The following is a 288,358-nucleotide window of genomic DNA, read 5'->3' as shown; positions in this document are numbered from 1 at the left end:
ATTGGCATCGAATGTGTGAATTTGCAACTTTTTGATTTTTTTACGCCTCATTTACTATGCTGTCGTATTTTGATTATTTTAATTTTTCGATGTCGATGTCATTCGTGTTTTTCAAAGGTAGAATGCGGCCGATTTTGTGTTTTTGCGGCCGTGTTGGGTTTTGTTTAACGAATTCGTCATTTGAATGTTGCGGCAGTGTTTTTCCGTTCCCGGACGCGATTTTTTTCTAACTTTCATTTTTGTCACCCGTCCGTGATTGGTTGGTTTTGTGATGGAGGAGTGTCTGTGCTCATTACTATAAAACCGCCCCAAACCGACCGAACCTCGTGGGTTTAGCTAGTGGAGAGGTGAGAGGAAGTGGTGTTTGGTGTTTGAGAGTTGTTTGGAGTTTTTGGAGGATTTGAGGTGGTTTTTTGCGATAGCTGAGTGCTGTACTGTGTGTGTAAGTAGTCTTGTCATACTTGTTGTGTAGTTATTTAAAAGTTTGTTTTGTTTTTTGTCTTTGTAATTTTATTTTTCAGTCTATTGTCAGTGTGTGTGTGTGTGTGTGTGTGGTGTGTAGTGGTAGTGGAGGAGTGTGTTTTGTGTTTTATTTTTATCAGTGTTATTTGTTGTTTGTCCGGAATATGTCCCAGTCAGAGGTGAGTGAGGTGGCGGAGGTGAGTGAGGTGGAGGAGGTGAGTGAGAGGGAGGAGGTGAGTGAGGTGGAGGAGGTGAGTGAGAGGGAGGAGGTGAGTGAGGTGGAGGAGGTTAGTGAGGGGGAGGAGGAGGGGGAGGTTGGTGCTGCGGCCTCGAGTGAGAGTGACAGTGATGGTGCTGTGGCTCCGCAGCCACGCACCACTACAAAGACGGGGCGCAATGTGAAGTTCAGCTATGCAGAGAATGTTGCATTGGTGCGGGAGCTGATGAGCCATCATCGTCAGCTGTTTGGGCCTGATGCTGCCAAGGTTCCTTCACGCAGGAAGAGTGTTCTGTGGGGGAAGGTAGTAGCGGCAGTTAACAGTGAGGGTGTGGTGAGGAGGACCGAGGACACGTGTCGTAAGCGATTCTACGACATCAAGCGCTGTGTCAAGGCTAAGATGGCCAAGGAGGCAAAGTCAGCCAGACAAACAGGGGGTGGCCATCCCTTCAGAGCGTCGTATCGGGAGTGGGAGGAGCCTGTGCGGTCCCTTATTCCGCCAGAAGTGGTTGGTGCGACTAATGTCCGGGATTCGGATCGTCCAAGGCAGGATGGTGAGTTTCTTGTACAATATTTATATTGTTTTAACATATGTGCTTTGTCCTTAGTTGTCTGAAATGTATTGTAGCCAATTGTGATTGTAAGTTGGTTCATTGTTCGAATGTGTTGGTGATGTAATTTTGTACATAAATAGTTATGTTTTTTCCCTTTGTATTGTGAAGTTATCCTGGCCCTTTTGCTGCATCAATTTATTCTGTTCTGGGGGGGGGGGGGGGGGTTGCCATTTTTGGGGGGGACTTTAAATGAAGTGTGACTCATGTGTTTTCAATATGTTTAGTCCATTTTGTTGAATGTATTTATGGTTATAGTATGTTGTTCTGGGTAGGCCTTTGTGTGCATGATGTGATTATTTTTATTTTTTTTAAATAATATATTTGGTTGTTGTGAGTTATTTTTGTCAGAAATAAAAAAAATTTGTTAGAGACTAATATTCTTGTTGTGTTAAACATCCACGGTTGGTTTTGTAGTTGTATAATATTGTTAATTCTGCACCTTAGGGTATGGATTGGTTGGTGTAATTGGTTCATAATTAAAGTATACACACCCAATGAAGTCAGCCAGAAAAGCATAACCAAAGTTTTGTTTAATTCTCATAATGTTCTTCATATGTCCACATCACAATAAGGTTTTTGATTAAATATCTAATCACAATATAATGATCATAAGGTCAAACTTCATATTTCTACAGTACGAAAGAGAGCCAGCACAGCCAGGACACAAACCACACTGCCAAGAGATGCGGATGCTGGCGATGCAGGTAAGAATTTTGTGTATACACATATTCTGCAAACACATAGAAAGACAGAATTATAATGTTTATTTTATCCCATAGGAACTTCATCATCGCACAACACTCCACTAAGACGACATTCACAGGGGTCTGCCAGTCTCCAGAAGATGGGTAGCAAGAGACGCCGTCTTGAGGCGGTAACTACACCCGCATCCTCACCACCACAACGGCGCATCTCCACTGTGTTGGCTCAGCCACCAGAAGCCATTTTTGCCAGTCCTCAAACCGAGGAACCACAATCCCCTCAGCTGTCTGGTGAGTAAACAAAAAACAAAAAAACAAAATGCATTTTACACAGTGTTTTTGCACACAAAAAAAAACATGACCAAAAGCACACACTCATCCTTGTACTAATCCACACCAGCAAACACATGGGGGTAACGTTACTAAGATGGGAGTTCTATTTAAGATGTGATGTTGCCCATAGCAACCAATCCTATTGTACGTTACATTAATACAGCACCTTCTCGAATATAATCCCTGCAATGTGATTGGTTGCTATGGACAACATCCCATCTTAAATCGAACTTCCATTTTAGTAATTTGACCCCATGGTAAGCATTATATCGTGGTTCACATCTCAACTTAACAATGGCCCTCATTCCGAGTTGTTCGCTTGTTGCCGAGTTTCACTATATTGCGATTAGTCGCTTGCTGCGCATGCGCAAGGTTCGCAGAGCGCATGCGCTTAGTTATTTTACACAAAAGTTAGGTATTTTACTCACGGCATAACAAGGATTTTTCATCGTTCTGGTGATCGGAGTGTGATTGACAGGAAGTGGGTGTTTCTGGGCGGAAACTGGACGTTTTATGGGAGTGTGCGGAAAAACGCTGGCGTTTATGGCAAAAACGCGGGAGTGTCTGAAGAAACGGGGGAGTGTCTGGGCGAACGCTGGGTGTGTTTGTGACGTCAAACCAGGAACGAAACTGACTGAACTGATCGCAATGGCTGAGTAAGTCTGGAGCTACTCAGAAACTGCTAAGAATTTTCTATTCGCAAATCTGCTAATCTTTTGTTCGCAATTCTGCTAAACTAAAATACACTCCCAGAGGACGGCGGCTTAGCGTGTGCAATGCTGCTAAAAGCAGCTAGCGAGCGAACAACTCGGAATGAGGGCCAATATGCGCAACATAGGTGTGCCCACTTCTGCCAACCATATTTTTTAACATATGTTTTTTCACTATAATTGAAAAAGTTTACTGGGCAAGACTGACAGCCTTTAACAATGTATGAGTGTATTGTTGAACACATTTAATGTATTGTGTTTGTTTGGCAAAAGGAAGCTTTAAACATAATATGTCAATGGTGGAATTTTTAATTTTTATAGTTCTACGTGTTCGGCCATTAAGTAAGGCTCATAGTCCAACATTTACCTTAAAAATTGTTGTAATGAGTAGGGTACCTAAGAAGCCACATGTTTATAAAATAATGTACAATAATATTTTAAGTTTAGCCCACATTCTATTTATAATTTACAACATGCATATTAAGAAGTAATGCATGTTGACGTAAAGCTGAAACCAACCAGAAGCCCAACAGTAACTAAATTGTGGCGGTCTTCAACCCCATACAGATCCAGACATCATGCCCCAGGATACCCAGCAGGAAACTGACTTGCAGCAAACGTTCCCACTCCACCTGCAAGCAATTGATAATAACCAGCCAACCACGCCGGCTGACATAACTCCACCACTCCAAACAACCCCCACCCACCAATTGAGCCCAACACCACCCCACCCACAAATGGGACCAGAGTTTTGGTCCAGTTGGGCCACACAACAGGCACAAAACTATGCCTGTCTCAACACACACAGCCAATACCTTGCCAGTCTGCCCCATCATCTACCTAGACTCAGTAGAAACTCAGGCAGACTGATTGTGCAACTTGGCAGAGTGGCCAATACCATGGAGCAGATGAGAGCAGACAACAGACAACTGATAGCAAGTTTTCAGCGCATAATGGACGAACAACACCGCAATCAACAAGCCCTCATTCAAATCATTCAGAACAATCACTTAATCACCGAAAGCCTGTCCAGAATCATCTCCAACAACACAGCCACAACCACACAACTCACAGCAAGCCTCAACAATCTGAGCCAAAACATAAATGTGTTGGCATCCCAGCAACAAGGCTCAAGCTCAGGGACAACCACACCTAGCCAGACCTCAGTTACCTCCCCAGTTAGATCCAGCAGAACACGGCCCAATGTGCCATCACAATCCTCTGCAGCCAGCAAAAAAAAAAAAAAAACTAGGAAATGAGCAAGCCTGCAACAAAATATACAGTATTTTCAAAGATATTTAAAGATTATAGAATTGTGGCCAACCAAATTCAAGTGTTTAAGGTAACAAATTACTCAAACGCTATATGTGTAATGTTTAATTTGTTATTGACTGACAGTGTAAGACGAAAATGTTGTTGACTAACTGTAAACAACATGCCTAATATCAAACAATAATGCATCACAAACAGAATTCATAACTGCATATATTTTAGGATTGGGGTTAGCCAATGTTGATTAAGAAAAATTAAGACTTACCGGTAAAATTATGCAGAATCAGTTCTTGCCTTACCTGCCTCCCTACATCCGTACTCACACTGTCGCCAGATGTTTCTATCTCCTCTACTTGCTGACTGTTTTCTTCATCACCAACATCATACTCCTCCTCCTCAACATGTAGCAGATGTTGACACAAACACGTTATGAAGAAAACAGCAGAACACAATACTAGTCAACTTTGAGGGACTATACAACAAAAGTCCTGCAGACTTATCCAGACACCGAAACCTAGATTTCAGCACACCAAAACATCTTTCTATCACATTCCGCGTGGACTTATGTGCATTATTGTATTTGTGTTCAGCAGGGAAATCAGGTTGGGACAATGGAGTAAGAAGCCAAGATAAGCAGCCATATCCCCCATCACCTGAAAGACAGATATAGCCAACATTAGGACATGTGGTTTAGGTAAATAAATAAAAACATAATGACGATGTTGAGGTTAACACACATACACACAACAAATTTGGAACATACCCAGCAGCCATACATCAGGCATTTGTCCGGCCTCAAATTTCTCAAAGAGGGATGACTGACTGAGGATGAAGGAGTCATGGCAGCCGCCAGGGTAACCCGGAACAACACTCATAATTTTTAGATTTGCAACACAAACCACCTGGACATTAGTGGAGTGGGCCAGATGTCTATTGGTATAAATGTATTGCCTGCCCCTAGGTGGTCTCAGCTCAACGTCTGTGCAATCTATGGCACCCAGCACATTGGGCATGCCAGCAAGCTCATAGAAAGATACCCTGACTGCATGCCACTGCGACTCCTGGGTAGGGAAGCAGATAGAGGCATCTATGTGTGGATACAAAGCATCCAAAACCTGAGTGGACATTACAAAATATAAGGTGAGTGTCATGACCTGTAAAAAATACAATACTGTGTTATATTACATAACAGAAGCATAGAGGAGTATGTATGTGTTAACTCACCTGATTTAAATATTTAGAAAAGGTGGGCTGTGAGATACCAATTACATCGCCAGTCACAGCATGAAAGCTGCCAGTAGCCATAAAGTGCAACACAGGCAGGAGTTTGTCCAGGCCTGAGACAGAGCGAGAGCATGCTGTCTCAGGGTCTAGGTCCAGTTTGACAAGGTCATACAGACGGAAAATTATGTTTGTATTTAGCCGGAACATCTGTATGACCTGGTCATCGGCATATGCATTTAAGTTTAAACGCCCCCTAAAAAAACGAGGCCTGTGCAGCCTCCGCAGAACCTGGACAACCTGCTGACCATGTTCACTTACCTGGCCCTGGTTTATTGTAGTCTGATGGAGCACTCTCAGGTATCCCGCAGCAAACAAGAAATCAGTACTACACACGGCAGCAGCCATTTCAGAGTGAGAGATGTGAAAAATGTGCTTGGGTCCCTTTTAAAGGACCAAAAATGCAGGTGCGATTAATGTAGACTTTGAAACACATGTAAACACACTTCTCAAAAGCAGGTCTATTTTTTTCCTGCCTTTTTTTACGATTCGCTTTTTTCACGGCCGCTAATGCACTTTCACGGTAGAGATTTCAAATACAAATGCATAGTAAATTACCGAGTTGTATACCTAAAGAGCCGCGTTTGACCGACGGTGTATTCATTCGTATTTTTTTTCTGTGACTTCCAAAAAAATATGAATGCCCTCATCACTGCCGAGATTTGAGTTTAGTAAATTCCCGAGCTGACACTTTGAAGAAAAAACACCAAATCGGTCAAAATCGGGAGCTTAGTAAATATACCCCCATGTCTTAGTGTCACAACTGAGGGCCTGAGCTGACGGGAGGCAGCCTCAGTTGTAGGGGCTGAGATGTACCGGAACCTGGGAGGTTGTATCAGACCCCTGGACATGTAAGTAACATGAATAATAACTGCCCGAAGGCGTGACCACGACAACTTGGATAAAAGTCAATGATGTTTATTATGACAACTCCGCAACACAGCAGCAGTAAAAGTCAGCAAAGAATAAATACAGTTCCTGGGTACTACAGGATGGCAGGAGCCACAGGGCACTGGTAGTGTGAGATAGTTCTTATAATCTTCTAGATGGAAAGTCCTTACCAGGCCCGACTGTAGCAATGGAGATAACCCAGGATTGTACCAGCTGGTGTTCCAGGAAAAGCTGGGTTGCTGAAGATAAAACGGCTGCTGTGGATACTGGCTGGAACCAGACTGTTGTTAGCACGGAGTGGATACTGGCTGGAACCAGTTAAATAATAAATGAACTTGGGAGCGATGAAATATGAACTGAAATGTAGAACTTGAGAGCGGAGAAATAATAATACCGGTGGAGAGTGGTAAAGTGTAGAAAGGACACCGGCCCTTTAAGAGAAGCTGTACTCTGCTGGAAGCTGGGCTGGAAGCAGGTAATGTTGTAGCTGGAAACAGATGAATCCACAATGGATTGGAGAGTCAGGCTACACCGCAGGTGGAATGCTGGTGCGGGTCTCTATGGTGGAAGTCTTGAGACAGGAGCTGGAACCTGGAAGACAATCACAGGAGAGAGACAAACAGGAACTAGGTTTGACAACCAAAGCACTGACGCCTTCCTTGCTCAGGCACAGTGTATTTATACCTGCAGCAAGGAAGGGATTGGCTAGGCAATTATGCAGATTAACAATACTGATAACAGATTGGAGGAAATGATCAGCTGACAGAATCCAAGATGGCTGCGCCCATGCAGACACTTGGAGGGAAGTTTGGTTTGTAATCCATGTGGTAATGAAAACAGTAATGGCGGCGCCGGCCACTGGAGACAGCTGACGCCAGGCTGACAAGTGCACATCCAACCACGCGGACACAGCGGAGGCCGCGGCTGACGTAATCGCCACTCTGACACTCTGCATGCAGAAGCTCAGGGACGGCGGCGGAGGCCGCGGGAGACGCCATGCCAGATGTAATAAGGCGTTACTGTGACAGCGTCTCAGAGAGACAGGAGAGGATGCAGGAATGTGAACATTAGGATAACAGATGGGATCCGGTCCTGGAGCGCTGAGCCAGCCTTAGGAGGCATCTGATGGGTAAGAAATGGCGTCCAGATACCCGGATCGTGACAGCACCCCCCCCTTTAGGAGTGGCCCCAGGACACTTCTTTGGCTTTTGAGGAAACTTGGAATGGAATCTCCGGACCAAGGCAGGAGCATGGACATCAGAAGCATTGGTCCATGAACGTTCCTCAGGACCGTAACCCTTCCAGTCAATAAGATACTGTAGTTGACCGTAACGGTGACGTGAGTCCAGGATCTTGGCCACTTCATACTCAACGCCTCGTTGAGTTTGGACTTTCGGAGTTGGAGGAAGTGAGGAATGAAACCGATTCAAGATCAGCGGTTTCAACAGGGAAACATGGAATGTCCTGGGTATTTTTAAGAAGGGAGGCAACTGAAGTCTGTAAGCAACAGGATTGATGACTTGTTCAATCTTGAAAGGACCGATATAGCGAGGTGCAAACTTCATACTGGGAACTCTTAACCTCAAATTCTTCGTGGATAACCATACCCGATCACCCACCTTGAGAGCAGGAACTGCTCGACGCTTCTTATCCGCAAACTTCTTGTACCTGAACGATGCCTTGAGCAGAGCTGATCGTACGCTCTTCCAGATATTGGCAAACTGATGCAAGGTGATATCCACTGCGGGAACAGAAGTTGCTGGAAGCGGTTGGAACTCAGGGACTTTAGGGTGGAATCCAAAGTTAGTGAAGAATGGTGTTGAAGCAGATGAAGAATGATACTGGTTGTTATGACAGAACTCGGCCCAGGGAAGTAATTGAACCCAGTCATCTTGAGAGGAGGACACATAGATGCGGAGGAAGGCCTCCAAGTCCTGATTCACCCTCTCGGTTTGACCATTGGTCTGAGGATGGTAAGCCGTGGAAAACTTTAGCTTGACTTGAAGGACTTGACATAAACTTCGCCAGAATTTGGCTGTGAATTGAACTCCTCGATCTGAGATAATTTCTTCAGGAAGACCGTGGAGTCGGAAGATCTCTTGTATGAATACTTGAGCCAACTTGGAAGCTGACGGAAGACCGGTGAGGGGAATGAAGTGTGCCATCTTGGTGAACCGGTCAACTACCACCCAGATGGTATTGAACTTGTTGCACATGGGTAAATCTGTAATAAAATCCATCGACAAATGGGTCCAAGGTCGACGGGGAACAGATAGTGGAACCAGTTGCCCCGCAGGCGACTGGCGGGATACCTTATGTTGAGCACACTTTGGGCAAGATGCAATAAACTCCAAGACGTCCTTTTTCAGAGTTGGCCACCAATAGGACCTAGAGATAAACTCCAGGGTTTTTTGGATACCTGTATGTCCGGCAAAACGGGAAGCATGGGCCCAATGCATGAGCTTCTTCCTTAGCATCGGTTTCACAAAACTTTTCCCTGATGGGGGCGTAGAGTCCATCCCTACCGTGGAGAATGCCAACGGATTTATAATAGGATGCTTGTCTGAAGACTCTGACTCATTTTCTTGCTCCCATGAGCGGGAAAGGGCATCGGCCTTGCGATTCTGAGAGCCCGGACAGAACTGGAGTTTAAAGTCGAACCTGGAAAAGAAAAGTGCCCATCTGGCCTGACGAGGGTTGAGACATTGTGCGCCTTTCAGATATAAAAGGTTCTTGTGGTCTGTAAGTATGGTGATTGAATGAGAAGCTCCCTCCAACAGATACCTCCACTCTTCTAGAGCGAGCTTGATGGCTAGCAACTCCTGGTCGCCAATGGCATAGTTGCGCTCAGCTGGGGAGAACTTCCGGGAGAAGAAACTGCAAGGGTGTAAATGGCCATCTTTAGCCCTCTGAGATAACACCGCTCCTACTCCAACGGAGGAGGCATCCACCTCTAAGATGAAAGGAGAGTCGATGTCAGGCTGTTTCAGAACAGGCGCAGAGATGAACCTTTGTTTTAAAAGATGAAATGCTTGCATGGCTTCTTCAGACCACTTGGACGGGTTAGCACCCTTCTTAGTGAAAGCAGTAATAGGCGCCACAATGGTGGAAAAGTCTCGTATAAACTTTCGGTAATAGTTGGCGAACCCCAAGAACCTCTGGACCCCTTTGAGGGTTAAGGGTATCGGCCAATTTTGGATTGCTTGTAGTTTCTCAGGATCCATCTCTAGTCCGGAACCGGACACAATGTACCCTAGAAACGGAATGGACTTGACTTCAAAGACGCATTTCTCTAATTTGCAATAGAGATGATTGACACGGAGACGGGACAGAACCTCTTTAACCCAAAAACGATGTTCCTCTAAATCGTTGGCAAAAATGAGGATATCGTCTAGATAGACCACGACATGACGGTATAGAATGTCTCTGAAGATCTCATTGACAAAATGCTGGAAGACAGCTGGAGCATTACTCAATCCGAAGGGCATGACGAGGTACTCATAATGTCCGTCACGGGTGTTAAAGGCGGTCTTCCACTCGTCACCCTCACGGATCCGGATGAGATTGTATGCACCTCTCAAGTCCAGCTTTATAAAGATGGTAGCTCCGCTAACTCTGTCAAAGAGCTCAGTAATCAGGGGTAAAGGATAACGGTTCTTGATGGTAATGTCGTTCAAACCTCTGTAGTCGATGCACGGCCGCAGACCACCATCTTTCTTTTTTACAAAAAAGAAGCCTGCGCCGGCTGGGGAAGAAGAAGGTCGAATGAACCCCTTTGCTAGGTTCTCTTTAATGTATTCCTCCATAGAATGCGTCTCAGGCAGAGACAACGGATAAGTTCGGCCTCGAGGTGGAACCTTCCCTGGAACGAGATCAATCGGGCAGTCCCATTCTCTATGAGGAGGAAGGATATCAGCAGAAGCTTTACTGAACACATCCGTGAAATCTTGATATGGAGGAGGTGGAACATCAGACGACCTGGGGGAGGAAGAACAGACAGGCAATACTTTAAACAAACATGTCTCAGCACAGGAGGAACCCCATGCCAGGATTTGCGTAGTCGTCCAATCAATTGTAGGATTGTGAAGACGGAGCCATGGAAGGCCCAGGACCACAGGATGTGTGGCTCTTGGAATCACTAAAAAAGAAATAAGTTCGGAATGAAGAACTCCCACTCTCAGACGAACTGGTAGAGTCCTTAAAGAAATAACTGCATCAAAAATTTTGCTGCCATCCACGGCAGTTAAAGAAATGGACGAAGGAAGTCTCTCGGTGGGTAGGGACCACCGTTTAACATAGGCTTCGGTAATAAAGTTCCCAGCTGCTCCGGAATCAAGGAGGGCAATGACGTTCCGATAACGTTGAGCAACTTGAAGCGAGACTGGGAGATTACAATCTTGAGGAGATGGAGAGGAGATCATTACTCCTAGCCGGCCCTCTCCTTGGCGAGCTAGGATTTGGAGTTTCCCGGACGTTTGGGACAGGCATTAATGGTGTGAGACGGAGCTGCACAATAGAGACAGAGAGACTCGGAGAGACGTCTTCGGCGCTCAGCAGGAGTTAAACGGGAACGGCCAAGTTGCATGGGCTCATCTTTAGATGGTGACAGTTGACGAGGAGGAGCAGAAGATTTTGGAGCAGATGATCTTCCACGCTCAGTTGCTCTCTCTCTGAAACGTAAATCAACTTTCGTGCAGAGTGAGATTAGCTCATCTAACTTAGAAGGTAAGTCTCTGGTAGCTAACTCATCTTTAATACGCTCAGATAAGCCATGCCAGAATGCAGCATACAGGGCCTCGTCGTTCCATGCCAGTTCGGATGCCAGAATCTGGAACTGTATCAGATATTGTCCTACAGTACGTGACCCCTGGCGTAAACGGAGAATCTCGGATGGAACTGAGGTTACCTGGCCTGGCTCGTCGAAGATGCGCCTGAATGTTGACACGAAGGCAGTGTAGGAAGATAGCAGGATGTCGGACCTCTCCCATAACGGTGATGCCCAATCAAGGGCTGAGCCACTGAGAAGAGAAATAATGTAGGCAATTTTTGTACGGTCACTGGGAAAATTGCCAGGTTGTAGCTCAAACTGAATCTCACACTGGTTGAGAAATCCCCTGCAGAATCTTGGAGATCCGTCAAATTTTGCTGGCGTTGGAAGATGAAGACGTGGAGCAGAAATGGGTAAGGTGGGTGGGGTTATAGCTGGAGTCACTGTGGTTGACGCACCAGACGCGCCTGATCCACGGAGAGTTGTCTGAATCCCATCCAGCCGAGTAGAGAAATCCTGGAGACAGCGGATGATGTGGCCCTGTGCAGCCTCCTGATGTTCTAGTCGGGCTGCCAGTTCTTGCATCGGCCTGGCCGCTTGATCCTGGACTCCGGCTGGATTCATTAGGTCAGTGCTTACTGTCACAACTGAGGGCCTGAGCTGACGGGAGGCAGCCTCAGTTGTAGGGGCTGAGATGTACCGGAACCTGGGAGGTTGTATCAGACCCCTGGACATGTAAGTAACATGAATAATAACTGCCCGAAGGCGTGACCACGACAACTTGGATAAAAGTCAATGATGTTTATTATGACAACTCCGCAACACAGCAGCAGTAAAAGAAAACGTAAAAGTCAGCAAAGAATAAATACAGTTCCTGGGTACTACAGGATGGCAGGAGCCACAGGGCACTGGTAGTGTGAGATAGTTCTTATAATCTTCTAGATGGAAAGTCCTTACCAGGCCCGACTGTAGCAATGGAGATAACCCAGGATTGTACCAGCTGGTGTTCCAGGAAAAGCTGGGTTGCTGAAGATAAAACGGCTGCTGTGGATACTGGCTGGAACCAGACTGTTGTTAGCACGGAGTGGATACTGGCTGGAACCAGTTAAATAATAAATGAACTTGGGAGCGATGAAATATGAACTGAAATGTAGAACTTGAGAGCGGAGAAATAATAATACCGGTGGAGAGTGGTAAAGTGTAGAAAGGACACCGGCCCTTTAAGAGAAGCTGTACTCTGCTGGAAGCTGGGCTGGAAGCAGGTAATGTTGTAGCTGGAAATAGATGAATCCACAATGGATTGGAGAGTCAGGCTACACCACAGGTGGAATGCTGGTGCGGGTCTCTATGGTGGAAGTCTTGAGACAGGAGCTGGAACCTGGAAGACAATCACAGGAGAGAGACAAACAGGAACTAGGTTTGACAACCAAAGCACTGACGCCTTCCTTGCTCAGGCACAGTGTATTTATACCTGCAGCAAGGAAGGGATTGGCTAGGCAATTATGCAGATTAACAATACTGATAACAGATTGGAGGAAATGATCAGCTGACAGAATCCAAGATGGCTGCGCCCATGCAGACACTTGGAGGGAAGTTTGGTTTGTAATCCATGTGGTAATGAAAACAGTAATGGCGGCGCCGGCCACTGGAGACAGGAGACGCCAGGCTGACAAGTGCACATCCAACCACGCGGACACAGCGGAGGCCGCGGCTGACGTAATCGCCACTCTGACACTCTGCATGCAGAAGCTCAGGGACGGCGGCGGAGGCCGCGGGAGACGCCATGCCAGATGTAATAAGGCGTTACTGTGACAGCGTCTCAGAGAGACAGGAGAGGATGCAGGAATGTGAACATTAGGATAACAGATGGGATCCGGTCCTGGAGCGCTGAGCCAACCTTAGGAGGCATCTGATGGGTAAGAAATGGCGTCCAGATACCCGGATCGTGACACTTAGGTGTTAAGTGTGGTAAAGAAGATTTTGTGTTCAAATCTGTTGCATGGAGTGCTAAGTAGCTAATTTTTCAAACAAGTACAAACATCAATTAATATTAAAAAAAAAATCTGTTTCCTTACCAATGTTCAGGACAAACCAATGTTTTCTTGAGCAATTTTAATTACCTACCGGTAAATCCTTTTCTCGTAGTCCGTAGAGCATGCTGGGGTCCACATTAGTACCATGGAGTATAGATGGGTCCACTAGGAGCCATTGGCACTTTAAGAGTTTGATAGTGTGGGCTGGCTCCTCCCTCTATGCCCCTCCTACCAGACTCAGTCTAGAAACTGTGCCCAAGGAGACGGACATCTTCGAGAGAAGGATTACACAGATAGTGGCGAGACTCACACCAGCTCACACACAAGGCAACCCAAGCTAACTAGCTTGAAACATCAGCAACGGCTGAACAGGATTACTTACCAATTAACAAAACAGTACTTACCAAGAACTAAGCAGTACTGAACTAAATAACCACTGCAGGAAAATGAAGCGCTGGGCGAGCGCCCAGCATCCTCTACGGACTACGAGAAAAGGATTTACCGGTAGGTAATTAAAATACTATTTTCTCTTACGTCCTAGAGGTTGCTGGGGTCCACATTAGTACCATGGGGAAGTACCAAAGCTCCCAGAATGGGAGGAGAGCGTGGAGGCTCCTGCAGCACCAATTGACCAAACTTAAGGTCCCCAGAGGCCAAAGTATCGAACTTGTAAAACTTTGCGAACGTGTTCGACCCCGACCAAGTAGTCGCTCGGCAGAGTTGCAAGGCCGAGACACCACGTGCAGCCGCCCAGGAAGAACCCACTTTACGAGTAGAGTGGGCCTTAACAGACGTAGGACACGGCAAGCCCGCCATAGAATACACATGCTGGATAGTGAACCTGATCCAGCGAGAGATCGTCTGCTTAGAAGCAGGACACCCAATTTTCTTGGGATCATACAGGATAAACAGAGAGTCCGATTTTCTGTGACAAGCAGTCCTCCTCACATAGATTCTTAGAGCCCTTACAACATCTAAGGACTTTGATGAAATTGAGAAGTCAGTCGCAACTGGCACCACAATAGGGGGTATATTTACTAAGGTCCCGATTTTGACCGATTTGTTGTTTTTTCGTCAAAGTGTCATCTCGGGAATTTACTAAACTAAAATCTCGGCAGTGATGAGGGCATTCGTATTTTTTTGGAAGTCAAAGAAAAAAAATACGAATGAATACACCATCGGTCAAATACGCCAGTTATTTGATACAACTCGGTAATTTACTAAAAATTCTATTTCACAAACACTGCCGGCAATAGCCAAACACTGCCGTGAAAAAATACAAATCGTAAAAAAAAAGCAGTTTTAAAACAGACCTGCTTTTTTTTACCGTGTTCTGATAGTCATGCACGGATCCATGAGATCCGTGCATGTTTATCAGTGGGAAGGGTTGGGAAAGTGTTTAAAATCAGGAAAAAAAATTGCGTGGGGTCCCCCGTTCTAAGCAAAACCAGCCTCGGGCTCTTTGAGCCGGTCCTGGTTGTAAAAATATGCGGGGAAAATTGACAGGGGTTCCCCTATATTTGAACAACCAGCACCAGGCTCTGCGCCTGGTCCTGGTGCCAAAAATACGGGGGACAAAAAGTGTAGGGGTCCCCCGTATTTTTAACACCAGCACCGGGCTCCACTAGTCAGAGAGATAATGCCACAGTCGGGGGACACTTTTATCTTGGTCCCTGCGGCCCTGGCATTAAATCACTAACTAGTCACCCCTGGCTGGGGTACCCTGGAGGAGTGGGGGCCCCTTAAATCAAGGGGTCCCCCCCTCCAGCCACCCAAGGGCCAGGGGTGAAGCCCGAGGCTGTCCCCCCCATCCAAGGGCGGCGGATGGGGGGCCGATAGCCAAGTGTAAAAGAAAGAATATTGGTTTTTGTAGCAGTACTACAAGTCCCAGCAAGCTGGTACTTGGAGAACCACAAGTACCAGCATGCGGTGGGAAAATGGGCCCACTGGTACCTGTAGTACTACTAAAAAAAAAATACCCAACAAAAAACAGAACACACACACTGTGACAGTACAACTTTATTACATACATGCACACCTACATACACACTGTCACGCTGCCGCCCCGGGCTCCATACTTACCTCTCCGGGCGCGCTGGTCCTCTCTGCGGCCGTCCTCGCTGGCGGCTCCCGTCGCTCGGCCCGACATCTGAGCGGGTGACGTCATCAGGTACTTCCCACCAACCAGCTGGTGATGGGAAGTATAAATTCAGGCATCAGGCGCTGTGTCAGTGCCTGAGTATCATCAGTTCCACAGGAGTGGTGATCGCCAGACTTCCGTGCCTCCAGCACCTCCGTGCCTCCAGCACCTCCGTGCCTCCAAGCACCTCCGTGCCTCCAAGCACCTCCGTGCCTCCAGCACCTCCGTGCCTCCAGCACCTCCGTGCCTCCAAGCACCTCCGTGCCTCCAAGCACCTCCGTGCCTCCAGCACCTCCGTGCCTCCAAGCACCTCCGTGCCTCCAAGCACCTCCGTGCCTCCAAGCACCTCCGTGCCTCCAGCACCTCCGTGCCTCCAAGCACCTCCGTGCCTCCAGCACCTCCGTGCCCCCCAGCACCTCCGTGCCTCCAGCACCTCCGTGCCTCCAAGCGCCTCCGTGCCTCCAAGCGCCTCTGTGCCTCCAAGTGCCTCCGTGCCTCCAAGCACCTCAGTGCCTCCAGGCACCTCAGTGTCTCCACGCGCTTCAGCGCCTCCAAGCACCTCCGTGCCTCCAGATGCCTCCAAGCACCTCAGTGCCTCCAGGCACCTCAGTGTCTCCACGCGCTTCAGCGCCTCCAAGCACCTCAGCGCCTCCAAGCACTTCAGCGCCTACAAACACTTCAGTGTCTCCAAGCCCCAGTGCACGTTAGCGCAGTTGTGCCTCCAGCACCTAGTATTCTTCTCTGATTCACCAGCACCTTTTGAGTTCTGTCTTTCAGGAGACCTTCAGCGTCCACACTGTCTGCCGACTTGATCCTGCATGAGGAAAACTTACATCCGGCCATCTCTGCTGCGGCCCAGTTGCGGTTCCTCTTCCCGGTCACCGGAAGAAACCCCGAGTCCACAACACTCCCAAACCAGGTCAGTGATAGTATACTCGGGCCACATGGACCCGGGGGATCGGAACACGGACTCAAGTGCCATCCAGAACCTGGCTTCCCGAGTACAAAGTCAGGAAGCGGCACAAGGTCAGGTGATGCAGTACCTCCAGGAGTTGTCCGGGCGTCTGGATCAGATTTAGGCGTCTCTAGCCTCGGTAATTCCGGCACCAGTTCCAGTAGCCGCACCAGTTGCCGCTTCCAGCAATGTCCAACCACCGGCCGGTGCCACTCCGCGCCTTCAGCTGCCTACTCCGTCCCGTTACAATGGGAATCCTAAAAATTGTCGTGGTTTCTTAAACCAATGCGAGGTACATTTCGAGCTACTTGCACACAACTTTCCTACAGACCGGTCCAAGGTGGCATATATTATTTCTCTGCTGGAAGGATCTGCCTTGGATTGGGTGTCTCCATTATGGGAACGTTCTGATTCACTGGTTTCCAATTACTCCGAATTCATCACGTCTTTTCGACGAATTTTTGACGAGCCCGGCAGGATGACCTCGGCTTCTTCTGACTTGCTCCGCATCCGTCAAGGCTCCCGATCCGTGGGTCAGTATGTGGTTCATTTCCAAACCATTGCCTCTGAACTTCGCTGGAATAATGAGGCTCTGAGAGCTGCTTTCTGGAACGGTCTTTCTGATCGCCTGAAGGATGAGTTGGTCACTCGAGAGCTTCCGGATTCTTTAGAGGAATTGATCTCTCTCTGTGTCAAGGTAGATCTCCGGATGCAGGAACGTGGAGGTGAACGTAGTCGATCGGATCGTTCTAGGTTCCGGCTTCCCCCTGCAAGGCAAGCGGTGGCCCCAAGTCCGGACGAACCCATGCAGATTAACCGATCCCGATTGTCCCCGGAGGAGCGACAGCGTCGTCATGAGGGTAAGCTCTGTCTGTACTGCGGAGCTGCGGGTCATTTCATCAAGTCCTGCAAGTCCCATCCGGGAAACGGGTAGGCCTAGCTTGTTCCGGAGGAGTCAAGTTGGGGGTTACGACCAAATCTTCTCCGACTTCGGACTGTTTGCTTCCTGTAACGTTAATCACCAAGGCTACTTCCAAGTCTTTTGAAGCACTGTTGGACTCCGGGGCTGCGGGGAATTTTGTTTCTTCCCTCTGTGCCCAAAGCCTGAATTTGGAAGTACGGTCCATCGAACGGCCTATTTCCTTGACCGCTATCAATGGTATTAGGATATCCAAGGGTATCATAACAGAACGCACGGTTCCAGTTAAATTACAGGTCGGGGCTCTACATCAAGAATATTTGGAGTTCCTGGTGATTCCGGAAATGCATCACGATCTGGTTCTCGGAATACCTTGGCTCAAAATTCACAATCCCCATATCGATTGGAAGACCGCACAGATTCGGTCTTGGGGTTCTTTTTGTCACGCTAACTGTCTCACCCCTGTCTGTCCGCTTCGTGTTTCTTCTAAAGCGGAGGAAGAACTTATCCCGGAGGCGTACCAAGAGTTCAGGGATGTGTTCTCGGAACAGGCGGCTGACCAGTTACCACCCCATAGGTCTTGGGACTGCCCCATTGACCTTATTCCAGGGAAAATGCCGCCTCGGGGTCGCATTTATCCTCTGTCCCTTCCAGAGACACAAGCTATGTCAGACTATATCAAGTCCAATCTTCACAAGGGATTCATCCGCCCCTCTATCTCCCCGGCTGGAGCGGGCTTCTTCTTCGTGAAAAAGAAGGACGGAGGCTTAAGACCATGTATCGACTACCGCGGCCTAAATGATATTACCATCAAAAATAAATACCCCTTGCCTCTAATCACAGAGCTATTTGATAGAGTTCGTGGTGCCCACGTTTTTTCCAAGCTCGATTTGAGGGGGGCCTATAACCTTATACGCATCAGAGAGGGAGATGAATGGAAGACCGCCTGCAATACCCGGGATGGGCATTATGAGTATCTGGTGATGCCGTTCGGTCTTAGCAATGCTCCTGCTGTCTTCCAGGGATTCGTCAACGAAATCTTCCGAGACATGTTATACCTAAGTGTCGTGGTGTATTTGGATGACATACTGATTTTTTCAAAGGACCTTGCTGAACACAGGATACAGGTCAAAGAGGTACTCCGCCGTCTACGTGAGAATCATCTCTATGCCAAGATATCCAAGTGTACCTTCGAAGTCACATCAATACCGTTCCTCGGCTATATCATCTCGGGGATAGAGCTTCGCATGGACCCAGAGAAACTCTCCGCCATTCGAGACTGGGCACAGCCACTCTCCTTGAAAGCAATACAAAGATTCCTGGGTTTTGCAAACTATTATAGAAAGTTCATTAGAAGTTTCTCCACCATTGTTGCACCCATTACTGGCTTGACGAGAAAGGGTTCCAACCCGGGTTTGTGGTCTCCCGAAGCCATAGAGGCCTTTTCCCACTTGAAATTGGCTTTTATGTCCGCTCCAGTACTCCAACAACCTAATTTCGAGGAACCTTTCTTCCTAGAAGTCGACGCATCCTCGGTCGGAGTTGGGGCCGTTCTCTCTCAGTACGCCTCAGATAAGAAATTACATCCGTGCGGCTTTCACTCTCGTAAATTCTCTCCGGCTGAACGAAATTACACTATTGGAGACCAGGAACTCTTGGAGATTAAATCTGCCTTGGAAGAGTGGAGATATCTTTTAGAAGGGGCCAAACATGTGATTACCATTTACACTGATCACAAAAATTTGTTGTATATCAAAACCGCACAGTGCTTGAATCCTCGCCAAGCTAGATGGGCACTCTTCTTCACTCGATTTTCTTTTGTTATCAAGTACCGAGCCGGGACTTTCAATACTAAAGCGGATGCACTGTCCCGTTCACAAACTCCCACAGATGAAGAGGATTCTTTTGAACGGAGTTTAATCCTGAATCCAATTTCTGTCTCTGCTGCCTCAACTATTCCAGGTCCTTCCCCTGGAAGAATGTCCGTACCAGCTAAATTCCGGTCGAGGATACTACAGTGGGCTCATATCTCCAAGTTTTCCGGTCATCCCGGCGCCCAGAAGATGTACAAGTTTCTGCAAAGATCTTACTGGTGGGACTCCATGAGGAAGGATGTACAGGATTACGTTAATTCCTGTCCCCAGTGTACACAGCATAAATCTCCCCGCCTTCCTCCTGCTGGGTTTCTTCGTCCTCTGTCCATTCCGATGAAACCCTGGACTCACATTTCCATGGACTTCGTCACAGACTTGCCCTGTTCCAAAGGTTTCAACACTGTCTGGGTGATCGTCGACCGTTTTTCGAAGATGGCGCATTTCGTTCCTTTGACTGGTCTGCCGACAGCTCCTAAGTTAGCTCTAATATTTGTCCGAGAACATTTTCGGTTGCATGGGTTGCCTCAAGAAATAGTCTCTGATCGAGGGGTACAGTTCACCGCAAGGTTTTGGAAAGCTCTCTGCTCGGCCTTACAAATTAAATTTAAGTTTTCATCCGCTTATCACCCCCAAACTAATGGGCAAACGGAACGGGTCAATCAAGACTTGGAGACTTTCCTCCGCCTGTATCTATCCCCTTCACAGGACAACTGGGTAGAGTTATTGCCTTGGGCAGAGTTTGCACATAATCATTCATTTCATTCCTCTACTGGCGAATCTTCGTTCTTCATCAACTATGGTTTCCACCCACAGGTTCCGGAATTACCAATTCTGCCAACAGGGGAGGTTCCAGCTGTGACTTCCACTCTACTACACTTCAGACAAATTTGGAGTAAGGTTCATGCTAGTCTTAAAAAGGTTTCTGTCCGATACAAGTTCTTCGCGGACAAGAAACAGCGAGCCGCTCCTCAATACAAGGTTGGTGACAGGGTATGGCTCTCCACACGTAACCTTCGGCTAAAGGTACCCACCATGAAGTTCGCCCCAAGGTTCATCGGTCCATACCCTGTGCTACAAATCCTGAATCCTGTGGTCTGCAAGTTGGGATTACCTTCCCACCTACGCATACCGAATGCCTTTCATGTTTCTCTCCTTCGTCCTCTCATCCTTAATCGTTTTCATTCTAAGCCCTCAAACCCTACTCCGGTAGAAACTGAAACTGGGACAGACTTCGAGATCAAAACTATTCTGGACTCTCGTTATCTTCATAAGAACCTGCAATATCTGGTAGAATGGAAAGGTTATGGTCCTGAGGAGAGAAGTTGGATAGGAGCTTCTGAGATCTCAGCTCCTCGACTAATCCGGATCTTCCACGCCAAGCACCCTACGAAACCCGGTAAGTTTCCAGGGGACACCCCTAGAGGAGGGGGTACTGTCACGCTGCCGCCCCTGGCTCCATACTTACCTCTCCGGGCGTGCTGGTCCTCTCTGCGGCCGTCCTCGCTGGCGGCTCCCGTCTCCCGTCGCTCGGGCCGACGTCTGAGCGGGTGACGTCATCAGGTACTTCCCACCAACCAGCTGGTGATGGGAAGTATAAATTCAGGCATCAGGCACTGGGTCAGTGCCTGAGTATCATCAGTTCCACAGGAGTGGTGATCGCCAGACTTCCGTGCCTCCAGCACCTCCGTGCCTCCAAGCACCTCCGTGCCTCCAAGCACCTCCGTGCCTCCAAGCACCTCCGTGCCTCCAAGCACCTCCGTGCCTCCAAGCACCTCCGTGCCTCCAAGCGCCTTAGCGCCTCCAAGCACCTCACTCAGTGCCTCCAAGCACCTCAGTGTCTCCATGCGCTTCAGCGCCTCCAAGCACCTCCGTGCCTCCAAGCACCTCCGTGCCTCCAAGCGCCTTAGCGCCTCCAAGCACCTCAGTGCCTCCAGGCACCTCAGTGTCTCCATGCGCTTCAGCGCCTCCAAGCACCTCAGCGCCTACAAACACTTCAGTGTGTCCAAGCCCCAGTGCACGTTAGCGCATTTGTGCCTCCAGCACCTAGTATTCTTCTCTGATTCACCAGCACCTTTCGAGTTCTGTCTTTCAGGAGACCTTCAGCGTCCACACGTATTCCATGTCTGCCGACCTGATCCTGCATGAGGAAAACTTACATCCGGCCATCTCTGCTGCGGCCCAGTTGCGGTTCCTCTTCCCGGTCACCGGAAGAAACCCAGAGTCCACAACACTCCCAAACCAGGTCAGTGATACACACATACTTACCTATGTTCACACGAGGCTCGGTCCACTTCTCCATGTAGAATCCACGGGGTACCTATGAATAAAATTATACTCACACAATCCAGTGTAGCTTCTGTCCTCTTCTACTTGTAATCCACGTACTTGGCAAAAAAAACAAAACCGAAAAACCCGAACCACGCACTGAAAGGGGTCCCATGTTTACACATGGGACCCCTTTCCCCGACTGGCGGGACCCCCCGTGACTCCTGTCAAAGAGGGTCCTTTCAGCCAATCAGGGAGCGCCACGTCGTGGCACTCTCCTGATTGGCTGTACGCTCCTGAGCTGTCAGTCAGGCTGCGCACGGCAGAGATACAATGTAGCGCATAGGCGCTCCATTGTATCCAATGGCGGGAACTTTGCGGTCAGCGGTTGAGGTTACTAACGGTCAACCGCTGACCGCAAAGTTCCCACCATTGGATACAATGGTGCTGGTTGTTTAAATATGGGGGAACCCCTGTCAATTTTCCCCCCATATTTTTTCAACCAGGACCAGCTCAAAGAGCCGAGGCTGATTTTGCTTAGGAGGGGGGACCCCACGCAAATTTTTTTCTTGATTTTTAACACTTTATTTTTTATTTTTTTAAAGGTGCACAATGAAGCCCTGCACGGATCTCACAGATCCGGCCGAGATTCATTGTGTTAATGTCGGCAGTGTTTTACTATTCACTCCCGTAAAACACTGGCCGAAATTACGAATTACATCGACATCGGAATAAACTAAAATGCAGAATACAACAGCATAGTAAATGTGGCGTAAAAAATTCAAAATGTTGCACATTCACACATTCGATGTAATTCGTGTTTGAACTTTAACCTCATTCAGAAAAATACGAATTTTAGTAAATATACCCCTAGGTTTGTTGATATGAAATGCCGACAAAACCTTCGGAAGAAACTGCTGACATGTCCGAAGCTCAGCTCTGTCTTCATGGAAGATCAAGTATGGGCTTTTACATGACAAAGCCCCCAACTCCCACTCACGTCTAACAGAAGCTAAGGCCAACAAAGTGACAGCCTTCCACGTGAGAAACTTGACCTCAACCTCCTGAAGAGGTTCAAACCAGTCCGACTGGAAGAACTGCAACACCACGTTAAGATCCCAAGGCACCGTAGGCGGTACAAAGGGAGGTTGGATGTGCAGAACTCCCTTCAAAGAAGTCTGAACCTCAGGGAGGGCACCCAACTGTTTCTGGAAGAAAATAGATAGGGCCGAAATTTGGACCTTTATGGATCCTAACCTCAGGCCCATATCCACACCTGCTTGCAGGAATAGGAGAAAACGTCCCAGTTAAAACTCCACCGCAGGGAACTACTTGGACTCACACCAAGATACATATTTTTTCCAAATACGATGGTAATGTTTTGACGTTACTCCTTTCGTAGCCTGTATCAGGGTAGGAATAACCTTGTTCAGAATGCCCTTCCGAGTTAGTATCTGGCGTTCGACCTCCATGCCATCAAACGTGGCCGCGGTAAGTCTTGCTAGGTGAATGGCCCCTGCTGCAGCAGGTCCTCCCGAAGAGGCAGAGGCTCTTCTAGCAGTAGATCCAGAAGATCCGCGTACCAAGCCCTTCTTGGCCAGTCCGGAGCGATGAGGATTGCCTGAACTCTTGTTCTCCTTATGAGTTTGAGAACTCTGGGAATGAGTGGGTGCGGAGGAAACACGTACACCGACTGAAAGCGTCCACCCCCACGGCTTGCAGGTCCCTCGACCTGGAACAATACCTCCGAAGCTTCTTGTTGAGATGAGATGCCATCATGTCTATTTGGGGTACACCCCAAAGATCTGTTACCTCCGTGAACACCTCCGGATGGAGACCCCACTCCCCTGGATGGAGATCGTGTTTGCTGAGGAAGTCCGCTTCCCAGTTGTCTACTCCCGGAATGAAGATTGCTGACAGTGCCAACGCGTGTTTTTCTGCCGAGAGGATGATTCTTGTTACCTCTGACATTGCAGCTCTGCTCTTCGTTCTGCCCTGTCGGTTTATGTAAGCCACTGTCGTTACATTGTCCGACTGCACTTGAATGGCCCGATTTCTCAGAAGAGGGGCCGCTTGGAGAAGACCATTGTAGACTGCTCTTAGTTCCAGAATGTTTATTGGCAGGCCGGCTTCCAGACTTGACCACCTTCCTTGGAAGGTATACCCTTGAATGACTGCGCCCCAGCCCAGAGACTTGCTTCCGTGGTTAGACGGATCCAGTATTGAATCTTGAACCTGCGGCCCTCCAGAAGGTGAGGTAATTGCAGCCATCAGAGGAGTGAAATCCTGGCCTTTGGCGATAGTTGTATTCTCTGGTGCATGTGTAGATGGGATCCCGACCACTTGTCCAGGAGATCCAGTTGAAAGGACCGAGCATGAAACCTCCCATACTGTAGAGCCTCGTAAGAGGCCACCGTCTTTCTCAGAAGGCGAATGCACTGATGAACCGACACCAAGGCTGGCCTTAGGACATCTGGGACCATTGTTTGTATCACCAATGCTTTTTCCTCCAGAAGAAACACCCTCTGCACTTCCGTGTCGAGAATCATTCCCAGAAAGGACAACCTCCTGGTTGGCTCCAAATGTGAGGATATTCAGGATACAACCATGTTCCCTGAGAAGCTAGGTCGTGAGAGCTATTGCCCGTAACAGCTTCTCCTTGGACGATGCCTTTATCAGCAGGTCGTCCAGATATGGAATTATGTTGACCCCCTGCCTGTGGAGGAGAACCATAATTTCTGCCATCACCTTGGTGAATTCCCTTGGTGCTGTGGAGAGGCCGAATGGCAGGGCCTGGAACTGAAAATGACAGTCCAACAGTGCGAATCGGAGATAAGCTTGATGCGGCAGCCAAATCGGAATGTGGAGGTACGCATCCTTGATATCTAGGGATACCAGGAATTCCCCCTCTTCCAGACCTGATATCACCGCCCTTAGAGACTCCATTTTGAACTTGAACTCCCTCAGAAAGGGGTTTAGTGATTTTAAGTTCAGAATGGGCCTGACCAAACCATCCGGTTTCGGTACCACGAAAAGGTTTGAATAGTAACCCGTGTTTTGCATTTGAGGAGGGACTGGTACAATGACCTGTGCCTCCACCAACTTCTGGATGGCTCCATGTAGGGTAGCCCTGTCTGCCAGCAAAGCTGGCAAGCCCGATTTGACGAACCGATGAGGAGGGAGATCCGAAAATTCCAGCCGATATCCCTGGGACACAATATCTAGTACCCAGGGATCCAGGCTGGACAACACCCAGATGTGACTCAAATGTCTGAGTTTCGCCCCCACCGGTCCTACCCCAAGCTGCGCTGTCCACCGTCATGCGGAGGATTTTGGCGCACCTGAAGCAGGCTTCTGTTCCTGGGAACCCACCGCAGCAGGTTTCTTGGATTTTGGTCGGCCCCCTCTAAAGAAGGTGTTGGACGGTTTGGCCTTTCTCGGTTTAGTAACCCGAAAGGACTGAGATGCAGATGAAGAAAACGGTTTCTTCGTAGCAGGAGCTGCCGAGGGAAGAAAAGGGGACTTACCCGCTGTAGCCATGGAGATCCACGCATCTAACACTTCCCCAAGGAGAGCCTGACCTGTGTAGGGTAGGGTCTCCACACCTCTCCTGGATTCCGCGTCGGCAGACCACTGGCGCAGCCACAGTCATCGACGAGCTGAGACGGACATGGAAGAAATTCCTGCAGCCATTGAACCCAGGTCTTTCTTGGATTCCACCATAAAACCTGCAGAATCCTGAATGTTACGGAGAAACAATTCAATGTCACTCTTATCTAACGTATCCAAATCCTCAAGTAATGTGCCTGACCACTTTACTATAGCTTTTGAAATCCATGCACAGGCAATAGTGGGACGTAGTATCGCCCCTGAAGCAGTGTATATGGATTTGAGCGTAGTATCAATTTTGCGATCAGCCGGCTCCTTCAAGGCGGCAGATCGTGGGACAGGTAAAACCACCTTTTTCGAGAGTCTGGATACAGACGCGTCCACTATGGGTGGATTTTCCCATTTCTTTCTATCCTCCTCAGGGAAGGGGAAAGCAACCAGAACCTTTCTAGGGATATGGAATTTTTTCTCTGGATTTCCCATGCTTTTTCAAAAATAGCATTTAATTCTTTGAACGCAGGGAAGGTTAGCGAGGCTTTCTTACTGTCAGTGAAGTAAGCCTCCTCAACCTGTTCAGTTGTTGTATCAGTAATATTCAACACATCTCTAATAGCTCTATCATCAGCTGCACCCCTTTTGCAAGAGATGCGGCCCCTCTGAGCACGTCCCGATCACAGTCTGCCGTGCCAGAGTCGGTATCCGTGTCGTCTTGCATGATCTGGGCAAGAGCACGTTTGTGGGAACCCACAGAGGGGGGTCCTGAGGTAACAGAACCAGGCCAAACTGCCATAGAATTCTGTAAAACCTGAGTTGCAGATTAATTCTGAGCAACCCTAGCAAAAATCTGAGAAATCATAGTTTTGATAGAGGATAACCATTCAGGCTCCCTTGCTGGTATCTGCGCTACAACAGTGCAATCCTGATTACATGGAATGAGATCATCCTTAGAGGACATATCCTCAGCTGCATATGACACAGAGTCCCTGGACATAGCTAACTGGAGACCCCAAACAACAATACACACACACACACACACACACACACACACACACACACACACACACACACACACACACAGGGTAGGTTAGACAGAGTTTCCCACCTGAGAATGGCAAGAGAGACACAGAGTTCAGAGCCAACCCACACACAGCGCTGTTATATATAAAGGACACCCCTTATCAGCGCCCACTGTGTACTGTAATAGTTACACAGATCTAATTCACCAGCTCCCCCCCTTCTACAACCCCCTGGTACCGCACAGGATAGCTGGAGTTGCTTGGAGGGACAGCTCTGTCAGCGTCTCTGTACAGGAACTGCAGGCAGAAAAATGGTGCTGAACGCTGCTGGGTCCGCTCTGAGGAGAAGCTCCGCCCCTTGAGGATGGCGTGTCTTCCCGCACAAATTCTTTATACTGGCCTGAGGACTCCGTCGCAAGGCAGGAGATTCCGTCCCCTGTGAGCGTCTGAGTACGGAGGATTCTGACGCAAGCTTTGGGATTCAGGCTCCTACACTGTGACCAGTGTAGGGTATTAAGACGCTGGCTCAGGACGCCCCTCAAAGTGCCAACACTGTGTGCCGCTGAGCCTTCCCGGAGCGCAGCTGCTCAGAGCTGCGTTCCTACCCTTGTGCCGCCATACCTCGCCTCTTCTGATCTTCTGGCTCTGTAAGGGGGTGGCGGCATGCTGCCGGGGTGAGCGATCCCCTGTGGTGGGGAACGTTCGATCCCCTCAGGAGCTCAGTGTCCTAACCTGGCGAGTGCCGCGGCTTATCTGGGATTTTGTTTCACCTGCCTCCGGTTTCACTGAACCTGTGTGTTTTCAGGTGAAAATGCACTTTTTAAATCAAATAGCCTGAATGCAAAACCCGAAGAAACATCAGGGTTTTTTACTCCCGATGTCTCATCGGAGGTAATTGAATATCCCCCCTAGTGTTCACACCACAGCACCAATGTACATGTGTAAAATTCCAGTTTGCCTTGCACGTCCGCACTAGGAAATCACTGACTAAGGGGCTAATTCAGACCTGATCGCTGCTGTGCGTGTTCGCACAGTAGCGATCAGGTCTGAAGTGTGCATGCACCGACGCCGCAGTCCGCAGGTGCATGGCAGACAGGCGACGGCTGTCTTAGCCTTGTGATCGCCTCTGTCTGTTGACAGGCAAAGGCGGTCACTGGGCGGAGGGGGCGGGCCGGCGGCGTTTGGCCGCCGTTTAAGGGGGCATGGTCCGGGCAAAGCAGGCATGTCCGGACCGTTGGGGGGGCAGGCTGCGGTGGCTGCGTGACGTCACACGCAGCCGCTGCGACCCGGGCAGCGACGATTAGCTCCCTGCCAGCACGCAGGAGCTGCGCTGACTGGGAGCTACTCCTACAGTACAAAAGCATCACCGCTGTGCGATGCTTTTGTACTTGTACGAAGGGGTAGAGTCTGACATGCGGGGTGGACTAGCCCTGTGCTGGGCGTCCCCCCGCATGTCAGGGAAGCTGATCGTAGATGTGCTAAATTTAGCACATCTACGATCAGGTCTGAATCACCCCCTAAATGCGATCACAAGGCATGATGCGCATATATTTTCTACATGTTGTTATACAGAAAAAATAGTACATGGAAACATCAGCAATTTAGCAACATCAGCAATAATATCTAACAGTATAATTTTGAACAGAAATCAAGCTTAAAATAAATGGGTCATCCTTCTTATTTTATTTCACAATAGTGAGAGTTCTCCTGTAATACCCCTTTTCCACCGACATGAAAATCCCAGTTTTTTTCACATGAATACGCACCTACCCAAGATTTTTGTCATGGAAACTGCTACAAGTCATAAATCGTGGGTTAAGTGACCTGGGATTTTTACCCTGGACACAAGCAGGGTTTTTAGTGCGTCTTTCCCGGGTGAGCTGCAGTGGAAACAACTCTTAACCAGGAATTTTGACCTGGAAATTTCCAAAAAGCCGCTGATTGGTCCCTCCTGGACCCTGGCAGCTGATGTCATCACCCAGGAACCAGAGGAGACGCTGGGAAAGGCTGTTTTCATCTGGTCACTGTTGGCACACAGGCTACAGATTTGGCACTGGGCACAGGTGATAGGGAACAGAGAACGCACTGGTCACTCAGAGAGAAGGCAGAAGGAGAGTTGCTATGACAACACAGGTTTTATTGTGCTTTCCCGGGTTTTCCCTAATTCAGTGGACACAGTGTCAACCTGGGAAAAACCCGTGAATACAGTGCAGTGGTAACGGAGACACTGGAGAGTGAAGCTGGGAATACACTATACAATTATCTGGTAGATTATCTGCCAGAACTGACTGGTTGGAATGAAAATCTGGTAATGGATGAGAGCAAATGACAATCAACCATTTGCTCACCTACACTTTAAAATGGACAAAACCTGTCGTTCAGACATATTGGTTAAATCTGTGATTTAACCAATTTGTAGGAACAACACTTTTTGTCTGTTTTCCAATGTTTGGGAGCAAACGCTCGATTGTCATTTGCTATTATCCATTACCAGATTTTCATTCCAACCAGTCCGATCTGGCAGATGATCTGCCAGATAATTGTATAGTGTATTCCCAGCTTTAGACCCGGCGAAATGCCAGGTAAAAAGACCCGGCATTTTGGTGGAAAAGCAGTATAACAGATTTCTGAGAAATACTTCATCAATTTCCAAAAATGCAAAAAGTGGCTTGTTCTGTTTTTTCATGTATGGATATTATTATAAACTCAATGGTGACGATTCAGTTAGGAGCTTGGTTGTAAAGCGGTGTTCAATGATAACATTGGCCAGAAACATTGCTTGTTTTTCTCGAACCCCTTAGGTGTGTCCACATCTACTGGGAAAATAGTGATTTTTAGCATAATGTAACAGGCGAGCGGCCGAACATCACGGCACATCACTGCTAATTAATTAACTAAGTCATTTTCAACATTTAAAATTTAGTCCCAGTTCTCTTATAATGCAGTTGGCTTAAATATTACATAACTTCTTTAGGAAATCAAGTCATAGATCTTTAAAGGAGTGCAAATTACATTAACCCTCTTTACATACAAGTCAATCTAGTTGAATTTATAAATGTGGATTCTATTTATACATTTATTATAACACAGTATTTAATTACAGTGCTTTACCACACAGCACAACCAGTTACGACACTCTACAAATTATGCTATTATATCTGGTATTACAGTGTTCTGTCCCTGCATCAGAAACATGGTATCCAGTCACATGGCTGACAGTTACATGTCGACATCAGTGTTGATGTGAAATTGTCTACATGGGTCAATCTGTGGACAGGCACCATGTGGACACCCTCATAATGACAACATATTCACAATGTCAACATCCAAAACGTCAACATCCGGAGGATGCTAAAGGTTTGGGTTAGGCGCCGCACAGAGGGTTAGGCTGTGGGGGGAGATCAAAGTTAGGTACTGTACTAGAGGGAAGGTTCAGGTATGGATTAGGGATAGTGGAAAAATACTTACATAAAACACCCTCAGAGGTCTGACCCGGAAGTGATGTCACATGACCGCTGAGACAGGAAAGCCATTCAGGAGCCACCTGGAGAAGGTAAGAGACTACTAGACCACCATAGAAGGTTTATCAACTGTACATTATATTGATTTATTATCCAGTACATATAATCATACCTCCCAACATGACCCTCTCCAGGAGGGACAGAATGCTCTGCTCCTGGACTTCCCTCATAATATATGCTTGTCATCACCTGTGGTGAAACACCTTTCTTATCCATTAACCCAGGGGTGGCCAGACTTTTGGAGACGGAGATCTACTTTGAAAGCTGAAAAGCTTTTGTGATCTACCTAGGCGGGATAATAGCGCGCGCCAGCGCCAAAAAAAGTGGCGTGAAATAACAAAAAGTGGGCGTGGTATAACAAAAAAAAGGGACGTAGCCTTGCTGCACAGAGTGTAATGACTGTCTCGCACGAAATAACACATTGGCCCCCACAGGTAAAAACCTCAAACACATATGCCCCCACAGTGCCAGATACAGATATGCCCCCACAGTGCCACATATGCCCCCACAGTCCAAATACAGATATGACCCCACAGTGCCATGTGCCCACAGTGCTAGATTTGCCCCCACAGTGCCAGATATGCCCCCACAGTGCCAGATACAGATATGCCCCCACAGTGCCACATATGCCCCCACAGTGCCACATATGCCCCCACAGTGCCACATATGCCCCCACAGTCCAGATACAGATATGACCCCACAGTGCCATGTGCCCAGTGCTAGATTTGCCCCCACAGTGCCAGATATGCCCCCACAGTGCCAGATACAGATATGCCCCCACAGTGCCATGCCCCCACAGTGCCACATATGCCCCCACAGTGCCACATATGCCCCCACAGTGCTGCTCACCCTGTGTAGAGAGCGCAGCGCGTGCTTCTCCTGCCTGCCGCCCTGCCCCTCAGTCTGGTCTCCGGCGGTGACGGCAGCGTGTATATCTCAAATCAGGTGCTGGTCCGCGAGCTCTCATTGGCTAACGAACCGGCGCCTGATTTGAGCTATACACTCCGCCATCACTGCTGGAGATCAGACTGAGGGGCAAGACGGCAGGCAGGAATAGCGCGCGCTGCGCTCTCCTCACCTCGCCTCGGGTGGATGGGCGGCGGATCGCGATCGACTGGTCGCATGTCCGCGATCGACCAGTCGATCGCGATCGACTGTTTGGCCACCCCTGCATTAACCTGTTCAAAACAGGTGCCGGCAATCATTAATTAAGAGGAAAGTCCAGGAGCAGAGCTTTGTGTCCCTCCCAGAGAGGGTCATGTTGGGAGGTATGCATAATGTATGTCGATATGGCCACTGTCAACAAGCTGCATGTCAACAGTTCGACCATGGTGACATTTTAATATCAACCTGATAACTGTTGACATGATACTGTCGACAAACCATACCATATCCAACCCATAACAGAAACAGCTAGGAAGCAAAATGGAAAGAATAAGATTTTACTTACCGGTAAATCTATTTCTCGTAGTCCGTAGTGGATGCTGGGGACTCCGTAAGGACCATGGGGATAGACGGGCTCCGCAGGAGACATGGGCACTTTAAGAAAGAATTTAGGTTCTGGTGTGCACTGGCTCCTCCCTCTATGCCCCTCCTCCAGACCTCAGTTAGAGAAACTGTGCCCAGAAGAGCTGACAGTACAAGGAAAGGATTTTGGTAATCCAGGGCAAGATTCATACCAGCCACACCAATCACACCGTATAACATGTGATAACAACCAGTTAACAGTATGACAAAAAACAGAGCAGCAGGTCCAACCCTGATGCAACCATAACTTAACCCTTATTGAAGCAATAACTATATACAAGTATTGCAGAAGAAGTCCGCACTTGGGACGGGCGCCCAGCATCCACTACGGACTACGAGAAATAGATTTACCGGTAAGTAAAATCTTATTTTCTCTAACGTCCTAGTGGATGCTGGGGACTCCGTAAGGACCATGGGGATTATACCAAAGCTCCCAAACGGGCGGGAGAGTGCGGATGACTCTGCAGCACCGATTGAGCAAACACAAGGTCCTCCTCAGCCAGGGTATCAAACTTGTAGAACTTTGCAAAAGTGTTTGAACCTGACCAAGTAGCCACTCGGCAAAGCTGTAATGCCGAGACCCCTCGGGCAGCCGCCCAAGAAGAGCCCACCTTCCTAGTGGAATGGGCCTTAACTGATTTTGGCTGCGGCAATCCAGCCGCAGAATGAGCCTGCTGAATCGTGTTACAGATCCAGCGAGCAATAGTTTGCTTTGAATCAGGAGCACCAAGCTTGTTGGAAGCATACAGGATAAACAAAGACTCTGTTTTCCTGACCCTAGCCGTTCTGGCTACATAAACCTTCAAAGCCCTGACCACATCAAGTAACTCGGAATCCTCCAAGTCAGTAGTAGCCACAGGCACCACAATAGGTTGGTTTATATGAAAGGATTAAACCACTTTCGGTAGGAATTGTGGACGGGTCCGCAATTCTGCTCTATCCGCATGGAACACCAGATAGGGGCTTTTATGTGACAAAACCACCAACTCTGACACACGCCTAGCCGAAGCCAAGGCTAATAGCATGACCACCTTCCACGTGAGATATTTCAACTCCACCGTTTTGAGTGGTTCAAACCAGTGGGATTTCAGGAACCTCAACACCACGTTAAGATCCCAAGGTGCCACTGGAGGCACAAAAGGGGGCTGAATATGTAGCACTCCCTTTACAAACGTCTGAACTTCAGGCAGAGAAGCCAACTCTTTTTGAAAGAAAATGGATAGGGCCGAAATCTGGACCTTAATGGAACCCAATTTTAGTCCCAAATTCACTCCGGACTGTAGGAAGTGAAGGAAACGGCCCAGCTGGAATTCCTCCATAGGAGCATTCCTGGCCTCACACCAAGCAACATATTTTCGCCATATACGGTGATAATGTTGAGCTGTCACGGCCTTCCTAGCCTTTATCAGCGTAGGAATGACCTCATCCGGAATGCCTTTCTCAGCTAGGATCCGGCGTTCAACCGCCATGCCGTCAAACGCAGCCGCGGTAAGTCTTGGAACAGACAGGGCCCCTGTTGCAACAAGTCCTGTCTTAGAGGAAGAGGCCACAGGTCCTCTGTGAGCATTTCTTGCAGATCTGGATACCAAGTCCTTCGTGGCCAATCTGGAACAATGAGTATTGTTCTCACTCCTCTTTTTCTTATTATCCTCAGCACCTTGGGTATGAGAGGAAGAGGAGGAAATACATAGACCGACTGGAACACCCACGGTGTCACCAGGGCGTCTACAGCTTTCGCCTGAGGGTCTCTTGACCTGGCGCAATACCTCTGTAGCTTTTTGTTGAGGCGGGATGCCATCATGTCCACCTGTGGCAGTTCCCACCGACTTGTAATCTGTGCGAAGACTTCCTGATGAAGTCCCCACTCTCCCGGGTGTAGGTCGTGTCTGCTGAGGAAGTCTGCTTCCCAGTTGTCCACTCCCGGGATGAACACTGCTGACAGTGCGCTTACGTGATTCTCCGCCCAGCGAAGAATCTTGGTGGCTTCCGCCATCGCCACTCTGCTCCTTGTGCCGCCTTGACGGTTTGCATGAGCTACTGCGGTGATGTTGTCTGACTGAATCAGAACCGGTTGGTCGCGAAGCAGGGTCTCCGCTTGACGTAGGGCGTTGTATATGGCCCTTAGTTCCAGAATGTTGATGTGAAGGCAAGTCTCTTGACTTGACCACAGACCTTGGAAATTTCTTCCCTGTGTGACTGCACCCCAACCTTGGAGGCTTGCGTCCGTGGTCACCAGGACCCAGTCCTGAATGCCGAATCTGCAGCCCTTGAGAAGGTGAGCGCTCTGTAGCCACCACAGGAGTGACACCCTGGCCCTGGGGGATAGGGTGATTAACCGATGCATCTGAAGATGTGATCCGGACCACTTGTCCAGTAAGTCCCATTGAAAGGTCGTCGCATGGAACCTGCCGAAGGGAATGGCCTCGTATGATGCCACCATCTTTCCCAGGACCCGAGTGCAGTGATGCACTGACACCTGTTTTGGTTTTAATAGGTTCCTGACCAGTGTCATGAGTTCCTGAGCTTTCTCCATCGGGAGATAAACCCTTTTCTGGTCTGTGTCTAGAATCATGCCCAGGAAAGGCAGATGAGTCGTAGGAACCAACTGCGACTTTGGAATATTTAGAATCCAGCCGTGTTGCCGTAACACTTCCAGAGAAAGTGCTACGCTGATCAGCATCTGCTCTCTTGATCTCGCTTTTATGAGGAGATCGTCCAAGTATGGGATAATTGTGACTCCTTGCTTCCGCAGGAGTACCATCATTTCCGGCCTTACCTTGGTAAATATTCTCGGTGCCGTGGAGAGACCAAATGGCAACGTCTGAAATTGGTAATGACAATCCTGTACCACAAATCTGAGGTAAGCCTGATGAGGTGGATAAATGGGAACATGAAGGTATGCATCCTTTATGTCCAGAGACACCATAAAATCCCCCCCTTCCAGGCTTGCGATGACCGCTCTCAGCGATTCCATCTTGAACTTGAACCTTTTCAGGTATATGTTCAGGGATTTTAAATTCAATATGGGTCTGACCGAACCGTCTGGTTTCGGGACTACAAACATGGTCGAATAATTACCCCTTCCTTGTTGAAGGAGGGGAACCTTGACCACCACCTGTTGAAGATACAATTTGTGAATTGCAGTTAACACTATTTCCCTCTCGTGGGGGGAAGTTGGCAGGGCCGAATTGAGGTATCGGTGAGGTGGCATTTCCTCGAATTCCAGCTTGTATCCCTGAGACACAATCTCTATTGCCCAGGGATCCAACTGGGAGTGAACCCACTTGTGGCTGAAATTTCGAAGACACGTCCCCACCGGGCCTAGCCCCGCTTGTGGAGCCCCAGCGTCATGCGGCGGATTTTGTAGAGGCCGGGGAGGACTTCTGTTCCTGGGAGCTAGCTGCGTTGTGCAGCTTCTTTCCTCTGCCCCTGCCTCTGGCAAGAAAGGACGCACCTCGGACTTTCTTGTTTTTCTGTGATCGAAAGGACTGCATTTGATAATACGGTGCTCTCTTAGGCTGTGAGGAAACATATGGCAAAAAATGTGACTTTCCAGCAGTAGCTGTGGAGACCAGTTCCGAGAGACCCTCCCCAAACAATTCCTCACCCTTATAAGGTAAAACCTCCATATGCCTTTTTGAGTCGGCATCACCTGTCCATTGCCGAGTCCACAGGACCCTTCTGGCAGAAATTGACATAGCATTTATTCTAGAGCCCAGTAGACTAATGTCTCTTTGAGCATCTCTCATATAAAGGACAGCGTCTTTAATATGCCCCAGGGTCAATAAAACAGTATCCCTATCTAGGGTATCCAACTCCTCTGATAAGGTATCAGTCCATGCCGCTACTGCACTACAGACCCAGACGCGATTGCCGGTCTGAGCAAGGTACCTGAATGTGTATAAATGGACTTCAGGGTACCCTCCTGTTTGGATAAGCGTGTTAAAGCTTTGTCCACCCTAGGGGAGGATTCCCATCGTAACCTGTCCGTTGGCGGGAAAGGATACGCCATAAGAATACGTTTGGAAATCTGCAATTTTTTATCTGGAGATTCCCAAGCTTTTTCACATAACTCATTCAGTTCGTGTGAGGGGGGAAAAGTTACCTCAGGTTTCTTTCCCTTATACATATAAAACCTTATGTCAGGGACAGGGGTTTCCTCTGTGATGTGCAAAACATCCTTAATTGCTACAATCATATATCGGAGTGATTTAGCCAACTTTGGCTGTAACTTTGCATCATCGTCATCGACACTGGAGTCAGAATCCATGTCGGTATCTGTGTCAACAATTTGGGATAGTGAGCGCTTCTGAGACCCTGACGGCCTCTGCGACATAGGATCAGGCACGGGTTGGGACCCTGACTGTCCTGAGGCTTCAGCTTTATCTAACCTCTTATGCAAGGAATTAACATTATCATTTAAAACCTTCCACATATCCATCCAATCAGGTGTCGGCGCCGTCGGCGGAGACACCACATTCACTTTCTCCCGCTCTGCTTCCACATAGCCTTCATCATCAGACATGTCGACACAAGCGTACCGACACACCACACACACAGGGAATGCCCTTTTTGAAGACAGTTCCCCCACAAGGCCCTTTGGAGAGACAGAGAGAGAGTATGCCAGCACACACCCCAGCGCTATAACCCAGGAATAACACAGTAACTTAATGTTAACCCAGTAGCTGCTGTTTATAATAAGAATTTACTCACCGGTAATTCTATTTCTCGTAGTCCGTAGTGGATGCTGGGAACTCCGTAAGGACCATGGGGAATAGACGGGCTCCGCAGGAGACTGGGCACTCTAAAGAAAAGATTAGGTACTATCTGGTGTGCACTGGCTCCTCCCTCTATGCCCCTCCTCCAGACCTCAGTTAGGGAAACTGTGCCCGGAAGAGCTGACATTACAAGGAAAGGAAATTTTGAATCCAGGGTAAGACTCATACCAGCCACACCAATCACACTGTACAACTTGTACCCAGTACCTTACCCAGTTAACAGTATGAACAACAACTGAGCCTCACTCAACGGATGGCTCATAACAATAACCCTTAGTTAAGCAATAACTATATACACGTATTGCAGAAAGTCCGCACTTGGGACGGGCGCCCAGCATCCACTACGGACTACGAGAAATAGAATTACCGGTGAGTAAATTCTTATTTTCTCTGACGTCCTAGTGGATGCTGGGAACTCCGTAAGGACCATGGGGATTATACCAAAGCTCCCAAACGGGCGGGAGAGTGCGGATGACTCTGCAGCACCGAATGAGCAAACACAAGGTCCTCCTCAGCCAGGGTATCAAACTTGTAGAACTTTGCAAACGTGTTTGAACCTGACCAAGTAGCCGCTCGGCAAAGCTGTAAAGCCGAGACCCCTCGGGCAGCCGCCCAAGAAGAGCCCACCTTCCTTGTGGAATGGGCTTTTCTGATTTTGGATGCGGCAATCCAGCCGCAGAATGAGCCTGCTGAATCGTGCTACAGATCCAGCGAGCAATAGTTTGCTTTGAAGCAGGAGCACCCAGCTTGTTGGGGGCATGCAAGATAAACAGCGAGTCAGTCTTCCTGACTCCAGCCGTTCTGGAAACATATATTTTCAAAGCCCTGACTACGTCCAGCAACTTGGAGTCCTCCAAGTCCCGAGTAGCCGTCCTCCAAGTCCCGAGTAGCCGCAGGCACCACAATAGGTTGGTTCAAATGAAACGAGGACACCACCTTTGGGAGAAATTGGGGACGAGTCCTCAATTCTGCCCTGTCCATATGGAAGATCAGATATGGGCTTTTACATGACAAAGCCGCCAATTCCGACACACGCCTAGCCGATGCTAAGGCCAACAGCATGACCACTTTCCACGTGAGATACTTCAGTTCCACGGTCTTAAATGGCTCAAACCAGTGCGATTTCAGGAAATCCAACACAACGTTAAGATCCCAGGGTGCCACTGGTGGCACAAAAGGGGGCTGAATATGCAGCACTCCCTTAACAAATGTCTGAACCTCAGGCAGTGAAGCCAGTTCTTTTTGAAAGAAAATGGATAGGGCCGAAATCTGGACCTTTATTGACCCCAATTTTAGGCCCATAGTCACCCCTGACTGTAGGAAGTGCAGGAAACGACCCAGTTGGAATTCCTCTGTAGGGGCCTTCCTGGCCTCACACCAAGCAACATATTTTCGCCATATACGGTGATAATGCTTTGCTGTCACGTCTTTCCTAGCCTTTATCAGCGTAGGAATAACTTCATCCGGAATGCCTTTTTCCGCTAGGATCCGGCGTTCAACCGCCATGCCGTCAAACGCAGCCGCGGTAAGTCTTGGAACAGACAGGGCCCTTGTTGCAGCAGGTCCTGTCTGAGAGGCAGAGGCCATGGGTCCTCTGTGCGCATTTCTTGCAGTTCCGGGTACCAAGTCCTTCTTGGCCAGTCCGGAACAATGAGTATTGTTCTTATTCCTCTCTTTCTTACTATTCTCAGTACTTATGGTATGAGAGGAAGAGGAGGAAACACATATACCGACTGGTACACCCACGGTGTCACTAGGGCGTCCACAGCTATCGCCTGAGGGTCCCTTGACCTGGCGCAATATCTTTTTAGCTTTTTGTTGAGGCGGGACGCCATCATGTCCACCTGTGGCAGTTCCCATCGGTTTGCAATCAGTTGGAAGACTTCTTGATGAAGTCCCCACTCTCCCGGGTGGAGGTCGTGTCTGCTGAGGAAGTCTGCTTCCCAGTTGTCCACTCCCGGAATGAACACTGCTGACAGTGCTTGCACGTGATTCTCCGCCCATCGAAGAATCTTTGTGGCTTCCGCCATTGCCATCCTGCTTCTTGTGCCGCCCTGGCGGTTTACATGGGCGACCGCCGTGATGTTGTCTGACTGAATCAGCACTGGACGGTTTTGAAGCAGGGGCTCTTTCTTCCCTGAGTGACTGCCCCCCATCCTCGGAGGCTTGCATCCGTGGTCACCAGGACCCAGTCCTGTATGCCGAATCTGCGGCCCTCGAGAAGGTGAGCACTCTGCAGCCACCACAGAAGAGATACCCTGGCCCTTGGGGACAGGGTGATCAGCCGATGCATCTGAAGATGCGACCCGGATCACTTGTCCAACAGATCCCACTGAAAGATCCTCGCATGGAACCTGCCGAAGGGAATGGCTTCGTATGAAGCCACCATCTTTCCCAGGACTCGCGTGCAGTGATGCACCGATACCTGTTTTGGTTTCAGGAGGTCCCTGACCAGAGATTCTAATTCCTGGGCCTTCTCCACCGGGAGAAACACCTTCTTCTGTTCTGTGTCCAGAATCATGCCCAGGAAAAGCAGACGCGTCGTAGGAATCAGCTGCGACTTTGGAACATTCAGAATCCAGCCGTGCTGTTGCAACACTTCCTGAGAGAGTGCTACGCTGATCAACAACTGCTCCCTGGACCTCGCCTTTATGAGGAGATCGTCCAAGTACGGAATAATTATAACTCCCTTCTGCCGAAGGAGTATCATCATTTCGGCCATTACCTTGGTAAATATTCTCGGTGCCGTGGACAGGCCAAACGGCAACGTCTGGAACTGGTAATGACAGTCCTGTACCACAAATCTGAGGTACTCCTGGTGAGGTGGATAAATGGGGACATGCAAGTAAGCATCTTTGATGTCCAGCGACACCATAAAATCCCCCTCTTCCAGGCTTGCAATAACCGCTCTGAGCGATTCCATTTTGAACTTGAATTTCTTTATATAAGTGTTCAAGGACTTTAAATTCAGAATGGGTCTCACCGAACCGTCCGGTTTCGGTACCACAAACATTGTGGAATAGTAACCCCTTCCCTGTTGAAGGAGGGGGACCCTGACAATCACTTGCTGGAGGTACAGCTTGTGAATTGCCGCCAGCACTACCTCCCTTTCCATGGGGGAAGCTGGCAAGGCTGATTTGAGGTAACGGCGGGGGGGAGTCGCTTCGAACTCCAGCTTGTATCCCTGAGATACAATTTGTATAGCCCAGAGATCCACCTGTGAGCGAACCCACTGGCTGCTGAAGTTTCGGAGACGCGCCCCCACCGCACCTGGCTCCGCCTGTGGAGCCCCAACGTCATGCGGTGGACTTAGTGGAAGCAGGGGAGGACTTTTGTTCCTGGGAACTGGCTGCATGGTGCAGCTTCTTACCTCTACCCCTGCCTCTGGCAAGAAAGGATGCACCCCTGACCCTCTTGCCTTTTTGGGAACGAAAGGACTGCATTTGATAATACGGTGCTTTCTTAGGCTGTGAGGAAACCTGAGGCAAGAAAGTGGACTTTCCAGCTGTCGCTGTAGACACGAGGTCCGACAGACCGTCCCCAAACAATTCCTCACCCTTATAAGGCAAAACCTCCATGTGTTTTTTAGAATCAGCATCTCCTGTCCATTGCGGAGTCCATAAGACCCTCCTGGCAGAAATGGACATAGCATTAATTCTAGAGCCCAGCAGGCAAATGTCCCTCTGAGCATCTCGCATATATAAGACGACGTCTTTGATATGGCCCAGGGTTAGCAAAACAGTATCTCTGTCGAGGGAATCTATGTCGTCTAACAGAGTATCTGTCCACGCTGCTACAGCACTACACATCCAGGCTGAAGCAATAGCAGGTCTCAGTAGAGTACCAGAGTGTGTATACACTGACTTCAGGATAGCTTCCTGCTTTCTATCCGCAGGCTCCTTTAGGGCGGCCGTATCCTGAGACGGCAGGGCCACCTTTTTAGATAAACGTGTCAGCGCCTTGTCCACCCTAGGGGATGTTTCCCAACGTAACCTGTCCGTTGGCGGGAAAGGGTACGCCATCAGTAACCTCTTAGAAATCACTAATTTCTTATCAGGGGAACTCCACGCTTCTTCACACAATTCATTTAATTCATCAGATGGGGGGGAAAGTCACTGGCTGCTTTTTCTCCCCAAACATATAAACCCTCTTGGTATTAACCGGGTTACTCTCAGAAATGTGTAATACATCTTTCATTGCAATAATCATGTATCGGATGGCCTTGGTCATTTTAGACTGTAAATGTGCCTCATCATCGTCGACACTGGAGTCGGACTCCGTGTCGACATCTGTGTCAACCATCTGAGATAGAGGGCGTTTATGAGCCCCTGACGGTTTCTGAGTCGCCTGGGCAGGCGCGGGCTGAGACCCCGGCTGTCCCAAGGCTGCAGCGTCATCAAACCTTTTATGTAAGGAGTTTACATTGTCAATTAAGACCTTCCACATATCCATCCAATCAGGTGTCGGCCCCGACGGGGGCGATACCAAACTTATCTGCCCTTGCTCCGCCTCCACGTAACCTTCCTCATCAAACATGTCGACACAGCCGTACCGACACACCGCACACACTCAGGGAATGCTCTGACTGAGGACAGGACCCCACAAAGTCCTTTGGGGAGACAGAGAGAGAGTATGCCAGCACACACCACAGCGCCATATAACACAGGGATTTTCACTGCTAATAAGTGATATACCCAATAGCTGCTTTTTTTGTATTCTTTGCGCCTAAATTTATGTGCCCCCCCTCTCTTTTTAACCCGTCTTGTACCTGGATACTGCAGGGGAGAGCCTGGGGAGCTGCTTCCAGCGGAGCTGTTAAGAAAAAATGGCGCTGGTGTGCTGAGGAAGAAGGCCCCGCCCCCTCGGTGGCGGGCTTCTGTCCCGCTTTCAGTGTAAAATAATGGCGGGGGTTTTTACATATATACAGTGCTAGACTGTATATATGTATTTTTATGCCAAAGGTACTTCAATTGCAGCCCAGGGCGCCCCCCCCCCCCCAGCGCCCTGCACCCTACAGTGACCGGAGTGTGTAAGTGTGCTGGGAGCAATGGCGCACAGCTGCGGTGCTGTGCGCTACCTTAATGAAGACAGGAGTCTTCAGCCGCCGATTTCGTCGTCTTCTAGCTTCTGTTCTTCTGGCTCTGCAAGGGGGACGGCGGCGCGGCTCCGGGAACGGACGATCGAGGACAGGTGCCTGTGTTCGAACCCTCTGGAGCTAATGGTGTCTAGCAGTGGCGTAACTAGAAGTTTTTCTCCCCCAAGCCAAAAAATTCTTCGGCGCCCCCCCAATCTCCCATCCCCCATAATTGGCACCATGAAAGGGACAAACATGCGTGCGCGGAAGGCGCGCGCCGCCAAAAAAGGGGTGTGGCTTCGTTGGAGTGGGCGTGGCTTTGCATAAAGGGGCGTGGTATTGCAGGAAAATACTTCCTTATACCCCAGTTTTGCAACCTGCACGCCCAGACGTTAGCCACCACTGGAAAGAAAAATAATCCTGATTCATGCCCCTTACATTATTTGTCATTTTTCCTCCTTATAGTAATGCCCAGTATACATTATGCCACATACTGCAATGGCCCTTAGACATTATTCCACGCACAATAATGCACATGACACAATATGCACACACCATAATGCCCCCGACACATTATGCCACACACCGTAATGCCTGTGACACATTATGCCACACACCGTAATGCCTGTGACACATTATGCCACACACCGTAATGCCTGTGACACATGACGACAGGAATCGCAATGCCCGTTATACATTATGCTACACACTGCAATGCCCCTGATAGATTATAGCACATACAATGCCTGTGACACATTATGACACACACTGCAATGACCCTGAGACATTATACAACATACCACAATGCCCGTGATATAGTATACAACACACAGTAATGCCCGACACATTATGACACATACCGCAATGTCCGTGATACATTATGCCACACACTGCAATGACCCTGAGACATTATACCACATATCACAATGGCCGTGATATAGTATACCATACACCATAATACCTGTGACACATACCGCAATGCCCGTTATACAATATGCCACACTGCAATGCCCCTGAGACATTATACCACATACCACAATGCACGTGATATAGTATGCCACACACCGTAATGCCTGTGACACATTATGACACACACCGCAATGTCCGTGATACATTATGCCACACACCGTAATGCCCATTACACATTAAGTCCTACAGTAAGGCTTCTAATTACTTTTAAATTACCTGCTCGTTGCCAGGGGTTTCATGCTCTTGGTTCCATGCACGGTGCCAGGGGTTTTCATGCTCAGGGTGTCATGCTCGTTGCCAGGTGTTTCATGCACTGGGTGTCATGCTCGTTGCCGGGAGTTTCATGCACTGGGCGTCATGCTCGTTGCTAGGGGGTAGTGCTTGTTGCTAGGGCTGTGCTCCCAGTGCCACATATGTCCCCAGTGCCACATATTCCCCCACGGTGCCAGGTACTCACATGCCCCCAGTGCCAAATATAGCCCCCCCCTCCCCCAGTGCCACATATGCCCCCAGTGCCAGATATTCCCCCACAGTGCCAGGTGCTCACGTGCCCCCAGTGCCAAATATAGCCCCCCCTCCATGTGCCAAGTACACATGCAGTGCCATATATCCCCCTCAGTAGCCCCCCCGTGCCATATATGCCCCCTCAGTGCCATATATGCCGCCACACTTCCCACCCAGTGCCATATATACCCCCTCAGTGCCCCCCCAGTGCCATGTATGCCCCCTCAGTGCCCCCTGTGCCATACATGCCCCCTCAGTGCCATATATGCCCCCTCAGTGCCCCTGTGCCATACATGCCCCCTCAGTGCCATATATGCCCCCTCAGTGCCCCCTGTGCCATACATGCCCCCTCAGTGCCATATATGCCCCCTGTGCCATACATGCCCCCTCAGTGCCATATATGCCCTCAGTGCCATATATGCCCCGTGCCATACATGCCCCCTCAGCGCCATATATGCCCCCTGTGCCATACATGCCCCCTCAGTGCCATATATGCCCTCAGTGCCATACATGCCCCCTGTGCCATACATGCCCCCTCAGTGCCATATATGCCCCCTCAGTGCCATATATGCCCTCAGTGCCATATGCCCCCTGTGCCATACATGCCCCCCCCCCTCGCTGCTGTGAAGGAGGGACAAGGAGGGCACAGCGCGCGCCTCTCTCATGTCCCTCGCATCTCCGTCTCTCTGGTCTAATAAAGGAAGTGCCGGTTCGTGAGCCAATCAGAGCTCACGAACGGCACTTCCATTATTAGACCAGACGGACGGAGACGCAGGATGGACACTGGAGAGGCGCGCGCGGCGCGCTGTGCCCTCCGTGTCCCGTTACAGCAGGGAGGGAGAGGAGACAGCAGATTGACATGCGGACGCTCGTCCGCATGTCAATCTGCTCTAAATCAGTGGCGGCGCCCCCGCAGCCCCTCGCCCCCAAGCCACCGCGAGGGCTGCGGGGGCAGTAGTTACGCCACTGGTGTCTAGTAGCCTAAGAAGCACAAGCTAGCTGCAAGCAGGTAGGTTTGCTTCTCTCCCCTTAGTCCCACGTAGCAGTGAGTCTGTTGCCAGCAGAAGCTCACTGAAAATAAAAAACCTAATAAATACTTTCTTTACTAGTAAGCTCAGGAGAGCCCTCTAGGAGCACCCAGCTCTGGCCGGGCACAGATTCTAACTGAGGTCTGGAGGAGGGGCATAGAGGGAGGAGCCAGTGCACACCAGATAGTACCTAATCTTTTCTTTAGAGTGCCCAGTCTCCTGCGGAGCCCGTCTATTCCCCATGGTCCTTACGGAGTTCCCAGCATCCACTAGGACGTCAGAGAAATTGTGTTTTTGCGCCTAATTTATGTGCCCCCCCCTCTCTTTTTACCCTCTTCTACCGTGAATCTGCAGGGGAGAGCCTGGGGAGCTTCCTCTCAGCGGAGCTGTGGAGAAAAAATGGCGCTGGTGAGTGCTGAGGAAGAAGCCCCACCCCCTCGACGGCGGGCTTCTGTCCCGCTTAAATATGCATTTTCTTGGCGGGGGCTCATACATATATACAGTGCCCAACTGTATATATGTTTACTTTTGCCAAAAAGAGGTTCCAAATGCTGCCCAGGGCGCCCCCCCCCCCCCCCCCCCTGCGCCCTGCACCCTTACAGTGACCGGAGTATGTGAGGTGTGTGGGAGCAATGGCGCACAGCTGCAGTGCTGTGCGTTACCTCAGTGAAGAACGGAGTCTTCTGCCGCCGATTTGAAGTCTTCTTGCTTCTCATACTCACCCGGCTTCTGTCTTCCGGCTCTGAGAGGGGGACGGCGGCGCGGCTCTGGGATCGGACGGCGAGGGTGAGATCCTGCGTATGATCCCTCTGGAGCTAATGGTGTCCAGTAGCCTAAGAAGCAGGACCTAGCTTCAGAGAGTAGGGCTGCTCCTCTCCCCTCTGTCCCACGATGCAGGGAGTCTGTTGCCAGCAGAGCTCCCTGAAAATAAAAAACCTAACAAAATACTTTCTCTCAGCGAACTCAGGAGAGCTCACTGAAAAGCACCCAGCTCGTCTGGGCACAGTATAAAACTGAGGTCTGGAGGAGGGGCATAGAGGGAGGAGCCAGTGCACAACAGAACCTAAATTCTTTCTTACAGTGCCCATGTCTCCTGCGGAGCCCGTCTATCCCCATGGTCCTTATGGAGTCCCCAGCATCCACTAGGACGTTAGAGAAATAAAGATTGTATCCAAAGGAGACTTAGGGGGATATTCAAGTAACCCCGAAGAGACATTTGGTGTAAAAAAACCCTGACGTTTCTTCGGATTTTGCTTTCGGGGCTATTTGATTTAATCGGCCTGTAAAAAGTGCATTTTCACCCCAAAAAACACATGTTCAGTGAAACCTGTGTGTTTACGGGCAAAATAGCCCCGTTTTCGGATGAAAACTGGGCTGTTATCGGGCATTTTGATTCGCCTGCCGGAGGCAGGTGAAACTAAACCCCTGATAAGCGGCGGCAGGCGCTTTATCAGGGGTAATTAGATAGCCCCCCCTTTGATACATTACACCCAACAGCATCTCTAGGTAATTGAATATCCCCCAAAGCAGTTTTAGACCCAAACATAACCCACTACCCTATACTCCACATTTTGTCCTAAACAGTAAACTTGTTGTTACCTTTTATTTTTTAATACCAGTTAATTCACCACAGATTGTTTACCTGTAAATGCAAGTGGGAAGATCAGTTACAATGCATTATATACCAGCTGACATACATAATGATTATGAATATGAAGCTTTAAATACAAGGTTCTAAAGAGTATATTCAACGAGCTTCTTTTTCCTTTAAAAGGGATGTGGGGAACTGTAAGCTCATCTATATATGACGCTATACCACGCAGCCAGCACCCCCCACACTCCACAGTTGTCTCTCAGCAGCTCTTACAATACAGCCTGAGACGGAGCCACTCCCTGTCCACGTGTCTAAAAATATCCTTTGACGTACGTCTCTCAGCTGAGGGAGCTCTTTAATAAAGGAGGTCATATCACGTGACTTACTGTGCCTTCTTATTGGATGAGAGCGTCTCCTTATGGCTGCTAGACCCAGCCTGCATCGATGCTCCCTAGTCCCCCCCAACTATGCAAAGCAAGGAACGTCTCACGTCATTTGTGGCCAATCACTGAACGGCTCGGTGACATAATGTCGAAGGGAACCTTATATAAGTAAGCACGGGCGGCGGCGCCGCTCAATAATTGAGCTTCCAGAGTGTTTTGCTGTTCTCGAGCCCTCGTAGCGCATAAGGAAGTAGCTGCCTCGTTACTGACTGACACAACGTTACAGAGGAACAAAGGCTACAGAGCAGCAGCCGCCACTGTACCTCCCAATGGAATCTGGTGTATGCAGCTGCTGTGCAGTGTGACGGCGCAGCATACACACAGTGAGAAGATCCAGGCGGCAGTGCCAGTCTGCCACTGATAGTCCGAGGAAGACGCAGCGCTAACGGGAAAAAGTTACTTGCTGACCCTGCCACACCAGTGTTACACGTACCGACAGCCCCCGGAGTGTGACTGACCAGCAGCGGGGACGGCAAACAAAGACTGGCTGCCTCTTAAAGGGAACCTGACATGTACAAGAACAAAGGCATCTTCCTCATACAACTTTTATTGTAGACCCGCCTCCTGGCAGCCCGCAACAGATCGCTGCTAGTTGTCTCACTCGGGACACATCGGGACTTGGATCTGTGTTGGGAGATGGGGGTCTAGGCTGTGGATCACCTCCCGCTTTTCCCCACGACTGCCTTAAGGTATAATGGAAATACCTTTCTACCATGATGATGTGTTGAATGTGCCTCAGGCTCCCAGCTTCTATACTTCCACCGTTTGCAACATGATGAAGAAAAACCTTAACCTCAACCTGAATGACCAGGTGGTGGCCAACCTGAAGCCCCTGCGTGACGGGGATGGCATTCTGACCTCTCCCGACCTTGGTTTGCTAAAGCTAGCTTCTCCGGAGCTGGAGAGACTTATCATCCAGTCCAATGGCCTGGTCACCACTACACCTACCACCAGTCAGTTCATTTACCCAAAGGTGGCCAGCGAAGAACAGGAGTTTGCAGAAGGATTTGTGAAAGCACTAGAGGACTTGCACAAGCAGAATCAACTTGGGGTACCTCCCAGTGGTGTGGATTTAAGTTCAGTGCCTGCTGGGGGCAGCCTGCAGGCACCCCCACCATCTGATGTTCCTGTTTATGCCAACCTCAGCAGCTACCCTAGTGGTGCATTGGGCACCACTGTAAACTACAGCACTGATACTGTGCCATACCCACCTCCACCATCCGGCATGTCCCAACAGCCTGCTCCCCCTCCGCCTAGACTTCAGACTCTCAAGGATGAGCCTCAGATAGTGCCAGAGGTGGCAAACTTTGGGGATAGTCCCCCAATGTCCCCAATAAATATGGACACACAAGAAAGAATAAAGGCTGAAAGAAAACGATTGAGAAACAGAATAGCAGCTTCCAAGTGCAGGAAGAGGAAATTGGAAAGAATTTCCAGACTGGAGGAAAAAGTTAAAAGCCTTAAGAATCAAAATACAGAGCTGGCATCTACTGCTAACCTGTTGAGGGAACAGGTGGCCCAGCTCAAGCAGAAGGTCATGAGTCATGTCAACAGTGGCTGCCAACTTCTGCCTCAACAAGTCCAAGCCTACTAAGCTTAGGGTGGGAAAACGTGTATCAGTTATGTCTTTTGTCTTCTTGCACCTACTGAAAAACTTCATTCCAAAATTTAGGATCTCACTTGCCAAAAAGTGGGCCTGGCAAAATGCCAACGTGTAGCAATCCAGATTAAAGACATGACCAAAGACTATGGTGGCCTGTCTTGCTTAGACTAGAGACCAGTCTGCTTCAATCACTACTGTCCATAGACAACAATCTTCCTCACCTGAGATGACCTGTCTAATTTACATTTAAACAGCGAGCAGTGTTAATTATTCTAGTCTTTAGCTATTTTGAAATAGGTTCTTCTCAGACAATGTTTCTTGACAGAAATGTTTCACCATGTATAGTTAAATGACTGTTGCCTTTTGCTGCATATGCTTTTGTTGTCTGATATGTCAAGACAACAAAAATCTGACTCATGGTCCAGAGTGCCTCCAAGGAATACAGGACTTCCTTCTCCCCTTCTTCATCATGTAAAGGTTTACAGTACCCCAGTGATGTGGTGACATGCAAACGGTGTTTATACTTACAATATGTTCCAGACAAACTTGGTTGAATATTAATGCCAAGTGCAATTAGTGCTGATTTACATATATACTGCCTTAAATGTTTACAACATCTCTAGAGCAGGGATCAATTCCCCTGCAGATGTTTAACCTCTTTCACCCTGGAGGTTTTTTGACATTGCAGCTTACTCCTGTACTGGAGTAGTTATGCTAAAGTGTGAGTATGTAATGGTTGCACAAGTTAACTGTAAATTGTAAATTAATGTAATATTTTACTGAACTTGTTTTTTGAAGTGTTCAATTTGCTATATTTATGTTATACTGGGAACAATGTTTTTAAGCTGTTTTTTTACTACACATTCCAGTATATCCAATACTTTTGTGCTTCTGTGTACAATAAAGTATGGTCTTGTTGATCTTGTCTTCGTCCCACAATTGTGTACTGAATAGGCTTTTGACAGTGTTCTTTTTCATGTAGTTCTGCACTAAGGAAGTGCAATTATTAGGAGAGGTGCATTGTAAGAAGGTATTTAGGTGTGTGTGTTTTTTGATTGGCGTGCCTTTGTAATTATTGCTGTTCTACCCATGAGACTTATAATTATGTCTGGGATAAAGAAAAGAATAATAGAAACTGTATTTAGACACGATTATCTTCATCTGCTCTGCCCGAACTAAATATAATTCCTTCAGATCAATCTACAATTAGGTGGATGCCACTTTACGGATACTTATTTTTATAATATGTTATGTAAGCGTAGCATAATTCCATACATTGATATGTCCTTATATATTTAGAATAACTGGAGTATTCATTTATTACCAGTATTTTTTTGTTTGTTTGTGGGAGAAAACCTACGCAAGCACGGGGAGAATATACAAACTCCACACAGTATTAGTGGGCACTGTAACCTTTTCAGTAACTATGCAAGTCTTAAGGGGTCTGTCCTCATTTTATATACTACATCTGGCTTGATGCTGTGCTCATGAAGCCAGCAGAGACCACCACAATCCAGTATCAGTGATTTCTACACAGCCTGTGTGACTACACCATGTCCTTCGTAATGACCATACATAAGGCCTTTATTTTCTGGTTAGAAAGGTTACTTTTAAATAGTTAGGTCCACACTCAGATTGTGACAGAGAACTATAAAAGTAAAGAGTAAAATTGTAAAACAGTTCTCCAAACCAAATGTGTGTAGAACAGTGTGTCTTTTAGATTGGCCAACCACATAAACGCTTCACATTCACATGTGATCCCAGCAAATAAAAAAACACAAGCAAGGAGTGGCAGTAAAGGAGTGCTGATATGGGATAGTATGTAGACTCTTTCATACTTCATGCATTCATTTGTGCGCTCTTGTAGTATTGCTGAATGTTTAAAGGATAGTCAAGTAAATGTGAACATTGTGAACTTTTGAGCCAAATCTAGATTCTTCCGGTCAGCCAGTTAAGCAAGAGGTCGTCTGAAAATATTTATTGTTGTGCCATTAGTTACCATAGTTCTTGACACACACATAGCTACCTGCAATGCTTTCAATTTAACTAGCTGTATTACAGTTGTGAAGAAGAAAACATTTGTGTGACTGCAGTTTCCATTAGGTTATGCTGTTTGTAATGGCTGACTGAGATAAGTGAGTGCAGACATTTTTACAGTGCTGGTTTCTATTTGAAACTGGACTAGAGATAAGAACTCTGATAAGAGAGCGTGCACTAGGGTCATTGATCAGGTTATTTGCATGTCCAACAGTGTAATGTGTGGTGCAAACTACAATGTCTGGGAAAAGCACATACATGCTTTCCAGCTATTTAGTCTGACCCTTCCATTACGCTGCAAATAAACTGTACTGGATATTTTTATCTCGTGCAACTTCAAAATAGATCTCTGTAAATGTTCAGAAAAGCACTTGTCTACATATGCTCTCTGTTATGAGAGGGACAAATATGGAACATATTCTGTCCTGCTAATAATCTTCTTCTGTTTCTTCTTTTTTTATGTGAAATTAAAGTAGTGTTACTGTCTGTTCTGTAGCATACATTAGGGGTAGAGAAAAAGTAACCTTGCTAGTGCTAGCTGCGGTCACTAATCATAAATAATTATGGCTGTAGCCTGACATATATGACAACGGGATGCAGGCGGTTGGAATCCCGGCGGTCAGAATACTGATGCCAGGAACCCAAGCGCCAGAATGGTTGCAGCGCCGCCACAGCTATTCCCACTCCTGGGTGTCCATGACACCCATGGAGTGGGAATAGAACCTGTAGCAAGCCACTGAACCCTCAGCGTGGCAAGCGCAGCGAGCCCAAATGGGGCTTCGTTGCGGTCAAGATCCTGGCGTTGGTATTCTGACCGCCGGGGTCCCGTACCCAATGCAAAGGAAACGTTACGGAAAAAATAGAACTGTGCTGAATCAAGGTGTATCTTGAATACCCTGCAATTATACCATGGCTGGAAGTCTGTATGGCTTCTTAATGTATCTGGACCATCTAGATTACTACTGGTTTCCCAAACTCTGCCACTACAGTCCAGGTTTTAAGGATATCCATGCTTTAGTCCCGATGGTTAAATCAAATTGTCTGAGGTACTAATTAAGTCACCTGTGCTCAAGCATGGATTACCTTAAAACCTGTACTGTAATGGCGTATTTTGGCAAACTCCAGCTTAAGCAATGAGCAAATTTAAGGAGTTGTGTATAAATCCCATATGTGTTCAATTCTCCAGCCTTGGGTACACGACCTATGACATAAGCAAGGTTTGTCTGACATGTGGGCACACCCCAAGTTTTATTTTAATCCAGTTTTGGGCAAGGTGGTCAGGTTGGCGTTAGGAGGCAACAAGTAATTTACAGCACAGGTATAATATATTGTCTATAGAACAAATGTTTGCCTTTGGCAGTGTACATGTATATATTTCATAATACGGGTGTCAGATCATGTATATGGAAACCTAAATCCAAAGAAGTAAAAAAAAAAGAGACAATAAAAAGTTAAACTGCTGCTCAGTGATAGTGACACGTGATCATGTGCTTCATACTGTAATCACTATGGTGAATGCTGCAATACAAGCCATTGAGCAGCGTGAAGCCAAAGGCAGTATGGTGCAAATAGGCCATATGAAAATGTAATGAATTAAGAAAACCTTATCTGTATACCCTAAATACAAATAATAAAAAAGGTACATAGATCCTATTACATTATATATGGAACATTTGGTTGAGTTACCTGTTATTGCTGAGCAGGGAGCATGAGTTTTGCAATACTCTCAAGTTGTATTGTGGTTTTAAACGTATCAGACATTAGTCTGGTAATTTACCTACTGATGTGATTATGTTACCCTATGAAGCACTGGGCCCATGTGTCTGAAAATACCATTAAGTGCAACATGTAATCCTAATTTGCAGTAAGTTTTATGTAGCTCCTGACAAGACTAGCTACCTTTTATATTAAGAAATGATTTACATTTTTCTTGGTTTACATGTGTATAGTACTATTTAAGAGGAGATGTAAGCTTCTGTTGTGTTTGCAAACTTAGCCTTATAGGACCCATCACAGCAGGAACGTCTTTAAAAATGCAGAATCTCGGCCCCTTCCTGATTATTTGCACAACTTGTCCATCAGAAAATTATTATTATTTTTTTTACAGAGCTAGGGGCAGATGTTTGAAGCAGATTGAGTGGAGAAGTGTGCCTTGGCTTTGAAGTAACAATTTATCAAATTAATTCTATAACATTATACATAGCAGCTGATTGGTTTCCATGCCAGACTTCTCCACTCTTATCACTGCATCATACATCTGCCCCCTGGTGTGTACCCCTAGATCATCATTGGGCTTATTCTGCTGCCAGGTACCCAAAGAGATCCAGACTAATGGGCCCTACACACTGGCAGATCCGCCGCCGAGCTGCCCGACGGCGGATATGGCTGACGGGCGACCCGGCGGCGGGGGAGTGATGTTTCTTCACTTCCCCCGGCTCCATAGCAGTGCAGGCAAATATGGACGAGATCGTCCATATTGGCCTGCATGCACAAACGACGGGGCACCAGCGATGAACGAGCATCATTCATTGCTGGTGCCTCCACACTGAAAGATATGAACGGTATCTCGTTCATATCTTTGAGTATTATCGCCCAGTGTGTAGGGCCCATAATTCCTTTCTTATGAACAATGTGATCGCTTTACATTTTTTCTTTACAGATCCATGCAACAGAGTATGTCCAAAGTTTAGACAGACAAAGCACCAGCCTTTGGCACAGCGGTCTCCTCAATTGGGGCACATCACAACATCCAGTTCACACTAACAAGACTGATTCGCACAGCGCCCTTAGTTAACTTGCTTTATGTGATCACTGCTTATGCAGTGTCTTTATGTATCTGTCTTTCATTTTAACATTTTATTTTTATGATTTTCTTTCCATTTTTCTCTCTCTGGGTCTGAATCACAGCTCCTACGTGTTTGTATAAAGTGGCTGTGCAAAAAATTGCTAATGCCACAGAAGGCGTCTTGTGTAAATAGACGCCGGCTGCCGGCCTCTATTATCCGCTGCAGTGTCTGAAGATGCTGCATCGGATCCCTCTGCATGACTTTCTGCCATCTGAGTAACCTTTGGGTTACGCAGGATGGCCTAGTCTCACGCATCTGGCACAAGTGAATCTGCATCCAAAGATGTAGCTGTTCTTGGCATGCCCAGAAAACAGGACAGACACTCCCTGACACTTTTCTGGAACGCTGGCTGTCGCTGCGCCTTCCCCGTCCTCATAGGCCGCAACATGTCAATCATGCTTTGGCTTAAGGGCCCTACACATTGAGCGATCCGCCGCCAAGCTGCCTGACGGCGCATACGGGCGACCCAGTGATGGGGGGAGTGAAGTTTCTTCACTACCACCATCGCCCGGCGCCATAGAAGTGCAGGCAAATATGGACCAGATCGTCCATATTGGCCTGCATGCACAGGCGACGGGGCACCAGTGATAAACGAGCGCGGGGCCGCGCATCGTTCATCGCTGGTGCCTCCACACTCAAAGATATGAACGGTATCTCGTTCATATCTTTGAATATTATTATATTATCGTCGTCACTCACAGATCTGCACATTCGCAGTACAGAATCTGCGCATGTGCAGATCGGAAAGCAGCGAAGATGTATGCAATCCATCAGGTTTACATTTCTGAATTATGCCCTCTAGCTTTTTTTTTTTTTTTTTTTTTTCTCTTTCTGCTTTTTACTTTTTTGTGCGTTTTTGGGTAGGGTCATTTATTTTTTCTTGCTCTTCCCCTTTTAATAATTTTTTTTTTTCAGTTCTCTTCTTTCATTTTAATATTTTTTTTATTCTCTTTTTGAGTTGAGGGAGATTTACTCAACTGTAGTTTGTATGCAGTTTTCAATCTCCCATAAACTGGATGTAGTATCTATAACACTGCACATCGCACAATAGAAAATCCTGTATGTTTGGGATGAAAGTTATCAAAGGATGAATGTTTCTAAGGATGTCGTCTGTGACTTATCCTGGATAATTTTATGAACATTATGCAAAGGACTATGAAGTAACTTCAAAATCTCATTGTTCTCTTACCTATAGGTAATAAACAGTGGAACGACACTTAACAGCAAGCTGTATTGCGTCTGCTGATTATCACAAATGAATACCATGATTGCATAGCTATAGCTAATGAATAGTGGAACTACACTTACCAGCAAGCTGTATTGCATCTGCTGATTATCACAAATGAATACCATGATTGCATAGGTATAGGTAATGAATAGTTGATTTATTGTTATAATCAGATTTAAGCTGTTTTTATTATAAATTATTTGGAGAATCTGTGATGGTCTCATCCCCGCGCACCATTTGTTTGTTTAAATTTTATTGCTTCAAATGGTTGATGGGCTTGGGGTGGGTCTAATCAAAGTGCTTACAAACACATGTTTGTTGGTCTTAATATTAATGTGTAGTCTGGCTGAATAAGCCTTGGCTGAATCAGTCTGGGATAAAAGTTATCAAAGGATGAATGTTTCTAAGTATGTCATCTGTGGCTTAAACTGGACGAAAAATGAAATGAAAAAACAAACAAATGCGGAAATCCTTCAAAGGCCAACAATACTTGGACTGCACCCCAACTACAAATGTATGTTCACTACTAATATTCTCCAATCCTCACTAACTCTGGAAACTATACAATCACTTTCTGCAAAAAAACGGGTGGTCTTCAGTTTGCCAGCTGTCGGGATCCCGGCGCACAGTATACCGGCGCCGGAATCCCGACAGCCGGCATACCGACACTTTTTCTCCCTCTTGGGGTCCACGACCCCCCTGGAGGGAGAATAGATAGCGTAGCGCGCCACCGTGCCCGCAGCATGGCGAGCGCAGAGAGCCCGCAAGGGACTCATTTGTGCTTGCCACACTGTCGGTATGCCGGTGGTCGGAATTCCGGTGCCAGTATGCTGGTCGCCGGGAGCCCGGCCGCCGGCATACCATACTACACCTGCAAAAAACACCTGTAATGCAATTTTTACTCTGACCCTGCAAATACCTGGAAAACAAATTTTGCACTGAGAAGCATAGTTAATGAAGGAGCACCGACTTGCTGTTTGCAAACACTGTGTAATTTACCATTTTACATCAGCAAAACATTTGGCTTACTGTTAACCTGTAGACATTAACCACATTTTAAATACTTGCAAATCGTCTTTATTTTTGATATTCCACTGCTCTCTCATTCAGCCACCACTCCTCCTATTCTCATTTTACTACCACTATGTCACGATCCAGGTAATTCCTTATCAGTATTTACCTTCCAAATGTCTCCTGAGACTGTCCCAGTGTTCCAAGCCTGGATTCCATCTGCACTGTCTGTGTGCAGGACGCTGCATCTCATTGTCTCTAATCTCCTTACTGTGATTCTGGCAGCATCAGGGTTAAGTTTCACATGCAAGTTACAAACAATCTTTCCCTCCAAAAGCTAACATGGGCGCAGCCATGTTTTCCTAATCACGTGATACCTTTCAGCCTATCAGCTGCACTCTGCTCTCAGCCTGATTACCCAGCAGCTGCACTCTGGTCTCTGGTTAATCAGCCAGCCAATCCCTGTTTCCCAGCTGGTATAAATATCTTGTTCCTGGGGTGGAAAGATGTCAGTGCTTCAATTGTCTTCAGTGATTCCAGTGTGCAGTCCTCCCATGGACTTTCTCTGCAGTACAGCCTGACTCTGCAGTGTCTCATCATTGCATCCTGTGACTGGCAGTTACCGACACCAGCTTCCAGCAGTGCTCTGCCCTGCCAGTAACCATCGGTGTTTCACCATCGATCTCCAGTGACCATCGGTGTTCCGCCATCGATCCCAAGTCACCATCGGTGTTCCGCCATCGATCCCAAGTCTCCATCGGTGTTCCGCCATCGATCCCAAGTCTCCATCGGTGTTCCGCCATCGATCCCAAGTCTCCATCGGTGTTCCGCCATCGATCCCAAGTCTCCATCGGTGTTCCGCCATCGATCCCAAGTCTCCATCGGTGTTCCGCCATCGATCCCAAGTCTCCATCGGTGTTCCGCCATCGATCCCAAGTCTCCATCGGTGTTCCGCCATCGATCCCAAGTCTCCATCGGTGTTCCGCCATCGATCCCAAGTCTCCATCGGTGTTCCGCCATCGATCCCAAGTCTCCATCGGTGTTCCGCCATCGATCCCAAGTCTCCATCGGTGTTCCGCCATCGATCCCAAGTCTCCATCGGTGTTCCGCCATCGATCCCAAGTCTCCATCGGTGTTCCGCCATCGATCCCAAGTCTCCATCGGTGTTCCGCCATCGATCCCAAGTCTCCATCGGTGTTCCGCCATCGATCCCAAGTCTCCATCGGTGTTCCGCCATCGATGCCCAGTAACCATCGGTGTCCCGCCATCGATGCCCAGTAACCATCGGTGTTCCGCCATCGATCCCTAGTCACCATCGGTGTCCCGCCATCGATTCCAAGTCACCATCGGTGTTCCGTCATCGATCCCAAGTATTTCTCTGAACTGTGTTTAATAAAACCTTTGAACTTTCCCTTGTTGTCGTGGTCACGCCTTCGGGCATTTGTTCTAAAGGTTCCCTGCATGTCCAAGAACCCTGTACTGCCTCCCAGGTACACATATACCTCAGCCCCTACAACTGAGGCTTCCCCCTGGTCAGCACCAGCCCTCAGTTGTGACACACTATTTACACCATCCACACTATGGCCAGGCTGGCAACATCCCCCATTAATCCTGTCTTCCTAATCCTTTATTCTGTCCTCTGGTACCACCTATATCTTTCTCTCCCAGTCTCCTACATCTTATCCTCTCTCCTCTTCTCTGTCTCCCATCCTCCCCTCTGCCTCCCTTATCCTCCTCTTGTTTCCCCATTGCAATTTACTTCTGCACAGGCTCTCTGCCCCACCACTCAACCCTGCTCTCTCCCTCCTCTGCCTGTCACCTCTCCTCTACCACTATCATACTGCACTCCCTCCGTGCCTCAATCCTGCAGTCTCCTTTCCTAGCTACTCATGACCTTTTCATTTCCAACTCCCTGCATCTCCTGGCCATTACCTGGATGACTTCTTATGGCACCACTTCGCCTGCTGCTCTCTCTGCTGGGGGCCTCACATTCTCACCCCCCCCCTCTGATCCGGGGGACGCCATGGTGGTGGTATTGGGGTCCTTTTACCCTCTAGCTGCACATACCAACTTATACCTCCAAACCATGCCTTACATTCTCTACATTTGAGGTCCATGCCTCTACCAACCTACTAATCTTAGAGCTACTAATCTCTACCAACCTACTAATCTATCCCCTCCCACCTCCTCTGCTACCTCTCTCCTTCTGCCTTTTCCCATCTTGCCCACCTTCTCAGTCTCTCCCTCTCATCAGCCACTGTCCCCTCTGCCTTAAAGCATGCTCTTTCTCCCCTGTTCTTAAAAAACCTACCCTTGATCCAAACACCCTCTCCAACTACCGACCCATCTCTCCTCCCTTTTGCCTCCAAACTCCTTGAGTGTATTGTCTATAACCGCCTCATTGCCTTTCTTTCCTCCCACTTACTGCTTGACCCATTCCAGTCTGGTTTCCGCTCTCTCCACTCCACTGAAACTGTCCTCACAAAACTCTGCAGTGACCTCCATGCAGCCAAATCTAAGGGCCACTACTCTCTGCTTATTCTTCTTGACCTCTCTGCTGCTTTTGACACTGTGGACCACCCTCTCCTTCTGCAAATCCTTCACTCTCTTGGTCTGCGTGATACTGCCCTCTCCTGGCTGTTACCTCTCTGATTGTTCCTACTCTGTCTCCTCTCATGACACTACCTTCCCCCCCACTTCCACTAACTGTTGGTGTCCCCCAAGGTTCTGTTCTTGGTCCTCTCCCTTTTCTCTCTCTATACGTCCTCTTTAGGTGAACTCATTAGTTCTTTTAACTCCAAATATCCCCTCTATGCTGATGACATTTAAATCTACCTTTCCTCCCATGATCTCTCCTCAGTCGTACCTCCAGCTGTCTCTCTGTTATCTCTTCCTGGATGTCCCAGCACTTTCTTAAACTCAACATGTCCAAGACTGAGCTGATCATCTTCCCACCCTCCCGTACTACCTCACCTCGCACAATCTCATTATCCATTGACCATTATCCTCTAACTCCCAAATACGCTGTCTTGGCGTAATCGTTGACTCCTCCCTCTCCTTCAAACCACACATTCAGCACCTCTCACAAACCTGTCATTTTCACCTCAAAAACATTTCCAGGATCAGACCCTTTCTCACCCAGGATGCCACCAAGATCATTATCCACTCACTAATTATTTCCAGACTGGATTACTGTAATGTCCTCCTAACTGGCTTTCCTGACAATTACCTCTCTCCATTCCAATCTTTCCTCAGTGCTGCAGCCCGGCTCATCTTCCTCACCAAACGCACTACACCCACCTTCCCTCTCCTACAAGCCCTTCACTGGCTTCCCTTCCTTTTCACAATCCAATTCAAATTTCTCACACTTACATCTCTGACCTTATCTCCCTTTACTCTCCCATCCGTCCTCTTCGCTCTGCTAATGCACGCTGATTCTCCTGTCTTCTGATTACTTCCACTCCTATCTCCAAGATTTTTCCTGTGCTGCTTTCTTACTCTGGAATTCTCTACCTCTCCCCCTCAGACTCTCCTCATCTCTACAGAACTTCAAATGGGCTCTCAAGACACACTTCTTTACCAAACCCAGTCAAATCTCATCCTAACCCTCTGTCCCACGCTCGGTCTACCCCATCTGTGTCACCCCTGTCTGTCTGCCCTGCCCCTTTAGAATGGAAGCTCTCACGAGTAGGCCCCTCTTCCCTCATGTGCTTATACTTTTCTTACTTTTATAATCCTCAACTGCCCAAATCCTGTGGTTTTCGGCCACCTTGATACTTATCTCAGTGTTGTCTACTGATGTAGTTATGTCTTCAACTGTAAGTCACTGTTTTCCTGTTTTGATTATGTGCATATGTACTCTGTAATTTGGAGCGGCGGAACCCTTGTGGTGCCATATAAATAAAGGATAATAATAATAATAATAATAATGTGGCTGTCTGAATAGAAATGCACTTGGAATTATGTTGGAATATAATACATATTTTGGCTCTGGTTATTGGTTTCTTGCTCATATACCATGCAGCAAGTTCTTTTAAACATAGTTATTTTTAAAATAAAAAAAACATAGGAAAAAGTAGGGCTGTGTGTCTGTCTCCCTCTTCTATATTGTTCTCTTTCACTTCCTGTCTTTCTCTTTCCATTATCTGAGGGACACTTGTTTACCATTTGGTTAGTGAGGATTGAGGAGCTAGCGCTCAGTGAGTTAACTTTTTGGATATATAAGCTCCTCCCCTTACTCAATTAGGGATGATTATCAGTGTTGCCTCCATTGATGGTGACACAAACCATCGGTGGCAGGTAACGTTTCTGTGAATTGCCATTGATGGTTTTGCCATCATTGTTTATGCACATGCGCAACGGCTCTTGCTGATCCTGTGCAAGAGCTGTAAATGACTGCTCAGCCTGTGAAAGAGACGGGGCTCCCCCCTCGCGGTTCTTATGCTAGGTACACACTATACAATTATCTGGCAGATAATCTGCCAGATCTGGCTGGTTGGAATGAAAATCTGATAGTGGATGAGAGCAAATGACAAGCGACCATTTGCTCCCAAACACTGGAAAATGGACAAAACCTGTCATTTATACAAACTGGTTAAACACAATTTCTCTAACGTCCTAGTGGATGCTGGGGACTCCGTCAGGACCATGGGGGATAGCGGGCTCCGCAGGAGACAGGGCACATCTAAAAAAGCTTTTAGGTCACATGGTGCGTACTGGCTCCTCCCCCTATGACCCTCCTCCAAGCCTCAGTTAGGTTTTTGTGCCCGTCCGAGAGGGTGCAATCTAGGTGGCTCTCTTAAAGAGCTGTTTAGAAAAGTTTTTTTTTTTTTTAGGTTTCAATCTCAGTGATTCCTGCTGGCAACAGGATCACTGCATCGAGGGACTTAGGGGAGAGATTTCCAACTCACCTGCGTGCAGGATGGATTGGAGTCTTAGGCTACTGGACACTTAGCTCCAGAGGGAGTCGGAACACAGGTCAGCCTGGGGTTCGTCCCGGAGCCGCGCCGCCGATCCCCCTTACAGACGCTGAAGAGACGGCAGAACGGAGGTCCGGAAAACAGGCGGCAGAAGACTCCACAGTCTTCATGAAGGTAGCGCACAGCACTGCAGCTGTGCGCCATTGTTGTCACACGGCTCACTGACTCAGTCACGGAGGGTGCAGGGCGCTGCTGGGGGCGCCCTGGGCAGCAATATAATTACCTTTAGTGGCAAAAGAAATACATCACATATACCCATTAAGGCTATATGTATGTATTTTGACCCAGGCCAGTTTCTTAAAAACCGGGAGAAAAATCCCGCCGAAAAAGGGGCGGAGCTTATTCTCCTCAGCACTCAGCGCCATTTTCCTGCTCAGCTCCGCTGGTGAGGAAGGCTCCCAGGACTCTCCCCTGCACTGCACTACAGAAACAGGGTAACAAAGAGAAGGGGGGCATAAATTGGCGATATTTATATATTGAGAGCGCATATATAGTAAACAACACCTTCTAGGGTTGTTTATATACATTTATAGCGCTTTTGGTGTGTGCTGGCAAACTCTCCCTCTGTCTCCCCAAAGGGCTAAGGGGTCCTGTCTTCGATTAGAGCATTCCCTGTGTGGCTGCTGTGTGTCGGTACGGGTGTGTCGACATGTATGAGGACGATGTTGGTGTGGAGGCAGAGCAATTGCCGATGATGGTAATGTCACCCCCTAGGGAGTCGACACCGGAATGGATGGCTTTAGTTATGGAATTACGTGATAATGTCAGCACACTACAAAAGTCAGTTGACGAAATGAGACGCCCGGCAAACCAGTTAGTACCGGTTCAGGCGTCTCAGACACCGTCAGGGGCTGTAAAACGTCCTTTACCTCAGTCAGTCGACACGGGTACCGACACAGATGAATCTAGTGTCGACGGTGAAGAAACAAACGTATTTTCCAATAGGGCCACACGTTATATGATCACGGCAATGAAGGAGGTGTTACAGATCTCTGATACTGCTGGTACCTCAAAAAGGGGTATTATGTGGGGGGTGAAAAAACTACCTGTATTTTTCCCAGAATCAGAGGAATTGAATGATGTGTGTGATGAAGCGTGGGTTACCCCCGATAGAAAATTGCTAATTTCAAAGAAGTTGTTGGCATTATACCCTTTCCCACCAGAGGTTAGGGCGCGCTGGGAAACACCCCCTAAGGTGGATAAGGCGCTCACACGTTTATCAAAGCAAGTGGCGTTGCCGTCTCCTGATACGGCCGCCCTCAAGGATCCAGCAGATAGGAGGCTGGAAACTACACTGAAGAGTATATACACACATACTGGTGTTATACTGCGACCGGCAATAGCCTCAGGCCTGGATGTGCAGTGCTGGGGTAGTGTGGTTGGATTCTCTGACTGAAAATATTGAGACCCTGGATAGGGACAGTATTTTATTGACTCTAGAGCAATTAAAGGATGCTTTTCTTTATATGCGAGATGCTCAGAGGGATGTTTGTACTCTAGCATCAAGAGTAAGCGCGATGTCCATATCTGCCAGAAGAAGTTTATGGACGCGACAGTGGTCAGGTGATGCGGATTCCAAGAGGCATATGGAAGTATTGCCATATAAAGGAGAGGAATTGTTTGGGGTCGGTCTTTCGGACCTGGTGACCACGGCAACTGCCGGCAAGTCCACCTTTTTACCTCAGACCCCTTCACAACAGAAAAGGACACCGTCTTTTCAGCCGCAGTCCTTTCGCTCATATAAAAAGCGACCAAAAGGACAGTCTTATCTGCCGAGAGGCAGAGGAAAGGGTAAGAAAGGGCAGCACGCAGCCCCTGCCCAGGAACAGAAGCCCGCCCCGGCTTCTACAAAGCCAGCAGCATGACGCTGGGGCTTTACAAGCGGACCCAGGAACGGTGGGGGGTCGACTCAAGATTTTCAGCAATCAATGGGCTCACTCACAAGTGGACCCGTGGGTCCTGCAGATAATATCTCAGGGTTACATGCTGGAGTTCGAAAGGTTTCCCCCTCGCCGGTTCCTAAAGTCTGCTTTACCAACGTCTCCCTCAGAAAGGACGTCGGTTTTGGAAGCCATTCACAAGCTGTATTCTCAGCAGGTGATAGTCAAGGTACCCCTCCTACAACAGGGAAAGGGGTATTATTCCACACTATTTGTGGTACCGAAGCCGGACGGTTCGGTAAGACCTATTCTAAACCTGAAATCCTTGAACCTGTACATACAGAAATTCAAGTTCAAGATGGAGTCACTCAGAGCAGTGATAGCGAATCTGGAAGAAGGGGACTTCATGGTGTCCCTGGACATAAAAGATGCTTATCTGCATGTCCCAATTTACCCCTCACACCAAGGGTATCTCAGGTTCGTGATACAAGACTGTCATTATCAGTTTCAAACGCTGCCGTTTGGTTTGTCCACGGCCCCTCGGGTCTTTACCAAGGTAATGACCGAAATGATGGTTCTTCTACGAAGAAAAGGCGTATTAATTATCCCTTACTTGGACGATCTCCTGATAAGGGCAAAGTCCAGAGAACAGCTGGAAGTCGGTGTAGCACTAACCCAGGTAGTGCTTCAGCAACACGGGTGGATTCTGAATCTTCCAAAATCTCAATTGTCCCCGACAACTCGTCTGCTGTTCCTAGGAATGATTCTGGACACGGTTCAGAAAAAGGTGTTTCTCCCGGAGGAGAAAGCAAGGGAGTTATCCGAACTTGTCAGGAACCTCCTAAAACCAGGAACTGTGTCAGTACATCAATGCACAAGAGTCCTGGGAAAGATGGTGGCTTCGTACGAAGCGATTCCATTCGGCAGATTCCATGCACGGACATTTCAGTGGGATCTGCTGGACAAATGGTCCGGATCGCATCTGCACATGCATCAGCGGATAACACGGTCACCGAGAACAAGGTTGTCTCTCCTGTGGTGGTTGCAGACTGCCCATCTGTTAGTGGGCCGCAGATTCGGCATACAGGACTGGGTCCTGGTGACTACGGATGCCAGCCTACGAGGTTGGGGAGCAGTCACAAAGGGAAGAAACTTCCAGGGCGTGTGGTCAAACCTGGAGACGTCTCTTCACATAAATATACTGGAGCTAAGAGCGATCTACAATGCTCTAAGTCTGGCAAAACCGCTGCTTCAGGGTCAGCCGGTGTTGATCCAGTCCGACAACATCACGGCAGTAGCCCACGTAAACCGAGAAGGCGGCACGAGAAGCAGGAGTGCAATGGCAGAAGCTGCAAGGATTCTGCGCTGGGCGGAGAATCATGTCATAGCACTGTCAGCAGTGTTCATCCCGGGAGTGGACAACTGGGAAGCAGATTTCCTCAGCAGACACGACCTTCACCCGGGAGAGTGGGGACTTCATCCAGAAGTTTTCCACATGATTGTGAACCGTTGGGAAAAACCAAAGGTGGACATGATGGCGTCTCGCCTCAACAAAAAATTGGACAGGTATTGCGCCAGGTCAAGAGACCCTCAGGCAATAGCTGTGGACGCTCTGGTAACACCGTGGGTGTACCAGTCAGTGTATGTGTTCCCTCCTCTGCCTCTCATACCAAAGGTACTGAGAATTATACGGAAAAGAGGAGTAAGAACGATACTGGTGGCTCCGGACTGGCCAAGAAGAACTTGGTATCCGGAACTTCAAGAGATGCTCACGGAGGATCCGTGGCCTCTACCTCTAAGACGGGATCTGCTTCAGCAGGGACCTTGTATGTTCCAAGACTTACCGCGTCTGCGTTTGACGGCATGGCGGTTGAACGCCGGATTCTAAAAGAAAAGGGCATTCCAGAGGAAGTTATTCCTACCTTGATTAAGGCTAGAAAGGAAGTGACTGTACAACATTATCACCGCATTTGGCGAAAATATGTTGCGTGGTGTGAGGCCAAGAAGGCTCCAACGGAAGAATTTCAATTGGGTCGATTCTTACATTTCCTGCAAGCAGGATTGTCTATGGGCCTAAAATTGGGGTCCATTAAAGTTCAAATTTCGGCCTTATCAATTTTCTTCCAGAAGGAATTGGCGTCAGTGCCTGAAGTACAAACTTTTGTCAAAGGTGTACTACATATACAACCCCCAATAGTGCCTCCAGTGGCACCGTGGGATTTGAACGTGGTTCTAAATTTTCTCAAATCTCATTGGTTTGAGCCGTTAAAATCGGTAGAATTAAAATACCTTACATGGAAGGTAACCATGCTGTTGGCCTGGCTTCTGCCAGGAGAGTTTCAGAGTTGGCAGCTTTGTCATACAAGAGCCCATATCTGATATTCCATTCGGACAGGGCAGAATTGAGGACACGTCCTCAATTTCTCCCTAAGGTGGTTTCGGCATTTCACTTAAACCAGCCTATTGTGGTGCCTGCGGCTACTAGCGACTTGGAGGACTCCAAGTTACTGGACGTTGTCAGAGCATTAAAAATATATATTTCAAGGACAGCTGGAGTCAGAAAAACTGACTCGTTGTTTACATTGTATGCACCCAACAAGATGGGTGCTCCTGCGTCTAAACAGACGATTGCACGTTGGATCTGTAGCACAATCCAACTTGCACATTCTGTGGCAGGCGTGCCACAGCCTAAATCGGTAAAGGCCCACTCCACAAGGAAGGTGGGCTCATCTTGGGCGGCTGCCCGAGGGGTCTCGGCATTACAACTTTGCCGAGCAGCTACGTGGTCAGGGGAGAACACGTTTGTAAAATTTTACAAATTTGATACTCTGGCTACAGAGGACCTGGAGTTTTCTCATTCGGTGCTGCAGAGTCATCCGCACTCTCCCGCCCGTTTGGGAGCTTTGGTATAATCCCCATGGTCCTGACGGAGTCCCCAGCATCCACTAGGACGTTAGAGAAAATAAGAATTTACTTACCGATAATTCTATTTCTCATAGTCCGTAGTGGATGCTGGGCGCCCATCCCAAGTGCGGATTGTCTGCAATGCTTGTACATAGTTATTGTTACAAAATCGGGTTTTTACTGTTGTTGTGAGCCATCTTTTCAGAGGCTACTTCGTTTTGTTATCATACTGTTAACTGGGTTCAGATCACAAGTTGTACGGTGTGATTGGTGTGGCTGGTATGAGTCTTACCCGGGATTCAAGACCCTTCCTTATTGTGTACGCTCGTCCGGGCACAGTACCTAACTGAGGCTTGGAGGAGGGTCATAGGGGGAGGAGCCAGTACGCACCATGTGACCTAAAAGCTTTTTTAGATGTGCCCTGTCTCCTGCGGAGCCCGCTATCCCCCATGGTCCTGACGGAGTCCCCAGCATCCACTACGGACTATGAGAAATAGAATTATCGGTAAGTAAATTCTTATTTTTCCATTGTTTGGTAGCAAATAGTCGATTGTCATTTGCTCTCATCCATTATCAGATTTTCATTCTAACCAGCCAAATCTGGCAGTGTAAGGAGCGGGGGCAGTGCATGCTATTGGCGGACAGCCTAACAGCCTTGTGCAGAAACCACAGCCCTGAAAATGTAAGAGAAACAAAAACATTGGGCACACAGTTACCATCGGTGGTGTATAACCATCCGAACATACACCATCAACGGTAAAAGTATTTGACATCGGCCATAGACCATCAATGATTTTTTAAAACATCGATGACCATCACTACTCAGTTTATATTAAGTGCTGAAAGGAGTAGGTCAGCATTAGTTAGGTTAGTATATTTTTTATTATTTTCTTTTGTGTGTGTGTGTGTGTGTGTGTGTGTGTGTCTATTTTAACCCTGTTTCCTCCTGAAACTGTATAGTGGCCTCAGACCCTTCTGCTATCGCAGACTTTCTCCTTACCTTGGATTCAGAAATGCTGGCTGCAGCAGTGGAGTAACTCCCTGTACATACGGGGTCATTCTGACCCGATCACACGCTGCAGTTTTTCGCTGCGTAGCGATCGCTCAGAACTGTGCATCGTAGCACAGCGGCTACGATCGCCTCTGCCTGACTGACAGGCAGAGGTGGTCGATGGGCGGGAGGGGGCAAAAAGGCGGCGTTGGGCCGCTGTTTCGTGGGCGTGGTCTAGCCAACGCGGGCGTGGCCAGACCGCGCAGGAAGTGGCCCACAGCGGCTGCGTGACGTCACGAGCAATCGGCTGCGGACCGGGGAGCGACGAGTAGCTCCCGGCCATCACGCTAAAGCTGCACTGGCCGGGAGCTACTCTTGAAGTGCAAAGGCATCGCCGCTGTGCGATGCCTTTGCACTTCTGCAGGGGGGGGGGGGGGGGGCGGCACTGACATGCGGGGCGGACTAGTGCTGGGCGTCCCCCCCGCATGTCTGAGTTCATGATCGTAGCTGTGCTAAATTTAGCACAGCTACGATCAACTCGGAATGACCCCCATAGGGCTGAAAGTCCAGTCAGGGAGAGCTTCATGGTGGAGGTAGAGGCAAGGGGTGCAAGGTGAGACGCCGGCGAGGTGGCAGCAGCATGCTGGCTGGTGAGAGCAGCACTGATAATTTGCGCTCTCAGGACAGAGGAGGCCATTGCAGTCACCGAAGTCTATATATGAAGCAGTGGAGAAGTGTGCCAGCAGAGAAGTTGCACGGCAACCAATCGGCATTGAAGTAATTTTTATCCAGTGCATTCTCTAAAATTATATGTAGCAGCTGATAGGTTGCCATGGACAACTTCTTCACTGGCCCACTTTTCCCCTCCTTTCACTGCTTCAGCCGCAGGCCAGGAAGTAGACCCGGACCATTCCACCCTTCCTAGTGAAAGAAGGGGTGGCTGGATCTTTGGCAACAGCCTCTTCTCTAGCCATGCTAAAGGGTACAGAGTTAAACTGGGCATACAGTATACAAGTATCTGGCAAACTACCTGGAATGAAAATCTGGTAATGGATGAGAGCAAATAACAATTGACCATTTGCTCCCAAACACCTGAAAATGGATAAATCCTTTGTTCATACAAATTGGTTAAATCACGGAATTAACCAATTTGTATGAACGACAGGTTTTGGTCTATTTACAGTGTTTGGGAGCAAATGATTGTTTGTCATTTGCCTGGTCCTTCACCAGATTTTCCTTCCATCCAGCTAGATCTAGCAGATGATCTGACAGATAATGTATAGTCACGCAGAGGTTCTCAAACGCAGTTCTCAAGGCACCCCAGTGGTCCAGGTTTTAGGTATGGCCATGGCTCAGCACAGATGGTTAAATCAAATTGACTGAGGTGCTAGTGCTAATTAAGTCATATGTGGCCAAGCATGGATAAACTCAAAACCTCCTAGACCATTGGGGTGCCTTGAGGTCTGTGTTTGAGAACCTCTTAGTATATACCCAGCTTTAGAGTGGATGCTCTCAGTGCCTACCCTTAATCAAAAGTAAAATGCTAAATTACTGAGTGGTGCAGGCTTCTATGCTATTTGCAAGGGCACCTGCAATCCTCTTCTGGTTGCGGAGGGCACGATACCTCTACAAATGAACCAGGTGATGCTCTTCTATAGCTTTTGTTATAGACAAATAGGGATAACTCCTTTAGGCAGAAAAGGATGTTCTCTTTTATAAATTGTGGTCTTTAAGCATTTGACTGATTTTTCCTGAGCTAAGGTTCACAGCATTTTGCGAAAAATGTCTCTTCATTATGATTATTGCCATAATGGTGAGAGGAGTACTTCAAAGGATAAGCCTTGAGGAGATAAATTTAGTTTGCATGATTTGGTCAAGTTGTCAAGCTAAATTACCTGATAGCACATGCTTATTGTAGGGCTGCTTGCGAGGATGACCATAATCCACTTCTGGTTTCAGAGGTCCTTGCCAGTCCTGTGAAACAATTCACTCATATAAATTCAGCTTATGTGTGACTGTCTAAATGTTGGTCCAGTGAAAGTAGTTGAATCTTAGTTGACTAAGATGCACTAGGCTGGGACCTTGGTGTCTTTGGAAGTCTCGTCTTTAAGTTTAGAAAAATACATCTTTCTTTGCTAAAAGAATTGTACTTGCAGCCACACTACACTGGACATGCCAAAGCTCATCTGATCTTGGAAGCGCAGTGTCGGGCCTGGTTAATACTTGTATCGGAGACCACATGGGAATACCAGATGTTTTAGGTATTAGTTTTAGCAGAGGCAGAAGTATAGAGAAAATATCATATAGAGCAATTTTCTGAGAATGATCCAGTATCCTTGATAATAAGTCCAGGCATTCAAAGATAGAGGACCTGGGCAAATTAGTGTATAAGTTCTTGAATCTTAGGGACTTTTTATTAATCATCTTTCACAATGGTCAGAAGGGAAAGCAGTTAAAATACCGCTAATCGCGATCCCGGCAGTCACAATGCTGATGCTGGAATCCTGACTAGCGGTGAAATCCCACCGTAGGAATACCGGCTCCAAAGGCTATTCTACCTCTGTGGGTGTACACAACACTCATAGAGGAAGAATATAACTGGCGAGCGCTGCGAGCCCACAAGGGGCTTTCTTGCGCTCGCCTTTGACTTCACAGCAATACTGGAGTTTCCTAGCCCAGATATTTCTCACATTTACCTGGTTTTTATACATTCATGATTTGCGTTCAGACTGATATGCTATTTTCTTGGACATAAAGTATTGTGTTCAGATAAGGCTGAACACACCCTCCCCTAGGGACAGCTTATGGTAAACAAATGTCCCCAGACGAAGGAAAGAGAAAAAACATTTTTTTTGGTACTTACAGTACCAGTTAAACCTTTTACTCTGAGTTCATCTGGGGACACTTTGGTCCCTCCCTTGTTGCGTGTGCATATGGGAAGGATGCAATCTTGTCCTTAACCTTCCGTGAACCAGGTTGAAAAAATCAACATGTGAACCATGTGGGGTATCTCATCCCTATACTTCACCATAAGAATACTAATTTAGTACAACAGTAATTCCGACGGTTGTAACAACGATCCTGTCCCTTAAGATCTAAAAATAAAACAAAATAAAAAAAGGAAATAAACTCTTTAATCTTTTAAAACAAGAAAGCAAAAATAAAACTATTTTATTCATACAAACGCAATGAGTTAAAATTGCATCCATAATATCATCTGTGAAAAATATCTCAAAACATTTCAAATTACTTTTTTTGTCTCTAGCTTGGCCTTTCACACCCGGCAAATCCGTTATTTTTTTTTTCACTTCTGTTTTCGAACGTTGGTTCTTAGTGATTCCTTATGCCAGTTCGTGTGACCATCTTTACAGTGGCGGAACTACCGCCAGGTCAAGCTGTGCCTTGCACTGGGGCCCGCCACTGTCAAGGGGCCCAAAGCAGCGCGGCATGTTATGAGTCAAACTGACTCATTACATGCTGCTGTGTGCTGCGGGCCACCGCCGCCCGCAGCACACAGCCGTCCATTGAGAAGAGGAGCGCAGCGGCCACGGGGGAAGGAGGAGGAGTGTGGTGGAGGAGGGAGCCGCAGCAGCGTTGTGTAATTGGTGGAGGCGCTGCTGCTGCTGTCCCTCTCCTTCACCACAGGCTGTCCTCCGCCGCTGTGAATGCTGGGAAGCGCATCCTAGCATTCACAGCGGCGGAGGACAGCCTATGGTGAAGGAGAGGGACAGCAGCAGCAACGCCTCCACCAATTACATTGCGCTGCTGCGGCTCCCTCCTCCTCCTTTCTCCTCCTCCTCCTTTCTCCTCCTCCTTCTCCCCTGCCCGGGATCTGTGCCAGAAGAAGCTGCACCGAGGAGCCTGACTGCCAGCGGAGACAGTAAGTATAATCTATTTTCTTTCTTTCTTTCTTTCTTGTCTGTCTTAATGTGTAAAAAGGGGGACGCTGTCTGCCGTAATGTGTAAAAAGGGGACGCTGTCTGCCGTAATGTGTAAAAGGTGGACACTGCCTGCCGTAATGTGTAAAAATGGAAATCTGTCCACCATAAGGTGTAAAAGGGACTCTACCTGGTGTAGTGGTGCTACTGTGTGGCGTAACTTGAATAATGGACACTACTGTGCACCGTTATATGAATTGGTACTATTTTGTGGCCACACCCCGTCCCCCACGAAGCCACGCCCCTATATTTTTTGCACGCGCCTACGGTGCGCACTGCCTCTGTTTTACATAGAGTGGGGGCTCCAATGCCGTTTCTTGCTCACAGCACTAAAATGTCTAGTTATGGCACTGTTGCTAGGTATCCATTTCTCTGGCCCTGAGCAGGTCCCCCTCACCAGATCCTCTCCAGGGGTGAGGGGGTGGACTTGGATGGGATGAGGGGGGGGGGGGGGGGAGGGGGGCAAAGCATTTTGTCGCACCTGGGCCCACCGCTCGCTAGTTCCGCCACTGCATCTTTACAAACATAGTATTGCCGGGATGTAGATGGCTCATTGGTCAAAGTACTGTCCTCAGCATCTTCCTCATTTGGATGATTGGACTGAATACTCAAGTGATCGTATTCCTCATCACTTAAAGGAAGGAAACAGAAATATTTGTCCTCACTTTGCACTTGCAAAAGTGCTGCTTATATGTCTTCATCCCGAAACCGAGAAGACATTTCAAAGTTTATGTGCCTAAAACCAAGCATAAAACAGTAAAAATAACAAAATATGTATAGAAAAAAGTAATAAAATCCCAAATATTGTATATCTCACCTTTTTCACTACATGCCGAACCAGGTGGTGTTTATGCATGTGTACTCGCTGTGCTAGCGCTCGCCACACTAAGTCGCTATCACTATACAAACTGGCAATATCGCAACTCCAGCTACACGAAACAGCAACTTGCGAGCAGTATTTTTATTAACATTATAGGAGTTTAAATCTTGCTGGGGAATGTCACACCCCACCTAGTTCACCGAAGGTTAAGGCTCTTTAAGTTTAAACTGAGTAAGGTTGTTGGAAGGTTAAAGTTAAAAGTTAACTAATTTAGGGGCATATTCATCATCCTTTAACCACTTGCCTGGCATGGGTTTGGGACTCAGGGTCGACAGTGTCTAGGTCGACACACATTAGGTCGACACCTATTGGTCGACATTGACTAGGTCGACACAGGAAAAAGGTCGACATGAGTTTTATTATGTTTTTTTGGTGTCGTTTTCTTCGTAAAGTGACGGGGAAGCCCAATTAGTGCACCGTGTCCCCTCGCTCGCCATGCTTCGGGCAAGGAGCCTCGCTCCGCTACAGCTGCGCTTGGCACAGGTTACCATTCCCAATTGTAGTCCACGTGGATCGTAAAGTATGAAAAAGTTCAAAAAAGGGAAAAAAATTTTTGAAAACTCATGTCGACCTTTTTCCACGTCAACCTAATGGCTGTGTCAACCTATTTCCTGTGTCGACCTACTAAATATAGACCAATAGGTGTCGACCTAATGTGTGTCGACCTAGAGAGTGTCGACCTAGAGTCCGGATACCGCCTGGCATGGTCGTATCAGATGCGACCATGCCTGCAAGTGCTCTATCTGACCTGGTCGCACAGGATGCGACCAGTCAGATAGAGAGTGTTAGCAGCGGCAGGGAAGGGAAACTTACCTCCGCTGCTGCTGTCAGAAGGACCGGAAGGTCCCTCTGCCTTCCAGCCCCCAGTGTTGCCGTGCTGCCGATCATTGCTGATCGGTCAGCACGGCAGGATCGCCCACCCCCAGCGGCTGCAGAGAATAGCAGCCGCTGGTAAGTGTAAATTATCGCCCCCAAACCCCCCCCCCTGTGTACTTGGCAGCTGTCCAGGCTCTAAAAACTAAAGTCGCGATGGTCACAATGTTCCGATGGTCACGATGCTCCCGATCGATGTTCCAAAGTTTGGAAAAAATAATTGTTATTTAAAAACAAAATGAAAAAAAACAACTTTTTTTTTTATAGTTTTTTACTAAAATAATTTTGGATAGGGTTAAATTCATGTTCTTCACCTAATTTACTCATAAAAAAAACCCTGACAATCTCTGAACAGTCTGGGGGGGGAAACATCAGTTAAGTGGTTAAATGTCACAATTTCTACGCTCCCCAGGGAATGTAGAAATTGTGACATTCATCAAACTCCGAAAATGCTTTATTTTCGGAGTTTGAAAGAGAAACTGTTCGCCACCCTGAGATGGCGAACAGCTCCCGAATCTCTGCACAAGCTGTCAGCTTGTGCAGCAGAGAGTAGGGGGGAGAGGAGGGGGCCGCGTCTGCAGAGCACAGCCGGCAGCCCGGGCAATAAAGTCCCGGGGAGCCGCGGTTACAGCTCGACCTGCAGACCCGGTAATAAGCTATGGGGGGCGGGGAGGGGGGCACTGTTGTAGCGCTCAGTCATCCATAGGGGATACTGCTGGAGATGCAGTTTACTGTGGGGTATAGATGGGGTCCGAGAGCCGGTGCACTTTAAATTTAATGGGTGTGTGTGTGTTTGGCTCTTCCCCTCAATGCCCCTCCCATCAGACCCAGTTTCATAAAAAGTGCCCTCAGAGCAATTTAATTTAACATTTTCAGTTTTATCTTCACAGGTAGACAGCTGGCTGCTGTCTACCTGCATCAATGGAGCTATTGGGGGGAATCCGGTCCCACCTTAAGTGGTCAGCGCCTGGATCCCCTGGTTGCTGGGACACCAGTCACGGGGTCACTCACACGCAGCCAAGCGAGGGCTAGCGCTGGAGCCCCCTGCACCCTGCCACATCCCTCAAGCAGCTGAAAACATGTGAGTATGACACCGGGGACCCGGTTAGCGGTGTTTCCGGGGTAAGTGGCTGCAGCAGAGGCCCCCTCATACAGCACCCTCCCCGCTAGAGGCGTATCATAGAAGAGGAGAAGGGGATGTGTTGGAGACAACAGTGGTAATACTGCTTGGCTAATTCGTCTCAGTGCGATGGGAAAAGGGCATACTTTCCACTGGCGTGGAAGTGAGAGGAGGAGTATAAGCGGGCGTCTGGACACAGTGCCATCTTTACACTGCACACGCTGCTGAGGAGAAGCCTGCGCTGACCTTCTCCCATACTACTCCAGGTGTAGTCACACAGTGGGGGATAGTGTGGGAAACAAGTGTTTGTGAGGCATGCCAAGTGACTACAGCGTCTCCGTGCAGCACGCGCCCGTGACGGAGACGCTCTCCATTCAATAGAATGGGAGAGCGTCTCTGTGCACTCCCAGCGTGACTAGGCGGACGGATCGCCTAGTCACGCTGGGAGTTCATGCCTGCGATGGAGCCGCCTCAGATGAGCACGGCTCCATCTGTATATTACACTATCTAGATCACACTCTAAGGGTGTTTTGTATACTGCCTTGCTATAACTTTATAACTTTATCTTTATAGCAGGTGGTGGCTCCCTTCCTGTGGTGCTTCTTCTGTTTTACACTGTGTGGCTAACTGTGTCTGATACCTTGTTTTTCATACTATGTGCCTGACCATGTGAGAATGGCAGGGAAAGGTACTGCATCAAAAGGCTCACAGAAACTGTTCACTTGTAAGCAGGGGCGGATTGGGAACAAAAAGCGGCCCTGGAAAAATTTGTACTAGTGGCCCCGCATGGGCAGCAACAGAGGTGTAAGGTCTAGCCATGGGCCATAGCAGCAGCACCCTCCCCCAAGACTTTCCAGAGAGTGGGCATGTCCAGCATCAAGGAGGAAGTTAAAAATAAATAAAATGAAATATTATGAGCACATTATATGATACACCTTCAGAATTTAGGAAACTACTATATCATTCTTTAGAAAGATATATTTTCTTGCTTATTGCACCAACCGTATCCCAATCACTATTGCTAGTTGGCTGCGACTGAACCCGGATGAAACAGAGGTCCTTATGATAGGACCGCAACATCAAAGGACAAGGCTGCAGCATAGCCAACCAACTGGACTTACACTCGGGGATTCAGAATTACAAACCACTGATCATGTGCGGAATCTTGGCGTTGTCCTGGATGGTGGCTTGACACTTAAACATCAGATATCAGCCACAATCAAATCCTCACTCTTTCACCTGTGGAACATAGCCAGAATCAAGCACTTCATTTCCTCGGATGATCTGCCAAAAGTTATCCACGCATTCATATCATCTTGATTAGACTACTGTAATGCCCTCTACCTTGGTCTCTCAGCAAAAGAATTGCACCACTTACAGCTGGTGCAAAACACAGCTGCCAGGCTGTTAACCAACCAGCCCCGTTCTAGCCACATAACACCAATCCTCTACTCCCTTCACTGGCTGCCTGTAAGATGGCGAATCATCTTCAAGATTGGCTTACTGAGTTTCAAAGCACTACATGACCAGGGCCCAAGGTACCTGAAGCAGCTACTGACCCCATACTGCCCCACTCAATTACTGCGAACTGTAGATAAAGGACTTATAGCAGTACCTAGAATCTCCCGTAATTCATCTGGGGGTCGAGCTTTTAGTTATGTGGCTCCGACTCTATGGAACTCACTTCCCCGCACAGTGCGAGAGGCCCCAACTATAGAATCCTTCAAAAGTAGACTCAAGACTTTTCTTTTTACGCAAGCATTCCCATAATTGTCCCTTTAGTATCTCCATGCTTCTGTATTTTATGAAAATCTGTTCTGTACTTCATTATTTTCTGTACTATATTATGCTATGTATCTGTTAAGCGCCTTGAGTCCTATTGGAGAAAGAGCGCTATATAAATAAAATTATTATAATTATTATTATTACTATTCACTCAATCTTATATGTCAGCCAAGCAGGCAGACAGAGCATACACTAGATCATCTGCAATCACAGGCTAAGTGGCAAAGTAATTTTCATATATGCAAATTATTTAGCATCTTATTCATTATGTCTATAAAAAGGACCACATGTCCTCAAAAAACAAAACAGGCCCCACAGGTGCGTCGGCCCACCGGGAATCTTCCCTGTAAACCCTATGGCCAATCCGCCTCTACTTGTAAGGGATGTTCAGTCAAGTTTACCTAAACGTCTGCTGATATTTCTTTATACTGTGAAAAGTGTACTGATGATTCAGAATCACATACTGCCAGCACGGCTCAGGACTCTGCACCGACCGGCTGTTAGCACTCACTGGTGTTATGTCTGATTTGTCCTCTGAATTAGCTGCGGCCATATGTGACAGACAGGTCCTTCAAGCTCAGCCCATATAAGCCCCTGAACCCGGTTGGGCCCTGGCGCTAAAAAGTCTGTGGACACTTTTACTTCTACAATGGGTCCAGCACATAACAGTTCACCTCACCCTGCTCAGCCTCTGTCAAAAAAGTGTTTACTCCCTACAGTCCTACAATCTGATGTGTTGGATGATGGCATATGCTGACCTTGGAGGAAAGTGAGTTCAAGGAGACTGAGTTAGAGCCACAGGTTGAAGACTCAGATACTTCTTCTCAGGGGGTAGATGCCCTAATACAGGCTGTGAGAGATGTCTTACACCTTCCCGATAAAGAGGCTGAACCCAGTGTCGGACTGGGTCATGAAGGACCCACCAGGGTAATACAGTTGTAGGGGATGTAAACGCTGGTTTACTTACAGGACTAAAAGCAACACTTTACAAAGACATTCAATACACTTTAAATGGAGCCGCTGCGGCCGCTATACTCAATCCTTAACCTACGTACTTATTACACCATTAGCGTTCAGAGCCCCGTACCGTGTACGTACTTTGCATACAAACGCCGCGCTGGCTGTACTAAGTACACTCAGTGCGTACACACCCAAAGATACTCCGTGAGCCCTTAGCAGCTACACATGTGATTTAAATACACTTATAACCTTAGCAGGGAAAGGAAACACGACACCAGATTGTATTTAAAATGCCGGGTTCCGACACACCAACATATAATTACTGAAAGGGGGGTTACAATAACAATACAATACAATACAATAGAATAATGGCTACAGTCAATGGTACATACGTGTTTGCTTTCGCCTGCGCTTCCCAGTCTGGTCCTCAGTCATCAGGGTAGATGACCTTCAGAGTCTGTGTGTTTGACCTGGCATGCAGCTGGCTCTTTTATACAATATTCCAAAACCTAACACAATGGATACTGTAATCTCTTTGTCCATTGGACACAGGGATGGTCATTTACAGTACAGGAGAGGTCATAGGTTGGTTTGAATAGGTGGGCGATGTCTGTTCCAGGTGCACTTGTAGGTGGTCTCCTCCTGGGTTCCCGCTGCATACCAAATGTACAGTAAATACAGTTTATATTTATATTCTGCTCCTGCGCATAACTATTCACAGGAGCGTGCGATCTTCTGCAAACCAACACAGAATATTTCCCTTCATATACCCTACAGCTGGATACCAAACACCACCTTATAACCTTGTTCTGTCCCCTCCTATCCTGTAAAGGTGAATCCCTTTGTTCTGATACCATTTAAACTGTTGTAACTTGCTGGTGTGACGCAGGGAGACTATGTGTACCTTGTGCACTATTTGGATTAAATATGTAATGTGTTTTTATGGCTTTTCCATGTGACTACAAACACTACCGTAAATACTCATACCACGCGCTAATGCGCAGGACCGCGGGAGCGACCATCAGCAATTTGCGAATATGCGCACGCACGGCAGAACAAGTACGCGCACAGAGGCCATCTGTGTGTAGTTTGTACGTGACATGTGTATTGCAATATTTTCCGACTTCGACAGGGCCCATTTTTAAGGGTGTGGACAGGCTCCAGTGGGGGCTTGGCCAGCCATCACAGAGAGAGAGTATATGGTAAATAAATAATAAACCATAGTCCTGTGACGTATAATGTAACATTTGTATAATGCATAATTCAAGTGCAGTAGGATAGAGTCGGGAATCTGAGGAGGTAAAGAGCCCACAGGCAGTGAGGCCCACCGGGGGGTTCTCCTGTGGGCCAGTCCGACCCTGGCTGAACCTATGCAGCCTTCCTTTTACGGTAAAAAACAAAAATCTTTGGCTACTTTTCCTTTTTTCTTTTAGATGGCCAATTTCAGGAAGCCTGGGTACACCCGGACAAGAAGTTTCAGGTACCTAAGCGTATTCTTACTTCCTTTCCTTCCCTTCTGGTAAACAAAAAATGTTGGGAAAATCCTTCTTCAGTGGATCCATTAGTATCCAGGTTATCAAAGAATATTGTGCTTCCAGTACCAGGGGCCATTTAAGGATCACTTAAGGATCCATTGTGCCGTAAATTAGAATACACCCTGAAATATATATATACAGCAGTGGGGGTTTCTCTACACCCTACAATAGTCGGCTGTTGGGTTAATAGAGCCATAGAGGCCTAGGCACAGAAGCTTGCTTCTGGAATTCAGGAAGATATGTCTCAGGAAGACAATGGGGTCTATTTACTAAGCCTTGGATGGAGATAAATTTCACTGTGATAAAGTACCAGCCAATCAGCTCCTAGCTGCCATGTCACGGGCTGTGTTTGAAAAATGACAGTTAGGAGCTGGTTGGCTGGTAGTTTATCTCCGTCTAAGGCTTAGTACATAGACCCCTTAATCGTTTTAGCACAGCACATACAGGAATCTGCTGTGTATCTGTGTGAGACTTTCAGGGAAGTAGGTCTGCTTTCTTCCAGAATATCAGCTATGGTAGTTTCAGCATGCCGAGCTTTGTGGCTCCGTCAGTGGACAGCGGACGCTGAATCAAAAAGAGGCATGGAAGGTCTACCTTACATGGGCGAGGCTTTATTTGTTGATGAATTGGATAAGTGGCTGTCTAAGGCTACAGGGGGTAAGTCCACTTATCTTCCTTCTGCAGTTCCACCTCCTCGACGTACCTACTTTGGACCTTCTTTTTGGTTCTTTCAACCCACACGTTTCAGAGGTACTGCCAGAGGAGGTTCACAAACCTCTAGTGGTACCAGAGGTTGAGGACGTCAGGCTACCGCTGCGGTTCAACCAGACCAGAAGATGGCTACCAAGCCCACCGCATGACGGTCTTCCATCCCACCTGGGGACTTCTAAGGTGGAAGCGCATCTCAGAAACTTCAGTCTTGTCTGGGAGTGCACCTGCCAAGATGCCTGGGTCAAGGATCTCATTCGCCAGAGTTACAAGATCGACTTCGAGACTATTCCCCAGAACAGATTCTTTACTTCAGGTTTGCCAGTTTTAAAAGAAAAACAGGTAATCCTGCAGCAGGCCATTCATAGGCTACTGGGTCAGGGGGTGGTGGTCCCAGTGCCACCTTACCAACACAACAAAGGCTTCTTCTCAAATCTGTTTGTGGTGGCCAAGTCCCTGAACCCTTATCTACGGGTTTTCAGATTCAAGATGGAATCGCTGCGTGCAGTAATTTCAGGGTTGGAGGAGCAGGAATTTTTGGTATCCTTGGATATCAAGGATGCCTACCTACACATCCTGATCTGGTCTCCACATCAGGAATACCATTGGTTTGCCCTCAAGGAATCTCAGTATCAGTTCCAGGCCCTTCCTTGTGGACTCTTGTCAGCACTGAGAGTTTTCACAAAGGTCATGGTGGAAATTATGTCACAACTTCGCCTACAAGGGTTGAATATTGTGCCTTACCTGGACGACCTGCTCATAAAAGCACCATCCAGAGAACGGCAACTCCACAGCATAACAATCACTCAGAATCTGCTCAACCAACACGGGTGGATACTCAGTTTTCAGAAATCTCAACTGGATCCCACACAGAGACTACAATTCCTTGGACTGATACTCGACACTGTGTCTCAACAAGTATTCCTTCTCCTGGACAAAGCCCAGGCAATTCAGGCAATGGTACGGTTGGTTCTGCAGCCATGTCAAGTCTCCATACATCTCTGCATTGCCTCTTGGGCAGGATGGTAGCCTCCTTTGAGGCGGTTCAGTACAGACGTTTCCACTCCCGCCCATTTCAATAGGATCTACTGTCCAAATGGACGAGATCACACCTCCACATGCATCAGTGCGACTTTCACCTCTGTCTCTCCTGTCTCTACTGTGGTGGTTACACAGTCAGCATTAGTTAGAGGGCCAGTCCTTCAACATGCTGAATTGGATCCTTCTGACCACAGATGCAAGCCTCAGAGGTTGGGGGGTGGTCACTCAAGGGTCTAACTTTCAGGGTCGTTGGTCACCACAGGAAGCCGCTCTCCCAATCAACATCTTGGAATTGAGGGTGATATTCAACGCCCTCTGCCAGGCATTTCCTCTTCTATAAGATCGTCCTGTTCAAGTGCAGTCCAACAACGCCACGGGTGTGGCGTACATCAATCGCCATGGCGGCACGAAGAGCAGGGCATCGATGAAGTAAGTAACCAGGATCCTGCAATGAGCAGAGAAGTACGCCTCCACAATTTCAGCAATTTTTATACCAGGAGTTGACAATTGGGAGCCAGATTATTTAAGAGACAGGATTTGGACCCCAGAGAGTGGGGCCTGCACCCTCAGGTTTTCCACCAGATAATCGCTTGGTGGGGAGAGCCAGAGATCGATTTGACTGCATCTCGCGACAACAACAAACTACAGCATTATTGCTTGAGGACACAGGATCCAGGAGCAGTAGTGGTAGATGCACTAACAGCTCCTTGGTGTTTCTGACAGATCTACATCTTTCCTCCCTTCCCGCTACTTCCTCGAGTACTGAAATGGATAAAGCGGGAGGGAGTGCTGACAGTTCTCATTGCCCCAGATTGGCCTCGCAGTGCGTGGTATTCCGACCTCTATGCTCTTCTCGTCGACGACCCCTTGCCCCTGTCACTTCAGGAAGATCTTTTCCAGCAAGGTCCTTTCTTTAATCAAACTTTACAGCGGCTACGTTTGACGGAGTGGCTGTTGAAAAGGCAATACTAGCACGAGAGTGCATACTGCTTGCGGTAATTCCCACCATGCTCAGGGCTAGAAAGGAGGTTACTTCCACGCATTACTGTATCACCGCATTTGGAAGGCATGTGTTGTCTGGTGTGAACAGAAAGGATATCCCTCCACTGCTTTTCCGTTTGGGTAGAGTCTTGCGTTTCCTACAGTCGGGTTTAGATGCTGGCTTATGACTAGGCTCAAAGTACAAATATATGCCCTGTTGGTGTTTTTTCAACAATGTTTAGCATTGCTACCAGTCATCCATACGTTTTTGCAGGGAGTTCTGCTTATCCAGCCCACATTTGTTCCACCAACTGCTCTTTGGGATTTGAACCTAGTCCTAGAGTTCCTACAGTCTTCGTTATTAGAACTGTTGGATACTGAGGATTTCAAACACCTCACATGGAAAACAGCTACTCTCTTGCTCTAGCATCAGCTCGACGGGTTTTAGAACTGGGGACTCTGTCATGTAAACCTCCATATCTCATCTTCCATGCGGACAGAGCTTAACTCTGAACCACATAGACCTTTCTACCAAAGTTGGTCTCTGCCTTTCAACCAACCCATTGTGGTACCTTTTTTTCGTCTGCCTCTTCCGGTTCCAGGGCCCTGGATGTGGTGAGGGCCCTTCGTATCTATGTGAAGAGGTCAGTTGGGGTTAAAAAAAAGGACTCCTTGTTTATCCTCTATGACGCAAATAAGATTGGCTGGCCGGCCTCCAAGCAGTCTATAACTCGTTGGATCAAATTCACCATTCAACAGGCTTATTAATCGCCGTCAAGACCTCTGCCATCTCCAGTAACGGCTTATTCTACCCATTCCTTGGGTTCTTCCTGGGTGGCTGCCTGGGGGGTTCCACTCTGCAATAATGCCGTGCTGCTACCTGGTCGAGAAGCAACACCTTTGTGAAGTTTTATAGGTTTGATACAGTATCTTAGCAATATCCGATTCTCAGTTTGGACGTTTCATCTTGCAGGGTTCACAGTACACGCTGGGATGTCCCCACAGTAAACTGCATCTCCAGTATCCCCTATCGATGACTGAGAAAATGGGATTTTGGTACTCACCGATAAATCCTGTTCTCGAAGTCCATGGGGGATACTGGGCGCCCACCTTGTGCTGTGTTTCCTGCTGCAGACGTGTTTTTCCTCTGTGGTTGTTTGGTTGTATCTGCCATTTAGTTCTCTAGTGCTGTTACCAGTTACTCTATTTTATAGAGTGTTCTCTTACTTCCTCCTTTTGTTCTCTTACTTCCTCCTCTCCAGTATAGTCCGTTCTTTTTGGGCACAGTTTTTCTGGAACTGGGTCTCATGGAAGGGGCATAGAGAGGAGGAGCCAACACACACAAATTAAATTTAAAGTGCACCGGCTCTCGGACCCCATCTATACCCGACAGTAAACTGCATCTCCAGTATCCCCTATGACTTTGAGAAAAGGATTTATCGGGGAGTACCAAAATCCCATTTCTTCATGATGAATATTCCCCTCGGTGCTTACTCCTCAATCCTCACTGACCCCATGGTAAATAAGTGTCCCCTAGAGAAAGAGATTTAACTGGTAAGTACCAAAAATCTTGGGGTTTTTTGTCTAATTTTTTCACTTGCTATTTCTTTTTTCTTCCCTGCTTTTTATCCTCTCTTATCTGCTTTTTCTTTGTCCCTACTATATTTTTTCACTTTTCTTTATCATTTTGCCAACTTGTCCTTTGATACCAAAGCAAACTATCGTGAACACTGCAGTCACAGGGGCAGATGTATTAACCTGGAGAAGGCATAAGGAAGTGATAAACCAGTGATAAGTGCAAGGTGCTATACGCACCAGCCAATCAGGTCCTAACTGTTAATTTACATATTGGAGCTGATTGGCTGGTGCGTTTATCACCTTGCACTTATAATTGGTTTATCTCTTCCTTATGCCTTCTCCAGGTTAATACATCTGCCCCACAATTCCTTATTGCACACAGCATACACACACATACTTTTATGACATCAAAATAGTATTTGTTGATGCCCAGTGCTGAAAGTAGGATGGCACGGGGTGGTACGCAGTACCACCAGCCCACCGCTGGGGCATAATTTATAAGGGGCATTTTTGTGTGTGGGATATAAAATGGTGTCAGTGGCATAACTGTGTGTGGCATAATATGTCATAGGCATTATGGTGTGTCGTATAATATGTAAGGCATTACGGTGTGTGGCATAATGTGTAATGGGCATTACGGTGTGTGGCATATTGTGTTATGGGCATTACGGTGTGTGGCATAATGTGTAATGGGTGTTACATTGTCTGGCATAATGTGTAATGGGCATTACGATGTGTGGCATAATGTATGATAAGCATTATGGTGTGGCATTATGTGTAACAAGCATTACGGTGTGTGGCATAATGTGTAATGGGCATTACGGTGTTTGGCATAATCTGTAAGGGGCATTACGGTGTGTGACATAATGTGGCCATGCCCCTATTGTCATGTAGCCACTCCCCTAGTTTTGTTTGACCATGTCCCCTCATGACTCATGACAACGCCCATTTTTACTATCAGTACCACTAAGAAAAAATATCTACTTGCATCACTGTTGATGCCATATCTCCTGTTTGTAAATTACACTCTATTGTACATTGTACTGCATTCCTTACCACTGGAGATCATTAATATATACACACAGTTTAAAGTAGCATGGTAAATTATGTGGAGTAAATTTTCTATAGTAGGAAAATCTTTTCGATATCTTAATAGTTATCATTAAATATTTACAGTAGACGAGTCTAAAGAGAAAATAAGTGCAGTGTCCCTTTAGGAGGACTACACCAACACTAAGTGGTGTAACTATAGAGTGTGCAGGGGGTGTGCTTTCTATGGGGTCTGGCTGTTTTAGGGGCCCATAGGCCCAGCAAGCAACCCCACTGCACCATGCTATTTTTTTGAACATTGCCGACCAGTGTTAATGCTGCCGCAGGCTCCGGAGGAGGAGGGGGCAAGCAGAGGCGGCAGCCACCCCCCTTCCAGCAGCAGTGCCGAGTCGGCCTCCAGCACCATGGAGGCGGCAGAAGCAACAAGAAGCAGTTCATCCCAATAAACTGCAGCGCCAACCTGCAACGCAGCCAGCATTACCATGAGCAGGGAGACAGCGGCAGACCCCCAATGAAAATCAGTGCCTCCCCGCCAATGGCAGTGCCAACCTGGCCAGCAGCGACATGAGCCGGGAGACGGTGGCAGCAACCCGCCAGCTGCAGCAGTGCTAACCAGTCAAGTGGTTAGATGTCCTCTGCTGTCACAAGGTGGTACCTGGAGTAGTGGCTGCGTGGAGTCACTCCATATGGGAAGATGGTAGTTTTGTGCACTGGTTGGGGGGGTGAGATGTATATATATGTATGGAGGCAATGTAAGGAGGATGAAAGAGGCAGTGTACAGTATGTATGTATAAGAGAGGAAGTGTGTGTATGTATTAGAGAGAAAGTGTATGCATGCATGCATGCATGTATGAATGTTAATATGCGAGAGACAGTGTATGGATGTGTGTATATATATATATATATGTATATATGTATATATATGTATATATATATTTATATATATATATATATAGAGGCTTTGGATGGACCGGCACTCACCCCTCTGTAAATAACACCCCGGTGCCTTCTGGAATAAATGATGAAGACGACTGGTTCAAACAGCAGCGGCACTCGTGGGATTTGTAGTCAAAATAAATGTGTATTTCACATCAAATAGCCGACGTTTCGGGGCACACACGCCCCTTTGTCAAGGTGAGTAACATACAAACAACAAACAAGTGCATACCTTTATATTGTGAAGAAGCCCGCCAGTGTAACCTGTTCGGATCAGCGCCACGGACTTCCGTCACGTTGCTGGTCCTTCTTCTATGACGTCACCCGCCTTGCGCCGCCTGGTCGTCTTAGCAACCGCGACGCTGGCTGGCCCCGTCACACAAATAGTGTATATTCCACTCTCCCCGGGTACCAGGTTCACCCCGTGAATCTCCTACAACAACAGAGACCCTCCACCTTATAGACACAGGACACACGCTGGCAAGCAGTACGTTACACTTACTGACATTGATAACTTATCAGTGGATTAAGTTGGAGACAGGACCTGGACAATTGCTACCCTTCCGGGCACCTCATAATGCGTAATACCAGGGCAATAAAACTTTGATCAGGAATCTAATGTTCTATTGAAACCACTATTGATCCCCTAATTTATAACAACGTAACAGTCTTCATCCTCAATAGACCCCCAGCACTCCAATAAACCAAGGTGAATGCGTTATTTGCAAATTAACGTGAATGGAGCAAGTACAAACTCCACTCTTATACCCAACGTGAAATGTAATGTATAATACCACTAATCAAGTGAACTGTCCTGACATCCCAACCATATTACAAAATACTTATTAAGTGCCAAATGATGGTGATCAAAGCAAACACCCTTTACTGTGAACTCCCACTGTGTCTGTCCCAATATCTCCCTCTGAAATGTACTGAATTCTGAAAACATACTAAAAAACCACAGTGACAAAATTTATAATACGAATATTATGATGAAAAAAAAAGGGGTATTGAAAATGGTCTGGAGGCCAAACTGATCTTCAATATATAGAAGGACCTAACGAACCTTGTCAATAATTTATTTAATTTATATAATTGCGTCCTATCTGCACTAAGGGACCCACATCCTTACTAATACTCCATATTACATAATATCTGATGCATTATCCAAGTCCCAAGTCCAACCTTCTCCACACACTTAAAAAAATATAATATCACAATTAACCCATTAGGGATAGATATAATATGGAAGCATCTATGCGAATCTATTCATTATGGGAATTGTCCGTCCTCAGTCATACTGGACTATAATCTTATTAGAGTCTATAAAAAGACATTCCATGAAAACTTCTCGTTCAATCCTCGGGGGTTAATAGTGTCTAATTCATGAATCCACCTGGATTCCACCTGTAGCAGTTTGCGATCTCTATCTCCTCCTCTGATGGTCTTAGGTACATGATCAATGATTTGATGTTTCAAATCATTCAATGTGTGTCCAGCCTGTACGAAATGTCTGGCTACCGGTTGATCTGATTGCTTTCCTGATAGGGCCTGCTTAATGGAGGACCTATGTAGGGCCATTCTTTCCCTCATTGTGCGGATGGATTTCCCCACATAATGGAGTCCACATGGACACGAAATCAGATATATTATATGTGTCAAAGTACATGTCAGTATGTGGCGTATTTGATAGGTTTTGTCCTTATGTGGGTTTTTAAAGGATGTGCCTACAATCATACTGGTGCATGTAGTACATTTAATGCACCTGTAACACCCCGGTTGTTTACTCATGAAGGAAGAAGGTGTTTTAACTGTTGCAGCCTCAAAACCTGTGATATCCGCATGGACTATAACGTCCTTTATATTACGGCCCCTAGAGAAGCACATCATCGGGCGTTTGCCCTTGAGTCCCTGTAATGAACTGTCCGTTGACACAATGGGCCACAATGCCCTGGTTGCCCTTTGGATGACTGGGCTGGCGATGTTAAATTTGTTTACAAATGGAATAATCTGTTTGTCGTCCTTAATAGATGGTTTCAACAAAGTCTCTCTTGGGATCGCCATGATTTCTGCCTTCTGAAGTTTTAATTTTTGTAGATCATATCCTCTGGCCATAAATTTAGTAATCATGTTGTCCAGTTCCTGATCCAGAGTGGAACGATCGCTTATAATTCTAGAGGCTCTGATCATCTGTGATCGAGGAAGTCCTTCTTTCAAAGGTTTAGGATGATGGCTGTTGGCTCGAAGGAGCACATTTTTGTCCGTGGGTTTGGAATAAAAGCTGGTACTAATTCTTCCATCCGACAATGATACTTGAACGTCTAGATAATTCAAAGAGGTTTCGCTAACTTGATAAGTGTACTTAATAGGCGATGTTCTGGCATTGGTTTTTTCCATCAACTGTATGAATGTATCCTTCCCTCCTGTCCATAACAGGAATAAATCGTCAATGTACCTAGTAAACAACACTATATGCTGTGCAACAGGGGCATCGCTGAAAAACACTGCCTCCTCCTCCTGGAACATGTACACGTTCGCAAATGATGGGGAGACATTGCTCCCCATCGCACACCCAGTCTTTTGGCGGAAAAAATGTCCGTTAAATAGAAAAAAATTTCTCTTCAATGTCATGGACAGTAGTTCCATGAAAACGTCCAAATCCACTGCCTCCATTTTCTCTCTCACCAAGAAACTTCTCATCGCTTGTAACCCAGCTTCGTGTGGTATGCTGGTATAAAGACTATTAACGTCTATTACACAAATTAAGGTATTCATAGGTACTGTACCTAGTGAGATGAGCCGTTCCAGGAAACTGGTCGTATCTTTAATGAAGCGATCCTGCTTCACTATTAAAGGTTGTAGAATTTCATCCAAAAAGATGGAAACGGGCTGGAAAATGGATTCCCTTGCCGCAATAATAGGCCTTCCCGGTGGCGAGATGGCATTTTTATGAATTTTGGGGACAGTAAAAAATATGGGGACCAGTGGGTGTTCCTGCTTTAAAGCTTCACACAGTTTCTTGGATAATTTACCTTCTGTGTATGCTTGATCCAAGATGAAAAACAGTTCTCGCTGATATTCTCTAGAAGGGTCTTGGACCAGAACCTCATAAGTCTCCTCGTTTGCTAACTGGGAGTCTATTTCTTTAATATAATCTCTGAGGTTCAACACCACCAGTCCTCCCCCCTTTGTCCGCTGGACGAAAAACTACATCCCGGTAGGAACCCAGTTGCCTTAAAGCCGCTTTTTCAGACCTGGATAGATTTTGTCGCACTATAGGTGTGGCAGATGTATATTTCACGACAGACATATCTAAAAGTCTGGTAAAAGACTGGATTGCTGAATTAGTTGAGGGTGGATCAAAGGTGGACCTGTATCATTTATTTATAAATTTTTGATGGGGTGCAGGTACCTGAGTGACTCTATCATCAGTGTTTGAAGAGTGAAAAAATTCTTGAAGCCGCAACTTGCGAGAGAAGCGATGTAGCTCTATTTGCCAATTGAAAGGATTAAACGGGGTGGTTGGAACAAAAGAAAGTCCTTTTTCTAGAACTGCCATCTCAGTTGGTGAGAAGGCCCTGTCCGACAGATTAAACACTAGGGATTCTTGTTGCTTGACCGACCTCTTGATCCTCGAGCACTGGCCGCCCCTACGGGTGGGCGTCCTCTTCGTCCTTTTTCTTTTGTTGTTTCCAGAGGTGTCCCTAAAGGGACATTGGTGGTAGACGGCATGCAGTCCTCACTGGGCGATTCATTCAGTTACACAGATGACGATGCAGAGCGCCTATATTTCAAGGAGAAACTGGATTTTGTGGAAAAAGCGGGTGGCATTGAGGATATATACCACCGCTTACTTAAACTAAAAAAGAAAGAGTGCGACTTTTTGCTTCACGGCATTTCCCTGTCAGAATATCACAGGGAAAAGATGGTACCTAGGGGCTTCAGGGTTAGAAATGTCCCTACCATTGGCCGCTACAACCCGGAATTCTGTAAAAAATGGATCGGCATTTTAAATAAGTGCAGTTTGGATCTGGTTCTCCTGGTAATAGAGGAGGCAGGGAGGGAACTCAGTCTCACCAGAACCAACATTTCCAAATTGGAGAATGAGAATAAGAATTTGCTGCACGCCGAATCCAGTCAGGAATGGGTTGTAAAGCTCCAGAAACAGTGCGACAATTATAGAAAAGATTTAATAAAGTTCAAACGGGGAAAATTCCAGACGGTTAAGGAAGATTATGACTCTAATAGAGTATACAGATGGTTGATGGGAGGTGAGGGTAGTGCCAACAGACCCTATAATGCCAGAAGCAAACATAGCTGGAGAAAAAGGAGGGAGACACAACGTAGCCAGATGGCCACTTCTAATAGTGACAGTGAAAGTGTCTTCCACGACTCGGATGACCTCCCGTCTACCACCAATGTCCCTTTAGGGACACCTCTGGAAACAACAAAAGAAAAAGGACGAAGAGGACGCCCACCCGTAGGGGCGGCCAGTGCTCGAGGATCAAGAGGTCGGTCAAGCAACAAGAATCCCTACTGTTTAATCTGTCGGACAGGGCCTTCTCACCAACTGAGATGGCAGTTCTAGAAAAAGGACTTTCTTTTGTTCCAACCACCCCGTTTAATCCTTTCAATTGGCAAATAGAGCTACATCGCTTCTCTCGCAAGTTGCGGCTTCAAGAATTTTTTCACTCTTCAAACACTGATGATAGAGTCACTCAGGTACCTGCACCCCATCAAAAATTTATAAATAAACGATACAGGTCCACCTTTGATCCACCCTCAACTAATTCAGCAATCCAGTCTTTTACCAGACTTTTAGATATGTCTGTCGTGAAATATACATCTGCCACACCTATAGTGCGACAAAATCTATCCAGGTCTGAAAAAGCGGCTTTGAGGCAACTGGGTTCCTACCGGGATGTAGTTTTTCGTCCAGCGGACAAGGGGGGAGGACTGGTGGTGTTGAACCTCAGAGATTATATTAAAGAAATAGACTCCCAGTTAGCAAACGAGGAGACTTATGAGGTTCTGGTCCAAGACCCTTCTAGAGAATATCAGCGAGAACTGTTTTTCATCTTGGATCAAGCATACACAGAAGGTAAATTATCCAAGAAACTGTGTGAAGCTTTAAAACAGGAACACCCACTGGTCCCCATATTTTTTACTGTCCCCAAAATTCATAAAAATGCCATCTCGCCACCGGGAAGGCCTATTATTGCGGCAAGGGAATCCATTTTCCAGCCCGTTTCCATCTTTTTGGATGAAATTCTACAACCTTTAATAGTGAAGCAGGATCGCTTCATTAAAGATACGACCAGTTTCCTGGAACGGCTCATCTCACTAGGTACAGTACCTATGAATACCTTAATTTGTGTAATAGACGTTAATAGTCTTTATACCAGCATACCACACGAAGCTGGGTTACAAGCGATGAGAAGTTTCTTGGTGAGAGAGAAAATGGAGGCAGTGGATTTGGACGTTTTCATGGAACTACTGTCCATGACATTGAAGAGAAAAAATTTTCTATTTAACGGACATTTTTTCCGCCAAAAGACTGGGTGTGCGATGGGGAGCAATGTCTCCCCATCATTTGCGAACGTGTACATGTTCCAGGAGGAGGAGGCAGTGTTTTTCAGCGATGCCCCTGTTGCACAGCATATAGTGTTGTTTACTAGGTACATTGACGATTTATTCCTGTTATGGACAGGAGGGAAGGATACATTCATACAGTTGATGGAAAAAACCAATGCCAGAACATCGCCTATTAAGTACACTTATCAAGTTAGCGAAAACTCTTTGAATTATCTAGACGTTCAAGTATCATTGTCGGATGGAAGAATTAGTACCAGCCTTTATTCCAAACCCACGGACAAAAATGTGCTCCTTCGAGCCAACAGCCATCATCCTAAACCTTTGAAAGAAGGACTTCCTCGATCACAGATGATCAGAGCCTCTAGAATTATAAGCGATCGTTCCACTCTGGATCAGGAACTGGACAACATGATTACTAAATTTATGGCCAGAGGATATGATCTACAAAAATTAAAACTTCAGAAGGCAGAAATCATGGCGATCCCAAGAGAGACTTTGTTGAAACCATCTATTAAGGACGACAAACAGATTATTCCATTTGTAAACAAATTTAACATCGCCAGCCCAGTCATCCAAAGGGCAACCAGGGCATTGTGGCCCATTGTGTCAACGGACAGTTCATTACAGGGACTCAAGGGCAAACGCCCGATGATGTGCTTCTCTAGGGGCCGTAATATAAAGGACGTTATAGTCCATGCGGATATCACAGGTTTTGAGGCTGCAACAGTTAAAACACCTTCTTCCTTCATGAGTAAACAACCGAGGTGTTACAGGTGCATTAAATGTACTACATGCACCAGTATGATTGTAGGCACATCCTTTAAAAACCCACATAAGGACAAAACCTATCAAATACGCCACATACTGACATGTACTTTGACACATATAATATATCTGATTTCGTGTCCATGTGGACTCCATTATGTGGGGAAATCCATCCGCACAATGAGGGAAAGAATGGCCCTACATAGGTCCTCCATTAAGCAGGCCCTATCAGGAAAGCAATCAGATCAACCGGTAGCCAGACATTTCGTACAGGCTGGACACACATTGAATGATTTGAAACATCAAATCATTGATCATGTACCTAAGACCATCAGAGGAGGAGATAGAGATCGCAAACTGCTACAGGTGGAATCCAGGTGGATTCATGAATTAGACACTATTAACCCCCGAGGATTGAACGAGAAGTTTTCATGGAATGTCTTTTTATAGACTCTAATAAGATTATAGTCCAGTATGACTGAGGACGGACAATTCCCATAATGAATAGATTCGCATAGATGCTTCCATATTATATCTATCCCTAATGGGTTAATTGTGATATTATATTTTTTTAAGTGTGTGGAGAAGGTTGGACTTGGGACTTGGATAATGCATCAGATATTATGTAATATGGAGTATTAGTAAGGATGTGGGTCCCTTAGTGCAGATAGGACGCAATTATATAAATTAAATAAATTATTGACAAGGTTCGTTAGGTCCTTCTATATATTGAAGATCAGTTTGGCCTCCAGACCATTTTCAATACCCCTTTTTTTTCATCATAATATTCGTATTATAAATTTTGTCACTGTGGTTTTTTAGTATGTTTTCAGAATTCAGTACATTTCAGAGGGAGATATTGGGACAGACACAGTGGGAGTTCACAGTAAAGGGTGTTTGCTTTGATCACCATCATTTGGCACTTAATAAGTATTTTGTAATATGGTTGGGATGTCAGGACAGTTCACTTGATTAGTGGTACAGGTTGAGTATCCCATAACCAAATATCCGAAATACGGAATATTCCGAAATACGGACTTTTTGAGTGAGAGTAAGATAGTGAAACTTTTGTTTTCTGATGGCTCAATGTACACAAACTTTGTTTAATACACACAGTTATTAAAAATATTGTATTAAATGACCTTCAGGCTGTGCGTAACTGGTGTATATGAAACATAAATTAATTGTATGAATGTACACACACTTTGTTTAATGCACAAAGTTACAAAAAATATTGGCTAAAATGACCTTCAGGCTGTGTGTATAAGGTGTATATGAAACATAAATGCATTCTGTGCTTAGATTTAAGTCCCATCACCATGATATCTCATTATGGTATGCAATTATTCCAAAATACGGAAAAATCCGATATCCAAAATACCTCTGGTCCCAAGCATTTTGGATAAGGGATACTCAACCTGTATTATACATTACATTTCACGTTGGGTATAAGAGTGGAGTTTGTACTTGCTCCATTCACGTTAATTTGCAAATAACGCATTCACCTTGGTTTATTGGAGTGCTGGGGGTCTATTGAGGATGAAGACTGTTACGTTGTTATAAATTAGGGGATCAATAGTGGTTTCAATAGAACATTAGATTCCTGATCGAAGTTTTATTGCCCTGGTATTACGCATTATGAGGTGCCCGGAAGGGTAGCAATTGTCCAGGTCCTGTCTCCAACTTAATCCACTGATAAGTTATCAATGTCAGTAAGTGTAACGTACTGCTTGCCAGCGTGTGTCCTGTGTCTATAAGGTGGAGGGTCTCTGTTGTTGTAGGAGATTCACGGGGTGAACCTGGTACCCGGGGAGAGTGGAATATACACTATTTGTGTGACGGGGCCAGCAAGCGTCGCGGTTGCTAAGACGACCAGGCGGCGCAAGGCGGGTGACGTCATAGAAGAAGGACCAGCAACGTGACGGAAGTCCGTGGCGCTGATCCGAACAGGTTACACTGGCGGGCTTCTTCACAATATAAAGGTATGCACTTGTTTGTTGTTTGTATGTTACTCACCTTGACAAAGGGGCGTGTGTGCCCCGAAACGTCGGCTATTTGATGTGAAATACACGTTTATTTTGACTACAAATCCCACGAGTGCCGCTGCTGTTTGAACCAGTCGTCTATATATATATATATATATATATATATATATATGGGCAGTACGGATGGTGTAATGGTTAGCATTACTGCCTCACAGCACTGAGGTCATGGGTTCAATTCCTATCATGGCCCTAACTGTGTGGAGTTTGTATATTCTCCCCGTACTTGTGTGGGTTTCCTCCGGGTGCTCCGGTTTCCTCCCGCAAACCAAAAATATACTGGTAGGTTAATTGGCACCCAACAAAACTAACCCTAGCGTGAATGTGTGTGCGTGTACTTGTGGTAGGGAACATAGATTGTAAGCTCCACTGGGGCAGGGACTGATGTGAATGGACAATAATTCTCTCTGTAAAGCGCTGCGGAATATGTGTGTGCTATATAAATAACTGATAATAATAATAATAATAATAAATGTATATATATATATATATATATATATATATATATATATTGATTCAAAAGTCACAGTACATCCTTCTGATTCAAAAACTGTGCAGGAAGTGGGAAAGCTGAATACTCCAGTAGGGTATGGGTGAGGTGGGCTATCTTTTAAAGTATGTACTGAACATGGGAGCCATCTTGAAATCGGCCATCTTGAATCTAAGTCAGTTTTTTCAAATTGTCGTGTAACATGTCAAATAACATCAGAATTTGCTGAAAAGTTTATTGCTGCAAACAGATTTGAAATAACTGTTATGGTTCAAATTTTACAACTTTTTTTGTTGCAGGTAACTGAAGATGGCTTCGATAAAAGAGGAGAGAATTTAGGTCATTTTGATGATGATGAATATTAAGCCCACTCCACTATCCACCCCTCCCCTACCACCCTAGAAGTCATGTATCGAGGCCCCATCATTCGGCCCAATGACCCCTTTTACAGTTTAGTATTTTCCCTCCCACCCCATCTCCCACCATCTGTGCAGTAAAGGAGTAATTAGCAGAAGTTACTGCTCCCGGTCCTGAGCTGAAAATAGAACACCCCCTACCGCCCATGGGGCATCAAAGCTATTGCTGATAGAACCCTCCACCCCTACTGCTGGAATATGTGTTGGGGCCCCAGTGCGTTGCTTTGCCCAGGGGCCTACACTGCTGTTAAAATGGCCCTGGGCAGTGTATGTATGTATGGGGATGTAGTCAGGTGACCGGCGGTTGGGATCCCGGCGGTTAGTATATCGACGCCGGTGTGATCCCGGCCTCCAGGATGCCTGCAGGGGGCCCAGAGCTATTCCCACTAATAGGAGTCCCCTTTTTACACAGTACACAGTGCCAGATACACATTGCCCTACAGTGCCAGATACATATTACCCCACAGTGCCAGATACACATTGCTCCACAGTGCCAGATACATATTACCCCACAGTGCCAGATACACATTGCTCCACTGTGCCAGATACACATTGCCCCACACAGTGCCAGATACAAATTACCCCACAGTGCCAGATACACATTGCCCAACAGTGCCAGATACATATTACCCTACAGTTCCAGATACAAATTACCCCACAGTGCCAGATACATATTACCCCACAGTGCCAGATACACATTGCCCCACACAGTGACAGCTACACATTGCCCCCACACAGTGAAAGATACACATAGCCCCAAGCCAGCCCCCTCCCACTCACCTGCTCAGTCACCGCTGCATCTGTAATGTGAGGGGAGGAGAGCGTAGCGCCTCTCCTGCCCCTCAATGCTGCTCCATGAAGTGCAACTCCGGTCTCCAGTGGCGGGTACTTTGGCGTCGGTTCATTAGCCAAGCAGAGCTTGCGGACCGGCAGCCAACCAGGAGCTGGTCCGTGAGCTCTGATTTGCTAACAAACCAAACAGAGACCAGACACAGCACATTGAGAGGCAGGAGAGGTGCTGCACTCTCCTCCCCTCACGTAGCAGAGGGATGGGAGCAGAGCAATAGCGGGGGCAAGTGGGCATGATGCCCTGGCCGCCTGCGGCGTCCCCCTCTGCTGGGCCTGCCAAGGCATCCTGGGCACGTTCCCTGCTCGACCCCCCTTAGTTATGCCTCTGATAATTTCTTATCCTTGGACCTTTCTTTCTGCATCCTGCCTGGTCACTGTTGATCTGTATTGACAAACTCACTGATACTGCTGCCACCAAATTCTCCTGCCTCTCTTCTTCTATTGGCATCTCCCAATGGACCCAATGTATTGGTCACACACTTGAGCTCATTTTCTCTCAAGTTTGTGTAATATTTGAGTTCTTTAACTTTTCCTTCTTGCACTCTGTCCGCAACCTCCCTTCCTTCAGTCTCTCCCAACTTTCTGCACCTAATTTCACACAAACTAAATCTATGTCTATGGCGTTGCCATCTTTTCTTCCTCACTGTAACTATTCCTCTCTCTTGCAACTGCTATGTTATGTCCCTGTATAATCACACTCTCACCTCATCCCTGGAGTCCACTGCCCATACCAACCACTGACAGCTTCAGGCAGACTAAACTGCACGCATTGCACTCCAAACAAATCCATTTGTTACAAAATGCTTAAAAATCACCGCCTGCTCCCTCACTCAGCAAACCTGTACCCTCCCCTCGTCTCCATTCCTTGTATACGGCTCTAGACTTTGCCACCCATTTTACCTCCAAAATTGACACCATTGATCAAGATATGCCCTCCTGCCAGGCCACACTTGCTCTACCCTCCCCCTCTAGCCAACCATTGTGTTTTCTTCCCTTTATCTGAGGATCAGGTCCATGCTCTCCTGTCATCTACTCACCCACTACATGCAACCTTGATGCTGTCTCCTGTATCTCAATGCTTACCTATGCAGTGGCAAACGCAGGATTTCTAGAAGGGGCTTTTCAAATGCAGTCCACAGTCTCCCACTCTGCAGGACATTAGAACCTAGTAACGACCCTTAACATTAATGTAAACATTGGTCCTTTTACACACTTGATACTGTATTAATATTTAACAGTATAGGTGGTCTCTACTATAGGCTGCATCAACCATTTAAATAATATAAATAAGTGGTCAGGAAAAGGTTAAACATACCATAATAAATAAATAACCCCCCCCCCCCCCCCCCCTCCCCGTGTTTGCCTATGCTATGCCTAGCACTCCTCTTCAAATTGTCCATTGGCAATTTTCTTCCATCCTTTAAAAATTCATTCCTGTCTCTAACCTGTATCTCTTAGTGCTACTGAATTTTCCCCCAAGACTCCTCCAAAATACTTACAATATTCCTGTCCTCTTCTTCCTCCTCAACCCCCTCTAATCTGGCTTTTATGCCTATAACTTCACAAAGACTTCATTTCAGAGATAATGACATATAATATATACATATATATATATATATATATATATATATATATAAAAAAAAATATATATATATACACACACACACTGCTCAAAAAAATAAAGGGAACACTTAAACAACACAATGTATCTCCAAGTCAATCATACTTCTGTGAAATCAAACTGTCCACTTAGGAAGCAACACTGATTGACAATCAATTTCACATGCTGTTGTGCAAATGGAATAGACAACAGGTGGGAATTATAGGCAATTAGCAAGACACCCCCAATAAAGGAGTTGTTCTGCAGGTGGTGACCACAGACCACTTCTCAGCTCCTATGCTTCCTGGCTGATGTTTTGGTCACTTTTGAAAGCTGGCGGTGCTTTCACTCTAGTGGTAGCATGAGGCGGAGTCTACTACCCACACAAGTGGCTCAGGTAGTGCAGCTGATCCAGGATGGCACATCAATGCGAGCTGTGGCAAGAAGGTTTGCTGTGTCTGTCAGCGTAGTGTCCAGAGCGTGGAGGCGTTACCAGGAGACAGGCCAGTACATCAGGAGACGTGGAGGAGGCCGTAGGAGGGCAACAACCCAGCAGCAGGACCGCTACCTCCGCCTTTGTGCAAGGAGGAACAGGAGGAGCACTGCCAGAGCCCTGCAAAATGACCTCCAGCAAGCCACAAATGTGCATGTGTCTACTCAAACGATCAGAAACAGACTCCATGAGGGTGGTATGAGGGCCCGACGTCCACAGGTGGGGGTTGTGCTTACAGCCCAACACCGTGCAGGACGTTTGGCATTTGCCAGAGAACACCAAGATTGGCAAATTAGCCACTGGCGCCCTGTGCTCCACACTACTGAGCCTCATTTTGACTTGTTTTAAGGACATTACATCAAAGTTGGATCAGCCTGTAGTGTGTTTTTTCACTTTAATTTTGAGTGTGACTCCAAATCCAGACCTCCATGGGTTAATAAATTTGATTTCCATTGATCATTTTTGTGTGATTTTGTTGTCAGCACATTCAACTATGTAAAGAACAAAGTATTTAATAAGAATATTTCATTCATTCAGATCTAGGATGTGTTATTTTAGTGTTCCCTTAATTTTTTTGAGCAGTGTATATATATATATATATATATATATATATGTGTGTGTGTGTGTCTGTGTGTGTCATTATCTCAGTTGGGGAACCAAAAATGTGGGATTTTGAATTTTGGAAAAAGGGATACTCAGCTTGTACTAAATGATCAATGTTCTACAAAATCTATAGGCCAGAGAATATCCTTACAAAGAATTAAGGTTCAAAAAGGGTTGCGATTACCCAAAAGGATAAAAAAAAATGGGCAGACTAGATGGGCCGAGTGGTTCTTATCTGCCGTCAAATTCTATGTTTCTATGTTCTTTTTGCTCATCATCCTGGACCTCTCTGGCACTCTAAATACTGTGTACCACTCTCTTCTTCTGCACAGCCTTCAGTCCCCTCTTGCACACCTTGCTACACACACTTCAATGCGTCACTGTAATTGCCTTCATAACACTATTGTCTTCTGATTCATTTCCTACCTTGCCAGTAACTCCTTCGCTGTCAACTGGCTACACCTTCCCTTCCTCTCACCGTTGGAATTCAACAAGGCTTCCTACTCAGCCCTTTGCTCTTCTCTCTGTACACCCTCTCCTTTCGTGAACTAATCAATTAATTTGGACTCCAGCATCACCACTTTGCTGACACCCAAAGCTACCCCTCCATCCCTGACTTTTGCCCTTCTCTCCTCACTGGTGTGTTCAGCTATCTCTTTGCTATTTCTTCATTTACTTGTCTTCTAATGTACTGTATCTTAGGATCAACATACCTAAATCAGAGCTCATCATTTTCCTTCCCTTTAGACCAGTGAGGTGCAGTGGATCAGCGGCTGAGGAAGCACTGGCTAGTATCAGAACTAGACTTCCACTCACACATATATGAACCCAAGGGTTTATGTGGGCATAATACTGTACAAAGGTACATCAGTATATACTCCTGGAAATTTAGTGAGTTTGGATCAGAAATGTGTGGACAAGGTAGGCAGTGGGGGCACTGCTTCTCCTGTCATAGGGCCTAATTCAGAGCCAATTGCTGCACCAACAGTGATCGCACTCTGAAACCCCCCCCCCCCCCTCCCCCCGCATGTCTGAGAAACTGATCGTAGATGTGCTAATTTTAGCACATCTACGATCTGGTCTGAATCACCCCCATAGTCCAGTATACTCCAGAGTTTTGACTATAAAAATTAGGGATGGTGCACTGGCCCAAATCTTGGGTTTTGGGTTCTTGTTTCGGATCTGTATCGCCTTTGTGTTTTGGATCTTTATTTGTTTTACCAAAACCTCCCTTGTGAGTTTTGGATCTGCATTTGTTTTGGATCTGTAATTTTTTTTAAAATCATAAAAACAGCTTAAAATCAAATAATTTGGGCCTGTTTTTTGTCCTACAGTATTATTAACCTCAATAATATTCATTTTCACTAATTTCCAGTCAATTTTGACCATATCATAGCTCACAATATTGTTTTCATCCAGTTTAGGCCAAACGGTTGCACCAAGATAGCTGGATGACTAAGCTAAACAACAACAGTGGGCGGCACAGACATGTGGCACTTAAACTTCCAACATGGCACATCTAGGAAACACAATGGCACTGCAGTGGCAGACAGGGTGGCAGTTTAATAAACTATGTTTGTTGTCACAATGCTCCAAATGCAAAGCAAAATGGTGCGAGATAGAATTGTCTGTGAGCCCTCCCACCCACTAGGAATAGAAATTAAACACTGCGGCTTAATTTCACCAACAGTGTCGCACAATACGTTTATGAGTAGGAAATAATGGGTGTAGTATGGCTGACCGGCGGTCTCCTGACCGCCGGTCAGCTTACCGATGCCGGGATCCCGGCAGCATACCGACGCCGGGATCCCGGCGGGGAGGGGCCAGTGCAGCAAGCCCCTTGCGGGCTCGTCACGCTACAAGCTCGGTGGCGACCTGCGGTCGCCACGGGTTCTATTCCCACTCTATGGGTGTCGTGGACACCCACGAGTGGAAATAGTCCCTGTCGGTCGGCATGCCGACCATCGGGAAAGTGAGCCGTCGGGCTCGTGGAGGAGGTCATGTGACTGTCGGTCAGCTGACCGGCGGTCACATGAATACCACCCAGAAATAATAACATACTGCGGTCTGACCGGCAGTATCACAGTACTTATGAAAATAAAATAAAAACTATAGTACTATAGTATAGTACACTGGGGTATAGCACAAACAAAAAAAAAATATATTTTTATAATTATATTTTTAGGCATTTTGTTTTTAGCTTTTATTATTTTAATTTTACACTGGGGCAAAGCCCCTGGATGGATGCACAGATCACTCCTTTCATATACAGCAGACAGAGCATCCTGCCTGGACTGATACAGCAGACAGAGCACCCCCTTTAAGATACAGCAGACAGAGCACCCCTTTCAGATACAGCAGACAGAGCATCCCTTTCAGATACAGCAGACAGAGCACCCCGCCTGGACTGATACAGCACAGCACCCCTTTCAGATGCAGCAGACAGATCACCCCTTTCAGATGCAGCAGACAGAGCACTCCTTTCAGATACAGCAGACAGACACGTCCGTCCAGTACACTCTCCACAGCCCACTGGCGTTTCTATAATGGGTGCAACCCATTTTAATACTTGCCTTTCCAGAGTCCAGTGTCAGGCACTGTGGTCGCTGCGAAAATCGCCGCAAAAATTGTCACCGCGCATGCGCAGTAGCCAAATTGGTCTCTGGATCAGGGCGGCCACCATGTTTCCGGAGACCTGCGCATGCGCAGTAGACTCCGGCACAATGCAGAACCTTGCACAACGTTAAATCATTCTCCACTGCGCTTGAGTCAGGTGCATTCCCCCTCCTTTGCCAATATCGTAGGTAGCTGTATAGGCTTGAATGGCCTTTTGCTGCTCCTCCATCCTCTGAAGCATATAGAGGATTGAATTCCACCGACAGCATCTCTTGCACGCCCCTGTCGTTTTTTAAATAATTCTGCACCACCAAATTCAATATATGTGCAAAACATGGGACATGCTGGAATTTGCCCAGATGTAATGCACGCACAATATTGGTGGCATTGTCCGATGTCACAAATCCCCAGGAGAGTCCAATTGGGGTAAGCCATTCTGCGATGATGTTCCTCAGTTTCCGTAAGAGGTTGTCAGCTGTGTGCCTCTTATGGAAAATGGTGATACAAAGCGTAGCCTGCCTAGGAACGAGTTGGCGTTTGCGAGATGCTGCTACTGGTGCCGCCGCTGCTGTTCTTGCTGCGGGAGGCAATACATCTACCCAGTGGGCTGTCATAGTCATATAGTCCTGAGTCTGCCCTGCTCCACATGTCCGTGGTTAAGTGGACATTGGGTACAACTGCATTTTTTAGGACACTGGTGACTCTTTTTCTGACGTCTGTGTACATTTTCGGTATCGCCTGCCTATAGAAATGGAACCTATATGGTATTTGGTACCGGGGACACAGTACCTCAAACAAGTCTCTAGTTGCCTGTGAATTAACGGTGGATACTGGAACCACGTTTCTCACCTCCCAGGCTGACAAGATCTGAGTTATCCGCTTTGCAGCAGGATGACTGCTGTGATATTTCATCTTCCTCGCAAAGGACTGTCAATTGCTTACTGGAAGTAGTACAAGTGGTCTTCCGACTTCCCCTCTGGGATGACGATCAACTCCCAGCAGCAACAACAGCAGCGCCAGCAGCAGTAGGCGTTACACTCAAGGATGCATCGGGGGAATCCCAGGCTGGAGAGGACTCGTCAGACTTGCCAGTGACATGGCCTGCAGGACTATTGGCTTTCCAGTGTAAGGTGGAAATTGACACTGAGGGAGTTGGTGGTGTGGTTTGCAGGAGCTTGGTTACAAGAGGAAGGGATTTAGTGGTCAGTGGACTGCTTCCACTGTCATCCAAAGTTTTTGAACTTGTCACTGACTTCTGATGAATGCGGTCCAGGTGACGTATAAGGGAGGATGTTTCTAGGTGGTTAACGTCCTTACCCCTACTTATTACAGCTTGACAAAGGCAACACACGGCTTGACACCTGTTGTCCGCATTTGTGTTGAAATAATTCCACACCGAAGAGGTGATTTTTTTTTGTATTTTGACCAGGCATGTCAATGGCCATATTCGTCCCACAGACAACAGGTGTCTCCCCGGGTGCCTGACTTAAACAAGCCACCTCACCATCAGAATCATCCTTGTCAATTTCCTCTCCAGCGCCAGCAACACCCATATCCTCATCCTGGTGTACTTCAACAGTGACATCTTCAAGTTGATTATCAGGAACTGGACTGCGGGTGCTCCTTCCAGCACTTGCAGGGGGCGTGCAAATGGTGTAAGGCGCAAGCTCTTCCCGTCCAGTGTTGGGAAGGTCAGGCATCGCAACCGACACAATTGGACTCTCCTTGGGGATTTGTGATTTAGAAGAACTCACAGTTCTTTGCTGTGCTTTTGCCAGCTTAAGTCTTTTCATTTTTCTAGCGAGAGGATGAGTGCTTCCATCCTCATGTGAATCTGAACCACTAGCCATGAACATAGGCCAGGGCCTCAGCTGTTCCTTGCCACTCCGTGTCGTAAATGGCATATTGGCAAGTTTACGCTTCTCATCAGACGCTTTCAATTTAGATTTTTGGGTAATTTTACTGAACTTTTGTTATTTGGATTTTACATGCTCTCTACTATGACATTGGGCATCGGCCTTGGCAGACGACGTTGATGGTATTTCATCGTCTCGGCCATGACTAGTGGCAGCAGCTTCAGCACGAGGTGGAAGTGGATCTTGATCTTTCCCTATTTTAACCTCCACATTTTTTTTCTCCATTTTTTAATGTGTGGAATTATATGCCAGTATCAATAGCAATGGCCTACTACTATATATACTGCGCACAACTGAAATGCACCACAGGTATGGATGGATAGTATACTTGACGACACAGAGGTAGGTAGAGCACTGGCCTTCCGTACCGTACTGCTATATATACTGGTGGTCACTGTCAGCAAACTGCAAAATTAAATGCACCACAGGTATAGAATCTAGATGGATAGTATACTTGACGACACAGAGGTAGGTAGAGCAGTGGCCTTCCGTACCGTACTGCTATATATACTGGTGGTCACTGTCAGCAAACTGCAAAACTAAAATGCACCACAGGTATAGAATCTAGATGGATAGTATACTTGACGACACAGAGGTAGGTAGAGCAGTGGCCTTCCGTACCGTACTGCTATATATACTGGTGGTCACTGTCAGCAAACAGCAAAACTAAAATGCACCACAGGTATAGAATCTAGATGGATAGTATACTTGATGACACAGAGGTAGGTAGAGCACTGGCCTTCCGTACCGTACTGCTATATATACTGGTGGTCACTGTCAGCAAACTGCAAAACTAAAATGCACCACAGGTATAGAATCTAGATGGATAGTATACTTGACGACACAGAAATAGGTAGAGCAGTGGCCTTCCGTACCGTACTGCTATATATACTGGTGGTCACAGTCAGCAAACTGCAAAACAAAAATGCACCACAGGTATGGATGAATAGTATACTTGACGACACAGAGGTAGGTAGAGCAGTGGCCTTCCTTACCGTACTGCTATATATACTGGTGGTCACTGTCAGCAAACTGCAAAACTAAAATGCACCACAGGTATAGAATCTAGATGGATAGCATACTTGACGACACAGAGGTAGGTAGAGCAGTGGCCTTCCGTACCGTACTGCTATATATACTGGTGTCACTGTCAGCAAACTGCAAAACTAAAATGCACCACAGGTATAGAATCTAGATGGATAGTATACTTGACGACACAGAGGTAGGTAGAGCAGTGGCCTTCCGTACCGTACTGCTATATATACTGGTGGTCACTGTCAGCAAACTGCAAAACTAAAATGCACCACAGGTATAGAATCTAGATGGATAGTATACTTGACGACACAGAGGTAGGTAGAGCAGTGGCCTTCCGTACCGTACTGCTATATATACTGGTGGTCACTGTCAGCAAACTGCAAAACTAAAATGCACCACAGGTATGGATGGATAGTATACTTGACGACACAGAGGTAGGTAGAGCAGTGGCCTTCCGTACCGTACTGCTATATATACTGGTGGTCACTGTCAGCAAACTGCAAAACTAAAATGCACCACAGGTATAGAATCTAGATGGATAGTATACTTGACGACACAGAGGTAGGTAGAGCAGTGGTCTTCCGTACCGTACTGCTATATATACTGGTGGTCACTGTCAGCAAACTGCAAAACTAAAATGCACCACAGGTATAGAATCTAGATGGATAGTATACTTGACGACACAGAGGTAGGTAGAGCAGTGGCCTTCCGTACCGTACTGCTATATATACTGGTGGTCACTGTCAGCAAACTGCAAAACTAAAATGCACCACAGGTATAGAATCTAGATGGATAGTATACTTGACGACACAGAGGTAGGTAGAGCAGTGGCCTTCCGTACCGTACTGCTATATATACTGGTGGTCACTGTCAGCAAACTGCAAAACTAAAATGCACCACAGGTATAGAATCTAGATGGATAGTATACTTGACGACACAGAGGTAGGTAGAGCAGTGGCCTTCCGTACCGTACTGCTATATATACTGGTGGTCACTGTCAGCAAACTGCAAAACTAAAATGCACCACAGGTATGGATGGATAGTATACTTGACGACACAGAGGTAGGTAGAGCAGTGGCCTTCCGTACCGTACTGCTATATATACTGGTGGTCACTGTCAGCAAACTGCAAAACTAAAATGCACCACAGGTATAGAATCTAGATGGATAGTATACTTGACGACACAGAGGTAGGTAGAGCAGTGGCCTTCCGTACCGTACTGCTATATATACTGGTGGTCACTGTCAGCAAACAGCAAAACTAAAATGCACCACAGGTATAGAATCTAGATGGATAGTATACTTGATGACACAGAGGTAGGTAGAGCACTGGCCTTCCGTACCGTACTGCTATATATACTGGTGGTCACTGTCAGCAAACTGCAAAACTAAAATGCACCACAGGTATAGAATCTAGATGGATAGTATACTTGACGACACAGAGGTAGGTAGAGCAGTGGCCTTCCGTACCGTACTGCTGTATATACTTATGGTCACTGTCAGCAAACTGCAAAACTGAAATGCACCACGGGTATGGATGGATAGTATACTTGATGACACAGAGGTAGGTAGAGCAGTGGCCTTCCGTACCATACTGCTATATATACTGGTGGTCACTGTCAGCAAACTGCAAAACTAAAATGCACCACAGGTATAGAATCTAGATGGATAGTATACTTGACGACACAGAGGTAGGTAGAGCAGTTGCCTTCCGTACCGTACTGCTATATATACTGGTGGTCACTGTCAGCAAACTGCAAAACTAAAATGCACCACAGGTATAGAATCTAGATGGATAGTATACTTGACGACACAGAGGTAGGTAGAGCAGTGGCCTTCCGTACCGTACTGCTATATATACTGGTGGTCACTGTCAGCAAACTGCAAAACTAAAATGCACCACAGGTATAGAATCTAGATGGATAGTATACTTGACGACACAGAGGTAGGTAGAGCAGTGGCCTTCCGTACCGTACTGCTATATATACTGGTGGTCACTGTCAGCAAACTGCAAAACTAAAATGCACCACAGGTATAGAATCTAGATGGATAGTATACTTGACGACACAGAGGTAGGTAGAGCAGTGGCCTTCCGTACCGTACTGCTATATATACTGGTGATCACTGTCAGCAAACTGCAAAACTAAAATGCACCACAGGTATAGAATCTAGATGAATAGTATACTTGACGACACAGAGGTAGGTAGAGCAGTGGCCTTCCGTACCGTACTGCTATATATACTGGTGGTCACTGTCAGCAAACTGCAAAACTAAAATGCACCACAGGTATAGAATCTAGATGGATAGTATACTTGACGACACAGAGGTAGGTAGAGCAGTGGCCTTCCGTACCGTACTGCTATATATACTGGTGGTCACTGTCAGCAAACTGCAAAACTAAAATGCACCACAGGTATAGAATCTAGATGGATAGTATACTTGACGACACAGAGGTAGGTAGAGCAGTGGCCTTCCGTACCGTACTGCTATATATACTGGTGATCACTGTCAGCAAACTGCAAAACTAAAATGCACCACAGGTATAGAATCTAGATGAATAGTATACTTGACGACACAGAGGTAGGTAGAGCAGTGGCCTTCCGTACCGTACTGCTATATATACTGGTGGTCACTGTCAGCAAAACTCTGCACTGTACTCCTCTTATATAATACTGCTGGTCCCCAGTCCCCACAATAAAGCAGTGTGAGCACAGATATATGCAGCACACTGAGCACAGATATGGAGTGTTTTTCAGGCAGACAACGTATTCTGGTGGTCACTGTCAGCAAAACTCTGCACTGTACTCCTCCTATATAATATACTGGTGGTCCCCAGTCCCCACAATAAAGCAGTGTGAGCACAGATATATGCAGCACACTGAGCACAGATATGGAGTGTTTTTCAGGTAGACAACGTATACTGGTGGTCACTGTCAGCAAAACTCTGCACTGTACTCCTCATATATAATACAGCTGCTCCCCAGTCCCCACAATTAAGCATTAAGCACAAATATTTGCAATGCATCAACATTAATAAACGGAGAGGATGCCAGCCACGTCCTCTCCATAACATTTCCAATGCACGAGTGAAAATGGCGGCGACGCGTGGCTGCTTATATAGAATACGAATCTCGCGAGAATCCGACAGCGGGATGATGACGTTCGGGCGCGCTCGGGTTAGCCGAGCCATATGGGAGACCCGTGTAAAATGGGTGAAGTTCGGGGGGGGGGGTTCGGTTTCCGAGGAACCGATTCCGCTCATCACTATTCTGCACTGTCCTCCTACTATATACTACAATGCAGCACAGATATGGAGCATTTTTCAGGAAGAGAACGTATAATACTGGTGGTCACTGGTCAGCAAAACTCTGCACTGTCCTCCTACTCTATAATACTGGTGGTCCCCAGTCCCCACAATAAAGCACACTGAGCACAGATATTTGCAGCACACTGAGCACAGATATTTGCAGCACACTGAGCACAGATATTTGCAGCACACTGAACACAGAAACTGAGAGAACGCCAGACACGTCCTCTCACTATCATCTCCAATGCACGAGTGAAAAATGGCGGCGACGAATCCGACAGCGGGATGATGACGTTCGGGTGCGCTCGGGTTAACCGAGCAAGGCGGGAGGATCCGAGTCTGCCTCGGACCCGTGTAAAATGGGTGAAGTTCGGGGGGGTTCGGAGTCCGAGGAACCGAACCCGCTCATCACTAATAGGGGCATGCTGCATGCTGCAGTATACTCTGCTGTTTTGGATGTGCTGTGTCCAGACTCCAGAGACTTCAGACTTCGCTTAGTGACTGTGCAGTTTAGTGACAGTGTATATAGTGACATGCTGCACACAGTGCCAGATTAATGTCCACATGGGCCTGGAGCTGAAATTTACAAAGGGCCGATTATATGGGGCCGCCAAGGGTGTGACTAGTGATGTGACCAGTAGCACCCATTACTACACTCATACAGCAAACCTGTTACGACACTCATACGGCAGAACCCATTACTACACTCATACAACAGCACTCCTCGCTACACATACAGCAGCAGCAACCTTTACTACACCCACCCGACAGCACTCCTTACTACACATTTACGGCAGCACATCAGCACCCGATACTACCAGGGGCATAGCTAGAACTTAATGGGCCCCATAGCAACATTTTGAAGGGCCCCTGTCCTGTTAATTTTATGCCCCAGTACACACTATACACACACACACCACCACATATACACACAGTACACACTACACTCATTCAGTACACACACACACACACACACACACACACACACACACACACACACACACACACACACTGTATACACACAGTAATCAAGAAGCCATTATTAACCTTGCCAGGCTTCTTGCGGCAGCAGCTCCCGGTTTAGTCTGGGGGTGTAGCTTGGGACTGTGAGTGACAGCAAGACCCTGGAGAAGGAGAGACTGGAGAGAGGAGAGGCGCGGCCACCACACTGCCTGCACGGCACGATGACATCTCAAGTGAGAGTGCTGGAGCCGGTGGAGGCGGGGCATGGGAGAGAGGAGGCCGCTGGCAGTCTGTAACAGGAAAACGTTTTTTCCTGTCAATGCTGTCAGTTTACTGTGGGCCTATTTTCAGAGGGTGGCCTGGAGCTACAGCTCCATCCGCCCCATTGTTAATCTGGCTCTGGCTGCACGCTGCGCTATACTATACTGTTTAGGCTGTGCTATGTCCAGACTCCAGAGACTCCAGACTTCTCTAAGTGGATGTGCAGTGTCGCTTCAATATACTCTACTGTGCCCATCCAGAGACTCTAATTGTGGCTGTGCAGTATAATGACTGTATAGGGTCACGTTGCGCTGTACTGCTATTTTGACTGGCTGTATGTGACACTCTGGATTGGATGCCATGCTGTCTGGTTGTGGCGAGCTATGTAAGGATGCTGTCGCCTAGCAACTAGATATACCCTGTGTGAGGTCCCAAGTCTTACAGATGAAACCCCAATGCTCACTAGCCGGCCCAACCACATAGAAGTAGAGATGTGCGGCGGACACTTGTCGTGTTTTGTGTTTTGGTTTTGGTTCTAATTCCCCGCTCGTGTTTTGGTTTTGGGTTGGATTTGCCAAAACCACCCTTTTGTGTTTTGGTTTTGGATTTGTATGATTTTTGAAAAAAACATAAAAACAGCTAAAATCACAGAATTTGAGGGTAATTTTGATCCTACTGTATTATTAACCTCAATAACATTCATTTCCACTCATTTCCAGTCTATTCTGAACACCTCACACCTCATAATATTATTTTTAGGCCAAAAGGTTGCACCGAGGTGGCTGTATGACTAAGCTAAGCGACACAAGTGTGCGGCACAAACACCTGGCCCATCTAGGAGTGGCACTGCAGTGGCAGACAGGATGGCACTTAAAAATCTAGGCCCCAAACAGCACATCATGCTTAGAAGAAAAAGAGGTGCAATGAGGTAGCTGTATGACTAAGCTAAGCCCATCTAGGAGTGGCACTGCAGTTGTAGACAGGATGGCACTTAAAAAAATAAGGCCCCAAATAGCACAGCATGCAAAGAAGTAAAAGAGGTGCAATGAGGTAGCTGTATGACTAAGCTAAGCGACACAAGTGTGCGGCACAAACACCTGGCCCATCTAGGAGTGGCACTGCAGTGGCAGACAGGATAGCACTTAAAAAGACTAGGCCCCAAACAGCACATGATGCAAAGAAGAAAAAGAGGTGCAAGATGGAATTGTCCTTGGGCCCTCCCACCCACCCTTATGTTGTATAAACAGGACATGCACACTTTAACAAACCAATCATTTCAGCAACAGGGTCTGTCACACAACTGTGGCTGAGATGACTGGTTTGTTTGGGCCCCCACCAAAAAAGAAGCAATCAATCTCTCCTTGCACAAACTGGCTCTACAGAGGCAAGATGTCGACCTCATCCTCTGATTCCTCACCCCTTTCACTGTGTACATCTTCCTCCTCATAGAGTATTAATTCGTCCCCACTGGAATCCACCATCACAGGTCCCTGTGTACTTTCTGGAGGCAATTGCTGGTCAAGGTCTTCCAGGAGGAATTTCTAATTCATTTTGATGAACATCATCTTTTCCACATTTGTTGAAAGTAACCTCCTATGCCGATCGCTAACAAGATTACCGGCTGCACTAAACACTCTTTCAGAGTACACACTGGCGGGGGGCAACTTAGGTAAAATAAAGCCAGTTTGTGCAAGGGCATCCAAATTGCCTCTTTTTCCTGCCAGTATACGTACGGACTGTCTGACGTGCCTACTTGGATGCTGTCACTCACATAATTGTCCACCATTCTTTCAATGGTGACAGAATCATATGCAGTGACAGTAGACATGTCAGTAATCGTTGGCAGGTCCTTCAGTCCGGACCAGATGTCAGCACTCGCTCCTGACTGCCCTGCATCACCGCCAGTGGGTGGGCTAGGAAATCTTATCCTTTTCCTCGCAGCCCCAGTTGCGGGAGAAAGTGAAGGAGGAGCTGTTGACGGGTCACGTTCCGCTTGAGTTGACAATTTTCTCACCAGCAGGTCTTTGAACCTCTGCAGACTTGTGCCTGCCGGACATAGAGATACAACGTAGGCTTTAAACCTAGGATCGAGCACGGTGGCCAAAATGTAGTGCTCTGATTTCAACAGATTAACCTCCCTTGAATCCTGGCAAATCGAATGAAGGGCTCCATCCACAAGTCCCACATACTTTGCGGAATCGCTCTGTCTTCGCTCCTCCAATTTATCCAGCTGCTTCTGCAAAAGCCTGATGAGGGGAATGACCTGACTCAAGCTGGCAGTGTCTGAAATGACTTCACGTGTGGCAAGTTCGAAGGGTTGGAGAACCTTGCACAAGATGGAAATCATTCTCCACTGCGCTTGAGTCAGGTGCATTCCCCCTAATTTGCCTATATCGTAGGTGGATGTATAGGCTTGAATGGCCTTTTGCTGCTCCTCCATCGTCTGAAGCATATAGTGTTGAATTCCACATCGTTACCACCTCTTGCTTCAGGTGATGGCAGTGCAGGTTCAGGTGTTTTGATGGCGCTCCAGTCTTTGGCACGCGGTGGCTGAATGCCGAAAGTGGCCCGCAATTTTTCGGGCCACCGACAGCATCTCCTGCACGCCCCTGTCATTTTAAAAAAAATTCTGCACCACAAAATTAATTATATGTGCAAAACATGGGATGTGCTGGAATTTGCCCAGATGTAATGCACGCACAATGTTGGTGGCATTGTCCGATATCACAAATCCCCAGGAGAGTCCAATTGGGGTAAGCCATTGTGCAATGATGTCCCTCAGTTTCTGTAAGAGGTTGTCAGCGGTGTGCCTCTTACAGAAAGTGGTGATACATAACATAGCCTGCCTAGGAACAAGTTGGCGTTTGCGAGTTGCTGCTACTGGTGCCGCTGCTGTTGTTGCTGTGGGAGGCCATACATCTACCCAGTGGGCTGTCACAGTTATATAGTCCTTAGTCTGCACTGTACCACTTGTCCACATGTCTGTGGTTAAGTGTGTGACCCTGACTGGTTAATATATGTGTAATGGGCAGGATACACTAATAAATATTGTAAAAATGACCATTCTCTAACTAAATATATATATATGTATATGTGTTTATATAATGCTGATGTTGAGGGAATTATTATAAAAGTGTGGTGAGGTAACTTGGGCTCTGCAATGTTTACTGTGGAGCGGAAAAAGTATTTGTCTCGCGACCCTCAGTCAGAGACTGGTCTGTACCTATGCCTGAGAACACAGCTGGGGAAGCACGAGACAGGACGATTGAGGGGTGTCCCGCGACCTGAGCGGGAAAATGACTGCTCTCGAGACCCCCTGAAAACAGTATAAAAGGGGGGATCGCAGCGCATTACGACACACTGGTGCCCCTCTGGTGAGCATAGCTTCTTTCTCTCCCTGCCCTGCGTTAAGAGAGCTGAGATGTAAACATTCAGCAGGAGCAGGGGAGAAGAAGGAGACTCAGTCCGGAGGGAAAGCACCCGAAGATTGGACCAGAAGAGCAGCTTGAAGAGAAGGAGAAGGGGGGCTGCCGGCACCCGAAGGAGAAGACGAGAGGTGGGCTGCAGCGGAGAGAGAAGAGACAAGCGGGAGCGGAAAAGGCGAGCGAGGTGGAGGAAGGACAACGTAACGGTACATCATGGTAAGATACCCACCTGAGGCATTACTGCATCCAGCGCTGCCCCACCGCTGAAGCCTCCGCTATCAGCTGTTCTCCCAGCCCGCTGGTGAGAGACCGCCTATGCTGCTATCCCCTCCTGATAGAGCCACCCACAGTAGTATCAATAGTGAGGGAGCCACCTCCGGAGCTCCGCTATTAAAAACCGCCCCTCTCTCCATTCACGGCCGCCGGAGCCGCCCACCTCATCTTCCATAGTGAAGGAGCCACCTCCGGAGCTCCGATATTAAAAGCCGCCCCTGTCTCCAATCATGCCCGCCGGAGCTGCCCGCCGCATTAACTTTAGTGACGGAGCCACATCCAGAGCTCCGCTAACCAGAGCCGTCCTTGCAGCCACTCATGCCCGCCGGAGCCGCCCACAGCATTATTTTATTGAATGAGCCCCCTGATGAGCTCCGCTAGTAAGAGCCGCCTATACCTCAATCTCCGCCCGCTGGAGCCGCCTACTGCAATAGCTCCCTATAGAAGCAGCCTCCTGCTCTCCTCCTGTTACAGCCACCTATAGCAATATTCCCTCCTCGTCGCATTGTGTACTGGCAATGGGCAGGAGCCCATTGTGAAGACAGCTAAGGTCTGTGATATATCTTCATTGGCATATTGCTATTAACCTCGCACATGGCACTACACTTTTCCTTTATAGTACTGTGACTTTCTATGCTTTATTAGGAAAGGTGAGATAAGGGACATCATTAGTCACCTCACAGGACTGGGTGTTAATTTATGAAATATTACCTACAGTGCACTGGAGCATCCTAATGGTTCTTATACATACAGGAAAAGTGAGAACATTATCTTAAAAGATGGAGAGACCAGACCAACTATACCAAAGCATCTAATAAGACTTTAAGTAAATGGCTGGGGGAGGAGTTTTCAAGTGACAGGCAAGGTTGCAGTAATATTTAGTTACTAATTACCAAGGAATAAATTCACAGCTCTCTATATATATATTAATTGTCCCAAATTATATCCAGTATAGCTATCAATTGGAAAGGGATCACCGAGGACAGGAATAGTGAACTCTAGTGAGGACAAATTGGAAACTTACTTGCTGCTTTACATCACACTTCTACTGAAAGAAGTTTCTATTTGGATACAATGACAACTTTGTATCACAAGTAAGACAGTGATACATGTAACATTTCTCCAAAAGAGACACATACTGTAGTCAGGAGTTTCTAGTGATATGGTGAGACCGACAGCATTTGCAGCAAATAACAATTCCATTAACCAGAGCCGGCCCTAACCAATATGATGCCCTAGGCAAGATTTTGGCTGGTGCCCCCCAGCACCACCGCTGGTTCCGCCTCTGACCTTGCACCTCTTTCCCAGCACCATCACCCCTCACCCATAGCAGTCCTTATTTTGGTGTTTGTACTCCCTATATTTTAAATAAGAACAGTTCGCACATTTGGCGCACAGCCCAAAAAGGGGTGTGTTTTTGCTGGCAAGGGGCATGGCCACACAATAGTAACCCCCAATTCCAATTACGCTACACAGTACTGCAACTTTATTCACATTTTATCATGCGATAGTGTCCATAATTCATATTACATCCCACAGTAGTATCACTTTACCTTATAAACGTTACTCCTTACAGTAGAGCCCCTTATTCACTTTACATCACACTGAATCGCTCCTTATTCACATTACACCACACCCTATTGCTTTTCATTCACATTAGACGACACAGTAGTGCCCTTTCAATACGCAACGCCACATAGTAGAGCACCTTATACACATAATGCCACACATTAGTAATGCATTTATACACAATTCCACACAGTAATGCCCCTTACACATATGAGACACATTAATGTCCATATAAACATAATGCGCCTTACACATTATGACAACCTTTATTAATGCCCTTTTACACATAATGTCCCTCACACATATGCCGCACATTATTAATGCCCTTATAAACATAATGACACACATAGTGCCCCCTACACATTTGCTGCACATTATTAGTGCCCCTATACACATAATGACACACATACAGTAGTACCCTGTTACACATATGCCACACATTATTAATGCCCTTATACACATAATGACACACACAGTGCCCCTTTACACATATGTTGCACATTATTAATGCATTTTTACATGACACACATAATGCTCCTTACACATATTCTGAACACTACTGCACAACCAACCCACTCACATGCACACAGCACTCACACTGCCACTAACACTGTGACCTCTGCCTCTGCTTGGATACAGATGTGTCCTCATAAATCTTGCCTCAATGCTAACGTTGGGCACCTTTTTTTTTTATGAAACTGCATATTATTTGCATTTCTATGTGGCTAGGATGCACAAGCAGCTTCTGCTGATTAAAATGATATGCAGCATGCCTATATACTGTGTGAGACGGTGGCTGTATCTGCATATGAAATGTTACACACAGAATACAGGCATGCCGCATATCATTTTAATCAGCAGAAGCTGCTGATGCCCCTAGGCATATCAAATGCCCTAGGCAATTGCCTAGGTTGCCTATGCCTATGGCCGGCTCTGCCATTAACTTCAATTGGAGGAAAGCTTACAGCATAGTCGAATATATATATATATATATTCAGAAAACCTAGGGACTACTGGTATAACCCAACAAGGAATCTATATAAAAAAATATATATATGCATATATATAATCTCCATGAACTGATATATGTATTTAATATTATAGAATGTTATACCCGAGAATTTAATATGAAATGTTGTGTATAAGTAAATGTAATATGGCTTAAATGAAATAATATTGCCTGGAAATGTAACACAGAGGAGCTCATTGTAGAATTGTTTTAGGTATTAGATTGTATACCATATTAGTATATCTTCAATTTAGCTTCATTTATGATATATGAAAGTAAAAGTATAATATGTTTGTTATATTTATGTAACAGTTACTAAATATATATTGTTTAATATAAAACTAAACCTATATTGAGTGGTGATTACTTACCTGAGGTGTGGAGTGAGGAGGAAGATCTGAGGAATATTGGGTACATAATTAACTGTAATACATAAAATAAAACACATAGAGTTAAAGTTTTTTTTTCCAAATTTACCCATTCAAAATATAACAATATCTAACATAAATGTGGGTGGAGGCACAATATAGAAGTTAACGGGTTAGTAACTCCAGAGAAATCTCCCACCACTGAGGGTTACAAGTGGACAGTGGATACAACTGCATTTTGTAGGACACTGAGGACACTTTTTCTGACGTCTCTGTACATTCTCGGTATCGCCTGCCTAGTGAAGTGGAACCTAGATTGGATTTGACACCGTGGACACACAGTACCTCAAATAATTTTCTAAGTCCCACTGAACCAATGGCGGATACAGGACGCACGTCTAACACCAACATAGCTGTCAAGGCCTCAGTTATCCGCTTTGCAAAAGGATGACTGCTGTCATATTTCATCTTCCTCACAATGGACTGTTGGACAGTTAATTGCTTAGTTGAAGTAGTACAAGTGGTCTTCCGACTTCCCCTCTGGGATGACGATCGACTCCCAGCAGCAACAACAGCAGCGGCGGCAACAGCAGGTGTACCACTCAAGGATCCTCCGGAAGAATCCCGGCTAGGAGAGGACTCCTCAGTCTTGCCAGTGCCAGGGCCTGCAGGACTAGTGACGTTCCTGACTGAGGAGGAAGTTGACGTTGAGGGAGTTGGTGGTGTGGCTTGCTGGAGCTTGGGTACAAGAGGAAGAAGGGATTTAGGTGTAGGTGGACTGTTTACGCTCTTACCCAAAGTTTCACAACTTGACACTGACTTCTGATGAAGGTGCAGCAGATGACATATAAGGGAGGATGCTTCTAGGTGGTTAACGTCCTTACCCCTACTTATTACAGATTGACAGAGGCAACACATGGCTTGACACCTGTTGTCCGGATTTGTGGAGAAATAATTCCACACCGAAGAGGTGACTTTTTTGGTATTTTGCCCAGGCATCACAATGGGCTTATTCATCCCATGGACAACAGGTGTCTCCCCCGGTGCCTGATTTAAACAAACCACATCACCATCAGAATCCTCATTTGGGGTAATTCCAAGTTGATCGCAGCAGGAAATTTTTTAGCAGTTGGGCAAAACCATGTGCACTGCAGGGGGGGCAGATATAACATGTGCAGAAAAAGTTAGATTTGGGTGGGTTATTTTGTGTCTGTGCAGGGTAAATGCTGGCTGCTTTATGTTTACACTGGAATTTAGATTGCAGATTGAACTCACCACACCCAAATCTAACTCTCTCTGCACATGTTAAATCTGCCTCCCCTGCAGTGCACATGGTTTTGCCCAACTGCTAACAAAATTCCTGCTGCGATCAACTTGTAATTACCCCCCTTGTCAACTTCCTCCTCAGAGCCAGCAACACCCATATCCTCATCCTGGTGTACTTCAACAGTGACATCTTCAATTTGAATATCAGAAACTGGACTGTGGGTGCTACTTCCAGCATTTGCAGAGGGCGTGCAAATGGTGGAAGGAGCCACCTCTTCCCGTCCAGTGTTGGGAAGGTCGGGCATCGCAACCGCCGGCACACTTGTTCTTTGCTGTGCTTTTTCCAGCTTAACTCTTTTAATTTTTCTAGCGGGAGTATGAGGGCTTCCATCGTCATGTGAAACTGAACCACTAGTCATAAACATAGGCCAGGGCCTTAGCCGTTCCTTGCCACTCCATGTAGTAAATGGCATATTGGCAAGTTTACGTTTCTGCTCAGACCATTTAAATTGATATTTTTGGGTCTTTTTACTGAACTTTGGCTTTTCGGATTTTACATGCCCTCTACTATCACATTGGGCATCGGCCTTGGCAGACGACGTTGATGGCATTTCGTCTATGTCATGACTAGTGGCAGCAGCTTCAGCACTAGGAGGAAGTGGTTCTTGATCTTTCCCTAATGTATCCTCCAAATTTTTGTTCTCCATTATTTTTCTGGAGTTATATAACAATATGCGGTACAGGAGAGCGTACCTCTACACCACACAGGGCAAACCCTGTGAAAATTATTCGGATTAAATATTAATAACCCCTTTATTTGTAGTAAATAATATACAGCACAGGACAGCACCACTGAATTTATATGGCAGCACCACTGGACTGGATTTATACGGAATTATATGGATTATCACTGGATTTATACGCCAGTACCACTGGAATTTTATGGCAGGATCACTGGATTTATACGCCAGTACCACTGGAATTATACGGCAGGATAACTGGAATTATACGGCAGGACCACTGGATTTATACGGCAGTACCGCTGGACATATACGCCAGTATCAATGGACATATACGGCAGTATCACTGGACATGTACGACAGTACCACTGGACATATACGGCAGTATCACTGGACTGGATTTATACACCAGTACCACTGGAATTATACGGCAGATTCACTGGATTTATACGCCAGTACCACTGGAATTATACGGCAGGATCACTGGAATTATACGCCAGTACCACTGGAATTATACGGCAGGATCACTGGATTTATACGCCAGTACCACTGGAATTATACGGCAGGATCACTGGAATTATACGGCAGGATCACTGGATTTATACGGCAGGATCACTGCAATTATACGGCAGGATCACTGGATTTATACGGCAGTACCGCTGGACATATACGGCAGTACCGCTGGACATATACGGCAGTTTCACTGGACTGGATTTATACGCCAGTACCACTGTAATTATATGGCAGGATCACTGGACTTATACGCCAGTTCCTCTGCCTAGAGTTCCATCAGTGAGATCTGGTTCAAGAGGTGATCCCCGGCAAAGAATCCAGGTACTTCCCACAGTACTTACCTGTTACATGTGTCCATACAGAGGCTCCAAACTATTTGTGGCTGTGCAGTATAGTGACTGTGTATATAGGGACAGCCTGCATGCTGCTGTGTTTTGCGCTGTTCTCTGCTGTATTGGCTGTGCTTTACTCAAGTGCATTTTGTTCATGTGCATCTATAAGCACTGTGAATGATCCACGCAGTATGAGTATGACACACCCCTTGGCGCGGCACTTCCTACCGTAATTTCCCTGATTCTAGTTTTCAAAAGTAGGCAAGTATGCAGGAGACATCTGTAGGAAATAGACGCCTACTGCATGCATCTGCGATCTAAGTGCTGCTTCCAAAGATGCAACATCGGATCACCATCGTGACCATCGGGCACGACTGTCATAGAACTCGACCAGTCCTGGCCACCCCATGCTCTGTCCCCCAAACGCCACAGTATGATTGACAAGGGGGGTTGCAAGCGATCATATAGGACCTGTTCTGCACAAGCGCACAACGGGTCCTGCACCTGGGCAGACCCACAAACATAGAATTAGTATGTAAACCAGGCTTGCCTAGGCTCACATTTTTTAATTAAGCCTCCCGCTGCCCCGCAATCTCTGCTTGTGCTCCCGGATTTTGCGGTCGCATGCGCGAGTGTGAAAATGTCTCAGGGTGGCATGATGTCATGACACTTGACATCATGTTATCTAAACGCCGGCCACCGCGGGTTGTCAGTAGTGGTGGCCGTTCTGCAGAGAGAGCAGGGGGCGGGGCAGTCTGTGGAAGAGGAGACAACAGCAGCGGCGGGGTCTGGCTCAGCATGTAGCAGACGGCAGTGAGAGGAAGGATGTCCCTGCCTCCCTCAAGGAAGTTCCCTGGAGCCCTGCACCGGAGCCCTGACATTCCCCAGTGGATAAGGAGAGGAGGGGAATGTATGTACTCACCAGGACACCCTTTCCTTCGGCTGCCAGAGCAGGGACAGCCTCCAGGCTTCCTCCGTGCAGTCCCAGCCCGGCTCCAGGACCTCATAGATGCTATGGCTGCTCTTCTCTCAAACTCCGACTTGTAGCCCCGCCCCCTCCAGCTCCAAGTCAGTCAGAGCTGGACTCAGACAGAGAAAGAGTGAGGTGACTGGGGCAGGGGTATATATGTTTTAGGGAAGTTAGATTACTGGGTGCCAGGCTGGGTCATATGGGTGTGAGGGAGGTTGCCAGGTGCAGAGCTGGGGCATATTGGTTTAAGGGAGATTGCTGGGTGCAGGGTTGGGGCATAATGGGTGTGAGGGAGGTTAGTGGGTGCAGGGTTGGGTCATGTGTGTGAGGGAGGCTACTGGGTCAAACTTGCCTATCCTCCCAAACTGAAGTGCAGCTCCCTCTATCCCTGACACTCTTGCTCTCCCCTCTCACTTTCTGTCATTCCCTCACTTTCCCTGACATCCCCTCTCTCGCTCTCGCCCCTCTCTTTCACCCTGACACTTTCTCGCTCTCACCTTCTCATTTCCTCACTTTCTTTTAACCTCCCTCTCCTTGACACTGGAAAAGATCTCCCCCCCCCCCCCCTCCCCGCCCCAAGGTGGCATGTAAACAAGTAAACAATGTAAGGACATTAAAATTGAAACTTAGTAGTTATCACCAGGGCTGGATTAAAGTCTGTCAAATGTATATGTCACGTATACTGTATGTGTATGATGATGTGTGATGTCAGTATTCTGCTCTGCTGTGTAATGTAGGTGTGATGTCAGTATTATGCTCTACTGTGTACTGTAGGTGTGATGTCAGTATTATGCTCTGCTGTGTACTATAGGTGTGATGTCAGTATTATGCTCTGCTGTGTACTATAGGTGTGATGTCAGTATTATGCTCTGCTGTGTAATGTAGGTGTGGTGTCAGTATTATGCTCTGCTGTGTACTGTAGGTGTGATGTCAGTATTATGCTCTGCTGTGTACTGTAGGTGTGATGTCAGTATTATGCTCTGCTGTGTACTATAGGTGTGATGTCAGTATTATGCTCTGCTGTGTAATGTAGGTGTGATGTCAGTATTATGCTCTGCTGTGTACTATAGGTGTGATGTTAATGTGTAGCCCTCCTGTGTAATGCTGATATAATGTCAGTGTGTAGCCATGTAATGTAGCTGTGATGTCATTGTGCAGCCCTGTTGTGTAACGTGGGTGTAATGTCAGTATGTAGCCCTGCTGTGTAATGTAGCTGCAATGTCAGTGTATAGCAAGTACTGAGCTTTGTAGTTTGGTTTTCACCTGACACTGCAGGACACACCCCTGATTGACAGTAGATACGCCCATAGGTGGAGATAGACACGCCCCTTGGGTGCAATGTGACACGCCCCCCTCAATGGTGCGCAACACGGCGCATTAGAGTGCGATCTATAATCTCCCTGAAACTACTTTTCAAAAGTAGGCAAGTATGATGTAAACCAGTGTATCTACAGTATGTACTAATCTGAGTAAGGCTCTCCTTGCTAGAGCTTGCAGAACTATAATATGTATAGTAACTTTCAACTTTGTCGTGCCTCCTTAATTTATATACTGTATAATAATAATAATAATAATTTTATTTATATAGCGCTCTTTCTCCAATAGGACTCAAGGCGCTTAACAGAGACATAGCATAATATAGTACAGAAAATAATGAAGTACATTTTCATAAAATACAGAATCATGAAGATACTAAAAGGGACATTATGGAAATGCTTGAGTAAACAGGAAAGTCTTGAGTCTACTTTTTGTGCGTGGAAGTGAGTTCCATAGAGTCGGAGTATCTAGGAAGAAAAAGCAACAAACAGAGGTTTACATATTTAAACATTAAACCTGTATATATAAACTTAATTTCAGTGTGTATGAAACTCACAAAATGAAGTGGCCATTATAGCTAAATTACCGTCCTAAGCAGCTCATCATGGACCCCTACAAAGCAAGAAAACAAGGAAATGGAAAAGAAAACAGTAATGTAGAATACAGTGTAACCTATAAATGACTTGCCTTGGTCTCCCCCGTGTGGCCGCACTTGTCCTTGCAGTATATCGAGTCAAAAGATTTTTTTAATTTGAGCCAAAAGTTATAGCCTATATGTAGCAGGGTTGGATTGGGAATTAAAATTGGCAAAAGTCTAGAAGTCTTAAAATTGCCAAGGCTAGAAGTGCCCTCACATGGGCAGCAGCAATGCCGCTACACCTACCTGTACTATCTGCCTGCCTACGCTGGCCCAACTGATGTACAGGATCAAATAATGGTGAATAGTGAACCAGCACACAGCAAGTATTATACAGTAAATGAAAATCTACTGTGGAAGTGTTCACATGCTGATGCTGTGTAAAGTGTGCGCATGCACAGAAGCCGCACTGCACGTGTGCACACTGTGAGATATGACGGCATCTGATTGACAGGCAAAGGCATTTGTGGGGTTGGAAGGGGCACCACGGCAGCGTTTAAAGGGCGTTGCGGCAGCGTTGTGGGGGTGGGGTGCGGTCCGGACAATGAAGGCATGTCCGATCGTTTGCGGGGCAGGCTACGGCAGCACGCAGCTCCTGCAACCCGAAACATGGCAGGTAGCCATCTGCCTTGGCAGCTAGCCTGCATAGGCAGAGGGCTACCCTAAACATGCAGAGCAGGGGGGAGTTCTGGATCCACCATTCAGGGCGGACTTGCCCGCTGCTCAGCGTCCACCCGCATGTCAATTAATGGCGACAGATTATGTGACTGACATGGAGATGGACACAGGAAATCTGCAGAGGACTAGTAGGTAACCAGGCGAGGTATCCACAGGCAAGAAGTAGTACCAAGAGCCAAGGGCTCCCGCTGCAGCTAGGAACTAGGGGGGTCATTGATACCCAATCGCACGCTGTGTGATCGGGTCTGAACAGCGCATGTGTGGGGACCGCAGTGCGCAGGCGCATCGCTGGCCGGCAACGGCCAATGTCGGACAGCAACGACAACAATGAAGAAAGCGTTTGCAGCAGCGAACGCAAGAAGATTGACAGGAAGAGTCCGTCTGGGGGTGTTCACTCACCGTTTTCTGGGAGCATTGAGGAAAACGAAGGCGTGCCCGGCCGTTTCCAGGGAGGGATCCTGACATCAGCTCCAGCAAGGATCATCGCAGCGGGTAAGTCCTGAGCTGTGCAGACACTGCACATACTTTTTGTTTGTGCAGCTCTCTGCACAAGCGTTTGCAGCCCTACACAGCGAATCCCCCCTCCCCTATGGGTAGCGATTACCTGGTCGCAGCAGTGCAAAAAATATCCTGCGTGCGACCAGGTCTCAATTAGGCCCTATGACCAGCAAGGAGTAAGAGGCAGGCCAAGAGTATAAAGGGAGCAAGGACCAATCAGAGATTTTGCACAGCCAAGCCTCCCTTAATTAAGAACTCTCTACAGCTGTCCTACAACACATCTGCACACTTCCTGTGAGGGCCCGTCGTCACTGTAACCAGGCACCCACTGACGCCTCCAGGCGAAAGTTCCCTGGCGCCTCTGCTCCCTAGCAACCCCTTCCAGGATGTCATGGAGCCAGCGGCTGGGGAGTGGAAGTTCGGGAGCGCCCCGTTCGGCTAGCGGCAACTGGCCACAGTGAGTCGCAAGCTGCGGCTTGTAACAAATACCTGTGATAATGTCAAATATTACCTTTAAACATAAGCTATATACTATTTACGGACTAAGTACGCTATTGGCGCACAGAGTACCGTAAGGGTACGCACTTAGCGTAGCAGACGCTAGGCCGTGGGCGCGACGCACGAGTGACACGTACGCTCACAGACTCATGCTTAGTATCGAACACGCTAAAGGCGTCCCGAGTACCGTAATGCTACGCTATCGGCGTAGCGGACGCTGCGCCGTGCAAGTGAGACACGAGCGGCGCAGACGCTCACAGAATGACACACAGTAAACCTTGTTAACAACACACAGTAAGGGTATGCTTATACTCTAAACCTTAGCAATGTAATACTACAATGATGTAACGCTTATTAACCTTGATAATATGAAAGCTGTTTGAGCGATTGAGACGCTAAGAAAACCCTTTACAGTAACTAGTGAAAACACAAGACCTGGTTTGGATTTAAAAACCACTCTGGCTCTAACACCTTCGTGGATGATTCTTTAGAGTAAAAAGGGAAAAACAGTACAGCTTATACACTACAAAACTAACATCAAAATCTAAACAGAATAACAAGGAATAATATGAACAATAGCATACAATTACAAACACAAGCAAACAGAATGAGAATAAATGGCAAACACTAAGGATAATAAAATGGCTACAGAGAACAATACATACGTGGGAATGATTCGCAAGCGCTTCCTGGATCCAGCCCTCAGCATTCAATGAGAAAGCCTTTCAGAGAGAGTGAGTGACAGGCCCAGGCAATGGTGGTCCTTATATACACAGCATACAGTAACAATACAATGGTCCCTATAATCTCATTGTTCATTGGACACAGGAATGTGTCTCTGCATTATAACAAAAGGTCATAGGTGGGTTTGAACAGGTGGGCTGTGTCTTTCTCCAACTGCTCAGGTGGGAGGTATCCTCAGGATTCCTGCCGCATGGATAATGAACAGCAAATACAGTAAATGTCCATAAACTACTTTTGTACATAACTATACGCAGGAGCAAGCACTCTCTTCCTAACCAACACCGAAATGTTACCATTAAAATACTCTACAGCTGGATACTAGACACCACCGTTCAACCTTTATCTGACCCTTCCTATCATGCAAAGAGGGATCTCTCTGTCCAAGAACCGTTTAAACTAAACATACTTGCTGACATTGTTAAGGGGAATATTATCTATAAAACACACTATATGGGTTAAATATGTTGCGATCGAGTCGCTCGCTAGACGCTTACAAACTCCGCCGTGAATACACATCTCCATGCGCAGGAGACGTTGGAGCGTCCCCTACGCAACCTGAGGGGATGCGTACGCACGGGAGAGTGGGTGCACGAGTAGCGGGCATGTGCATTGGGGTTAGTACAAGGCATGTGAATCATGATATTTTTCGACTTTGACAGTCCACCCTTTGGCAGTCAACAATAACTGCCACTATCTAAACAATTAAGCAGAAAAATATATATTACCATGAAATACCTTATTATGATTGGGAGTAGGGAGGAGAGGAGAAGGTGGGAAATGTATGACCTAGTGAGATAGTAAAAAGCATGTATGTATGAAATCCATGTCTGAGGGGTCATGTATCATTGTGCCGTACATGTTCTAAAAAAAAAAAAAGCTTCGAGGTATTGCGAAGTATACATTGAATCCTTCTTATCCCGTATTAAGGGTCTGTAAGTGGGCTAACAAACTCTACCGAGCTCTTTTCGGCTTTTTTGTTCCAACAAATAGGGTGCACATTAGTTGATGATACATGAAGGGGGGAAAATATGTGAGTGCTAATATATGTGCCTATATTACCTGTCGACTATGTGTGTCACTACCTGAAGTTAGTAGAGATGAAGATAAGAAACATGCGTTATAAATGCATTCTTATGATTATTGTATGTGCTTGTCCTTGGGTGTCTTGTTGGTGTCTTGTCGATGTCTTTTCCGGATTGCTGTATCTTTGCTGTAAGTGGCAAGCAAAGTTTTTCAAGTGTCCATAAAAGTTAAAGTCTCTAAAAGTTCATCAAATGGCTGTGACAAAGTTCATCAAATTCTTCTTCCGAGTGGGTGTCTTTTTACCTTGGAGAAAAACAAAGGAGAAACGGGTGAAAGAAACGGACCGTGGAATCACGTCTTATCACAACATTGTCTCGATTGATGGGTCATATGCCCTCGCTCCTCAAACTCATCAATTTGGTACTGCGCTTGCAATTCATTAAAATCCGAACACATCTGAATATCAAACCAATCATTATGACAACTCCTAGGATACATAAGAGGAATTTCCCTACATTAACGATAAAATTTTGGGCCCATTCTCCTAAACCTGAGAACCAATTGCATGGGTCCAACCATGATACCCAGCCGGTCAGTTAATTACTCACAGAAGCAAGGGTAAGGTTGTGTCTCCTTCGGAACGCCCACTTCAATTGCAAGATATCGTCCATCTTTTGATCTATGACCTCGGTTGGGTCATCAGTGCTGTTTGTGATATACGTACAGCACTTTACACCATACTGAGTTGCTAAGGTGACACAATACCCGCCTGTCACCACTGTGATGTAATTTAGAACCATCCTGTGCTGGATCAGTTTCTCCCACATATGAAATATGCATCATCGGGGAGGACATATGGGACAGAATATGACATCACCATATTACAAACCTTCCAGGTGAAAAATCCTATCCCTAACTCTCTCATTTGTCTAGTACACGTATCAGGCTGTATGATATGCGCACAGTATCCTGGTGATACTTCTCCAACTCGCATGGGCCTACTTCCTAGAGTGTACCTATACTGAAAATATCTCCCACTGTTGGCTGTTTGGCGTATAAGCTCTGAGTCTACGGTCATTCTATCGGCTCTGTGTGAAAATGCCATGGTTCGGTTGTTCCATGTCACTTCCCAATTTCCCGGCTTTCGGGGATTGGAAATGTTAAAACATATTAGGGACCTATCCACATGATATTGGTGGAGCTTCAAACTAGGAGGCCTAGAAATATTAAATTTCTTGTCCACCGGTCTCCCACCCCTTAATTCAAGTACCTCATTTATCGTTAAAGAGTATGGCACTAGTCCTGACTTTCTATGACCTTGAGGTACTTGTGAGCACACCCAGCATTCCGTTTGGTTTAAAACCTTACCCACTAATGAGTGATAGTCACTCAATGGATAACGGTCCATATTGATATTAATGCTGGACTGACATCTCTGGATGCACCCGTCCTCAACTATGTTGTCACAATTCCTACAGATACAACTCTCTTCAGCTAACAATCCTTCACAATGTCTGTTAGTGTCATGGCTACCAGATCGTTTTCTGATACTCGCCTTTACTCGGTGATTGTGTTGCTCTTGGAATTCTACGAATCCACACTGATCATCAGAACCCATTCCAGATCCTTTCTCGACCTCACTGGTACTCTCACCGAAACAGACTGCTCTGGTCAACAACAGGGTCAACAGGAAAACACGGGATGCAGTCTCTTGGGGCAAGTCCATCTTGCAGGAGGAGAAAGAAAGAGTTGTAATGGGGGTACAGAAAATAATGGAAGGGAAAGAAACTTGTTACGATAATTTGTCCTCTAGTCTTGTTGTTCTTCTTGCTCAGATGTCGTCTCAACAGTGCTGTCTCTCAGTCTTCCCAAAACGAACACTCCAGTGATACGATATTCTTTCCGAATCAGCGACCTTTCTGTAAGGAGCATAAATCTTGCATTACCATTTGTCTAACTGTTGTGTGACATACCATCCGTAAAACATGAAAGAACAAAGAGAGAGAGAACAATAGAAAAAGAGAAAAATTGTCAGATTTCCGTTCAACATCAGGCTGTCACACCAACATGTCTATCGGTATCTCTGCACAGTCTCCCCCACCAGTATTTCCACCCTCTGTGCGTGGCCAGGCACAATGATGCTGGTAAGATATACTGGGGTTGGGTAGACCTCTGAAAAGACCAAGTAGACATGTGACGTTTGAGCTGTAGTTCTGCTGGTGAACGTCAGAGATGAAGAGGAAACATTTAAAGATAAATCACAGAGTTTACCTGGCCGCCCCTGTGTCTACAAGGAATGACCTACCAATTACATCGACTGTAACCTCAGGCTTACTATCAAGGCTAATAATCAACTTCACTGGCTGCAAATTACAGGTGTGGCTCAAAATTTTTCCTATATGATCCCTGATTATAATTACGTGCGTTATGTCGTTGTCTAGGGGGTTGATATACCTTATGTGGGTCTCTAAACATACAACTCCGTGCATAATGCCCTTCCCTCTGGCAGTTATAACATGTTATCACATTCGACTTACCAACAGAGGTCTGGGGTTTAAGCTGATGTGGCTTCGTTGTCAGGGCCGGTCTACTTATTGTCATTTGCTTACCCCCTTGTGACTCCCTGTGTTTTACGATGTTCCGATCATGCTCAATAGCGGTCTCTCTCAAAGCAGCCACCGACATACCTCTCCAGTTAGGTTGAGTGGTCTGTACCCTTGTCCTCAACACTTCCTTTAAACCATCCATTAATACAGAAACCGCTACCTCTCTATACTCTACAATGTGAGGTGCAATTGTCTGTGCATAACATACAATACCGTACTTACCTGTAGACACAACCTCACCTGACCCTCCGTAAGGGTGCTTTACTACTGCCTTTACCGATTGGGCCGTGCCCACCTGGGTGTCTCGTATGATGGCTGCTGGAGAAGGTGTCGACATCGTGCTGGGCTCACTTTCTTGCTTATAATCCTGAGGGAAGTTTAACATGGGGTGCAACTTGCACGGGTTAGAATTTGTACATTTATCAGTTTTACTTCTATCGTTATTAACACATTTATTACGCTTACTATTATCATCATTAATACATTTATTAAGTGCACTATTATCATCATATCCCAGTATGCTATTCTCTGTAGCCATTGTTTCTCCAGTTGCCATCAGTTTCCTGCTAAGATGGGAACCAGCTGCTTGAGCTAATCCTCGTTGTATCTCACCTTCCTGTTGCCATAACTGTAAATAATCATAATGTCTAATCCGTTGCTTGCCGGATTTTATCAGACATATCCTTCTCCTTAAATTTTGCAAAACCTCAGGATTAAAACTGCCTACCCTAGGGAACTTCTCCCTATCGTTCACAGTCATACGTTCCCACTCATTGCATAAAACCTCGGCGTGTGATCCATATTTTTCACACATTATATACTTCGCCGACCCTACTGGCCACGGCATTATGTCAACCTGAACCTTGGTTGATCGTCCCTTACTTGAGCCACTGGCCCCCATTCTTTGCAGGTATTGCCTTCTCAGCGAATTCCTACAAAAACCACGTTCTCAGAGGTAAGGTAACGGTGAAAGTTCAACGAGTGCTTTCACCCACTCTCGCCCACGTCGACCAATACGCCCACACACTGCCTCAGCGCTGGCGTACTCAACCCAGGGCCCCTATGTAACCTCTATTTAATGGGGCGTGTGGGAGTATGCTACCCTTCCCAGTGAATATCAGTTGCTGGAGAATTCCTGAGTAATCAGCGAACCTCCCTTAAAATAAAAAAAACCTACACAAATCACGTCAAAGTGTACAAATAGCGTTTATGATCCTGCAAAGCGTACGCAAATTGCGTAATGGGTATCAAGGTAACCAACTAATGCACACAATTACATGCGGTACAGTCGCACTGCGTATAAGTAACTATTACTTATCCGCTGAATGACCAGCGGAATCGGTTGTTTAGGCTGCGAAACCTTCAGCCGGAGCGTCTTCTCAAAACGGGCCTATATGGGTACTGCGCCAACCCCCGGGGCTGCGCTCACTACCTCTGACCTTTCTTAAGTCAGGGTCTTCAGAGCTTCGTTACTTACCTTAAACGGATTTCTGACTTTGGCGGACCTTTTGGTCTGCTGTACTACTAATTGCTCCTTTTACCTTATACACTGTTAACGTGAGATGGCCTTCTCCCACACCACCACGTGTTCACTTCACGGGTGTCCTTCGACGAGATCTCGATTTCCGGGGTTCACACAAAAACCTTTATTTGCATATACACACTTCTTTCACTTCATATACACTTTGATTTTTCTGTACAGAAAATTTCTTTCATTCAGGTAACACAGGCTAATCCCAGAGGTGATGCAACGAGAGAAGGATCTTTTTAAACTAGAACTTTGGAAACTGAACAAATTTGTGCTATTATCTCGTGGCTTCCGTATCGCCTATTAAAACAATGCTATTGTGTGATTTGTATTTAGTGGGCGTATCTGTACGCACGTTGCGTAATTTACGCCACGTGTGTAGGCCTTTGCGTTGCGTACGCTGTCTCGCACTCGGTCAGAGACACGTGTACACAGGCCGGATACATCCGCAATAACACAAAATAACACGCTTCTATAAATGCAAACAATATTTAACTATAATCGTTTACCAAGCACCACACAGTATCTCCTGTATAACCTTTATAACTGGGTCAGGCTGCGTGCGTGTTTTACAATTACTCCCTTAAGTATTAACCTTACTTTTAACTAAATAGCAACAAATTTTCTCAGCACGTGATCAATGCTAATGGCAAACAGAAAGGTAGATATGCGAAAATACACAAATGAAAATACAGGTGTGTGCGTGTGTTGCGTGTGCAATTTGCACCAATACAGAAATTAAAACAGATTTAAAAGACAATAGCTTAACGTTCTTACCTTTCGGATCCGGATCCCACCAGCATCCCTACAAACCAAGCGGAGCAGACTGTGGATATGAGGAGGCCCGGACGATGCCCCCAATTGATAATGTCAAATATTACCTTTAAACATAAGCTATATACTATTTACGGACTAAGTACGCTATTGGCGCACAGAGTACCGTAAGGGTACGCACTTAGCGTAGCAGACGCTAGGCCGTGGGCGCGACGCACGAGCGACACGTACGCTCACAGACTCACGCTTAGTATCGAACACGCTAAAGGCGTCCCGAGTACCGTAATGCTACGCTATTGGCGTAGCGGACGCTGCGCCGTGCAAGTGAGACACGAGCGGCGCAGACACTCACAGAATGACACACAGTAAACCTTGTTAACAACACACAGTAAGGGTATGCTTATACTCTAAACCTTAGCAATGTAATACTACAATGATGTAACGCTTATTAACCTTGATAATATGAAAGCTGTTTGAGCGATTGAGACGCTAAGAAAACCCTTTACAGTAACTAGTGAAAACACAAGACCTGGTTTGGATTTAAAAACCACTCCGGCTCTAACACCTTCGTGGATGATTCTTTAGAGTAAAAAGGGAAAAACAGTACAGTTTATACACTACAAAACTAACATCAAAATCTAAACAGAATAACAAGGAATAATATGAACAATAGCATACAATTACAAACACAAGCAAACAGAATGAGAATAAATGGCAAACACTAAGGATAATAAAATGGCTACAGAGAACAATACATACGTGGGAATGATTCGCAAGCGCGTCCTGGATCCAGCCCTCAGCATTCAATGAGAAAGCCTTTTAGAGAGAGTGAGTGACTGGCCCAGGCAGTCAGCATACAGTAACAATACAATGGTCTCTATAATCTCATTGTTCATTGGACACAGGAATGTGTCTCTGCATTATAACAAAAGGTCATAGGTGGGTTTGAACAGGTGGGCTGTGTCTTTCTCCAACTGCTCAGGTGGGAGGTATCTTCAGGATTCCCGCCGCATGGATAATGAACAGCAAATACAGTAAATGTCCATAAACTACTTTTGTACATAACTATACGCAGGAGCGAGCAATCTCTTCCTAACCAACACCGAAATGTTACCATTAAAATACTCTACAGCTGGATACTAGACACCACCGTTCAACCTTTACCTGACCCTTCCTATCATGCAAAGAGGGATCTCTCTGTCCAAGAACCATTTAAACTAAACATACTTGCTGCAGGTATGGAGTGGTACAACCCGGGCGCACCTCTTTCTGTGGTACTTTATGTGAGGATCAAAGCAATGGTCCCCCTTGACCAATTAAATAGTGGACTTAGCAAAATATGTTGGTGTAGTTTTCAATGAAATATCACATAAAAATGTATATAATTTAATACAATGAAAATTCATACACAAAACAGTAAAAGCATACCATAAAGGTAAGCTAGGAGCCGCAGGTGTAAAAGGTGGCAGGGTGATCGGAAAATACACCCTGCTCAGGCTCCTAAGCTTACTGGTGGGAAATAAACCCCTGAATAGATGTTAGGACAGTATTCAAGACAGCTCAGGTAACAATTCAATAAACGTTGGAAAGCATACCGGAAAGGTAGCTAAGGAGCCGCAGGTGTTGTAATAAGCAGGGTGGTCCAGACTTCACCCTGCTCTGGCTCCCAAGCTAACTGCAAGGCAGATGTCCAAATAATGAAAAGTTGAAGTTCCTTCTTGGATCCGGATAGCCAACGCGTTTCGAGATATCCAATCTCTTCCTCAGGGCTTGATGGGTTTGCATGTCTCAGAAATGGCTTTTAAAGATGGTGGGAGGGTAGTTCTAGGTCAAAGGTTGCTGTGACCGGGAAATGGTCTCAAGAATATCTTAAGCAAAGTCTGATTCTGACATGATATATTCGTGCTCTAGATTGTGAGCATAAGGTGTGAAATAGGTGAATGAGTGAAAGAAAATCGAAGAAATAGGGTAACGGACGTCTGGCCGGGCGACCGGAAGTGACTTCGAACCGGAAGTGGGATCCCGGAAGTGACATCGCGGCCTGGGATATTACTAAATAAATAGCAAGTGATACTCCGCCAGATAATAAGAAAGTACTAGTGGACTTAAGTTGTGGAGATGAAATTTACATGAAAGTAGTGTGCATGAAGATGGTAGCATGCAATAGAACGCACCGCCATGGTACAGGAAGTGACGCGGCGGTTTGCGTTCCATAGACCGGAAGTGACACGGTTGTTTGCGTGTCACCGCCGGGGACTGTGAATGAAGCAATTTAAACAGCAGCTGAGCTTCCCAAGAGTATAGATAACTATTGGTCGGAGGTTGTAGGTGATTACAAGGTGGAGCTTGTACTATGGGAAGTGATTGGTGTATTTAAGCACCTTAGAAATTAAATAATGGTTGTGATTATTACCATAATGAGTGAATATATATATATGTGCACATAGGTGCATATAAAACACCCCCGCATTAATACAGTTATTATTTTAGATATTTGATATGGACAGTCCGTGTCTGTTCAGACATAAGGAGCGTTGTGGTGATTGATGACATCTTCCATGAAAAGGAATGTAGATCACCATAATGAGTGAATATATAAGTATGTGCACATAAACACCCTCACATTAAATGTAGTTATTATTTTTGATATAGACAGTCCGTGTCTATTCAGACATGAGAAACATTGTGGTGATAAGTGACATCTTCAATAAAAAATCGTCAAGAAGAAATAAAGTCCTTAATAGATTTTTCCATAATTTGTCTTCATTCCAAATGGTACTCCACGGGTTCCCGTGATATAAAAAAATGAGAAAATAAAAAATGGGTTAGGAAAAAAAAAAACTTATTGTGATATCGAGATGAAGTACATATAGACTACCGAACTTATTACATTATTATAAGAACCACTTAAGTTCGAAGTCTTTATTTAAACCTTTGGGACATAGGGACTGAAGTTTGTAAATCAGTTTCATTTCCGCTTTTGCAAGATTTTTTTCTGTGTTTCTGTCACGCCAGGTTGATTTTATGTGTTGTAGTCCTAAAAATTTCTTTATAGCAGTGTGCGAGCAATTATGTGCAGATTTGAAATGTTCCGACAGATTGTGTGTCAGGAGGCCTTTTTTTATATTGCGTAGATGTTCACCAAGGCGTGTTTTCAATGCTCTCGATGTGCGTCCAATGTAGACCTTCCCGCAGGTGCATTCCACTAAATATACGACGTTACTAGTGTGGCAGGTAATGAAGTCCTTGATTTTGAAATTGATGCCATTTATGGTGATCTCTGTATATTTTGATGTATCGGTTTTAATGAGTCGGCAGGGGAGGCAAAGTCCGCACCTGTGAAAACCACTTGTTCTGATGGGATTGTTGTTTTGGGGTAGCGCACTCCTGACAAGTTTGTTCTTCAAATTTGCTGCCTTACGGTAGATGAACGTGGGTTTTTTAGGGATGATGTTCTTTAATGTGTCGTCCATGCAAAGTAGGTTCCAGTGTTTTCTGATGATGAATTCCATTTTTCTATATTGGTGGTCGTATCCTGTAATGAACGACCATTGTGAATGATTGCTGGATTTGTCATTGTTCTTCTCCTGTTTCTTGTTGTGGATGAGGGAGGTCCTGGCCTTATTCATTGTTTCTATTTGAATCGTCTCCAATTTTTCTGGTTGGTAGCCTTTTACTTCATCTCGATATCACAATAAGTTTTTTTTTTTTTTTTTCCCCTAACCCATTTTTTATTTTCTCATTTTTTTATATCACGGGAACCCGTGGAGTACCATTTGGAATGAAGACAAATTATGGAAAAATCTATTAAGGACTTTATTTCTTCTTGACGATTTTTTATTGAAGATGTCACTTATCACCACAATGTTTCTCATGTCTGAATAGACACAGACTGTCTATATCAAAAATAATAACTACATTTAATGTGAGGGTGTTTATGTGCACATACTTATATATTCACTCATTATGGTGATCTACATTCCTTTTCATGGAAGATGTCATCAATCACCACAACGCTCCTTATGTCTGAACAGACACGGACTGTCCATATCAAATATCTAAAATAATAACTGTATTAATGCGGGGGTGTTTTATATGCACCTATGTGCACATATATATATATATTCACTCATTATGGTAATAATCACAACCATTATTTAATTTCTAAGGTGCTTAAATACACCAATCACTTCCCATAGTACAAGCTCCACCTTGTAATCACCTACAACCTCCGGCCAATAGTTATCTATACTCTTGGGAAGCTCAGCTGCTGTTTAAATTGCTTCATTCACAGTCCCCGGCGGTGACACGCAAACAACCGTGTCACTTCCAGTCTATGAAACGCAAACCGCCGTGTCACTTCCGGTACCGCGGCGGTGCATTCTATTGCATGCTACCATCTTCATGCACACTACTTTCATGTAAATTTCATCCCCACAACTTAAGTCCACTAGTACTTTCTTATTATCTGACGGAGTATCACTTGCTATTTATTTAGTAATATCCCAGGCCGCGATGTCACTTCCGGGATCCCACTTCCGGTTCGAAGTCACTTCCGGTCGCCCGGCCAGACGTCCTTTACCCTATTTCTTTGATTTTCTTTCACTCATTCACCTATTTCACACCTTATGCTCACCATCTAGAGCACGAATATATATCATAAGTCAGAATCAGACTTTGCTTAAGATATTCTTGAGACCATTTCCTGGTCACAGCAACCTTTGACCCGGAACTACCCTCCCACCATCTTTAAAAGCCATTTCTGAGACATGCAAACCCATCAAGCCCTGAGGAAGAGATTGGATATCTCGAAACGCGTTGGCTATCCGGATCCAAGAAGGAACTTCAACTTTTCATTATTTGGACATCTGCCTTGCAGTTAGCTTGGGAGCCAGAGCAGGGTGAAGTCTGGACCACCCTGCTTATTACAACACCTGCGGCTCCTTAGCTACCTTTCCGGTATGCTTTCCAACGTTTATTGAATTGTTACCTGAGCTGTCTTGAATACTGACCTAACATCTATTCAGGGGTTTATTTCCCACCAGTAAGCTTAGGAGCCTGAGCAGGGTGTATTTTCCGATCACCCTGCCACCTTTTACACCTGCGGCTCCTAGTTTACCTTTATGGTATGCTTTTACTGTTTTGTGTATGAATTTTCATTGTATTAAATTATATACATTTTTATGTGATATTTCATTGAAAACTACACCAACATATTTTGCTAAGTCCACTATTTAATTGGTCAAGGGGGACCATTGCTTTGATCCTCACATAAAGTACCACAGAAAGAGGTGCGCCCGGGTTGTACCACTCCATACCTGCAGTTCTTATTCCATTTTGGGGGAAGAGGAAAACCCCAGAGGTATACCCTAGGCTGCCCACTATTCTTTCAAGCGCCCAATAAGTTTTCTCGCACTCTTGTCAGCTAAACATACTTGCTGACATTGTTAAGGGGAATATTATCTATAAAACACACTATATGGGTTAAATATGTTGCGATCGAGTCGCTCGCTAGACGCTTACAAACTCCGCCGTAAATACACATCTCCATGCGCAGGAGACGTTGGAGCGTCCCCTACGCAACCTGAGGGGATGCGTACGCACGGGAGAGTGGGTGCACGAGCAGCGGGCATGTGCATTGGGGTTAGTACAAGGCATGTGAATCATGATATTTTTCGACTTTGACACCTGTATATAAAAAAAGCTATAAGCTCTGTACCAGATTTCTATCTATATATCATAGACAATTTAAACGGTTGATACCTTGAGAAGCAATTAAATGTGAGCAAATGACATGCCATAGCCATACCACAGTCAAATATTAAAACTAGTGATGAGCGGGTTCGGTTCCTCGGAAACCGAACCCACCCGAACTTCACCCATTTTACACGGGTCCGAGGCATACTCGGATTCTCCCGTATGGCTCGGTTAACCCGAGCGTGCCCGAACGTCATCATCCCGCTGTCGGATTCTTGCGAGATTCGGATTCTATATAAGCAGCCGCGCGTCGCCGCCATTTTCACTCGTGCATTGGAAATGTTAGGGAGAGGACGTGGCTGGCGTCCTCTCCGTTTATTGTTGAACTTGATTGTGCTTATTGTTGCTTAATTGTGGGGAGGACTGGGGAGCAGCTGTATAATATAGGAGGAGTACAGTGCAGAGTTTTGCTGATCAGTGACCACCATTTTTATCCGTTCTCTGCCTGAAAAAAACGCTCCTTATCTGTGCTCAGTGTGCTGCATATATCTGTGCTCACACTGCTTAATTGTGGGGACTGGGGAGCAGCTGTATTATATAGCAGGAGTACAGTGCAGAGTTTTGCTGACAGTGACCACCAGTATACGTTGTCTGCCTGAAAAACACTCCATATCTGTGCTCAGTGTGCTGCTTTATTGTGGGGACTGGGGACCACCAGTATAATATTATATAGGAGGAGTACAGTGCAGAGTTTTGCTGACCAGTGACCACCAGTATACGTTGTCTGCCTGAAAAACACTCCATATCTGTGCTGCATTGTAGACAGTATATAGTAGGAGTATAGTGCATAATTTTGCTGACCACCAGTATATAATATATAGGAGTACAGTACAGAAGGCCACTGCTGTACCTACCTCTGTGTCGTCAAGTATACTATCCATCCATACCTGTGGTGCATTTCAGTTTTGCATAGTTTGCTGACCACCAGTATATAATATATAGCATTACGGTACAGTAGGCCACTGCTGTACCTACCTCTGTGTCGTCAAGTATACTATCCATCCATACCTGTGGTGCATTTCAGTTTTGCACAGTTTGCTGACCACCAGTATATAATATATAGCAGTACGGTACAGTAGGCCACTGCTGTACCTACCTCTGTGTCGTCAAGTATACTATCCATCCATACCTGTGGTGCATTTCAGTTTTGCACAGTTTGCTGACCACCAGTATATAATATATAGCATTACGGTACAGTAGGCCACTGCTGTACCTACCTCTGTGTCATCAAGTATACTATCCATCCATACCTGTGGTGCATTTCAGTTTTGCACAGTTTGCTGACCACCAGTATATAATATATAGCATTACGGTACAGTAGGCCACTGCTGTACCTACCTCTGTGTCGTCAATTATACTATCCATCCATACCTGTGGTGCATTTCAGTTTTGCACAGTTTGCTGACCACCAGTGTATAATATATAGCAGTACGGTACAGTAGGCCACTGCTGTACCTACCTCTGTGTCGTCAAGTATACTATCCATCCATACCTGTGGTGCATTTCAGTTTTGCACAGTTTGCTGACCACCAGTATATAATATATAGCATTACGGTACAGTAGGCCATTGCTGTACCTACCTCTGTGTCATCAAGTATACTATCCATCCATACCTGTGGTGCATTTCAGTTTTGCACAGTTTGCTGACCACCAGTATATAATATATAGCATTACGGTACAGTAGGCCACTGCTGTACCTACCTCTGTGTCGTCAAGTATACTATCCATCCATACCTGTGGTGCATTTCAGTTTTGCACAGTTTGCTGACCACCAGTATATAATATATAGCATTACGGTACAGAAGGCCACTGCTGTACCTACCTCTGTGACGTCAAGTATACTATCCATCCATACCTGTGGTGCATTTCAGTTTTGCACAGTTTGCTGACCACCAGTATATAATATATAGCATTACGGTACAGTAGGCCACTGCTGTACCTACCTCTGTGTCGTCAAGTATACTATCCATCCATACCTGTGGTGCATTTCAGTTGTGCGCAGTATATATAGTAGTAGGCCATTGCTATTGATACTGGCATATAATTCCACACATTAAAAAATGGAGAAAATAAATGTGGAGGTTAAAATATGGAAAGATCAAGATCCACTTCCACCTCGTGCTGAAGCTGCTGCCACTAGTCATGGCCGAGACGATGAAATGCCATCAACGTCGTCTGCCAAGGCCGATGCCCAATGTCATAGTACAGAGCATGTAAAATCCAAAAAACAAAAGTTCAGTAAAATTACCCAAAAATCTAAATTGAAAGCGTCTGATGAGAAGCGTAAACTTGCCAATATGCCATTTACGACACGGAGTGGCAAGGAACGGCTGAGGCCCTGGCCTATGTTCATGGCTAGTGGTTCAGATTCACATGAGGATGGAAGCACTCATCCTCTCGCTAGAAAAATGAAAAGACTTAAGCTGGCAAAAGCACAGCAAAGAACTGTGCGTTCTTCTAAATCACAAATCCCCAAGGAGAGTCCAATTGTGTCGGTTGCGATGCCTGACCTTCCCAACACTGGACGGGAAGAGCTTGCGCCTTCCACCATTTGCACGCCCCCTGCAAGTGCTGGAAGGAGCACCCGCAGTCCAGTTCCTGATAGTCAAATTGAAGATGTCACTGTTGAAGTACACCAGGATGAGGATATGGGTGTTGCTGGCGCTGGGGAGGTAGCTGTGTGACTAAGCTAAGCGACCCTAGTGGCCGACACAAACACCTGGCCCATCTAGGAGTGGCACTGCAGTGTCAGACAGGATGGCACTTCAAAAAAAATAGTCCCCAAACAGCACATGATGCAAAGAAAAAAAGAGGCGCACCAAGGTCGCTGTGTGACTAAGCTAAGCGACACAAGTGGCCGACACAAACACCTGGCCCATCTAGGAGTGGCACTGCAGTGTCAGGCAGGATAGCACTTCAAAAAAATAGTCCCCAAACAGCTCATGATGCAAAGAAAAAAAGAGGCGCACCAAGGTCGCTGTGTGACTAAGCTAAGCGACACAAGTGGCCGACACAAACACCTGGCCCATCTAGGAGTGGCACTGCAGTGTCAGACAGGATGGCACTTCAAAAAAATAGTCCCCAAACAGCACATGATGCAAAGAAAAAAAGATGCGCACCAATGTCGCTGTGTGACTAAGCTAAGCGACACAAGTGGCCGACACAAACACCTGGCCCATCTAGGAGTGGCACTGCAGTGTCAGACAGGATGGCACTTAAAAAAAATAGTCCCCAAACAGCACATGATGCAAAGAAAAAAAGAGGCGCACCAAGGTCGCTGTGTGACTAAGCTAAGCGACACAAGTGGCCGACACAAACACCTGGCCCATCTAGGAGTGGCACTGCAGTTTCAGACAGGATGGCACTTCAAAAAAATAGTCCCCAAACAGCACATGATGCAAAGAAAAAAAGAGGCGCACCAAGGTCGCTGTGTGACTAAGCTAAGCGACACAAGTGGCCGACACAAACACCTGGCCCATCTAGGAGTGGCACTGCAGTTTCAGACAGGATGGCACTTCAAAAAAATGTCCCCAAACAGCACATGATGCAAAGAAAAAAAGAGGCGCACCAAGGTCGCTGTGTGACTAAGCTAAGCGGCACAAGTGGCCGACACAAACACCTGGCCCATCTAGGAGTGGCACTGCAGTGTCAGACAGGATGGCACTTAAAAAAAATAGTCCCCAAACAGCACATGATGCAAAGAAAAAAAGAGGCGCACCAAGGTCGCTGTGTGACTAAGCTAAGCGACACAAGTGGCCGACACAAACACCTGGCCCATCTAGGAGTGGCACTGCAGTGTCAGGCAGGATGGCACTTCAAAAAAATAGTCCCCAAACAGCACATGATGCAAAGAAAAAAAGAGGCGCACCAAGGTCGCTGTGTGACTAAGCTAAGCGACAAAAGTGGCCGACACAAACACCTGGCCCATCTAGGAGTGGCACTGCAGTGTCAGGCAGGATGGCACTTCAAAAAAATAGTCCCCAAACAGCACATGATGCGAAGAAAAAAAAGAGGCGCACCAAGGTCGCTGTGTGACTAAGCTTAGCGACACAAGTGGCCAACACAAACACCTGGCCCATCTAGGAGTGGCACTGCAGTGTCAGGCAGGATGGCACTTCAAAAAAATAGTCCCCAAACAGCACATGATGCAAAGAAAAAAAGAGGAGCACCAAGGTCGCTGTGTGACTAAGCTAAGCGGCACAAGTGGCCGACACAAACACCTGGCCCATCTAGGAGTGGCACTGCAGTGTCAGGCAGGATGGCACTTAAAAAAAATAGTCCCCAAACAGCACATGATGCAAAGAAAAAAAGAGGCGCACCAAGGTCGCTGTGTGACTAAGCTAAGCGACACAAGTGGCCAACACAAACACCTGGCCCATCTAGGAGTGGCACTGCAGTGTCAGGCAGGATGGCACTTCAAAAAAATAGTCCCCAAACAGCACATGATGCAAAGAAAAAAAGAGGCGCACCAAGGTCGCTGTGTGACTAAGCTAAGTGACATAAGTGGCCGACACAAACACCTGGCCCATCTAGGAGTGGCACTGCAGTGTCAGGCAGGATGGCACTTCAAAAAAATAGTCCCCAAACAGCACATGATACAAAGAAAAAAAGAGGCGCACCAAGGTCGCTGTGTGACTAAGCTAAGCGACACAAGTGGCCGACACAAACACCTGGCCCATCTAGGAGTGGCACTGCAGTGTCAGACAGAATGGCACTTCAAAAAAATAGTCCCCAAACAGCTCATGATGCAAAGAAAAAAAGAGGCGCACCAAGGTCGCTGTGTGACTAAGCTAAGCGACACAAGTGGCCGACACAAACACCTGGCCCATCTAGGAGTGGCACTGCAGTGTCAGACAGGATGGCACTTCAAAAAAATAGTCCCCAAACAGCACATGATGCAAAGAAAAAAAGATGCGCACCAATGTCGCTGTGTGACTAAGCTAAGCAACACAAGTGGCCGACACAAACACCTGGCCCATCTAGGAGTGGCACTGCAGTGTCAGACAGGATGGCACTTCAAAAAAATAGTCCCCAAACAGCACATGATGCAAAGAAAAAAGAGGCGCACCAAGGTCGCTGTGTGACTAAGTTAAGCGACACAAGTGGCCGACACAAACACCTGGCCCATCTAGGAGTGGCACTGCAGTTTCAGACAGGATGGCACTTCAAAAAAATGTCCCCAAACAGCACATGATGCAAAGAAAAAAAGAGGCGCACCAAGGTCGCTGTGTGACTAAGCTAAGCGACACAAGTGGCCGACACAAACACCTGGCCCATCTAGGAGTGGCACTGCAGTGTCAGGCAGGATGGCACTTCAAAAAACTAGTCCCCAAACAGCACATGATGCAAAGAAAAAAAGAGGCGCAACAAGGTCGCTGTGTGACTAAGCTAAGCGACACAAGTGGCCGACACAAACACCTGGCCCATCTAGGAGTGGCACTGCAGTGTCAGACAGGATGGCACTTCAAAAAAATAGTCCCCAAACAGCACATGATGCGAAGAAAAAAAGAGGCGCACCAAGGTCGCTGTGTGACTAAGCTAAGCGACACAAGTGGCCAACACAAACACCTGGCCCATCTAGGAGTGGCACTGCAGTGTCAGGCAGGATGGAACTTCAAAAAAATAGTCCCCAAACAGCACATGATGCAAAGAAAAAAAGAGGAGCACCAAGGTCGCTGTGTGACTAAGCTAAGCGGCACAAGTGGCCGACACAAACACCTGGCCCATCTAGGAGTGGCACTGCAGTGTCAGGCAGGATGGCACTTCAAAAAAATAGTCCCCAAACAGCACATGATGCAAAGAAAAAAAGAGGCGCACCAAGGTCGCTGTGTGACTAAGCTAAGCGACACAAGTGGCCGACACAAACACCTGGCCCATCTAGGAGTGGCACTGCAGTGTCAGACAGGATGGCACTTCAAAAAAATAGTCCCCAAACAGCACATGATGCCAAGAAAAAAACAGGCGCACCAAGGTCGCGGTGTGACTAAGCTAAGCGACACAAGTGGCCGACACAAACACCTGGCCCATCTAGGAGTGGCATTGCAGTGTCAGGCAGGATGGCACTTCAAAAAAATAGTCCCCAAACAGCACATGATGCAAAGAAAAAAAGAGGTGCACCAAGGTCGCTGTGTGACTAAGCTAAGCGGCACAAGTGGCCGACACAAACACCTGGCCCATCTAGGAGTGGCACTGCAGTGTCAGGCAGGATGGCACTTCAAAAAAATAGTCCCCAAACAGCACATGATGCAAAGAAAAAAACAGGCGCACCAAGGTCGCTGTGTGACTAAGCTAAGCGACACAAGTGGCCGACACAAACACCTGGCCCATCTAGGAGTGGCATTGCAGTGTCAGGCAGGATGGCACTTCAAAAAAATAGTCCCCAAACAGCACATGATGCAAAGAAAAAAAGAGGTGCACCAAGGTCGCTGTGTGACTAAGCTAAGCGACACAAGTGGCCGATACAAACACCTGGCCCATCTAGGAGTGGCACTGCAGTGTCAGGCAGGATGGCACTTCAAAAAATAGTCCCCAAACAGCACATGATGCAAAGAAAAAAAGAGGCGCACCAAGGTCGCTGTGTGACTAAGCTAAGCGACACAAGTGGCCGACACAAACACATGGCCCATCTAGGAGTGGCACTGCAGTATCAGACAGGATGGCACTTCAAAAAAATAGTCCCCAAACAGCACATGATGCAAAGAAAAAAAGAGGCGCACCAAGGTCGCTGTGTGACTAAGCTAAGCGACACAAGTGGCCAACACAAACACCTGGCCCATCTAGGAGTGGCACTGCAGTGTCAGACAGAATGGCACTTCAAAAAAATAGTCCCCAAACAGCTCATGATGCAAAGAAAAAAAGAGGCGCACCAAGGTCGCTGTGTGACTAAGCTAAGCGACACAAGTGGCCGACACAAACACCTGGCCCATCTAGGAGTGGCACTGCAGTGTCAGACAGGATGGCACTTCAAAAAAATAGTCCCCAAACAGCACATGATGCAAAGAAAAAAAGATGCGCACCAATGTCGCTGTGTGACTAAGCTAAGCGACACAAGTGGCCGACACAAACACCTGGCCCATCTAGGAGTGGCACTGCAGTGTCAGGCAGGATGGCACTTCAAAAAAATAGTCCCCAAACAGCACATGATGCAAAGAAAAAAGAGGCGCACCAAGGTCGCTGTGTGACTAAGCTAAGCGACACAAGTGGCCGACACAAACACCTGGCCCATCTAGGAGTGGCACTGCAGTTTCAGACAGGATGGCACTTCAAAAAAATGTCCCCAAACAGCACATGATGCAAAGAAAAAAAGAGGCGCACCAAGGTCGCTGTGTGACTAAGCTAAGCGACAAAAGTGGCCGACACAAACACCTGGCCCATCTAGGAGTGGCACTGCAGTGTCAGGCAGGATGGCACTTCAAAAAACTAGTCCCCAAACAGCACATGATGCAAAGAAAAAAAGAGGCGCACCAAGGTCGCTGTGTGACTAAGCTAAGCGACACAAGTGGCCGACACAAACACCTGGCCCATCTAGGAGTGGCACTGCAGTGTCAGACAGGATGGCACTTCAAAAAAATAGTCCCCAAACAGCACATGATGCGAAGAAAAAAAGAGGCGCACCAAGGTCGCTGTGTGACTAAGCTAAGCGACACAAGTGGCCAACACAAACACCTGGCCCATCTAGGAGTGGCACTGCAGTGTCAGGCAGAATGGCACTTCAAAAAAATAGTCCCCAAACAGCACATGATGCAAAGAAAAAAGAGGAGCACCAAGGTCGCTGTGTGACTAAGCTAAGCGGCACAAGTGGCCGACACAAACACCTGGCCCATCTAGGAGTGGCACTGCAGTGTCAGACAGGATGGCACTTCAAAAAAATAGTCCCCAAACAGCACATGATGCAAAGAAAAAAACAGGCGCACCAAGGTCGCTGTGTGACTAAGCTAAGCGACACAAGTGGCCGACACAAACACCTGGCCCATCTAGGAGTGGCATTGCAGTGTCAGGCAGGATGGCACTTCAAAAAAATAGTCCCCAAACAGCACATGATGCAAAGAAAAAAAGAGGCGCACCAAGGTCGCTGTGTGACTAAGCTAAGCGACACAAGTGGCCAACACAAACACCTGGCCCATCTAGGAGTGGCACTGCAGTGTCAGACAGGATGGCACTTCAAAAAACTAGTCCCCAAACAGCACATGATGCAAAGAAAAAAAGAGGCGCACCAAGGTCGCTGTGTGACTAAGCTAAGCAACACAAGTGGCCGACACAAACACCTGGCCCATCTAGGAGTGGCACTGCAGTGTTAGACAGGATGGCACTTCAAAAAAATAGTCCCCAAACAGCACATGATGCAAAGAAAAAAAGAGGCGCACCAAGGTCGCTGTGTGACTAAGCTAAGTGACACAAGTGGCCGACACAAACACCTGGCCCATCTAGGAGTGGCACTGCAGTGTCAGGCAGGATGGCACTTCAAAAAAATAGTCCCCAAACAGCACATGATGCAAAGAAAAAAAGAAGCACCAAGGTCGCTGTGTGACTAAGCTAAGCGACACAAGTGGCCGACACAAACACCTGGCCCATCTAGGAGTGGCACTGCAGTGTCAGACAGAATGGCACTTCAAAAAAATAGTCCCCAAACAGCTCATGATGCAAAGAAAAAAAGAGGCGCACCAAGGTCGCTGTGTGACTAAGCTAAGCGACACAAGTGGCCGACACAAACACCTGGCCTATCTAGGAGTGGCACTGCAGTGTCAGACAGGATGACACTTCAAAAAAATAGTCCCCAAACAGCACATGATGCAAAGAAAAAAAGATGCGCACCAATGTCGCTGTGTGACTAAGCTAAGCAACACAAGTGGCCGACACAAACACCTGGCCCATCTAGGAGTGGCACTGCAGTGTCAGACAGGATGGCACTTCAAAAAAATAGTCCCCAAACAGCACATGATGCAAAGAAAAAAGAGGCGCACCAAGGTCGCTGTGTGACTAAGCTAAGCGACACAAGTGGCCGACACAAACACCTGGCCCATCTAGGAGTGGCACTGCAGTTTCAGACAGGATGGCACTTCAAAAAAATGTCCCCAAACAGCACATGATGCAAAGAAAAAAAGAGGCGCACCAAGGTCGCTGTGTGACTAAGCTAAGCGACACAAGTGGCCGACACAAACACCTGGCCCATCTAGGAGTGGCACTGCAGTGTCAGGCAGGATGGCACTTCAAAAAACTAGTCCCCAAACAGCACATGATGCAAAGAAAAAAAGAGGCGCACCAAGGTTGCTGTGTGACTAAGCTAAGCGACACAAGTGGCCGACACAAACACCTGGCCCATCTAGGAGTGGCACTGCAGTGTCAGACAGGATGGCACTTCAAAAAAATAGTCCCCAAACAGCACATGATGCGAAGAAAAAAAGAGGCGCACCAAGGTCGCTGTGTGACTAAGCTAAGCGACACAAGTGGCCAACACAAACACCTGGCCCATCTAGGAGTGGCACTGCAGTGTCAGGCAGGATGGCACTTCAAAAAAATAGTCCCCAAACAGCACATGATGCAAAGAAAAAAAGAGGAGCACCAAGGTCGCTGTGTGACTAAGCTAAGCGGCACAAGTGGCCGACAAAAACACCTGGCCCATCTAGGAGTGGCACTGCAGTGTCAGGCAGGATGGCACTTCAAAAAAATAGTCCCCAAACAGCACATGATGCAAAGAAAAAAAGAGGCGCACCAAGGTCGCTGTGTGACTAAGCTAAGTGACATAAGTGGCCGACACAAACACCTGGCCCATCTAGGAGTGGCACTGCAGTGTCAGGCAGGATGGCACTTCAAAAAAATAGTCCCCAAACAGCACATGATGCGAAGAAAAAAAGAGGCGCACCAAGGTCGCTGTGTGACTAAGCTAAGCGACACAAGTGGCCAACACAAACACCTGGCCCATCTAGGAGTGGCACTGCAGTGTCAGGCAGGATGGCACTTCAAAAAAATAGTCCCCAAACAGCACATGATGCAAAGAAAAAAAGAGGAGCACCAAGGTCGCTGTGTGACTAAGCTAAGCGGCACAAGTGGCCGACACAAACACCTGGCCCATCTAGGAGTGGCACTGCAGTGTCAGGCAGGATGGCACTTCAAAAAAATAGTCCCCAAACAGCACATGATGCAAAGAAAAAAAGAGGCGCACCAAGGTCGCTGTGTGACTAAGCTAAGTGACATAAGTGGCCGACACAAACACCTGGCCCATCTAGGAGTGGCACTGCAGTGTCAGGCAGGATGGCACTTCAAAAAAATAGTCCCCAAACAGCACATGATGCAAAGAAAAAAAGAGGCGCACCAAGGTCGCTGTGTGACTAAGCTAAGCGACACAAGTGGCCGACACAAACACCTGGCCCATCTAGGAGTGGCACTGCAGTGTCAGACAGAATGGCACTTCAAAAAAATAGTCCCCAAACAGCTCATGATGCAAAGAAAAAAAGAGGCGCACCAAGGTCGCTGTGTGACTAAGCTAAGCGACACAAGTGGCCGACACAAACACCTGGCCCATCTAGGAGTGGCACTGCAGTGTCAGACAGGATGGCACTTCAAAAAAATAGTCCCCAAACAGCACATGATGCAAAGAAAAAAAGATGCGCACCAATGTCGCTGTGTGACTAAGCTAAGCAACACAAGTGGCCGACACAAACACCTGGCCCATCTAGGAGTGGCACTGCAGTGTCAGACAGGATGGCACTTCAAAAAAATAGTCCCCAAACAGCACATGATGCAAAGAAAAAAGAGGCGCACCAAGGTCGCTGTGTGACTAAGTTAAGCGACACAAGTGGCCGACACAAACACCTGGCCCATCTAGGAGTGGCACTGCAGTTTCAGACAGGATGGCACTTCAAAAAAATGTCCCCAAACAGCACATGATGCAAAGAAAAAAAGAGGCGCACCAAGGTCGCTGTGTGACTAAGCTAAGCGACACAAGTGGCCGACACAAACACCTGGCCCATCTAGGAGTGGCACTGCAGTGTCAGGCAGGATGGCACTTCAAAAAACTAGTCCCCAAACAGCACATGATGCAAAGAAAAAAAGAGGCGCACCAAGGTCGCTGTGTGACTAAGCTAAGCGACACAAGTGGCCGACACAAACACCTGGCCCATCTAGGAGTGGCACTGCAGTGTCAGACAGGATGGCACTTCAAAAAAATAGTCCCCAAACAGCACATGATGCGAAGAAAAAAAGAGGCGCACCAAGGTCGCTGTGTGACTAAGCTAAGCGACACAAGTGGCCAACACAAACACCTGGCCCATCTAGGAGTGGCACTGCAGTGTCAGGCAGGATGGCACTTCAAAAAAATAGTCCCCAAACAGCACATGATGCAAAGAAAAAAAGAGGAGCACCAAGGTCGCTGTGTGACTAAGCTAAGCGGCACAAGTGGCCGACACAAACACCTGGCCCATCTAGGAGTGGCACTGCAGTGTCAGACAGGATGGCACTTCAAAAAAATAGTCCCCAAACAGCACATGATGCAAAGAAAAAAAGAGGCACACCAAGGTCGCTGTGTGACTAAGCTAAGCGACACAAGTGGCCGACACAAACACCTGGCCCATCTAAGAGTGGCACTGCAGTGTCAGACAGGATGGCACTTCAAAAAAATAGTCCCCAAACAGCACATGATGCAAAGAAAAAAACAGGCGCACCAAGGTCGCTGTGTGACTAAGCTAAGCGACACAAGTGGCCGACACAAACACCTGGCCCATCTAGGAGTGGCATTGCAGTGTCAGGCAGGATGGCACTTCAAAAAAATAGTCCCCAAACAGCACATGATGCAAAGAAAAAAAGAGGTGCACCAAGGTCGCTGTGTGACTAAGCTAAGCGGCACAAGTGGCCGACACAAACACCTGGCCCATCTAGGAGTGGCACTGCAGTGTCAGGCAGGATGGCACTTCAAAAAAATAGTCCCCAAACAGCACATGATGCAAAGAAAAAAACAGGCGCACCAAGGTCGCTGTGTGACTAAGCTAAGCGACACAAGTGGCCGACACAAACACCTGGCCCATCTAGGAGTGGCATTGCAGTGTCAGGCAGGATGGCACTTCAAAAAAATAGTCCCCAAACAGCACATGATGCAAAGAAAAAAAGAGGTGCACCAAGGTCGCTGTGTGACTAAGCTAAGCGACACAAGTGGCCGACACAAACACCTGGCCCATCCAGGAGTGGCACTGCAGTGTCAGGCAGGATGGCACTTCAAAAAAATAGTCCCCAAACAGCACATGATGCAAAGAAAAAAAGAGGCGCACCAAGGTCGCTGTGTGACTAAGCTAAGTGACACAAGTGGCCGACACAAACACCTGGCCCATCTAGGAGTGGCACTGCAGTGTCAGCAGGATGGCACTTCATAAAACTAGTCCCCAAACAGCACATGATGCAAAGAAAAAAGAGGCGCACCAAGGTCGCTGTGTGACTAAGCTAAGCGACACAAGTGGCCGACACTAACACCTGGCCCATCTAGGAGTGGCACTGCAGTGTCAGGCAGGATGGCACTTCAAAAAAATAGTCCCCAAACAGCACATGATGCAAAGAAAAAAAGAGGTGCACCAAGGTCGCTGTGTGACTAAGCTAAGCGACACAAGTGGCCGACACAAACATCTGGCCCATCCAGGAGTGGCACTGCAGTGTCAGGCAGGATGGCACTTCAAAAAAATAGTCCCCAAACAGCACATGATGCAAAGAAAAAAAGAGGCGCACCAAGGTCGCTGTGTGACTAAGCTAAGCAACACAAGTGGCCGACACAAACACCTGGCCCATCTAGGAGTGGCACTGCAGTGTCAGGCAGGATGGCACTTCATAAAACTAGTCCCCAAACAGCACATGATGCAAAGAAAAAAGAGGCGCACCAAGGTCACTGTGTGACTAAGCTAAGCGACACAAGTGGCCGACACTAACACCTGGCCCATCTAGGAGTGGCACTGCAGTGTCAGACAGGATGGCACTTCAAAAAAATAGTCCCCAAACAGCACATGATGCAAAGAAAAAAAGAGGCACACCAATGTCGCTGTGTGACTAAGCTAAGCGACACAAGTGGCCGACACAAACACCTGGCCCATCTAGGAGTGGCATTGCAGTGTCAGGCAGGATGGCACTTCAAAAAAATAGTCCCCAAACAGCACATGATGCAAAGAAAAAAAGAGACGCACCAAGGTCGCTGTGTGACTAAGCTAAGCGACACAAGTGGCCGACACAAACACCTGGCCCATCTAGGAGTGGCACTGCAGTGTCAGGCAGGATAGCACTTCAAAAAAATAGTCCCCAAACAGCACATGATGCAAAGAAAAAATGAGGCGCACCAAGGTCGCTGTGTGACTAAGCTAAGCGACACAAGTGGCCGACACAAACACCTGGCCCATCTAGGAGTGGCACTGCAGTGTCAGGCAGGATGGCACTTCAAAAAAATAGTCCCCAAACAGCACATGATGCAAAGAAAAAAAGAGGCGCACCAAGGTCGCTGTGTGACTAAGCTAAGCGACACAAGTGGCCGACACAAACACCTGGCCCATCTAGGAGTGGCACTGCCGTGTCAGGCAGGATGGCACTTCATAAAACTAGTCCCCAAACAGCACATGATGCAAAGAAAAAAAGAGGCGCACCAAGGTCGCTGTGTGACTAAGCTAAGCGACACAAGTAGCCGACACAAACACCTGGCCCATCTGGGAGTGGCATTGCAGTGTCAGGCAGGATGGCACTTCAAAAAAATAGTCCCCAAACAGCACATGATGCAAAGAAAAAAAGAGGCGCACCAAGGTCGCTGTGTGACTAAGCTAAGCGACACAAGTGTCCGACACAAACACCTGGCCAATCTAGGAGTGGCACTGCAGTGTCAGGCAGGATAGCACTTCAAAAATATAGTCCCCAAACAGCACATGATGCAAAGAAAAAAAGAGGCGCACCAAGGTCGCTGTGTGACTAAGCTAAGCGACACAAGTGGCCGACACAAACACCTGGCCCATCTAGGAGTGGCACTGCAGTGTCAGGCAGGATGGCACTTAAAAAAAATAGTCCCCAAACAGCACATGATGCAAAGAAAAAAAGAGGCGCACCAAGGTCGCTGTGTGACTAAGCTAAGCGACACTGTCACAACTGAGGGCCTGAGCTGACGGAAGGCAGCCTCAGTTGTAGGGGCTGAGATGTACCGGAACCTGGGAGGTTGTATCAGACCCCTGGACATGTAAGTAACATGAATAATAACTGCCCGAAGGCGTGAGCACGACAACTTGGATAAAAAGTCAATGATGTTTATTATGACAACTCCGCAACACAGCAGCAGTAAAAGAAAACGTAAAAGTCAGCAAAGAATAAATACAGTTCCTGGGTACTACAGGATGGCAGGAGCCACAGGGCACTGGTAGTGTGAGATAGTTCTTATGATCTTCTAGATGGAAAGTCCTTACCAGGCCCGACTGTAGCAATGGAGATAACCCAGGATTGTGCCAGCTGGTGTTCCAGGAAAAGCTGGGTTGCTGAAGATAAAACAGCTGCTGTGGATACTGGCTGGAACCAGACTGTTGTTAGCACGGAGTGGATACTGGCTGAAACCAGTCAAATAATAAATGAACTTGGGAGCGATGAAATATGAACTGAAATGTAGAACTTGAGAGCGGAGAAATAATAATACCGGTGGAGAGTGGTAAAGTGTAGAAAGGACACCGGCCCTTTAAGGGAAGCTGTACTCTGCTGGAAGCTGAGCTGGAAGCAGGTAATGTTGTAGCTGGAAACAGATGAATCCACAATGGATTGGAGAGTCAGGCTACACCGCAGGTGGAATGCTGGTGCGGGTCTCTATGGTGGAAGTCTTGAGACAGGAGCTGGAACCTGGAAGACAATCACAGGAGAGAGACAAACAGGAACTAGGTTTGACAACCAAAGCACTGACGCCTTCCTTGCTCAGGCACAGTGTATTTATACCTGCAGCAAGGAAGGGATTGGCTAGGCAATTATGCAGATTATCAATACTGAGAACAGATTGGTGGAAATGATCAGCTGACAGAATCCAAGATGGCTGCGCCCATGCAGACACTTGGAGGGAAGTTTGGTTTGTAATCCATGTGGAAATGAAAACAGTAATGGCGGCGCCGGCCACCGGAGACAGGAGGCGCCAGGCTGACAGATGCACATCCAACCACGCGGACACAGCGGAGGCCGCGGCTGACGTAATCGCCACTCAGACACTCTGCATGCAGAAGTTCAGGGATGGCGGCGGAGGCCGCGGGAGACGCCATGCCAGGTGTAATATGGCGTTTACTGTGACAGCGTCCCAGAGTGACAGGAGAGGATACAGGAATGTACACATCAGGATAACAGATGGGATCCGGTCCTGGAGCGCTGAGCCAGCCTTAGGAGGCATCTGATGGGTAAGAAATGGCGTCCAGATACCCGGATCGTGACAGCACCCCCCCCCTTTAGGAGTAGCCCCAGGACACTTCTTTGGCTTTTGAGGAAACTTGGAATGGAATCTCCGGACCAAGGCAGGAGCATGGACATCAGAAGCATTGGTCCATGAACGTTCCTCAGGACCATAACCCTTCCAGTCAATAAGATATTGTAGTTGACCGTAACGGTGACGTGAGTCCAGGATCTTGGCCACTTCATACTCAACGCCTCGTTGAGTTTGGACTTTCGGAGTTGGAGGAAGTGAGGAATGAAACCGATTCAAGATCAGCGGTTTCAACAGGGAAACATGGAATGTCCTGGGTATTTTTAAGAAGGGAGGCAACTGGAGTCTGTAAGCAACAGGATTGATGACTTGTTCAATCTTGAAAGGACCGATATAGCGAGGTGCAAACTTCATACTGGGAACTCTTAACCTCAAATTCTTCGTGGATAACCATACCCGATCACCCACCTTGAGAGCAGGAACTGCTCGACGCTTCTTATCCGCAAACTTCTTGTACCTGAACGATGCCTTGAGCAGAGCTGATCGTACGCTCTTCCAGATATTGGCAAACTGATGCAAGGTGATATCCACTGCGGGAACAGAAGTTGCTGGAAGCGGTTGGAACTCAGGGACTTTAGGGTGGAATCCAAAGTTAGTGAAGAATGGTGTTGAAGCAGATGAAGAATGATACTGGTTGTTATGACAGAACTCGGCCCAGGGAAGTAATTGAACCCAGTCATCTTGAGAGGAGGACACATAGATGCGGAGGAAGGCCTCCAAGTCCTGATTCACCCTCTCGGTTTGACCATTGGTCTGAGGATGGTAAGCCGTGGAAAACTTTAGCTTGACTTGGAGGACTTGACATAAACTTCGCCAGAATTTGGCTGTGAATTGAACTCCTCGATCTGAGATAATTTCTTCAGGAAGACCGTGGAGTCGGAAGATCTCTTGTATGAATACTTGAGCCAACTTGGAAGCTGACGGAAGACCGGTGAGAGGAATAAAGTGTGCCATCTTGGTGAACCGGTCAACTACCACCCAGATGGTATTGAACTTGTTGCACATGGGTAAGTCTGTAATGAAATCCATCGACAAGTGGGTCCATGGTCGACGGGGAACGGATAGTGGAACCAGTTGCCCCGCAGGCGACTGGCGGGATACTTTATGTTGGGCACACTTTGGGCAAGATGCAATAAACTCCAAGACGTCCTTTTTCAGAGTTAGCCACCAATAGGACCTAGAGATAAACTCCAGGGTTTTTTGGATACCTGTATGTCCGGCAAAACGGGAAGCATGGGCCCAATGCATGAGCTTCTTCCTTAGCATCGGCTTCACAAAACCTTTCCCTGATGGGGGCGTAGAGTCCATCCCTACCGTGGAGAATGCCAACGGATTTATAATAGGATGCTTGTCTGAAGACTCTGACTCATTTTCTTGCTCCCATGAGCGGGAAAGGGCATCGGCCTTGCGATTCTGAGAGCCCGGACAGAACTGGAGTTTAAAGTCGAACCTGGAAAAGAAAAGTGCCCATCTGGCCTGACGAGGGTTGAGACATTGTGCGCCCTTCAGGTATAAAAGGTTCTTGTGGTCTGTAAGTATGGTGATTGAATGAGAAGCTCCCTCCAACAGATACCTCCACTCTTCTAGAGCGAGCTTGATGGCTAGCAACTCCTGGTCGCCAATGGCATAGTTGCGCTCAGCTGGGGAGAACTTCCGGGAGAAGAAACTGCAAGGGTGTAAATGGCCATCTTTAGCCCTCTGAGATAACACCGCTCCTACTCCAACGGAGGAGGCATCCACCTCTAAGATGAAAGGAGAGTCGATGTCAGGCTGTTTCAGAACAGGCGCAGAGATGAACCTTTGTTTTAAAAGATGAAATGCTTGCATGGCTTCTTCAGACCACTTGGACGGGTTAGCACCCTTCTTAGTGAAAGCAGTAATAGGCGCCACAATGGTGGAAAAGTCTCGTATAAACTTTCGGTAATAGTTGGCGAACCCTAAGAACCTCTGGACCCCTTTGAGGGTTAAGGGTACCGGCCAATTTTGGATTGCTTGTAGTTTCTCAGGATCCATCTCTAGTCCGGAACCGGACACAATGTACCCTAGAAACGGAATGGACTTGACTTCAAAGACGCATTTTTCTAATTTGCAATAGAGATGATTGACACGGAGACGGGACAGAACCTCTTTAACCCAAAAACGATGTTCCTCTAAATCGTTGGCAAAAATGAGGATATCGTCTAGATAGACCACGACATGACGGTATAGAATGTCTCTGAAGATCTCATTGACAAAATGCTGGAAGACAGCTGGAGCATTGCTCAATCCGAAGGGCATGACGAGGTACTCATAATGTCCGTCACGGGTGTTAAAGGCGGTCTTCCACTCGTCACCCTCACGGATCCGGATGAGATTGTATGCACCTCGCAAGTCCAGCTTTGTAAAGATGGTAGCTCCGCTAACTCTGTCAAAGAGCTCAGTAATCAGGGGTAAAGGATAACGGTTCTTGATGGTAATGTCGTTCAAACCTCTGTAGTCGATGCACGGCCGCAGACCACCATCTTTCTTTTTTACAAAAAAAGAAGCCTGCGCCGGCTGGAGAAGAAGAAGGTCGAATGAACCCCTTTGCTAGGTTCTCTTTAATATATTCCTCCATAGAATGCGTCTCAGGCAGAGACAACGGATAAGTTCGGCCTCGAGGTGGAACCTTCCCTGGAACGAGATCAATCGGACAGTCCCATTCTCTATGAGGAGGAAGGATATCAGCAGAAGCTTTACTGAACACATCCGTGAAATCTTGATATGGAGGAGGTGGAACATCAGACGACCTGGGGGAGGAAGAACAGACAGGCAATACTTTAAACAAACATGTCTCAGCACAGGAGGAACCCCATGCCAGGATTTGCGTAGTCGTCCAATCAATTGTAGGATTGTGAAGACGGAGCCATGGAAGGCCCAGGACCACAGGATGTGTGGCTCTTGGAATCACTAAAAAAGAAATAAGTTCGGAATGAAGAACTCCCACTCTCAGACGAACTGGTAGAGTCCTTAAAGAAATAACTGCATCAAAAATTTTGCTGCCATCCACGGCAGTTAAAGAAATGGACGAAGGAAGTCTCTCGGTGGGTAGGGACCACCGTTTAACATAGGCTTCGGTAATAAAGTTCCCAGCTGCTCCGGAATCAAGGAGGGCAATGACGTTCCGATAACGTTGAGCAACTTGAAGCGAGACTGGGAGATTACAATCTTGAGGAGATGGAGAGGAGATCATTACTCCTAGCCGGCCCTCTCCTTGGCGAGCTAGGATTTGGAGTTTCCCGGACGTTTGGGACAGGCATTAATGGTGTGAGACGGAGCTGCACAATAGAGACAGAGAAACTCGGAGAGACGTCTTCGGCGCTCAGCAGGAGTTAAACGGGAACGGCCAAGTTGCATGGGCTCATCTTTAGATGGTGACAGTTGACGAGGAGGAGGAGCAGAAGATTTTGGAGCAGATGATCTTCCACGCTCAGTTGCTCTCTCTCTGAAACGTAAATCAACTTTCGTGCAGAGTGAGATTAGCTCATCTAACTTAGAAGGTAAGTCTCTGGTAGCTAACTCATCTTTAATACGCTCAGATAAGCCATGCCAGAATGCAGCATACAGGGCCTCGTCGTTCCATGCCAGTTCGGATGCCAGGATCTGGAACTGTATCAGATATTGTCCTACAGTACGTGACCCCTGGCGTAAACGGAGAATCTCGGATGAAGCTGAGGTTACCCGGCCTGGCTCGTCGAAGATGCGCCTGAATGTTGACACGAAGGCAGTGTAGGAAGATAGCAGGGTGTCGGACCTCTCCCATAACGGTGATGCCCAATCAAGGGCTGAGCCACTGAGAAGAGAAATAATGTAGGCAATTTTTGTACGGTCACTGGGAAAATTGCCAGGTTGTAGCTCAAACTGAATCTCACACTGGTTGAGAAATCCCCTGCAAAATCTTGGAGATCCGTCAAATTTTGCTGGCGTTGGAAGATGAAGACGTGGAGCAGAAATGGGTAAGGTGGGTGGGGTTATAGCTGGAGTCACTGTGGTTGACGCACCAGACGCGCCTGATCCACGGAGAGTTGTCTGAATCCCATCCAGCCGAGTAGAGAGATCCTGGAGACAGCGGATGATGTGGCCCTGTGCAGCCTCCTGATGTTCTAGTCGGGCTGCCAGTTCTTGCATCGGCCTGGCCGCTTGATCCTGGTCTCCGGCTGGATTCATTAGGTCAGTGCTTACTGTCACAACTGAGGGCCTGAGCTGACGGAAGGCAGCCTCAGTTGTAGGGGCTGAGATGTACCGGAACCTGGGAGGTTGTATCAGACCCCTGGACATGTAAGTAACATGAATAATAACTGCCCGAAGGCGTGACCACGACAACTTGGATAAAAAGTCAATGATGTTTATTATGACAACTCCGCAACACAGCAGCAGTAAAAGAAAACGTAAAAGTCAGCAAAGAATAAATACAGTTCCTGGGTACTACAGGATGGCAGGAGCCACAGGGCACTGGTAGTGTGAGATAGTTCTTATGATCTTCTAGATGGAAAGTCCTTACCAGGCCCGACTGTAGCAATGGAGATAACCCAGGATTGTGCCAGCTGGTGTTCCAGGAAAAGCTGGGTTGCTGAAGATAAAACAGCTGCTGTGGATACTGGCTGGAACCAGACTGTTGTTAGCACGGAGTGGATACTGGCTGAAACCAGTCAAATAATAAATGAACTTGGGAGCGATGAAATATGAACTGAAATGTAGAACTTGAGAGCGGAGAAATAATAATACCGGTGGAGAGTGGTAAAGTGTAGAAAGGACACCGGCCCTTTAAGGGAAGCTGTACTCTGCTGGAAGCTGAGCTGGAAGCAGGTAATGTTGTAGCTGGAAACAGATGAATCCACAATGGATTGGAGAGTCAGGCTACACCGCAGGTGGAATGCTGGTGCGGGTCTCTATGGTGGAAGTCTTGAGACAGGAGCTGGAACCTGGAAGACAATCACAGGAGAGAGACAAACAGGAACTAGGTTTGACAACCAAAGCACTGACGCCTTCCTTGCTCAGGCACAGTGTATTTATACCTGCAGCAAGGAAGGGATTGGCTAGGCAATTATGCAGATTATCAATACTGAGAACAGATTGGTGGAAATGATCAGCTGACAGAATCCAAGATGGCTGCGCCCATGCAGACACTTGGAGGGAAGTTTGGTTTGTAATCCATGTGGAAATGAAAACAGTAATGGCGGCGCCGGCCACCGGAGACAGGAGGCGCCAGGCTGACAGATGCACATCCAACCACGCGGACACAGCGGAGGCCGCGGCTGACGTAATCGCCACTCAGACACTCTGCATGCAGAAGTTCAGGGACGGCGGCGGAGGCCGCGGGAGACGCCATGCCAGGTGTAATATGGCGTTTACTGTGACAGCGTCCCAGAGTGACAGGAGAGGATACAGGAATGTACACATCAGGATAACAGATGGGATCCGGTCCTGGAGCGCTGAGCCAGCCTTAGGAGGCATCTGATGGGTAAGAAATGGCGTCCAGATACCCGGATCGTGACAGACACAAGTGGCTGACACAAACACCTGGTCCATCTAGGAGTGGCACTGCAGTGTCAGGCAGGATGGCACTTCATAAAACTAGTCCCCAAACAGCACATGATGCAAAGAAAAAAAGAGGCGCACCAAGGTCGCTGTGTGACTAAGCTAAGCGACACAAGTGGCCGACACTAACACCTGGCCCATCTAGGAGTGGCACTGCAGTGTCAGACAGGATGGCACTTCAAAAAAATAGTCCCCAAACAGAACATGATGCAAAGAAAAAAAGAGGCGCACCAATGTCGCTGTGTGACTAAGCTAAGCGACACAAGTGGCCGACACAAACACCTGGCCCATCTAGGAGTGGCATTGCAGTGTCAGACAGGATGGCACTTCAAAAAAATAGCCCCCAAACAGCACATGATGCAAAGAAAAAAAGAGGCGCACCAAGGTCGCTGTGTGACTAAGCTAAGCGACACAAGTGGCCGACACAAACACCTGGCCCATCTAGGAGTGGCACTGCAGTGTCAGGCAGGATAGCACTTCAAAAAAATAGTCCCCAAACAGCACATGATGCAAAGAAAAAAAGAGGCGCACCAAGGTCGCTGTGTGACTAAGCTAAGCGACACAAGTGGCCGACACAAACACCTGGCCCATCTAGGAGTGGCACTGCAGTGTCAGACAGGATGGCACTTCAAAGAAATAGTCCCCAAACAGCACATGATGCAAAGAAAAAAAGAGGCGCACCAAGGTCGCTGTGTGACTAAGCTAAGCGACACAAGTGGCCGACACAAACACCTGGCCCATCTAGGAGTGGCACTGCAGTGTCAGGCAGGATGGCACTTCAAAAAAATAGTCCCCAAACAGCACATGATGCAAAGAAAAAAAGAGGCGCACCAAGGTCGCTGTGTGACTAAGCTAAGCGACACAAGTGGCCGACACAAACACCTGGCCCATCTAGGAGTGGCACTGCAGTGTCAGACAGGATGGTACTTCAAAAAAATAGTCCCCAAACAGCACGTGATGCAAAGAAAAAAAGAGGCGCACCAAGGTCGCTGTGTGACTAAGCTAAGCGACACAAGTGGCCGACACAAACACATGGCCCATCTAGGAGTGGCACTGCAGTATCAGACAGGATGGCACTTCAAAAAAATAGTCCCCAAACAGCACGTGATGCAAAGAAAAAAAGAGGCGCACCAAGGTCGCTGTGTGACTAAGCTAAGCGACACAAGTGGCCGACACAAACACCTGGCCCATCTGGGAGTGGCACTGCAGTGTCAGGCAGGATGGCACTTCAAAAAAATAGTCCCCAAACAGCACATGATGCAAAGAAAAAATAGGCGCACCAAGGTCGCTGTGTGACTAAGCTAAGCGACACAAGTGGCCAACACAAACACCTGGCCCATCTAGGAGTGGCACTGCAGTGTCAGACAGAATGGCACTTCAAAAAAATAGTCCTCAAACAGCTCATGATGCAAAGAAAAAAAGAGGCGCACCAAGGTCGCTGTGTGACTAAGCTAAGCGACACAAGTGGCCGACACAAACACCTGGCCCATCTAGGAGTGGCACTGCAGTGTCAGACAGGATGGCACTTCAAAAAAATGTCCCAAACAGCACATGATGCAAAGAAAAAAAGAGGCGCACCAAGGTTGCTGTGTGACTAAGCTAAGCGGCACAAGTGGCCGACACAAACACCTGGCCCATCTAGGAGTGGCACTGCAGTGTCAGGCAGGATGGCACTTCAAAAAAATAGTCCCCAAACAGCACATAATGCAAAGAAAAAAAGAGGCGCACCAAGGTCGCTGTGTGACTAAGCTAAGCGACACAAGTGGCCGACACAAACACCTGGCCCATCTAAGAGTGGCACTGCAGTTTCAGACAGGATGGCACTTCAAAAAAATGTCCCCAAACAGCACATGATGCAAAGAAAAAAAGAGGCGCACCAAGGTTGCTGTGTGACTAAGCTAAGCGGCACAAGTGGCCGACACAAACACCTGGCCCATCTAGGAGTGGCACTGCAGTGTCAGGCAGGATGGCACTTCAAAAAAATAGTCCCCAAACAGCACATGATGCAAAGAAAAAAAGAGGCGCACCAAGGTCGCTGTGTGACTAAGCTAAGCGACACAAGTGGCCGACACAAACACCTGGCCCATCTAGGAGTGGCACTGCAGTGTCAGACAGGATGGCACTTCAAAAAAATAGTCCCCAAACAGCACATGATGCAAAGAAAAAAACAGGCGCACCAAGGTCGCTGTGTGACTAAGCTAAGCGACACAAGTGGCCGACACAAACACCTGGCCCATCTAGGAGTGGCACTGCAGTGTCAGGCAGGATAGCACTTCAAAAAAATAGTCCCCAAACAGCACATGATGCAAAGAAAAAATGAGGCGCACCAAGGTCGCTGTGTGACTAAGCTAAGCGACACAAGTGGCTGACACAAACACCTGGCCCATCTAGGAGTGGCACTGCAGTGTCAGGCAGGATGGCACTTCAAAAAAATAGTCCCCAAACAGCACATGATGCAAAGAAAAAAAGAGGCGCACCAAGGTCGCTGTGTGACTAAGCTAAGCAACACAAGTGGCCGACACAAACACCTGGCCCATCTAGGAGTGGCACTGCCGTGTCAGGCAGGATGGCACTTTATAAAACTAGTCCCCAAACAGCACATGATGCAAAGAAAAAAAGAGGCGCACCAAGGTCGCTGTGTGACTAAGCTAAGCGACACAAGTAGCCGACACAAACACCTGGCCCATCTGGGAGTGGCATTGCAGTGTCAGGTAGGATGGCACTTCAAAAAAATAGTCCCCAAACAGCACATGATGCAAAGAAAAAAAGAGGCGCACCAAGGTCGCTGTGTGACTAAGCTAAGCGACACAAGTGGCCGACACAAACACCTGGCCAATCTAGGAGTGGCACTGCAGTGTCAGGCAGGATAGCACTTCAAAAAAATAGTCCCCAAACAGCACATGATGCAAAGAAAAAAAGAGGCGCACCAAGGTCGCTGTGTGACTAAGCTAAGCGACACAAGTGGCCGACACAAACACCTGGCCCATCTAGGAGTGGCACTGCAGTGTCAGGCAGGATGGCACTTCAAAAAAATAGTCCCCAAACAGCACATGATGCAAAGAAAAAAAGAGGCGCACCAAGGTCGCTGTGTGACTAAGCTAAGCGACACAAGTGGCTGACACAAACACCTGGTCCATCTAGGAGTGGCACTGCAGTGTCAGGCAGGATGGCACTTCATAAAACTAGTCCCCAAACAGCACATGATGCAAAGAAAAAAAGAGGCGCACCAAGGTCGCTGTGTGACTAAGCTAAGCGACACAAGTGGCCGACACTAACACCTGGCCCATCTAGGAGTGGCACTGCAGTGTCAGACAGGATGGCACTTCAAAAAAATAGTCCCCAAACAGAACATGATGCAAAGAAAAAAAGAGGCGCACCAATGTCGCTGTGTGACTAAGCTAAGCGACACAAGTGGCCGACACAAACACCTGGCCCATCTAGGAGTGGCATTGCAGTGTCAGGCAGGATGGCACTTCAAAAAAATAGTCCCCAAACAGCACATGATGCAAAGAAAAAAAGAGGCGCACCAAGGTCGCTGTGTGACTAAGCTAAGCGACACAAGTGGCCGACACAAACACCTGGCCCATCTAGGAGTGGCACTGCAGTGTCAGGCAGGATAGCACTTCAAAAAAATAGTCCCCAAACAGCACATGATGCAAAGAAAAAAAGAGGCGCACCAAGGTCGCTGTGTGACTAAGCTAAGCGACACAAGTGGCCGACACAAACACCTGGCCCATCTAGGAGTGGCACTGCAGTGTCAGACAGGATGGCACTTCAAAGAAATAGTCCCCAAACAGCACATGATGCAAAGAAAAAAAGAGGCGCACCAAGGTCGCTGTGTGACTAAGCTAAGCGACACAAGTGGCCAACACAAACACCTGGCCCATCTAGGAGTGGCACTGCAGTGTCAGGCAGGATGGCACTTCAAAAAAATAGTCCCCAAACAGCACATGATGCAAAGAAAAAAAGAGGCGCACCAAGGTCGCTGTGTGACTAAGCTAAGCGACACAAGTGGCCGACACAAACACCTGGCCCATCTAGGAGTGGCACTGCAGTGTCAGACAGGATGGCACTTCAAAAAAATAGTCCCCAAACAGCACGTGATGCAAAGAAAAAAAGAGGCGCACCAAGGTCGCTGTGTGACTAAGCTAAGCGACACAAGTGGCCGACACAAACACATGGCCCATCTAGGAGAGGCACTGCAGTATCAGACAGGATGGCACTTCAAAAAAATAGTCCCCAAACAGCACGTGATGCAAAGAAAAAAAGAGGTGCACCAAGGTCGCTGTGTGACTAAGCTAAGCGACACAAGTGGCCGACACAAACACCTGGCCCATCTGGGAGTGGCACTGCAGTGTCAGGCAGGATGGCACTTCAAAAAAATAGTCCCCAAACAGCACATGATGCAAAGAAAAAATAGGCGCACCAAGGTCGCTGTGTGACTAAGCTAAGCGACACAAGTGGCCAACACAAACACCTGGCCCATCTAGGAGTGGCACTGCAGTGTCAGACAGAATGGCACTTCAAAAAAATAGTCCCCAAACAGCTCATGATGCAAAGAAAAAAAGAGGCGCACCAAGGTCGCTGTGTGACTAAGCTAAGCGACACAAGTGGCCGACACAAACACCTGGCCCATCTAGGAGTGGCACTGCAGTGTCAGACAGGATGGCACTTAAAAAAAATGTCCCAAACAGCACATGATGCAAAGAAAAAAAGAGGCGCACCAAGGTTGCTGTGTGACTAAGCTAAGCGGCACAAGTGGCCGACACAAACACCTGGCCCATCTAGGAGTGGCACTGCAGTGTCAGGCAGGATGGCACTTCAAAAAAATAGTCCCCAAACAGCACATGATGCAAAGAAAAAAAGAGGCGCACCAATGTCGCTGTGTGACTAAGCTAAGCGACACAAGTGGCCGACACAAACACCTGGCCCATCTAGGAGTGGCATTGCAGTGTCAGGCAGGATGGCACTTCAAAAAAATAGTCCCCAAACAGCACATGATGCAAAGAAAAAAAGAGGCGCACCAAGGTCGCTGTGTGACTAAGCTAAGCGACACAAGTGGCCGACACAAACACCTGGCCCATCTAGGAGTGGCACTGCAGTGTCAGGCAGGATAGCACTTCAAAAAAATAGTCCCCAAACAGCACATGATGCAAAGAAAAAAAGAGGCGCACCAAGGTCGCTGTGTGACTAAGCTAAGCGACACAAGTGGCCGACACAAACACCTGGCCCATCTAGGAGTGGCACTGCAGTGTCAGACAGGATGGCACTTCAAAGAAATAGTCCCCAAACAGCACATGATGCAAAGAAAAAAAGAGGCGCACCAAGGTCGCTGTGTGACTAAGCTAAGCGACACAAGTGGCCAACACAAACACCTGGCCCATCTAGGAGTGGCACTGCAGTGTCAGGCAGGATGGCACTTCAAAAAAATAGTCCCCAAACAGCACATGATGCAAAGAAAAAAAGAGGCGCACCAAGGTCGCTGTGTGACTAAGCTAAGCGACACAAGTGGCCGACACAAACACCTGGCCCATCTAGGAGTGGCACTGCAGTGTCAGACAGGATGGCACTTCAAAAAAATAGTCCCCAAACAGCACGTGATGCAAAGAAAAAAAGAGGCGCACCAAGGTCGCTGTGTGACTAAGCTAAGCGACACAAGTGGCCGACACAAACACATGGCCCATCTAGGAGAGGCACTGCAGTATCAGACAGGATGGCACTTCAAAAAAATAGTCCCCAAACAGCACGTGATGCAAAGAAAAAAAGAGGCGCACCAAGGTCGCTGTGTGACTAAGCTAAGCGACACAAGTGGCCGACACAAACACCTGGCCCATCTGGGAGTGGCACTGCAGTGTCAGGCAGGATGGCACTTCAAAAAAATAGTCCCCAAACAGCACATGATGCAAAGAAAAAATAGGCGCACCAAGGTCGCTGTGTGACTAAGCTAAGCGACACAAGTGGCCGACACAAACACCTGGCCCATCTAGGAGTGGCACTGCAGTGTCAGACAGGATGGTACTTCAAAAAAATAGTCCCCAAACAGCACGTGATGCAAAGAAAAAAAGAGGCGCACCAAGGTCGCTGTGTGACTAAGCTAAGCGACACAAGTGGCCGACACAAACACATGGCCCATCTAGGAGTGGCACTGCAGTATCAGACAGGATGGCACTTCAAAAAAATAGTCCCCAAACAGCACGTGATGCAAAGAAAAAAAGAGGCGCACCAAGGTCGCTGTGTGACTAAGCTAAGCGACACAAGTGGCCGACACAAACACCTGGCCCATCTGGGAGTGGCACTGCAGTGTCAGGCAGGATGGCACTTCAAAAAAATAGTCCCCAAACAGCACATGATGCAAAGAAAAAATAGGCGCACCAAGGTCGCTGTGTGACTAAGCTAAGCGACACAAGTGGCCAACACAAACACCTGGCCCATCTAGGAGTGGCACTGCAGTGTCAGACAGAATGGCACTTCAAAAAAATAGTCCTCAAACAGCTCATGATGCAAAGAAAAAAAGAGGCGCACCAAGGTCGCTGTGTGACTAAGCTAAGCGACACAAGTGGCCGACACAAACACCTGGCCCATCTAGGAGTGGCACTGCAGTGTCAGACAGGATGGCACTTCAAAAAAATGTCCCAAACAGCACATGATGCAAAGAAAAAAAGAGGCGCACCAAGGTTGCTGTGTGACTAAGCTAAGCGGCACAAGTGGCCGACACAAACACCTGGCCCATCTAGGAGTGGCACTGCAGTGTCAGGCAGGATGGCACTTCAAAAAAATAGTCCCCAAACAGCACATAATGCAAAGAAAAAAAGAGGCGCACCAAGGTCGCTGTGTGACTAAGCTAAGCGACACAAGTGGCCGACACAAACACCTGGCCCATCTAAGAGTGGCACTGCAGTTTCAGACAGGATGGCACTTCAAAAAAATGTCCCCAAACAGCACATGATGCAAAGAAAAAAAGAGGCGCACCAAGGTTGCTGTGTGACTAAGCTAAGCGGCACAAGTGGCCGACACAAACACCTGGCCCATCTAGGAGTGGCACTGCAGTGTCAGGCAGGATGGCACTTCAAAAAAATAGTCCCCAAACAGCACATGATGCAAAGAAAAAAAGAGGCGCACCAAGGTCGCTGTGTGACTAAGCTAAGCGACACAAGTGGCCGACACAAACACCTGGCCCATCTAGGAGTGGCACTGCAGTGTCAGACAGGATGGCACTTCAAAAAAATAGTCCCCAAACAGCACATGATGCAAAGAAAAAAACAGGCGCACCAAGGTCGCTGTGTGACTAAGCTAAGCGACACAAGTGGCCGACACAAACACCTGGCCCATCTAGGAGTGGCACTGCAGTGTCAGGCAGGATAGCACTTCAAAAAAATAGTCCCCAAACAGCACATGATGCAAAGAAAAAATGAGGCGCACCAAGGTCGCTGTGTGACTAAGCTAAGCGACACAAGTGGCTGACACAAACACCTGGCCCATCTAGGAGTGGCACTGCAGTGTCAGGCAGGATGGCACTTCAAAAAAATAGTCCCCAAACAGCACATGATGCAAAGAAAAAAAGAGGCGCACCAAGGTCGCTGTGTGACTAAGCTAAGCAACACAAGTGGCCGACACAAACACCTGGCCCATCTAGGAGTGGCACTGCCGTGTCAGGCAGGATGGCACTTCATAAAACTAGTCCCCAAACAGCACATGATGCAAAGAAAAAAAGAGGCGCACCAAGGTCGCTGTGTGACTAAGCTAAGCGACACAAGTAGCCGACACAAACACCTGGCCCATCTGGGAGTGGCATTGCAGTGTCAGGTAGGATGGCACTTCAAAAAAATAGTCCCCAAACAGCACATGATGCAAAGAAAAAAAGAGGCGCACCAAGGTCGCTGTGTGACTAAGCTAAGCGACACAAGTGGCCGACACAAACACCTGGCCAATCTAGGAGTGGCACTGCAGTGTCAGGCAGGATAGCACTTCAAAAAAATAGTCCCCAAACAGCACATGATGCAAAGAAAAAAAGAGGCGCACCAAGGTCGCTGTGTGACTAAGCTAAGCGACACAAGTGGCCGACACAAACACCTGGCCCATCTAGGAGTGGCACTGCAGTGTCAGGCAGGATGGCACTTCAAAAAAATAGTCCCCAAACAGCACATGATGCAAAGAAAAAAAGAGGCGCACCAAGGTCGCTGTGTGACTAAGCTAAGCGACACAAGTGGCTGACACAAACACCTGGTCCATCTAGGAGTGGCACTGCAGTGTCAGGCAGGATGGCACTTCATAAAACTAGTCCCCAAACAGCACATGATGCAAAGAAAAAAAGAGGCGCACCAAGGTCGCTGTGTGACTAAGCTAAGCGACACAAGTGGCCGACACTAACACCTGGCCCATCTAGGAGTGGCACTGCAGTGTCAGACAGGATGGCACTTCAAAAAAATAGTCCCCAAACAGAACATGATGCAAAGAAAAAAAGAGGCGCACCAATGTCGCTGTGTGACTAAGCTAAGCGACACAAGTGGCCGACACAAACACCTGGCCCATCTAGGAGTGGCATTGCAGTGTCAGGCAGGATGGCACTTCAAAAAAATAGTCCCCAAACAGCACATGATGCAAAGAAAAAAAGAGGCGCACCAAGGTCGCTGTGTGACTAAGCTAAGCGACACAAGTGGCCGACACAAACACCTGGCCCATCTAGGAGTGGCACTGCAGTGTCAGGCAGGATAGCACTTCAAAAAAATAGTCCCCAAACAGCACATGATGCAAAGAAAAAAAGAGGCGCACCAAGGTCGCTGTGTGACTAAGCTAAGCGACACAAGTGGCCGACACAAACACCTGGCCCATCTAGGAGTGGCACTGCAGTGTCAGACAGGATGGCACTTCAAAGAAATAGTCCCCAAACAGCACATGATGCAAAGAAAAAAAGAGGCGCACCAAGGTCGCTGTGTGACTAAGCTAAGCGACACAAGTGGCCAACACAAACACCTGGCCCATCTAGGAGTGGCACTGCAGTGTCAGGCAGGATGGCACTTCAAAAAAATAGTCCCCAAACAGCACATGATGCAAAGAAAAAAAGAGGCGCACCAAGGTCGCTGTGTGACTAAGCTAAGCGACACAAGTGGCCGACACAAACACCTGGCCCATCTAGGAGTGGCACTGCAGTGTCAGACAGGATGGCACTTCAAAAAAATAGTCCCCAAACAGCACGTGATGCAAAGAAAAAAAGAGGCGCACCAAGGTCGCTGTGTGACTAAGCTAAGCGACACAAGTGGCCGACACAAACACATGGCCCATCTAGGAGAGGCACTGCAGTATCAGACAGGATGGCACTTCAAAAAAATAGTCCCCAAACAGCACGTGATGCAAAGAAAAAAAGAGGTGCACCAAGGTCGCTGTGTGACTAAGCTAAGCGACACAAGTGGCCGACACAAACACCTGGCCCATCTGGGAGTGGCACTGCAGTGTCAGGCAGGATGGCACTTCAAAAAAATAGTCCCCAAACAGCACATGATGCAAAGAAAAAATAGGCGCACCAAGGTCGCTGTGTGACTAAGCTAAGCGACACAAGTGGCCAACACAAACACCTGGCCCATCTAGGAGTGGCACTGCAGTGTCAGACAGAATGGCACTTCAAAAAAATAGTCCCCAAACAGCTCATGATGCAAAGAAAAAAAGAGGCGCACCAAGGTCGCTGTGTGACTAAGCTAAGCGACACAAGTGGCCGACACAAACACCTGGCCCATCTAGGAGTGGCACTGCAGTGTCAGACAGGATGGCACTTAAAAAAAATGTCCCAAACAGCACATGATGCAAAGAAAAAAAGAGGCGCACCAAGGTTGCTGTGTGACTAAGCTAAGCGGCACAAGTGGCCGACACAAACACCTGGCCCATCTAGGAGTGGCACTGCAGTGTCAGGCAGGATGGCACTTCAAAAAAATAGTCCCCAAACAGCACATGATGCAAAGAAAAAAAGAGGCGCACCAATGTCGCTGTGTGACTAAGCTAAGCGACACAAGTGGCCGACACAAACACCTGGCCCATCTAGGAGTGGCATTGCAGTGTCAGGCAGGATGGCACTTCAAAAAAATAGTCCCCAAACAGCACATGATGCAAAGAAAAAAAGAGGCGCACCAAGGTCGCTGTGTGACTAAGCTAAGCGACACAAGTGGCCGACACAAACACCTGGCCCATCTAGGAGTGGCACTGCAGTGTCAGGCAGGATAGCACTTCAAAAAAATAGTCCCCAAACAGCACATGATGCAAAGAAAAAAAGAGGCGCACCAAGGTCGCTGTGTGACTAAGCTAAGCGACACAAGTGGCCGACACAAACACCTGGCCCATCTAGGAGTGGCACTGCAGTGTCAGACAGGATGGCACTTCAAAGAAATAGTCCCCAAACAGCACATGATGCAAAGAAAAAAAGAGGCGCACCAAGGTCGCTGTGTGACTAAGCTAAGCGACACAAGTGGCCAACACAAACACCTGGCCCATCTAGGAGTGGCACTGCAGTGTCAGGCAGGATGGCACTTCAAAAAAATAGTCCCCAAACAGCACATGATGCAAAGAAAAAAAGAGGCGCACCAAGGTCGCTGTGTGACTAAGCTAAGCGACACAAGTGGCCGACACAAACACCTGGCCCATCTAGGAGTGGCACTGCAGTGTCAGACAGGATGGCACTTCAAAAAAATAGTCCCCAAACAGCACGTGATGCAAAGAAAAAAAGAGGCGCACCAAGGTCGCTGTGTGACTAAGCTAAGCGACACAAGTGGCCGACACAAACACATGGCCCATCTAGGAGAGGCACTGCAGTATCAGACAGGATGGCACTTCAAAAAAATAGTCCCCAAACAGCACGTGATGCAAAGAAAAAAAGAGGCGCACCAAGGTCGCTGTGTGACTAAGCTAAGCGACACAAGTGGCCGACACAAACACCTGGCCCATCTGGGAGTGGCACTGCAGTGTCAGGCAGGATGGCACTTCAAAAAAATAGTCCCCAAACAGCACATGATGCAAAGAAAAAATAGGCGCACCAAGGTCGCTGTGTGACTAAGCTAAGCGACACAAGTGGCCAACACAAACACCTGGCCCATCTAGGAGTGGCACTGCAGTGTCAGACAGAATGGCACTTCAAAAAAATAGTCCCCAAACAGCTCATGATGCAAAGAAAAAAAGAGGCGCACCAAGGTCGCTGTGTGACTAAGCTAAGCGACACAAGTGGCCGACACAAACACCTGGCCCATCTAGGAGTGGCACTGCAGTGTCAGACAGGATGGCACTTAAAAAAAATGTCCCAAACAGCACATGATGCAAAGAAAAAAAGAGGCGCACCAAGGTTGCTGTGTGACTAAGCTAAGCGGCACAAGTGGCCGACACAAACACCTGGCCCATCTAGGAGTGGCACTGCAGTGTCAGGCAGGATGGCACTTCAAAAAAATAGTCCCCAAACAGCACATGATGCAAAGAAAAAAAGAGGCGCACCAAGGTCGCTGTGTGACTAAGCTAAGCGACACAAGTGGCCAACACAAACACCTGGCCCATCTAGGAGTGGCACTGCAGTGTCAGACAGAATGGCACTTCAAAAAAATAGTCCCCAAACAGCACATGATGCAAAGAAAAAAAGAGGCACACCAAGGTCGCTGTGTGACTAAGCTAAGCGACACAAGTGGCCGACACAAACACCTGGCCCATCTAGGAGTGGCACTGTAGTGTCAGACAGGATGGCACTTCAAAAAAATAGTCCCCAAACAGCACATGATGCAAAGAAAAAAACAGGCGCACCAAGGTCGCTGTGTGACTAAACTAAGCGACACAAGTGGCCGACACAAACACCTGGCCCATCTAGGAGTGGCACTGCAGTGTCAGGCAGGATGGCACTTCAAAAAAATAGTCCCCAAACAGCACATGATGCAAAGAAAAAAGAGGCGCACCAAAGTCGCTGTGTGACTAAGCTAAGCGACACAAGTGGCCGACACAAACACCTGGCCCATCTAGGAGTGGCACTGCAGTATCAGACAGGATGGCACTTCAAAAAAATAGTCCCCAAACAGCACATGATGCAAAGAAAAAAAAAGGCGCACCAAGGTCGCTGTGTGACTAAGCTAAGCGACACAAGTGGCCGACACAAACACCTGGCCCATCTAGGAGTGGCACTGCAGTGTCAGGCAGGATGGCACTTCAAAAAAATAGTCCCCAAACAGCACATCATGCAAAGAAAAAAAGAGGTGCACCAAGGTCGCTGTGTGACTAAGCTAAGCGACACATGTGGCCGACACAAACACCTGGCCCATCTAGGAGTGGCACTGCAGTGTCAGGCAGGATGGCACTTCAAAAAAATAGGTACCAAACAGCACATGATGCAAAGAAAAAAAGAGGCGCATCAAGGTCGCTGTGTGATTAAGCTAAGCGACACAAGTGGCCGACACAAACACCTGGCCCATCTAGGGGTGGCACTGCAGTGTCAGACAGGATGGCACTTCAAAAAAATAGTCCCCAAACAGCACCTGATGCAAAGAAATAAAGAGGCGCACCAAGGTCGCTGTGTGACTAAGCTAAGCGACACAAGTGGCCGACACAAACACCTGGCCCATCTAGGAGTGGCACTGCAGTGTCAGGCAGGATGGCGCTTCAAAAAAATAGTCCCCAAACAGCACATGATGCAAAGAAAAAAAGAGGTGCACCAAGGTCGCTGTGTGACTAAGCTAAGCGACACAAGTGGCCGACACAAACACCTGGCCCATCTAGGAGTGGCACTGCAGTGTCAGGCAGGATGGCACTTCAAAAAAATAGTCCCCAAACAGCACATGATGCAAAGAAAAAAAGAGGCGCACCAAGGTCGCTGTGTGACTAAGCTAAGCGACACAAGTGGCCGACACAAACACATGGCCCATCTAGGAGTGGCACTGCAGTATCAGACAGGATGGCACTTCAAAAAAATAGTCCCCAAACAGCACATGATGCAAAGAAAAAAAGAGGTGCACCAAGGTCGCTGTGTGACTAAGCTAAGCGACACAAGTGGCTGACACAAACACCAGACCCATCTAGGAGTGGCACTGCAGTGTCAGGCAGGATGGCACTTCAAAAAAATAGTCCCCAAACAGCACATGATGCAAAGAAAAAAAGAGGCGCACCAAGGTCGCTTTGTGACTGAGCTAAGCGACACAAGTGGCCGACACAAACACCTGGCCCATCTAGGAGTGGCACTGCAGTATTAGACAAGATGGCACTTCAAAAAAATAGTCCCCAAACAGCACATGATGCAAAGAAAAAATGAGGCGCACCAAGGTCGCTGTGTGACTAAGCTAAGCGACACAAGTGGCCGACACAAACACCTGGCCCATCTAGGAGTGGTACTGCAGTGTCAGGCAGGATGGCATTTCAAAAAAATAGTCCCCAAACAGCACATGATGCAAAGAAAAAAAGAGGCGCACCAAGGTCGCTGTGTGACTAAGCTAAGCGACACAAGTGGCCGACACAAACACCTGGCCCATCTAGGAGTGGTACTGCAGTGTCAGGCAGGATGGCATTTCAAAAAAATAGTCCCCAAACAGCACATGATGCAAAGAAAAAAAGAGGCGCACCAAGGTCGCTGTGTGACTAAGCTAAGCGACACAAGTGGCCGACACAAACACCTGGCCCATCTAGGAGTGGCACTGCAGTGTCAGGCAGGATGGCATTTCAAAAAAATAGTCCCCAAACAGCACATGATGCAAAGAAAAAAAGAGGCGCACCAAGGTCGCTGTGTGACTAAGCTAAGCGACACAAGTGGCCGACACAAACACCTGGCCCATCTAGGAGTGACACTGCAGTGTCAGGCAGGATGGCACTTCAAAAAAATAGTCCCCAAACAGCACATGATGCAAAGAAAAAAAGAGGCGCACCAAGGTCGCTGTGTGACTAAGCTAAGCGGCACAAGTGGCCGACACAAACACCTGGCCCATCTAGGAGTGGCACTGCAGTGTCAGGCAGGATGGCACTTCAAAAAAATAGTCCCCAAACAGCACATGATGCAAAGAAAAAAAGAGGCGCACCAAGGTCGCTGTGTGACTAAGCTAAGCGACACAAGTGGCCGACACAAACACCTGGCCCATCTAGGAGTGACACTGCAGTGTCAGGCAGGATGGCACTTCAAAAAAATAGTCCCCAAACAGCACATGATGCAAAGAAAAAAAGAGGTGCACCAAGGTCGCTGTGTGACTAAGCTAAGCGGCACAAGTGGCCGACACAAACACCTGGCCCATCTAGGAGTGGCACTGCAGTGTCAGGCAGGATGGCACTTCAAAAAAATAGTCCCCAAACAGCACATGATGCAAAGAAAAAAGAGGCGCACCAAGGTCGCTGTGTGACTAAGCTAAGCGACACAAGTGGCCAACACAAACACCTGGCCCATCTAGGAGTGGCACTGCAGTGTCAGACAGAATGGCACTTCAAAAAAATAGTCCCCAAACAGCACATGATGCAAAGAAAATAAGAGGCACACCAAGGTCGCTGTGTGACTAAGCTAAGCGACACAAGTGGCCGACACAAACACCTGGCCCATCTAGGAGTGGCACTGTAGTGTCAGACAGGATGGCACTTCAAAAAAATAGTCCCCAAACAGCACATGATGCAAAGAAAAAAACAGGCGCACCAAGGTCGCTGTGTGACTAAACTAAGCGACACAAGTGGCCGACACAAACACCTGGCCCATCTAGGAGTGGCACTGCAGTGTCAGGCAGGATGGCACTTCAAAAAAATAGTCCCCAAACAGCACATGATGCAAAGAAAAAAGAGGCGCACCAAAGTCGCTGTGTGACTAAGCTAAGCGACACAAGTGGCCGACACAAACACCTGGCCCATCTAGGAGTGGCACTGCAGTGTCAGACAGGATGGCACTTCAAAAAAATAGTCCCCAAACAGCACATGATGCAAAGAAAAAAACAGGCGCACCAAGGTCGCTGTGTGACTAAGCTAAGCGACACAAGTGGCCGATACAAACACCTGGCCCATCTAGGAGTGGCACTGCAGTGGTAGGCAGGATGGCACTTCAAAAAAATAGTCCCCAAACAGCACATGATGCAAAGAAAAAAAGAGGCGCACCAAGGTCGCTGTGTGACTAAGCTAAGCGACACATGTGGCCGACACAAACACCTGGCCCATCTAGGAGTGGCACTGCAGTGTCAGGCAGGATGGCACTTCAAAAAAATAGGCACCAAACAGCACATGATGCAAAGAAAAAAAGAGCCGCATCAAGGTCGCTGTGTGATTAAGCTAAGCGACACAAGTGGCCGACACAAACACCTGGCCCATCTAGGGGTGGCACTGCAGTGTCAGACAGGATGGCACTTCAAAAAAATAGTCCCCAAACAGCACATGATGCAAAGAAATAAAGAGGCGCACCAAGGTCGCTGTGTGACTAAGCTAAGCGAAACAAGTGGCCGACACAAACACCTGGCCCATCTAGGAGTGGCACTGCAGTGTCAGGCAGGATGGCGCTTCAAAAAAATAGTCCCCAAACAGCACATGATGCAAAGAAAAAAAGAGGTGCACCAAGGTCGCTGTGTGACTAAGCTAAGCGACACAAGTGGCCGACACAAACACCTGGCCCATCTAGGAGTGGCACTGCAGTGTCAGGCAGGATGGCACTTCAAAAAAATAGTCCCCAAACAGCACATGATGCAAAGAAAAAAAGAGGCGCACCAAGGTCGCTGTGTGACTAAGCTAAGCGACACAAGTGGCCGACACAAACACCTGGCCCATCTAGGAGTGGCACTGCAGTGTCAGGCAGGATGGCGCTTCAAAAAAATAGTCCCCAAACAGCACATGATGCAAAGAAAAAAAGAGGTGCACCAAGGTCGCTGTGTGACTAAGCTAAGCGACACAAGTGGCCGACACAAAGACCTGGCCCATCTAGGAGTGGCACTGCAGTGTCAGACAGGATGGCACTTCAAAAAAATAGTCCCCAAACAGCACATGATGCAAAGAAAAAAAGAGGCGCACCAAGGTCGCTGTGTGACTAAGCTAAGCGACACAAGTGGCCGACACAAACACCTGGCCCATCTAGGAGTGGCATTGCAGTGTCAGGCAGGATGGCACTTCAAAAAAATAGTCCCCAAACAGCACATGATGCAAAGAAAAAAAGAGGTGCACCAAGGTCGCTGTGGGACTAAGCTAAGCGACACAAGTGGCCGACACAAACACCAGACCCATCTAGGAGTGGCACTGCAGTGTCAGGCAGGATGGCACTTCAAAAAAATAGTCCCCAAACAGCACATGATGCAAAGAAAAAAAGAGGCGCACCAAGGTCGCTGTGTGACTAAGCTAAGCGACACAAGTGGCCGACACAAACACCTGGCCCATCTAGGAGTGGCACTGCAGTGTCAGGCAGGATGGCATTTCAAAAAAATAGTCCCCAAACAGCACATGATGCAAAGAAAAAAAGAGGCGCACCAAGGTCGCTGTGTGACTAAGCTAAGCGACACAAGTGGCCGACACAAACACCTGGCCCATCTAGGAGTGGCACTGCAGTGTCAGGCAGGATGGCATTTCAAAAAAATAGTCCCCAAACAGCACATGATGCAAAGAAAAAAAGAGGCGCACCAAGGTCGCTGTGTGACTAAGCTAAGCGACACAAGTGGCCGACACAAACACCTGGCCCATCTAGGAGTGACACTGCAGTGTCAGGCAGGATGGCACTTCAAAAAAATAGTCCCCAAACAGCACATGATGCAAAGAAAAAAAGAGGCGCACCAAGGTCGCTGTGTGACTAAGCTAAGCGGCACAAGTGGCCGACACAAACACCTGGCCCATCTAGGAGTGGCACTGCAGTGTCAGGCAGGATGGCACTTCAAAAAAATAGTCCCCAAACAGCACATGATGCAAAGAAAAAAAGAGGCGCACCAAGGTCGCTGTGTGACTAAGCTAAGCGACACAAGTGGCCGACACAAACACCAGGCCCATCTAGGAGTGACACTGCAGTGTCAGGCAGGATGGCACTTCAAAACAATAGTCCCCAAACAGCACATGATGCAAAGAAAAAAAGAGGCGCACCAAGGTCGCTGTGTGACTAAGCTAAGCGGCACAAGTGGCCGACCCAAACACCTGGCCCATCTAGGAGTGGCACTGCAGTGTCAGACAGGATGGCACTTCAATAAAATAGTCCCCAAACAGCACATGATGCAAAGAAAAAAAGAGGCGCACCAAGGTCGCTGTGTGACTAAGCTAAGCGACACAAGTGGCCGACACAAACACCTGGCCCATCTAGGAGTGGCACTGCAGTGTCAGGCAGGATGGCACTTCAAAAAAATAGTCCCCAAACAGCACATGATGCAAAGAAAAAAAGAGGCGCACCAAGGTCGCTGTGTGACTAAGCTAAGCGACACAAGTGGCCGACACAAACACCTGGCCCATCTAGGATTGGCACTGCAGTGTCAGGCAGGATGGCACTTCAAAAAAATAGTCCCCAAACAGCACATGATGCAAAGAAAAAAAGAGGCGCACCAAGGTCGCTGTGTGACTAAGCTAAGCGACACAAGTGGCCGACACAAACACCTGGCCCATCTAGGAGTGGCACTGCAGTGTCAGACAAGATGGCACTTCAAAAAAATAGTCCCCAAACAGCACATGATGCAAAGAAAAAAACAGGCGCACCAAGGTCGCTGTGTGACTAAGCTAAGTTACACAAGTGGCCGACACAAACACCTGGCCCATCTAGGAGTGGCATTGCAGTGTCAGGCAGGATGGCACTTTAAAAAAAATAGTCCCCAAACAGCACATGATACAAAGAAAAAAAGAGGCGCACCAAGGCCGCTGTGTGACTAAGCTAAGCGACACAAGTGGCCGACACAAACACCTGGCCCATCTAGGAGTGGCACTGCAGTGTCAGACAGGATGGCACTTCAAAAAAATAGTCCCCAAACAACACATGATGCAAAGAAAAAAAGAGGCGCACCAAGGTCGCTGTGTGACTAAGCTAAGCGACACAAGTGGCCAACACAAACACCTGGCCCATCTAGGAGTGGCACTGCAGTGTCAGACAGAATGGCACTTCAAAAAAATAGTCCCCAAACAGCACATGATGCAAAGAAAAAAAGAGGCACACCAAGGTCGCTGTGTGACTAAGCTAAGCGACACAAGTGGCCGACTAAAAACACCTGGCCCATCTAGGAGTGGCACTGCAGTGTCAGACAGGATGGCACTTCAAAAAAATAGTCCCCAAACAGCACATGATGCAAAGAAAAAAAGAGGCGCACCAAGGTCGCTGTGTGACTAAACTAAGCGACACAAGTGGCCGACACAAACACCTGGCCCATCTAGGAGTGGCACTGCAGTGTCAGGCAGGATGGCACTTCAAAAAAATAGTCCCCAAACAGCACATGATGCAAAGAAAAAAGAGGCGCACCAAAGTCGCTGTGTGACTAAGCTAAGCGACACAAGTGGCCGACACAAACACCTGGCCCATCTAGGAGTGGCACTGCAGTGTCAGACAGGATGGCACTTCAAAAAAATAGTCCCCAAACAGCACATGATGCAAAGAAAAAAACAGGCGCACCAAGGTCGCTGTGTGACTAAGCTAAGCGGCACAAGTGGCCGACACAAACACCTGGCCCATCTAAGAGTGGCACTGCAGTGTCAGGCAGGATGGCACTTCAAAAAAATAGTCCCCAAACAGCACATGATGCAAAGAAAAAAAGAGGCGCACCAAGGTCGCTGTGTGACTAAGCTAAGCGACACAAGTGGCCGACACAAACACCTGGCCCATCTAGGAGTGACACTGCAGTGTCAGGCAGGATGGCACTTCAAAAAAATAGTCCCCAAACAGCACATGATGCAAAGAAAAAAAGAGGCGCACCAAGGTCGCTGTGTGACTAAGCTAAGCGGCACAAGTGGCCGACACAAACACCTGGCCCATCTAGGAGTGGCACTGCAGTGTCAGACAGGATGGCACTTCAATAAAATAGTCCCCAAACAGCACATGATGCAAAGAAAAAAAAAGGCGCACCAAGGTCGCTGTGTGACTAAGCTAAGCGACACAAGTGGCCGACACAAACACCTGGCCCATCTAGGAGTGGCACTGCAGTGTCAGACAGGATGGCACTTCAAAAAAATAGTCCCCAAACAGCACATGATGCAAAGAAAAAAACAGGCGCACCAAGGTCGCTGTGTGACTAAGCTAAGTTACACAAGTGGCCGACACAAACACCTGGCCCATCTAGGAGTGGCATTGCAGTGTCAGGCAGGATGGCACTTTAAAAAAAATAGTCCCCAAACAGCACATGATACAAAGAAAAAAAGAGGTGCACCAAGGCCGCTGTGTGACTAAGCTAAGCGACACAAGTGGCCGACACAAACACCTGGCCCATCTAGGAGTGGCACTGCAGTGTCAGACAGGATGGCACTTCAAAAAAATAGTCCCCAAACAACACATGATGCAAAGAAAAAAAGAGGCGCACCAAGGTCGCTGTGTGACTAAGCTAAGCGACACAAGTGGCCGACACAAACACCTGACCCATCTAGGAGTGGCACTGCAGTGTCAGACAGGATGGCACTTCAAAAAAATAGTCCCCAAACAGCACATGATGCAAAGAAAAAAAGAGGCGCACCAAGGTCGCTGTGTGACTAAGCTAAGCGACACAAGTGGCCGACACAAACACCTGGCCCATCTAGGAGTGGCACTGCAGTGTCAGGCAGGATGGCACTTCAAAAAAATAGTCCCCAAACAGCACATGATGCAAAGAAAAAAACAGGCGCACCAAGGTCGCTGTGTGACTAAGCTAAGCGACACAAGTGGCCGACACAAACACCTGGCCCATCTAGGAGTGGCATTGCAGTGTCAGGCAGGATGGCACTTCAAAAAAATAGTCCCCAAACAGCACATGATGCAAAGAAAAAAAGAGGTGCACCAAGGTCGCTGTGTGACTAAGCTAAGCGACACAAGTGGCCGACACAAACACCTGGCCCATCTAGGAGTGGCACTGCAGTGTCAGGGAGGATGGCACTTCAAAAAAATAGTCCCCAAACAGCACATGATGCAAAGAAAAAAAGAGGCGCACCAAGGTCGCTGTGTGACTAAGCTAAGCGACACAAGTGGCCGACACAAACACATGGCCCATCTAGGAGTGGCACTGCAGTATCAGACAGGATGGCACTTCAATAAAATAGCCCCCAAACAGCACATGATGCAAAGAAAAAAAGAGGCGCACCAAGGTCGCTGTGTGACTAAGCTAAGAGACACAAGTGGCCAACACAAACACCTGGCCCATCTAGGAGTTGCACTGCAGTGTCAGACAGAATGGCACTTCAAAAAAATAGTCCCCAAACAGCACATGATGCAAAGAAAAAAAGAGGCACACCAAGGTCGCTGTGTGACTAAGCTAAGCGACACAAGTGGCCGACACAAACACCTGGCCCATCTAGGAGTGGCACTGCAGTGTCAGACAGGATGGCACTTCAAAAAAATAGTCCCCAAACAGCACATGATGCAAAGAAAAAAAGAGGCGCACCAAGGTCGCTGTGTGACTAAACTAAGCGACACAAGTGGCCGACACAAACACCTGGCCCATCTAGGAGTGGCACTGCAGTGTCAGGCAGGATGGCACTTCAAAAAAATAGTCCCCAAACAGCACATGATGCAAAGAAAAAAGAGGCGCACCAAAGTCGCTGTGTGACTAAGCTAAGCGACACAAGTGGCCGACACAAACACCTGGCCCATCTAGGAGTGGCACTGCAGTGTCAGACAGGATGGCACTTCAAAAAAATAGTCCCCAAACAGCACATGATGCAAAGAAAAAAACAGGCGCACCAAGGTCGCTGTGTGAATAAGCTAAGCGACACAAGTGGCCGACACAAACACCTGGCCCATCTAGGAGTGGCACTGCAGTGTCAGGCAGGATGGCACTTCAAAAAAATAGTCCCCAAACAGCACATGATGCAAAGAAAAAAACAGGCGCACCAAGGTCGCTGTGTGACTAAGCTAAGTAACACAAGTGGCCGACACAAACACCGGGCCCATCTAGGAGTGGCATTGCAGTGTCAGGCAGGATGGCACTTTAAAAAAAATAGTCCCCAAACAGCACATGATACAAAGAAAAAAAGAGGTGCACCAAGGCCGCTGTGTGACTAAGCTAAGCGACACAAGTGGCCGACACAAACACCTGGCCCATCTAGGAGTGGCACTGCAGTGTCAGACAGGATGGCACTTCAAAAAAATAGTCCCCAAACAACACATGATGCAAAGAAAAAAAGAGGCGCACCAAGGTCGCTGTGTGACTAAGCTAAGCGACACAAGTGGCCGACACAAACACCTGGCCCAACTAGGAGTGGCACTGCAGTGTCAGGCAGGATGGCACTTCAAAAAAATAGTCCCCAAACAGCACACGATGCAAAGAAAAAAAGAGGTGCACCAAGGTCGCTGTGTGACTAAGCTAAGCGACACAAGTGGCCGACACAAACACCTGGCCCATCTAGGAGTGGCACTGCAGTGTCAGACAGGATGGCACTTCAAAAAAATAGTCCCCAAACAGCACATGATGCAAAGAAAAAAAGAGGCGCACCAAGGTCGCTGTGTGACTAAGCTAAGCGACACAAGTGGCCGACACAAACACCTGGCCCATCTAGGAGTGGCACTGCAGTGTCAGGCAGGATGGCACTTCAAAAAAATAGTCCCCAAACAGCACATGATGCAAAGAAAAAAAGAGGCGCACCAAGGTCGCTGTGTGACTAAGCTAAGCAACACAAGTGGCCGACACAAACACCTGGCCCATCTAGGAGTGGCACTGCAGTGTCAGGCAGGATGGCACTTCAAAAAAATAGTCCCCAAACAGCACATGATGCAAAGAAAAAAACAGGCGCACCAAGGTCGCTGTGTGACTAAGCTAAGCGACACAAGTGGCCGACACAAACACCTGGCCCATCTAGGAGTGGCATTGCAGTGTCAGGCAGGATGGCACTTCAAAAAAATAGTCCCCAAACAGCACATGATGCAAAGAAAAAAAGAGGTGCACCAAGGTCGCTGTGTGACTAAGCTAAGCGACACAAGTGGCCGACACAAACACCTGGCCCATCTAGGAGTGGCACTGCAGTTTCAGGCAGGATGGCACTTCAAAAAAATAGTCCCCAAACAGCACATGATGCAAAGAAAAAAAGAGGCGCACCAAGGTCGCTGTGTGACTAAGCTAAGCGACACAAGTGGCCGACACAAACACATGGCCCATCTAGGAGTGGCACTGCAGTATCAGACAGGATGGCACTTCAATAAAATAGCCCCCAAACAGCACATGATGCAAAGAAAAAAAGAGGCGCACCAAGGTCGCTGTGTGACTAAGCTAAGCGACACAAGTGGCCGACACAAACACCTGGCCCATCTAGGAGTGGCACTGCAGTGTCAGGCAGGATGGCACTTCAAAAAAATAGTCCCCAAACAGCACATGATGCAAAGAAAAAAGAGGCGCACCAAGGTCGCTGTGTGACTAAGCTAAGCGACACAAGTGGCCAACACAAACACCTGGCCCATCTAGGAGTGGCACTGCAGTGTCAGACAGAATGCAACTTCAAAAAAATAGTCCCCAAACAGCACATGATGCAAAGAAAAAAAAAGGCACACCAAGGTCGCTGTGTGACTAAGCTAAGCGACACAAGTGGCCGACACAAACACCTGGCCCATCTAGGAGTGGCACTGCAGTGTCAGACAGGATGGCACTTCAAAAAAATAGTCCCCAAACAGCACATGATGCAAAGAAAAAAAGAGGCGCACCAAGGTCGCTGTGTGACTAAACTAAGCGACACAAGTGGCCGACACAAACACCTGGCCCATCTAGGAGTGGCACTGCAGTGTCAGGCAGGATGGCACTTCAAAAAAATAGTCCCCAAACAGCACATGATGCAAAGAAAAAAAGAGGCGCACCAAGGTCGCTGTGTGACTAAGCTAAGCGACACAAGTGGCCGACACAAACACCTGGCCCATCTAGGAGTGGCACTGCAGTGTCAGACAGGATGGCACTTCAAAAAAATAGTCCCCAAACAGCACATGATGCAAAGAAAAAAACAGGCGCACCAAGGTCGCTGTGTGACTAAGCTAAGCGACACAAGTGGCCGACACAAACACCTGGCCCATCTAGGAGTGGCACTGCAGTGTCAGGCAGGATGGCACTTCAAAAAAATAGTCCCCAAACAGCACATGATGCAAAGAAAAAAAGAGGCGCACCAAGGTCGCTGTGTGACTAAGCTAAGCGACACATGTGGCCGACACAAACACCTGGCCCATCTAGGAGTGGCACTGCAGTGTCAGGCAGGATGGCACTTCAAAAAAATAGGCACCAAACAGCACATGATGCAAAGAAAAAAAGAGGCGCATCAAGGTCGCTGTGTGATTAAGCTAAGCGACACAAGTGGCCGACACAAACACCTGGCCCATCTAGGAGTGGCACTGCAGTGTCAGACAGGATGGCACTTCAAAAAAATAGTCCCCAAACAGCACATGATGCAAAGAAATAAAGAGGCGCACCAAGGTCGCTGTGTGACTAAGCTAAGCGACACAAGTGGCCGACACAAACACCTGGCCCATCTAGGAGTGGCACTGCAGTGTCAGACAGGATGGCACTTCAAAAAAATATTCCCCAAACAGCACATGATGCAAAGAAATAAAGAGGCGCACCAAGGTCGCTGTGTGACTAAGCTAAGCGACACAAGTGGCCGACACAAACACCTGGCCCATCTAGGAGTGGCACTGCAGTATTAGACAAGATGGCACTTCAAAAAAATAGTCCCCAAACAGCACATGATGCAAAGAAAAAATGAGGCGCACCAAGGTCGCTGTGTGACTAAGCTAAGCGACACTAGTGGCCGACACAAACACCTGGCCCATCTAGGAGTGGCACTGCAGTGTCAGGCAGGATGGCATTTCAAAAAAATAGTCCCCAAACAGCACATGATGCAAAGAAAAAAAGAGGCGCACCAAGGTCGCTGTGTGACTAAGCTAAGCGACACAAGTGGCCGACACAAACACCTGGCCCATCTAGGAGTTGCACTGCAGTGTCAGGCAGGATGGCATTTCAAAAAAATAGTCCCCAAACAGCACATTATGCAAAGAAAAAAAGAGGCGCACCAAGGTCGCTGTGTGACTAAGCTAAGCGACACAAGTGGCCGACACAAACACCTGGCCCATCTAGGAGTGACACTGCAGTGTCAGGCAGGATGGCACTTCAAAAAAATAGTCCCCAAACAGCACATGATGCAAAGAAAAAAAGAGGCGCACCAAGGTCGCTGTGTGACTAAGCTAAGCGGCACAAGTGGTCGACACAAACACCTGGCCCATCTAGGAGTGGCACTGCAGTGTCAGGCAGGATGGCACTTCAAAAAAATAGTCCCCAAACAGCACATGATGCAAAGAAAAAAAGAGGCGCACCAAGGTCGCTGTGTGACTAAGCTAAGCGACACAAGTGGCCGACACAAACACCTGGCCCATCTAGGAGGGAGTGACACTGCAGTGTCAGGCAGGATGGCACTTCAAAAAAATAGTCCCCAAACAGCACATGATGCAAAGAAAAAAAGAGGTGCACCAAGGTCGCTGTGTGACTAAGCTAAGCGGCACAAGTGGCCGACACAAACACCTGGCCCATCTAGGAGTGGCACTGCAGTGTCAGGCAGGATGGCACTTCAAAAAAATAGTCCCCAAACAGCACATGATGCAAAGAAAAAAGAGGCGCACCAAGGTCGCTGTGTGACTAAGCTAAGCGACACAAGTGGCCAACACAAACACCTGGCCCATCTAGGAGTGGCACTGCAGTGTCAGACAGAATGGCACTTCAAAAAAATAGTCCCCAAACAGCACATGATGCAAAGAAAAAAAGAGGCACACCAAGGTCGCTGTGTGACTAAGCTAAGCGACACAAGTGGCCGACACAAACACCTGGCCCATCTAGGAGTGGCACTGTAGTGTCAGACAGGATGGCACTTCAAAAAAATAGTCCCCAAACAGCACATGATGCAAAGAAAAAAACAGGCGCACCAAGGTCGCTGTGTGACTAAACTAAGCGACACAAGTGGCCGACACAAACACCTGGCCCATCTAGGAGTGGCACTGCAGTGTCAGGCAGGATGGCACTTCAAAAAAATAGTCCCCAAACAGCACATGATGCAAAGAAAAAAGAGGCGCACCAAAGTCGCTGTGTGACTAAGCTAAGCGACACAAGTGGCCGACACAAACACCTGGCCCATCTAGGAGTGGCACTGCAGTGTCAGACAGGATGGCACTTCAAAAAAATAGTCCCCAAACAGCACATGATGCAAAGAAAAAAACAGGCGCACCAAGGTCGCTGTGTGACTAAGCTAAGCGACACAAGTGGCCGACACAAACACCTGGCCCATCTAGGAGTGGCACTGCAGTGTCAGTTAGAATGGCACTTCAAAAAAATAGTCCCCAAACAGCACATGATGCAAAGAAAAAAAGAGGTGCACCAAGGTCGCTGTGTGACTAAGCTAAGCGACACATGTGGCCGACACAAACACCTGGCCCATCTAGGAGTGGCACTGCAGTGTCAGGCAGGATGGCACTTCAAAAAAATAGGTACCAAACAGCACATGATGCAAAGAAAAAAAGAGGCGCATCAAGGTCGCTGTGTGATTAAGCTAAGCGACACAAGTGGCCGACACAAACACCTGGCCCATCTAGGGGTGGCACTGCAGTGTCAGACAGGATGGCACTTCAAGAAAATAGTCCCCAAACAGCACCTGATGCAAAGAAATAAAGAGGCGCACCAAGGTCGCTGTGTGACTAAGCTAAGTGACACAAGTGGCCGACACAAACACCTGGCCCATCTAGGAGTGGCACTGCAGTGTCAGGCAGGATGGCGCTTCAAAAAAATAGTCCCCAAACAGCACATGATGCAAAGAAAAAAAGAGGTGCACCAAGGTCGCTGTGTGACTAAGCTAAGCGACACAAGTGGCCGACACAAACACCTGGCCCATCTAGGAGTGGCACTGCAGTGTCAGGCAGGATGGCACTTCAAAAAAATAGTCCCCAAACAGCACATGATGCAAAGAAAAAAAGAGGCGCACCAAGGTCGCTGTGTGACTAAGCTAAGCGACACAAGTGGCCGACACAAACACATGGCCCATCTAGGAGTGGCACTGCAGTATCAGACAGGATGGCACTTCAAAAAAATAGTCCCCAAACAGCACATGATGCAAAGAAAAAAAGAGGTGCACCAAGGTCGCTGTGTGACTAAGCTAAGCGACACAAGTGGCTGACACAAACACCAGACCCATCTAGGAGTGGCACTGCAGTGTCAGGCAGGATGGCACTTCAAAAAAATAGTCCCCAAACAGCACATGATGCAAAGAAAAAAAGAGGCGCACCAAGGTCGCTGTGTGACTAAGCTAAGCGACACAAGTGGCCGACACAAACACCTGGCCCATCTAGGAGTGGCACTGCAGTGTCAGGCAGGATGGCACTTCAAAAAAATAGTCCCCAAACAGCACATGATGCAAAGAAAAAAAGAGGCGCACCAAGGTCGCTGTGTGACTAAGCTAAGCAACACAAGTGGCCGACACAAACACCTGGCCCATCTAGGAGTGGCACTGCAGTGTCAGGCAGGATGGCACTTCAAAAAAATAGTCCCCAAACAGCACATGATGCAAAGAAAAAAACAGGCGCACCAAGGTCGCTGTGTGACTAAGCTAAGCGACACAAGTGGCCGACACAAACACCTGGCCCATCTAGGAGTGGCATTGCAGTGTCAGGCAGGATGGCACTTCAAAAAAATAGTCCCCAAACAGCACATGATGCAAAGAAAAAAAGAGGTGCACCAAGGTCGCTGTGTGACTAAGCTAAGCGACACAAGTGGCCGACACAAACACCTGGCCCATCTAGGAGTGGCACTGCAGTTTCAGGCAGGATGGCACTTCAAAAAAATAGTCCCCAAACAGCACATGATGCAAAGAAAAAAAGAGGCGCACCAAGGTCGCTGTGTGACTAAGCTAAGCGACACAAGTGGCCGACACAAACACATGGCCCATCTAGGAGTGGCACTGCAGTATCAGACAGGATGGCACTTCAATAAAATAGCCCCCAAACAGCACATGATGCAAAGAAAAAAAGAGGCGCACCAAGGTCGCTGTGTGACTAAGCTAAGCGACACAAGTGGCCGACACAAACACCTGGCCCATCTAGGAGTGGCACTGCAGTGTCAGGCAGGATGGCACTTCAAAAAAATAGTCCCCAAACAGCACATGATGCAAAGAAAAAAGAGGCGCACCAAGGTCGCTGTGTGACTAAGCTAAGCGACACAAGTGGCCAACACAAACACCTGGCCCATCTAGGAGTGGCACTGCAGTGTCAGACAGAATGCAACTTCAAAAAAATAGTCCCCAAACAGCACATGATGCAAAGAAAAAAAAAGGCACACCAAGGTCGCTGTGTGACTAAGCTAAGCGACACAAGTGGCCGACACAAACACCTGGCCCATCTAGGAGTGGCACTGCAGTGTCAGACAGGATGGCACTTCAAAAAAATAGTCCCCAAACAGCACATGATGCAAAGAAAAAAAGAGGCGCACCAAGGTCGCTGTGTGACTAAACTAAGCGACACAAGTGGCCGACACAAACACCTGGCCCATCTAGGAGTGGCACTGCAGTGTCAGGCAGGATGGCACTTCAAAAAAATAGTCCCCAAACAGCACATGATGCAAAGAAAAAAAGAGGCGCACCAAGGTCGCTGTGTGACTAAGCTAAGCGACACAAGTGGCCGACACAAACACCTGGCCCATCTAGGAGTGGCACTGCAGTGTCAGACAGGATGGCACTTCAAAAAAATAGTCCCCAAACAGCACATGATGCAAAGAAAAAAACAGGCGCACCAAGGTCGCTGTGTGACTAAGCTAAGCGACACAAGTGGCCGACACAAACACCTGGCCCATCTAGGAGTGGCACTGCAGTGTCAGGCAGGATGGCACTTCAAAAAAATAGTCCCCAAACAGCACATGATGCAAAGAAAAAAAGAGGCGCACCAAGGTCGCTGTGTGACTAAGCTAAGCGACACATGTGGCCGACACAAACACCTGGCCCATCTAGGAGTGGCACTGCAGTGTCAGGCAGGATGGCACTTCAAAAAAATAGGCACCAAACAGCACATGATGCAAAGAAAAAAAGAGGCGCATCAAGGTCGCTGTGTGATTAAGCTAAGCGACACAAGTGGCCGACACAAACACCTGGCCCATCTAGGAGTGGCACTGCAGTGTCAGACAGGATGGCACTTCAAAAAAATAGTCCCCAAACAGCACATGATGCAAAGAAATAAAGAGGCGCACCAAGGTCGCTGTGTGACTAAGCTAAGCGACACAAGTGGCCGACACAAACACCTGGCCCATCTAGGAGTGGCACTGCAGTGTCAGACAGGATGGCACTTCAAAAAAATATTCCCCAAACAGCACATGATGCAAAGAAATAAAGAGGCGCACCAAGGTCGCTGTGTGACTAAGCTAAGCGACACAAGTGGCCGACACAAACACCTGGCCCATCTAGGAGTGGCACTGCAGTATTAGACAAGATGGCACTTCAAAAAAATAGTCCCCAAACAGCACATGATGCAAAGAAAAAATGAGGCGCACCAAGGTCGCTGTGTGACTAAGCTAAGCGACACTAGTGGCCGACACAAACACCTGGCCCATCTAGGAGTGGCACTGCAGTGTCAGGCAGGATGGCATTTCAAAAAAATAGTCCCCAAACAGCACATGATGCAAAGAAAAAAAGAGGCGCACCAAGGTCGCTGTGTGACTAAGCTAAGCGACACAAGTGGCCGACACAAACACCTGGCCCATCTAGGAGTTGCACTGCAGTGTCAGGCAGGATGGCATTTCAAAAAAATAGTCCCCAAACAGCACATTATGCAAAGAAAAAAAGAGGCGCACCAAGGTCGCTGTGTGACTAAGCTAAGCGACACAAGTGGCCGACACAAACACCTGGCCCATCTAGGAGTGACACTGCAGTGTCAGGCAGGATGGCACTTCAAAAAAATAGTCCCCAAACAGCACATGATGCAAAGAAAAAAAGAGGCGCACCAAGGTCGCTGTGTGACTAAGCTAAGCGGCACAAGTGGTCGACACAAACACCTGGCCCATCTAGGAGTGGCACTGCAGTGTCAGGCAGGATGGCACTTCAAAAAAATAGTCCCCAAACAGCACATGATGCAAAGAAAAAAAGAGGCGCACCAAGGTCGCTGTGTGACTAAGCTAAGCGACACAAGTGGCCGACACAAACACCTGGCCCATCTAGGAGGGAGTGACACTGCAGTGTCAGGCAGGATGGCACTTCAAAAAAATAGTCCCCAAACAGCACATGATGCAAAGAAAAAAAGAGGTGCACCAAGGTCGCTGTGTGACTAAGCTAAGCGGCACAAGTGGCCGACACAAACACCTGGCCCATCTAGGAGTGGCACTGCAGTGTCAGGCAGGATGGCACTTCAAAAAAATAGTCCCCAAACAGCACATGATGCAAAGAAAAAAGAGGCGCACCAAGGTCGCTGTGTGACTAAGCTAAGCGACACAAGTGGCCAACACAAACACCTGGCCCATCTAGGAGTGGCACTGCAGTGTCAGACAGAATGGCACTTCAAAAAAATAGTCCCCAAACAGCACATGATGCAAAGAAAAAAAGAGGCACACCAAGGTCGCTGTGTGACTAAGCTAAGCGACACAAGTGGCCGACACAAACACCTGGCCCATCTAGGAGTGGCACTGTAGTGTCAGACAGGATGGCACTTCAAAAAAATAGTCCCCAAACAGCACATGATGCAAAGAAAAAAACAGGCGCACCAAGGTCGCTGTGTGACTAAACTAAGCGACACAAGTGGCCGACACAAACACCTGGCCCATCTAGGAGTGGCACTGCAGTGTCAGGCAGGATGGCACTTCAAAAAAATAGTCCCCAAACAGCACATGATGCAAAGAAAAAAGAGGCGCACCAAAGTCGCTGTGTGACTAAGCTAAGCGACACAAGTGGCCGACACAAACACCTGGCCCATCTAGGAGTGGCACTGCAGTGTCAGACAGGATGGCACTTCAAAAAAATAGTCCCCAAACAGCACATGATGCAAAGAAAAAAACAGGCGCACCAAGGTCGCTGTGTGACTAAGCTAAGCGACACAAGTGGCCGACACAAACACCTGGCCCATCTAGGAGTGGCACTGCAGTGTCAGGCAGGATGGCACTTCAAAAAAATAGTCCCCAAACAGCACATGATGCAAAGAAAAAAAGAGGTGCACCAAGGTCGCTGTGTGACTAAGCTAAGCGACACATGTGGCCGACACAAACACCTGGCCCATCTAGGAGTGGCACTGCAGTGTCAGGCAGGATGGCACTTCAAAAAAATAGGTACCAAACAGCACATGATGCAAAGAAAAAAAGAGGCGCATCAAGGTCGCTGTGTGATTAAGCTAAGCGACACAAGTGGCCGACACAAACACCTGGCCCATCTAGGGGTGGCACTGCAGTGTCAGACAGGATGGCACTTCAAGAATATAGTCCCCAAACAGCACCTGATGCAAAGAAATAAAGAGGCGCACCAAGGTCGCTGTGTGACTAAGCTAAGTGACACAAGTGGCCGACACAAACACCTGGCCCATCTAGGAGTGGCACTGCAGTGTCAGGCAGGATGGCGCTTCAAAAAAATAGTCCCCAAACAGCACATGATGCAAAGAAAAAAAGAGGTGCACCAAGGTCGCTGTGTGACTAAGCTAAGCGACACAAGTGGCCGACACAAACACCTGGCCCATCTAGGAGTGGCATTGCAGTGTCAGGCAGGATGGCACTTCAAAAAAATAGTCCCCAAACAGCACATGATGCAAAGAAAAAAAGAGGCGCACCAAGGTCGCTGTGTGACTAAGCTAAGCGACACAAGTGGCCGACACAAACACATGGCCCATCTAGGAGTGGCACTGCAGTATCAGACAGGATGGCACTTCAAAAAAATAGTCCCCAAACAGCACATGATGCAAAGAAAAAAAGAGGTGCACCAAGGTCGCTGTGTGACTAAGCTAAGCGACACAAGTGGCTGACACAAACACCAGACCCATCTAGGAGTGGCACTGCAGTGTCAGGCAGGATGGCACTTCAAAAAAATAGTCCCCAAACAGCACATGATGCAAAGAAAAAAAGAGGCACACCAAGGTCGCTTTGTGACTAAGCTAAGCGACACAAGTGGCCGACACAAACACCTGGCCCATCTAGGAGTGGCACTGCAGTATTAGACAAGATGGCACTTCAAAAAAATAGTCCCCTAACAGCACATGATGCAAAGAAAAAATGAGGCGCACCAAGGTCGCTGTGTGACTAAGCTAAGCGACACAAGTGGCCGACACAAACACCTGGCCCATCTAGGAGTGGTACTGCAGTGTCAGGCAGGATGGCATTTCAAAAAAATAGTCCCCAAACAGCACATGATGCAAAGAAAAAAAGAGGCGCACCAAGGTCGCTGTGTGACTAAGCTAAGCGACACAAGTGGCCGACACAAACACCTGGCCCATCTAGGAGTGGCACTGCAGTGTCAGGCAGGATGGCATTTCAAAAAAATAGTCCCCAAACAGCACATGATGCAAAGAAAAAAAGAGGCGCACCAAGGTCGCTGTGTGACTAAGCTAAGCGACACAAGTGGCCGACACAAACACCTGGCCCATCTAGGAGTGGCACTGCAGTATTAGACAAGATGGCACTTCAAAAAAATAGTCCCCAAACAGCACATGATGCAAAGAAAAAATGAGGCGCACCAAGGTCGCTGTGTGACTAAGCTAAGCGACACAAGTGGCCGACACAAACACCTGGCCCATCTAGGAGTGGCACTGCAGTGTCAGGCAGGATGGCATTTCAAAAAAATAGTCCCCAAACAGCACATGATGCAAAGAAAAAAAGAGGCGCACCAAGGTCGCTGTGTGACTAAGCTAAGCGACACAAGTGGCCGACACAAACACCTGGCCCATCTAGGAGTGGCACTGCAGTGTCAGGCAGGATGGCATTTCAAAAAAATAGTCCCCAAACAGCACATTATGCAAAGAAAAAAAGAGGCGCACCAAGGTCGCTGTGTGACTAAGCTAAGCGACACAAGTGGCCGACACAAACACCTGGCCCATCTAGGAGTGACACTGCAGTGTCAGGCAGGATGGCACTTCAAAAAAATAGTCCCCAAACAGCACATGATGCAAAGAAAAAAAGAGGCGCACCAAGGTCGCTGTGTGACTAAGCTAAGCGGCACAAGTGGTCGACACAAACACCTGGCCCATCTAGGAGTGGCACTGCAGTGTCAGGCAGGATGGCACTTCAAAAAAATAGTCCCCAAACAGCACATGATGCAAAGAAAAAAAGAGGCGCACCAAGGTCGCTGTGTGACTAAGCTAAGCGACACAAGTGGCCGACACAAACACCTGGCCCATCTAGGAGGGAGTGACACTGCAGTGTCAGGCAGGATGGCACTTCAAAAAAATAGTCCCCAAACAGCACATGATGCAAAGAAAAAAAGAGGTGCACCAAGGTCGCTGTGTGACTAAGCTAAGCGGCACAAGTGGCCGACACAAACACCTGGCCCATCTAGGAGTGGCACTGCAGTGTCAGGCAGGATGGCACTTCAAAAAAATAGTCCCCAAACAGCACATGATGCAAAGAAAAAAGAGGCGCACCAAGGTCGCTGTGTGACTAAGCTAAGCGACACAAGTGGCCAACACAAACACCTGGCCCATCTAGGAGTGGCACTGCAGTGTCAGACAGAATGGCACTTCAAAAAAATAGTCCCCAAACAGCACATGATGCAAAGAAAAAAAGAGGCACACCAAGGTCGCTGTGTGACTAAGCTAAGCGACACAAGTGGCCGACACAAACACCTGGCCCATCTAGGAGTGGCACTGTAGTGTCAGACAGGATGGCACTTCAAAAAAATAGTCCCCAAACAGCACATGATGCAAAGAAAAAAACAGGCGCACCAAGGTCGCTGTGTGACTAAACTAAGCGACACAAGTGGCCGACACAAACACCTGGCCCATCTAGGAGTGGCACTGCAGTGTCAGGCAGGATGGCACTTCAAAAAAATAGTCCCCAAACAGCACATGATGCAAAGAAAAAAGAGGCGCACCAAAGTCGCTGTGTGACTAAGCTAAGCGACACAAGTGGCCGACACAAACACCTGGCCCATCTAGGAGTGGCACTGCAGTGTCAGACAGGATGGCACTTCAAAAAAATAGTCCCCAAACAGCACATGATGCAAAGAAAAAAACAGGCGCACCAAGGTCGCTGTGTGACTAAGCTAAGCGACACAAGTGGCCGACACAAACACCTGGCCCATCTAGGAGTGGCACTGCAGTGTCAGGCAGGATGGCACTTCAAAAAAATAGTCCCCAAACAGCACATCATGCAAAGAAAAAAAGAGGTGCACCAAGGTCGCTGTGTGACTAAGCTAAGCGACACATGTGGCCGACACAAACACCTGGCCCATCTAGGAGTGGCACTGCAGTGTCAGGCAGGATGGCACTTCAAAAAAATAGGTACCAAACAGCACATGATGCAAAGAAAAAAAGAGGCGCATCAAGGTCGCTGTGTGATTAAGCTAAGCGACACAAGTGGCCGACACAAACACCTGGCCCATCTAGGGGTGGCACTGCAGTGTCAGACAGGATGGCACTTCAAAAAAATAGTCCCCAAACAGCACCTGATGCAAAGAAATAAAGAGGCGCACCAAGGTCGCTGTGTGACTAAGCTAAGCGACACAAGTGGCCGACACAAACACCTGGCCCATCTAGGAGTGGCACTGCAGTGTCAGGCAGGATGGCGCTTCAAAAAAATAGTCCCCAAACAGCACATGATGCAAAGAAAAAAAGAGGTGCACCAAGGTCGCTGTGTGACTAAGCTAAGCGACACAAGTGGCCGACACAAACACCTGGCCCATCTAGGAGTGGCACTGCAGTGTCAGGCAGGATGGCACTTCAAAAAAATAGTCCCCAAACAGCACATGATGCAAAGAAAAAAAGAGGCGCACCAAGGTCGCTGTGTGACTAAGCTAAGCGACACAAGTGGCCGACACAAACACATGGCCCATCTAGGAGTGGCACTGCAGTATCAGACAGGATGGCACTTCAAAAAAATAGTCCCCAAACAGCACATGATGCAAAGAAAAAAAGAGGTGCACCAAGGTCGCTGTGTGACTAAGCTAAGCGACACAAGTGGCTGACACAAACACCAGACCCATCTAGGAGTGGCACTGCAGTGTCAGGCAGGATGGCACTTCAAAAAAATAGTCCCCAAACAGCACATGATGCAAAGAAAAAAAGAGGCGCACCAAGGTCGCTTTGTGACTGAGCTAAGCGACACAAGTGGCCGACACAAACACCTGGCCCATCTAGGAGTGGCACTGCAGTATTAGACAAGATGGCACTTCAAAAAAATAGTCCCCAAACAGCACATGATGCAAAGAAAAAATGAGGCGCACCAAGGTCGCTGTGTGACTAAGCTAAGCGACACAAGTGGCCGACACAAACACCTGGCCCATCTAGGAGTGGTACTGCAGTGTCAGGCAGGATGGCATTTCAAAAAAATAGTCCCCAAACAGCACATGATGCAAAGAAAAAAAGAGGCGCACCAAGGTCGCTGTGTGACTAAGCTAAGCGACACAAGTGGCCGACACAAACACCTGGCCCATCTAGGAGTGGCACTGCAGTGTCAGGCAGGATGGCATTTCAAAAAAATAGTCCCCAAACAGCACATGATGCAAAGAAAAAAAGAGGCGCACCAAGGTCGCTGTGTGACTAAGCTAAGCGACACAAGTGGCCGACACAAACACCTGGCCCATCTAGGAGTGACACTGCAGTGTCAGGCAGGATGGCACTTCAAAAAAATAGTCCCCAAACAGCACATGATGCAAAGAAAAAAAGAGGCGCACCAAGGTCGCTGTGTGACTAAGCTAAGCGGCACAAGTGGCCGACACAAACACCTGGCCCATCTAGGAGTGGCACTGCAGTGTCAGGCAGGATGGCACTTCAAAAAAATAGTCCCCAAACAGCACATGATGCAAAGAAAAAAAGAGGCGCACCAAGGTCGCTGTGTGACTAAGCTAAGCGACACAAGTGGCCGACACAAACACCTGGCCCATCTAGGAGTGACACTGCAGTGTCAGGCAGGATGGCACTTCAAAAAAATAGTCCCCAAACAGCACATGATGCAAAGAAAAAAAGAGGTGCACCAAGGTCGCTGTGTGACTAAGCTAAGCGGCACAAGTGGCCGACACAAACACCTGGCCCATCTAGGAGTGGCACTGCAGTGTCAGGCAGGATGGCACTTCAAAAAAATAGTCCCCAAACAGCACATGATGCAAAGAAAATAAGAGGCACACCAAGGTCGCTGTGTGACTAAGCTAAGCGACACAAGTGGCCGACACAAACACCTGGCCCATCTAGGAGTGGCACTGTAGTGTCAGACAGGATGGCACTTCAAAAAAATAGTCCCCAAACAGCACATGATGCAAAGAAAAAAACAGGCGCACCAAGGTCGCTGTGTGACTAAACTAAGCGACACAAGTGGCCGACACAAACACCTGGCCCATCTAGGAGTGGCACTGCAGTGTCAGGCAGGATGGCACTTCAAAAAAATAGTCCCCAAACAGCACATGATGCAAAGAAAAAAGAGGCGCACCAAAGTCGCTGTGTGACTAAGCTAAGCGACACAAGTGGCCGACACAAACACCTGGCCCATCTAGGAGTGGCACTGCAGTGTCAGACAGGATGGCACTTCAAAAAAATAGTCCCCAAACAGCACATGATGCAAAGAAAAAAACAGGCGCACCAAGGTCGCTGTGTGACTAAGCTAAGCGACACAAGTGGCCGATACAAACACCTGGCCCATCTAGGAGTGGCACTGCAGTGGTAGGCAGGATGGCACTTCAAAAAAATAGTCCCCAAACAGCACATGATGCAAAGAAAAAAAGAGGCGCACCAAGGTCGCTGTGTGACTAAGCTAAGCGACACATGTGGCCGACACAAACACCTGGCCCATCTAGGAGTGGCACTGCAGTGTCAGGCAGGATGGCACTTCAAAAAAATAGGCACCAAACAGCACATGATGCAAAGAAAAAAAGAGCCGCATCAAGGTCGCTGTGTGATTAAGCTAAGCGACACAAGTGGCCGACACAAACACCTGGCCCATCTAGGGGTGGCACTGCAGTGTCAGACAGGATGGCACTTCAAAAAAATAGTCCCCAAACAGCACATGATGCAAAGAAATAAAGAGGCGCACCAAGGTCGCTGTGTGACTAAGCTAAGCGACACAAGTGGCCGACACAAACACCTGGCCCATCTAGGAGTGGCACTGCAGTGTCAGGCAGGATGGCGCTTCAAAAAAATAGTCCCCAAACAGCACATGATGCAAAGAAAAAAAGAGGTGCACCAAGGTCGCTGTGTGACTAAGCTAAGCGACACAAGTGGCCGACACAAACACCTGGCCCATCTAGGAGTGGCACTGCAGTGTCAGGCAGGATGGCACTTCAAAAAAATAGTCCCCAAACAGCACATGATGCAAAGAAAAAAAGAGGTGCACCAAGGTCGCTGTGTGACTAAGCTAAGCGACACAAGTGGCCGACACAAACACCTGGCCCATCTAGGAGTGGCACTGCAGTGTCAGGCAGGATGGCGCTTCAAAAAAATAGTCCCCAAACAGCACATGATGCAAAGAAAAAAAGAGGTGCACCAAGGTCGCTGTGTGACTAAGCTAAGCGACACAAGTGGCCGACACAAAGACCTGGCCCATCTAGGAGTGGCACTGCAGTGTCAGACAGGATGGCACTTCAAAAAAATAGTCCCCAAACAGCACATGATGCAAAGAAAAAAAGAGGCGCACCAAGGTCGCTGTGTGACTAAGCTAAGCGACACAAGTGGCCGACACAAACACCTGGCCCATCTAGGAGTGGCATTGCAGTGTCAGGCAGGATGGCACTTCAAAAAAATAGTCCCCAAACAGCACATGATGCAAAGAAAAAAAGAGGTGTACCAAGGTCGCTGTGTGACTAAGCTAAGCGACACAAGTGGCCGACACAAACACCAGACCCATCTAGGAGTGGCACTGCAGTGTCAGGCAGGATGGCACTTCAAAAAAATAGTCCCCAAACAGCACATGATGCAAAGAAAAAAAGAGGCGCACCAAGGTCGCTGTGTGACTAAGCTAAGCGACACAAGTGGCCGACACAAACACCTGGCCCATCTAGGAGTGGCACTGCAGTGTCAGGCAGGATGGCATTTCAAAAAAATAGTCCCCAAACAGCACATGATGCAAAGAAAAAAAGAGGCGCACCAAGGTCGCTGTGTGACTAAGCTAAGCGACACAAGTGGCCGACACAAACACCTGGCCCATCTAGGAGTGGCACTGCAGTGTCAGGCAGGATGGCATTTCAAAAAAATAGTCCCCAAACAGCACATGATGCAAAGAAAAAAAGAGGCGCACCAAGGTCGCTGTGTGACTAAGCTAAGCGACACAAGTGGCCGACACAAACTCCTGGCCCATCTAGGAGTGACACTGCAGTGTCAGGCAGGATGGCACTTCAAAAAAATAGTCCCCAAACAGCACATGATGCAAAGAAAAAAAGAGGCGCACCAAGGTCGCTGTGTGACTAAGCTAAGCGGCACAAGTGGCCGACACAAACACCTGGCCCATCTAGGAGTGGCACTGCAGTGTCAGGCAGGATGGCACTTCAAAAAAATAGTCCCCAAACAGCACATGATGCAAAGAAAAAAGAGGCGCACCAAGGTCGCTGTGTGACTAAGCTAAGCGACACAAGTGGCCAACACAAACACCTGGCCCATCTAGGAGTGGCACTGCAGTGTCAGACAGAATGGCACTTCAAAAAAATAGTCCCCAAACAGCACATGATGCAAAGAAAAAAAGAGGCACACCAAGGTCGCTGTGTGACTAAGCTAAGCGACACAAGTGGCCGACACAAACACCTGGCCCATCTAGGAGTGGCACTGTAGTGTCAGACAGGATGGCACTTCAAAAAAATAGTCCCCAAACAGCACATGATGCAAAGAAAAAAACAGGCGCACCAAGGTCGCTGTGTGACTAAACTAAGCGACACAAGTGGCCGACACAAACACCTGGCCCATCTAGGAGTGGCACTGCAGTGTCAGGCAGGATGGCACTTCAAAAAAATAGTCCCCAAACAGCACATGATGCAAAGAAAAAAGAGGCGCACCAAAGTCGCTGTGTGACTAAGCTAAGCGACACAAGTGGCCGACACAAACACCTGGCCCATCTAGGAGTGGCACTGCAGTGTCAGACAGGATGGCACTTCAAAAAAATAGTCCCCAAACAGCACATGATGCAAAGAAAAAAACAGGCGCACCAAGGTCGCTGTGTGACTAAGCTAAGCGACACAAGTGGCCGACACAAACACCTGGCCCATCTAGGAGTGGCACTGCAGTGTCAGGCAGGATGGCACTTCAAAAAAATAGTCCCCAAACAGCACATGATGCAAAGAAAAAAAGAGGTGCACCAAGGTCGCTGTGTGACTAAGCTAAGCGACACATGTGGCCGACACAAACACCTGGCCCATCTAGGAGTGGCACTGCAGTGTCAGGCAGGATGGCACTTCAAAAAAATAGGTACCAAACAGCACATGATGCAAAGAAAAAAAGAGGCGCATCAAGGTCGCTGTGTGATTAAGCTAAGCGACACAAGTGGCCGACACAAACACCTGGCCCATCTAGGGGTGGCACTGCAGTGTCAGACAGGATGGCAATTCAAGAAAATAGTCCCCAAACAGCACCTGATGCAAAGAAATAAAGAGGCGCACCAAGGTCGCTGTGTGACTAAGCTAAGTGACACAAGTGGCCGACACAAACACCTGGCCCATCTAGGAGTGGCACTGCAGTGTCAGGCAGGATGGCGCTTCAAAAAAATAGTCCCCAAACAGCACATGATGCAAAGAAAAAAAGAGGTGCACCAAGGTCGCTGTGTGACTAAGCTAAGCGACACAAGTGGCCGACACAAACACCTGGCCCATCTAGGAGTGGCATTGCAGTGTCAGGCAGGATGGCACTTCAAAAAAATAGTCCCCAAACAGCACATGATGCAAAGAAAAAAAGAGGCGCACCAAGGTCGCTGTGTGACTAAGCTAAGCGACACAAGTGGCCGACACAAACACATGGCCCATCTAGGAGTGGCACTGCAGTATCAGACAGGATGGCACTTCAAAAAAATAGTCCCCAAACAGCACATGATGCAAAGAAAAAAAGAGGTGCACCAAGGTCGCTGTGTGACTAAGCTAAGCGACACAAGTGGCTGACACAAACACCAGACCCATCTAGGAGTGGCACTGCAGTGTCAGGCAGGATGGCACTTCAAAAAAATAGTCCCCAAACAGCACATGATGCAAAGAAAAAAAGAGGCACACCAAGGTCGCTTTGTGACTAAGCTAAGCGACACAAGTGGCCGACACAAACACCTGGCCCATCTAGGAGTGGCACTGCAGTATTAGACAAGATGGCACTTCAAAAAAATAGTCCCCTAACAGCACATGATGCAAAGAAAAAATGAGGCGCACCAAGGTCGCTGTGTGACTAAGCTAAGCGACACAAGTGGCCGACACAAACACCTGGCCCATCTAGGAGTGGTACTGCAGTGTCAGGCAGGATGGCATTTCAAAAAAATAGTCCCCAAACAGCACATGATGCAAAGAAAAAAAGAGGCGCACCAAGGTCGCTGTGTGACTAAGCTAAGCGACACAAGTGGCCGACACAAACACCTGGCCCATCTAGGAGTGGCACTGCAGTGTCAGGCAGGATGGCATTTCAAAAAAATAGTCCCCAAACAGCACATGATGCAAAGAAAAAAAGAGGCGCACCAAGGTCGCTGTGTGACTAAGCTAAGCGACACAAGTGGCCGACACAAACACCTGGCCCATCTAGGAGTGGCACTGCAGTATTAGACAAGATGGCACTTCAAAAAAATAGTCCCCAAACAGCACATGATGCAAAGAAAAAATGAGGCGCACCAAGGTCGCTGTGTGACTAAGCTAAGCGACACAAGTGGCCGACACAAACACCTGGCCCATCTAGGAGTGGCACTGCAGTGTCAGGCAGGATGGCATTTCAAAAAAATAGTCCCCAAACAGCACATGATGCAAAGAAAAAAAGAGGCGCACCAAGGTCGCTGTGTGACTAAGCTAAGCGACACAAGTGGCCGACACAAACACCTGGCCCATCTAGGAGTGGCACTGCAGTGTCAGGCAGGATGGCATTTCAAAAAAATAGTCCCCAAACAGCACATTATGCAAAGAAAAAAAGAGGCGCACCAAGGTCGCTGTGTGACTAAGCTAAGCGACACAAGTGGCCGACACAAACACCTGGCCCATCTAGGAGTGACACTGCAGTGTCAGGCAGGATGGCACTTCAAAAAAATAGTCCCCAAACAGCACATGATGCAAAGAAAAAAAGAGGCGCACCAAGGTCGCTGTGTGACTAAGCTAAGCGGCACAAGTGGTCGACACAAACACCTGGCCCATCTAGGAGTGGCACTGCAGTGTCAGGCAGGATGGCACTTCAAAAAAATAGTCCCCAAACAGCACATGATGCAAAGAAAAAAAGAGGCGCACCAAGGTCGCTGTGTGACTAAGCTAAGCGACACAAGTGGCCGACACAAACACCTGGCCCATCTAGGAGGGAGTGACACTGCAGTGTCAGGCAGGATGGCACTTCAAAAAAATAGTCCCCAAACAGCACATGATGCAAAGAAAAAAAGAGGTGCACCAAGGTCGCTGTGTGACTAAGCTAAGCGGCACAAGTGGCCGACACAAACACCTGGCCCATCTAGGAGTGGCACTGCAGTGTCAGGCAGGATGGCACTTCAAAAAAATAGTCCCCAAACAGCACATGATGCAAAGAAAAAAGAGGCGCACCAAGGTCGCTGTGTGACTAAGCTAAGCGACACAAGTGGCCAACACAAACACCTGGCCCATCTAGGAGTGGCACTGCAGTGTCAGACAGAATGGCACTTCAAAAAAATAGTCCCCAAACAGCACATGATGCAAAGAAAAAAAGAGGCACACCAAGGTCGCTGTGTGACTAAGCTAAGCGACACAAGTGGCCGACACAAACACCTGGCCCATCTAGGAGTGGCACTGTAGTGTCAGACAGGATGGCACTTCAAAAAAATAGTCCCCAAACAGCACATGATGCAAAGAAAAAAACAGGCGCACCAAGGTCGCTGTGTGACTAAACTAAGCGACACAAGTGGCCGACACAAACACCTGGCCCATCTAGGAGTGGCACTGCAGTGTCAGGCAGGATGGCACTTCAAAAAAATAGTCCCCAAACAGCACATGATGCAAAGAAAAAAGAGGCGCACCAAAGTCGCTGTGTGACTAAGCTAAGCGACACAAGTGGCCGACACAAACACCTGGCCCATCTAGGAGTGGCACTGCAGTGTCAGACAGGATGGCACTTCAAAAAAATAGTCCCCAAACAGCACATGATGCAAAGAAAAAAACAGGCGCACCAAGGTCGCTGTGTGACTAAGCTAAGCGACACAAGTGGCTGACACAAACACCAGACCCATCTAGGAGTGGCACTGCAGTGTCAGGCAGGATGGCACTTCAAAAAAATAGTCCCCAAACAGCACATGATGCAAAGAAAAAAAGAGGCGCACCAAGGTCGCTTTGTGACTGAGCTAAGCGACACAAGTGGCCGACACAAACACCTGGCCCATCTAGGAGTGGCACTGCAGTATTAGACAAGATGGCACTTCAAAAAAATAGTCCCCAAACAGCACATGATGCAAAGAAAAAATGAGGCGCACCAAGGTCGCTGTGTGACTAAGCTAAGCGACACAAGTGGCCGACACAAACACCTGGCCCATCTAGGAGTGGTACTGCAGTGTCAGGCAGGATGGCATTTCAAAAAAATAGTCCCCAAACAGCACATGATGCAAAGAAAAAAAGAGGCGCACCAAGGTCGCTGTGTGACTAAGCTAAGCGACACAAGTGGCCGACACAAACACCTGGCCCATCTAGGAGTGGCACTGCAGTGTCAGGCAGGATGGCATTTCAAAAAAATAGTCCCCAAACAGCACATGATGCAAAGAAAAAAAGAGGCGCACCAAGGTCGCTGTGTGACTAAGCTAAGCGACACAAGTGGCCGACACAAACACCTGGCCCATCTAGGAGTGACACTGCAGTGTCAGGCAGGATGGCACTTCAAAAAAATAGTCCCCAAACAGCACATGATGCAAAGAAAAAAAGAGGCGCACCAAGGTCGCTGTGTGACTAAGCTAAGCGGCACAAGTGGCCGACACAAACACCTGGCCCATCTAGGAGTGGCACTGCAGTGTCAGGCAGGATGGCACTTCAAAAAAATAGTCCCCAAACAGCACATGATGCAAAGAAAAAAAGAGGCGCACCAAGGTCGCTGTGTGACTAAGCTAAGCGACACAAGTGGCCGACACAAACACCTGGCCCATCTAGGAGTGACACTGCAGTGTCAGGCAGGATGGCACTTCAAAAAAATAGTCCCCAAACAGCACATGATGCAAAGAAAAAAAGAGGTGCACCAAGGTCGCTGTGTGACTAAGCTAAGCGGCACAAGTGGCCGACACAAACACCTGGCCCATCTAGGAGTGGCACTGCAGTGTCAGGCAGGATGGCACTTCAAAAAAATAGTCCCCAAACAGCACATGATGCAAAGAAAATAAGAGGCACACCAAGGTCGCTGTGTGACTAAGCTAAGCGACACAAGTGGCCGACACAAACACCTGGCCCATCTAGGAGTGGCACTGTAGTGTCAGACAGGATGGCACTTCAAAAAAATAGTCCCCAAACAGCACATGATGCAAAGAAAAAAACAGGCGCACCAAGGTCGCTGTGTGACTAAACTAAGCGACACAAGTGGCCGACACAAACACCTGGCCCATCTAGGAGTGGCACTGCAGTGTCAGGCAGGATGGCACTTCAAAAAAATAGTCCCCAAACAGCACATGATGCAAAGAAAAAAGAGGCGCACCAAAGTCGCTGTGTGACTAAGCTAAGCGACACAAGTGGCCGACACAAACACCTGGCCCATCTAGGAGTGGCACTGCAGTGTCAGACAGGATGGCACTTCAAAAAAATAGTCCCCAAACAGCACATGATGCAAAGAAAAAAACAGGCGCACCAAGGTCGCTGTGTGACTAAGCTAAGCGACACAAGTGGCCGATACAAACACCTGGCCCATCTAGGAGTGGCACTGCAGTGGTAGGCAGGATGGCACTTCAAAAAAATAGTCCCCAAACAGCACATGATGCAAAGAAAAAAAGAGGCGCACCAAGGTCGCTGTGTGACTAAGCTAAGCGACACATGTGGCCGACACAAACACCTGGCCCATCTAGGAGTGGCACTGCAGTGTCAGGCAGGATGGCACTTCAAAAAAATAGGCACCAAACAGCACATGATGCAAAGAAAAAAAGAGCCGCATCAAGGTCGCTGTGTGATTAAGCTAAGCGACACAAGTGGCCGACACAAACACCTGGCCCATCTAGGGGTGGCACTGCAGTGTCAGACAGGATGGCACTTCAAAAAAATAGTCCCCAAACAGCACATGATGCAAAGAAATAAAGAGGCGCACCAAGGTCGCTGTGTGACTAAGCTAAGCGACACAAGTGGCCGACACAAACACCTGGCCCATCTAGGAGTGGCACTGCAGTGTCAGGCAGGATGGCGCTTCAAAAAAATAGTCCCCAAACAGCACATGATGCAAAGAAAAAAAGAGGTGCACCAAGGTCGCTGTGTGACTAAGCTAAGCGACACAAGTGGCCGACACAAACACCTGGCCCATCTAGGAGTGGCACTGCAGTGTCAGGCAGGATGGCACTTCAAAAAAATAGTCCCCAAACAGCACATGATGCAAAGAAAAAAAGAGGCGCACCAAGGTCGCTGTGTGACTAAGCTAAGCGACACAAGTGGCCGACACAAACACCTGGCCCATCTAGGAGTGGCACTGCAGTGTCAGGCAGGATGGCGCTTCAAAAAAATAGTCCCCAAACAGCACATGATGCAAAGAAAAAAAGAGGTGCACCAAGGTCGCTGTGTGACTAAGCTAAGCGACACAAGTGGCCGACACAAAGACCTGGCCCATCTAGGAGTGGCACTGCAGTGTCAGACAGGATGGCACTTCAAAAAAATAGTCCCCAAACAGCACATGATGCAAAGAAAAAAAGAGGCGCACCAAGGTCGCTGTGTGACTAAGCTAAGCGACACAAGTGGCCGACACAAACACCTGGCCCATCTAGGAGTGGCATTGCAGTGTCAGGCAGGATGGCACTTCAAAAAAATAGTCCCCAAACAGCACATGATGCAAAGAAAAAAAGAGGTGCACCAAGGTCGCTGTGTGACTAAGCTAAGCGACACAAGTGGCCGACACAAACACCAGACCCATCTAGGAGTGGCACTGCAGTGTCAGGCAGGATGGCACTTCAAAAAAATAGTCCCCAAACAGCACATGATGCAAAGAAAAAAAGAGGCGCACCAAGGTCGCTGTGTGACTAAGCTAAGCGACACAAGTGGCCGACACAAACACCTGGCCCATCTAGGAGTGGCACTGCAGTGTCAGGCAGGATGGCATTTCAAAAAAATAGTCCCCAAACAGCACATGATGCAAAGAAAAAAAGAGGCGCACCAAGGTCGCTGTGTGACTAAGCTAAGCGACACAAGTGGCCGACACAAACACCTGGCCCATCTAGGAGTGGCACTGCAGTGTCAGGCAGGATGGCATTTCAAAAAAATAGTCCCCAAACAGCACATGATGCAAAGAAAAAAAGAGGCGCACCAAGGTCGCTGTGTGACTAAGCTAAGCGACACAAGTGGCCGACACAAACTCCTGGCCCATCTAGGAGTGACACTGCAGTGTCAGGCAGGATGGCACTTCAAAAAAATAGTCCCCAAACAGCACATGATGCAAAGAAAAAAAGAGGCGCACCAAGGTCGCTGTGTGACTAAGCTAAGCGGCACAAGTGGCCGACACAAACACCTGGCCCATCTAGGAGTGGCACTGCAGTGTCAGGCAGGATGGCACTTCAAAAAAATAGTCCCCAAACAGCACATGATGCAAAGAAAAAAAGAGGCGCACCAAGGTCGCTGTGTGACTAAGCTAAGCGACACAAGTGGCCGACACAAACACCAGGCCCATCTAGGAGTGACACTGCAGTGTCAGGCAGGATGGCACTTCAAAAAAATAGTCCCCAAACAGCACATGATGCAAAGAAAAAAAGAGGCGCACCAAGGTCGCTGTGTGACTAAGCTAAGCGGCACAAGTGGCCGACCCAAACACCTGGCCCATCTAGGAGTGGCACTGCAGTGTCAGACAGGATGGCACTTCAATAAAATAGTCCCCAAACAGCACATGATGCAAAGAAAAAAAGAGGCGCACCAAGGTCGCTGTGTGACTAAGCTAAGCGACACAAGTGGCCGACACAAACACCTGGCCCATCTAGGAGTGGCACTGCAGTGTCAGGCAGGATGGCACTTCAAAAAAATAGTCCCCAAACAGCACATGATGCAAAGAAAAAAAGAGGCGCACCAAGGTCGCTGTGTGACTAAGCTAAGCGACACAAGTGGCCGACACAAACACCTGGCCCATCTAGGATTGGCACTGCAGTGTCAGGCAGGATGGCACTTCAAAAAAATAGTCCCCAAACAGCACATGATGCAAAGAAAAAAAGAGGCGCACCAAGGTCGCTGTGTGACTAAGCTAAGCGACACAAGTGGCCGACACAAACACCTGGCCCATCTAGGAGTGGCACTGCAGTGTCAGACAAGATGGCACTTCAAAAAAATAGTCCCCAAACAGCACATGATGCAAAGAAAAAAACAGGCGCACCAAGGTCGCTGTGTGACTAAGCTAAGTTACACAAGTGGCCGACACAAACACCTGGCCCATCTAGGAGTGGCATTGCAGTGTCAGGCAGGATGGCACTTTAAAAAAAATAGTCCCCAAACAGCACATGATACAAAGAAAAAAAGAGGCGCACCAAGGCCGCTGTGTGACTAAGCTAAGCGACACAAGTGGCCGACACAAACACCTGGCCCATCTAGGAGTGGCACTGCAGTGTCAGACAGGATGGCACTTCAAAAAAATAGTCCCCAAACAACACATGATGCAAAGAAAAAAAGAGGCGCACCAAGGTCGCTGTGTGACTAAGCTAAGCGACACAAGTGGCCGACACAAACACCTGGCCCAACTAGGAGTGGCACTGCAGTGTCAGGCAGGATGGCACTTCAAAAAAATAGTCCCCAAACAGCACACGATGCAAAGAAAAAAAGAGGTGCACCAAGGTCGCTGTGTGACTAAGCTAAGCGACACAAGTGGCCGACACAAACACCTGGCCCATCTAGGAGTGGCACTGCAGTGTCAGACAGAATGGCACTTCAAAAAAATAGTCCCCAAACAGCACATGATGCAAAGAAAAAAAGAGGCGCACCAAGGTCGCTGTGTGACTAAGCTAAGCGACACAAGTGGCCGACACAAACACCTGGCCCATCTAGGAGTGGCACTGCAGTGTCAGGCAGGATGGCACTTCAAATAAATAGTCCCCAAACAGCACATGATGCAAAGAAAAAAAGAGGCGCACCAAGGTCGCTGTGTGACTAAGCTAAGCAACACAAGTGGCCGACACAAACACCTGGCCCATCTAGGAGTGGCACTGCAGTGTCAGGCAGGATGGCACTTCAAAAAAATAGTCCCCAAACAGCACATGATGCAAAGAAAAAAACAGGCGCACCAAGGTCGCTGTGTGACTAAGCTAAGCGACACAAGTGGCCGACACAAACACCTGGCCCATCTAGGAGTGGCATTGCAGTGTCAGGCAGGATGGCACTTCAAAAAAATAGTCCCCAAACAGCACATGATGCAAAGAAAAAAAGAGGTGCACCAAGGTCGCTGTGTGACTAAGCTAAGCGACACAAGTGGCCGACACAAACACCTGGCCCATCTAGGAGGGAGTGACACTGCAGTGTCAGGCAGGATGGCACTTCAAAAAAATAGTCCCCAAACAGCACATGATGCAAAGAAAAAAAGAGGCGCACCAAGGTCGCTGTGTGACTAAGCTAAGCGGCACAAGTGGCCGACACAAACACATGGCCCATCTAGGAGTGGCACTGCAGTATCAGACAGGATGGCACTTCAATAAAATAGCCCCCAAACAGCACATGATGCAAAGAAAAAAAGAGGCGCACCAAGGTCGCTGTGTGACTAAGCTAAGCGACACAAGTGGCCGACACAAACACCTGGCCCATCTAGGAGTGGCACTGCAGTGTCAGGCAGGATGGCACTTCAAAAAAATAGTCCCCAAACAGCACATGATGCAAAGAAAAAAGAGGCGCACCAAGGTCGCTGTGTGACTAAGCTAAGCGACACAAGTGGCCAACACAAACACCTGGCCCATCTAGGAGTGGCACTGCAGTGTCAGACAGAATGGCACTTCAAAAAAATAGTCCCCAAACAGCACATGATGCAAAGAAAAAAAGAGGCACACCAAGGTCGCTGTGTGACTAAGCTAAGCGACACAAGTGGCCGACACAAACACCTGGCCCATCTAGGAGTGGCACTGCAGTGTCAGACAGGATGGCACTTCAAAAAAATAGTCCCCAAACAGCACATGATGCAAAGAAAAAAAGAGGCGCACCAAGGTCGCTGTGTGACTAAACTAAGCGACACAAGTGGCCGACACAAACACCTGGCCCATCTAGGAGTGGCACTGCAGTGTCAGGCAGGATGGCACTTCAAAAAAATAGTCCCCAAACAGCACATGATGCAAAGAAAAAAGAGGCGCACCAAAGTCGCTGTGTGACTAAGCTAAGCGACACAAGTGGCCGACACAAACACCTGGCCCATCTAGGAGTGGCACTGCAGTGTCAGACAGGATGGCACTTCAAAAAAATAGTCCCCAAACAGCACATGATGCAAAGAAAAAAACAGGCGCACCAAGGTCGCTGTGTGACTAAGCTAAGCGACACAAGTGGCCGACACAAACACCTGGCCCATCTAGGAGTGGCACTGCAGTGTCAGGCAGGATGGCACTTCAAAAAAATAGTCCCCAAACAGCACATGATGCAAAGAAAAAAAGAGGCGCACCAAGGTCGCTGTGTGACTAAGCTAAGCGACACATGTGGCCGACACAAACACCTGGCCCATCTAGGAGTGGCACTGCAGTGTCAGGCAGGATGGCACTTCAAAAAAATAGGCACCAAACAGCACATGATGCAAAGAAAAAAAGAGGCGCATCAAGGTCGCTGTGTGATTAAGCTAAGCGACACAAGTGGCCGACACAAACACCTGGCCCATCTAGGAGTGGCACTGCAGTGTCAGACAGGATGGCACTTCAAAAAAATAGTCCCCAAAAAGCACATGATGCAAAGAAATAAAGAGGCGCACCAAGGTCGCTGTGTGACTAAGCTAAGCGACACAAGTGGCCGACACAAACACCTGGCCCATCTAGGAGTGGCACTGCAGTGTCAGGCAGGATGGCGCTTCAAAAAAATAGTCCCCAAACAGCACATGATGCAAAGAAAAAAAGAGGTGCACCAAGGTCGCTGTGTGACTAAGCTAAGCGACACAAGTGGCCGACACAAACACCTGGCCCATCTAGGAGTGGCATTGCAGTGTCAGGCAGGATGGCACTTCAAAAAAATAGTCCCCAAACAGCACATGATGCAAAGAAAAAAAGAGGCGCACCAAGGTCGCTGTGTGACTAAGCTAAGCGACACAAGTGGCCGACACAAACACATGGCCCATCTAGGAGTGGCACTGCAGTATCAGACAGGATGGCACTTCAAAAAAATAGTCCCCAAACAGCACATGATGCAAAGAAAAAAAGAGGCGCACCAAGGTCGCTGTGTGACTAAGCTAAGCGACACAAGTGGCCGACACAAACACCTGGCCCATCTAGGAGTGGCACTGCAGTGTCAGGCAGGATAGCACTTCAAAAAAATAGTCCCCAAACAGCACATGATGCAAAGAAAAAAAGAGGCGCATTAAGGTCGCTGTGTGACTAAGCTAAGCGACACAAGTGGCCGACACAAAGACCTGGCCCATCTAGGAGTGGCACTGCAGTGTCAGACAGGATGGCACTTCAAAAAAATAGTCCCCAAACAGCACATGATGCAAAGAAAAAAAGAGGTGCACCAAGGTCGCTGTGTGACTAAGCTAAGCGACACAAGTGGCCGACACAAACACCAGACCCATCTAGGAGTGGCACTGCAGTGTCAGGCAGGATGGCACTTCAAAAAAATAGTCCCCAAACAGCACATGATGCAAAGAAAAAAAGAGGCGCACCAAGGTCGCTGTGTGACTAAGCTAAGCGACACAAGTGGCCGACACAAACACCTGGCCCATCTAGGAGTGACACTGCAGTGTCAGGCAGGATGGCACTTCAAAAAAAAAGTCCCCAAACAGCACATGATGCAAAGAAAAAAAGAGGCGCACCAAGGTCGCTGTGTGACTAAGCTAAGCGGCACAAGTGGCCGACACAAACACCTGGCCCATCTAGGAGTGGCACTGCAGTGTCAGACAGGATGGCACTTCAATAAAATAGTCCCCAAACAGCACATGATGCAAAGAAAAAAAGAGGCGCACCAAGGTCGCTGTGTGACTAAGCTAAGCGACACAAGTGGCCGACACAAACACCTGGCCCATCTAGGAGTGGCACTGCAGTGTCAGGCAGGATGGCACTTCAAAAAAATAGTCCCCAAACAGCACATGATGCAAAGAAAAAAAGAGGCGCACCAAGGTCGCTGTGTGACTAAGCTAAGCGACACAAGTGGCCGACACAAACACCTGGCCCATCTAGGAGTGGCACTGCAGTGTCAGGCAGGATGGCACTTCAAAAAAATAGGCACCAAACAGCACATGATGCAAAGAAAAAAAGAGGCGCATCAAGGTCGCTGTGTGATTAAGCTAAGCGACACAAGTGGCCGACACAAACACCTGGCCCATCTAGGAGTGGCACTGCAGTGTCAGACAGGATGGCACTTCAAAAAAATAGTCCCCAAAAAGCACATGATGCAAAGAAATAAAGAGGCGCACCAAGGTCGCTGTGTGACTAAGCTAAGCGACACAAGTGGCCGACACAAACACCTGGCCCATCTAGGAGTGGCACTGCAGTGTCAGGCAGGATGGCGCTTCAAAAAAATAGTCCCCAAACAGCACATGATGCAAAGAAAAAAAGAGGTGCACCAAGGTCGCTGTGTGACTAAGCTAAGCGACACAAGTGGCCGACACAAACACCTGGCCCATCTAGGAGTGGCATTGCAGTGTCAGGCAGGATGGCACTTCAAAAAAATAGTCCCCAAACAGCACATGATGCAAAGAAAAAAAGAGGTGCACCAAGGTCGCTGTGTGACTAAGCTAAGCGACACAAGTGGCCGACACAAACACATGGCCCATCTAGGAGTGGCACTGCAGTATCAGACAGGATGGCACTTCAAAAAAATAGTCCCCAAACAGCACATGATGCAAAGAAAAAAAGAGGCGCACCAAGGTCGCTGTGTGACTAAGCTAAGCGACACAAGTGGCCGACACAAACACCTGGCCCATCTAGGAGTGGCACTGCAGTGTCAGGCAGGATAGCACTTCAAAAAAATAGTCCCCAAACAGCACATGATGCAAAGAAAAAAAGAGGCGCACCAAGGTCGCTGTGTGACTAAGCTAAGCGACACAAGTGGCCGACACAAACACCTGGCCCATCTAGGAGTGGCACTGCAGTGTCAGGCAGGATGGCACTTCAAAAAAATAGTCCCCAAACAGCACATGATGCAAAGAAAAAAAGAGGCGCACCAAGGTCGCTGTGTGACTAAGCTAAGCAACACAAGTGGCCGACACAAACACCTGGCCCATCTAGGAGTGGCACTGCAGTGTCAGGCAGGATGGCACTTCAAAAAAATAGTCCCCAAACAGCACATGATGCAAAGAAAAAAACAGGCGCACCAAGGTCGCTCTGTGACTAAGCTAAGCGACACAAGTGGCCGACACAAACACCTGGCCCATCTAGGAGTGGCATTGCAGTGTCAGGCAGGATGGCACTTCAAAAAAATAGTCCCCAAACAGCACATGATGCAAAGAAAAAAAGAGGTGCACCAAGGTCGCTGTGTGACTAAGCTAAGCGACACAAGTGGCCGACACAAACACCTGGCCCATCTAGGAGTGGCACTGCAGTGTCAGGCAGGATGGCACTTCAAAAAAATAGTCCCCAAACAGCACATGATGCAAAGAAAAAAAGAGGCGCACCAAGGTCGCTGTGTGACTAAGCTAAGCGACACAAGTGGCCGACACAAACACATGGCCCATCTAGGAGTGGCACTGCAGTATCAGACAGGATGGCACTTCAATAAAATAGCCCCCAAACAGCACATGATGCAAAGAAAAAAAGAGGCGCACCAAGGTCGCTGTGTGACTAAGCTAAGCGACACAAGTGGCCGACACAAACACCTGGCCCATCTAGGAGTGGCACTGCAGTGTCAGGCAGGATGGCACTTCAAAAAAATAGTCCCCAAACAGCACATGATGCAAAGAAAAAAGAGGCGCACCAAGGTCGCTGTGTGACTAAGCTAAGCGACACAAGTGGCCAACACAAACACCTGGCCCATCTAGGAGTGGCACTGCAGTGTCAGTCAGAATGGCACTTCAAAAAAATAGTCCCCAAACAGCACATGATGCAAAGAAAAAAAGAGGCACACCAAGGTCGCTGTGTGACTAAGCTAAGCGACACAAGTGGCCGACACAAACACCTGGCCCATCTAGGAGTGGCACTTCAGTGTCAGACAGGATGGCACTTCAAAAAAATAGTCCCCAAACAGCACATGATGCAAAGAAAAAAAGAGGCGCACCAAGGTCGCTGTGTGACTAAACTAAGCGACACAAGTGGCCGACACAAACACCTGGCCCATCTAGGAGTGGCACTGCAGTGTCAGGCAGGATGGCACTTCAAAAAAATAGTCCCCAAACAGCACATGATGCAAAGAAAAAAGAGGCGCACCAAAGTCGCTGTGTGACTAAGCTAAGCGACACAAGTGGCCGACACAAACACCTGGCCCATCTAGGAGTGGCACTGCAGTGTCAGGCAGGATGGCACTTCAAAAAAATAGTCCCCAAACAGCACATGATGCAAAGAAAAAAAGAGGCGCACCAAGGTCGCTGTGTGACTAAGCTAAGCGACACAAGTGGCCGACACAAACACCTGGCCCATCTAGGAGTGGCACTGCAGTGTCAGGCAGGATGGCACTTCAAAAAAATAGTCCCCAAACAGCACATGATGCAAAGAAAAAAAGAGGCGCACCAAGGTCGCTGTGTGACTAAGCTAAGCGACACATGTGGCCGACACAAACACCTGGCCCATCTAGGAGTGGCACTGCAGTGTCAGGCAGGATGGCACTTCAAAAAAATAGGCACCAAACAGCACATGATGCAAAGAAAAAAAGAGGCGCATCAAGGTCGCTGTGTGATTAAGCTAAGCGACACAAGTGGCCGACACAAACACCTGGCCCATCTAGGAGTGGCACTGCAGTGTCAGACAGGATGGCACTTCAAAAAAATAGTCCCCAAAAAGCACATGATGCAAAGAAATAAAGAGGCGCACCAAGGTCGCTGTGTGACTAAGCTAAGCGACACAAGTGGCCGACACAAACACCTGGCCCATCTAGGAGTGGCACTGCAGTGTCAGGCAGGATGGCGCTTCAAAAAAATAGTCCCCAAACAGCACATGATGCAAAGAAAAAAAGAGGTGCACCAAGGTCGCTGTGTGACTAAGCTAAGCGACACAAGTGGCCGACACAAACACCTGGCCCATCTAGGAGTGGCATTGCAGTGTCAGGCAGGATGGCACTTCAAAAAAATAGTCCCCAAACAGCACATGATGCAAAGAAAAAAAGAGGCGCACCAAGGTCGCTGTGTGACTAAGCTAAGCGACACAAGTGGCCGACACAAACACATGGCCCATCTAGGAGTGGCACTGCAGTATCAGACAGGATGGCACTTCAAAAAAATAGTCCCCAAACAGCACATGATGCAAAGAAAAAAAGAGGCGCACCAAGGTCGCTGTGTGACTAAGCTAAGCGACACAAGTGGCCGACACAAACACCTGGCCCATCTAGGAGTGGCACTGCAGTGTCAGGCAGGATAGCACTTCAAAAAAATAGTCCCCAAACAGCACATGATGCAAAGAAAAAAAGAGGCGCATTAAGGTCGCTGTGTGACTAAGCTAAGCGACACAAGTGGCCGACACAAAGACCTGGCCCATCTAGGAGTGGCACTGCAGTGTCAGACAGGATGGCACTTCAAAAAAATAGTCCCCAAACAGCACATGATGCAAAGAAAAAAAGAGGTGCACCAAGGTCGCTGTGTGACTAAGCTAAGCGACACAAGTGGCCGACACAAACACCAGACCCATCTAGGAGTGGCACTGCAGTGTCAGGCAGGATGGCACTTCAAAAAAATAGTCCCCAAACAGCACATGATGCAAAGAAAAAAAGAGGCGCACCAAGGTCGCTGTGTGACTAAGCTAAGCGACACAAGTGGCCGACACAAACACCTGGCCCATCTAGGAGTGACACTGCAGTGTCAGGCAGGATGGCACTTCAAAAAAAAAGTCCCCAAACAGCACATGATGCAAAGAAAAAAAGAGGCGCACCAAGGTCGCTGTGTGACTAAGCTAAGCGGCACAAGTGGCCGACACAAACACCTGGCCCATCTAGGAGTGGCACTGCAGTGTCAGACAGGATGGCACTTCAATAAAATAGTCCCCAAACAGCACATGATGCAAAGAAAAAAAGAGGCGCACCAAGGTCGCTGTGTGACTAAGCTAAGCGACACAAGTGGCCGACACAAACACCTGGCCCATCTAGGAGTGGCACTGCAGTGTCAGGCAGGATGGCACTTCAAAAAAATAGTCCCCAAACAGCACATGATGCAAAGAAAAAAAGAGGCGCACCAAGGTCGCTGTGTGACTAAGCTAAGCGACACAAGTGGCCGACACAAACACCTGGCCCATCTAGGAGTGGCACTGCAGTGTCAGGCAGGATGGCACTTCAAAAAAATAGGCACCAAACAGCACATGATGCAAAGAAAAAAAGAGGCGCATCAAGGTCGCTGTGTGATTAAGCTAAGCGACACAAGTGGCCGACACAAACACCTGGCCCATCTAGGAGTGGCACTGCAGTGTCAGACAGGATGGCACTTCAAAAAAATAGTCCCCAAAAAGCACATGATGCAAAGAAAAAAAGAGGCGCACCAAGGTCGCTGTGTGACTAAGCTAAGCGACACAAGTGGCCGACACAAACACCTGGCCCATCTAGGAGTGGCACTGCAGTGTCAGGCAGGATGGCACTTCAAAAAAATAGTCCCCAAACAGCACATGATGCAAAGAAAAAAAGAGGCGCGCCAAGGTCGCTGTGTGACTAAGCTAAGCGACACATGTGGCCGACACAAACACCTGGCCCATCTAGGAGTGGCACTGCAGTGTCAGGCAGGATGGCACTTCAAAAAAATAGGCACCAAACAGCACATGATGCAAAGAAAAAAAGAGGCGCATCAAGGTCGCTGTGTGATTAAGCTAAGCGACACAAGTGGCCGACACAAACACCTGGCCCATCTAGGAGTGGCACTGCAGTGTCAGACAGGATGGCACTTCAAAAAAATAGTCCCCAAAAAGCACATGATGCAAAGAAATAAAGAGGCGCACCAAGGTCGCTGTGTGACTAAGCTAAGCGACACAAGTGGCCGACACAAACACCTGGCCCATCTAGGAGTGGCACTGCAGTGTCAGGCAGGATGGCGATTCAAAAAAATAGTCCCCAAACAGCACATGATGCAAAGAAAAAAAGAGGTGCACCAAGGTCGCTGTGTGACTAAGCTAAGCGACACAAGTGGCCGACACAAACACCTGGCCCATCTAGGAGTGGCATTGCAGTGTCAGGCAGGATGGCACTTCAAAAAAATAGTCCCCAAACAGCACATGATGCAAAGAAAAAAAGAGGCGCACCAAGGTCGCTGTGTGACTAAGCTAAGCGACACAAGTGGCCGACACAAACACATGGCCCATCTAGGAGTGGCACTGCAGTATCAGACAGGATGGCACTTCAAAAAAATAGTCCCCAAACAGCACATGATGCAAAGAAAAAAAGAGGCGCACCAAGGTCGCTGTGTGACTAAGCTAAGCGACACAAGTGGCCGACACAAACACCTGGCCCATCTAGGAGTGGCACTGCAGTGTCAGGCAGGATGGCGCTTCAAAAAAATAGGCACCAAACAGCACATGATGCAAAGAAAAAAAGAGGCGCATCAAGGTCGCTGTGTGACTAAGCTAAGCGACACAAGTGGCCGACACAAACACATGGCCCATCTAGGAGTGGCACTGCAGTATCAGACAGGATGGCACTTCAAAAAAATAGTCCCCAAACAGCACATGATGCAAAGAAAAAAAGAGGCGCACCAAGGTCGCTGTGTGACTAAGCTAAGCGACACAAGTGGACGACACAAACACCTGGCCCATCTAGGAGTGGCACTGCAGTGTCAGGCAGGATAGCACTTCAAAAAAATAGTCCCCAAACAGCACATGATGCAAAGAAAAAAAGATGCGCACCAAGGTCGCTGTGTGACTAAGCTAAGCGACACAAGTGGCCGACACAAAGACCTGGCCCATCTAGGAGTGGCACTGCAGTGTCAGACAGGATGGCACTTCAAAAAAATAGTCCCCAAACAGCACATGATGCAAAGAAAAAAAGAGGCGCACCAAGGTCGCTGTGTGACTAAGCTAAGCGACACAAGTGGCCGACACAAACACCTGGCCCATCTAGGAGTGGCATTGCAGTGTCAGGCAGGATGGCACTTCAAAAAAATAGTCCCCAAACAGCACATGATGCAAAGAAAAAAAGAGGTGCACCAAGGTCGCTGTGTGACTAAGCTAAGCGACACAAGTGGCCGACACAAACACCAGACCCATCTAGGAGTGGCACTGCAGTGTCAGGCAGGATGGCACTTCAAAAAAATAGTCCCCAAACGGCACATGATGCAAAGAAAAAAAGAGGCGCACCAAGGTCGCTGTGTGACTAAGCTAAGCGACACAAGTGGCCGACACAAACACCTGGCCCATCTAGGAGTGACACTGCAGTGTCAGGCAGGATGGCACTTCAAAAAAAAAGTCCCCAAACAGCACATGATGCAAAGAAAAAAAGAGGCGCACCAAGGTCGCTGTGTGACTAAGCTAAGCGGCACAAGTGGCCGACACAAACACCTGGCCCATCTAGGAGTGGCACTGCAGTGTCAGACAGGATGGCACTTCAATAAAATAGTCCCCAAACAGCACATGATGCAAAGAAAAAAAGAGGCGCACCAAGGTCGCTGTGTGACTAAGCTAAGCGACACAAGTGGCCGACACAAACACCTGGCCCATCTAGGAGTGGCACTGCAGTGTCAGGCAGGATGGCACTTCAAAAAAATAGTCCCCAAACAGCACATGATGCAAAGAAAAAAAGAGGCGCACCAAGGTCGCTGTGTGACTAAGCTAAGCGACACAAGTGGCCGACACAAACACCTGGCCCATCTAGGAGTGGCACTGCAGTGTCAGGCAGGATGGCACTTCAAAAAAATAGTCCCCAAACAGCACATGATGCAAAGAAAAAAAGAGGCGCACCAAGGTCGCTGTGTGACTAAGCTAAGCGACACATGTGGCCGACACAAACACCTGGCCCATCTAGGAGTGGCACTGCAGTGTCAGGCAGGATGGCACTTCAAAAAAATAGGCACCAAACAGCACATGATGCAAAGAAAAAAAGAGGCGCATCAAGGTCGCTGTGTGATTAAGCTAAGCGACACAAGTGGCCGACACAAACACCTGGCCCATCTAGGAGTGGCACTGCAGTGTCAGACAGGATGGCACTTCAAAAAAATAGTCCCCAAAAAGCACATGATGCAAAGAAATAAAGAGGCGCACCAAGGTCGCTGTGTGACTAAGCTAAGCGACACAAGTGGCCGACACAAACACCTGGCCCATCTAGGAGTGGCACTGCAGTGTCAGGCAGGATGGCGCTTCAAAAAAATAGTCCCCAAACAGCACATGATGCAAAGAAAAAAAGAGGTGCACCAAGGTCGCTGTGTGACTAAGCTAAGCGACACAAGTGGCCGACACAAACACCTGGCCCATCTAGGAGTGGCATTGCAGTGTCAGGCAGGATGGCACTTCAAAAAAATAGTCCCCAAACAGCACATGATGCAAAGAAAAAAAGAGGCGCACCAAGGTCGCTGTGTGACTAAGCTAAGCGACACAAGTGGCCGACACAAACACCTGGCCCATCTAGGAGTGGCACTGCAGTGTCAGGCAGGATAGCACTTCAAAAAAATAGTCCCCAAACAGCACATGATGCAAAGAAAAAAAGAGGCGCACCAAGGTCGCTGTGTGACTAAGCTAAGCGACACAAGTGGCCGACACAAAGTCCTGGCCCATCTAGGAGTGGCACTGCAGTGTCAGACAGGATGGCACTTCAAAAAAATAGTCCCCAAACAGCACATGATGCAAAGAAAAAAAGAGGCGCACCAAGGTCGCTGTGTGACTAAGCTAAGCGACACAAGTGGCCGACACAAACACCTGGCCCATCTAGGAGTGGCATTGCAGTGTCAGGCAGGATGGCACTTCAAAAAAATAGTCCCCAAACAGCACATGATGCAAAGAAAAAAAGAGGTGCACCAAGGTCGCTGTGTGACTAAGCTAAGCGACACAAGTGGCCGACACAAACACCAGACCCATCGAGGAGTGGCACTGCAGTGTCAGGCAGGATGGCACTTCAAAAAAATAGTCCCCAAACAGCACATGATGCAAAGAAAAAAAGAGGCGCACCAAGGTCGCTGTGTGACTAAGCTAAGCGACACAAGTGGCCGACACAAACACCTGGCCCATCTAGGAGTGACACTGCAGTGTCAGGCAGGATGGCACTTCAAAAAAAAAGTCCCCAAACAGCACATGATGCAAAGAAAAAAAGAGGCGCACCAAGGTCGCTGTGTGACTAAGCTAAGCGGCACAAGTGGCCGACACAAACACCTGGCCCATCTAGGAGTGGCACTGCAGTGTCAGACAGGATGGCACTTCAATAAAATAGTCCCCAAACAGCACATGATGCAAAGAAAAAAAGAGGCGCACCAAGGTCGCTGTGTGACTAAGCTAAGCGACACAAGTGGCCGACACAAACACCTGGCCCATCTAGGAGTGGCACTGCAGTGTCAGGCAGGATGGCACTTCAAAAAAATAGTCCCCAAACAGCACATGATGCAAAGAAAAAAAGAGGCGCACCAAGGTCGCTGTGTGACTAAGCTAAGCGACACAAGTGGCCGACACAAACACCTGGCCCATCTAGGAGTGGCACTGCAGTGTCAGGCAGGATGGCACTTCAAAAAAATAGTCCCCAAACAGCACATGATGCAAAGAAAAAAAGAGGCGCACCAAGGTCGCTGTGTGACTAAGCTAAGCGACACAAGTGGCCGACACAAACACCTGGCCCAACTAGGAGTGGCACTGCAGTGTCAGGCAGGATGGCACTTCAAAAAAATAGTCCCCAAACAGCACACGATGCAAAGAAAAAAAGAGGTGCACCAAGGTCGCTGTGTGACTAAGCTAAGCGACACAAGTGGCCGACACAAACACCTGGCCCATCTAGGAGTGGCACTGCAGTGTCAGACAGGATGGCACTTCAAAAAAATAGTCCCCAAACAGCACATGATGCAAAGAAAAAAAGAGGCGCACCAAGGTCGCTGTGTGATTAAGCTAAGCGACACAAGTGGCCGACACAAACACCTGGCCCATCTAGGAGTGGCACTGCAGTGTCAGGCAGGATGGCACTTCAAAAAAATAGTCCCCAAACAGCACATGATGCAAAGAAAAAAAGAGGCGCACCAAGGTCGCTGTGTGACTAAGCTAAGCAACACAAGTGGCCGACACAAACACCTGGCCCATCTAGGAGTGGCACTGCAGTGTCAGGCAGGATGGCACTTCAAAAAAATAGTCCCCAAACAGCACATGATGCAAAGAAAAAAACAGGCGCACCAAGGTCGCTGTGTGACTAAGCTAAGCGACACAAGTGGCCGACACAAACACCTGGCCCATCTAGGAGTGGCACTGCAGTGTCAGACAGGATGGCACTTCAAAAAAATAGTCCCCAAAAAGCACATGATGCAAAGAAATAAAGAGGCGCACCAAGGTCGCTGTGTGACTAAGCTAAGCGACACAAGTGGCCGACACAAACACCTGGCCCATCTAGGAGTGGCACTGCAGTGTCAGGCAGGATGGCGCTTCAAAAAAATAGTCCCCAAACAGCACATGATGCAAAGAAAAAAAGAGGTGCACCAAGGTCGCTGTGTGACTAAGCTAAGCGACACAAGTGGCCGACACAAACACCTGGCCCATCTAGGAGTGGCATTGCAGTGTCAGGCAGGATGGCACTTCAAAAAAATAGTCCCCAAACAGCACATGATGCAAAGAAAAAAAGAGGCGCACCAAGGTCGCTGTGTGACTAAGCTAAGCGACACAAGTGGCCGACACAAACACCTGGCCCATCTAGGAGTGGCACTGCAGTGTCAGGCAGGATAGCACTTCAAAAAAATAGTCCCCAAACAGCACATGATGCAAAGAAAAAAAGAGGCGCACCAAGGTCGCTGTGTGACTAAGCTAAGCGACACAAGTGGCCGACACAAAGACCTGGCCCATCTAGGAGTGGCACTGCAGTGTCAGACAGGATGGCACTTCAAAAAAATAGTCCCCAAACAGCACATGATGCAAAGAAAAAAAGAGGCGCACCAAGGTCGCTGTGTGACTAAGCTAAGCGACACAAGTGGCCGACACAAACACCTGGCCCATCTAGGAGTGGCATTGCAGTGTCAGGCAGGATGGCACTTCAAAAAAATAGTCCCCAAACAGCACATGATGCAAAGAAAAAAAGAGGTGCACCAAGGTCGCTGTGTGACTAAGCTAAGCGACACAAGTGGCCGACACAAACACCAGACCCATCTAGGAGTGGCACTGCAGTGTCAGGCAGGATGGCACTTCAAAAAAATAGTCCCCAAACAGCACATGATGCAAAGAAAAAAAGAGGCGCACCAAGGTCGCTGTGTGACTAAGCTAAGCGACACAAGTGGCCGACACAAACACCTGGCCCATCTAGGAGTGACACTGCAGTGTCAGGCAGGATAGCACTTCAAAAAAAAAGTCCCCAAACAGCACATGATGCAAAGAAAAAAAGAGGCGCACCAAGGTCGCTGTGTGACTAAGCTAAGCGGCACAAGTGGCCGACACAAACACCTGGCCCATCTAGGAGTGGCACTGCAGTGTCAGACAGGATGGCACTTCAATAAAATAGTCCCCAAACAGCACATGATGCAAAGAAAAAAAGAGGCGCACCAAGGTCGCTGTGTGACTAAGCTAAGCGACACAAGTGGCCGACACAAACACCTGGCCCATCTAGGAGTGGCACTGCAGTGTCAGGCAGGATGGCACTTCAAAAAAATAGTCCCCAAACAGCACATGATGCAAAGAAAAAAAGAGGCGCACCAAGGTCGCTGTGTGACTAAGCTAAGCGACACAAGTGGCCGACACAAACACCTGGCCCATCTAGGAGTGGCACTGCAGTGTCAGGCAGGATGGCACTTCAAAAAAATAGTCCCCAAACAGCACATGATGCAAAGAAAAAAAGAGGCGCACCAAGGTCGCTGTGTGATTAAGCTAAGCGACACAAGTGGCCGACACAAACACCTGGCCCATCTAGGAGTGGCACTGCAGTGTCAGACAGGATGGCACTTCAAAAAAAAAGTCCCCAAACAGCACATGATGCAAAGAAAAAAAGAGGCGCACCAAGGTCGCTGTGTGACTAAGCTAGGCGGCACAAGTGGCCGACACAAACACCTGGCCCATCTAGGAGTGGCACTGCAGTGTCAGACAGGATGGCACTTCAATAAAATAGTCCCCAAACAGCACATGATGCAAAGAAAAAAAGAGGCGCACCAAGGTCGCTGTGTGACTAAGCTAAGCGACACAAGTGGCCGACACAAACACCTGGCCCATCTAGGAGTGGCACTGCAGTGTCAGGCAGGATGGCACTTCAAAAAAATAGTCCCCAAACAGCACATGATGCAAAGAAAAAAAGAGGCGCACCAAGGTCGCTGTGTGACTAAGCTAAGCGACACAAGTGGCCGACACAAACACCTGGCCCATCTAGGAGTGGCACTGCAGTGTCAGGCAGGATGGCACTTCAAAAAAATAGGCACCAAACAGCACATGATGCAAAGAAAAAAAGAGGCGCATCAAGGTCGCTGTGTGATTAAGCTAAGCGACACAAGTGGCCGACACAAACACCTGGCCCATCTAGGAGTGGCACTGCAGTGTCAGACAGGATGGCACTTCAAAAAAATAGTCCCCAAAAAGCACATGATGCAAAGAAAAAAAGAGGCGCACCAAGGTCGCTGTGTGACTAAGCTAAGCGACACAAGTGGCCGACACAAACACCTGGCCCATCTAGGAGTGGCACTGCAGTGTCAGGCAGGATGGCACTTCAAAAAAATAGTCCCCAAACAGCACATGATGCAAAGAAAAAAAGAGGCGCGCCAAGGTCGCTGTGTGACTAAGCTAAGCGACACATGTGGCCGACACAAACACCTGGCCCATCTAGGAGTGGCACTGCAGTGTCAGGCAGGATGGCACTTCAAAAAAATAGGCACCAAACAGCACATGATGCAAAGAAAAAAAGAGGCGCATCAAGGTCGCTGTGTGATTAAGCTAAGCGACACAAGTGGCCGACACAAACACCTGGCCCATCTAGGAGTGGCACTGCAGTGTCAGACAGGATGGCACTTCAAAAAAATAGTCCCCAAAAAGCACATGATGCAAAGAAATAAAGAGGCGCACCAAGGTCGCTGTGTGACTAAGCTAAGCGACACAAGTGGCCGACACAAACACCTGGCCCATCTAGGAGTGGCACTGCAGTGTCAGGCAGGATGGCGATTCAAAAAAATAGTCCCCAAACAGCACATGATGCAAAGAAAAAAAGAGGTGCACCAAGGTCGCTGTGTGACTAAGCTAAGCGACACAAGTGGCCGACACAAACACCTGGCCCATCTAGTAGTGGCATTGCAGTGTCAGGCAGGATGGCACTTCAAAAAAATAGTCCCCAAACAGCACATGATGCAAAGAAAAAAAGAGGCGCACCAAGGTCGCTGTGTGACTAAGCTAAGCGACACAAGTGGCCGACACAAACACATGGCCCATCTAGGAGTGGCACTGCAGTATCAGACAGGATGGCACTTCAAAAAAATAGTCCCCAAACAGCACATGATGCAAAGAAAAAAAGAGGCGCACCAAGGTCGCTGTGTGACTAAGCTAAGCGACACAAGTGGCCGACACAAACACCTGGCCCATCTAGGAGTGGCATTGCAGTGTCAGGCAGGATGGCACTTCAAAAAAATAGTCCCCAAACAGCACATGATGCAAAGAAAAAAAGAGGTGCACCAAGGTCGCTGTGTGACTAAGCTAAGCGACACAAGTGGCCGACACAAACACCAGACCCATCTAGGAGTGGCACTGCAGTGTCAGGCAGGATGGCACTTCAAAAAAATAGTCCCCAAACAGCACATGATGCAAAGAAAAAAAGAGGCGCACCAAGGTCGCTGTGTGACTAAGCTAAGCGACACAAGTGGCCGACACAAACACCTGGCCCATCTAGGAGTGACACTGCAGTGTCAGGCAGGATGGCACTTCAAAAAAAAAGTCCCCAAACAGCACATGATGCAAAGAAAAAAAGAGGCGCACCAAGGTCGCTGTGTGACTAAGCTAAGCGGCACAAGTGGCCGACACAAACACCTGGCCCATCTAGGAGTGGCACTGCAGTGTCAGACAGGATGGCACTTCAATAAAATAGTCCCCAAACAGCACATGATGCAAAGAAAAAAAGAGGCGCACCAAGGTCGCTGTGTGACTAAGCTAAGCGACACAAGTGGCCGACACAAACACCTGGCCCATCTAGGAGTGGCACTGCAGTGTCAGGCAGGATGGCACTTCAAAAAAATAGTCCCCAAACAGCACATGATGCAAAGAAAAAAAGAGGCGCACCAAGGTCGCTGTGTGACTAAGCTAAGCGACACAAGTGGCCGACACAAACACCTGGCCCATCTAGGAGTGGCACTGCAGTGTCAGGCAGGATGGCACTTCAAAAAAATAGTCCCCAAACAGCACATGATGCAAAGAAAAAAAGAGGCGCACCAAGGTCGCTGTGTGATTAAGCTAAGCGACACAAGTGGCCGACACAAACACCTGGCCCATCTAGGAGTGGCACTGCAGTGTCAGACAGGATGGCACTTCAAAAAAAAAGTCCCCAAACAGCACATGATGCAAAGAAAAAAAGAGGCGCACCAAGGTCGCTGTGTGACTAAGCTAGGCGGCACAAGTGGCCGACACAAACACCTGGCCCATCTAGGAGTGGCACTGCAGTGTCAGACAGGATGGCACTTCAATAAAATAGTCCCCAAACAGCACATGATGCAAAGAAAAAAAGAGGCGCACCAAGGTCGCTGTGTGACTAAGCTAAGCGACACAAGTGGCCGACACAAACACCTGGCCCATCTAGGAGTGGCACTGCAGTGTCAGGCAGGATGGCACTTCAAAAAAATAGTCCCCAAACAGCACATGATGCAAAGAAAAAAAGAGGCGCACCAAGGTCGCTGTGTGACTAAGCTAAGCGACACAAGTGGCCGACACAAACACCTGGCCCATCTAGGAGTGGCACTGCAGTGTCAGGCAGGATGGCACTTCAAAAAAATAGGCACCAAACAGCACATGATGCAAAGAAAAAAAGAGGCGCATCAAGGTCGCTGTGTGATTAAGCTAAGCGACACAAGTGGCCGACACAAACACCTGGCCCATCTAGGAGTGGCACTGCAGTGTCAGACAGGATGGCACTTCAAAAAAATAGTCCCCAAAAAGCACATGATGCAAAGAAAAAAAGAGGCGCACCAAGGTCGCTGTGTGACTAAGCTAAGCGACACAAGTGGCCGACACAAACACCTGGCCCATCTAGGAGTGGCACTGCAGTGTCAGGCAGGATGGCACTTCAAAAAAATAGTCCCCAAACAGCACATGATGCAAAGAAAAAAAGAGGCGCGCCAAGGTCGCTGTGTGACTAAGCTAAGCGACACATGTGGCCGACACAAACACCTGGCCCATCTAGGAGTGGCACTGCAGTGTCAGGCAGGATGGCACTTCAAAAAAATAGGCACCAAACAGCACATGATGCAAAGAAAAAAAGAGGCGCATCAAGGTCGCTGTGTGATTAAGCTAAGCGACACAAGTGGCCGACACAAACACCTGGCCCATCTAGGAGTGGCACTGCAGTGTCAGACAGGATGGCACTTCAAAAAAATAGTCCCCAAAAAGCACATGATGCAAAGAAATAAAGAGGCGCACCAAGGTCGCTGTGTGACTAAGCTAAGCGACACAAGTGGCCGACACAAACACCTGGCCCATCTAGGAGTGGCACTGCAGTGTCAGGCAGGATGGCGATTCAAAAAAATAGTCCCCAAACAGCACATGATGCAAAGAAAAAAAGAGGTGCACCAAGGTCGCTGTGTGACTAAGCTAAGCGACACAAGTGGCCGACACAAACACCTGGCCCATCTAGGAGTGGCATTGCAGTGTCAGGCAGGATGGCACTTCAAAAAAATAGTCCCCAAACAGCACATGATGCAAAGAAAAAAAGAGGCGCACCAAGGTCGCTGTGTGACTAAGCTAAGCGACACAAGTGGCCGACACAAACACATGGCCCATCTAGGAGTGGCACTGCAGTATCAGACAGGATGGCACTTCAAAAAAATAGTCCCCAAACAGCACATGATGCAAAGAAAAAAAGAGGCGCACCAAGGTCGCTGTGTGACTAAGCTAAGCGACACAAGTGGCCGACACAAACACCTGGCCCATCTAGGAGTGGCACTGCAGTGTCAGGCAGGATGGCGCTTCAAAAAAATAGGCACCAAACAGCACATGATGCAAAGAAAAAAAGAGGCGCATCAAGGTCGCTGTGTGACTAAGCTAAGCGACACAAGTGGCCGACACAAACACATGGCCCATCTAGGAGTGGCACTGCAGTATCAGACAGGATGGCACTTCAAAAAAATAGTCCCCAAACAGCACATGATGCAAAGAAAAAAAGAGGCGCACCAAGGTCGCTGTGTGACTAAGCTAAGCGACACAAGTGGACGACACAAACACCTGGCCCATCTAGGAGTGGCACTGCAGTGTCAGGCAGGATAGCACTTCAAAAAAATAGTCCCCAAACAGCACATGATGCAAAGAAAAAAAGATGCGCACCAAGGTCGCTGTGTGACTAAGCTAAGCGACACAAGTGGCCGACACAAAGACCTGGCCCATCTAGGAGTGGCACTGCAGTGTCAGACAGGATGGCACTTCAAAAAAATAGTCCCCAAACAGCACATGATGCAAAGAAAAAAAGAGGCGCACCAAGGTCGCTGTGTGACTAAGCTAAGCGACACAAGTGGCCGACACAAACACCTGGCCCATCTAGGAGTGGCATTGCAGTGTCAGGCAGGATGGCACTTCAAAAAAATAGTCCCCAAACAGCACATGATGCAAAGAAAAAAAGAGGTGCACCAAGGTCGCTGTGTGACTAAGCTAAGCGACACAAGTGGCCGACACAAACACCAGACCCATCTAGGAGTGGCACTGCAGTGTCAGGCAGGATGGCACTTCAAAAAAATAGTCCCCAAACGGCACATGATGCAAAGAAAAAAAGAGGCGCACCAAGGTCGCTGTGTGACTAAGCTAAGCGACACAAGTGGCCGACACAAACACCTGGCCCATCTAGGAGTGACACTGCAGTGTCAGGCAGGATGGCACTTCAAAAAAAAAGTCCCCAAACAGCACATGATGCAAAGAAAAAAAGAGGCGCACCAAGGTCGCTGTGTGACTAAGCTAAGCGGCACAAGTGGCCGACACAAACACCTGGCCCATCTAGGAGTGGCACTGCAGTGTCAGACAGGATGGCACTTCAATAAAATAGTCCCCAAACAGCACATGATGCAAAGAAAAAAAGAGGCGCACCAAGGTCGCTGTGTGACTAAGCTAAGCGACACAAGTGGCCGACACAAACACCTGGCCCATCTAGGAGTGGCACTGCAGTGTCAGGCAGGATGGCACTTCAAAAAAATAGTCCCCAAACAGCACATGATGCAAAGAAAAAAAGAGGCGCACCAAGGTCGCTGTGTGACTAAGCTAAGCGACACAAGTGGCCGACACAAACACCTGGCCCATCTAGGAGTGGCACTGCAGTGTCAGGCAGGATGGCACTTCAAAAAAATAGTCCCCAAACAGCACATGATGCAAAGAAAAAAAGAGGCGCACCAAGGTCGCTGTGTGACTAAGCTAAGCGACACATGTGGCCGACACAAACACCTGGCCCATCTAGGAGTGGCACTGCAGTGTCAGGCAGGATGGCACTTCAAAAAAATAGGCACCAAACAGCACATGATGCAAAGAAAAAAAGAGGCGCATCAAGGTCGCTGTGTGATTAAGCTAAGCGACACAAGTGGCCGACACAAACACCTGGCCCATCTAGGAGTGGCACTGCAGTGTCAGACAGGATGGCACTTCAAAAAAATAGTCCCCAAAAAGCACATGATGCAAAGAAATAAAGAGGCGCACCAAGGTCGCTGTGTGACTAAGCTAAGCGACACAAGTGGCCGACACAAACACCTGGCCCATCTAGGAGTGGCACTGCAGTGTCAGGCAGGATGGCGCTTCAAAAAAATAGTCCCCAAACAGCACATGATGCAAAGAAAAAAAGAGGTGCACCAAGGTCGCTGTGTGACTAAGCTAAGCGACACAAGTGGCCGACACAAACACCTGGCCCATCTAGGAGTGGCATTGCAGTGTCAGGCAGGATGGCACTTCAAAAAAATAGTCCCCAAACAGCACATGATGCAAAGAAAAAAAGAGGCGCACCAAGGTCGCTGTGTGACTAAGCTAAGCGACACAAGTGGCCGACACAAACACCTGGCCCATCTAGGAGTGGCACTGCAGTGTCAGGCAGGATAGCACTTCAAAAAAATAGTCCCCAAACAGCACATGATGCAAAGAAAAAAAGAGGCGCACCAAGGTCGCTGTGTGACTAAGCTAAGCGACACAAGTGGCCGACACAAAGTCCTGGCCCATCTAGGAGTGGCACTGCAGTGTCAGACAGGATGGCACTTCAAAAAAATAGTCCCCAAACAGCACATGATGCAAAGAAAAAAAGAGGCGCACCAAGGTCGCTGTGTGACTAAGCTAAGCGACACAAGTGGCCGACACAAACACCTGGCCCATCTAGGAGTGGCATTGCAGTGTCAGGCAGGATGGCACTTCAAAAAAATAGTCCCCAAACAGCACATGATGCAAAGAAAAAAAGAGGTGCACCAAGGTCGCTGTGTGACTAAGCTAAGCGACACAAGTGGCCGACACAAACACCAGACCCATCGAGGAGTGGCACTGCAGTGTCAGGCAGGATGGCACTTCAAAAAAATAGTCCCCAAACAGCACATGATGCAAAGAAAAAAAGAGGCGCACCAAGGTCGCTGTGTGACTAAGCTAAGCGACACAAGTGGCCGACACAAACACCTGGCCCATCTAGGAGTGACACTGCAGTGTCAGGCAGGATGGCACTTCAAAAAAAAAGTCCCCAAACAGCACATGATGCAAAGAAAAAAAGAGGCGCACCAAGGTCGCTGTGTGACTAAGCTAAGTGGCACAAGTGGCCGACACAAACACCTGGCCCATCTAGGAGTGGCACTGCAGTGTCAGACAGGATGGCACTTCAATAAAATAGTCCCCAAACAGCACATGATGCAAAGAAAAAAAGAGGCGCACCAAGGTCGCTGTGTGACTAAGCTAAGCGACACAAGTGGCCGACACAAACACCTGGCCCATCTAGGAGTGGCACTGCAGTGTCAGGCAGGATGGCACTTCAAAAAAATAGTCCCCAAACAGCACATGATGCAAAGAAAAAAAGAGGCGCACCAAGGTCGCTGTGTGACTAAGCTAAGCGACACAAGTGGCCGACACAAACACCTGGCCCATCTAGGAGTGGCACTGCAGTGTCAGGCAGGATGGCACTTCAAAAAAATAGTCCCCAAACAGCACATGATGCAAAGAAAAAAAGAGGCGCACCAAGGTCGCTGTGTGACTAAGCTAAGCGACACAAGTGGCCGACACAAACACCTGGCCCAACTAGGAGTGGCACTGCAGTGTCAGGCAGGATGGCACTTCAAAAAAATAGTCCCCAAACAGCACACGATGCAAAGAAAAAAAGAGGTGCACCAAGGTCGCTGTGTGACTAAGCTAAGCGACACAAGTGGCCGACACAAACACCTGGCCCATCTAGGAGTGGCACTGCAGTGTCAGACAGGATGGCACTTCAAAAAAATAGTCCCCAAACAGCACATGATGCAAAGAAAAAAAGAGGCGCACCAAGGTCGCTGTGTGATTAAGCTAAGCGACACAAGTGGCCGACACAAACACCTGGCCCATCTAGGAGTGGCACTGCAGTGTCAGGCAGGATGGCACTTCAAAAAAATAGTCCCCAAACAGCACATGATGCAAAGAAAAAAAGAGGCGCACCAAGGTCGCTGTGTGACTAAGCTAAGCAACACAAGTGGCCGACACAAACACCTGGCCCATCTAGGAGTGGCACTGCAGTGTCAGGCAGGATGGCACTTCAAAAAAATAGTCCCCAAACAGCACATGATGCAAAGAAAAAAACAGGCGCACCAAGGTCGCTGTGTGACTAAGCTAAGCGACACAAGTGGCCGACACAAACACCTGGCCCATCTAGGAGTGGCACTGCAGTGTCAGACAGGATGGCACTTCAAAAAAATAGTCCCCAAAAAGCACATGATGCAAAGAAATAAAGAGGCGCACCAAGGTCGCTGTGTGACTAAGCTAAGCGACACAAGTGGCCGACACAAACACCTGGCCCATCTAGGAGTGGCACTGCAGTGTCAGGCAGGATGGCGCTTCAAAAAAATAGTCCCCAAACAGCACATGATGCAAAGAAAAAAAGAGGTGCACCAAGGTCGCTGTGTGACTAAGCTAAGCGACACAAGTGGCCGACACAAACACCTGGCCCATCTAGGAGTGGCATTGCAGTGTCAGGCAGGATGGCACTTCAAAAAAATAGTCCCCAAACAGCACATGATGCAAAGAAAAAAAGAGGCGCACCAAGGTCGCTGTGTGACTAAGCTAAGCGACACAAGTGGCCGACACAAACACCTGGCCCATCTAGGAGTGGCACTGCAGTGTCAGGCAGGATAGCACTTCAAAAAAATAGTCCCCAAACAGCACATGATGCAAAGAAAAAAAGAGGCGCACCAAGGTCGCTGTGTGACTAAGCTAAGCGACACAAGTGGCCGACACAAAGACCTGGCCCATCTAGGAGTGGCACTGCAGTGTCAGACAGGATGGCACTTCAAAAAAATAGTCCCCAAACAGCACATGATGCAAAGAAAAAAAGAGGCGCACCAAGGTCGCTGTGTGACTAAGCTAAGCGACACAAGTGGCCGACACAAACACCTGGCCCATCTAGGAGTGGCATTGCAGTGTCAGGCAGGATGGCACTTCAAAAAAATAGTCCCCAAACAGCACATGATGCAAAGAAAAAAAGAGGTGCACCAAGGTCGCTGTGTGACTAAGCTAAGCGACACAAGTGGCCGACACAAACACCAGACCCATCTAGGAGTGGCACTGCAGTGTCAGGCAGGATGGCACTTCAAAAAAATAGTCCCCAAACAGCACATGATGCAAAGAAAAAAAGAGGCGCACCAAGGTCGCTGTGTGACTAAGCTAAGCGACACAAGTGGCCGACACAAACACCTGGCCCATCTAGGAGTGACACTGCAGTGTCAGGCAGGATGGCACTTCAAAAAAAAAGTCCCCAAACAGCACATGATGCAAAGAAAAAAAGAGGCGCACCAAGGTCGCTGTGTGACTAAGCTAAGCGGCACAAGTGGCCGACACAAACACCTGGCCCATCTAGGAGTGGCACTGCAGTGTCAGACAGGATGGCACTTCAATAAAATAGTCCCCAAACAGCACATGATGCAAAGAAAAAAGAGGCGCACCAAGGTCGCTGTGTGACTAAGCTAAGCGACACAAGTGGCCGACACAAACACCTGGCCCATCTAGGAGTGGCACTGCAGTGTCAGGCAGGATGGCACTTCAAAAAAATAGTCCCCAAACAGCACATGATGCAAAGAAAAAAAGAGGCGCACCAAGGTCGCTGTGTGACTAAGCTAAGCGACACAAGTGGCCGACACAAACACCTGGCCCATCTAGGAGTGGCACTGCAGTGTCAGGCAGGATGGCACTTCAAAAAAATAGTCCCCAAACAGCACATGATGCAAAGAAAAAAAGAGGCGCACCAAGGTCGCTGTGTGACTAAGCTAAGCGACACAAGTGGCCGACACAAACACCTGGCCCAACTAGGAGTGGCACTGCAGTGTCAGGCAGGATGGCACTTCAAAAAAATAGTCCCCAAACAGCACACGATGCAAAGAAAAAAAGAGGTGCACCAAGGTCGCTGTGTGACTAAGCTAAGCGACACAAGTGGCCGACACAAACACCTGGCCCATCTAGGAGTGGCACTGCAGTGTCAGACAGGATGGCACTTCAAAAAAATAGTACCCAAACAGCACATGATGCAAAGAAAAAAAGAGGCGCACCAAGGTCGCTGTGTGATTAAGCTAAGCGACACAAGTGGCCGACACAAACACCTGGCCCATCTAGGAGTGGCACTGCAGTGTCAGGCAGGATGGCACTTCAAAAAAATAGTCCCCAAACAGCACATGATGCAAAGAAAAAAAGAGGCGCACCAAGGTCGCTGTGTGACTAAGCTAAGCAACACAAGTGGCCGACACAAACACCTGGCCCATCTAGGAGTGGCACTGCAGTGTCAGGCAGGATGGCACTTCAAAAAAATAGTCCCCAAACAGCACATGATGCAAAGAAAAAAACAGGCGCACCAAGGTCGCTGTGTGACTAAGCTAAGCGACACAAGTGGCCGACACAAACACCTGGCCCATCTAGGAGTGGCATTGCAGTGTCAGGCAGGATGGCACTTCAAAAAAATAGTCCCCAAACAGCACATGATGCAAAGAAAAAAAGAGGTGCACCAAGGTCGCTGTGTGACTAAGCTAAGCGACACAAGTGGCCGACACAAACACCTGGCCCATCCAGGAGTGGCACTGCAGTGTCAGGCAGGATGGCACATCACAAAAATAGTCCCCAAACAGCACATGATGCAAAGAAAAAAAGAGGCGCACCAAGGTCGCTGTGTGACTAAGCTAAGCGACACAAGTGGCCGACACAAACACATGGCCCATCTAGGAGTGGCACTGCAGTATCAGACAGGATGGCACTTCAAAAAAATAGTCCCCAAACAGCACATGATGCAAAGAAAAAAAGAGGCGCACCAAGGTCGCTGTGTGACTAAGCTAAGCGACACAAGTGGCCAACACAAACACCTGGCCCATCTAGGAGTGGCACTGCAGTGTCAGGCAGGATAGCACTAAAAAAAATAGTCCCCAAACAGCACATGATGCAAAGAAAAAAAGAGGCACACCAAGGTCGCTGTGTGACTAAGCTAAGCGACACAAGTGGCCGACACAAAGACCTGGCCCATCTAGGAGTGGCACTGCAGTGTCAGACAGGATGGCACTTCAAAAAAATAGTCCCCAAACAGCACATGATGCAAAGAAAAAAAGAGGCGCACCAAGGTCGCTGTGTGACTAAGCTAAGTGACACAAGTGGCCGACACAAACACCTGGCCCATCTAGGAGTGGCACTGCAGTGTCAGGCAGGATGGCACTTCAAAAAAATAGTCCCCAAACAGCACATGATGCAAAGAAAAAAAGAGGCGCACCAAGGTCGCTGTGTGACTAAGCTAAGCGACACAAGTGGCCGACACAAACACCTGGCCCATCTAGGAGTGGCACTGCAGCATTAGACAGGATGGCACTTCAAAAAAATAGTCCCCAAACAGCACATGATGCAAAGAAAAAATGAGGCGCACCAAGGTCGCTGTGTGACTAAGCTAAGCGACACAAGTGGCCGACACAAACACCTGGCCCATCTAGGAGTGGCACTGCAGTGTCAGGCAGGATGGCATTTCAAAAAAATAGTCCCCAAACAGCACATGATGCAAAGAAAAAAAGAGGCGCACCAAGGTCGCTGTGTGACTAAGCTAAGTGACACAAGTGGCCGACACAAACACCTGGCCCATCTAGGAGTGGCACTGCAGTGTCAGGCAGGATGGCATTTCAAAAAAATAGTCCCCAAACAGCACATGATGCAAAGAAAAAAAGAGGCGCACCAAGGTCGCTGTGTGACTAAGCTAAGCGACACAAGTGGCCGACACAAACACCTGGCCGATCTAGGAGTGACACTGCAGTGTCAGGCAGGATGGCACTTCAAAAAAAATAGTCCCCAAACAGCACATGATGCAAAGAAAAAAAGAGGCGCACCAAGGTCGCTGTGTGACTAAGCTAAGCGGCACAAGTGGCCGACACAAACACCTGGCCCATCTAGGAGTGGCACTGCAGTGTCAGGCAGGATGGCACTTCAAAAAAATAGTCCCCAAACAGCACATGATGCAAAGAAAAAAAGAGGCGCACCAAGGTCGCTGTGTGACTAAGCTAAGCGACACAAGTGGCCGACACAAACACCTGGCCCATCTAGGAGTGACACTGCAGTGTCAGGCAGGATGGCACTTCAAAAAAATAGTCCCCAAACAGCACATGATGCAAAGAAAAAAAGAGGCGCACCAAGGTCGCTGTGTGACTAAGCTAAGCGGCACAAGTGGCCGACACAAACACCTGGCCCATCTAGGAGTGGCACTGCAGTGTCAGACAGGATGGCACTTCAATAAAATAGTCCCCAAACAGCACATGATGCAAAGAAAAAAAGAGGCGCACCAAGGTCGCTGTGTGACTAAGCTAAGCGACACAAGTGGCCGACACAAACACCTGGCCCATCTAGGAGTGGCACTGCAGTGTCAGGCAGGATGGCACTTCAAAAAAATAGTCCCCAAACAGCACATGATGAAAAGAAAAAAAGAGGCGCACCAAGGTCGCTGTGTGACTAAGCTAAGCGACACAAGTGGCCGACACAAACACATGGCCCATCTAGGAGTGGCACTGCAGTATCAGACAGGATGGCACTTCAAAAAAATAGTCCCCAAACAGCACATGATGCAAAGAAAAAAAGAGGCGCACCAAGGTCGCTGTGTGACTAAGCTAAGCGACACAAGTGGCCAACACAAACACCTGGCCCATCTAGGAGTGGCACTGCAGTGTCAGGCAGGATAGCACTTCAAAAAAATAGTCCCCAAACAGCACATGATGCAAAGAAAAAAAGAGGCACACCAAGGTCGCTGTGTGACTAAGCTAAGCGACACAAGTGGCCGACACAAACACCTGGCCCATCTAGGAGTGGCACTGCAGTGTCAGACAGGATGGCACTTCAAAAAAATAGTCCCCAAACAGCACATGATGCAAAGAAAAAAAGAGGCGCACCAAGGTCGCTGTGTGACTAAGCTAAGCGACACAAGTGGCCGACACAAACACCTGGCCCATCTAGGAGTGGCATTGCAGTGTCAGGCAGGATGGCACTTCAAAAAAATAGTCCCCAAACAGCACATGATGCAAAGAAAAAAAGAGGTGCACCAAGGTCGCTGTGTGACTAAGCTAAGCGACACAAGTGGCCGACACAAACACCTGGCCCATCTAGGAGTGGCACTGCAGTGTCAGGCAGGATGGCACTTCAAAAACAATAGTCCCCAAACAGCACATGATGCAAAGAAAAAAAGAGGCGCACCAAGGTCGCTGTGTGACTAATCTAAGCGACAAAAGTGGCCGACACAAACACCTGGCCCATCTAGGAGTGACACTGCAGTGTCAGGCAGGATGGCACTTCAAAAAAATAGTCCCCAAACAGCACATGATGCAAAGAAAAAAAGAGGCGCACCAAGGTCGCTGTGTGACTAAGCTAAGCGGCACAAGTGGCCGACACAAACACCTGGCCCATCTAGGAGTGGCACTGCAGTGTCAGACAGGATGGTACTTCAATAAAATAGTCCCCAAACAGCACATGATGCAAAGAAAAAAAGAGGCGCACCAAGGTCGCTGTGTGACTAAGCTAAGCGACACAAGTGGCCGACACAAACACCTGGCCCATCTAGGAGTGGCACTGCAGTGTCAGGCAGGATGGCACTTCAAAAAAATAGTCCCCAAACAGCACATGATGAAAAGAAAAAAAGAGGCGCACCAAGGTCGCTGTGTGACTAAGCTAAGCGACACAAGTGGCCGACACAAACACATGGCCCATCTAGGAGTGGCACTGCAGTATCAGACAGGATGGCACTTCAAAAAAATAGTCCCCAAACAGCACATGATGCAAAGAAAAAAAGAGGCGCACCAAGGTCGCTGTGTGACTAAGCTAAGCGACACAAGTGGCCAACACAAACACCTGGCCCATCTAGGAGTGGCACTGCAGTGTCAGGCAGGATAGCACTTCAAAAAAATAGTCCCCAAACAGCACATGATGCAAAGAAAAAAAGAGGCACACCAAGGTCGCTGTGTGACTAAGCTAAGCGACACAAGTGGCCGACACAAAGACCTGGCCCATCTAGGAGTGGCACTGCAGTGTCAGACAGGATGGCACTTCAAAAAAATAGTCCCCAAACAGCACATGATGCAAAGAAAAAAAGAGGCGCACCAAGGTCGCTGTGTGACTAAGCTAAGCGACACAAGTGGCCGACACAAACACCTGGCCCATCTAGGAGTGGCATTGCAGTGTCAGGCAGGATGGCACTTCAAAAAAATAGTCCCCAAACAGCACATGATGCAAAGAAAAAAAGAGGTGCACCAAGGTCGCTGTGTGACTAAGCTAAGCGACACAAGTGGCCGACACAAACACCTGGCCCATCTAGGAGTGGCACTGCAGTGTCAGGCAGGATGGCACTTCAAAAAAATAGTCCCCAAACAGCACATGATGCAAAGAAAAAAAGAGGCGCACCAAGGTCGCTGTGTGACTAAGCTAAGCGACACAAGTGGCCGACACAAACACCTGGCCCATCTAGGAGTGGCACTGCAGTATTAGACAGGATGGCACTTCAAAAAAATAGTCCCCAAACAGCACATGATGCAAAGAAAAAATAAGGCGCACCAAGGTCGCTGTGTGACTAAGCTAAGCGACACAAGTGGCCGACACAAACACCTGGCCCATCTAGGAGTGGCACTGCAGTGTCAGGCAGGATGGCATTTCAAAAAAATAGTCCCCAAACAGCACATGATGCAAAGAAAAAAAGAGGCGCACCAAGGTCGCTGTGTGACTAAGCTAAGCGACACAAGTGGCCGACACAAACACATGGCCCATCTAGGAGTGGCACTGCAGTATCAGACAGGATGGCACTTCAAAAAAATAGTCCCCAAACAGCACATGATGCAAAGAAAAAAAGAGGCGCACCAAGGTCGCTGTGTGACTAAGCTAAGCGACACAAGTGGCCAACACAAACACCTGGCCCATCTAGGAGTGGCACTGCAGTGTCAGGCAGGATAGCACTTCAAAAAAATAGTCCCCAAACAGCACATGATGCAAAGAAAAAAAGAGGCACACCAAGGTCGCTGTGTGACTAAGCTAAGCGACACAAGTGGCCGACACAAAGACCTGGCCCATCTAGGAGTGGCACTGCAGTGTCAGACAGGATGGCACTTCAAAAAAATAGTCCCCAAACAGCACATGATGCAAAGAAAAAAAGAGGCGCACCAAGGTCGCTGTGTGACTAAGCTAAGCGACACAAGTGGCCGACACAAACACCTGGCCCATCTAGGAGTGGCATTGCAGTGTCAGGCAGGATGGCACTTCAAAAAAATAGTCCCCAAACAGCACATGATGCAAAGAAAAAAAGAGGTGCACCAAGGTCGCTGTGTGACTAAGCTAAGCGACACAAGTGGCCGACACAAACACCTGGCCCATCTAGGAGTGGCACTGCAGTGTCAGGCAGGATGGCACTTCAAAAAAATAGTCCCCAAACAGCACATGATGCAAAGAAAAAAAGAGGCGCACCAAGGTCGCTGTGTGACTAAGCTAAGCGACACAAGTGGCCGACACAAACACCTGGCCCATCTAGGAGTGGCACTGCAGTATTAGACAGGATGGCACTTCAAAAAAATAGTCCCCAAACAGCACATGATGCAAAGAAAAAATAAGGCGCACCAAGGTCGCTGTGTGACTAAGCTAAGCGACACAAGTGGCCGACACAAACACCTGGCCCATCTAGGAGTGGCACTGCAGTGTCAGGCAGGATGGCATTTCAAAAAAATAGTCCCCAAACAGCACATGATGCAAAGAAAAAAAGAGGCGCACCAAGGTCGCTGTGTGACTAAGCTAAGTGACACAAGTGGCCGACACAAACACCTGGCCCATCTAGGAGTGGCACTGCAGTGTCAGGCAGGATGGCATTTCAAAAAAATAGTCCCCAAACAGCACATGATGCAAAGAAAAAAAGAGGCGCACCAAGGTCGCTGCGTGACTAAGCTAAGCGACACAAGTGGCCGACACAAACACCTGGCCCATCTAGGAGTGACACTGCAGTGTCAGGCAGGATGGCACTTCAAAAAAAAATAGTCCCCAAACAGCACATGATGCAAAGAAAAAAAGAGGCGCACCAAGGTCGCTGTGTGACTAAGCTAAGCGGCACAAGTGGCCGACACAAACACCTGGCCCATCTAGGAGTGGCACTGCAGTGTCAGGCAGGATGGCACTTCAAAAAAATAGTCCCCAAACAGCACATGATGCAAAGAAAAAAAGAGGCGCACCAAGGTCGCTGTGTGACTAAGCTAAGCGACACAAGTGGCCGACACAAACACCTGGCCCATCTAGGAGTGACACTGCAGTGTCAGGCAGGATGGCACTTCAAAAAAATAGTCCCCAAACAGAACATGATGCAAAGAAAAAAAGAGGCGCACCAAGGTCGCTGTGTGACTAAGCTAAGCGGCACAAGTGGCCGACACAAACACCTGGCCCATCTAGGAGTGGCACTGCAGTGTCAGACAGGATGGCACTTCAATAAAATAGTCCCCAAACAGCACATGATGCAAAGAAAAAAAGAGGCGCACCAAGGTCGCTGTGTGACTAAGCTAAGCGACACAAGTGGCCGACACAAACACCTGGCCCATCTAGGAGTGGCACTGCAGTGTCAGGCAGGATGGCACTTCAAAAAAATAGTCCCCAAACAGCACATGATGAAAAGAAAAAAAGAGGCGCACCAAGGTCGCTGTGTGACTAAGCTAAGCGACACAAGTGGCCGACACAAACACCTGGCCCATCTAGGAGTGGCACTGCAGTGTCAGGCAGGATGGCACTTCAAAAAAATAGTCCCCAAACAGCACATGATGCAAAGAAAAAAAGAGGCGCACCAAGGTCGCTGTGTGACTAAGCTAAGCGGCACAAGTGGCCGACACAAACACCTGGCCCATCTAGGAGTGGCACTGCAGTGTCAGACAGGATGGCACTTCAATAAAATAGTCCCCAAACAGCACATGATGCAAAGAAAAAAAGAGGCGCACCAAGGTCGCTGTGTGACTAAGCTAAGCGACACAAGTGGCCGACACAAACACCTGGCCCATCTAGGAGTGGCACTGCAGTGTCAGGCAGGATGGCACTTCAAAAAAATAGTCCCCAAACAGCACATGATGAAAAGAAAAAAAGAGGCGCACCAAGGTCGCTGTGTGACTAAGCTAAGCGACACAAGTGGCCGACACAAACACATGGCCCATCTAGGAGTGGCACTGCAGTATCAGACAGGATGGCACTTCAAAAAAATAGTCCCCAAACAGCACATGATGCAAAGAAAAAAAGAGGCGCACCAAGGTCGCTGTGTGACTAAGCTAAGCGACACAAGTGGCCAACACAAACACCTGGCCCATCTAGGAGTGGCACTGCAGTGTCAGGCAGGATAGCACTTCAAAAAAATAGTCCCCAAACAGCACATGATGCAAAGAAAAAAAGAGGCACACCAAGGTCGCTGTGTGACTAAGCTAAGCGACACAAGTGGCCGACACAAAGACCTGGCCCATCTAGGAGTGGCACTGCAGTGTCAGACAGGATGGCACTTCAAAAAAATAGTCCCCAAACAGCACATGACGCAAAGAAAAAAAGAGGCGCACCAAGGTCGCTGTGTGACTAAGCTAAGCGACACAAGTGGCCGACACAAACACCTGGCCCATCTAGGAGTGGCATTGCAGTGTCAGGCAGGATGGCACTTCAAAAAAATAGTCCCCAAACAGCACATGATGCAAAGAAAAAAAGAGGTGCACCAAGGTCGCTGTGTGACTAAGCTAAGCGACACAAGTGGCCGACACAAACACCTGGCCCATCTAGGAGTGGCACTGCAGTGTCAGGCAGGATGGCACTTCAAAAAAATAGTCCCCAAACAGCACATGATGCAAAGAAAAAAAGAGGCGCACCAAGGTCGCTGTGTGACTAAGCTAAGCGACACAAGTGGCCGACACAAACACCTGGCCCATCTAGGAGTGGCACTGCAGTATTAGACAGGATGGCACTTCAAAAAAATAGTCCCCAAACAGCACATGATGCAAAGAAAAAATAAGGCGCACCAAGGTCGCTGTGTGACTAAGCTAAGCGACACAAGTGGCAGACACAAACACCTGGCCCATCTAGGAGTGGCACTGCAGTGTCAGGCAGGATGGCATTTCAAAAAAATAGTCCCCAAACAGCACATGATGCAAAGAAAAAAAGAGGCGCACCAAGGTCGCTGTGTGACTAAGCTAAGTGACACAAGTGGCCGACACAAACACCTGGCCCATCTAGGAGTGGCACTGCAGTGTCAGGCAGGATGGCATTTCAAAAAAATAGTCCCCAAACAGCACATGATGCAAAGAAAAAAAGAGGCGCACCAAGGTCGCTGCGTGACTAAGCTAAGCGACACAAGTGGCCGACACAAACACCTGGCCCATCTAGGAGTGACACTGCAGTGTCAGGCAGGATGGCACTTCAAAAAAAAAATAGTCCCCAAACAGCACATGATGCAAAGAAAAAAAGAGGCGCACCAAGGTCGCTGTGTGACTAAGCTAAGCGGCACAAGTGGCCGACACAAACACCTGGCCCATCTAGGAGTGGCACTGCAGTGTCAGGCAGGATGGCACTTCAAAAAAATAGTCCCCAAACAGCACATGATGCAAAGAAAAAAAGAGGCGCACCAAGGTCGCTGTGTGACTAAGCTAAGCGACACAAGTGGCCGACACAAACACCTGGCCCATCTAGGAGTGACACTGCAGTGTCAGGCAGGATGGCACTTCAAAAAAATAGTCCCCAAACAGAACATGATGCAAAGAAAAAAAGAGGCGCACCAAGGTCGCTGTGTGACTAAGCTAAGCGGCACAAGTGGCCGACACAAACACCTGGCCCATCTAGGAGTGGCACTGCAGTGTCAGACAGGATGGCACTTCAATAAAATAGTCCCCAAACAGCACATGATGCAAAGAAAAAAAGAGGCGCACCAAGGTCGCTGTGTGACTAAGCTAAGCGACACAAGTGGCCGACACAAACACCTGGCCCATCTAGGAGTGGCACTGCAGTGTCAGGCAGGATGGCACTTCAAAAAAATAGTCCCCAAATAGCACATGATGAAAAGAAAAAAAGAGGCGCACCAAGGTCGCTGTGTGACTAAGCTAAGCGACACAAGTGGCCGACACAAACACCTGGCCCATCTAGGAGTGGCACTGCAGTGTCAGGCAGGATGGCACTTAAAAAAAATAGTCCCCAAACAGCACATGATGCAAAGAAAAAAAGAGGCGCACCAAGGTCGCTGTGTGACTAAGCTAAGCGACACAAGTGGCCGACACAAACACATGGCCCATCTAGGAGTGGCACTGCAGTATCAGACAGGATGGCACTTCAATAAAATAGTCCCCAAACAGCACATGATGCAAAGAAAAAAAGAGGCGCACCAAGGTCGCTGTGTGACTAAGCTAAGCGACACAAGTGGCCGACACAAACACCTGGCCCATCTAGGAGTGGCACTGCAGTGTCAGGCAGGATGGCACTTCAAAAAAATAGTCCCCAAACAGCACATGATGAAAAGAAAAAAAGAGGCGCACCAAGGTCGCTGTGTGACTAAGCTAAGCGACACAAGTGGCCGACACAAACACCTGGCCCATCTAGGAGTGGCACTGCAGTGTCAGGCAGGATGGCACTTAAAAAAAATAGTCCCCAAACAGCACATGATGCAAAGACAAAAAGAGGCGCACCAAGGTCGCTGTGTGACTAAGCTAAGCGACACAAGTGGCCGACACAAACACATGGCCCATCTAGGAGTGGCACTGCAGTATCAGACAGGATGGCACTTCAAAAAAATAGTCCCCAAACAGCACATGATGCAAAGAAAAAAAGAGGCGCACCAAGGTCGCTGTGTGACTAAGCTAAGCGACACAAGTGGCCAACACAAACACCTGGCCCATCTAGGAGTGGCACTGCAGTGTCAGACAGGATAGCACTTCAAAAAAATAGTCCCCAAACAGCACATGATGCAAAGAAAAAAAGAGGCACACCAAGGTCGCTGTGTGACTAAGCTAAGCGACACAAGTGGCCGACACAAAGACCTGGCCCATCTAGGAGTGGCACTGCAGTGTCAGATAGGATGGCACTTCAAAAAAATAGTCCCCAAACAGCACATGATGCAAAGAAAAAAAGAGGCGCACCAAGGTCGCTGTGTGACTAAGCTAAGCGACACAAGTGGCCGACACAAACACCTGGCCCATCTAGGAGTGGCATTGCAGTGTCAGGCAGGATGGCACTTCAAAAAAATAGTCCCTAAACAGCACATGATGCAAAGAAAAAAAGAGGTGCACCAAGGTCGCTGTGTGACTAAGCAAAGCGACACAAGTGGCCGACACAAACACCTGGCCCATCTAGGAGTGGCACTGCAGTGTCAGGCAGGATGGCACTTCAAAAAAATAGTCCCCAAACAGCACATGATGCAAAGAAAAAAGAGGCGCACCAAAGTCGCTGTGTGACTAAGCTAAGCGACACAAGTGGCCGACACAAACACCTGGCCCATCTAGGAGTGGCACTGCAGTGTCAGGCAGGATGGCACTTCAAAAAAATAGTCCCCAAACAGCACATGATGCAAAGAAAAAAAGAGGCGCACCAAGGTCGCTGTGTGACTAAGCTAAGCGACACAAGTGGCCGACACAAACACCTGGCCCATCTAGGAGTGGCACTGCAGTATTAGACAGGATGGCACTTCAAAAAAATAGTCCCCAAACAGCACATGATGCAAAGAAAAAATAAGGCGCACCAAGGTCGCTGTGTGACTAAGCTAAGCGACACAAGTGGCCGACACAAACACCTGGCCCATCTAGGAGTGGCACTGCAGTGTCAGGCAGGATGGCATTTCAAAAAAATAGTCCCCAAACAGCACATGATGCAAAGAAAAAAAGAGGCGCACCAAGGTCGCTGTGTGACTAAGCTAAGTGACACAAGTGGCCGACACAAACACCTGGCCCATCTAGGAGTGGCACTGCAGTGTCAGGCAGGATGGCACTTCAAAAAAATAGTCCCCAAACAGCACATGATGAAAAGAAAAAAAGAGGCGCACCAAGGTCGCTGTGTGACTAAGCTAAGCGACACAAGTGGCCGACACAAACACCTGGCCCATCTAGGAGTGGCACTGCAGTGTCAGGCAGGATGGCACTTAAAAAAAATAGTCCCCAAACAGCACATGATGCAAAGAAAAAAAGAGGCGCACCAAGGTCGCTGTGTGACTAAGCTAAGCGACACAAGTGGCCGACACAAACACATGGCCCATCTAGGAGTGGCATTGCAGTATCAGACAGGATGGCACTTCAAAAAAATAGTCCCCAAACAGCACATGATGCAAAGAAAAAAAGAGGCGCACCAAGGTCGCTGTGTGACTAAGCTAAGCGACACAAGTGGCCAACACAAACACCTGGCCCATCTAGGAGTGGCACTGCAGTGTCAGACAGGATAGCACTTCAAAAAAATAGTCCCCAAACAGCACATGATGCAAAGAAAAAAAGAGGTACACCAAGGTCGCTGTGTGACTAAGCTAAGCGACACAAGTGGCCGACACAAAGACCTGGCCCATCTAGGAGTGGCACTGCAGTGTCAGACAGGATGGCACTTCAAAAAAATAGTCCCCAAACAGCACATGATGCAAAGAAAAAAAGAGGCGCACCAAGGTCGCTGTGTGACTAAGCTAAGCGACACAAGTGGCCGACACAAACACCTGGCCCATCTAGGAGTGGCATTGCAGTGTCAGGCAGGATGGCACTTCAAAAAAATAGTCCCCAAACAGCACATGATGCAAAGAAAAAAAGAGGTGCACCAAGGTCGCTGTGTGACTAAGCTAAGCGACACAAGTGGCCGACACAAACACCTGGCCCATCTAGGAGTGGCACTGCAGTGTCAGGCAGGATGGCACTTCAAAAAAATAGTCCCCAAACAGCACATGATGCAAAGAAAAAAAGAGGCGCACCAAGGTCGCTGTGTGACTAAGCTAAGCGACACAAGTGGCCGACACAAACACCTGGCCCATCTAGGAGTGGCACTGCAGTATTAGACAGGATGGCACTTCAAAAAAATAGTCCCCAAACAGCACATGATGCAAAGAAAAAATAAGGCGCACCAAGGTCGCTGTGTGACTAAGCTAAGCGACACAAGTGGCCGACACAAACACCTGGCCCATCTAGGAGTGGCACTGCAGTGTCAGGCAGGATGGCATTTCAAAAAAATAGTCCCCAAACAGCACATGATGCAAAGAAAAAAAGAGGCGCACCAAGGTCGCTGTGTGACTAAGCTAAGCGGCACAAGTGGCCGACACAAACACCTGGCCCATCTAGGAGTGGCACTGCAGTGTCAGGCAGGATGGCACTTCAAAAAAATAGTCCCCAAACAGCACATGATGCAAAAAAAAAAAGAGGCGCACCAAGGTCGCTGTGTGACTAAGCTAAGCGACACAAGTGGCCGACACAAACACCTGGCCCATCTAGGAGTGGCACTGCAGTGTCAGACAGGATGGCACTTCAAAAAAATAGTCCCCAAACAACACATGATGCAAAGAAAAAAAGAGGCGCACCAAGGTCGCTGTGTGACTAAGCTAAGCGACACAAGTGGCCGACACAAACACCTGGCCCATCTAGGAGTGGCACTGCAGTGTCAGGCAGGATGGCACTTCAAAAAAATAGTCCCCAAACAGCACATGATGCAAAGAAAAAAAGAGGCGCACCAAGGTCGCTGTGTGACTAAGCTAAGCGACACAAGTGGCCGACACAAACACCTGGCCCATCTAGGAGTGGCACTGCAGTGTCAGACAGGATGGCACTTCAAAAAAATAGTCCCCAAACAGCACATGATGCAAAGAAAAAAACAGGCGCACCAAGGTCGCTGTGTGACTAAGCTAAGTTACACAAGTGGCCGACACAAACACCTGGCCCATCTAGGAGTGGCATTGCAGTGTCAGGCAGGATGGCACTTTAAAAAAAATAGTCCCCAAACAGCACATGATACAAAGAAAAAAAGAGGCGCACCAAGGCCGCTGTGTGACTAAGCTAAGCGACACAAGTGGCAGACACAAACACCTGGCCCATCTAGGAGTGGCACTGCAGTGTCAGACAGGATGGCACTTCAAAAAAATAGTCCCCAAACAACACATGATGCAAAGAAAAAAAGAGGCGCACCAAGGTCGCTGTGTGACTAAGCAAAGCGACACAAGTGGCCGACACAAACACCTGGCCCAACTAGGAGTGGCACTGCAGTGTCAGGCAGGATGGCACTTCAAAAAAATAGTCCCCAAACAGCACACGATGCAAAGAAAAAAAGAGGTGCACCAAGGTCGCTGTGTGGCTAAGCGACACAAGTGGCCGACACAAACACCTGGCCCATCTAGGAGTGGCACTGCAGTGTCAGGCAGGATGGCACTTCAAAAAAATAGTCCCCAAACAGCACATGATGCAAAGAAAAAAAGAGGCGCACCAAGGTCGCTGTGTGACTAAGCTAAGCGACACAAGTGGCCGACACAAACACATGGCCCATCTAGGAGTGGCACTGCAGTATCAGACAGGATGGCACTTCAAAAAAATAGTCCCCAAACAGCACATGATGCAAAGAAAAAAAGAGGCGCAACAAGGTCGCTGTGTGACTAAGCTAAGCGACACAAGTGGCCAACACAAACACCTGGCCCATCTAGGAGTGGCACTGCAGTGTCAGGCAGGATAGCACTAAAAAAAATAGTCCCCAAACAGCACATGATGCAAAGAAAAAAAGAGGCACACCAAGGTCGCTGTGTGACTAAGCTAAGCGACACAAGTGGCCGACACAAAGACCTGGCCCATCTAGGAGTGGCACTGCAGTGTCAGACAGGATGGCACTTCAAAAAAATAGTCCCCAAACAGCACATGATGCAAAGAAAAAAAGAGGTGCACCAAGGTCGCTGTGTGACTAAGCTAAGCGACACAAGTGGCCGACACAAACACCTGGCCCATCTAGGAGTGGCACTGCAGTGTCAGGCAGGATGGCACTTCAAAAAAATAGTCCCCAAACAGCACATGATGCAAAGAAAAAAAGAGGCGCACCAAGGTCGCTGTGTGACTAAGCTAAGCGACACAAGTGGCCGACACAAACACCTGGCCCATCTAGGAGTGGCACTGCAGTATTAGACAGGATGGCACTTCAAAAAAATAGTCCCCAAACAGCACATGATGCAAAGAAAAAATGAGGCGCACCAAGGTCGCTGTGTGACTAAGCTAAGCGACACAAGTGGCCGACACAAACACCTGGCCCATCTAGGAGTGGCACTGCAGTGTCAGGCAGGATGGCATTTCAAAAAAATAGTCCCCAAACAGCACATGATGCAAAGAAAAAAAGAGGCGCACCAAGGTCGCTGTGTGACTAAGCTAAGCGGCACAAGTGGCCGACACAAACACCTGGCCCATCTAGGAGTGGCACTGCAGTGTCAGGCAGGATGGCACTTCAAAAAAATAGTCCCCAAACAGCACATGATGCAAAAAAAAAAGAGGCGCACCAAGGTCGCTGTGTGACTAAGCTAAGCGACACAAGTGGCCGACACAAACACCTGGCCCATCTAGGAGTGGCACTGCAGTGTCAGACAGGATGGCACTTCAAAAAAATAGTCCCCAAACAACACATGATGCAAAGAAAAAAAGAGGCGCACCAAGGTCGCTGTGTGACTAAGCTAAGCGACACAAGTGGCCGACACAAACACCTGGCCCATCTAGGAGTGGCACTGCAGTGTCAGGCAGGATGGCACTTCAAAAAAATAGTCCCCAAACAGCACATGATGCAAAGAAAAAAAGAGGCGCACCAAGGTCGCTGTGTGACTAAGCTAAGCGACACAAGTGGCCGACACAAACACCTGGCCCATCTAGGAGTGGCACTGCAGTGTCAGACAGGATGGCACTTCAAAAAAATAGTCCCCAAACAGCACATGATGCAAAGAAAAAAACAGGCGCACCAAGGTCGCTGTGTGACTAAGCTAAGTTACACAAGTGGCCGACACAAACACCTGGCCCATCTAGGAGTGGCATTGCAGTGTCAGGCAGGATGGCACTTTAAAAAAAATAGTCCCCAAACAGCACATGATACAAAGAAAAAAAGAGGCGCACCAAGGCCGCTGTGAGACTAAGCTAAGCGACACAAGTGGCAGACACAAACACCTGGCCCATCTAGGAGTGGCACTGCAGTGTCAGACAGGATGGCACTTCAAAAAAATAGTCCCCAAACAACACATGATGCAAAGAAAAAAAGAGGCGCACCAAGGTCGCTGTGTGACTAAGCTAAGCGACACAAGTGGCCGACACAAACACCTGGCCCAACTAGGAGTGGCACTGCAGTGTCAGGCAGGATGGCACTTCAAAAAAATAGTCCCCAAACAGCACACGATGCAAAGAAAAAAAGAGGTGCACCAAGGTCGCTGTGTGGCTAAGCGACACAAGTGGCCGACACAAACACCTGGCCCATCTAGGAGTGGCACTGCAGTGTCAGGCAGGATGGCACTTCAAAAAAATAGTCCCCAAACAGCACATGATGCAAAGAAAAAAAGAGGCGCACCAAGGTCGCTGTGTGACTAAGCTAAGCGACACAAGTGGCCGACACAAACACATGGCCCATCTAGGAGTGGCACTGCAGTATCAGACAGGATGGCACTTCAAAAAAATAGTCCCCAAACAGCACATGATGCAAAGAAAAAAAGAGGCGCAACAAGGTCGCTGTGTGACTAAGCTAAGTGACACAAGTGGCCAACACAAACACCTGGCCCATCTAGGAGCGGCACTGCAGTGTCAGGCAGGATAGCACTAAAAAAAATAGTCCCCAAACAGCACATGATGCAAAGAAAAAAAGAGGCACACCAAGGTCGCTGTGTGACTAAGCTAAGCGACACAAGTGGCCGACACAAAGACCTGGCCCATCTAGGAGTGGCACTGCAGTGTCAGACAGGATGGCACTTCAAAAAAATAGTCCCCAAACAGCACATGATGCAAAGAAAAAAAGAGGTGCACCAAGGTCGCTGTGTGACTAAGCTAAGCGACACAAGTGGCCGACACAAACACCTGGCCCATCTAGGAGTGGCACTGCAGTGTCAGGCAGGATGGCACTTCAAAAAAATAGTCCCCAAACAGCACATGATGCAAAGAAAAAAAGAGGCGCACCAAGGTCGCTGTGTGACTAAGCTAAGCGACACAAGTGGCCGACACAAACACCTGGCCCATCTTGGAGTGGCACTGCAGTATTAGACAGGATGGCACTTCAAAAAAATAGTCCCCAAACAGCACATGATGCAAAGAAAAAATGAGGCGCACCAAGGTCGCTGTGTGACTAAGCTAAGCGACACAAGTGGCCGACACAAACACCTGGCCCATCTAGGAGTGGCACTGCAGTGTCAGGCAGGATGGCATTTCAAAAAAATAGTCCCCAAACAGCACATGATGCAAAGAAAAAAAGAGGCGCACCAAGGTCGCTGTGTGACTAAGCTAAGTGACACAAGTGGCCGACACAAACACCTGGCCCATCTAGGAGTGGCACTGCAGTGTCAGGCAGGATGGCATTTCAAAAAAATAGTCCCCAAACAGCACACGATGCAAAGAAAAAAAGAGGCGCACCAAGGTCGCTGTGTGACTAAGCTAAGCGACACAAGTGGCCGACACAAACACCTGGCCCATCTAGGAGTGACACTGCAGTGTCAGGCAGGATGGCACTTCAAAAAAAATAGTCCCCAAACAGCACATGATGCAAAGAAAAAAAGAGGCGCACCAAGGTCGCTGTGTGACTAAGCTAAGCGGCACAAGTGGCGACACAAACACCTGGCCCATCTAGGAGTGGCACTGCAGTGTCAGGCAGGATGGCACTTCAAAAAAATAGTCCCCAAACAGCACATGATGCAAAGAAAAAAAGAGGCGCACCAAGGTCGCTGTGTGACTAAGCTAAGCGACACAAGTGGCCGACACAAACACCTGGCCCATCTAGGAGTGACACTGCAGTGTCAGGCAGGATGGCACTTCAAAAAAATAGTCCCCAAACAGCACATGATGCAAAGAAAAAAAGAGGCGCACCAAGGTCTCTGTGTGACTAAGCTAAGCGGCACAAGTGGCCGACACAAACACCTGGCCCATCTAGGAGTGGCACTGCAGTGTCAGACAGGATGGCACTTCAATAAAATAGTCCCCAAACAGCACATGATGCAAAGAAAAAAAGAGGCGCACCAAGGTCGCTGTGTGACTAAGCTAAGCGACACAAGTGGCCGACACAAACACCTGGCCCATCTAGGAGTGGCACTGCAGTGTCAGGCAGGATGGCACTTCAAAAAAATAGTCTCCAAACAGCACATGATGAAAAGAAAAAAAGAGGCGCACCAAGGTCGCTGTGTGACTAAGCTAAGCGACACAAGTGGCCGACACAAACACCTGGCCCATCTAGGAGTGGCACTGCAGTGTCAGGCAGGATGGCACTTCAAAAAAATAGTCCCCAAACAGCACATGATGCAAAGAAAAAAAGAGGCGCACCAAGGTCGCTGTGTGACTAAGCTAAGCGACACAAGTGGCCGACAGAAACACATGGCCCATCTAGGAGTGGCACTGCAGTATCAGACAGGATGGCACTTTAAAAAAATAGTCCCCAAACAGCACATGATGCAAAGAAAAAAAGAGGCGCACCAAGGTCGCTGTGTGACTAAGCTAAGCGACACAAGTGGCCAACACAAACACCTGGCCCATCTAGGAGTGGCACTGCAGTGTCAGGCAGGATAGCACTTCAAAAAAATAGTCCCCAAACAGCACATGATGCAAAGAAAAAAAGAGGCACACCAAGGTCGCTGTGTGACTAAGCTAAGCGACACAAGTGGCCGACACAAACACCTGGCCCATCTAGGAGTGGCACTGCAGTGTCAGGCAGGATGGTACTTCAAAAAAATAGTCCCCAAACAGCACATGATGCAAAGAAAAAAAGAGGCGCACCAAGGTCGCTGTGTGACTAAGCTAAGCGACACAAGTGGCCGACAGAAACACATGGCCCATCTAGGAGTGGCACTGCAGTATCAGACAGGATGGCACTTTAAAAAAATAGTCCCCAAACAGCACATGATGCAAAGAAAAAAAGAGGCGCACCAAGGTCGCTGTGTGACTAAGCTAAGCGACACAAGTGGCCAACACAAACACCTGGCCCATCTAGGAGTGGCACTGCAGTGTCAGGCAGGATAGCACTTCAAAAAAATAGTCCCCAAACAGCACATGATGCAAAGAAAAAAAGAGGCACACCAAGGTTGCTGTGTGACTAAGCTAAGCGACACAAGTGGCCAACACAAACACCTGGCCCATCTAGGAGTGGCACTGCAGTGTCAGGCAGGATAGCACTTCAAAAAAATAGTCCCCAAACAGCACATGATGCAAAGAAAAAAAGAGGCACACCAAGGTCGCTGTGTGACTAAGCTAAGCGACACAAGTGGCCGACACAAACACCTGGCCCATCTAGGAGTGGCACTGCAGTGTCAGGCAGGATGGTACTTCAAAAAAATAGTCCCCAAACAGCACATGATGCAAAGAAAAAAAGAGGCGCACCAAGGTCGCTGTGTGACTAAGCTAAGCGACACAAGTGGCCAACACAAACACCTGGCCCATCTAGGAGTGGCACTGCAGTATTAGACAGGATGGCACTTCAAAAAAATAGTCCCCAAACAGCACATGATGCAAAGAAAAAATAAGGCGCACCAAGGTCGCTGTGTGACTAAGCTAAGCGACACAAGTGGCCGACACAAACACCTGGCCCATCTAGGAGTGGCACTGCAGTGTCAGGCAGGATGGCATTTCAAAAAAATAGTCCCCAAACAGCACATGATGCAAAGAAAAAAAGAGGCGCACCAAGGTCGCTGTGTGACTAAGCTAAGTGACACAAGTGGCCGACACAAACACCTGGCCCATCTAGGAGTGGCACTGCAGTGTCAGGCAGGATGGCATTTCAAAAAAATAGTCCCCAAACAGCACATGATGCAAAGAAAAAAAGAGGCGCACCAAGGTCGCTGCGTGACTAAGCTAAGCGACACAAGTGGCCGACACAAACACCTGGCCCATCTAGGAGTGACACTGCAGTGTCAGGCAGGATGGCACTTCAAAAAAAATAGTCCCCAAACAGCACATGCTGCAAAGAAAAAAAGAGGCGCACCAAGGTCGCTGTGTGACTAAGCTAAGCGACACAAGTGGCCAACACAAACACCTGGCCCATCTAGGAGTGGCACTGCAGTATTAGACAGGATGGCACTTCAAAAAAATAGTCCCCAAACAGCACATGATGCAAAGAAAAAATAAGGCGCACCAAGGTCGCTGTGTGACTAAGCTAAGCGACACAAGTGGCCGACACAAACACCTGGCCCATCTAGGAGTGGCACTGCAGTGTCAGGCAGGATGGCATTTCAAAAAATAGTCCCCAAACAGCACATGATGCAAAGAAAAAAAGAGGCGCACCAAGGTCGCTGTGTGACTAAGCTAAGTGACACAAGTGGCCGACACAAACACCTGGCCCATCTAGGAGTGGCACTGCAGTGTCAGGCAGGATGGCATTTCAAAAAATAGTCCCCAAACAGCACATGATGCAAAGAAAAAAAGAGGCGCACCAAGGTCGCTGCGTGACTAAGCTAAGCGACACAAGTGGCCGACACAAACACCTGGCCCATCTAGGAGTGACACTGCAGTGTCAGGCAGGATGGCACTTCAAAAAAAATAGTCCCCAAACAGCACATGCTGCAAAGAAAAAAAGAGGCGCACCAAGGTCGCTGTGTGACTAAGCTAAGCGGCACAAGTGGCCAACACAAACACCTGGCCCATCTAGGAGTGGCACTGCAGTGTCAGGCAGGATGGCACTTCAAAAAAATAGTCCCCAAATAGCACATGATGCAAAGAAAAAAAGAGGCGCACCAAGGTCGCTGTGTGACTAAGCTAAGCGACACAAGTGGCCGACACAAACACCTGGCCCATCTAGGAGTGACACTGCAGTGTCAGGCAGGATGGCACTTCAAAAAAATAGTCCCCAAACAGCACATGATGCAAAGAAAAAAAGAGGCGCACCAAGGTCGCTGTGTGACTAAGCTAAGCGACACAAGTGGCCGACACAAACACCAGGCCCATCTAGGAGTGGCACTGCAGTGTCAGACAGGATGGCACTTCAATAAAATAGTCCCCAAACAGCACATGATGCAAAGAAAAAAAGAGGCGCACCAAGGTCGCTGTGTGACTAAGCTAAGCGACACAAGTGGCCGACACAAACACCTGGCCCATCTAGGAGTGGCACTGCAGTGTCAGGCAGGATGGCACTTCAAAAAAATAGTCCCCAAACAGCACATGATGCAAAGAAAAAAGAGGCGCACCAAGGTCGCTGTGTGACTAAGCTAAGCGACACAAGTGGCCGACACAAACACCTGGCCCATCTAGGAGTGGCACTGCAGTGTCAGGCAGGATGGCACTTCAAAAAAATAGTCCCCAAACAGCACATGATGCAAAGAAAAAAAGAGGCGCACCAAGGTCGCTGTGTGACTAAGCTAAGCGACACAAGTGGCCGACACAAACACCTGGCCCATCTAGGAGTGGCATTGCAGTGTCAGGCAGGATGGCACTTCAAAAAAATAGTCCCCAAACAGCACATGATACAAAGAAAAAAAGAGGCGCACCAAGGCCGCTGTGTGACTAAGCTAAGCGACACAAGTGGCCGACACAAACACCTGGCCCATCTAGGAGTGGCACTGCAGTGTCAGACAGGATGGCACTTCAAAAAAATAGTCCCCAAACAACACATGATGCAAAGAAAAAAAGAGGCGCACCAAGGTCGCTGTGTGACTAAGCTAAGCGACACAAGTGGCCGACACAAACACCTGGCCCAACTAGGAGTGGCACTGCAGTGTCAGGCAGGATGGCACTTCAAAAAAATAGTCCCCAAACAGCACACGATGTAAAGAAAAAAAGAGGTGCACCAAGGTCGCTGTGTGACTAAGCTAAGCGACACAAGTGGCCGACACAAACACCTGGCCCATCTAGGAGTGGCACTGCAGTGTCAGACAGGATGGCACTTCAAAAAAATAGTCCCCAAACAGCACATGATGCAAAGAAAAAAAGAGGCGCACCAAGGTCGCTGTGTGACTAAGCTAAGCGACACAAGTGGCCGACACAAACACCTGGCCCATCTAGGAGTGGCACTGCAGTGTCAGGCAGGATGGCACTTCAAAAAAATAGTCCCCAAACAGCACATGATGCAAAGAAAAAAAGAGGCGCACCAAGGTCGCTGTGTGACTAAGCTAAGCAACACAAGTGGCCGACACAAACACCTGGCTCATCTAGGAGTGGCACTGCAGTGTCAGGCAGGATGGCACTTCAAAAAAATAGTCCCCAAACAGCACATGATGCAAAGAAAAAAAGAGGCGCACCAAGGTCGCTGTGTGACTAAGCTAAGCGACACAAGTGGCCGACACAAACACCTGGCCCATCTAGGAGTGGCACTGCAGTGTCAGGCAGGATGGCACTTCAAAAAAATAGTCCCCAAACAGCACATGATGCAAAGAAAAAAAGAGGCGCACCAAGGTCGCTGTGTGACTAAGCTAAGCGACACAAGTAGTGGCCGACACAAACACCTGGCCCATCTAGGAGTGGCACTGCAGTGTCAGGCAGGATGGCACTTCAAAAAAATTGTCCCCAAACAGCACATGATGCAAAGGAAAATTAAAGAAAAAAGAGGTGCAAGATGGAATTGTACTTGGGCCCTCCCACCCACCCTTATGTTGTATAAACAGGACATGCACACTTTAACAAACCCATCATTTCAGCGACAGGGTCTGCCACACGACTGTGACTGAAATGACTGGTTGGTTTGGGCCCCCACCAAAAAAGAAGCAATCAATCTCTCCTTGCACAAACTGGCTCTACAGAGGCAAGATGTCCACCTCATCATCATCCTCCGATTCCTCACCCCTTTCACTGTGTACATCCCCCTCCTCACAGATTATTAATTCATCCCCACTGGAATCCACAATCTCAGATCCCTGTGTACTTTCTGGAGGCAATTGCTGGTGAATGTCTCCACGGAGGAATTGATTATAATTCATTTTGATGAACATCATCTTCTCCACATTTTCTGGAAGTAACCTCGTACGCCGATTGCTGACAAGGTGAGTGGTTGCACTAAACACACTTTCGGAGTACTCACTGGAGGGAGGGCAACTTAGGTAGAATAAAGCCAGTTTGTGCAAGGGCCTACGAATTGCTTCTTTTTCCTGCCAGTATACGTACGGACTGTCCGACGTGCCTACTTGGATGCGGTTACTCATATAATCCTCCACCATTCTTTCAATGGTGACAGAATCATATGCAGTGACAGTAGACGACATGTCAGTAATCGTTGCCAGGTCCTTCAGTCCGGACCAGATGTCAGCACTCGCTCCAGACTGCCCTGCATCACCGCCAGCGGGTGGGCTCGGAATTCTTAGCCTTTTCCTCGCACCCCCAGTTGCGGGAGAATGTGAAGGAGGAGCTGTTGACGGGTCACGTTCAGCTTGACTTGACAATTTTCTCACCAGCAGGTCTTTGAACCTCTGCAGACTTGTGTCTGCCGGAAAGAGAGATACAACTTAGGTTTTAAATCTAGGATCGAGCACGGTGGCCAAAATGTAGTGTTCTGATTTCAACAGATTGACCACCTATGAATCCTGGTTAAGCGAATTAAGGGCTCCATCCACAAGTCCCACATGCCTAGCGGAATCGCTCTGCTTTAGCTCCTCCTTCAATGTCTCCAGCTTCTTCTGCAAAAGCCTGATGAGGGGAATGACCTGACTCAGGCTGGCAGTGTCTGAACTGACTTCACGTGTGGCAAGTTCAAAGGGTTGCAGAACCTTGCACAACGTTGAAATAAGTGGACATTGGGTACAACTGCATTTTTTAGGACACTGGTGACTCTTTTTCTGAGGTCTGTGTACATTTTCGGTATCGCCTGCCTAGAGAAATGGAACCTAGATGGTATTTGGTACCGGGGACACAGTACCTCAAACAAGTCTCTAGTTGCCTGTGAATTAACGGTGGATACCGGAACCACGTTTCTCACCACCCAGGCTGACAAGACCTGAGTTATCCGCTTTGCAGCAGGATGACTGCTGTGATATTTCATCTTCCTCGCAAAGGACTGTTAGACAGTCAATTGCTTATTGGAAGTAGTACAAGCGGTCTTCCGACTTCCCCTCTGGGATGACGATCGACTCCCAGCAGCAACAACAGCAGCGCCAGCAGCAGTAGGCGTTACACTCAAGGATGCATCGGGGGAATCCCAGGATGGAGAGGACTCGTCAGACTTGCCAGTGACATGGCCTGCAGGACTATTGGCTTTCCTGTGTAAGGTGGAAATTGACACTGAGGGAGTTGGTGGTGTGGTTTGCAGGAGCTTGGTTACAAGACGAAGGGATTTAGTGGTCAGTGAACTGCTTCCGCTGTCATCCAAAGTTTTTGAACTTGTCACTGACTTCTGATGAATGCGGTCCAGGTGACGTATAAGGGAGGATGTTCCTAGGTGGTTAACGTCCTTACCCCTACTTATTACAGCTTGACAAAGGCAACACACGGCTTGACACCTGTTGTCCGCATTTGTGTTGAAATAATTCCACACCGAAGAGGTGATTTTTTTTGTATTTTGACCAGGCATGTCAATGGCCATATTCGTCCCACGGACAACAGGTGTCTCCCCGGGTGCCTGACTTAAACAAACCACCTCACCATCAGAATCCTCCTTGTCAATTTCCTCCCCAGCGCCAGCAACACCCATATCCTCATCCTGGTGTACTTCAACAGTGACATCTTCAATTTGACTATCAGGAACTGGACTGCGGGTGCTCCTTCCAGCACTTGCAGGGGGCGTGCAAATGGTGTAAGGCGCAAGCTATTCCCGTCCAGTGTTGGGAAGGTCAGGCATCGCAACCGACACAATTGGACTCTCCTTGGGGATTTGGGATTTAGAAGAACGCACAGTTCTTTGCTGTGCTTTTGCCAGCTTAAGTCTTTTCATTTTTCTAGCGAGAGGATGAGTGCTTCCATCCTCATGTGAATCTGAACCCACTAGTCATGAACATAGGCCAGGGCCTCAGCCGTTCCTTGCCACTCCGTGTCGTAAATGGCATATTGGCAAGTTTACGCTTCTCATCAGACGCTTTCAATTTTGATTTTTGGGTCATTTTACTGAACTTTTGTTTTTTGGATTTTACATGCTCTCTACTATGACATTGGGCATCGGCCTTGGCAGACAACGTTGATGGCATTTCATCGTCTTGGCCATGACTAGTGGCAGCAGCTTCAGCACGAGGTGGAAGTGGATCTTGATCTTTCCCTATTTTAACCTCCACATTTTTGTTCTCCATTTTTTAATGTGTGGAATTATATGCCAGTATCAATAGCAATGGCCTACTACTATATATACTGCGCACAACTGAAATGCACCACAGGTATGGATGGATAGTATACTTGACGACACAGAGGTAGGTAGAGCAGTGGCCTTCCGTACCGTACTGCTATATATACTGGTGGTCACTGTCAGCAAACTGCAAAACTAAAATGCACCACAGGTATAGAAGCTAGATGGATAGTATACTTGATGACACAGAGGTAGGTAGAGAAGTGGCCTTCCGTACCGTACTGCTATATATACTGGTGGTCACTGTCAGCAAACTGCAAAACTAAAATGCACCACAGGTATAGAATCTAGATGGATAGTATACTTGACGACACAGAGGTAGGTAGAGCAGTGGCCTTCCGTACCGTACTGCTATATATACTGGTGGTCACTGTCAGCAAACTGCAAAACTAAAATGCACCACAGGTATAGAATCTAGATGGATAGTATACTTAACGACACAGAGGTAGGTAGAGCAGTGGCCTTCCGTACCGTACTGCTATATATACTGGTGGTCACTGTCAGCAAACTGCAAAACTAAAATGCACCACAGGTATGGATGGATAGTATACTTGATGACACAGAGGTAGGTAGAGCAGTGGCCTTCCGTACCATACTGCTATATATACTGGTGGTCACTGTCAGCAAACTGCAAAACTAAAATGCACCACAGGTATAGAATCTAGATGGATAGTATACTTGACAACACAGAGGTAGGTAGAGCAGTGGCCTTCCGTACCGTACTGCTATATATACTAGTGGTCACTGTCAGCAAACTGCAAAACTAAAATGCACCACAGGTATAGAATCTAGATGGATAGTATACTTGACGACACAGAGGTAGGTAGAGCAGTGGCCTTCTGTACCGTACTGCTATATATACTGGTGGTCACTGACAGCAAACTGCAAAACTAAAATGCAGCACAGGTATAGAATCTAGATGGATAGTATACTTGACAACACAGAGGTAGGTAGAGCAGTGGCCTTCCGTACCGTACTGCTATATATACTGGTGGTCACTGTCAGCAAACTGCAAAACTAAAATGCACCACAGGTATAGAATCTAGATGGATAGTATACTTGACGACACAAAGGTAGGTAGAGCAGTGGCCTTCCGTACCGTACTGCTATATATACTGGTGGTCACTGTCAGCAAACTGCAAAACTAAAATGCACCACAGGTATAGAATCTAGATGGATAGTTTACTTGACGACACAGAGGTAGGTAGAGCAGTGGCCTTCCGTACCGTACTGCTATATATATACTGGTGGTCACTGTCAGCAAACTGCAAAACTAAAATGCAGCACAGGTATAGAATCTAGATGGATAGTATACTTGACGACACAGAGGTAGGTAGAGCAGTGGCCTTCCGTACCGTACTATTATATATACTGGTGGTCACTGTCAGCAAAACTCTGCACTGTACTCCTCCTATATAATACTGCTGGTCCCCAGTCCCCATAATAAAGCAGTGTGAGCACAGATATATGCAGCACACTGAGCACAGATATGGAGTGTTTTTCAGGCAGACAACGTATACTGGTGATCACTGTCAGCAAAACTCTGCACTGTACTCCTCCTATATAATATACTGGTGGTCCCCAGTCCCCACAATAAAGCAGTGTGAGCACAGATATATGCAGCACACTGAGCACAGATATGGAGTGTTTTTCAGGTAGACAACGTATACTGGTGGTCACTGTCAGCAAAACTCTGCACTGTACTCCTCCTATATAATACAGCTGCTCCCCAGTCCCCACAATTAAGCAGTGTGAGCACAGATATATGCAGAACACTGAGCACAGATATGGAGTGTTTTTCAGGCAGACAACGTATACTGGTGGTCACTGTCAGCAAAACTCTGCACTGTACTCCTCCTATATAATACAGCTGCTCCCCAGTCCCCACAATTAAGCAGTGTGAGCACAGATATATGCAGAACACTGAGCACAGATATGGAGTGTTTTTCAGGCAGACAACGTATACCGGTGGTCACTGTCAGCAAAACTCTGCACTGTACTCCTCCTATATAATACAGCTGCTCCCCAGTCCCCACAATTAAGCATTAAGCACAAATATTTGCAATGCATCAACATTAATAAACGGAGAGGATGCCAGCCACGTCCTCTCCCTAACATTTCCAATGCACAAGTGAAAATGGCGGCGACGCGCGGCTGCTTATATAGAATACGAATCTCGCGAGAATCCGACAGCGGGATGATGACGTTCGGGCGCGCTCGGGTTAACCGAGCCATATGGGAGAATCCGAGTATACCTCGGACCCGTGTAAAATGGGTGAAGTTCGGGGGGGGGGGGGGGGTTCGGTTTCCGAGGAACCGATTCCGCTCATCACTATTCTGCACTGTCCTCCTACTATATACTACAATGCAGCACAGATATGGAGCGTTTTTCAGGAAGAGAACGTATAATACTGGTGGTCACTGGTCAGCAAAACTCTGCACTGTCCTCCTACTCTATAATACTGGTGGTCCCCAGTCCCCACAATAAAGCACACTGAGCACAGATATTTGCAGCACACTGAGCACAGATATTTGCAGCACACTGAGCACAGATATTTGCAGCACACTGAATACAGAAACTGAGAGAACGCCAGACACGTCCTCTCACTATCATCTCCAATGCACGAGTGAAAAATGGCGGCGACGAATCCGACAGCGGGATGATGACGTTCGGGTGCGCTCGGGTTAACCGAGCAAGGCGGGAGGATCCGAGTCTGCCTCGGACCCGTGTAAAATGGGTGAAGTTCGGGGGGGTTCGGAGTCCGAGGAACCGAACCCGCTCATCACTAATAGGGGCATGCTGCATGCTGCAGTATACTCTGCTGTTTTGGATGTGCTGTGTCCAGACTCCAGAGACTTCAGACTTCGCTTAGTGACTGTGCAGTTTAGTGACAGTGTATATAGTGACATGCTGCACACAGTGCCAGATTAATGTCCACATGGGCCTGGAGCTGAAATTTACAAAGGGCCGATTATATGGGGCCGCCAAGGGTGTGACTAGTGATGTGACCAGTAGCACCCATTACTACACTCATACAGCAAACCTGTTACGACACTCATACGGCAGAACCCATTACTACACTCATACAACAGCACTCCTCGCTACACATACAGCAGCAGCAACCTTTACTACACCCACCCGACAGCACTCCTTACTACACATTTACGGCAGCACATCAGCACCCGATACTACCAGGGGCATAGCTAGAACTTAATGGGCCCCATAGCAACATTTTGAAGGGCCCCTGTCCTGTTAATTTTATGCCCCAGTACACACTATACACACACACACCACCACATATACACACAGTACACACTACACTCATTCAGTACACACACACACACACACACACACACACACACACACACACACACACACACATACACAAACTGTATACACACAGTAATCAAGAAGCCATTATTAACCTTGCCAGGCTTCTTGCGGCAGCAGCTCCCGGTTTAGTCTGGGGGTGTAGCTTGGGACTTTGAGTGACAGCAAGACCCTGGAGAAGGAGAGACTGGAGAGAGGAGAGGCGCGGCCACCACACTGCCTGCACGGCACGATGACATCTCAAGTGAGAGTGCTGGAGCCGGTGGAGGCGGGGCATGGGAGAGAGGAGGCCGCTGGCAGTCTGTAACAGGAAAAAGTTTTTTTCTGTCAATGCTGTCAGTTTACTGTGGGCCTATTTTCAGAGGGTGGCCTGGAGCTACAGCTCCATCCGCCCCATTGTTAATCTGGCTCTGGCTGCACGCTGCGCTATACTATACTGTTTAGGCTGTGCTATGTCCAGACTCCAGAGACTCCAGACTTCTCTAAGTGGATGTGCAGTGTCGCTTCAATATAATCTACTGTGCCCATCCAGAGACTCTAATTGTGGCTGTACAGTATAATGACTGTATAGGGTCACGTTGCGCTGTACTGCTATTTTGACTGGCTGTATGTGACACTCTGGATTGGATGCCATGCTGTCTGGTTGTGGCGAGCTATGTAAGGATGCTGTCGCCTAGCAACTAGATATTAGAGATGTGCACTTGAAATTTTTCGGGTTTTGTGTTTTGGTTTTGGGTTCGGTTCCGCGGCCGTGTTTTGGGTTCGACCGCATTTTGGCAAAACCTCACCGAATTTTTTTTGTCGGATTCGGGTGTGTTTTGGATTCGGGTGTTTTTTTCAAAAAACCCTAAAAAACAGCTTAAATCATAGAATTTGGGGGTCATTTTGATCCCAAAGTATTATTAACCTCAAAAACCATAATTTCCACTCATTTTCAGTCTATTCTGAACACCTCACACCTCACAATATTATTTTTAGTCCTAAAATTTGCACCGAGGTCGCTGGATGACTAAGCTAAGCGACCCAAGTGGCCGACACAAACACCTGGCCCATCTAGGAGTGGCACTGCAGTGTCACGCAGGATGGCCCTTCCAAAAAATACTCCCCAAACAGCACATGACGCAAAGAAAAAAAGAGGCGCAATGAGGTAGCTGTGTGAGTAAGCTAAGCGACCCTAGTGGCCGACACAAACACCTGGCCCATCTAGGAGTGGCACTGCAGTGTCACGCAGGATGGCCCTTCCAAAAAACACTCCCCAAACAGCACATGACGCAAAGAAAAAAAGAGGCGCAATGAGGTAGCTGTGTGAGTAAGCTAAGCGACCCTAGTGGCCGACACAAACACCTGGCCCATCTAGGAGTGGCACTGCAGTGTCACGCAGGATGGCCCTTCCAAAAAACACTCCCCAAACAGCACATGACGCAAAGAAAAAAAGAGGCGCAATGAGGTAGCTGTGTGAGTAAGATAAGCGACCCTAGTGGCCGACACAAACACCTGGCCCATCTAGGAGTGGCACTGCAGTGTCACGCAGGATGGCCCTTCCAAAAAACACTCCCCAAACAGCACATGACGCAAAGAAAAAAAGAGGCGCAATGAGGTAGCTGTGTGAGTAAGCTAAGCGACCCTAGTGGCCGACACAAACACCTGGCCCATCTAGGAGTGTCACTGCAGTGTCACGCAGGATGGCCCTTCCAAAAAACTCTCCCCAAACAGCACATGACGCAAAGAAAAAAAGAGGCGCAATGAGGTAGCTGTGTGAGTAAGATAAGCGACCCTAGTGGCCGACACAAACACCTGGCCCATCTAGGAGTGGCACTGCAGTGTCACGCAGGATGGCCCTTCCAAAAAACACTCCCCAAACAGCACATGACGCAAAGAAAAAAAGAGGCGCAATGAGGTAGCTGTGTGAGTAAGCTAAGCGACCCTAGTGGCCGACACAAACACCTGGCCCATCTAGGAGTGGCACTGCAGTGTCACGCAGGATGGCCCTTCCAAAAAACACTCCCCAAACAGCACATGACGCAAAGAAAAAAAGAGGCGCAATGAGGTAGCTGTGTGAGTAAGATAAGCGACCCTAGTGGCCGACACAAACACCTGGCCCATCTAGGAGTGGCACTGCAGTGTCACGCAGGATGGCCCTTCCAAAAAACACTCCCCAAACAGCACATGACGCAAAGAAAAAATGAGGCGCAATGAGGTAGCTGTGTGAGTAAGCTAAGCGACCCGAGTGGCCGACACAAACACCTGGCCCATCTAGGAGTGGCACTGCAGTGTCACGCAGGATGGCCCTTCCAAAAAACACTCCCCAAACAGCACATGACGCAAAGAAAAAAAGAGGCGCAATGAGGTAGCTGTGTGAGTAAGCTAAGCGACCCTAGTGGCCGACACAAACACCTGGCCCATCTAGGAGTGGCACTGCAGTGTCACGCAGGATGGCCCTTCCAAAAAACACTCCCCAAACAGCACATGACGCAAAGAAAAATGAAAGAAAAAAGAGGTGCAAGATGGAATTGTCCTTGGGCCCTCCCACCCACCCTTATGTTGTATAAACAGGACATGCACACTTTAACCAACCCATCATTTCAGTGACAGGGTCTGCCACACGACTGTGACTGAAATGACGGGTTGGTTTGGACCCCCACCAAAAAAGAAGCAATTAATCTCTCCTTGCACAAACTGGCTCTACAGAGGCAAGATGTCCACCTCATCATCATCCTCCGATATATCACCGTGTACATCCCCCTCCTCACAGATTATCAATTCGTCCCCACTGGAATCCACCATCTCAGCTCCCTGTGTACTTTGTGGAGGCAATTGCTGCTGGTCAATGTCTCCACGGAGGAATTGATTATAATTCATTTTAATGAACATCATCTTCTCCACATTTTCTGGAAGTAACCTCGTACGCCGATTGCTGACAAGGTGAGCGGCGGCACTAAACACTCTTTCGGATTACACACTTGAGGGAGAGCAACTTAGGTAGAATAAAGCCAGTTTGTGCAAGGGCCTCCAAATTGCCTCTTTTTCCTGCCAGTATAAGTACGGACTGTCTGACGTGCCTACTTGGATGCGGTCACTCATATAATCCTCCACCATTCTTTCAATGGGGAGAGAATCATATGCAGTGCCAGTAGACGACATGTCCGTAATCGTTGGCAGGTCCTTCAGTCCGGACCAGATGTCAGCATCAGCAGTCGCTCCAGACTGCCCTGCATCACCGCCAGCGGGTGGGCTCGGAATTCTGAGCCTTTTCCTCGCACCCCCAGTTGCGGGAGAATGTGAAGGAGGAGATGTTGACAGGTCGCGTTCCGCTTGACTTGACAATTTTCTCACCAGCAGGTCTTTGAACCCCAGCAGACTTGTGTCTGCCGGAAAGAGAGATCCAAGTTAGGTTTTAAATCTAGGATCGAGCACGGTGGCCAAAATGTAGTGCTCTGATTTCAACAGATTGACCACCCGTGAATCCTTGTTAAGCGAATTAAGGGCTCCATCCACAAGTCCCACATGCCTAGCGGAATCGCTCTGTGTTAGCTCCTCCTTCAATGTCTCCAGCTTCTTCTGCAAAAGCCTGATGAGGAGAATGACCTGACTCAGGCTGGCAGTGTCTGAACTGACTTCACGTGTGGCAAGTTCAAAGGGCAGCAGAACCCTGCACAACGTTGAAATCATTCTCCACTGCGCTTGAGACAGGTGCATTCCACCTCCTATATCGTGCTCAATTGTATAGGCTTGAATGGCCTTTTGCTGCTCCTCCAACCTCTGAAGCATATATAGGGTTGAATTCCACCTCGTTACCACTTCTTGCTTCAGATGATGGCAGGGCAGGTTCAGGCGTTTTTGGTGGTGCTCCAGTCTTCTGTACGTGGTGCCTGTACGCCGAAAGTGTCCCGCAATTCTTCTGGCCACCGACAGCATCTCTTGCACGCCCCTCTCGTTTTTTAAATAATTCTGCACCACCAAATTCAAGGTATGTGCAAAACATGGGACGTGCTGGAATTTGCCCATATTTAATGCACACACAATATTGCTGGCGTTGTCCGATGCCACAAATCCACAGGAGAGTCCAATTGGGGTAAGCCATTCCGCGATGATCTTCCTCAGTTGCCGTAAGAGGTTTTCAGCTGTGTGCGTATTCTGGAAACCGGTGATACAAAGCGTAGCCTGCCTAGGAAAGAGTTGGCGTTTGCGAGATGCTGCTACTAGTGCCGCCGCTGCTGTTCTTGCGGCGGGAGTCCATACATCTACCCAGTGGGCTGTCACAGTCATATAGTCCTGACCCTGCCCTGCTCCACTTGTCCACATGTCCGTGGTTAAGTGGACATTGGGTACAGCTGCATTTTTTAGGACACTGGTGACTCTTTTTCTGAGGTCTGTGTACATTTTCGGTATCGCCTGCCTAGAGAAATGGAACCTAGATGGTATTTGGTACTGGGGACACAGTACCTCCAACAAGTCTCTAGTTGGCTCTGCAGTAATGATGGATACCGGAACCACGTTTCTCACCACCCAGGATGCCAAGGCCTCAGTTATCCGCTTTGCAGCAGGATGACTGCTGTGATATTTCATCTTCCTCGCAAAGGACTGTTGGACAGTCAATTGCTTGGTGGAAGTAGTAAAAGTGGTCTTACGACTTCCCCTCTGGGATGACCATCGACTCCCAGCAGCAACAACAGCAGCGCCAGCAGCAGTAGGCGTTACACGCAAGGATGCATCGGAGGAATCCCAGGCAGGAGAGGACTCGTCAGAATTGCCAGTGACATGGCCTGCAGGACTATTGGCATTCCTGGGGAAGGAGGAAATTGACACTGAGGGAGTTGGTGGGGTGGTTTGCGTGAGCTTGGTTACAAGAGGAAGGGATTTACTGGTCAGTGGACTGCTTCCGCTGTCGCCCAAAGTTTTTGAACTTGTCACTGACTTATTATGAATGCGCTGCAGGTGACGTATAAGGGAGGATGTTCCGAGGTGGTTAACGTCCTTACCCCTACTTATTACAGCTTGACAAAGGCAACACACGGCTTGACAAATGTTGTCCGCATTTCTGTTGAAATACTTCCACACCGAAGAGCTGATTTTTTTGGTATTTTCACCAGGCATGTCAATGGCCCTATTCCTCCCACGGACAACAGGTGTCTCCCCGGGTGCCTGACTTAAACAAACCACCTCACCATCAGAATCCTCCTTGTCAATTTCCTCCCCAGCGCCAGCAACACCCATATCCTCCTCATCCTGGTGTACTTCAACACTGACATCTTCAATCTGACTATCAGGAACTGGACTGCGGGTGCTCCTTCCAGCACTTGCAGGGGGCGTGCAAATGGTGGAAGGCGCATGCTCTTCACGTCCAGTGTTGGGAAGGTCAGGCATCGCAACCGACACAACTGGACTCTCCTTGTGGATTTGGGATTTCGAAGAACGCACAGTTCTTTGCTGTGCTTTTGCCAGCTTGAGTCTTTTCATTTTTCTAGCGAGAGGCTGAGTGCTTCCATCCTCATGTGAAGCTGAACCACTAGCCATGAACATAGGCCAGGGCCTCAGCCGTTCCTTGTCTCTCCGTGTGGTAAATGGCATATTGGCAAGTTTACGCTTCTCCTCCGACAATTTTATTTTAGATTTTTGAGTCCTTTTTTTACTGATATTTGGTGTTTTGGATTTTACATGCTCTGTACTATGACATTGGGCATCGGCCTTGGCAGACGACGTTGATGGAATTTCATCGTCTCGGCCATGACTAGTGGCAGCAGCTTCAGCACGAGGTGGAAGTCGATCTTGATCTTTCCCTATTTTTGGAACCTCAACATTTTTGTTCTCCATATTTTAATAGGCACAACTAAAAGGCACCTCAGGTAAACAATGGAGATGGATGGATACTAGTATACTTATGGATGGACGAGCGACTGCCGACACAGAGGTAGCTACAGCCGTGGACTACCGTACTGTGTCTGCTGCTAATATAGACTGGATGATAATGAGATAAAATTAAAATATATATATATATCACACTAGTACTGCAGCCGGACAGGTATATATATTATGTAATGACGGACCTGCTGGACACTGTCTGTCAGCACTGCAGACTCCTAAAGTAAGCTACTAGTATCAAGAAGATAGAAAAAAAAACACGGGTAGGTGGTATACAATTATGGATGGACGAGCGACTGCCGACACAGAGGTAGCTACAGCCGTGGACTACCGTACTGTGTCTGCTGCTAATATAGACTGGATGATAATGAGATAAAATTAAAATATATATATATATCACACTAGTACTGCAGCCGGACAGGTATATATATTATGTAATGACGGACCTGCTGGACACTGTCTGTCAGCACTGCAGACTCCTAAAGTAAGCTACTAGTATCAAGAAGATAGAAAAAAAAACCACGGGTAGGTGGTATACAATTATGGATGGACGAGCGACTGCCGACACAGAGGTAGCTACAGCCGTGGACTACCGTACTGTGTCTGCTGCTAAATATAGACTGGATGATAATGAGATAAAATTAAAATATATATATATATCACACTAGTACTGCAGCCGGACAGGTATATATTATGTAATGACGGACCTGCTGGACACTGTCTGCAGAATGCGTTTATAAAAACACCACACGACGAGTGTTTAACTTTTTCAGGCAGACAATCACAATATACTGGTGGTCAGCAGACAATCACAATATACTGGTGGTCAGTGGTCACTGGTCAGTCACACTGGCAGTGGCACTCTGGCAGCAAAAGTGTGCACTGTACTTAAAATATGTACTCCTGCTATAACTGCTCCCCAGTCTCCCCCACAATTAAGCTGTGTGAGCAGTGAGCACTCAGCACAGTCAGATAATGATATACAGTATTACATATGATGCAGCACACTGGGCTGAGCACAGATATGGTATGTGACTGTGTCACACACTCACACTGTGTATCATTTTTTTTCAGGCAGAGAACGGATTAATTAAACTGGTGGTGGTCACTGGTCACTGGTCACACTATCAGCAAGTAGTACTCCGTCCTAAGCAGACAATCACAATATACTGGTGGTCAGTGTGGTCACTGATCAGTCACACTGGCAGTGTGGCACTCTGGCAGCAAAAGTGTGCACTGTACTTAAAATATATTATTTATGTACTCCTGCTCTAACTGCTCCCCAGTCTCCCCCACAATTAAGCTGTGTGAGCAGTGAGCACTCAGCACAGTCAGATATACAGTATTACATATGATGATGCAGCACACTGAGGCTGAGCACAGATATGGTATGTGACTGTGTCACACTGTGTAACGTTTTTTTTCAGGCAGAGAACGGATTAATTAAACTGGTGGTCAATGGTCACACTATCAGCAAGTAGTAGTACTCCAGTCCTAATATGCTCCCCAAAATTAGTAAATACTAAATAGTGTCTCTAACTCTCTACTCTCTTCTCTATAAACGGAGAGGACGCCAGCCACGTCCTCTCCCTATCAATCTCAATGCACGTGTGAAAATGGCGGCGACGCGCGGCTCCTTATATAGAATCCGAGTCTCGCGATAGAATCCGAGCCTCGCGAGAATCCGACAGCGGGATGATGACGTTCGGGCGCGCTCGGGTTAGCCGAGCAAGCCGGGAAGGTTCGAATCTGCCTCGGACCCGTGTAAAAAGGCTGAAGTTCGGGGGGGTTCGGATTCCGAGGAACCGAACCCGCTCATCACTACTAGATATACCCTGTGTGAGGTCCCAAGTCTTACAGATGAAACCCCAATGCTCACTAGCCGGCCCAACCACATAGAACGGATGTGCGGCGGACACTTGTCGTGTTTTGTGTTTGTGTTTTGGTTCTAATTCCCCGCTCGTGTTTTGGTTTTGGGTTGGATTTGCCAAAACCACCCTTTTGTGTTTTAGTTTTGGATTTGTATGATTTTTGAAAAAAAACATAAAAACAGCTATAAACACAGAATTTGAGGGTAATTTTGATCCTACTGTATTATTAACCTCAATAACATTCATTTCCACTCATTTCCAGTCTATTCTGAATACCTCACACCTCACAATATTATTTTTAGGCCAAAAGGTTGCACTGAGGTGGCTGTATGACTAAGCTAAGCGACACAAGTGTGCGGCACAAACACCTGGCCCATCTAGGAGTGGCACTGCAGTGGCAGACAGGATGGCACTTAAAAATCTAGGCCCCAAACAGCACATCATGCTTAGAAGAAAAAGAGGTGCAATGAGGTAGCTGTATGACCAAACTAAGCCCATCTAGGAGTGGCACTGCAGTTGTAGACAGGATGGCACTTAAAAAAATAAGGCCCCAAATAGCACAGCATGCAAAGAAGTAAAAGAGGTGCAATGAGGTAGCTGTATGACTAAGCTAAGCGACACAAGTGTGCGGCACAAACACCTGGCCCATCTAGGAGTGGCACTGCAGTGGCAGACAGGATGGCACTTAAAAAAGACTAGGCCCCAAACAGCACATGATGCAAAGAAGAAAAAAAGGTGCAAGATGGAATTGTCCTTGGGCCCTCCCACCCACCCTTATGTTGTATAAACAGGACATGCACACTTTAACAAACCAATCATTTCAGCAACAGGGTCTGCCACACAACTGTGGCTGTGATGACTGGTTTGTTTGGGCCCCCACCAAACAAGAAGCAATCAATCTCTCCTTGCACAAACGGGCTCTACAGAGGCAAGATGTCGACCTCTTGATCTGATTCCTCACCCCTTTCACTGTGTACATCTTCCTCCTCATAGAGTATTAATTCGTCCCCACTGGAATCCACCATCACAGGTCCCTGTGTACTTTCTGGAGGCAATTGCTGGTCAAGGTCTTCCCGGAGGAATTTCTAATTCATTTTGATGAACATCATCTTTTCCACATTTGTTGAAAGTAACCTCCTATGCCGATCGCTAACAAGATTACCGGCTGCACTAAACACTCTTTCAGAGTACACACTGGCGGGGGGCAACTTAGGTAAAATAAAGCCAGTTTGTGCAAGCGCATCCAAATTGCCTCTTTTTCCTGCCAGTATACGTACGGACTGTCTGACGTGCCTACTTGGATGCTGTCACTCACATAATTGTCCACCATTCTTTCAATGGTGACAGAATCATATGCAGTGACAGTAGACATGTCAGTAATCGTTGGCAGGTCCTTCATTCCGGACCAGATGTCAGCACTTGCTCCTGACTGCCCTGCATCACCGCCAGCGGGTGGGCTAGGAAATCTTATCCTTTTCCTCGCAACCCCAGTTGCAGGAGAAAGTGAAGGAGGAGCTGTTGACGGGTCACGTTCCGCTTGAGTTGACAATTTTTTCACCAGCAGGTCTTTGAACCTCTGCAGACTTGTGCCTGCCGGAAATAGAGATACAACGTAGGCTTTAAACCCAGGATCGAGCACGGTGGCCAAAATGTAGTGCTCTGATTTCAACAGATTAACCACCCTTGAATCCTGGAAAAACGAATGAAGGGCTCCATCCACAAGTCCCACATACTTTGCGGAATCGCTCTGTCTTCGCTCCTCCAATTTCTCCAGCTGCTTCTGCAAAAGCCTGATGAGGGGAATGACCTGACTCAAGCTGGCAGTGTCTGAAATGACTTCACGTGTGGCAAGTTCGAAGGGTTGGAGAACCTTGCACAAGATGAAAATCATTCTCCACTGCGCTTGAGTCAGGTGCATTCCCCTAATTTGCCTATATCGTAGGTGGATGTATAGGCTTGAATGGCCTTTTGCTGCTCCTCCATCGTCTGAAGCATATAGTGTTGAATTCCACATCGTTACCACCTCTTGCTTCAGGTGATGGCAGTGCAGGTTCAGGTGTGTTGATGGCGCTCCAGTCTTTGGCACGCGGTGGCTGAATGCCGAAAGTGGCCCGCAATTTTTCGGGCCACCGACAGCATCTCCTGCACGCCCCTGTCATTTTTCAAAAAATTCCGCACCACAAAATTAATTATATGTGCAAAACATGGGATGTGCTGGAATTTGCCCAGATGTAATGCACGCACAATATTGCTGGCATTGTCCGATATCACAAATCCCCAGGAGAGTCTAATTGGGGTAAGCCATTGTGCAATGATGTCCCTCAGTTTCTGTAAGAGGTTGTCAGCGGTGTGCCTCTTACAGAAAGTGGTGATACATAACGTAGCCTGCCTAGGAACAAGTTGGCGTTTGCGAGTTGCTGCTACTGGTGCCGCTGCTGTTGTTGCTGTGGGAGGCCATACAGCTACCCAGTGGGCTGTCACAGTTATATAGTCCTTAGTCTTGTACCACTTAGTACCACTTAGTCTTGTACCACTTAGTCTTGTACCACTTGTCCACATGTCTGTGGTTAAGTGTGTGACCCTGACTGGTTAATATATGTGTAATGGGCAGGATACACTAATAAATATTGTAAAAATGACCATTCTCTAACTAAATATATATATATATATATATGTATATGTGTTTATATAATGCTGATGTTGAGGGAATTATTATAAAAGTGTGGTGAGGTAACTTGGGCTCTGCAATGTTTACTGTGGAGCGGAAAAAGCATTTGTCTCGCGACCCTCAGTCAGAGACTGGTCTGTACCTATGCCTGAGAACACAGCTGGGGAAGCACGAGACAGGACGATTGAGGGGTGTCCCGCGACCTGAGCGGGAAAATGACTGCTCTCGAGACCCCCTGAAAACAGTATAAAAGGGGGGATCGCAGCGCATTACGACACACTGGTGCCCCTCTGGTGAGCATAGCTTCTTTCTCTCCCTGCCCTGCGTTAAGAGAGCTGAGATGTAAACATTCAGCAGGAGCAGGGGAGAAGAAGGAGACTCAGTCCGGAGGGAAAGCACCCGAAGATTGGACCAGAAGAGCAGCTTGAAGAGAAGGAGAAGGGGGGCTGCCGGCACCCGAAGGAGAAGACGAGAGGTGGGCTGCAGCGGAGAGAGAAGAGACAAGCGGGAGCGGAAAAGGCGAGCGAGGTGGAGGAAGGACAACGTAACGGTACATCATGGTAAGATACCCACCTGAGGCATTACTGCATCCAGCGCTGCCCCACCGCTGAAGCCTCCGCTATCAGCTGTTCTCCCAGCCCGCTGGTGAGAGACCGCCTATGCTGCTATCCCCTCCTGATAGAGCCACCCACAGTAGTATCAATAGTGAGGGAGCCACCTCCGGAGCTCCGCTATTAAAAACCGCCCCTCTCTCCATTCACGGCCGCCGGAGCCGCCCACCTCATCTTCCATAGTGAAGGAGCCACCTCCGGAGCTCCGATATTAAAAGCCGCCCCTGTCTCCAATCATGCCCGCCGGAGCTGCCCGCCGCATTAACTTTAGTGACGGAGCCGCATCCAGAGCTCCGCTAACCAGAGCCGTCCTTGCAGCCACTCATGCCCGCCGGAGCCGCCCACAGCATTATTTTATTGAATGAGCCCCCTGATGAGCTCCGCTAGTAAGAGCCGCCTATACCTCAATCTCCGCCCGCTGGAGCCGCCTACTGCAATAGCTCCCTATAGAAGCAGCCTCCTGCTCTCCTCCTGTTACAGCCACCTATAGCAATATTCCCTCCTCGTCGCATTGTGTACTGGCAATGGGCAGGAGCCCATTGTGAAGACAGCTAAGGTCTGTGATATATCTTCATTGGCATATTGCTATTAACCTCGCACATGGCACTACACTTTTCCTTTATAGTACTGTGACTTTCTATGCTTTATTAGGAAAGGTGAGATAAGGGACATCATTAGTCACCTCACAGGACTGGGTGTTAATTTATGAAATATTACCTACAGTGCACTGGAGCATCCTAATGGTTCTTATACATACAGGAAAAGTGAGAACATTATCTTAAAAGATGGAGAGACCAGACCAACTATACCAAAGCATCTAATAAGACTTTAAGTAAATGGCTGGGGGAGGAGTTTTCAAGTGACAGGCAAGGTTGCAGTAATATTTAGTTACTAATTACCAAGGAATAAATTCACAGCTCTCTATATATATATATTAATTGTCCCAAATTATATCCAGTATAGCTATCAATTGGAAAGGGATCACCGAGGACAGGAATAGTGAACTCTAGTGAGGACAAATTGGAAACTTACTTGCTGCTTTACATCACACTTCTACTGAAAGAAGTTTCTATTTGGATACAATGACAACTTTGTATCACAAGTAAGACAGTGATACATGTAACATTTCTCCACAAGAGACACATACTGTAGTCAGGAGTTTCTAGTGATATGGTGAGACCGACAGCATTTGCAGCAAATAACAATTCCATTAACTTCAATTGCAGGAAAGCTTACAGCATAGTCGAATATATATATATATATATATTCAGAAAACCTAGGGACTACTGGTATAACCCAACAAGGAATCTATATAAAAAAAAATATATATATATATGCATATATATAATCTCCATGAACTGATATATGTATTTAATATTATAGAATGTTATACCCGAGAATTTAATATGAAATGTTGTGTATAAGTAAATGTAATATGGCTTAAATGAAATAATATTGCCTGGAAATGTAACACAGAGGAGCTCATTGTAGAATTGTTTTAGGTATTAGATTGTATACCATATTAGTATATCTTCAATTTAGCTTCATTTATGATATATGAAAGTAAAAGTATAATATGTTTGTTATATTTATGTAACAGCTACTAAATATATATTGTTTAATATAAAACTAAACCTATATTGAGTGGTGATTACTTACCTGAGGTGTGGAGTGAGGAGGAAGATCTGAGGAATATTGGGTACATAATTAACTGTAATACATAAAATAAAACACATAGGGGTATATGCAATAGCGGGCGAATTGGCAAAAAAGGCGAATTCCGGGCCGTTTTCCGCCTCCAAAAATCAATTCGCCTATGCAGTGCAGTCATTTTTCGCAAAAAAACGGCCCGTCAAAATTCGCGTTTTCTCAATTCGCCTTTTTCCGAATTCGCCTTTTCTGCAATGGTACAGATGCTGCAATTCGCCTCCAGCATATTCAATTCAAGTTTGGAAATTCGCCTGCAGTGCTTTTAGACAGCAAATTCGCGATTTTCACTCCGCCACACTTTGGAGGGTGAAAAACAAATTAAAAAATTTTAAACATGTTTTTTTTGGTTTTTTTTTTTTTAGGAATAGCAGATCTATTTATATTAGAAGGGATTAGGTACTTTTTTTTGGGGGGGGGGAGGCACAAATATTATTTATATATTTTTTAAAATAATATATTTTTTTTTTTTTTTTTTTTTTTTTATTGCTGGAACGTAAAATCAGAAAAAAAAATGGCGTGGGGTCCCCCCCTCCAAAGCATAACCAGCCTCGGGCTCATTGAGCTGGTCCTGGTTCTAAAAATGCGGGGAAAAAATTGACAGGGGATCCCCCGTATTTTTAAAACCAGCACCGGGCTCTGCGCCTGATGCTGGTGCCAAAAATACGGGGGACAAAACGAGTAGGGGTCCCCCGTATTTTTAACACCAGCATCGGGCTCCACTAGCTGGACAGATAATGCCACAGCCGGGGGTCACTTTTATGCCGTGCCCTGCGGCCGTGGCATCAAATATCCAACTAGTCACCCCTGGCCGGGGTACCCTGGGGGAGTGGGGACCCCTTCAATCAAGGGGTCCCCCCACCAGCCACCCAAGGGCCAGGGGTGAAGCCCGAGGCTGTCCCCCCCCATCCAATGGGCTGCGGATGGGGGGGCTGATAGCCTTTGTGTTCAAAAAAAAAGATATTGTTTTTTCCATTAGTACTACAAGTCCCAGCAAGCCTCCCCTGCAAGCTGGTACTTGGAGAACCACAAGTACCAGCATGCGGGAGAAAAACGGGCCCGCTGGTACCTGTAGTTCTAATGGAAAAAAAATACCCAAATAAAAACAGGACACAGACACCGTCGACAGTAAAACTTTATTACACACTGCCGACACACACATACTTACCTATGTTCACACGCCGACATCGGTCCTCTTCTCCATGTAGAATCCACGGATACCTGAAAATAAAAGATCAATATACTCACCTCAACAGGCTCCAGAGATAAATCCACGGACTTGGCAAAAAAAGAAAACGAACAACCGGACCTGCGGACCGAAAGGGGTCCCATGCTGACACATGGGACCCCTCTCCCCGAATGCCGGGACATCACGTGACTCCTGTCACTGATGTCCCTTCAGCCAATCAGGAAGCGCTACTGCCACGCTCACCTGATTGGCTGGACGCCGTCTGTACTCTGACAGCGCCTCGCAAAGCCGCTCCATTACTTTCAATGGTGGGAACTTAGCGGCTAGCGGTGGGGTCACCCGCCGGTCACCGCTGACCGGCGGGTGACCTCACCGCTAGCCGCTAAGTTCCCACCATTGAATATAATGGAGGGAGCTGTGCGATGCGCTGTCACAGCGATCAGCCAATCAGGTGAGCGCAACGAAGTTGCGCTTCCTGATTGGCTTAGAGACCTGTCAGTGACAGCTGTCACTGACAGATCTTAATCGTGGAAAGGTGTCCCATGTGTTTTTGGTGCGGGTAAATGCGCTTTCTTTTTTTGCCAAGTACGTGGATTTATCTCTGGACCCTGAGGTGAGTATATTGAACTTTGCTTTTCAGGTATCCGTGGATTCTACATGGAGAAGAGGACCGATGTCGGCGTGTGAACATAGGTAAGTATGTGTGTGTCGGTAGTGTGAAATAAAGTTTTACTGTCGACGGTGTCTGTGTACTGTTTTTATTTGGGTATTTTTTTTCCAGTAGTACTACAGGTACCAGCGGGCCCGTTTTTCTCCCGCATGCTGGTACTTGTGGTTCTCCAAGTACCAGCTTGCGGGAGAGGCTTGCTGGGACTTGTAGTACTAATGGAAAAAACAATATCTTTTTTTTTGAACACAAAGGCTATCAGCCCCCCCATCCGCAGCCCATTGGATGGGGGGGGACAGCCTCGGGCTTCACCCCTGGCCCTTGGGTGGCTGGGGGGGGGGACCCCTTGATTGAAGGGGTCCCCACTCCCCCAGGGTACCCCGGCCAGGGGTGACTAGTTGGATATTTGATGCCACGGCCGCAGGGCACGGCATAAAAGTGACCCCCGGCTGTGGCATTATCTGTCCAGCTAGTGGAGCCCGATGCTGGTGTTAAAAATACGGGGGACCCCTACTCGTTTTGTCCCCCGTATTTTTGGCACCAGCATCAGGCGCAGAGCCCGGTGCTGGTTTTAAAAATACGGGGGATCCCCTGTCAATTTTTTCCCCGCATTTTTAGAACCAGGACCAGCTCAATGAGCCCGAGGCTGGTTATGCTTTGGAGGGGGGACCCCACGCCATTTTTTTCCCTGATTTTACTGTTCCAGCAATAAAAAAATTATTTTAAAAAATATAAATTATATTTGTGCCTCCCCCCCCCAAAAAAAAAAGTACCTAATCCCTTCTATTATAAATAGATCTGCTATTCCCAAAAAAAAAAACACCAATAGAAACATGTTTAAAATTTGTCCCGGCCTTTGGGAGAAAGGGGTATGATGTGAAAACATTGGACCCCTTTCATTAGTCCGCTGGATCGGTGTGCGTTTTTTTGTTTTGCCAAGTACGTGGATTATCTCTCTGGACCTGGATGTACCTCTGGACGCTGGAAGGTGAGTATGATTTTTTTGACAGGTACCTTCGGTTCGTCGGAGATCGTTGCAGTCGGCGTGTCAACACAGGTGAGATGGATTGCCCAGAACTCCCTTTGTCCAAAATCACCCTGGCATGTCCAAAATGCATCCCTCCGGCACTTGCGTCACTACACATCCAAACATTCCATGAAACAGCAATGCTGGTCAGGGAATGTTTGGATGTGTAGTGATGCAAGTGCAGGAGGGTTGCATTTGGGCCGCTGCAACCCACTTGTGTTGTGTGGACTGTATGTACCTCTTCTTTCCATTCCCAGGGTGACACTATTACCCACATCTGGTAGCTCATACTGTTCTCTTCCACAGGTCCTGCGTTGTATCTTCCCAAGTGGCGTGGATGTGAGGAGACACGACATTTCACCCGATGTTCCATGGGCGACCTACTGGTGATGTGGACCTGACCCTCCGCCATGTAGCAGACAACCACCTCAGGTGAGATGCAATTGACCAACAAAACTCACTTGTCCTAAATCACCCTGGCATGTCCAAAGTGCAGCCCTACGGCACTTGCGTCACTACACATCCAAACATTCCCTGAAACAGCAATGCTGGATCAGGGAATGTTTGGATGTGTAGTTATGCAAGTGCAGGAGGTTTGCATTTGGGCTGCTGCAACCCGCTTGTGTTGTGTGGACTGTTGTATGTACCTCCTTTTTCAGCCCCAGAGTGACACTATCACCCATACCTGAAAGCTTAAACGGTTCTCTTCCACAGGTACTGCGGTGTATCTTCCCAAGTGGCGTGGATGTGAGGAGACACGACATTTCACCCGATGTTCCATGGGCGACCTACTGGTGATGTGGACCTGACCCTCCGCCATGTAGCAGACAACCACCTCAGGTGAGATGCAATTGACCAACAAAACTCACTTGTCCTAAATCACCCTGGCATGTCCAAAGTGCAGCCCTACGGCACTTGCGTCACTACACATCCAAACATTCCCTGAAACAGCAATGCTGGATCAGGGAATGTTTGGATGTGTAGTTATGCAAGTGCAGGAGGTTTGCATTTGGGCTGCTGCAACCCGCTTGTGTTGTGTGGACTGTTGTATGTACCTCCTTTTTCAGCCCCAGAGTGACACTATCACCCATACCTGAAAGCTTAAACGGTTCTCTTCCACAGGTACTGCGGTGTATCTTCCCAAGTGGCGTGGATGTGAGGAGACACGACATTTCACCCGATGTTCCATGGGCGACCTACTGGTGATGTGGACCTGACCCTCCGCCATGTAGCAGACAACCACCTCAGGTGAGATGCAATTGACCAACAAAACTCACTTGTCCTAAATCACCCTGGCATGTCCAAAGTGCAGCCCTACGGCACTTGCGTCACTACATATCCAAACATTCCCTGAAACAGCAATGCTGGATCAGGGAATGTTTGGATGTGTAGTGATGCAAGTGCAGGAGGGTTGCATTTGGGCCGCTGCAACCCGCTTGTGTTGTGTGGTCTGTATTTACCTCTTCTTTCCTGTCCCAGGGTGACACTATTACCCACATCTGGTAGCTCATACTGTTCTCTTCCACAGATCTTCCGGTGTATCCTTCCTAAGTGGTGTGGACGTGAAGAGACAGATCCCCTGATGTTCCCTGGGCAATCTTACATACAATTCAACTGCATTACAAATTTTAATAAAAACCACAGGAAACTTCTATTTTTAAAAGTTTATTGAAGATAAAAAATTTAATAAAGTTTGAAAGTTAATTAAAAAAAAAAAAAATAGTTTGTTCTTCTTTACATTCTTTTCTTGTGTATATAGATATCTGTGGGGAAAAGAGGAAAAAAAAAAGTATATTAAAGTAAAAACACACTTGTTCATTTTTTCCAATGAAAATTTGTGGAACACAGCCCAGCATGAGACATTGCTGGGCGGTGTTGTTCTACAAAGGCATGCGGTTCAAAGTGAAAGTGTCGTCAGTGGTCAGCACTTTGACATGCTAACATTTGTGGAACAACACAGCCCAGCATGAGACATTGCTGGGCGGTGTTGTTCTACAAAGGCATGCGATTCAAAGTGAAAGAGTGTCGTCAGTGGTCAGCACTTTGACAGGCTAACATTTGTGGAACAACACAGCCCAGCATGAGCCATTGCTGGGCGGTGTTGTTCTACAAAGGCATGCGGTTCAAAGTTTCTTGAATTAAATTTGGTTCTACTCACCTTGGTACGCTCAACACAATCTTATTCCGTCCACTTCATTTTTCCTCACAAATCCTATGAATAAGTCAAAAACACAGACTAGTGAATAGTAAATTCACACAATGAAAGTCTACAGTACATCATTACAAAAAGGATTTTTTGAAGAAAAAGGGGGTATCAGAATAGCTCTTTGGCCCATCATACATGTAGCCGCAAGGAGCTTTCATCCGTTACCACACGCGCCCGCATACATGCCCGCGCATGTATGCCTACACAAAGCTCCTTGGTAGTACCCGGTCACGGGTGGGGAAGCCCAACAAAGAAAAAACAATAGTAAGAAAAACAACAAACTAATGGGAGGGGAAGACAGGGATACATGAAAAACATTTAAAATAAAATAAAATAATACGACCGGGTTTATGGTGGAAGTCTGTCCGGATCCTCTTCTTCCCCCTGATAGGGCGTGGATGTCCTGGGAGGCTGGGGAGTATGTCGACTGGCCCTCGGTGCCCATGCTGCTGAAGAATGTGCGGCTGGTGGTGGAGGCATCTGGGGGGTGGGGTACATCCCTGTATATCCCTGGTACATCTGTGACTGACTGTACTGGGATGGGACTTGAGGAAGGGTACGATGCGTCCTTGTGGCTTGAGACGGCGGATATGGTGGATCACCAGCGTGTTGATGAGCTGGTTCTGGGAGCTTATCATAGATCATCTGCAGTGTGGTTGCGATGAGCTGTTGGCTGGAAGCGGAGTGTCGATGACTATCCGACATGTTCTTATTGCTTTCTGCCAAACATGTGGTTTTTTCCACAAGCTTGACCAAGGAATCGGACATGATGTTAAGTATGTTCCTATTCTCCCTACGATCTTCAATTATGATCTGTAGTATTGTGGCCGTGCTGTCGGAAATAGTCTTCTGCAGTTCATGCAGATTGTTGGACATTTTCTCCATTGTCCTCTCAATGTTGTCCAGTCTGCTTCCCACAACATTTGTGTATGTATCCTGGCGTGTCCCAATCTCTGATGCCAGGGTGTGAACCCTCTGAACAGTTGAGGGATTCTGCCCTTCCTGGATGTCTGCCACCACATTCATTTGGGCAGCTGAAAAGAAAATTAGACAATATTATCCAAATTCAACAAACATTTTTTGGAAGGTTCACAATTCAATTTACTCACGCAGGGATGTAGTAACTGGAGCCTCCTGCACTTCCACCTCGTCATCCTCTGACGACTCCTGTAGGAGATCCGGCCTGAAGTACGAACCAACCCCCGAAGCTAGTCCGCTGCTGGTTCGTGGCACCACTGTTTGCAAAATAAATTTTGGAAAAGTTGATAAACTTTACACAACTACTGCCCCCCCCCCCCACACACAAAAAAACAAACAAACCTTCTCCATCCTGTGATGCCGCTGCTCCAGGAGCTCCACTTGTCCTCGTTTCGGAAGACTTTTCAAGGGTCTGGCTGGATACATCTGCACGGCTGTCCTCAAACCCAAGAAAAGTTTCGTCAGTTAACCCTGTAGACTCAAACAGATCGAGTGATGGGTCCACAAGGGTTGTGTCTTGAGGCTCTTCAGTCACAGTCCCAGAGCTCCTGGAGAGACGACGATCTGGTGATGGCCTGCGCGCAGGAGCTGTAGTTTGGCGCCCATCTTGTGGTGTGGTCGCCGACGGTGTCTGGTGCACAGGTGATAGTCTGTGCACTGATGTCGTCTGGTGCACAGGTGACCAACTGCGCGATGACGAACTGTGGCGCACAGGTGACGATCTGTGTGCTCGCGATGCTTGCGGCGCAGTTGATGGTCCGCGCGCTGCTGCCGATGCCTGCTGCACAGGTAACGGTCCGTGCGCTGGCGATGTCCTGTGCGCAGGTGATGTCCTCTGGGCAGGTCTGTCTGAAAAAAAAAAAAAAAACACATTAGCACATACAAAAATTTTAAAGGGAACTACAGCTCATGTGAATGTATTCTTACCATCAGACCTCCTTTTGGACGGCTGGTCTCCCGCCTTCCTCCGTCTTCTGGGCGGTTCTTCCTCCTCGAGAAAGCCAGCAGGACGGCTGGAGTCCACACCTCCGCGAACTCCTTCGACCATGACAGGGTTCAAGCGCCTTCTAATAACGTTCTCCCAGGGTAGCCACTTCAAATTGAGAGCCGGGCCACCTCCCGTAGCTGTCTCATGTCGGCGCTGAATCCCCATCTTCTTCTTGGTCTGTCTGCGGCAATCACTGTACCGCTTCAAGCAATTTTGGGTGCTCCGACGGTTTCCAGAAATTGCAGTTACTTGACTGGCGATGGATTCCCAGATGTTCCGCTTTACCTTAAATGCTGTTTTCTGTGCCCTTGATCCATACAAAACGTTGTAGGACCTGTCGACGCAATCCACTAGGACACAGTTTTCCGCCTCAGTGTATCTGGGTCCACGCGGCTTTTTCTGTCCTGCTTCTTCACCAGAGGCTTCCTCCTCCGACTGCTCCTCTGGCTGGCTTCTTGCCTTTAGGGATTAAAAAAAAATAAAAATACATTTTATTAAGATCGGTATGTACCTGTGAGTGTCAGTATCCCTGGCATTGCGCACCTATTACAGTAGGTGTGCATGGCATTGCACAAACTACAGTGGGTAAAGTTTGATGCTATTTGTGTCTGCAGGTGTGGTTAAGTACCTTTTTACTAGGCTTTTTCTTGGACTTCTCATGGGCCCTTGACGACCGCGGCTGGTCACTAGATGCCTGGTCGGTCGCATCCGCCTCCTGGGTTGGCTCCCACTCCTCATTGCTTTGCAGGGATATATCCGAGGGGGTGGGGGAAGGGGCGGATCGGGTTTGTTTGTCCCTTGACATCTCTGTTATAAAAAAAAAAAACCACACATGTATAAATGGCTGACCCTCACAAAATGGCTGCCCCTTACAAAATGGCTGCCCCTTACAAAATGTCGACCAGGCTGTCGACTCAACTTGCTCCAAATCACCCCAAAATGGCCAGAAAGCATCCCTGCACACTCAGGAGGCACCCCACAGCAAAATTAGGCGGGAAAACACATGTTTGAAAAACAATCAGCCACACATGTCAACCTGGCTGTCGACTCAACTTGCTCCAAATCACCCCAAAATGGCCAGAAAGCATCCCTGCACACTCAGGAGTCACCCCACAGCAAAATTAGGCGGGAAAACACATGTTTGAAAAACAATCAGCAGCACATGTCAACCTGGCTGTCGACTCAACTTGCTCCAAATCACCCCAAATTGGCCAGAAAGCATCCCAGCACACTCAGGAGGCACCCCACAGCAAAATTAGGCGGGAAAACACATGTTTGAAAAACAATCAGCAGCACATGTCAACCTGGCTGTCGACTCAACTTGCTCCAAATCACCCCAAATTGGCCAGAAAGCATCCCAGCACACTCAGGAGGCACCCCACAGCAAAATTAGGCGGGAAAACACATGTTTGAAAAACAATCAGCAGCACATGTCAACCTGGCTGTCGACTCAACTTGCTCCAAATCACCCCAAATTGGCCAGAAAGCATCCCAGCACACTCAGGAGGCACCCCACAGCAAAATTAGGCGGGAAAACACATGTTTGAAAAACAATCAGCAGCACATGTCAACCTGGCTGTCGACTCAACTTGCTCCAAATCACCCCAAATTGGCCAGAAAACATCCCAGCACACTCAGGAGGCACCCCACAGCAAAATTAGGCGGGAAAACACATGTTTGAAAAACAATCAGCAGCACATGTCAACCTGGCTGTCGACTCAACTTGCTCCAAATCACCCCAAATTGGCCAGAAAGCATCCCAGCACACTCAGGAGGCACCCCACAGCAAAATTAGGCGGGAAAACACATGTTTGAAAAACAATCAGCAGCACATGTCAACCTGGCTGTCGACTCAACTTGCTCCAAATCACCCCAAATTGGCCAGAAAGCATCCCAGCACACTCAGGAGGCACCCCACAGCAAAATTAGGCGGGAAAACACATGTTTGAAAAACAGTCAGCAGCACATGTCGACCAGGCTGTCGACTAAACTTGCTCCAAATCACCCCAAAATGGTCAGAAAGCATTCCTGCACACTCAGGAGTCACCCCACAGCAAAATTAGGCGGAAAAACACATGTTTGCAAAACAGTCAGCAGCACATGTCGACCAGGCTGTCGACTAAACTTGCTCCAAAACACCCCAAAATGACCAGAAAGCATCCCTGCACACTCAGGAGGTACACCAATGCTAATAGAAGACCCAAAAAAGTCAATAAAAAAAAAAAAAAAAACCGTGAAAAACTACCCCAAAACACAAGTCTCCCTAAAAATGCAGCAACACAAGCAAGGGGCTATACACATACCTGCACACATGCACACATACACAAACACCCCATGTACACCTCATGGCAACCCCCACTACACAAACACATACATGCAACACCAGACACACATGTGGTACTTACCTACAAATGTAGTAAAAGCTCCTAAAATGGCTCTGCTCCGGGGTAACAGGAATCCTCCTGACTGTCCAGGAATAAAGCCTGCTGGGGTGTCCAAAGATATCCACAGCAAACAACCAAATTGTTAGCTCTGCTCCTCCTCACACCTCTCTGCAGGTTCACAAAATGGCTGCAGAGCACATGCAGCAAACAAGCCCTAATAAAGGGCTGCTTTGGGCGGGAAGGCGAATTCATTACGCCCACTACTCGCCGATTGGCCTGGATCCGCCTGCGGGAGGGGCGAATCGTTTTTTCATTGAATATAGTGAATCCAGGGTCCCGGCGACAGGGCTGTGGCTGGCGATAGCGGGCGAATCGCACAGAGGCGGATCTAATGCCGCGATTCGCCCGCTATTGCATATACCCCATAGAGTTAAAGGGTTTTTCCCCAAATTTACCCATTAAAAATATAACAATATCTAACATAAATTTGGGTGGAGGCACTATATAGAAGTTAACGGGTTAGTAACGCCATAGAAATCTCCCACCACTGAGGGTTACAAGTGGACAGTGGATACAACTGCATTTTGTAGGACACTGAGGACACTTTTTCTGACGTCTCTGTACATTCTCGGTATCGCCTGCCTAGTGAAGTGGAACCTAGATTGGATTTGACACCGTGGACACACAGTACCTTAAATAATTTTCTAAGTCCCACTGAACCAATGGCGGATACAGGACGCACGTCTAACACCAACATAGCTGTCAAGGCCTCAGTTATCCGCTTTGCAAAAGGATGACTGCTGTCATATTTCATCTTCCTCACAATGGACTGTTGGACAGTTAATTGCTTAGTTGTAGTAGTACAAGTGGTCTTCCGACTTCCCCTCTGGGATGACGATCGACTCCCAGCAGCAACAACAGCAGCGGCGGCAACAGCAGGTGTACCACTCAAGGATCCTCCGGAAGAATCCCAGCTAGGAGAGGAATCCTCAGTCTTGCCAGTGACATGGCCTGCAGGACTAGTGACGTTCCTGACTGAGGAGGAAGTTGACGTTGAGGGAGTTGGTGGTGTGGCTTGCTGGAGCTTGGGTACAAGAGGAAGAAGGGATTTAGGTGTAGGTGGACTGTTTACGCTCTTACCCAAAGTTTCACAACTTGACACTGACTTCTGATGAAGGTGCTGCAGATGACGTATAAGGGAGGATGTTTCTAGGTGGTTAACGTCCTTACCCCTACTTATTACAGATTGACAGAGGCAACACACGGCTTGACACCTGTTGTCCGGATTTGTGGAGAAATAATTCTACACCGAAGAGGTGACTTTTTTGGTATTTTGCCCAGGCATCACAATGGGCTTATTCATCCCATGGACAACAGGTGTCTCCCCCGGTGCCTGATTTAAACAAACCACATCACCATCAGAATCCTCATTGGGGGTAATACCAAGTTGATCGCAGCAGGAAATTTTTTAGCAGTTGGGCAAAACCATGTGCACTGCAGGGGGGGCAGATAGAACATGTGCAGAATGAGTTAGATTTTGGTGGGTTATTTTGTGTCTGTGCAGGGTAAATACTGGCTGCTTTATTTTTACACTGGAATTTGATTGCAGATTGAACTCACCACACCCAAATCTAACTCTCTCTGCACATGTTAAATCTGCCTCCCCTGCAGTGCACATGGTTTTGCCCAACTGCTAACAAAATTCCTGCTGCGATCAACTTGTAATTACCCCCCTTGTCAACTTCCTCCTCAGAGCCAGCAACACCCATATCCTCATCCTGGTGTACTTCAACAGTGACATCATCAATTTGAATATCAGAAACTGGACTGTGGGTGCTACTTCCAGCACTTGCAGAGGGCGTGCAAATGGTGGAAGGAGCCACCTCTACCCGTCCAGTGTTGGGAAGGTCAGGCATCGCAACTGCCGACACACTTGGACTCTCCTTGGGGATTTTTGATACCATCTTAGAACGCACAGTTCTTTGCTGTGCTTTTTCCAGCTTAACTCTTTTAATTTTTCTAGCGGGAGTATGAGGGCTTCCATCGTCATGTGAAACTGAACCACTAGTCATAAACATAGGCCAGGGCCTTAGCCGTTCCTTGCCACTCCATGTAGTAAATGGCATATTGGCAAGTTTACGTTTCTGCTCAGACCATTTAAATTTATTTTTTTGGGTCTTTTTACTGAACTTTGGCTTTTCGGATTTTACATGCCCTCTACTATCACATTGGGCATCGGCCTTGGCAGACGACGTTGATGGCATTTCGTCTATGTCATGACTAGTGGCAGCAGCTTCAGCACTAGGAGGAAGTGGTTCTTGATCTTTCCCTAATGTATCCTCCAAATTTTTGTTCTCCATTATTTTTCTGGAGTTATATAACAATATGCGGTACAGGAGAGCGTACCTCTACACCACACAGGGCAAACCTGTGAAAATTATTCGGATTAAATATTAATAACCTCTTTATTTGGAGTAAATAATATACAGCACAGGACAGCACCACTGAATTTATATGGCAGCACCACTGGACTGGATTTATACGGAATTATATGGATTATCACTGGATTTATACGCCAGTACCACTGGAATTTTATGGCAGGATCACTGGATTTATACGCCAGTACCACTGGAATTATACGTCAGGATAACTGGAATTATACGGCAGGACCACTGGATTTATACGGCAGTACCGCTGGACATATACGCCAGTATCAATGGACATATACGGCAGTATCACTGGACATATACGACAGTACCACTGGACATATACGGCAGTATCACTGGACTGGATTTATACACCAGTACCACTGGAATTATACGGCAGATTCACTGGATTTATACGCCAGTACCACTGGAATTATACGGCAGGATCACTGGAATTATACACCAGTACCACTGGAATTATACGGCAGGATCGCTGGATTTATACGCCAGTACCACTGGAATTATACGGCAGGATCACTGGAATTATTATACGGCAGGATCACTGGAATTATACGGCAGGATCACTGGATTTATACGGCAGGATCACTGCAATTATACGGCAGGATCACTGGATTTATACGGCAGTACCGCTGTACATATACGGCAGTACCGCTGGACATATACGGCAGTTTCACTGGACTGGACTTATACGCCAGTACCATTGTAATTATATGGCAGGATCACTGGACTTATACGCCAGTTCCTCTGCCTAGAGTTCCATCAGTGAGATCTGGTTCAAGAGGTGATCCCCGGCAAAGAATCCAGGTACTTCCCACAGTACTTACCTGTTACATGTGTCCATACAGAGGCTCCAAACTATTTGTGGCTGTGCAGTATAGTGACTGTGTATATAGGGACAGCCTGCATGCTGCTGTGTTTTGCGCTGTACTCTGCTGTATTGGCTGTGCTTTACTCAAGTGCATTTTGTTCATGTGCATCTATAAGCACTGTGAATGATCCACGCAGTATGAGTATGACACACCCCTTGGCGCGGCACATCCTATTGTAATTTCCCTGATTCTAGTTTTCAAAAGTAGGCAAGTATGCAGGAGACATCTGTAGGAAATAGACGCCTACTGCATGCATCTGCGATCTAAGTGCTGCTTCCAAAGATGCAACATCGGATCACCATCGTGACCATCGGGCACTACTGTCATAGAACTCGACCAGTCCTGGCCACCCCATGCTCTGTCCCCCAAACGCCACAGTATGATTGACAAGGGGGGTTGCAAGCGATCATATAGGACCTGTTCTGCACATGCGCACAACGGGTCCTGCACCTGGGCAGACCCACAAACATAGAATTAGTATGTAAACCAGGCTTGCCTAGGCTCACATTTTTTAATTAAGCCTCCCGCTGCCCCGCAATCTCTGCTTGTGCTCCTGGATTTTGCGGTCGCATGCGCGAGTGTGAAAATGTCTCAGGGTGGCATGATGTCATGACACTTGACATCATGTTATCTAAACGCCGGCCACCGCGGGTTGTCAGTAGTGGTGGCCGTTCTGCAGAGAGAGCAGGGGGCGGGGCAGTCTGTGGAAGAGGAGACAACAGCAGCGGCGGGGTCTGGCTCAGCATGTAGCAGACGGCAGTGAGAGGAAGGATGTCCCTGCCTCCCTCAAGGAAGTTCCCTGGAGCCCTGCACCGGAGCCCTGACATTCCCCAGTGGATAAGGAGAGGAGGGGAATGTATGTACTCACCAGGACACCCTTTCCTTCGGCTGCCAGAGCAGGGACAGCCTCCAGGCTTCCTCCGTGCAGTCCCAGCCAGGCTCCAGGACCTCATAGATGCTGTGGCTGCTCTTCTCTCAAACTCCGACTTGTAGCCCCGCCCCCTCCAGCTCCAAGTCAGTCAGAGCTGGACTCAGACAGAGAAAGAGTGAGGTGACTGGGGCAGGGGTATATATGTTTCAGGGAAGTTAGATTACTGGGTGCCAGGCTGGGTCATATGGGTGTGAGGGAGGTTGCCAGGTGCAGAGCTGGGGCATATTGGTTTAAGGGAGATTGCTGGGTGCAGGGTTGGGGCATAATGGGTGTGAGGGAGGTTAGTGGGTGCAGGGTTGGTTCATGTGTGTGAGGGAGGCTACTGGGTCAAACTTGCCTATCCTCCCAAACTGAAGTGCAGCTCCCTCTATCCCTGACACTCTTGCTCTCCCCTCTCACTTTCTGTCATTCCCTCACTTTCCCTGACATCCCCTCTCTCGCTCTCGCCCCTCTCTTTCACCCTGACACTTTCTCGCTCTCACCTTCTCATTTCCTCACTTTCTTTTAACCTCCCTCTCCTTGACACTGGAAAAGATCTCCCCCCCTCCCCGCCACCTTTGGCATGTAAACAAGTGAACAATGTAAGGACATTAAAATTGAAACTTAGTAGTTATCACCAGGGCTGGATTAAAGTCTGTCAAATGTATATGTCACGTATACTGTATGTGTATGATGATGTGTGATGTCAGTATTCTGCTCTGCTGTGTAATATAGGTGTGATGTCAGTATTATGCTCTACTGTGTACTGTAGGTGTGATGTCAGTATTATGCTCTGCTGTGTACTATAGGTGTGATGTCAGTATTATGCTCTGCTGTGTACTGTAGGTGTGATGTCAGTATTATGCTCTGCTGTGTACTATAGGTGTGATGTCAGTATTATGCTCTGCTGTGTAATGTAGGTGTGATGTCAGTATTATGCTCAGCTGTGTACTATAGGTGTGATGTTAATGTGTAGCCCTCCTGTGTAATGCTGATATAATGTCAGTGTGTAGCCATGTAATGTAGCTGTGATGTCATTGTGCAGCCCTGTTGTGTAACGTGGGTGTAATGTCAGTATGTAGCCCTGCTGTGTAATGTAGCTGCAATGTCAGTGTATAGCAAGTACTGAGCTTTGTAGTTTGGTTTTCACCTGACACTGCAGGACACACCCCTGATTGACAGTAGATACGCCCATAGGTGGAGATAGACACGCCCCTTGGGTGCAATGTGACACGCCCCCCTCAATGGTGCGCAACACGGCGCATTAGAGTGCGATCTATAATCTCCCTGAAACTACTTTTTTTCAATAGTAGGCAAGTATGATGTAAACCAGTGGATCTACAGTATGTACTAATCTGAGTCAGGCTCTCCTTGCTAGAGCTTGCAGAACTATAATATGTATAGTAACTTTCAACTTTGTCGTGCCTCCTTAATTTACATACTGTATAATAATAATAATAATAATTTTATTTATATAGCGCTCTTTCTCCAATAGGACTCAAGGCGCTTAACAGAGACATAGCATAATATAGTACAGAAAATAATGAAGTACATTTTCATAAAATACAGAATCATGAAGATACTAAAAGGGACACTATGGAAATGCTTGAGTAAACAGGAAAGTCTTGAGTCTACTTTTTGTGCGTGGAAGTGAGTTCCATAGAGTCGGAGTATCTAGGAAGAAAAAGCAACAAACAGAGGTTTACATATTTAAACATTAAACTGTAACCTGTATATATAAACTTAATTTCAGTGTGTATGAAACTCACAAAATGAAGTGGCCATTATAGCTAAATTACCGTCCTAAGCAGCTCATCATGGACCCGTACAAAGCAAGAAAACAAGGAAATGGAAAAGAAAACAGTAATGTAGAATACAGTGTAACCTATAAATGACTTGCCTTGGTCTCCCCCGTGTGGCCGCACTTGTCCTTGCAGTATATCGAGTCAAAAGATTTTTTTAATTTGAGCCAAAAGTTATAGCCTATATGTAGCAGGGTTGGATTGGGAATTAAAATTGGCAAAAGTCTAGAAGTCTTAAAATTGCCAAGGCTAGAAGTGCCCTCACATGGGCAGCAGCAATGCCGCTACACCTACCTGTACTATCTGCCTGCCTACGCTGGCCCAACTGATGTACAGGATCAAATAATGGTGAATAGTGAACCAGCACACAGCAAGTATTATACAGTAAATGAAAATCTACTGTGGAAGTGTTCACATGCTGATGCTGTGTAAAGTGTGCGCATGCACAGAAGCCGCACTGCGCGTGTGCACACTGTGAGATATGACGGCATCTGATTGACAGGCAGAGGTATTTGTGGGGTTGGAAGGGGCACCGCGGCAGCGTTTAAAGGGCGTTGCGGCAGCGTTGTGGGGGTGGGGTGCGGTCCGGACAATGAAGGCATGTCCGATCGTTTGCGGGGCAGGCTACGGCAGCACGCAGCTCCTGCAACCCGAAACATGGCAGGTAGCCATCTGCCTTGGCAGCTAGCCTGCATAGGCAGAGGGCTACCCTAAACATGCAGAGCAGGGGGGAGTTCTGGATCCACCATTCAGGGCGGACTTGCCCGCTGCTCAGCGTCCACCCGCATGTCAATTAATGGCGACAGATTATGTGACTGACATGGAGATGGACACAGGAAATCTGCAGAGGACTAGTAGGTAACCAGGCGAGGTATCCACAGGCAAGAAGTAGTACCAAGAGCCAAGGGCTCCCGCTGCAGCTAGGAACTAGGGGGGTCATTGATACCCAATCGCACGCTGTGTGATCGGGTCTGAACAGCGCATGTCTGGGGACCGCAGTGCGCAGGCGCATCGCTGGCCGGCAACGGCCAATGTCGGACAGCAACGACAACAATGAAGAAAGCGTTTGCAGCAGCGAACGCAAGAAGATTGACAGGAAGAGTCCGTCTGGGGGTGTTCACTCACCGTTTTCTGGGAGCATTGAGGAAAACGAAGGCGTGCCCGGCCGTTTCCAGGGAGGGATCCTGACGTCAGCTCCAGCAAGGATCATCGCAGCGGGTGAGTAAGTCCTGATCTGTGCAGACACTGCACATACTTTTTGTTTGTGCAGCTCTCTGCACAAGCGTTTGCAGCCCTACACAGCGAATCCCCCCTCCCCTATGGGTAGCGATTACCTGGTCGCAGCAGTGCAAAAAATATCCTGCGTGCGACCAGGTCTCAATTAGGCCCTATGACCAGCAAGGAGTAAGAGGCAGGCCAAGAGTATAAAGGGAGCAAGGACCAATCAGAGATTTTGCGCAGCCAAGCCTCCCTTAATTAAGAACTCTCTACAGCTGTCCTACAACACGTCTGCACACTTCCTGTGAGTGCCCGTCGTCACTGTAACCAGGCACCCACTGACGCCTCCAGGCGAAAGTTCCCTGGCGCCTCTGCTCCCTAGCAACCCCTTCCAGGATGTCATGGAGCCAGCGGCTGGGGAGTGGAAGTACGGGAGCGCCCCGTTCGGCTAGCGGCAACTGGCCACAGTGAGTCGCAAGCTGCGGCTTGTAACAAATACCTGTATATAAAAAAAGCTATAAGCTCTGTACCAGATTTCTATCTATATATCATAGACAGTTTAAACGGTTGATACCTTGAGAAGCAATTAAATGTGAGCAAATGACATGCCATAGCCATACGACAGTCAAATATTAAAACTAGTGATGAGCGGGTTCGGTTCCTCGGAAACCAAACCCAACCGGACTTCACCCATTTTACACGGGTCCAAGGCATACCGGATTCTCCCGTATGGCTCGGTTAACCCGAGCGCGCCCGAACGTCATCATCCCGCTGTCGGATTCTCGCAAGATTCGGATTCTATATAAACAGCCGCGCGTCGCCGCCATTTTCACTCGTGCATTGGAAATGTTAGGGAGAGGACATGGCTGGCGTCCTCTCCGTTTATTGTTGAACTTGATTGTGCTTATTGTTGCTTAATTGTGGGGAGGACTGGGGAGCAGCTGTATAATATAGGAGGAGTACAGTGCAGAGTTTTGCTGATCAGTGACCACCAGTTTTATCCGTTCTCTGCCTGAAAAAAACGCTCCTTATCTGTGCTCAGTGTGCTGCATATATCTGTGCTCACACTGCTTAATTGTGGGGACTGGGGAGCAGCTGTATTATATAGCAGGAGTACAGTGCAGAGTTTTGCTGACAGTGACCACCAGTATACGTTGTCTGCCTGAAAAACACTCCATATCTGTGCTCAGTGTGCTGCTTTATTGTGGGGACTGTGAACCACCAGTATAATATTATATAGGAGGAGTACAGTGCAGAGTTTTGCTGACCAGTGACCACCAGTATACGTTGTCTGCCTGAAAAAACACTCCATATCTGTGCTGCATTGTAGACAGTATATAGTAGGAGTACAGTGCATAATTTTGCTGACCACCAGTATATAATATATAGGAGTACGGTACAGAAGGCCACTTCTGTACCTACCTCTGTGTCGTCAATTATACTATCCATCCATACCTGTGGTGCATTTCAGTTTTGCACAGTTTGCTGACCACCAGTATATAATATATAGCATTACGGTACAGTAGGCCACTGCTGTACCTACCGCTGTGTCGTCAAGTATACTATCCATCCATACCTGTGGTGCATTTCAGTTTTGCACAGTTTGCTGACCACCAGTATATAATATATATCATTACGGTACAGTAGGCCACTGCTGTACCTACCTCTGTGTCGTCAAGTATACTATCCATCCATACCGGTGATGCATTTAAGTTTTGCACAGTTTGCTGACCACCTGTATATAATATATAGCATTACGGTACAGTAGGCCACTGCTGTACCTACCTCTGTGTCGTCAAGTATACTATCCATCCATACCTGTGGTGCATTTCAGATTTGCACAGTTTGCTGACCACCAGTATATAATATATAGCATTACGGTACAGTAGGCCACTGCTGTACCTACCTCTGTGTCGTCAAGTATACTATCCATCCATACCTGTGGTGCATTTCAGTTGTGCGCAGTATATATAGTAGTAGGCCATTATGTACGCATAATTATTAACACAGTGGAGTATTCAGTTATATTTTCTCTGTTTGCTATTATCTATATAAATATAGTCTCAACCCCAGTCAGAAGATTAGTGTGTTAGACAAGTGCTTTCAGTTATAGAAAAGATAAAAAAGTAAGTGCTCCCCATTAACACACCGAACTTCAAGTGTGATATGGTTGGCCAGTGTTCGGGAAGCCAGTGGTCAGAATACCGACCGCGGCATACCGATGGAGAGAATCCCGACAGGGGGTTGGCAAGTATACCTACCCTTCCCCAATATCCCCCTAACCCTCCCTTCCCGCAGCCTGCCCTAACTACCCCCGCCCCCTAGCAGCCTAGTCCTCCCTGGTGGTGTCTAAATCTACCCCCCCTACCCACAACGGAACCCTAACCCTCCCCAGCCTAACCCTAACCATCCCCAGGGGTGCATAAACCTAACCCCTCGCCTGCAGGCTAACACTACAGTCGGGTGCATACTTATGATCGGGATGCCAGGTGTCGGGATTCCGGCGTCGGTATTTCGGCTGATGTCAGAGTTCCGACATCTGTATTTTGGCCGTGTGTCTGGATTCCGGCAACGGGATTCTGACTCCGACATCCCGACCACCGGCATCCTGATTGAATCCCCTGAACTACTGCTATTAGCCATCATATCATATAGTGTATTAAATTACCACCAAATCACCTTTTTCTACGTTTTATTTTTCATTTTTCATTTATTCCATCATAATTAAATGAAAATCAGAAGCTTTTACATTATTATTATTATCCTTTATTTATATGGCGCCACATGGGATTTGCAGTACACAGTTACAGAGTGCATAAACAAATAAGCAAAAGAAAAAAAAGTGACTTACAATCAAGACAATATAGGAAAAATTCATGGTACAGTATATAAACATAGCTGCGTCAGCAGTCGACACTGAAATAAATATCAGAGCGTCAGCAAAACTGGAGTATTTGGTGCCACCGAAGGGAGTATTGACTATAGTCTAAGTCAGAGATGAAAAAGCACATGAGGGAAGAGGGCCCTGCTTGTAAAAGCCTACATTCAATTTCACTTCTTTTAAAAATGCACGGCCAGAAATTGTAAATCTTTTTTAAAGATTGAATCATTAATGATTGAATTAGGTTAACATAGTATGTACAATAAAATGTTATTTAAAAAAAAAAAGTAAAGTAAAAAAACATTGGCACAAACATTGATGGTTGGAACATCGTGACTTCAGATTCAGGCACGTGATCCTCTCTACAGCCTCCGGGGCTCTTCAGGGAAGGTGAGGGCTGCCTTTTTTTTTTACATTTCCTCAGTGGCTACTAATGTCTGCAGCTGCAGGGTGGAGGTGCTGCTGGGCTGACTAATCAGGAGGCGGGATGGGGGTGGAGCAGGGGTGGGACGGGGGCGGAGTTTCAGCGGCACATCCTTTAAGCCACGCCCCGTTCTGTAATGCCGCGATCCCCGGCATTACACTGCAGGGGGCGTGGCTATGATGACGCGATTCAGCAAGAATCGCGTCATCAACTGCCCGGACCGCCCACTTTACACACTAAGTTGGCGGGCGGGCAGGGGGACCCCTGATTCCGGGAGACTTGCCTGCTCTTCCGGGGGGCCGGGAGGGTCACCCGATTTTCAGGAGTCTCCCGGCCATTCCAGGAGAGTAGGCAAGTATGACGAACACATTGTTCACAACAGGGGCGTTTTAAGAGAGGAGGAGGCCCGGGTGCAGCCTCCTCCGTTCGGGCCCCCTCCTCTCTGCCGGCAGCGCTGAGAGTCTGAGCACTAGAGCGCTCAGACTCTACTGCGCATGCGCAGATCCCTGGGAAAATGGCGCGGTGGCCATTTTCCCTGAGATTTCTCTACTGCGCATGCGCAGAACTCCGTGAAAATGGCCGCTGGGCCATTTCCACTGAGTTTGAACACCGCCGTGGACGTCGCCGCGGGACTCCGGTGGGGTGAGTATTCAGAAAATGGGTGCAGCATGTGCGGTGGGGCCCCCCTCTGGACTCAGGGGCCCGTGTGCACCACACACACTGCACCCATTATAGAAACGCCAGTGGTTCACAAATTCCTGAGGTGAGTCTAAGGGATAGATTTACTAAGAATCATGTTTAGTCAGAGTTTAAACATTAGCTATATTTCTGGGATATGTGAGAGTTTTTCAAGATCAACTTAACATAAAGAATCGTGTTTGACAGTCTTTTGTTTTCCGATAGTGTATATAATCATGTTTAAGAGTATGAGTGTTCAGTCGTGTTTTTGCCCAAATTCTAAAGTCCTGCCTGTGATCAGCATGTTTGCAGAAGTATGCACAGATCAGTGTGGTCTGAGGGGCTAATTCAGACCTGATAGCTAGCAGGCGATTTTTGCACTGCTGCAATCAGATAGTCGCCACATACAGGGGAGTGTATTTTAGCTGTGCAAGTGTGCGAACACATGTGTAGTAGAGCTGTACAAACTGATTTTGTGCAGTGTCTGCGCAGCCCAGGACTTACTCAGCCGCTGCGATCACTTCAGGCTGTTCGGGACGGATTTGACGACAGACACCTACCCTGCAAACGCATGGACATGACTGCGTTTTTCCAAACACTCCCAAACACTCCTTGCGATCACCTGTGCAAATGGATTCTTCACACAAATCCATCGCTGCGTGGCGATCCACTTTGTACCCGTGCGACGCGCCTGTGCATTGCGGTGCATAAGCATGCGCAGTTTAGACCTGATCGCCCGCTGTGCGAAAACGCAGCCTAGCGATCAGGTCTGAATTACCCCCTATGTTCCCAAAATACTCTGCTCAGGGGACATCCATTTGAAAATATTGTTTCGGTCCAAGTTTGCTCCATGTTTAAAAATACGATTCTTAGTAAATTTCTGTGTTGTATTATTTTCTATTAAAAGTACTTGGTTCGACGGTGTATTAACTTCTATTTACATATTTGTCCGTGTTTTGCAGTTCAAATCTCTGAGTTAGAAATAAAGGCTAAACTCTCCCGAGAATGCAATCGTGGATGATACTTAGTTCATTTACCCATAAGGGTGTTCATGTTAGCTATGTGTGAGTCTGGTATTTTTTATTCTGACACTGTAATCCTAGAGAAGCCTCCTTCCATTTCTGAACCCTCTGCAAATGTGGGGATTAGTAGTAGTAAAAGTAAGGATGGTGATGGTTTAGACAACGAAAACGAGGATGCTACTTTGGAAGTGCAAAAGGATGAGGGGATAATCATGTATCTATCTGATGCTAGTAAGGATGCTGATGTGTGGGACAGGAAGAAGTTGATAAAATTCAGGAGGATGATGTTGTTTGTATCAAAGTCAGCTACCAGTGACAAAAGTTCTTGCCAGAGATAATAATCAGCCAATTCAGTCCATAGAAGATGTGGTTTTGCACATGCACGGTACTGTTGCCGCTACTGAGCATGCGCTGGGCCCGGCGTTTGCCAACTACATTTTACAGTTGCTGTCACCCAGCCGGCGGCGGGGAACAAACGATGATGGCAAGGTGCAGGGACCCAGAAGCATGGCAAGAGGCAGCCCCCTCCTCCGCCCAGGTAGGAGCTGCCGCTGGACACTACCCAACTGACTATTACAACCAGAAAAGCTGGCATTTTATTCTTCTATATGCTGTAGTTGTGTGCAATTTCTGGTAAGCATCATTTTTGTTACTGTGAGTCATGAGTGTCACGTCTAGCAGAATCTGAGGATCCGGCAGCTGAGATTTGCCCGAGGAGGTAGCAGGCTGTGAATGAACCAGATGAGGGGGCTGGATATAGTTCCTTCACATGGGACACGGAGCAATGAAGAACGTAGGCGGGGTTTGTGAGTCAATGGAAAGTATTTATTAAGTACAGGGCTGAGGTAGAGAACCGAGGCTGGACCACGATGGTTAAGACGTGGCTGGAGGCAAAGAACTGTGGACTGTGATTTGAAAGACGAGACTGTAGATGATGAACTGTGGAACTGTGGATGATGGTTGAAGACGTGGCTGGAGACAAGGACTGTGAACTGTGGTTTGATAAACGAGGCTGAAGGTAATAATCTGCAGGCGGTGGTCGGTGGTACAAAGGCGTGGCTGGTGAAGGAGATCTGTGGAGTGTGGCTTGAAAGACGAGGCAGAAGACCCGGGGCCGACTGTACCCAAAGAGTCTTACTGGACCGGGTTTTCCAGGGGCGCTTCCACAGGCAGTAGCAGGGTAGAAACGGCAGGGCTGCAGCAGCAACAGAAAACCGACCAAGCAGGATCAGGAGGAACCAGAATACAGCAGGAATCCTGGGAGCACAGGCTAAAGCAACTACAACAGGGTTGTAACTTAAAGCACTGGCATCCCTGTCCTAAACCAGCCCCCTTTTATAGGGAGAGCTTCCCCTGGATTGGCTGGAAGAAACAGGAAACAGGAACTATGCTCAAAACTTGGTCTCCAACATGGCGGCGCCCAGTAATGCAGACCTTTTTGCAAAGCCACATTGCTCACTGCCCCTGGTCTCCTAACAACAGCTCAGCAAGAGTGACCCACTGTAGCGGTGTCCCACCGCCACGAGCGGACCCCCTCACCACCGCTACTGCTGCCCACGGATCCGGCGCAGCAGCCCACCTCCGCTGCTGCCCGCACATCGCCAAGGAAGCCAGCCCCGCGGCCCCAGCGTACCGGTAAGACTCCGGACGCTGACAGTACCCCCCCTTTGCGGGTGGACTCCGGACACCTATCTGGTTTAGTTGGAAACTTGGCATGAAATGTCCGAAGAAGTCTTGGAGCATGGACATCCTCTGCATCTACCCATGATCTCTCCTCTGGCCCATACCCCTTCCAATCGACAAGATACTGGATGAGACCATAACGTCTGCGAGAATCAAGGATCTTGTGAATCTCAAATTCGTCTCCATGTGCTGATTGGATCTTGGGTGATTTAGGCAGAGCAGCAATGAACCGATTAAGTACCAATGGTTTTAAGAGAGATATATGAAATGCATTAGGAATTCTTAACTGCGGAGGTAATTTCACTTTGTAAGCCACAGGATTCAACACTTTTTCGATTGGGTAAGGCCCAATAAATCTGGGAGCAAACTTTTTTGTAGGAACCTTTAATCTTAGGTTTCGTGTGGAAACCCAAACCCGATCTTCTACTTTAAGGCTTGGTACAGCTTTTCGTTTCAGATCTGCATAGGTCTTATATCTCTTGGAAGTCTTGAGTAAAGTCTTGTGAACTTGTTTCCAGGCTTCAGTAAATTGTCGAAGTGTTGACTCTGCGGCAGGAACCTCGAGCGTAGGCAGAAATTGGAAGTCAGGAACTCTTGGATGGTAACCATAATTAATGAAGAATGGAGAAGATTTTGTGGCAGAGTGATAAAGATTGTTATGGGCAAATTCTGCAAACGGGAGGAAGTCCAGCCAGTTGTCCTGTGAGGAGGACATGAATAAACGCAGAAAAGTCTCCAGATCCTGGTTCACTCTCTCTGTTTGACCATCCGTTTGGGGATGATATCCTGAGGAGAAGTTTAATTTCACGCCAAGAGCAGAACATAGGGATCTCCAAAACTTGGCCACAAATTGAGGACATCTATCAGACACGATTTCCTGTGGTAGACCATGGAGTCGAAAGATCTCTGCTATAAACAATTTTGCCAACTGGGATGCAGATGGAAGATTAGCCAGAGGAACAAAAGTGTGCCATTTTAGAGAATCGGTCAACTATGACCCATACGGTGTTCCGCCCACCAGATGTAGGTAAATCTGTAATAAAGTCCATAGAAATATGCGTCCATGGTCT

General features: G+C 47.9%; 2 protein-coding genes and 1 long non-coding RNA gene across 4 annotated transcripts; 2 read left to right on the top strand and 1 right to left on the bottom strand.

Moving 5' to 3' along the window:
* Positions 1–45,486: 45,486 nt before the first annotated feature.
* On the top strand, positions 45,487–48,021 carry JUND (JunD proto-oncogene, AP-1 transcription factor subunit). Its single transcript, XM_063916284.1, has one exon. The coding sequence runs from the start codon at positions 46,193–46,195 to the stop codon at positions 47,090–47,092; it is 900 nt and encodes a 299-aa protein (XP_063772354.1). The 5' UTR covers positions 45,487–46,192; the 3' UTR covers positions 47,093–48,021.
* Positions 48,022–115,562: 67,541 nt separating this feature from the next.
* Positions 115,563–268,491, top strand: LOC134909421 (uncharacterized). Of its 2 annotated transcripts, none has more exons than XR_010175931.1 (5): positions 115,563–115,912; positions 267,105–267,230; positions 267,513–267,638; positions 267,921–268,046; positions 268,327–268,491. It is a non-coding gene; the product is annotated as an uncharacterized LOC134909421 (long non-coding RNA). The 2 variants fall into 2 exon arrangements; XR_010175930.1 differs by lacking the exon at positions 115,563–115,912 and adding an exon at positions 265,651–265,717.
* Positions 268,492–268,505: 14 nt separating this feature from the next.
* Positions 268,506–273,511, bottom strand: LOC134909416 (serine/arginine repetitive matrix protein 1-like). Its single transcript, XM_063916258.1, has 7 exons — positions 273,376–273,511; positions 271,599–271,777; positions 270,910–271,429; positions 270,325–270,831; positions 270,114–270,239; positions 268,957–270,038; positions 268,506–268,561 (listed from the first exon to the last, which is right to left on the bottom strand). The coding sequence occupies exons 2-6, from the start codon at positions 271,773–271,775 to the stop codon at positions 269,353–269,355; spliced, it is 2,016 nt and encodes a 671-aa protein (XP_063772328.1). The 5' UTR covers positions 271,776–271,777; positions 273,376–273,511; the 3' UTR covers positions 268,506–268,561; positions 268,957–269,352.
* Positions 273,512–288,358: the final 14,847 nt, after the last annotated feature.

This window comes from Pseudophryne corroboree, chromosome 1 (genome assembly GCF_028390025.1).
Source record: "Pseudophryne corroboree isolate aPseCor3 chromosome 1, aPseCor3.hap2, whole genome shotgun sequence".
In the NCBI taxonomy this organism is placed as follows: Eukaryota; Metazoa; Chordata; class Amphibia; order Anura; family Myobatrachidae; genus Pseudophryne; species Pseudophryne corroboree.
This window is presented reverse-complemented; position numbering and strand designations above follow the sequence as displayed.

Excerpts from the sequence above, each read along its gene's own strand:
- JUND (XM_063916284.1), top strand. The coding sequence starts at position 46,193 with ATGGAAATACCTTTCTACCATGATGATGTGTTGAATGTGCCTCAGGCT.
- LOC134909416 (XM_063916258.1), bottom strand. The coding sequence starts at position 271,775 with ATGTCAAGGGACAAACAAACCCGATCCGCCCCTTCCCCCACCCCCTCG. Across the intron at positions 271,430-271,598 it reads AGAAAAAGCCTAGTAAAAAG|GCAAGAAGCCAGCCAGAGGA; the intron begins GTACTTAACCAC and ends TAATCCCTAAAG. Across the intron at positions 270,832-270,909 it reads GTCCAAAAGGAGGTCTGATG|ACAGACCTGCCCAGAGGACA; the intron begins GTAAGAATACAT and ends TTTTTTTTTCAG.